The 288358-nt window shown below is 34.5% G+C and overlaps 12 protein-coding genes across 12 annotated transcripts; 7 read left to right on the top strand and 5 right to left on the bottom strand.

The window, feature by feature from the left end:
- The first annotated feature begins 57974 nt into the window (after positions 1 to 57974).
- LOC143915919 (proton channel OtopLc-like) lies at positions 57975 to 76710 on the top strand. Its single transcript, XM_077436739.1, has 8 exons — positions 57975 to 58122; positions 60447 to 60501; positions 60767 to 60884; positions 60975 to 61060; positions 65969 to 66177; positions 73785 to 73945; positions 74036 to 74201; positions 75707 to 76710. The coding sequence occupies exons 1-8, from the start codon at positions 57975 to 57977 to the stop codon at positions 76708 to 76710; spliced, it is 1947 nt and encodes a 648-aa protein (XP_077292865.1).
- Positions 76711 to 85192: 8482 nt separating this feature from the next.
- Positions 85193 to 87646, bottom strand: LOC143915918 (telomerase reverse transcriptase-like). Its single transcript, XM_077436738.1, has 2 exons — positions 87563 to 87646; positions 85193 to 87460 (listed from the first exon to the last, which is right to left on the bottom strand). The coding sequence occupies exon 2, from the start codon at positions 87410 to 87412 to the stop codon at positions 85193 to 85195; it is 2220 nt and encodes a 739-aa protein (XP_077292864.1). The 5' UTR covers positions 87413 to 87460; positions 87563 to 87646.
- Positions 87647 to 88006: 360 nt separating this feature from the next.
- Positions 88007 to 93496, top strand: LOC143915517 (uncharacterized). Its single transcript, XM_077436212.1, has 2 exons — positions 88007 to 88073; positions 89984 to 93496. The coding sequence occupies exon 2, from the start codon at positions 90006 to 90008 to the stop codon at positions 91275 to 91277; it is 1272 nt and encodes a 423-aa protein (XP_077292338.1). The 5' UTR covers positions 88007 to 88073; positions 89984 to 90005; the 3' UTR covers positions 91278 to 93496.
- Positions 93497 to 160619: 67123 nt separating this feature from the next.
- On the top strand, positions 160620 to 172765 carry OtopLa (proton channel otopetrin-like a). The gene is made up of 12 exons (XM_077435551.1): positions 160620 to 160925; positions 161701 to 161885; positions 162069 to 162250; positions 165678 to 165774; positions 165857 to 166017; positions 167112 to 167274; positions 167349 to 167525; positions 170044 to 170275; positions 170352 to 170636; positions 171125 to 171305; positions 171380 to 171547; positions 172625 to 172765. The coding sequence occupies exons 1-12, from the start codon at positions 160720 to 160722 to the stop codon at positions 172763 to 172765; spliced, it is 2178 nt and encodes a 725-aa protein (XP_077291677.1). The 5' UTR covers positions 160620 to 160719.
- An 8005-nt stretch (positions 172766 to 180770) lies between these two features.
- Positions 180771 to 184110, top strand: LOC143916206 (TIP41-like protein). The gene is made up of 5 exons (XM_077437189.1): positions 180771 to 181072; positions 181291 to 181470; positions 182058 to 182271; positions 183464 to 183622; positions 183704 to 184110. Exons 1-5 carry the CDS (start codon positions 180876 to 180878, stop codon positions 183800 to 183802), a joined length of 849 nt encoding a protein of 282 aa, XP_077293315.1. The 5' UTR covers positions 180771 to 180875; the 3' UTR covers positions 183803 to 184110.
- A 1234-nt stretch (positions 184111 to 185344) lies between these two features.
- On the top strand, positions 185345 to 198201 carry LOC143915917 (uncharacterized). The gene is made up of 14 exons (XM_077436736.1): positions 185345 to 185463; positions 185553 to 185748; positions 185960 to 186090; positions 191739 to 191996; positions 192065 to 192230; positions 192298 to 192452; positions 192998 to 193102; positions 193240 to 193310; positions 193439 to 193552; positions 195003 to 195081; positions 195191 to 195362; positions 195436 to 195744; positions 195821 to 195990; positions 197678 to 198201. The coding sequence occupies exons 1-14, from the start codon at positions 185412 to 185414 to the stop codon at positions 197956 to 197958; spliced, it is 2259 nt and encodes a 752-aa protein (XP_077292862.1). The 5' UTR covers positions 185345 to 185411; the 3' UTR covers positions 197959 to 198201.
- A 1059-nt stretch (positions 198202 to 199260) lies between these two features.
- LOC143915587 (transcriptional adapter 1-like) lies at positions 199261 to 200529 on the bottom strand. The gene is made up of 3 exons (XM_077436294.1): positions 199906 to 200529; positions 199584 to 199828; positions 199261 to 199511 (listed from the first exon to the last, which is right to left on the bottom strand). Exons 1-3 carry the CDS (start codon positions 200425 to 200427, stop codon positions 199361 to 199363), a joined length of 918 nt encoding a protein of 305 aa, XP_077292420.1. The 5' UTR covers positions 200428 to 200529; the 3' UTR covers positions 199261 to 199360.
- A 957-nt stretch (positions 200530 to 201486) lies between these two features.
- On the top strand, positions 201487 to 203830 carry LOC143915162 (TNF receptor-associated factor 6-like). Its single transcript, XM_077435632.1, has 5 exons — positions 201487 to 201624; positions 201908 to 202059; positions 202140 to 202455; positions 202554 to 202993; positions 203069 to 203830. Exons 1-5 carry the CDS (start codon positions 201583 to 201585, stop codon positions 203403 to 203405), a joined length of 1287 nt encoding a protein of 428 aa, XP_077291758.1. The 5' UTR covers positions 201487 to 201582; the 3' UTR covers positions 203406 to 203830.
- A 5736-nt stretch (positions 203831 to 209566) lies between these two features.
- egr (TNF superfamily member 12 eiger) lies at positions 209567 to 274964 on the top strand. Its single transcript, XM_077436873.1, has 7 exons — positions 209567 to 209998; positions 264774 to 265044; positions 265115 to 265343; positions 267613 to 267796; positions 267867 to 268074; positions 271796 to 271947; positions 274581 to 274964. Exons 1-7 carry the CDS (start codon positions 209690 to 209692, stop codon positions 274848 to 274850), a joined length of 1623 nt encoding a protein of 540 aa, XP_077292999.1. The 5' UTR covers positions 209567 to 209689; the 3' UTR covers positions 274851 to 274964.
- On the bottom strand, positions 248549 to 253689 carry LOC143915548 (facilitated trehalose transporter Tret1-like). Its single transcript, XM_077436244.1, has 7 exons — positions 253635 to 253689; positions 253410 to 253565; positions 253108 to 253310; positions 252854 to 253040; positions 250652 to 251043; positions 248974 to 249085; positions 248549 to 248897 (listed from the first exon to the last, which is right to left on the bottom strand). Exons 1-7 carry the CDS (start codon positions 253687 to 253689, stop codon positions 248623 to 248625), a joined length of 1380 nt encoding a protein of 459 aa, XP_077292370.1. The 3' UTR covers positions 248549 to 248622.
- LOC143915412 (facilitated trehalose transporter Tret1-2 homolog) lies at positions 253905 to 254897 on the bottom strand. The gene is made up of 2 exons (XM_077436051.1): positions 254792 to 254897; positions 253905 to 254718 (listed from the first exon to the last, which is right to left on the bottom strand). Exons 1-2 carry the CDS (start codon positions 254868 to 254870, stop codon positions 254450 to 254452), a joined length of 348 nt encoding a protein of 115 aa, XP_077292177.1. The 5' UTR covers positions 254871 to 254897; the 3' UTR covers positions 253905 to 254449.
- Positions 255774 to 260143, bottom strand: LOC143915411 (facilitated trehalose transporter Tret1-like). The gene is made up of 6 exons (XM_077436050.1): positions 260091 to 260143; positions 259356 to 259441; positions 259126 to 259281; positions 258839 to 259041; positions 258584 to 258770; positions 255774 to 256345 (listed from the first exon to the last, which is right to left on the bottom strand). Exons 2-6 carry the CDS (start codon positions 259420 to 259422, stop codon positions 255891 to 255893), a joined length of 1068 nt encoding a protein of 355 aa, XP_077292176.1. The 5' UTR covers positions 259423 to 259441; positions 260091 to 260143; the 3' UTR covers positions 255774 to 255890.
- Positions 274965 to 288358: the final 13394 nt, after the last annotated feature.

Below are 288358 nucleotides of genomic sequence, written 5' to 3'. Positions count from 1 at the left end.
TTGTTGATGTAGTTTAATATAAAATAGGTAAATTAATAAAATTTATTTGTGTAATACGTTTACATTTTATATAAATAAAAATTTATATTTTTAGACGGTAAAAGTAATTGTCAACTTCATGTTATGGACAGTAAAACTTAAAATAATATTTATTGTAATAATATTATACAGTTAAATAAGAAATAATTTTAAAAAATAAAGAAATTATTTTACGTCCTTACAATGCTTCAACACATAGTTTCAACACGTAGGTAAATTTACTTTATAGTGTGTAGTGTAGGAGAAAATAGTGTGAAGATTTAGTAGGACATGATTCTGAAATGTGAGTGTTTAGTTAAGTTTTCGGTCCAATTTGAGTCTAGAACATTGCTCCGTGCTAAGATTATACCCGTTTTCTCATTTAAGATCATCTACATATTTGGAGTCATCATAAGAGATTTTTACTTTATTTTTATTACTTATTCAATTAAAAATGTTTCAATAAAAACATAGTCGTTTCAGCTTTTATCATTTTTCTTTTTGTACGAATTAAGGTCTATTTATACTAACCAGCACAGAAAATACTACTTTTATTCATACTATACAGCAGCGTGCGTTAAGAAAAGTTTTGGTAGAATGCAAGGCAAAATCGGCTAACATATGTACATTATAGAGTGCGACGATACGGCGCAATATTGCTTGCGTCGTATTAAATGTTACAATATTGATATTCACATGCGCATGCGCACTTTTGTTAGTACGTGTGCACTCGCTACGATGACGTCACGAAGTGCGTGAATATTTCAACAGTGTTCAAAGACATTCGGGTTTGCTCACGGTACGCTACGTTACGTTAAGCCATACGTTACGGCGATATGTACTGCTGTATAATACGAATAGAATTTGTCGGCTACTGTCGTTTAGTCTACGTCACGTATATATTTCGGAATGTATCCATATAAAATGCAGCAAAGAATACTATGTATTCGGACTGTTTACGTATGTGCTGTGCCAGTATGAATAGACCTACACATATTCTGACGTGTGTTCTTACTTTTTTCTGGCGCCGTTTTATAGGACTTCAATGCGATTTGGCTGACTGGTCTTTTTAGTCAATGTACAATAAGGAACAAATTATGTATCTAAGATGGCATCGAGGAATTTCCTCTGTTAAGTCGCCGTAGGAGGTCGATCGGCCGAGTCAGTCAAAGTTCACGTGTAAGTGCAAATATAAGACTACCTACATATGTACATATACTAGTGACCGGAAAAATGCACTCGAGATAGTTACACTCTCGAGACATCCAAACTTTCAAAGATGCTCAAGGAGAACTTACGCTATAGAAATCCACAAAAAAGCGTCAAGGAGTATTTGTATGTTATCCGAGGGTGCTAACCTTTTTGTGGAATTCTATTGCACAAAAAGTTCTATTGAAAATTAGGACTCGAAACTGCATTTTCCGGGTACCACGTATACTATACGTCTTTCCAGTATTCATTGTCGTTAATAGATAGGAAGAAATACAGCGGGATGTCATCAACTATTGACGTTAGCTTTTATTATATCCACATACGTACATACATATGCTGGATAGAATGTTCTATGGATATTTCCAGACAATGCGTTGCTGTGAAATGAGAAGTAAGATCTTTTGACATGTGTATTCCTAAGAACGACACCACCTAATCAACCCAGGTCCCACTGCGCACCTCCTCTTCTATGAAGAATGGAGAACGTCTGGCTTACCAGATATGTGAGAGCAGCTGTTATTATGTAGCTGGAGTGCAACAACGTGCATAGGAACCCCACGACTCTCGACAGGTTCTCAGAGTGCACCTGTTTTGTCTTGACTGGGTACGTTTCCGTACAGTATGTCGCACGTTCCCTTTGTTCCTTTTTATTTCGCATACCTTCGACGTGCGAGGACCTCGCAAGTACTAAACTGCTATTTATACCGGGATTAGTACACGCTCGTACTATTGTTTCCACGCTCCACGACTGCACGTATTTTCTGGCCTTTTCCCCTTTTCTAGACATTGTTCCCTCTCTATCCTGTGACGCGACAGACTGCGTACCTGCCCCATTCAAATATAAGCTCGACAATTTTTCCCCTGCGATCCGGTAATTAATATACACTTCCGATGGAATATTTTATATTTACAAAGGGCGATTTATCGCATTTACATTTCAAAAGGTTCGCCATGCGTACAAATTGCCAACTTTGATCGCAATCTAGGATAGTTTCGTTTGACGAAAGTTGAGTTTTGAGTTGATGTGAGAATGAAACGAACAAGTTTGAACCTTTCATGGTCAGAACCATGACCCGTATAATTTATATGAACCGTTTAATTTTTCGTCATTTTTTCTCAACAAACTTCCACCGAGAGGTTCTCAACAAAACCATCGAGAGGTTCTCCAAAAAACCATCGAGAGGTTGCTGGGTTCGATTGACCTCGACTGAAAAGAGTTTATTCCGAGTATTTATGTACTGCTGCTGGTCAGACTTGAATATTTGTGACTCCAAGTCGATCGTTTCCTGTCAGAGTTTGTAATTTATCTGATTTTATTGTTGAAACGGTTTCTCATCAAATTGGCAACACCATCCTACCAACTATGTCACCAATATTTTTATTTACTTATTTATAGAGGTATACATCCATAAATATTAACACAACATCGATTGTCAAAATTTTACTGAGTATCATTCAAGGCCAATTACAAATATGGATCATCTAACATCATACAGATATCTACGAACATTTTTTTGCAGAATTTTAAATATCAACAAATCATGAGATATATGTATGTAAACTCAAATTTTGCTAGAAATAGGACAGGTGTGACAATTTGTTGGAATCGTTTACAATGAAATCAGATAAATGACATTATGGGAAAATATAAAATTGAGGTCCATCGGCTATGTTATCTTTATCAAGTATTAAAAAAAACTTTTTTATAATCAAAATAATGACGGAATCGTGAAAAAAAGATCGCTTCTGCCGTAGAAATGGCCGTTGTGAGCGTGGCACGCTTTGTATGGGAGTTTCTGACAAAACGGTGACTTTGAACTCTTATTAACCAGTCAAAATCAATCATAATCGATCCAGTTTAACTGAAATAAGTGACTATCAGGAGTTTGATTTTTTTTGAAGTAGTGAAAAATTTGAATAGAAGATGTATGAAAGAATCCACTTTTTCGTGAGTTTTTTCGTAATTAAATCAATTGGTTGGATGGATAAACAATTATTTTAAAATCAGTAAAACTTTTAATTTAACGTTTCTTTGATATTTATTTATTTTTTACAATTTCGCCATAGTGACATTACAGATTAGCTCCAAGTCGTCACTATTGCTTATTACAAGATATTGAAAACTCATAATTAAGGAGACATCTAAATACATAATTATTACATACATACACTTACAAACATTTTAGACATCTAAATACATATATTACAAACATCGTATAAATACGATTAATAACATTTTTCATGTAACAATACGATTTTTTACATTCGATAAATAACCATAGAGACATCTATGGTGAGAAATCTGGCGAAATCTGAGATATAACAATAACTCAAGGTTTGCAACAGAAAGTTGGGAAGGAAAAGTCAATTTTACAGGAACTGTTTCAATGATTATCAGAAAAATTGGCAAATTCTGATAAGAAACGATTGACCTCGACAAACCAAGGTCTGGCCAACAACGAGACTCTTAGTGGGAATCGAACCCGTGACATCAAGCACGAAAGAATTCAATACTCACCACTAGACCACGCTGCTGGTTATATATGACGAAAGTTTTCCATTGGTCCATTTTGGGAAATCTAAAATTCCTATTTTTTGCTCTGGGCTAATGGTAGAATTATTAAAAATTTGTCCGATATTGGTGCTTCTGCCAAAACTTAGCTGTTGTTGAGACATTCTGAAACTCGAAATATCTTGAGCTTTAAAATCTTTTAGTCGTACTCTTCCGGCTTTAGATCCACACCATCAATTTCAATTCGAGAAGCACTGCTCTGAATGGACAATGTGTGTACGTTCGCCACGTGCCATCAATAACGACAGCACCAAACGGTTTGCTGTTCAAACATACACAAACATCTACATAAGTGGTATTTTTTTTATTGTTTTTAAACCTGTTCAGTAGTTCAACTCAAACGAGTGCACCTTTAAAAAGGTACACTTTTACTTTTCAATCGCTCCATTATACACTGGGTGTAAATTGACTGTCCCTCGATGGCGCATCGAGTCCTATACTTTATTATATAACAAAGGTGGGTGCTTACTTGCACTCCACTGCACAAAAGACAACTGTGAAAGAATGCTCGAGGTTGCTAATTAGGCTTGTTCCCTTTCAAGGGGTTGTTGGTTGCGGTCGCGTGCTCATTGAATGCAACCCCTCGCTCCGTGGATACAAAGTATAAGTTGACTTGCTCCATTGTTATTGGAAAAATTGGAAAATTCATTTGCATATTTTCAATTCATTGTCGGGGCTTTTAAATCAGATTTTTAAAATTATTTTCATTGTTCTTATTACTATTGTATTGTTAGGAACGTTTTCACGAAAACTATCAATTTTAAGTGTCATATGGGGAAGTTTTTTTTTTGTTCTATTGTACTGTCATTTTTAAAACAAAATCGCTTATTGATAGTACCTTTTTATTTCTAAAGATTGATGTTTGGAATAAGATATGACACGCTATTCTTCCAGAAATTGAAGTGTTTGTGAAAAAAATACAATATAAATATACAATGACCTTTTTATCATAAATATTTCTGTATTTTCATAAATGAACATTATTTTCAGTTCATTTCAAGTTCAATGACTCATTTCATTCCGGGCTGCACGGTCGCAAAGTTCTTTATATAATACTATATATTATATATTTATGGCAACTGGATATGATATACTATGTAGTTTATTGGATTAATTATAAGATAGTGTAATGCTTTCAACTGAGGGGTCATGAGTTCATTTCCTGGCCCGGTATTGCTAGCCAGACCTTGGATATATGTGACTCCAGGTAAATCGTTCCCTATCAGAGTTTGCCCATTTATCTGATATCATTTTTGAAACGATTTTTTTGAATTAAAATTTGCTAGATATTATACTTATTTTATATCAATAAAAAATCTCAATCAATAGAAAAAATATGTGAGTGACTATTGATTCCAATACTCACTTTTGGAACACCAATACTATATAGATTTTGAATTAAATACTCATATCTCTTAAATAATAGAAAACCAACAAAATTTATTGTCATATTTGAATTCCGTGGGTCAAATTTAGTAAAGATTGGTTAGTCTCCGCTTCGGTAAGTAACAATCATGATTTTTTGTTGCTCAATGTAATTAGACTGGTCTAATAACCCATCATCTCGACGGTCCCTCTTACATACATACATATATCCATTTGAAAAACGAATAAAATTAACAGTAATTGGGTATATTATATATCATTTATACCTTTGTTTCAGATTTTATTTTAAATGTCAAAACATACATATATTTTAAAATATTTTTCTTTACCTTCAAAGTGCAATATTTTGTCATACATATGTACATATATGTACGACTGTGTCTGTTTGTATTTTACAATGTAAGAACTCGACTTCCATTATTTATATATGTATATTGTCATATATTTTTATTTTTTATTTTTTACATAGATATATACCAGGAAAGCCTGACAGGTAGACCCCAATGCGCCTTCCTAGACAATTAATTACAAACATTGCAGCATTTTTATTACATAAATCACTGTATTTCGAGAGGCTGAAGAACACGAAATTAACAATTAATTAATTAATTAATCCATTGAGACATCTATGGATTTAGACTTTACTATTTTCTGAGGATTTTCTCTTATTCTTGTATATATTTTTTCAATGTGTAAACATAAACGCAACCACCGAGCCATATTGCTGGCTCTATATGTACATACATATAGAATCTCTCTCTTGATAGAAAGAGTTTAAAAAAATTTCTTAGAAGCCTTTATATGAAGAAATATAAATATTACCCATATTTATTTCCCACTGCCTTTTTACAAGGTATGCTAGGCTTTGACTCACTATCTTCGAGAATAATTATTGCCATTTCCAAATATTTCTTTGGAGTATTAAAGGGAAGAATAGACAACCATTCGATTTTATTGGAATTTACATTTTCGGCGCCTGAATGCGGTAGAGATTTGCGTCATCATTTACTTTTTCAACCTATTCCTGCGAAAATGTCTGCTTTCAATAACTCGTCTCTTGTTAAGGCTATACGGTTCCTTAATGTGATTGATGGACATTTGGACCTGTTCAATTGTCATGTTGATGAGCTGGTTTATTTTCTTGAGACTCAACACGAGACTATTTGTATGAGATGAATGATTGAAATATTTTTGTTATTTTCTTTCTTTTGCTTTTGTAAAACCAGTGTGACGCTTTGGGGCAACCAGTCAGGTCACTTCTTCTTCTTGTTAATGCCTTGTCCGCATCCGGACGTTGGCGACCACCTCGTCGATTATTTGAATATATCCGCATCGGTCTTCAGCGGCTCGGAACAGCTCTTCGGCGCTCATATCGGTCCACATGCGCATGTTCCGAAGCCAAGATAACTTTTTCCTGCCAATCCATTTTTTTCCTTCTATTTTCCCCATGGTTATCAAACGGAGAAATTCGTATTTTGGACCCCGTATCATGTGTCCGAGGTACTCCATCTTTCTCCGCTTGATGACAGTCAGGTCACACTGGTCATTTTATTGTTATTATTATTATAAATAATAAATTAAATAAATAAATACAAGATATGTAGTTCCAAAACTTTTGAACCACTCGCTACTATTGAACACACTTTCCAACCTCTAAGAAAAAGCGGAAGCTTTACCTACAAAGAGATATCTACATCAAAATTTGTCGCTTTGCGATCTGTTGATATTGCGTTGACACAGAGATGTGCGGCGATATACCTGTGATGGCCCTCTAGTCGCCGAAGGGTTTAACCGTGAATGCCTGGGTCCAGAGCTTCCTGCAGCACGTCTGTCCGTCTGGTCGAGTCAAGTGTCACCTCGGGGTGTGCAGGAAAACGCTCGTTTCACTTGTCGTCCTGCCCCCAGTCCCATTGTACGGGAACAATGGAATCCGAAGGGAGATAGGGGGATTTAGGGGGGTGGTGGGGAATTGAAAGGACGAGGCTTTGCCCTTTGCAAAACTTCCTTTCGCGCGCGAAACACATCCTGGACCCGGAGGAGACGACGACACTGGCACCATTGTTGTCACACGCACGCTCATCCCGAGGTGTATTATTACACTCGATGAGTGTTGCAAAATTACTAGACACTATATTATGGAATCTATTCTGAAACCTGGTATTATGTGACACAATAACGCGCTTCAAAACTCGTATAGGCGTAATCTATATGAATCATCGGAGATTTTCAAAATCGCTACCCTTCGACTTGAAATCTTAATATCTTTTTTAATATTCATCACATACTTTATCCGTTTAGTGTCTACTGAGAAATCTTCTGCTTTGCCTTTTGAACATCTCCTTTATCCATCTTACATTATCCTTTTCTTCTATCTGAAATATTTTACATGCGTAATTCTCTCTTTGACTTACAATGATTAACTTTACTTTTGTGATTCTAGAAATTCGTAAAAGAAAAGATTCTTCTGACTTAATTTAAAATATAGGTCCCTCATTTATTACAGAATCTAATTTAAGCCGAATTTATTCCAGAATCTAATTTAATTAAAGCCGAAATCAATATTATCAGAGTTAACATTTTATGAAATGGTATTATTCTGATCTTTTTTGATCGCTTTTTATTTTGATGTGATCTTTTTATTTTGATCGATGTGATCGCTTTTTATTTTGAATTCTATAACAAATTTAGTAAATAAAAGTAAGTTTTAAGATTTACTGTATGACCTTCTTGTCTTTATACTTTAACTTTTCAATGTACATATTAAGTTTTGTGATCATGCGATAATACGAACTCGAGATTTTGACTGATTCGAAATCAGAATCGATCACTGATTACGTTTTCATGATCTAGAAAAAAATTGTGTCTTCTTTGATATTTAATGTGTATAATAATCATAGTGATTTTAAGTAATAAAAAAATTTCGAACAAAATCCGACCACCGAAACTTTTGTCTTGTGTTAGTTTCCCTACATTTTTTGAGCTCAATTTGTATCGAAAATACTCTGATAACCGGTATGTGTGAACGTGTATGTACATATGTATGTTTAATTATCGAATCTTGTTTTGTGACCTTATATTCCTCAAATGCATAGATTAAGTCATGGGTTGGTCACATCCGAATTTTTTTTATTAGCTTCATTCGGTTATTTCCATGAAAATCTGATCTGATTTCAAACCTTTTCCATTCTTTAGATCATTTTGATATTTTACTGACGTAAGGGGGCTAGCTAACATTTAAGTAAGCTAATGTGTCCGACATGAATCTAGAAGATTACATCGGAATCTTGTGTCAGATCGAAGCGATGACAGCTATCCAAACGCGGCTTCCTACCGTCCCTTCACAACTCGAAAAGTGGTAACCGCAAATTTTTTCACTTTCATTTTTATTCATACATAACTAATATTAAAATACTCGGAAATTAATTTTGATAAAACTTTATCTAGTGCTATAAACTCAGTCTTACAGTAAATATACGATACTATCCAGTTGAATTTGTACGTGACATTTGACAATTGCAACGATTTTTAGTTTCGATACCACATGACAATTTTTCATATTCTTTTTTCGTCTTTATACAATCTAAGATCTACATATACAAAAGGTAAACGTGATAAAATAAATCAAAAATGAAATCCAAGTACCCTTATATCTACACGTGTGCTTGAATGGAATGACGATACACGTGAATGAAAAATAAACAAACCTCCCTCTGGCTCGGGTATGTATGTATGTGTGAAATACCTCGCTAACTATCCATTTCGCGCCCCTAAATTCCTCCGTACAAAAACAACCCCTGCAACGACGTGTAAATTCGTTGATTTTCGTTTGATAAAACGTTTTTATAAACAGGCGTCGACGTGCATTTCCGTACAATGCACGCTCAACTTCCAAGGCTTATGTAATTTATTAGTTCCTGCTTAAATACGACGCTATAAAGCGGACGAGTCCCCTTTTTGTCTGTAATTAGCTTATCCGATTGAAAAAGCCAATTATTTTCAATATAAACCCGTGAAACCGACTATAACGAAACACAGTTGAGTAAACGACTCGGGCTAGACGGTATTATATTATATTTCCATTACGAATCCTCGTGTTTTCGTATTCTGTAAGTCGTTTTAGCATAGTGTAGATTTGATATTGGGATTTGCATATATTTGTTTAATAGTTATGTGTCTAGTGAGGTGTACATACTTCTACGTTGGGTCTTCTGTTTCTTGCTGTCGATTTTCACAATTATTTCAAATATACATATATATACATATATGTAAATATAACTAGGAAATTTTTATAGGATACAGCAGTTCAGCAGAACTTTGAGTAGTTGAACCAAACATAAGTACTCTTTGGTCTCATACATGTATTACATTTCGCCTAGGGCTTCCAAAGCCGGTTTAAACCAAAACCGGCATTTTTGGCTCGATCAACCGTATTTTTAAGGTTTTCTTTAATTAATGTTTTTTTCCTCAAAACTAACAATTATGAATTTCAAATTTCTATGAAAGATAAAAAAAATATGTATATCTAAACTCTCTTAGGTAATAGGCGTATATTTCTTTGAACATCAAAAAAAAGGTACAGCACTTAGCGGTTTCTTTGAGATTTAGTTATAGACAAAGACCAGGTCTGGACCAGGCCAGACCAGGATTGAAAGTGGAAAACCGTTGAAAACCGAAGTAGACGAAATAAACGAAAAGTAGAAATAGACGAAAGCCAAAGTAGACGAAATAGATGAAAACCGGCTTTTTCTTTCGGGCGGTTTTTTGGAACCCCTACATTTCGCCTGTGTTACGGACTACATAATATCATATTTCTCGTGTCCAAAACTTTAGTTTAGATAGGAATATTGTCAGAAATTCAACTTTGCAGCTATGTTTTACAATTTATGTAATCTTTCCCGAAGTTTTAATTGAAAAAGTTTGAACAATAATGCTGTTTTTTTATATAATAGACTTTAATATTTTTATTGATTCTGATTTTTTTCATTTTAAAGGCTTTTTGTCATGTAAAGGGGTGGGATTGCGTTCCAGCAGCTTTTTTTACTTTATTTTTAATGTTGATGTTGAAATCAAATAGACGATATGATGTTCGCGCGTACATAATGAAAATATAATTCGTCAAAATTATAAAATATGAAGTAATGCACCGGGTGAAATAAGGATGGATTCGAAATATTGGCGTTCTTAAGGGCATGGAATAGGAAAAGCTGGTTTATATGTTATTTGAATATACATACATATGTAGTTGTCTTTAGTAAAAAGCTCGATTAAAAGTGAGTTCAGGCATCTCTTTTTAAAATAAAAAAGCCCTGCATATACATATGTACATACATATTTCATTTATAAATTGGCACACATACAGAATAAAATATAAAAGAAAGTAGTACAGTGAGACAAAAAGAATACAAATATAAATGATAATATTAAATTACGAGTACAGTGAGCACCACATGGTAAATAATATGATATATAAAAATGCCTGTTTAGTGTCGTATATCGTCGTCATAAAAAAGGTTAAGGTGTTTATACATAAGTACGTACTAAATTGTGACATTAAAATGCTCTTCTATTGCATTTTGAGATAGATATGTATGAAATATATGTCCATATTATACACATAATATGCCCGCGGCATATTATAAAACCCGCGGCGTAGATTAATGGTTAGCATATTATGCTTTCGATCAGAGTGGTTACGGGTTTGAGTCCCACTATAGTTCAGCTGCTGGCCAGACTTGGATCTGTGACTCTAGATCGATCGTTTCTTATCAAAGTTTGCCAATTTTTCTTATTTTCATTGAAACGGTTCTTGTGAAATTGGCATCTGCTTTCCTATCTCTTTTTCTAATCTCAAGTTACACAGCGTCTTGAGGTTCGCTAATTTGATTATAAAAATTTCTCCCTAAATGTTACTGTGGATGTTTGTATGAATTCGCATTTGTATAAATGCTTATGTACATACGTATATTGATTGTATTGTATCAGTATAAGTACACTCGTCGCTTTGGAGCCATTTGCAAATGTTCGGTGAAATAAAATATGAACGTCTGCTATGTAAATCTACAGTTTTTAACCTTAAACCGTTAAATTTTGCACACCATGTCACGGTATTCTAAATTAGATTCCAAATGGTGTTTGAAAGGGGTCGAATCCCAGGGTTGGGAATGTCTTATTCAATTTTTTTTTTAAGCTCTTTTTCCTATTATGCTGTACATTAACATTAGAATAATATAATACTATGATTGCTAGCAAAATTAAATTAAAATTGTAAAATAGAAAATGGTCAGTTGAGCTATAATAGATATTACATGTATTGTGAACATAATTTCGTAATAATAAAAAGGATTTAAAAGTCAAAATCAAAAACAAATTCAATTTTTTTTGTAAATTTCAATTTCATACTTCTATTAAAGGAACTTATAGTAGACATATAATGTATGTATGTACAAACAGAGATGCATTTTGGCTATAAATATTTAAGTCGAAACTTGAAATTCATCGATTTTGCAATATGTACGAGTATATATGTACATAGGTATATTCTAGATTGAAAAATATAATGCAACAGTTTTCAAATATATATGTATGTAAATTGAATTGAGAACTCCTGATTTGCAGGGCTGCAATTTTCACGGCGAACAAGCTTTCGCTTTCCCTCAGTGCCGACACTTTCACCTTCACTACAGCGAAGTTTTCCCGAGCGTTATGGCTGAACCGTAATTGAATGCCGGAGCGAAAAGTCCAGTGACGTCCGTGGTTTATTCGTACATACATTTTTATTGCGTTTTTTTCCCACCCTGGAGCGCTGTTTCGTCGTGTTTACAATTGTATTATATCAAAGTTTTCACGAGCGACGAAGCGGACAAGGACTTCGACGCGAACAATGGACACAATTAGTACTACTGGCTTTTTATGAACCTTTTTTTCAATTCTTAAAAGAACTTATATATACATATATACATATATACTTGTATATTTAATATGAAAAATTATTAAAACAAAGTAAAATTGAATTAAAAATAATTTTTATTTATGTTACGGTTATCCATGAAATTGCGGATTACGCGTAATTGACGAATTCGTGCAAAATGCAAGCCCGTTGCCGAATTCACGTATTCGGCCAATTCTATGCCGATTACACGTATTCGGCAACGTATTATATTGTATCCTACTGTCAAAGTGACAGTTGAATAAGGATGTCAAATTTATTTTTATACCCTCACCTAACAGATTGCTCCAAAACGGCGAGTGTGCTAAACAGATTAAGACTCGAGAATTTTATGCGAACAAGTTTTGACTTGTCACCCCCCCCCCCTTCCCTCACTACCACGCTTCCCGGCGTCTCGGTTTCCATACTGCGCCCGTCGTCCGTCACAAACATACAAACATACATACATACAAACATATTTAGCGATAGTCGGTTTTTATATACATATATTATTATATTAGTTCAACCCGGGAGCATAATTTTGATTGAAGCCCCAATCATTGAAATCTTTTTGATTTAAATTTTAATCCCACACATTTGTTGTTGAAATTGCCTTTTTATTTTAATAAATTAATTTTATTTACTTTTTTTTACTATAGTTTTTTTATATACATACATATACATTCATTTTTTTACTTGAGTTTTTTTATATATCTTAATATTGTTTTAATGTACATATATTGAAGGCATTATAGGAAAATATGCTCAAAATCCTACCACTTTATTAAAAGTATAATAAAAAGAACGATTGAACGGTTCAAATCAACATGAGACATTTGCTAGAATAAAATATGTAGAAGGCTAAACCGAAGTTGAGCATTTGAACTAGGTAAAAAAAACCGAAGCATAGCTCGGTCCTTAAGCTTCTGCCTAACACCGAGAGGCGCCGGGTTTGATCCCATGAGCTGACCTCGATTGAAAAGAATTTTTCTGAGTAGATGTAGTGCTGCTGGTCAGACCTGTATATTTGTGACTCCAGGTCGATCGTTTCCTATCAGAGTTTGTCAATTTTCTCTGATTTTTATTGTTGAAATGGTTCCCAATTAAAAATTGGCCAAAAACCTTCCTACCTACTATGTCACCACTATTTGAGTATGATTAATGTACAATAAAATTTATGTACAATTCATAGATGTCTCGTAATTCAGCGACTTGTATAGTAAAAAAATGCTGTATTTTTTGTAATTGGCCAGGAAGTATAAGTGTATAAGGCCTTCAACCCTTTAAATGGTATAAAATGTAATAAAAATAAAATTTGACGAAATTTTTCAATAACGAATAATGAAATTTTTTCGTACGACGTTCGTTGATTCATAATGAAGTGCAGCGGTGGCGGTAAAATGGTGGATTTATTGGATTCGCGGATGCCAAGGGGTTAGTGGCAGGGTAGGTGGCAAGATTATTTGAGGGTCGTGTAACATCGGGGGACGTGGAAATAGATTTGTTTGATTGCTGGGCAGAGATCTGAACCGGGCATTATTGGATAGGGTCGCTAACTCGGTTGTCGATTTGACCACTGTGCATGCGCCGATGCATAAATGTCGTTATCGGCATCCGCGTCTCTCAAACTGTCCACGTTTTACATTTGACAATCGATGTACACTTCCAAAACTTCCAAAACGACGTACTTCCAAAAGTTGCTTGAGAGCGCTCTCGTGGGGGTGAGGAACATTTCAGTATATTGTATCAAAAATGTATATAATGGCCAAAGTTTTCTCTAAGACTGAATACACAGTGAAGCGACACGACGCGATAAATATACATCGCGCTATGTATATACATTAGGCCGGAGTGAAAAATTTCAATTTTGGATATTCATTGATGGACCTAATGAAAAACTTTCGTCGTATCAAAGGAAAGTTAAATAAATTATTTCATCGATTTTAAACAATGTCTTGTGCCTCCAACCAATCGATTTATCGCGACAAATTTTTTTTCATATACATACATACATATCTGTTTTTCGAGAGTAATTTCGATTTTACTTAAAATAAACGCCTAATATTCGTCTACTGAAGATTATTTATGAATTTTGATTGATTAACGACAATTCAAAATTGCTCTTTTGCCAAAAGTCCCCATACAAAGTGCGTTTGTATAGGGAAGCGTTATTTTCAGAAAAGCATAATTTTTTACGCTTCCGATCGCTTTGAAACTTTGCCATTTTGCAAGACTTGGCCCCCAATAAAGATTTAAATTGTTTCCGCTATGTCGATAGTGAGGTTTTTATTTTCCTGTGATTATTTTGAAAATAAAAATCGTTGAGAGCTTCCTTTGGTATACATTTATATGTATGTACCTTTTATTTGAACTCCAAAAATACCCAAAGAATTTACAAATTTTATAAACTACGTATAAGGAAGCCAAAATGACCTATTTTGATGCAAAAATGTGATGTTTAACAGCAAAAAATTGTGACTCGACTTTTTAACTTATCTAATACATATATAATTTCGGAAGAGACTTTGTATGTATGTATGTAGGTTTTGGTTCGTAGAATTCGTGACGTTATCGAAAAAATCAAATTTTCTATGACGACGATGTCGATATCGATTCCGTTTTTGATTTCGATTTCTTTTTCAGTTCCGGTTTCAGTTCCTGTTCCGGATTCTTGTTTCAGTTCTGGATTCTGATTCCTTTTACAGTTCTGGTTCACAATCCCTTTTTTAGTTCCGGATTGGGATTCCTGTTTCAATTCCAGACCGCGATTCCTTTTTCAGTTCCAGTTCCCGATTCCTTTTTCAATTCCGGATCCGGATTCCTGTTTCAGTTCCAATTCTGATATCAATTTCGATTGCTGGTTCCAATTTCAGTTCCGATACCCTTATACATATATAAAAAAAACGTTAATTTCTTATTGATTGTCGTTAAATATATATTTTTTTCGATTCAAATGTAATAAATTCAATAATAAAATTATTATTTTGAATAAAAACAATAATTTTATTTTACTACCGCCATCTATGTTTAAAACTAATAAACAATCGATAGATAAACGTCAACGACTATCTCGCCGGGCAGATATCAATCGCGTCTTACACGATATTTTTGCACCATCGTAATGGCGGAGGATCCATTTACTTATATTGATGACCAAAATGAGCAATATAGCAAAGTATGAAAACGATCGGCTAAGAGTCAAACTTTTTCCTGAACTGTAATCGTAAGTGAAACGTAAAGGAGGTATGTAAAAATAATGAATGTTTACTATTAGATTAGCCATGTTTAAGCGTGAATATTACAAATATCGAGCGAAGCCGTGTAACCGTCATTGAAATAATTTTTCGTTGAAAATGTGTTTGCTTTCAGAAGTATTAGTATTTAAATCGGTAATTTATGACGTCGAATTTAGTTAGGCATATTTTAAATTGTAATTTTGACTTATGTACTACATATGTATGTAGATAAATAACTAAACTAGTTCATATATCACCTACATGCTACTTACTACATATGTACAATGTAGTTGTATCATGTGTGGAAAAAGTTCACGAGCGATTTCCTTCTAGAGATATTATACAATTAGACATCGTCAGCGTCTGTAATATTACATCAAAATTAAGGGGGGAGTAATTTGGATTAATCAAATTATCCTCAATTGAAATGAAATCAAACCCCCCCCATAGAGGCCATAATTGCTAATTATTTTTGACAGTGCTCAATTGGTAGAAAACCGCGTTTGGATAAGTAGATAACATCGTTTCTATCTGACGCAAGATTCCGATGTGATTTTTTAAAATTGTTTTGACGATTTTTTAAATGATCTGCCCAGATTAATGAAGATTTGAATTTTCCACTTCGTCAAAACTACAGTGCATTACAGTTTTGAAAACTTTGTTGGAGGCTATTACAAGCTTCTCGAGTCTTTTCCTTTGCGATTGTATCAGTTCAGATCAAACGATTTTCTACTTCTGAAAACTGTCGCAATTTCGCTGAAACAACCTTACAGTTAACCAAAATTGCGAAATTCGTACTCATGTCTAGGTTTTTCTTTGTTCCGGGGGACAAAAGAAATTTAGTGCGCCGTTAACTTTTCAACTGGGTTAAAACTACAAATAAAAGCGCAAACGTAAAAAAGGGGATAGAAGAACAAACCCTAAAGGATTTATATCCTTATCAGCACTTTTACCGAAGGGACTACTTATTTTATTCCCTATCAGGTATAACGAATTAATCTCCAAGACTAACATGCACTGTGCTGGAATTTAAGGCAGTTTCGTGTTGACTTTGCATTTTCAGGACGCTCTGCCGGTCCTGTTCCCGTGTAAGTCGGGTTTATTCGGGAGCAAGCCCCCCCCACTTTCCACCCTTCCCCTGGTATCAGGGGATGGGATGAGAGGGGGGTCAGAGCAGGGATAAGGGATGAAGGGGAGGAGGAAAAGGGAGTCCGAGGGCGCGCGACTGCGCCCCACATCTCGATCCATACGCCCTGGAGTTTTCGGAGGGGAGGATGGGGAAGAATGCAACGAGAATATCTCAACATACTTTCGGGACACTCGTCACACCCCTCGTTCTCCCACCCCCCCTCTCTGGAGCGAGTAGGCACGAAAATTTGGCAAAAACCTACCCTCCTGCTAGGCGTGCACGACATAAAAACACCTAAATAAGGACTGTCAACGACCGACAGCTCTCGTTGCTGTCGCCATGCTGTTTTTGTACCATTCGATAGAATTATTACGTTGTGCTTTGTTGTCGTCGGCGTGCCATTTTAATTAATCCTTTGTAAATATGCGCACAATTGCGAAATTATTTATTTGCCGTACTCCCTTATTTGCTTGCGAATTGTTTTGTATTAATTTAATTAATTTTCTGCTCACTTCATCTGCACGAGATGTATCTGAAACGGGTAGCTCATTTTTTGACGTTGACACAAGGGAAAGGTGCCTAATTCTGTTGACTATTGACTCAATTTTATAAAATTAAAGAAAAATTGCTCGTTCGATATAAATATAATGCTGAGAGTAAATTTTGTATAATATAAAAGGTGACTTGTTTATAAATATATATGTACATTAGTTACTAGTGGTTTTACCCGGCTTCGCTCGGTATTTATAATATAAACCGTTTAAACATGGTTAATCTTATAATTAACATTCGTTTGTTTTTTTATTAAATTTATTTGAATCGAAAGACAATAATATTTAATAACTTATTTGTAAGTGAAACAGAATTGAAAAAATAATCCTGATTCGGAACTGAAAAAGAAATCGGGATCCGAAACTGAAAAATTAATTGGGATATATATATATATATATATATATATATATATATGTATATATATATATATATATATATATATATATATATATATATATATATATATATATATATATATATATAATGTGTTATACATAATATATTGAATTTTAACATGCAAAATTTTCAAATAAAAAAACAGTAACGTAACAGAAACAAATGAAACAAAAGTATTTCAATTATTTTTCACACTCTTTCATTCGTATCTGAATCATATAAAACTTGATATTTACAGAATACGTTTATTTATATCAATGTGAAGCTTCATATGCAGGTATGCATTATATAACATATTTTATTGCGTAATAATATAATACTATAAGCATTTTGAACCCGACCCCGCATAATATACATACATATAATATGTATGTATGTATGCAATATTTTTCCGACGTACATTTTTATCTCGCCTTGCGTACGATTTTCGTGGTTTTTTACAATGAATTCCACGGTTAGTTGGGATTGTGAGGGGAGATTTGGACGTTAAACCTCTACCCTCCATCCTCCAGTTCCTCCCCAACCCCCCCTTTATATTCGATTACTTTTGCTGCGTTCCCATAAAATCGCAATGCCCCGAGGAAAATATGATTTTTACTTTCCGCGGATTTTTCCCTTGTTTATGAAATTCACAAAGTCAACATGTACCCTTAATGGATTTTTCATTGATTCCTCGGATGAAAGTATACATTTTGATGGGTTTTTATTTATTTTCATGCTATCGAATGTTAAGTGTTCTCTTCATTACGCACTTAAATTGTATGGCGGTGATTTTAGAGGATTGTCAACTTTGACATAAACACGTATGTATACATAAATCTGAATTTATATTATACTCTTGGTCCTTATTTTGAACATTAGACCCTTTCTTTTATAGCCCTTATATTTATATCAACTGCTTATTATTCCAGGACTTTCTTTATTTTGACCCTTACATATGTGTTGCACATATGTTTGTATTATATTTGATAATACGGCAGTAGAAGTCGTTAAAAAATTATTTATATCTATCCAGGTCAAATCATTGAAATTTCCGGTAATAAAGAAGAGGAAATAAGAAGACGTGTGAAATTAGGATGGAGTGCATTTAGGCGAATGAATGTCATATTCAAATTACAATGCCACTGTGCTGAAGAAAAAGATCTTCGATCAATGTGTCTTTCCAGTGATTAAATGGATGCTTTTCGCTCGAAAAATGGTCCCTATTGTAAATTTATTATTTCGAACACTAATGGAGTGGTCTATTATTATTTGAAAAGCGTCCTTCCAACGCCAATTTGGTGTTGGTGACATACGGATGGGAAATTTGGGAGCGCCAAAATTCTCTATTAGGTCCAGTGCACTCAAAGAAGTATGAAACGCTGTATATTTGGCACAATGAGAAGATATAGACAACGAAATACGTGGGTTAGAAGTATGACAAAGGTGACAGTTTAGAAATTTAAATGGCAATTGGCGGGTTACGTAGTTAGAAGAAAAGATGATAAGTGCTCGAATGGTATCCGGGAGAACGTAAAAAGATGCAAGGAAGGACACTGGGAGATGGGTGGATGAAATCCGATATACATTCATATGTGTGGATTGAGATGTATGAGATTTTCTCAAGACGGAGACGACCGGAAGCGCTTTGGAGATGCCTTCATCCAGCAGTGAATCCATGTCATTCATTTGTCAACGTTTATAAAGACTGGCTTATACTGGAATTTCTGAATTTATAACCATAGCAGAATTTTTTGATGGAAAACTGCTGAGTATTTTAGATTGTGGCTTGGCATTTAGATTGTGAGCGTTAAATTTTAACAACAATGAAGAAGATGGAACTAGTTGTTGTAAAAATACATTAATTAATATACTGGTTTTGTTTATTTTATATCGTTGCAAGATATATTAGTCTAAACACACCATTACAAAACTTGAAATCATCGGCGGTAGTTGTTATCTAGGGTTTGTTTGGATTAACTACAATTTTTATACCTGCTTTCTATTGGATTCATAAATAATTCTAGTTGGCTTTCAACAGAAAAGACGTCAGCACTCAAAGGGTTAAAACGTTTTATAAAAAAACATTTAATTTAATTTCTTATTCAAAATCATGTTATATTATAATGAGGATATTCTTGAATGAGAAACCCTGTGTGTTTTAGCATCAACGGTGATGAATAGTGCTACTTAAACATCCCTGAGTGGTACCTACATACATATTATACACACATACATACATATGTATGCTTGTGAAAATACACCCGCGTCATTCACGAGGTAAACTACTCACAGTTACGTCCTTCCTTAACCGTATTTTTATTCGTAGACCGCATAATTAATCACCGTACAGATGTTATCGCCATTCAACCCCCCCATCACATCATTGAGTGGATACGGCGAGAAGTCTTCGCATTCTCACATCCGCACTCTCATATCCCAGCTGCATTTAATATGTCAGATGGTGGCTCCAGGGATATTTCCGAGAGTGCCTGGAAACGTAAACCAGGACGGCGGGGTGTCTAAATAAGGACTAGTTTTGATTGACGGCGATGAGAGATATATTACGGAAGATCCAGGTTGTTGCTCTTCACTGCCATAACCTAAATTGACCTTATGTTTTGTATATGAATTGTACTGGAATTGTAATTGTTGGTTCATTTATAAGACGGTTGATACTGAAACATTCTACTATTATTAGAAATGATGTACTCCATTTATACCTATGTAAATATTTCAACTAGCGTTTCTGAAAACTCGGATTTTCAAAACTGGACGGATCCGGGTTCAAAATCAAAATCAAAAACTTCCAAATTTTAAATTAAAATTTTATTTATTTTATTTTGTTTCAGTATACAATTCTGGAAAATTTTATAGAAGGTGATAAAAATCATATAATAAACAAATACATAGGTTGTTTGATAAATTCAAATCATTTTTCAATAACTAAATACATACATATATGCATTTTATGTAAAGTAATGTGAAATATCGACAGGAAAACAGAATGAAATATTTTATGTTATAAAAATTAATGACATTTTTTTAATCAGGCTATTTGTTTACTGAAGTTAAAATTAATAAAAAAATAAATTAAATACAGGTCAATATTAATATTATTAAAATAATTAGATACATATAACTCAGCAGAGGTATACCAATATTATCGGCAAATTTAACAAATACATTTGTGATTTTGTGTCCCTTTATTACTATCATTATTACTATAGAATTTTGTAGTTTTCCGAAAAATGTAATGAAAACTATACTGTTGTAACTGAATAAAACTGATTTTTTAAGAGAATTACAATAAATAATTAAAATAAAGTACGAAATCGGGTATGATAATGATGCTGATAATGTTGAAACGATGTTTACACTCTGAAGTCTTAGAGTAGTCAAAGGCAAAATTTTAAAAATATGTTCCTGTATATGGGTGAAATTCTAAATTTAGCCAAATTTCAGTACACCGTATCGTTTTCGGTAATTATTTTCAGTATTTGCGGTCAAACGGAAATAGTGTTTTTTGAACTGAACATTAGAATTTTGACACATTCAAATATGTATAATGGATTTACAAGAATCTTATTCAAGTATTATACAAGCTATACGCATACATATTTCTGACAATGCCAGCATTTCTTTCGGCATTCGCCACGGCCGAAAGAAGTTTCAGCAAATTAATAATAATTTAAAAATTATTTGAGATCTGTAAGAAGTGAAGAACTCACTTTTGAATTTAAGCCTTTTGTAAATAGAACATTAATAAGTGAATGGTTTAAAAATTGACTTTGAATTTTAAAGGTATTGGTACGGCTCTTTGTACATCACGTAATAAGTGTGATAAAATTTTCTTGTAATTTGCAAATTAGGCAATATGAAAATGTATTGGGATTATGTAATATGCATATGCATGTATTTACATATTCAGATGTATGTAGATAGACCACAGAATGGTTACCACTCCAATAATTATTCCAGGTGCTTATCGCAACCGATGCTGGGTAATCAGTCAACGGGGATAGACGGGAAGTGAGCGAATTAACCAGTGGGGGGGTAGGGGTGGGATGGTTCAGTTTCGATATTTGGGGAGGGTGATCACACTAAGCCTGTAATGGCACTGATCGCATTATGCCTAACGAGACGAACGCTATAAACGACTTGGTGGCGCATGGCATGCTAATGCAATAAATAATTCGACGATGGGGTATGGTGCGGTGCCAAAAATGAATAAAAATTCGATATATATGTGCGGAGATCGTGCGACTTCGTCTGTAACTTTTCGCAGCTTTAAAGCCTCTGAAAGCTTTCGGGTCTCGTTTAAAAAAGGAAAAGTTCCGGTGAGAATTCACCCCGCGTTTGTCGGCCATCGAACGCTCAATAAACTTTCGCGAACTTTCTCGAGAGCATCGTTGAACCTGGAAAATCCTTTCACCGCGTTTTCCTGGCCATATGTACGTACTATTAGTTTCGCGAAACACGCATATCCATTTAAAACTTGAACTGGTCTTTTATTAATGCTGTCGTGTGAAATGTGTCCTAAAGTTGGACCGTACATATTTATATGGGGTTGAGCTTCGAATAGGAAAATCTGAATGTACATACATACATACGTATTATATATTCGAACTTTTTGTTCTCATTAGCATTAGTATATGTATATATGTATGTAGTTTGACCCAAGAATTCTTCCCACTTACCTATTAATTTGACTTAACCATTTTATATTTGTCTGAGTATCATTCGAGTAAGTTGCTCGCACAATCTTTCAGCCGCACACGACCTGCCCATTGACATTTCAATTGCTTCATTCACTCTAGTGTGTCTGCTAACTTTGTCGTACTTCTCACTCGCATGCTTCGTTTTTTTTTTTTAATTTCTTCTTGTTAAACCAAGCTCCACACTTCCTGGGTGTATTCAATGCATTCGGGAAGTGTGGGAAGGATTTATGCATCATGTTTGCATTCGATTCAATTATGCATCTTATCACACAGGCATTTTATCTGCCTCCCTATTTTCTCTTCATCATTTACTACACATTTTCCCCAATGAATTTATTAACTTTTCCTTTCTTTGGTTATATTTGTGTATCATATATATGCTTTTGATACACAAAACTCCACACTCCCTGTGTGTATTGAATGCACTCTGGAAGCGTGGGACGGATTAATGCATCATGTTTGCATTCAATTCAATTATGCATCTCTTCATAAAGGCATTTTAACTGCCTCCTTATCTACTCTTCCTTATGTTCTGACCTTCTTATTCCGCTATTAGTTCTAATTCTTCATCATTTTCGCTTATTTTGAGCAACCACACATATTCCTCAATTAATTTATGATACTTTCCTTTCTTTTGTTATTATTTTTGAATCCTATGCTTCTGATTCACCAAACCACACTCCCAGGGTGTATTTGATGCACTGGGGAAGTGTGGTAATAATTATTGCATTATTGTTGCATTCAAATCAACTATGCATCTCATCATAGAGACATTTTATTTGCCTCCTTATCCCCTCTTCATCATTTTTCGACCGTCCCAATCCACTGCTAGATCTAGTCATTGACCATTTTCGCTTATTTTAAGCAACTACACATTTCTCCCGAATCATTTTTTCAACTTTCCATTCCTTTATTACTATCTTTGCGTCCTATGCTTTTGATACTCAAACTTTGCACTCAGGAAGTGTGGGAACAATTAATGCATTCTTTTTGCATTAAATTCAACTAGGCATCGCATCATATAGGCATTTTATTTGCCTCCATATTTTCTCTTCATCATTTTCCGACATTCCCAATCCAATATTAGATCTAATCCTCGATCATATTCGCTTATTATACTACCCATTTCCCCTAATTAATTAATTAATTGAAATTCTTTATTATTTTTTTGCATCCTGTGCTTTTGATACTCAAACTTCAATCTCGTATCCATTTTTTGCTCAGTATTGAAAAAATATGATAATTTATTTAAAGACACACTTCTTTTGGACAGTTTGGGTATCCATTCGTACAATAATTCTTCCTATATTCAAATTTAATATGTGTATGTATGTATGTACAGTTTTTAGACATAAAATCACCATATTATTTCTCCTATACTGACGAAAATTCAAATTCAAAGGAGACTAAAACTTCAATGTTCAATCGTTCTAATTTACTCTAAGCTGAAATATGGACTATATCAAAATCATCTGTGATTGATTTTTTCAGGTTATACTCCTCAATTTTTTTCAAAATATTGAATCTTAAATCGTCTTAGTCAGTGAAGTTTTTTTTCTTTAAATTGGTTTTAAGTTAAAGTTACCATATGTTGGACCCTCGTGTTGTGAATCGACGAATATTTTCTCTGACGAAAGTATTGGTTTGTTTCAGCTGCTTTTCGATACCCAGCAACAATCTGAGTGGCGGAAGCTCGCGTGGAGGCGGGGGCACCCCGGGGGCGGAGGCCCCAATGCCGAGCCCCGCTTCCCCGGGACCCGTCCTCGTCTCCCCCGAAACCCTCAGCCGCCGATCTAGTCCTGCACCCTCAGACCAAGGACCCGCGCCCTCCTGCTCCACACACCACGTCCACATCGAATCGCCTCTCAGGTAAAACCCATCATCCATCAATAAATTTCTCTTCATATTCACGTAGTGACCTGTTTTCGGAAAATTCGTTTTTCATAACTGCTTCTCAGACACTGGCATCTTGTAAACCAGCCGAGTGATTCTATTTGTGCTCGTAGCTGTCTCTCTACACAATAATTTTTATGTACATAACTATGAATCTTAATATTATCTCGATTTGGTTTCAATATATTTTTCAATGAATTTGTCTTTGCGTCTTTGTCGTCTGTACAGTAGTCTGCCAGTAAATAGTACGTTAATATCCAACTGTATCTATATGTACATGTAGATAATGAGTGCTCTATTGTGCATGGAGATTTCGTCCCTTATTCGTATTTTTTTAACCAATATAAATTGAATGCGCCGACCCTTCTCAATATTAAATATTGCTTTATATACGTAAATATGTATAGGCCAGTCAGTGCTCGAATGTTATCCACCGCAAACAACAATAATCAAAGTCATCGTGAGATGGTATTCCTGCATTAGATTGTCTGTCGGCGGTTGCTTGATTTATTACATTCCATTCTGTGCAATTTCATCCATCCCCGTGCGCCTATATGAAAACAATAAAGCTTTTTTATTATGCATGTTCTTCAGATGAAAAGTTTCATTTCATTTTTCTTTGTTTTGAAGTTATCTTTTTTTGTTAATTTGCGCCTACGTGACGATGTATTATTATTTATTTATTTATTGGAAAATCAACAGATGTATAAATTCATAAAGAATAAATATAACAAAATAACATCTGAGCTTAGTATTTTACAAAATACATAATATATCTAGTACATTTAGTCAAACAAATGAAAAAGAAAATAATAAAAACTAAAATATGACTAAATAGAACAATGCATAATTAAACATAATATATAATATTCTTCAGTTTATTTTTAACGGTATTCTTGCTTCTGGTAATTATCCTGAAAAATGGAAATTATCTAGAGTCATTCCTATTCATAAAAGTGGCTCTAAAAATGAGGTTGAAAATTATAGACCTATTGCTATTATCTCGGCTATTCCCAAAATTTTTGACATCATCCTTCACCGTTTGATTCTTGCGCAGTTTAAAAGATTATTGTGTGATGAGCAACATGGTTTTACACCATGTCGTTCCACTACCACTAATCTCGCCTGCTTCACACATTTGATCATGTCTAAAGTTGACGTTGGTCAGCAAGTTGATGTAGCCTACTTTGACTTTCGTAAAGCCTTTGATCAAGTCAATAATGACGCTCTTTTGATCAGGTTAGCTGAAGTGGGTTTTTCAACGCGTCTTCTTAAACTCTTTGCTTCTTATCTTAGTGATAGGAAGCAATTTGTAAGATATGGTCTTTATGAATCTCCTTCATTTTTTACTCGATCTGGTGTTACTCAGGGGTCCACTTTAGGCCCATTACTATTTACAATTCTTATTAATAACCTCCCTAGAGTTTTATGTAATGCATCATGTCTCTTGTTTGCTGACGACGTTAAATTATTTTTTGCTGTCAAGGATGAGAGGCAAGCCTCTCTCCTTCAAGCTGATATTAACGCTGTCTTGGAGTTCAGTTCTAGTTTAGGCCTTGAACTTAATTTAAGCAAATGTGCAATTATGAGCTATGGACGTGCACATTCGCTCTATTGTCACGGATATTCCATTAGATCCGTCTTGTTGAAGCGTGTGAAATCTATGGTCGATTTGGGTATCACTTTTGATCCTCAGCTCACCTTTCACAACCATATCAAGAAAGTCGCTGACGTTTCCTTTCGTCGACTAGAGATTATTCTCCAATCCTTTGTCTTCTCGCTTGCTTTTCAATTCGCTTGTGGGAAGTAAGCTAGAGTATAATGCGATTGTGTGGAATCCGCATGAAGCAAATTACTCTCTGATGATTGAGAAAGTGCAAAAAGCATTTCTTCGTTTCCTATATAGGAAAGAATATGGGTATTACCCATATCTCTACCCCACTCCTTTCCTTTTGGGCATGCTTGGGTATAATTCCCTTGAACTTCGGAGAAACTTCTCTTTAATTCGTTTCGTTCTCCTGCTCTTAGGTGGTAATACGTCATGCCCGTTGTTGCTGGAGCAGTTGGGACTTTATGTCCCTAATCACTATGTGCGTGGTAGACATCATCATTTGCTGGCTGTACCTCCTGCCCGCACAGTCCTTTTTCGAATGGCTCCTATTCCAAGAGCTATTCGACTTCTTAATGAAATCGTTGCTACCGAGACTGAATGTGATATTTTACACCTTAGTGAGCGTAAATTGTCGCAAATTACTCTAACCCATTTATCTGGTAGTCTGCGCTCATCATTGTTTTCATGATTGATTGTGATTTATGAGTGAAATTTTGATTAACTTTCTTCCATTTGGGCCTTTCAGGGATGTTTTGTATTTGTAGTTGTTTCTTACATATTTATTGAAACTGGCTGTAGGTGCAAGGCATTCCTTATGCTATATTTTATTTGATATTTTTACTTTATCTGTTATTATTAAATGCTATTTTTTATGTTTATGTATGGATGTATTTATGTTTATTGTTATTTTTTTTTTTTTTGTGTTATATTTTTTGACCATTGTGACGCTTTAGGAATTCCTGTTATGCCACAATGGTCTGTTTATAATAAAATAAAATAATTGGATAAAAATAAAGTGATATAACATAATTGGATAAACATAAAATGATATAATATAATTGGATATAGAATATATAACATAAGGGTCTACGTGACGAGCCAGAATGTTAAATTACAGAAAACACAAATATTAATGTGCGCGCGCAGAATACGGGAGGAAAAGCCTGTTCCTCTTGTTCCTGTTGTATCCGGCTCGCGCAAATTAAGTGAGTATGTACCGTTTACCATGCACCCTTTTTTTTGATCTTTCGACTTAAGATCTTTCAATTTTCGATCTTTGCCTTCCGATATTTGCGTTTTCTGTAATTTAACATTCTGGCTCGTCACGGAGACCGATAATATAAATATAAATGGATCAATCAATCAAGACTCTCCTGATGGCAGTCCTGAATTGACGTAAGGAAATACCGAATAGATCAACGTCATTCCGCTCCCCGTTAAGCATACGATAAACACGCTCTATATAGGAATATTTTAGGGAATTCATTTTAAAAGGATTAAGTGAAAAGAGTGCAACGTGTCTAGAATACCTAACTGGGATGCTGAAACCAACTTTACTCAGTAAATCGGAACAATCGAGGAAACCATTTAGGAGCTTAAAAAATAATGTAGCATCAGTGAGTAGTCGCCTGACAGAAAGATTTTTAAAAGATAGGATTTTTAAAATATCGGGAACAGCAGTATGGGCGTAGGTAGGAAAACGGTAGCGTAAGGATTTATTATGAGTATGTTTTAATTTTTACTGGGTAAAAAATATAATATATAGGAATTCACTGTTGTCCTGCGCGGCTATGTCGGCGCGGTATTGTCAGGGTGCCATCATTAAATGACCGTCTTAAAGATTATCCTCCATTACCCAGCCCTTTACCTACCAACTTCCGTACTGTGTGCGTGTGTGTGTATCATGTGTAATATTTGTGAACATTAATATTGTAAAATCAATACACCGGAAGTGGCGCTCTTCTAATCCATAAGTAGATGTAGAGTAGGTCCAAGCCACCACATATGTACTTTCTTTCCTCCTAATAATACGTGTTTGTTTTGACGACGTCTTGCGCCTTATTAAGCGTTCCATTTCGTCGTACCTAACCACCACCACCACCACCACCCACCCTCATCTCCCACCCAACGAAAATAAGCGTTATTATTACAGAGGCTGAGACCGAAATGTTTGCTCAGAAGCGTACACACACAATGTGGAGTCGTGTGGAACATTACACCGGTGAGACACGCACCGGGGCGTGCAGGCGTTTAAGTCCGGAACAAAACATTTCGGGATCGATATGTCAGCACATAGTATATACATATTAAATCCGGTCTTGCACAGATGCACCATTTGTTACCGAGAAGAAGATCCTTCGGGAGTGGTGGGAATCCGCTCTGGGCACGGGCGCGTTTAATCAACCATCGAAAGCGTCGCTTGTCTCGAAAACCGGTGGGGGGGGGGGGGGGGGGTGCGAATGAGGGGTGGTGCAAAATTTACATACGTCATATCTCACTCTCGGCTGTGATTGATGTTGTTATGGTGGTCTGGTATTGTCGAATTCTGGGTGTGATTAAGTTTTATCCTGAATTAATCATTCTGCTACTGTTGGATCGTAGTGTTACAGCGCATTCATTACTGGAGGAAACGTGATTTTGCATGAAATATCGGTGATATTACATAAAATACAATTTTGATTTCATTACAGTCAAATCATCATTCACAATTTATAAATAAGAAATTAATTAACCAGCGGCGTGGACTGGTGGCCACGGGTTCGAGTCCCACTAGAGTCCTGCTGCTGGCCAGAACTTGGGTTGTGACTTCGGGTGGATCGTCTTTCTTATCACAGTTTGTCAATAATTCTGTTTTTCTGTACGGTTCCTGTAAAAATTGGCATTTCCCTTCCTATCTTTATTGATAATCTCAATTTATTCAGCGTCTTGAGATTTGCCAAACTGATTATAAAACGATGCAAAAATTTCTTCATAGATGTCACTGAGCGTATTTGTATGAATTCGCATTGTATAAAATGCTTATGTATATTGATCGTATTGTATCTGCTGAAGTGCATTTGTCGCTTTGGAGCGATTTGTAAAGGCAAGTGTTCATGTTCTATGAAATAATAATAAAAAAATATATATATATATACATACATATACATATATAAATGTAGGAATGATTTTTAAACGAGCCGAGCCGTATGTATGGTTTGCCAAACTGCTAGGGATAATGTGTGTGTGGTATGCATGGGAAAGACCGGATGCGTGTTGTTATGGTCACTTGTTGGAGAGCAAGCCCGAAGCATGTACAATAAATACATAGTTCTGACTTAATCTGCGTTTCACTTGGAATCCTTCACATCCGGATCCTATATATATATATATATATATATATATATATATATATATATATATATATATATATACATACATATACATATATATATATATATATATATATATATATATATATATATATATATATATATATATATATATATATATATATATATATATATTTATCTATGTACGTAGTAACAATCGATGAAGTTTTGTGATCATGCGAAAATTCGAACTCGAGATTTTTTCTTGTCGCAGCGTCTTTTGAATTTATTACTGGTTTTATTCGGCTAGTTATGAAATTTATTCAAGTTTTCATAATTGCGATAGAAACATCTTCGTATTATTATCACTTTTTCTATTGCTAATTAAGATAATACAATATATTGCTTATACTTATTCTATATTTTAAGCCCATCCGTAAGATTGTAATTTGGTTTAAATCGAGACTATACCCAGGTCATGGTAATGTCTCGACACCCATTCCTGGCAAAAAATCTCAAATATAAAAAATAGTAACACACTTATTTCTATTTTCTGATCAAAATTTAATGAATTACATATGTTCAATGCCATTAAATAAAATAATACTTAACAATTTGCATAGTGACTTTATAAAATTACGTTCTTAGAGTATGGAAAGGTGGTTTTCCATTGACGAATTGAAACTGTCTTCTAGGTTTTTTTATATTTTTTTTTCGACCGATACAACCTTGCAGAAACTGCATTCGTCCCATTTCCATGTTAAATAAAACATCTCTAGATCAAAAAATAATAGAATAAGAAAGTTATTATTATTATTATTATTAAAAACCCAACATGTAAAGGGACTATATTTGTATTGCTCTGAAATTGTAAAATCACAGGTCATTGCGCCTGTTTATGTAGGATTGCGCTGTCCTGGATTGTGTGTGTGTGTGTGTGATTTTGGTGGGCGAAAATATGTATGCTTTAAATTGAGTTATTTTAAATAGTTTCGTGTTATTATATTTCACATCACCATTTTGTTTCGGATCTCGGAACCGCACAGATCCGGCTCGCAAGGCCATAGTTTCCCCGGTGGCTTACGCGTGTGGTATTATTAAATGGAGATCTGCACTAGTGTAGTGTGTAGTGCTATCCAAACAATTTCGCAGGGGTGTGTGGCAGGTCTCGTTATAAATTCTGCAACGCGAAAATCCCCGGGAAAACTCTCTTCATTGTTGATAATTAACCAAACAATGTCGGACTGCGATAACCCTCACGCCCCTCCCCACCCCCCCTCTCCCTCTCCATCGCTTAAAAGTTGGGAGTTCCATCAAACTGGATAAAGTTGTAACAATGCGGGCCGAAAGATATAATTCCGGCAAGAATTCCTCTAAACACAATGAACTTTGGATAACGGCCGATATTCATCTTCCCCATTATATTCAGCTCGTCATATCGGATCTATTCAATGGTCTGACGTTAATTCCATTATTTTGACCCTTTCGGAGAATAATCGGATTTTATTGGGCAATTTGTTTTGAAGTAGATCGAGCGACCTTGTTTATCTGCTTCAAAGAGGATTATAAATCTTCTGAAGGTGTATAAAGTTTAAATGTATTTGCAAGGCTTAAAAGAGCTCTCACTATGCATATAATAAGAATAAATATAACAGAATCGACTCAGGGCGAAATCACACAGGACAAAACGGCACGTCGTGTGCTTGGTTCCCCGCTGCGGTGGGGTCTCCTACATTTCTTCCAATATGGGATAAATACAAGGATACAATTTTACCGAAAACACTCCAGGGGGGTAATTTTGGGACGTTGTTTTCTGGGCGTTCCACGAATATTTGCAAGGCATTCCACATTTTTTCCGTATGTTTAAAACTATCGAAAAAAACCGTGTGCCACGTTCATCGCTGTGTGTTTTCGCATTTATTTTGCATATTATTATTCATCGTGCTAGAAATAATAGTTCCTTAGGGCGAAAACAAACTAAGTGATACGTGGTACGTGTTGTGAAAAAAACCCAGCACCCCTAGCCCATATACATGGTACTCAGTCCCAAAAATCACCCCCTGGAGTGTTTTCGGTGATATTTTATAATTGTATTCACCCTTGCTTTAAAGTGATCGATAACGGTTTATTCCCATGTTTGAAGAAGTGTAGGAGAAACATATATGTACACTCTGCACGTGGAACTTCACCCGAAAACGGTTTGGAGAATACTTACTGTCACAGAGTGGAACCAAGGACGTGACGTTCCATACTATTCAGTGTGTTTTCACTCTTACGCTTCGACATTAGTCAACAGCATTGCTCGATGGTTGCGTTATTGCTAACCATCGAGAGGTTGCTGGGTTCGATCCCGTGGGTTGACCTCGATCGAATAGAATTTATTCCGAGTGTTACCTGTAGTGATGCTGGTCAGACTTGGATATTTGTGACTCCATATTTCATTGTTGAAACGGTTCCTCATCAAATTGGCAAAAACCATCCTACCCACTATGTCGCCACTATTCTAATATTATTTCAAAATTTATATATGTACAAGTTTAACACTTGCTGCACTGTGATGGATAGCGAGTGACCAGGACTTATATTTTATTGTATTTCTCCAAATATACTGAATGTATTATCTTTATATTTTACGTATTCCTCGTCAAAGCCTCTATGATTCGAATTATGTAATTACGAAATAAAAACATTCATCAATATCAACAGAAATAATTATTTTTGCGCGAAGCCCTTTATACACGTGCCTCACAGATTCAAAGAGAGGGGGGATTCAGTACGCGCCGCGCTCAACGGTCAGTGTGAGAATGATATTCGCCTTGGAATGACGGCTCTGCTTCTGCTCTTTTATAGCTTATTTTATAGCTGATTACAATAATTAAACTCGCAGATTTTGCATTTTTTCAGTACAGTAAGGCAAGTGCTAATAGTGTAAATATTGGTCAGAGGCAGCCCGAAAAATGGCATGATGGGGGGATATAATTTGGGTCTATCGGCTATGCTGTCTTTTTCAAGTATAAATAAATAAACAAAAACTATGACGAGCAATTTTGTATTTTGGATTAAGAATTGTGTTCATTATAAGTGGGTTCTTGTCGTGATCGTGTACAGACGTTGATTACGTGTGTGGCGATTTGGGCAACGAAATTGTAACAATTAAAAAATTAAAAATAAATTTGTAATATATAATTATGTGTACGTTCTAAGTGTATAATAATGGCATCAGAACGCATAAGTGAAGTAATAACAATTGAAAAAAAAATTATGGACATTTTGACCACAAAAACTAACAGTATATCAAACGACAATAAGTCATTTTTAATTACATCAGTAAAAAAATTAGTTGAATATATTTGTGAAAATGAAAATAATGATAAGGAACAATTTTTGGATGTAATATGTGAATTAAGAAGTGAATTTAAAAATTTGAAAAACAATATACAAAAAGACATAAATATACTAAAAACTAACAGTGAATTAAACATTTTAAAAAGTGTAAATAAAAATGATAACAATTTAAGTTATGCAAATGCACTTAAAAAAAATAATAATGACGTAACAATAATTGTTCCGAAAAAAATTCAAGATACGGACAAAACAAAAAATGAGTGCAAAAATTTAATAAAACCAAAGGAACTAAAAATAGGAATACAAGGGGTTAAAAAAATCGGTAAAGGGGGCATTGCTGTAACGTGTAACAGTGCACAGGATAGTATTAAATTAATAAAAGAAGTAGAAAATAAATTAGGGGAGAATTATAATGTTAAAAGAGGGGAATTAAAAAATCCCAAAATTAAAATTGTAGATATGTCGGAGGAACTTACAAGTGAACAGTTGGCTGAGTGTTTGATGAATCAAAATCAAGAAGTTATAAATGATGGTGAACTGAAGGTGTTAAAAATATGGAAAAGTAGAAAAAATAATAAATATAATGCGATAGTGGAAGTAGATTGCAATACATTTAAAAGATTTATTGAAGATGGAAAAGTAAATATAAATTGGGATAGATGTAGGGTTTTTGAAGAAATTAATATTCTAAGATGTCTAAATTGTTACGGATTTAATCACAAAGCGGTGGATTGTAGAAACAAGGTGACATGTGCGAAATGTGGAGAAGAAGGGCACAAAAGCGAGGGATGTAACAATAAAATAATAAAATGTAATAATTGCTTTAAAAGTAATAATAAATTAAAATTAAATTTGAACACAAATCACGGACCGTTGGACACTAAGTGCAGTGTATATAAAAGAAATATAGAATTAATGAGAAATAGAATTAAGTATAATAATATATAGCAACCACCAAAAGGTATCGGTATAAATGTACAAAGTTTTTTTGCTCACAAGGATGAGGTTTGGAGTTTAACTGTAAGTCAAAAACCATTATTTATAGGTTTAAGTGAAACGCATGTAACTAGTGATTTTGAAGATTTTGAGCTGAATATAGATGGATATTGTGTTTTGAGATGTGACTCTAATTCTAGACATACGGGTGGGGTACTATTGTATTTAAGGGATGATTTAAGTTACGGTAATGTAATAGTTAATAAGGTTGATGGTGAGTTTTGGACAATTGGTGTGGATCTGCTTGTGAATGGAGTTACTGTGTTTTTGCTAGTAATTTACCGCTCTCCGAATGGTAGAAGTGGAAGATTTCTTAAATTTTTAGAAGAATTGAGTGAAAGAAGTATAGATGTGAGTAAAAATATAATTATGTTTGGGGACTGGAATTTTAATTGGTTACAGACAGAAGAATTTTATGTAAAAAAGTTGAGAAATTGGGTAAATGAATTGGGTTTTAAACAAAAAGTGACGGAAGCAACGAGAGTGAATAATTTATCAAGCTCTCTCATTGATTTGGTTATAACAAATATAATGGATCTGCGGTGTGAGGTGAAAGATGTACCGAAAATAGGAGACCATTCTATTGTCAACATGTTTTTGGGACAGCGGTTTAGTAACGGAGGACTTAAAAATATGCAGGTGACTGAAAGAGAAAACATTGATTATCAATTGATGAATGAATTGTTAAAGGAGTGTGTATGGGGAAAGGATGGTGATAGTGTGAATGAAATGTGGGAGATAATGTATCGTAATATAACATATTCTAAAAGTAAATGCGTAAAAACCACAAGAATCATGCATAAGCATAAGCTGAAACCTTGGTTTACCAAGGAAGTAAAGGAAAGCTTAGTTGATAAGAATGTTAGTTATAAAAGATATAAAATTATTAAGGCTATGGATGGAATCCAATTAGAAAAGGCTTGGTTAGAGTATAAAAGAAAGAGGAATAAATGTGTGAATGTTTTACGTAATGCGAAGAGGGATTGGCATGAAAGAAATATTGATGGTGCAAAAAAAGATCCCACAAAAATGTGGCGAATAATTAAAACTTTGATTTCCGGGGGAAAAAATGTTTCTTTGAATGAATTAGAAGTCGAGGGAGTAGTATATAATGATAAAGAGGATATGGTTGAAAGATTGAATGAGTTTTACATCAATAGTGTGAATGATATAGTTAATTCAATACAAATAAGGCATAATAGTGTGAATGATGATATTAATTTGGGTTTAAATAAGTTTGAAAGGTTTAAATTAGTGGAAATGGGGGGATTAAATGGTGTATTGAAGGGCATGAAATCAGTTTCTAGTATGGATGGATTGACTCTAGATATTTTAATCAACACTTGGGACATGGTTGGACCTCAGTTACTGAAATTAATAAATGAATCGTTAGAAGTGGGATCCGTCCCGGATGCATGGAAGGTGTCTACTATTGTACCGGTACCAAAGGTTACTGGCACACATAAAGCCAGTGAAATGAGGCCCATCAATATGTTACCAATTGTTGAGAAGATGCTGGAGGAAATCGTTATGATTCAATTGAAAGAGTTCATTAGTATAAATGATTGTTTGGTTGTGGAACAGTCTGGATTTAGAGTGAAACATTCAACAGAAACCGCTATCCAGTTGGTGGTTTCTGATTGGATGGAGACGATGGATGAATCTAGCATGGTTGTTGGAGCAGTTTTTCTAGATTTTAAGCGAGCGTTCGAGACAGTAGATAGGAATATTTTATTACAAAAATTATATAAGTTAGGAATAAATGGTATAGTATTAAAGTGGCTTCAATCATACTTAAATAATAGAAGGCAAAGAGTAAAAATTGATAAGGTGTTATCCTCTGAATTTGTAACACCTCATGGAGTGCCGCAAGGGTCCAAATTGGGACCCTTATTATTTATATTATATATAAACGATATTGTTAAGGTAATTAAGATGTGTAAAATACATTTGTTTGCAGATGATACATTGATATATATAATTGGAAAGAATGTTGATGTAATGTCTGAGATTTTAAATATAGAATTAAATTATGTGAATGACTGGTTGTGTGAAAATAAATTAAAGTTGAATGTGAATAAAACAAAAATGATGTGGTTGAATGGTAAAAATAAAAATATATTGAATGAAATTAGAATTGATGATAAGTTAATTGAAAAAGTTGAAAATATAAAATACTTAGGTGTATACATAGATTCAGGACTAAATTTTAAAATGCACGCTGACTATATAATAAAAAAAATGGCTAGAAAAGTTGGTGTATTATGTAGATTAAGAAATATTTTAAGTAAAAAAAGTAAAATTTTAGTGTTTAATTCAATTGTCTTGCCACATGTGGTTTATTGTGCCACTGTGCTTAATTTGTTTAGTGGCCAAGATTTAGAAAAAATGCAAAAAATACAGAATAAAGCTATGAGAGCTATTTTGAATGTGAGTAGATTTAAGAGTATTGGAAGTATGTTAGATGAATTAGGATGGATGAGTATTAGAATTAGTCCAAATATTAGTACATTGTCTTTTGTTTATAAGTTAGATCATAAGTTATTACCTAAGTATTTTGATGATTATATAATAAGGAATAGAGATAAACATAGTTTTTATACTAGAAATAAGGACAAACTAGTTGTAAGTAGAGTAAGAAAGAATAAGACGGCTGGGGGTGTTTTTCACAGGGGTGTGCTCATGTATAATGCCCTCCCTGAGTGCGTCAGGTCTGCTAAAAACATGGATGCATTCCTGCGAGGTGCAAAGAGACACCTCTGTGAGGGACAGTACATATAAGTTAATTATAAATTTTAGAGTTAAGTATAATAATTAAGATGTATTTTTAAATTAGCTTGATAGCTAAAATATATATAAATAAATAAAAATAAAATAAAATAAGTTCGGATATCAAGTCTAAAATTTTCTATATGTGTGATCAAATTACATAAGGTTTTCATTTTCATCTCATGGTTACAAGATAATGTTGGGTACTCTATGTAATGCGTATATGCGAGTGAATCGGAAGCGGAAGTGTATCTTCTATGATTTATTACATGTAGTGCGTAGCAATAAAAAGCGGATCTTGTTGTTGTGTAGAAAAATAAAAATAAAAAATGGAGATCAATAAATTCTAAATCGATCCCATTACTGAGCCTTGGATGCAAGGGGATGGAAATTGCATTCGCTCCGTAATATATTCATGTCAAATTGCCGAAGCAGAAGTCCTCCATCTTCGTTGCCTTTCAATTTCGCAGTACAGTATGTACATATGTATGCATGCATACTATCTAAAATAATATACATATATGTATGCACCGAATTTAAAAATTGAACATAAAAATGCTTTTATCTTTGCACTTTGATGCATATAGGATACGGTTTACTCAATAATACCCATACTTACATACTTAAAAAGCTACCTTTTATTCGAAAGCTCCTACCTTTTAAAATATTCCATATCTGAATTTTTGAGTAACTTTTTAAAGTGTTCCGCATATTCATAACTTAGGAGTTGCAATAATTGCATCTGTACTCAAAAGACGAAAATGTACAGTCTTCCATAGAAAAAATCTAATTCATCTACTGTATTGAAGTCGTGAATAACAAGTCCCTCATAGGGTCTCGTATTACGATATTTTTCGTAGCTAGAGAGTAAGAGACCCTTCGAGAGTTTTATGGCAAATCGCTCGACTTGTGAAAATCCTTAATTCTGATAATTTGGATAGGAGAATCCTTAATTCTGGGAATTTAGATTTGAGAATCCCGAGAATTTGAATTTGATAATCCTTATTTCTGAGAATTTGATTTTGGGAATTTCAAACTATTAGAGCGCAGACACACGGAACTTGTTTTTCACATGTAATAAAAACGTGAGCACGCCTGATCTATGCCAGTCGTAAATCACCTCCTGGAGTGTTTTCAGTGATATATTTCCGTGTATTGACATAAGTTTGACAGTGATCAAAAACGGGGACGCCCTTCCCAGCTGCAAGTCACGAGGACGTGCACGGTGTTCATATACATATGTAATTGCAATATGCCTTGAAATTTTGATTGTTGGTTGAAGCATTTGTTTTGTTTGATTGAAGCATTAAAATATTAAGAATTCTGAATTCTGAAAGAATTATTAAAAAGTGGTGTGCCACGCTCGGCTTTGAATATACAAAATTAAAACAATCAAAATTGTATTCTTTTGACATCGACCAAAATTTTTACTTCAGCTTTGACCTAGCCACTCAATATTCAATACTAACACTTTTTTATCGACTTAAGCCATATTATGACTTGACATCTAATATGTATATGATTTCGAAAGAGACTTTGTTTGTTTCGGGTCGTAGAATCCGTGACGTCATCAAAGAATCAAAGTTTCTATGCCGACGATATTGATATCGTTGAATATATATATATATATATTTTTTTTCAAATAAATGTACTCCTTTGAATGCTAACCAACGCCGATTGTTGTTTTTGCAACAAGTCCATGAGCCTGAAAGACGCCAATAGGCGTCGTTTTATGTATAAAATAGATAAGAATACTACCAGCTAAGCCTTTCCTGGTAGCATTGAAAAAAATGCATTGAACAAGGGTCGTATAATCCGTTTCAATGTTTATAAAGACTGATTGACACCGGAATTTATGAGTTTATAACCATAGAAGAATTTCCCGATGGAAATTCCTAACTGCCGAGTATTTTAGATTGTGGCTTGACATTTAGATTATGGGTATTACATTTTAACACCAATGAAGAAGATGGAACTAGTTTTGGAAAAATAGATTCATTAATAGACTTCTTTTGTTTATTTTCTATTGTTGCAAGATATATTAGAGAGTCTAAACACACCTTTACAAAACTCGAAATCCTCAGCGGTAGTTATCTAGCGTTTGTTTGGATTAGCTCCAATTTTATACCTGCTTTCTATTGGATTTCAAAATAATTCTAGTTGGAAATGTGGGCGAAATTTTCAGCGTAGCGGGCTTTCAACAGAAAAGACACCAGCACTCAAAGGGTTAATAACAAACAAATTAATGTTTACTATTTTGTTTAAGCGGTTTATATTACAAACACTGATTGAAGCCGGGTAAAACCACTAGTATATAATAATTCCAATATACCATTTAAAACGTTGCACATATACATTTCCAGGAATTGAGAGTTTCAACTTACCCTAATGTAATACCACGGTTATGGGCGCGACCCAAAACATCCGCGTAAATATAGTACATATAATACATATATCGTGCATTTTATTCCCATATTCACGAAAAGTGGAATACGTAGTACGTTCGAGCAACAGTAGGTATGTATGTATGTAGTGTGTAGTAGATTCAGCACGTGTGTCCCTTGAACTCATTGAATATACGCAGTGACCTATTAAACGCGGCCAACCCCACGGGAAACTCCCTTTTCTTCCTGGGGCTGCTGCTGGCACTATGCACGCTCGTTAGTGGACATTTAGCACAGTCCAGGTAAACTGCTAATATTCTAGCATCGACTCGAACCGTCCCCGGGGAACTTGTAGAGTCTTAGCGACGGCCATTTGCCTGTCGTCTCTCCCGGAACGTTATGCCAGTCACGCTCCTTAGTCGGGGGACAATTTACCCGAGCGAACTCTCCCCTGACTTCGAAAGGGTGGGTCCCGCTGCTCCAGAGTGTTTCGTTTTAAGTGTTATCTGTGCTTTAATTGTATTCGTTTTTTCGTCGTTTCGGTCTGTTAGCGCACACTACATATGTAAAGCAGCAAGCTGTTTCTGGTCTGTTTCTTTGAAAGTGTCGCGAAAATTTCATATGGCTTTTGTTGAAGATTTTTATAGTTCATAATAGTTAGTATTGTGTACATAATTGTATTGAATTTTTTTGTTTTTCGATTTGTCTTATGTAGGGTCGGTCGTAGCATCTCTCCCTACGACATATTTCGTAGATAGATATTTGTCGGCTGACTTGTCTGTCGATAAATCTGTCAATGGACAATGTTTCCAGGAATGCATTGATGGATTGAGAATGTGCAGCAAGATTTTAATGGCGATCGACTTACAATAACAATCTTATAATAAATTTTGTTGCTTTTTTTAAAGTTCTTAAAAGCTAACGGTATTCATTTTAAAAGGCACAATAACGTTGAATAGCTATTTTTGCAGCATTTTTTTGTTGTTGATAATTTCCTCATTTCTTGACTCATCTTTCGAATATAAAAAAATTTAATTTTAGTTTTGAATTATTTTTTGATATCCATGGTGATAATTCAAAACATTTCAAACGAATTGACTCATGATATCATATCGTTGATGATTTTTGATTTCCCTTATTAAACCAAATTAAGTCATTTAGAAATGCTATTTTTATAAGTCATTCTTTGTTTTCAAGATATACATACATACATATGTACATATAGGTCGCATTTTTATATATTTTTTTAAAATTTGGAAATCATTATTATTTAAAAAAAATCACAATATTGTAATTGTAACCAGCAGTGTGGTCTAGTAGTGAGTGTTGTATTCCTTCGTGCAAGGTGTCACGGGTTCGATTCCCATTAGAATGTCGTTGGCCAGACCTTGGTTTGTCGAGGTCGATCGTTTCTCATCAGAATTTGCCAATTTTTCTGATTTTCATTGAACTGGTTCCTGTAAAATTGGCTTTTCCTACCCAATTTTATATTGCAAACCTTAAGCTATTGTTTTATCCTAGGTTTCGCCAGATTGCGCTCCATAGATGTCTCTGTGGATGATTATTGAATGTAATAAAAATTCGTATTGTTTCATGAAGAATTTTATTGATCGTATTGTTTACGATATTTGTAATGTCTGACCATAGATGTGAGGTATTGTTTCGATTTACATGTGTATGTATGTAATAATTACGTATTTAATATATGTAATATATAATTTCTCCAGTCTTAATCTGTTTAGCACACTCGCCGCTTTGGAGCAATCTGTTAGGCGAGTGTGCATGATTAATTGAAATAAAAAATAAAAATAAAAATTAAGATTGACCAAATATTGCTTTGCAATCGACCGATTGGAAGCATTTGATGTAAAGGAAACATGCTTATTATTGTAGCGTAGGCTAGATTCCAAGTTTGGTTCCGAGTTTGTAGATTCAGATTCCAAATGAAAGGCCAAAGTCGCTTCACTGCATTTATTCAACGATTCAGAAGGTCCATACTGAACCACATACTGCTCACTCTAGACTATCCGGTCCTCCGTATGTTTCTTCTTTTAAAGGCAGGTAGCCGAGTGTTTGGACATGCAGTAGTCCGAACAAGCCCCGAATTCCCCATAAATTAGTTCTCACAAACTAGGAATTCCCTACAAACTCGGAATTCTCCACAAACGAAAAATTCTCCACTTTACATTGGTCTAGAATTCTTACGTTACAATATGTAGTAAATACAGTGCGAGTTCTTATTCGATTTGGTTATGTATGTTTTTTATTATGATTCGTTCGACATACAAAGTTCGTTGGGTCGTACTCGGAATCTATGGGACACCTTTGACCCAGACCCATAAATCTGTTGGACCCATCTCCACTGCCCCCTCCCCCCCTCCCACCCCTTTTTATCTTCGACGGCCATTCAGCCATTATACGGAGAGTTATTCGGCGATAATACAAATCCTTGTTTATTTACACCGAAACGTGACAACCACGTATGTACATACATATACTCGAACATATGCATGTATTTATGTATATAAAATAGGCAAAAATGGGTGGGTATGGGGAACATTTCCGCAAAGGCAAAAATTGAATTTGTCTACTTGTGTGTGTGTGTGTATACATTTGATTTTGAAACGGAAAATGGATTTGTCGTTCATATAAAGGCGAGTATGTCTAGTCAAAGAAGATTTTCATTTCGTGCTAGAAATTTCTAATTTCCGGAAAAAGCGTCGGAAAACCAGCGGAAAAATTCTCATAACTTGTCATTTCCAACTGGCGAAAGATCCGCTTTCGTACGTGAACATAATACAAGTGACATTAAACCACTCCTGTCCCGGTCTTTTATCATAGCCGGTGTTTTCTTTCCTTCTGATTCTATCTACTAGGTGTTATATAAAAAAATGCGACATCACTTTTTATATACGTATCTACATATAATAGAAGAATGAGACGAAATTCGGCGTAAGTATCTGCGTACTCGTTTATCTCTATATTATTATGGGAACGAGAGTACATAGTCCTTACAAGCAGTGTAATCTCAGTAAAATGAGGGATTAATTTTTTTCCGGTAATAAATGGCTTTGGAATTAAACGAGGGGTGTTTTAACTGCGTGTCCATTAATCACAGGTTTTAAATTTGCATTTTTTTTTTTTGATGCAGTGGAAAAGTTGAAACATCTCTTTTAATGCGTCGCATTTCTTTGTATGCAACTGCTTGGGGATTTTCTAATAAAATTATAAAATCGTTTTTGGTACGAAATTAACTGTTTCCTAAGGGCGTTTTTACACGTGACGATTGTTGGCGTCGGATTATATAGATTACAAATTGTGAAATATTTATTAATAGAATTGTTGATATATTAATAATACTCTTTGATATATTAAGGCGCTTTGATCATCATACACAGAGAAATGTTATAATAATAGAAGTGGCTTTAGGCGTTATATTGTTGTCAAGTGACGATTGTCCACAGACATTCCTAAATAATTTTAGCATCAGTCGTATTTGATACTTGGTGCTCGACGTATGTATATCCGATAAAAACTTCTACGGGAAAGAGCAATGGGCTAGTGCATCGTTGAAAGTTGCACAATGCATTCAAAAACACACAATAAACAACATGGGATACATTTTTATAAGTAAATTGATCATTTAAGTGACATATTATACAATTAACATCGTAGTTTGACAGTTTTTAAAAGTGTCATGGCGATCGCCCGCATTCTACATAACATTTCAGGGGTGGCACCAGAGAAATGTAAAAAATATTTTTAAATAAATGTAAAAACATTTCTCTTGGTGGCGCCGAATACTCAATTATATTAATGCACAATTATTTAAGTTTAATTATAATAAACATCGTTCATTTTATATTATAAATATTTTTGTTGAAACTATACATTACACGTTAATTTAAGAGTTCCCAGGGACAGACCAATTTAAAAAAGTGGATAAAAATAATCCGCCAACTGAGAAAAGAAACGGATTGGCCACTAACTCCCAATACCACCATATACTAAAATTGTAAATAAATCTATATCAAAATAAAACTTTAATTTCTGTAGTGAATATGTGATGACCCTGATTATATTCTGTGCGTTTTAGCGTAGTTGATACCGCGTAATATTGATACAATGTACATATTTATTCGTAAAGACGTTTCTATTATTTTAACATTTTTCTGATCATTCTATGATTTTGTGTTCAAACCTTTTACCTATTTTTTTTTTTTTTCTTTTGTTCAACTTTCGTCCATTCTTCTAGCTTCATTATCTCAACTTTATCAACTACCCTTATCATACTTTTCATCTGTATATTCCGTTTCCCATCTTTCTTCATTATGCCCAGCGTACAACGTATCACATTTATTTGAGTGCATTGAAATTTGTGTAACATTTTAGCGTTCAATGTCCAAGTTTCATATCCATACGTCATCACTGGAAAAACACATTGGATGGAGATATTTTTCTTAAGACAGTTTGGAAGTACATATTATGCTTTTTTAGCAGCTTAAACGACATACGCCTAGATGCACATATCTGAACTACATAAATGTCGTATCAATCAATTCTGCATGAGCGATAAACAGTGGATTTGATCCAAGCGAAGAATTAAGAAAAATTAAACGCATAAAAATATACGCTGTTGTTTTTGTGTTTGTGATTTGTTTTTTGATTTTGTTGTAGACTTACAGCGACAGTACGACTAGTACACAGTAGGTTGTATGTGTACTAATCAGACATGTTTCAAGAACTCAAAATTTTGTATTTACAGTCAGTGTGTACTATGAATGTGTTTTGGAGTTACCTTGTTTTGCTAATATTATTATTGATTGACATATTTATTTGTATTTTTTTCAGGTTGCCCACACCACCCATGATGTCTTTGCCGCCCGCCCTTTACCATGGAGTACACATTTTGCCGCCCCCGCCCTTACGTCGCCCATCACGCGCCCCTCAAGCACAGCACATAAACGCCATCGGCGCGTGAGTATACTCTATCTCTTATCTACAATTCGATCCTGAACAAGATTAGTCTTTTCTGAGGCAATTTTGATGTAAAACGTTTCAACAATGTTTGTGTGCGCATTTTTACTAAATTAGGGTAATTAGACAAAAAAGTATTATTAAATAAATGCTATTAATTAACTAATTTGACATTTAAAAACCATATTTTAAATTTTGTCAATAAGTCTAACCAATCATTAGCATTTGTAATCGGACAATCTTGTCTGTTGTCTAATTCCAATTCTATGATTTGCCTCTACAATTCTTTTGTCAGGTCCATTTTGGAGTTTAACTGCATAATTTGTTCACCTAAAAAAAAATTGTATATTAATTAATTGGATGCGGTGCATCCGCTCTAAAATCGCCAGACAAATTGAACGGTGACATGACAACTCGTTCACAGATTTTCCGTAAACCGATGATGCGCTCCAGGCATTACGTATACGGCCATCTCTTTCTCACCCCGTCTGTTCACCATGATCTCGTTTACTCTGCCATTACGTATGCAGCCATCTCTTTCACAGACCATTTTTTCACCGATAACAGACGGTCTGTGAAAGAGATGGCTGCATACGTAATGGCAGAGTAAACGAGATCATGGTGAACAGACGGGGTGAGAAAGAGATGGCCGTATACGTAATGCCTGGAGCGCATCATCGGTTTACGGAAAATCTGTGAACGAGTTGTCAGGTAACCAAATTGAACGACAGATTAACGGACGGCTGCTTTAAATGTAATTCTCGTCTTCTCGAATGATAGATTGCACATCAGATGACGGGTAACCTTTCGATGTGCACAGATGCAATTATTAAAATTCAGTTGGATCTTTCAGGCGAATTTAATAAGGCAAGATTCGATAAGTTCCGAATCTTGCCTTATTAAACTCGCCAGAAAGATCCAACTCAATTTTAATAATTATATCTTTGCACATCAAAAGGTTACTCGTCATCTGATGTGCAATCTATCATTCGAGAAAACGAGAATTACGTTTAAAGCTGCCGTTCTGTTAATCTGGCGATTTTAGAGCGGATGCACCAAACCCTAATTAATTAGACAAAATTCTGTCGGTTTCTTTATTACAAAATGTATAGATAATACCCTTGGCTATATCTTGGCAAATTTATTTTGGGAATGACGGGCTTAATCAGTGTTGTATTTTATTATTACGACACATGATCCTTGTTCTTTTTATTATAAGTCTTTTTATTACAAACCTCCTTTACGTTTCACTTACGATTACAATTCAGAGGACTTTTTATCTCTTATCCGATCGTTTTCATACTTTGCCATATTGCTCATTTTGGTCATCAATATACGTAAATGGATCCTCCGCCATTACGATGGTGCAAAAATATCGTCTGCCATTATTAACCATTTAACTGATCAGACGGACATTGACATATTTAATGTTACTTTTGGTTGGTTTATTGGATCCATTCAGAATATTGTGTTTCCTTAATTTTTACTATCTTTTCCGATTTTATTTTTCTTTTTATTGTTAATTTGCTTAAATAAGTTTTTACCTGTATAAATAAATAAATTAAAAATAAACTAGAATCTGTACGTAATATCACCGTAATAGGTCCACGATAATAATGATTGAAAATTTGAATCTATCATTATTGGACATATGTATGTAATATATTTATGCACGTACGTGGCGTGGCAATATTTCAAGGCAAATCGACCTTACATCTTATCTGGTCCGGAAGAAAGTGTTCCTGGTAATGGTTAGCAGACGGAAGTGGGGCTAAATGGGTCCACAGTGACCCATCCAGGGGATGGCGGGGTGCAACATTTTCGTGATAAATCTAACCTCTGGTAAATCATAGATACATCTCCCCTAGCAGCCGAGGTGGTTGAATATAGTGACTTCCCCCACGAGCAGAATGAAAAATATATAAGAAAAACACGGGGGCTATATCCCGAACGATTTTTCCCGACGATTTTCTCTCGCGAGTAGTAAGCTCTTTTAATGGTGAGGCTTTTTCCGCCTCTCCGGTATCGGATATAGATACAAATTTGCCACTATGACACGTTCACACGTCTCAAATTCTATTTATTTACTTTCATTCGTGTTCCGTAAGAATCATATTGTATTCTGTATTGTATATACTGTGCACATATTTTCTTTTTAAGTGGGAAATATTGTGAAAATGTGTAATGATGAAGTTTCTCCAAATATTATTGACGGTTTTCTATTCAAGAAATGAATGCATTTATCATACATATAATACATCTAATATTAACTCACTATAGGCCGTTAACACGTACGCTGTGGTTTGAATAAAATTTAATTCAAAGTTTGTCAAGCTTGTGTTTTTATTAAACCCTCCAAACTTCATACAAAAAAAGTCTTATTTAAAAGATTCCATTCATAGATATCATACCAGCATATCTGTATTTAAAATATCGATAAATATTTCTATGGTTTAAAGCAATTTTTTTTAAAGATTATTTTCCGAGGAATTGATCGATGATATTCCAAAATAATATTATTCAGAAAATATTTTAGATCCTCAAATATTGAAATTGACTTGTTGTTTCTCGCGTAGAATACATATTTCTCAAATTGATCTATAAGATAGATATTCTTTATTACGTGAAAATATACATATATAAATTTGAATACAGTAATCACCATAGTTTGAAAAATGCTGACCTATTAATTAATATGATTCAAGACGACTATAAAGAATCTGTATTCCAATTTTCAATTTAATTGATGGAAAGAATTAGAAGGTTCGTTTAATTTACAAAATATTTAGTATCACTTTTGGTCGGTTTATAAGATCCATTCAACATATTATATTATGATTTTACTATCTTTTTTTTCCTTCATTCATATGTTCTATGTTCCATGTTGATAAAACCGCATATTATTGTTTTTCTTGTTTTGTATTGTTAATTTTTATATTATAAGATTTATATTATATGTTTTATATTATATGATTTACTTAAATGCGTTTTTACCTGTACAAATAAATAAATATAAAACCGGACTAATACGCAAACTCTCATAGAAAGTTTTTGGTAAATTCTGGCGGTCCATAATGAGTTAAATTAGCAATTGATTATTTTGAAAATTGGCCTGATTTTGATAAAATTATCTTCACTCCCTGTAGACTAAATAAAAATCTTGTAAAAATATAATTTATTGTATTCTATACTTGCACATTACATAAATAAAACTTTCTTAAGCAATATCTAGCAAGTAAGGTTTATTAGGTAATGTCCAATAAGGAGAAAGGAGATATTCTTTCTCCTTCTTAGGAAGTGAGTGTGATAAAGAGAGAGCCTTCATCTTATTTAAGGTTCGTGCAGTGTCAGGGTTATAAATTATTGTTCTAATCCTCATATAAGATCATCAAATCAATAAATTATATTATCTGTAAAGAAGTTTTTTTTTATAAAAAAGGCTAACTAACAAAATGTACATATGTATCGTCAATCGGCCATAAAAAATTATGTAGTATCTAATTTACATACACATAATAAGTTAACGAAATTAAAATTCATAATTTACCTAATCGATTATAAAAATGTTTGCAATTTTAAAATGTTCTGCTAAATTTATAAATAAAATATCTGGGTCACCGGAGAACCAGAAAATTAACAATGCTAATTGTAACATCTGCAACCTTTCACTCTTCACGTTTAATTTTAAAGAAAAATAAAATTCAACCACCGTCCATAATTTATTCAATTCTTTTCCGGAGCTTGCCGAGCGTAACGTGATATTTCCCATTTCTCTTTTCGCCACCAATTTGAAGCCAAATATTTCACTCGGGGATTACAGTTTCTCGAATTTTCCCCAAAGCTCGCAGTCTTATAATTAATAATCCCGAACGTATATACATACATATGTATATATATACGTACATGGTTGATTACATATTTGTGAATGTATATTAGTCGGAATTGTTTTCGTTTATTTCCCGTTTCCGTGTCGTGTTGCAATTCAGCCAGAGTCTTATTGATTACCTGCCAATACCAGCAGAAGGGACCTTATTTCATTCGCTTGTTCACTTTCTCCCAAATGTACACAAATAACACTAGCGTGCACATCGATGTGTAACTTACGACTTTTCCAGCGAGTGTACACACATATCTTGAAATCTATTAGAGTGCCAATCGTATAAATTTGCCTGCGAGTTCCAAAACTGTTGGGTTGTGTGTGTGCCAAAATGCTTTCAATCGAATCGGTACGATGTGGTGTGTACTTTAAAAACTTGTAGAGGGTATCTTTCATATTGAAAAAGTTTCGTTTGTAGAGTTTGATCTTAGGCTAGTGGTGCTACCCGGCTTCGCTCGGTAAATGGAGATTGAATGTACATTTGTTTTTTTATTAAATTTATTTGAATCGAAAAAAAAATTATAATTTTTAACGAAAGACTTATCACAAACGTCTTCGACAAATCCAGCCAATAAGAAAAAGAGTTTCACGACAGCCAATCAGAAACGAGTTTGACGACAGCCAATCAGAATCGAGTTTGACGACAGCCAATCAAAAACGAATTACAGACGCCGTTTCGGTTTTATATATAAGAAGATTTACCTAACTGTCTGCATACGTATTTTATATACTGTAGTTTTTTGAGTCACTATTTTAAGGGAAATATATTCTCGTCTTGCAGATCGTTTATGTAATATTTTATGGATAAAGAGGATGATTGATTGATAATTACATATATTATATATTCAATCGGTTATAAGTCATTCGGTGAATATTTTATATTTTATTTATTCAAGCAAACATATACAATCGTCTTAACAGATCGCTCCAAAGCGACGAGTGTACTAATACAGATCAAGAAATACACTGAATTATGTATATAAATACTTTTGTATATTTTTACATTTATGTACAACATCTATGTATGGTCGAACATTGCAAAGTATCATAACAAGCTTTTATACAATACGATCAATACGAGGATTTATACAAATGCGAATTCATACAAACATCATCCACAGAGATATCTATGTAGAAGTTTTTGCAGTATTTTATTATAAAAATAGACTCGAAATCATAATATGCTAACCACTAGTCCACGCTGCTGGTCTTGAATATCATAATACAAGTGAATACATTTTCGAAAAATATAAATATCAACTTCAAATATTGATTATATTAAAATTACAAATAAAAATAAACATTAATAGATGAAAAATCACTCTTATTCCTACAATATACATACGCTTTTTTAATTTAAAAATGTTGCAACTATATTATTTATTTGTATCAAACATTGGAAAATCTTCCTCTGAATTATTGATATTGATTTGGTGCTTGAATTCTGGTGCTTAATTATCTCTTCTTCTTTTCCATTTTGCTCAAATCCATTTAATTCGCTCCCACTCTTGCTGTCTTCGCCTGTCAATCTTCCTTTTTTCCATTTCCTTGAGTCTGGATATTGCTGAAATGGCACAACTCAACGCATCTGACTCAGCGTACTACGAATTTCTTTCGTATCCAGAGTTGCTGAAACGAAAAAAATATATATAAAAAGATTAAAATTAATACTTAATAATATTTTTTAACATACAAAAAAATATCTTGTCTCCAATAGCCTTGTTTATTTATTGAACTAAAGAAAAATATTGTACCTATACAATATATGTATATGATACGCTGAAAAAGCGAGGATCAGAATTGAGATATCTAAATATAAATGGAATAGGTAAGGTATCATCGATAGGAACAAAAGCGCAAATGTACAAAAGATCCCGATATCATATTCATATATTCGGAAGCTAAACTGCAGTTTAAACGATGAAAAGCCAACGTCCGGAAGTCGCATAGACCAAAAGAGAAAGCTCGGAAAAGCAAAAAACCAACAAAAACCAACAAACAACTGATTTACACGGTGGCTTTTCTTCGCGCGGAAAAGCGAGCTTTCCGTGCCGCCAGCTTGCGGGCGAAAATTCCGCGAAAAATAAAAGCGGTCTCTAGATACTCTCATTCTTATGAATGATTTATGTCCTCCGGTTGAGTGAGCTTTCACAGATCTGCAGCCGCTTTTATTTCTACCTCCCTCTCTCTTCCTGCATGTATTGTTGTCGCCCTTTGTGCCTATTGTGAGCCGTTAAATCGCACTCGATCAGTTTAGGGACCTCTGGCACACCAGCCCAAGGGAATCTTACAAATTCAAACGTCAGAGAGCATTGATACGAATACTCGATAGAGACGGTATTGAATATATATATATATATATATATATATATATATATATATATATATATATATATATATATATATATATATATATATATATATATATATATATATATATATATATATATATATATATATATATCGGACTAATTATAAGATATAGCCAGCAACATAGCTCTGCGGTTAGCGTGTAATGCTTTCAAATGAGGGGTCATGGGTTAATTCCCTTTCCCCGGTGTTGCTGACCAGACCTTATATGTATGTATGTATGCATACGACTCCAGATCAATCATTTTCTATCAAAGCCAATTTATGTAGATAGAAAGGAGTGTTGAGACTGATTTTTCTTCTGATTTTGATTCAAATGGGATAATCGGTTGAAAATGCTTTTTGATGAACCGAAAATACTCTGAAGTAATAGTGTGTATAATAAGTTAATGAAAACAGAAAAAGCTATCAAATGTTGGAACTAATAATATTAGAAGAAAAAACCACACGGTGAAACATGTTTTGATATTTCAGAGGTGGTATACAAAAGAATTTAAAAGGGTTGGACCCCAGCGCCTTGTCCATACAAACGTATTCATCAAAACTCTTGGTTAGTGGAATTTTGGGAAATGGGCTTAAATTTAGTTTCACATTTTTTCAGAGTCTATTTACGTATGTACATACATATGTGTACACGATCCCAATCCATTTAACGAGCGGTCCATAACATTTCTCTCAATATTCATGAAGATACCCGCAACCGAAAGAGGCTCACACGTCGACGGTTCCGCTGATTAACCGATTCCATGAATAAATTCGGGCGAAAATGAATAAATGGGAATCGTGACGGTTTCGCGAGATAGAGAGTGTGTGCGAAACGCAAACTCGTCTAATAATGCGATTAATCGAAATTGAGTTCGGAGGGAAAGCGCCCAAGTTAAACAGATTTATCCTTTGAGCGATAATTGGCTTCCGTTCAAGTTTTCACACTGAACAATACGCCCCCGAAGAGTGATCAATGAATTCTCGAGATTAAGGTCCAGACTAAGCCCTTCCGCCTCATCCCCCTGCCGCTATATGTCCCTTCGATCGTCCCGTGGGAAATGTGTCGCTCGCCGTGTCCGAAAAAGCGTTCGCGTTTATTTTTCGGGGGAAAATAAATGGCGTTTCCACGTTTTTCCATTATTATTAGTCGAAGTGTCTCTGGCATTCTCGTCTCGTTCCTTTTGAACGCTCACCTCAAATTACTCCTGAAACAAATTGTTTTTTTTTGCTCGTTCGTCTTTCCGTTTTTCTCGTAATTAATTTTTAATTAAAAGTAAGAGCCAAGTGTTTTTCAATGTTGCCGTTGAGTCTAAATTATTTTCAGACGTGTTTCAAATTTTATTAAAAGCACTTAAAGATACTTCAGTCTAGTAATCAGCAACTTTATTTATTAAATGAATGCCTCTTTGTGAAATGTGAGTATTTTTTTGAGTCATTATGTATGCATGTAAATATGAATTATTAGGTTGGCATGCTTGGGTTGAAGAATTTGATTTTTAAATGCTTTTTATTATTACTAAATTATGTTAATTATGTTATTTAAATAGCTACTGATCTACTGATCATTTTCTATTTTACAATTTTAATTTAATTTTGTTAGTAATCATAGTATTATATTATTCTAATGTTAATGTACAGCATAATAGGAAAAATAGCTCAAAAGCCTATTTACAATTCTTATAGTTGAAGAATGGAGTTGTCATCCTGTACATGTTTTTATTTATTTTATTTCAATCAAACATATATGTACCTTATACTCGCCTTTACAGATCGCTCCAAAGCGTGAAGTGTACAGAAAAAATGCAATAATGCAATTAATACAGGCATTTTTATACAATGCGAATTCATACAAACATAATCCACAGTGACATGGATACATTTTTGCAGCATTTTATTATAGAAATTGGCAAACTCTGATAGGAAACTATCGACCTGGAGTCACAAACCAAGGTCTGGCCAGCAGCGAGACTCTAGTGGGACTCGTACCCGTGACCCCTCTGCTCGAAACATAATACGCTAACCATTAGTCCACGCCGTTGGTTATACATTTTTTTCCGTGCTATTATGAGTTTGTTTGGCTAGTTTTATATACCACCACTTTTATAAAAATTGAATTTCCTTCTGATTTTTTTTCAATTTAAGCGTAGGTTCTATCTCGAGAGGTAATAGGATTTCATTTCATGGTTAGCGCTACTCCACTTATCTGCTGATTACATGTAACGCATCAAACGATTTACACCGTTGGGGCGCTCCGTCGAGTAAACAGTGTTTTTAAACCACACAATGAGTCTCATTCTGTGCCAATCGATTTATGTCGACAAAATTTCGAAAAAGGGGTTTTTATTTCATATATGCGTTTATATATTTTTATATATATGCGTATATATATATATATATATATATATATATATATATATATATATATATATATATATCGTTTCGATATTTTCACTATTTGTAAAATAAATAAACGTCCAATAGACTCTTATTGCAGTATTGTCTGGTTTTTTTTTATTTGAGTTTATTCATATTTAAGTTTTGACTGATTAATGAGAGTTGAAAGTCGTCGCTTTACCCGAAACTCCTATACAAAGTGCGCCACGCTCACAATGGCCATTTGTATGGCGAAAGCGGTTTTTCAGAAAATTGTGATTTTCATGCCACAGTTATTATTTTGAAATAAAAATGTTATTGGAAACTTTCTTGAGAATATATTTTTATTCTAAATACAGAATCTCCCACAAAAATATGTTAATTTTATGAAATATTAACAGACTAAAATAAGCTATTTTGATGTCAAATGTGACATTTTATTAAAGATTCGTTGATTCATATAAATATATATATATATATTTTTTAATTCAATTAATCATGCACACTTGCCTAACAGATTGCTCCAAAGCGGCGAGTGTGCTAAACAGATTAAGACTCAAGAAATTATATAATTATATATTAAATACATAATTATTACATACATACATCGAAACAATACCTGACATCAATGATCAGACATTACAAACATCGTCTACAATACGATCAATAACATTTTATGTAACAATACGAATTTTTTACTAAAAATATTTACTAAACCGAGTTTGCACCAAACAAGGCCGGTTGGGCTTACCTTCCACCTTTGCGTGACAATGTCGCCTTGCTAAAAACGCAGCAAAAGCCAGATTTCGCACGTAACGTATTTAAACAACTAAAACAACGGTGCACTGTTATGGTAATGTCCGAAATTATCTTTTTTTTTTTAAATTTGCATTAATTATAAACCGCACAAAAAAAGACCCGGTGTGCATATGTATATATATATAGGTATAATACATTGAGTATATCAATAAAAAAAATGTGTGTTTTGAACCGACTTTATACGAAAAGCATTAATTTGACTTAATATCTAAAATTTTAATCTCGTAAACATATGCCTTAATGACATGTAATTTCAGCCTACATGTACATATGTATAATTTTTCAAGCAATTACATATTGAAATTTCATTCGATAAAATCGGAATATTCAAAGAGCCGCATGCGGGTTGATGACTAAAAAAACAGCTTTCATTGAAAGCGTCCCGTTCATTTATCTTCAATCCTTTAATGGGAAATTTCCTTAGATTTTTGCGTCGACTTTTTTTGCGTTCATCATTTTTCAACGTTCGTTTTGCGTGAATGCGAATTTTCAGCAAACGTTGGTCGGTATTGAGAGTGGTCCACTCATTTTTCACTATTACCGACGACGTGTAGATTTCATGGGAGATAATGGTCACACCATCCGGGTTCAAATGTCCGCTTTTCAGGTCAACACCATCGATTTTTCCGGGCGTGCATTATTAACGGCTCGCGTGTAAATTTTCATACGCCCGCACCGTAATAAAATTACCGGAACGCTTAACCCCACTTTCACTCTATTTTATATATGTACTTTATTTTATAAATTATTGTATTCTTTGAATAATACTATAAAAACAGTGTTTTGCAAGTCACTGGAAAAACTTACATTAAAAAATAACCTTTATCAATGTACTCAATATACATATTTTTTACATACATACATATTTTTACAAACATATATACAAATATACCAGGAAGGCTTAACAGGTAAACCCCAAATGCGCCTTCCTGGTCCACATAATTATTACATAGATACATGTAAATCTAAACAATACCTGACATCTATGGTCAGATATTTCAAACATCGTATTAATACGATAAATGACGATGAATAACTTTCATGTAACAATACGAATTTTATATTCGATAAACAACCACAGAGACATCTATGGTGAGCAATATGGCGAAACCTAAGATATAACAGTAACTAAAGGTTCGTAACAAAAAATTGGGAAGGAAACGCCAATTTTACAGGAATCGTTTCAATGAAAATCAAAAAAATTGTCAAATTCTGATAAGAAATAATCGAACTCGACAAACCAAGGTCTGGCCAACAGCGAGACTTAGCGGGAATCGAACTCGTAACATCAAGTACGAAATAATTCAACATTCACCACTAGACCACGCTGCTGGTTATGTATGTATACATACACTGGGAAACAAAAAAAAACTACGTACATAGATAAAGTAACTGAAGTAAAAGTATTACTTCCGGTTCAGGTAAAAATATTCAAAAAATATTTAGTTATAAAATTTATAATTTCCATTACATGTAAAAAAATTATAATCCGATTCCGTAAGTGGTTTGAGAGATAATTTAATTCAAAAACTAAAAAAAAGAGGACAACAATAAAGGAAGGTACCATTTCCGGTCAATTTGAAAATTTACGTCGTATCGGTAAGAATTTCAGTAACCGATACTAAGTTTCAGTTCGATAGTACTAACGGTGTTCAAAAAATCCCAAAAATTCACAGACACACACACATTTTTCCTAGATCATAAAAACGTGATCAGTGATCTATCTGAGTTAGAATCAGTCAAAATCTCGAGTTCGAATTTTCGCATGAGCACAAAACTTCATCTATTGTTACTACGTACATAGATAAAGTATGTAAATATATTATATTGGGGCTTACCAGCAGCATAGATCGGTGGCTAGCGTGTAATGCTTTCAATTGTGTGGTCACGCGTTCAATCCCTGGCTTTGTGCTGCTGGATGTGTGACTCCTAGGTCGATTGTTTCCTATCAGAGATTGTCAATTTATCTGATTTTATTGAAACAGGTCCAGCAAATTGGCAACCCTGTCCTGTTTCTCGCAAAATTCAAGTTTATAGCATCTCGAATTAGTTGCTTTATACATATAAAATGCTGAAAATATGTCCATTAATGTCACTATGATAGTTAAATCGATGTTTGTAATTCGCATTGAATATTACTTAAAATACTATGTAGATGTCGTGTAAAATAAAAAAAAATATATAAATGGGTGTAACATGTATAAATAAATAAATTATCAATCTTTCCTATGTTTGACTTATTGATTTTGAATATGTTAATGATTTTCGTTTGTTCGCTAATGACATATGTATGTGTTTGAAAAATAAGCAATTTTGACAGGTTTTTTTTTTGTTTTTGCGGTCTTTAACTTAAAATCTAGTATAACTGTGCTGAAAATGAGTATTAAAATCATTACTCATGTTTTTTTTTCTATTTTATTGCTTTCAAACGAATTTTAAATAAATATTTTTTCTGTGCAATATTTGTTTTTTTGGCCTGTTTTTTATTGCATCACGTTTATAAATATTGGTTCTCTATCTCAATATATGGGTATATATGTATATTATTATTTTTATCTGAACGCACTAATTCAAGCGGTAAATTATTTTAATTGAGATAAAAATGCTGTTGATGATAAACGAATCTCCGTCAAATTTTCGGTACATATTTTTGAATAAATCATGATGATTTAAATACATTTCATCTATTACGATCACAAAAATGTAATAAACGTTTATTAAATCAAAGCTTTTTCACTAGCAAGAATATTTATCTTCATTTAGTAAAAAAAGAAAAAGATTTTTTTTCACTATTTATTTTTTATTGTATAAAAATATTAATCCCAAGGGTTGGATCTTTTTTGCAAAACTTCATATCTATATCCGTCGATTTATGGGGTTTCACTTAAGACTGGCGTCAAAGAGAAATGGTTACTTTGTCGTCGATTTATTACTACACCTCAATTTTGGCCGTGTATTTTTTCGCGAAAGTTTTTCATTTGATTTTTCATCCTTTGACGCATCGATCCTTCGACGCCCGTCAAAAGTTTTCCAGGATTTTCTTTTCCGCGCCTTTCAAACTCTGACGGATGCTATGCGATTCGGGTTTTCAACATATTTTTCCGGCATCGGGAGGTACGCCGACCTACACCTCTCGAGGTTTTCCCGTTTTCCGGTCGGAAGCTGAGATTAATATCGCTCGCAAGCCGTGAAAAACGCCGATTTCACCGAACGCTTTTCCACCGCATTATACCGTGAGGGGGATGAAAGAAAACCCATTACTATCACCGCCGGTGTATACAAACCCGTTCGGTGGAAAGGTTAATCCTGCCACGTCTTTACACATCTGTGGATACGAGTTTGCTGACGGATTTTAAAGAGGCTTATGAATTTGAGCCAGTTTATGGCAAAAATTTACATTTTATGCAGATAAGTGTAATACAGTGGGTCGGCTTCACCTGTACTACTCGTAATTGAATTTTGTACGCCCAGATGCAGAAAGTAGCTTATCGTGTACTTGGAGCATGATGGCGATAGCTTCACTAACACAGTGGTTCATGGTAATGATTTAAAGTTGACAATAAGTCAGTCATTGAATATAATAATCGACCACTAAGAATTGAATATAATTACACTGTTCGACACGAAAAATGGTTCGTCTATTTTATCGAGGTAAGCCAGCTATCAATAGAATTTTTGTTATTAATCCACAAGAATAATCGAAATATGATTTTTCTAAGTGCAATTTTATTTAATTCTCAATATAAATATAAATAAAGTAAAAAAAAAACTCCATATAAAATAGTATCAACAGTGGGAAAAAATCCCAAGTGAAAATACGTACTTTTGACTTTTGATTTGTACTGGACACTACTAGAGATTTGAAAGCTGAAAAGTACTACAAATGGAAGATAAAATACCCGACTATAGATTCCAATATTCATTTTGAACAGGAAATTGACATATTTTGAGAAATCGACCGAACAACACCAAGTTATAGAAAAATCGCGCGATTTAAAAATCACATGTATCTCCGAATCTCGAGAAAATCAACATTTATTATTATTACCAGATTCGTGTTCACTGGGCATATATCTATAAGAAAAGTCATATCTTGTCTCTGAACCAAAAAAAGTCGTCATTTTTCGAACAGTGTCATCGACCACAGTACTCTAATCGAAGTGAAACTTCCTTCGAAAACAAAAATCTCCATTAAATGAGTTGAATTGCAAAATCGTGTAAATAAACTTGTGTGTTCGATTCGTTCGATGTGTTTTCTATTTTTCCTTTTTTTTGATTACTATATATTTAATTATTTAATATGAAAAAAAAGCTCGCTAAACAAATGATCATTACGTTTATCGTTTTGATTAACCCTTAGAGTGCTGACGTCTTTTCTTTTGAAACGCTGAAAATTTCGCCTACATTTCAAACTAGAATTATGTAGAAATCCAACAGAAAGCAGGTATAAAATTTGTAGCTAATACAAACATACCCTAGATAACTATAGCCGAGGATTTTAAATTTTGTAAAGGTGTGTTTAGATTCTCTAATATGTATATCTTGCAACAATATAAAATAAATAAAAGTCTATTAATGAATTTGTTTTTCCAAAACTAGTTACGTCTTCATTGTTGTTAAAATGTAATGCTCACAATCTAAATGCCAAGCCACAATCTAAAATACTCGGCAGTTAGGGATTTCCATCGGGAAATTCTACTACGGTTATAAACTCAGAAATTCCGATGTCAACCAGTCTTTATAAACATTGACACGGATTACACGACCCACGTTCAATGCTACCTGGAAAGGCTTAGCGGGTAGTATTCTTGCTTATTTTTTACATACTCAAAATACATTGGAAAACGCCATTCGGCGTTGGGTTAATATTGAAAAAAAGAAGACTTTGTGAAGAATCGACGTTAGCCTTACAAGTCTCACTTGATGAATTCAAATGTCTCTATGTCAAATGTGACGTGAGTCAAATGTGAAGTATACAAAGTTCAGGCTTTTTGTCAATTTAATGTTCGTTGAGAGTTATCATACACACACAAACACACACACACACACACACATAAGATAGTATCGCTGTAATATTAAAACAGGAACTTTGCTGTATTAATAGCTCAAATTGCGGGGTTATCACTTTTGCTATCTGTGAATGGGTTATGATCTTGGAGGAACGTTGATCATTTTTGTCGGTGCGACACATCTAGGGTGTCGAAAGTGTTCTGATGATGAATTGCTTCATTGGCGAGGCATTAAAAATGCATTAGAGACTTTCTGGAGCCTGGAGTCTGGCTTGGAATGTAATTAACGCCGAGAGCTCGGGTTAAAATTGCTGGAGTGCACTTTGAGAAATATTATATAAATTTAATGCAATATGACAGCTGTTAGGCGTGTTGCGTATACATATGTAAGTACGTATGTTTTTTGATTAATGATTCTGAAGTCGATGGGGTGTCCGGAATCTTGTTAAATCGGGGGCTGTTTGAAAAAACAATGTTTGAATTAATGGCCGAGATTATGTATTTTTTTGTTGGTATATTTGTATAACAATCTGGAGAGAAATCCGTTCATTCTTATGTATTCTACTGCATACATACATATGTACATGTTAAGATTTAAATCGGTTTTTGGGAGGGTTTGCAGCCCGGAATCAATTTAAATTTGAGAAATTTGGTATAGTCTTTCATTCAGCCAATTAAGTTATAGGAAAGGGTTGGAGCTAAAGGTCAAAAATCAATACAATTTTTTTTGCAAAATTTATTTTTTGCTTTTTTTTCTTACTTTCAACCATTTGTTAGTTGATATAAGATTTAATTAAAATTTCCGGAATGTTATTCTTACAGTATTTTGACCGCAATTTAAATTTTCTAATTAAGGCCCTTTTTCTCTTTACGCCACTGCTTAAATTAATACAAAAATTCTTAACCATTTACGCAATCTCTTAATTACACGGGTTGGCTATTACGATTTTCTTAAAAAAGCTATTTGGCATATTTAAAAATTTGCATAAAAACTTTCGTAATTCTATATGTACCTACATACATACATACATATATACCTATAATACTATGACTTGCAATTCTTAAATGAGCTAGGGAGATTTCCAGAAGAGAGCTTATGGATACAAATCTCGTTGTTCGATTCTCAAGATCTGGATAAATATCAAATCCAGATCGACCGCCTATTGTTGGAGTTTTTTATTTTATCAAATCTAATCGTTTTGACGTTTACAATAACACCGGCATCCCCTCTCTTTTGAAAATCTGGCCAGTCTGAATTACACTCTTATACGTCTTGTTTTTGCATTTGACGGTCATTTGTAATTACATGAAGAGACACCCATTTACAACAGTATATTAAGGAATACAGTGCCTTAGGATTCAGCGTGTCTGCGCCTTTACAGTGACTTGTGGTGGCCAAAATTTGGCCTTGGGGCGATGCTTTTCGCAAAAAATGGTCGACTGTTAACAACCATGCTTTTTTGCTCTCTTGCTTGGTAGATTAATGGAGTGGTCTATTTTTATTAAAAAAGCACAAGTCAATATCTAAGTCTAGTCATGGCACTATTATATGTATTGTCATATTCCAATGAAAGATTAAATAATTTTTCTTTTTTAAAAACTACTTGGTTAACTAACCAAGATTTCTTTATTATTATTAAAACATTACATTTATCTTATTGGTAGGATTGAATTATGGAAAATTTAAATGAGATACTTAGAACCGTTTCAATTTTTCAATTTTTCAGCCAGCAGCATAGCTCGGACGTTAAGCTTCTGCTTACCGTCAAGAAGGTGCCGGGTTCTATCCCTGAATGAAAATGAATTTTTCAGAGTATGCTGTTGGTCAGACCTGGATTTGTGACTCCAGGTTGATCGTTTCCTATCAGAGTTTGCCAATTTTCTCTGATTTCATTGTTGAAACGGTTCCCGGAAAAAAAAATTGCTAAAAATCCTTCCTACCTACTATGTCACCACTATTTGAAAAATTTGATTGATGTACAATAAAAATTTATGTACAATTCATAGATGTCTCGTTAATTTGCGAGTTTTTTCAGTGTCTCGCAATTCAACGACTTATAATAATTGTAAATAATTTGTAATTGGCCAGGAAGGCGCATTGGGATTTACCTGTAAGGCCTTCCTGGTATATATGTAAAATAAAAAAAAAATAAAAAAAAATTTAACTTTGCTTCACTATTTAACTTTGTTCTGCTGCTGATGTGTTGACTGCCACTCTCGGAGTCTCGATAGTGATAACTACCACTCTCGGAGTCTCGATGGTGATTACTAGTGGGCGGATCTACAGCGCGCCGTTTATTGTTTAATTGTTGTAAATGCTATTGTTCAATTGTTGTAAAAGGTTCGCCCAACCTTTTTTTTGTACTCTAGCTTTGTAAATAGAGCCAAACCGCCCCGATTCCTGGAAAAAGCAGTCTCTATCCGCAGTCTAGTGATGACTGTCACTCTCGGAGTCGATAGTGATGACTAACTTAAATTCCAACAGTAATGAGTTTATATACTCTTCTTTAAACCAATGAAGTGTTGAAGACACGTGTCGTACAATTTCGGTTAGTCAGTGCTTAAGGTGTGCTATAAATCAATGGTGTTACATATTAAATTAGGTGTGCCGCAAATCAGTGGTGCTACTTATTTAATTAGGTTTACCACAAATCAATGGTGTGTCTTATCCCTATTGGTTAGTCAACTACATTGATAAGCCAGGTACACAACACTGGGATAAGCGAGGTACATAGCACTGTCATTGATAAGTATGTTTATGAAAAAAATCTTAGAAGGAAATTATTTCAATATTCCATTGCTATTTAAAAGCTACATCGAGATATATAGTACTATTATGAAGGAATCAACCGGAAAACTGAAACTTTCAGCACAGCGTCTTTGCGCTGCAACGAAAGATAATTGATTTTGTCGCATTTTGCAGGGGAGACGCCCTCGCAGACACTCTCTCGGCTCTCTATGGGAAGCTGCTCGTCGTTATGGGAATCGCCTTTCCAATGGCTGAAGTCATATCCACATACATACCGCCTTCCTTCTACGAGGTTCGTATCGTCTGCTCAATAATACACCCTGCTACTTAAGCACATGTACCTATGTGTATTATATGTGTATCGTTTCGTGTGTTCTTTTAGGGCTTCTACTTGTACCTGTACATCGGCAGCATGGTGTTCCTTCTATACATGTATGCTGCACTATTGAGGGATCGTTCGAAAGCCCTGTCAGCTGCCAATAAAGCAAGTAAGTGATTGTTTGATGATTCGTTAAGGGGGAGGTGGCTCCATTTGACATCTCATTGTCTGTGTTTCATATAATTTTCATCTCTCGGTGTTATTTTAGGTGCTTATAACTTATTAAACTTATGATGATAGATTGATATTGATTATATTCATAGATTGATCCATCGAATGGTGATGTTATACATATGTTTAGCCAGCAGCATAGCTCGGTCGTTAAGCTTCTGCTTAGCGTCGCTTCTGCTTGAATATTGTAAATTTTAACACGAATAACGGACGACCAAAACTTCCACTTGTTAGTTTCCAGGTAATCAAGCAAAAGCCGTACAAATACGACATTTTTCTAAGGTAGGCTTTGAGGTACCTTTTCCAAAATTTCTTGATTCGAATTCGTTCAATTCAATCAAATTCCTCCAAGCTGAAAATTGCACCTCGCTCGTTCATCCTCCAATATTAGCACGGCAAACAAAATCATCTGGAGTGGAAGGGGTGGTTGTTCGCGGTCCCCGTCCCGTATGATTGACCGGGGCCCTTCCGACCCGAGTGAAACAACGGGCAAAAATCCGATTAGAATCGGGACGCAATTAATAGCAGCTTCCCTTATTCCCAGGGTGCCGAATGAGCACCCGAGTGCCATAAATAAACAACGGCGTAATTTATTCTGGAGTGCTCTTCTAGTGGCGGCACTTGAGCCCTTTCCAACCCCCGAATGGATGACCGCCCTTCGGCCGAAAGTATTGTACGGCAATGCTGCCATTAATTTCAGCGAAACCACTCCGTCGTACATAAATCAAAATGGTTAGACGAGACTGGCTCTCGAACGAGATGCAAATTCGCCTTTGTCTACTTGGCCGTTGGCGTAATTGCATATTCGGATCTGACGAGACGAAGTAAACTGCAGATGTAGCCGCTCATTCTACGGGAAAACTTGGCGGGAAATTTAATTTTCCCATATTGTCTTACCTCTTCTTAAAGTTGCATATGTACTCCGTCTCAAGAGGAGATGCTTAATCGCATCGTAAATTTTTCAGGCTTCTGTTTAATTGAATTTTGTGGAGAGTGGTATTTCTTCTGTATCTTGCTATTTTCTTCTGGACGAGGAATGGAAATTAACAATTACTAGAATGTACTCCGTCAACTAACAGTTCGTTGGTTCACTTTTTACATACCTCCTTTACGTTTCACTTACGATAACAATTCAAGAAAAAGTTTGCCTCTTATCCGATCGTTTTCATACTTCATATTTCCATTTTTCTCATTTTGGTCATCAATATAAGTAAATGGATCCTCCTCCATTACGATGGTGCAAAAATATCGTGTAAGACGCGTTTGATATCTGCCCGGCGAGATAGTCGTTGACGTTTATCCATCGTTTGTTTATTAGTTTTAAACATAGATGGCGGTAGTAAAATAAAATTATTGTTTTTATTCAAAATAATAATTTTATATAAAAATTATATAAGAGGTTTATTTTTTTATCGTATACTCATTACTATGGAATCATATCATCTTTTTAATAAAAAAAAAACAACAACACTATTTCGCAAGTTTTCCGAAATTCGGTAGAGGTTATGAAAGAATTCCTCTGATGAAGCATCTTATTTTAGTAACATTTCAAATTATGAACCACTTACTCTAAGCATTCAAGTTTTTTTAATGAGTTTAAAAATGCCGGTTGATATGATATCAATGGTATGATATAATACTTATAACCTATAAGAGTTCAAAAATATGAGCTCAATATACATATATGTATATCACTTTTTACTGTGGTTCACTTTTTATCGAGTGCTCGAATGTACTACATCATGCTACTAGTAGTCAAATAGATTCGACATATTCTATCAATTTTTTAAATCATATTCAAATAGTGGTGGCATAGTTTTTGTCAATTTCACGAGGAACCGTTTCGAGTTTGTGAGACATTTATGAACAAATTTGTAGCATTTACATAAAAAATGTACATAAAATGAATTCAAAAACTTAAAAAAATGAGGACACCTATACGGGGAGGTACCAATTCCGGTCAACTTAAAAATTTGAAAAAAATTCACGTCGTGTCCATAAGAATTTCAGTAATTGATACTAAGTTTCAGTTTGATAGGACAAACGGTGTTCAAAAAATCCCCAAAATACACAGACACACACATTTTTTCTAGATCATGAAAACGTGATCAGTAATGGTTTCTAAGTTCGAATCAGTCAAAATCTCGAGTTCGAATTTTCGCATGATCGCAAAACTTCATCTATTGTTACTACGTACATAGATAAAATAAAAATTAACAAAATGGTGTGATGTTCCACAAGTATTTGAAATATATAATAGCCGATCGCAAATTGTTTGGACTCGTTTGTGAACTTTCCCTTAATGAACGCCCGGATTCATTATCATATTTTTAAATATGCAAATACTTTTTTCGATTAAACGAAATTTAGAAATTTGCTCTTGAGAGGAATTTACGTTTTAAGGACCTTTGACAGTTTCCAGAGTTCGCAATTGGCTCCCGTGGGACGACGACGTCCCGTTATAAATCTAATTGTGAATTGAACGTAATTTCGGTCTCGCGAATCCCACGTCGTTTGTTATTCGAAGTGCCAATAACCGAGTTTGTTTTCAATTTCCACCTCTGGCTCTTTTATCGTCGGGATTCCTGGGACCTGACGAGGATTCCTGCCGGATATGAGATGGTAAATTATGTTTATTATCGGAAAAGCCAGGAGGAGACGGCTCTCCGGCGACTGCATTTCCTTATAGCGCGGAAATTTCCCCCTGAAGTGATTATCGATCCTATAGATGGAAATATTACACACGTATATGTATGTAATATCTAGATAATATAACTGAGATGTAATTCGATTTCTCTAAGTGCACATATGTGTGAAAACCTTTTATATATTATTACTTACATATATATTGGTGCTGGATATACATAGGTGCAAGAAATTCCTTACTTTGTATTTTATTATTTGATATTTTTACTAGATCTGCTTTAATTATAATGCTAATGTTTTTTTTATGATTATGTATAAATGTATTTTGTCAGTGTATGTATATATTTATATTTTTTTCATCTCTCTGTATTTTTTCGACCAATGTGACGCATTAGGGACTCCTGTAATGCCACAATAGTCTAAACTTAATCTTAAATAAATAAATCTACACTCCGTGCGAAGCGAAGCGCACCACTGGCTGTAAAATGAATTTTGATATTTTTAAAAGGCGATGAGTGGAATATTTAAAAGGCAGGCATAATCAAATTGGCGAACCTAAATACGCTGAATAACTTGAGATTAGCCAGAGAGATAGGAAAGGAGATGCCACTTTTACTGGAACTGTTACAATGAAAATCAGAAAAATTGGCCAACTCTGATAAGAAACGATCGACCTAAAGTGATAAACCGCGGTCTGGCCAGCAGCGGGACTCTAGTGGGACTCGATCCCGTGACCACTCTGCTCGAAAGCATAATATGCTAACCATTAGTCCACGCCGTTGGTTATACATTTTTTTCCGTGCTATTATGAGTTTGTTTGGCTAGTTTTATATACCACCACGTTTATAAAAATTGAATTTCCTTCTGATTTTTTTTTCAATTTAAGCGTAGGTTCTATCTCGAGAGGTAATAGGATTTCATTTTTCATGAACTAAATATTTTATTTATTTTTAGAAAATTTAAGGTAGGGGATGCAACATATGTATGTATGTACATATAAGCAGTTAAGTTTCATAAGTCCACTTTTATTTATTTATTTAATTTATTTATTGAAAACAGGCCTCAGATGTAAAAATTTATAAAAATAAATAATAAATATAACAAAATAACATCTGAGCCCAATTATATATTTTTACATAATATATTTAGTACATATAGACAAACAAATGAAAAAGAAAAGAATAAAAACTAAAATGTGACTAAAAAGGACAATGCGTAATTAATTTCCAATCCATTTCTCTTCATTTAGAGAAATATCTCGCAAAACATTAAATATAATAATTTGTGTTTAACAATATTTAAAAATACTGGTGGCCTGTAATAAATTTATTCTGCCTTTCCGAGATTCTGTACAAATCGAATTAAAAGTAGTGATGACAATTTGTGAATTAAGTCAAAAAGAAATAGTGTTTTTGGAACTGAAAATTGGATTTCTGCCACTGTCAAATGTTATGGTTCATATGTACGAGTATATTTTCATTTTTTTTTTATAATCTTTGTAAAAATCTGTTATTGGACTCGGATGTTACATATATTATATATTTACTATTTGTTTTTTATACATATCTACATCCTGTTGTCTGTTGATTTTTCAATAAATAAAATAAAAATATTCCAATTATAATATCCACTTCCATTCGATTTTGTATAGTTGTTAAATTCGAATATTTATAAGTAAATCTCATTATCGAAAACAAACAGAATTTACTCCAAAACGTTAACTTTGTCGTCGCTTATCTACTTACTTGTACTTAGGTACGCTCTAACTGAATTTTCGTCCTTTTAATTCCAAACTTGCGAAGGAAAAAAGTCCTGAATTAATTTCAACTTAACTTTGAGCAAAACTTCGATCTGTTCCGTTTGTATAATATTATCAGCAGCTGTTGCCGATTTCCTTCTAGTTATTTTTTTCGTTTTGAAAAATAAAAAAAAATTACAACGTTAGACTAGACCAACTATTGTAAGTGGGGAAAACTTTTCCCCACACCCTCGTTCGCAAACTCTCCCCATTCCTAATGTCTACTCAGCTCGAAGACGGATTAAGATCTTTCACATAACGAGAGACCCACTCGAATCTATCGACATCCGAGCCACCGAAACACCCCTTCGTCATAAATCATTTTTATTATTTTTCTGACAATATAAATCAACGAGTGACGCCGCAAATTGATTTCAGAAAGTCGCTCCATACCAACTCCGCCCCGATCTTCGACGTCGGACTCTGGAGACGAGTCTGAAACATCTCGAAAACAGACCGACACTGAAATGTCCACGGCCACCGATTCCCACTATCAAACTGGAGGAAAGAGGATGTCCTTAGGATTCGCTTATGTCGTGGGACGTAAGCAGTACCACTACGGAAGCTTTTATCTAAGAATGGGTGCTGTGGGTAAGTGCTTTCTTTTTTATATTGTATCTTTTCATTGTAGTATTAAAGGTGGATACTGACGGGGAGATTCATCAAGGAAGGTCTCTTATAGGAATATGTTGGATTTTTTTTTCTAAATACTTTCATTATTGCATTTATTTAATCTATGTATATGTATATATGTATATAAATCAATGTTTGTCTGATGTATATTTATTTAATTTATTATTTATAATAATAATAACAATAAAATGACCAGTGTGACCTGACAGGTTGCCCCAAACCGTCACACCAGTTTAACAAAGCAAAATAAAGAAAAAAACAAAATAAAAACAATAAAAATTCCAATCATCCATCTCAGTCAAATAGTCTCGTGTTGAATCTCAAGAAACTAACCAGATCATCAACATGACAATTGAACGTGTCAAAATGCTCATCAATCACATTAAGGAACCGGATAGCCTTTACAAGAGAGGAGTACATATAAAGCAGACGTTTTCGCAGGAATAGGTTGGAAAAGTAAATGATGACGCAAAGCTCTACCGCATTCAGGCGCCGAAAATTTAAATTCCAATAAAATCGAAGTGTTGTCGATTCTTCCCTTTAATACTCCAAAGAAATATTCAGAAATGGCAATAATTCTTCTCGAAGATAGTGAGTCAAAGCCTAGCATACCTTGTAAAAAGGCAGTGGGAAATATTTATTTATATTTCTTCATATAAAGGCATCTAAGAAATTTGTTTGAACTCTTTCTATCAAGAGAGAGATAATTTAATTTCAGTGGGACTCCAAATTACAGACCCAAACTCGAATATGCTCCGGACAAGCGAACAATATTAACACCATTATACTTGGATCTTGGAAGTAGTGAGTATTGCGCAAAACAAATCCAAGCATTTTGGTAGCCCTACAGGACATATCATAAATATGAGTCGAAAATTTGAAGTCACTCCTACACAGATACAATGATATTTAAGCCTTGTGTATGTACAATGATATTTAAATTATAAGTAAGATTGCATTTAACTATAAAATTTTGGGGTCCCCTGCGAAACATCAATTCTCGTTAAATGAACTTTCCGTTTCTATACTTGTTTTTTCGGCTCGATACTAGAATCATAATTGTCATCCCAGAAAAATTTTCCAATATCTCTACTATGTTACGACTTATCTTAACTTTTAATTCAATATCTATATATACTCGTATATATATATATATATATATAAATGAATGTCTGTGTGCGTGTGTGTGTCTCGAATAGGCCACTGAACTGATTACGATGGAACTTTCAGGATGTGTTAAATGCATGTCCGGGAAGATTACTGTAAAAAAACGGGAACGGAAACGGAAAAAACGGTGTCATTGCAACGCAATAATTTTAAATGTGTCTGCCTGCGTTTTTCCGACAAATGGGAACGGGATCGAGAATTTTATCACTGGACCACATATTGTTCATCGAAGAAAAAAGTCCTTCGGCAGATGCATATGTTCCTGGTAAACAAAAGCAATATTTTATGGTGCGTACAAATTAAGCCAACGAAGACAAACTTAGTTGGGACAGTAGCGTACAAAATATCGAAATAAAAATTAAATTAAATATCAAAATTAAAACTAATATTATTATATTAAAATTAAATTCAAATATCAAAATTAAAATTAAAATTAAATATTGAAAGTTAGAACAGAACATACACAATTTAAATAAATTTTCGAGATTGAGCTAAAAGTCGATCATCAATAATCATATACAGGTAGCGCTTCCATTCGTGAAAATTTCCATTTCGAGCCCTGTTATAGCTATATATGTATAAAACAGACTCATTGTTTAATAGTGTATTGAATTAAATATTGCTTATACTGATGAGCATACATTTTAACCAGGACAGATAAGTTGGTCTTTGATAATCCGCTTTGATATACAATTTGTGCGCAGAAAAATCTGTATGTGAATGCTTACATTAAGATCATATTACATATTTGAGGTTGTCTGTTGTGGCCTTTTTTCGCGCACGTTTCTTCTTTATCCGGGTTGAAGGTCTTTTTCCGTATCTTTTGAAGATTACGCTTCGTATAGATTTCAATTTATCACTTCGCTTCTGTGAATTTTCCGCTTCTATGCTCGCTGAAGTTTCCTCGCCTAAAAATTTTACTTCGGAAGAAAAACTTGCTCGGAATTCATCAGCGATTCCTTCCTTGGAAGCAACGAGACGGAAACACGGAAACTTTACCCCCTTTTAATTTTTACTTTATTTTGCATAGTAAATCGACGAGAATCCATTTACTGTGACATATTTTATGAAATTGAGGTATGAATACCGTCGAATGAAATTAACAACCATTTTCACGACTAAGGTAGAGCTCATTTTCTTACATTCAAATGATTACGACAATTCCTGTTTATTATCTATTATATTAAATATTTAAAATATAACATAAAAATTGACTTATCATTTAAATAAATTTTATATAATAATAGCAAAACTAACTCTAAAGGCGCAAACACACTGAATCGTATGGTATGGGCGCGCTATTGGCCGAAATGCTGCACATCAAAGTGGTGCACGTGTTACTACATATGTATGTATATATATATATATATATAATATATGTACCATCATCATTATCATTTTGAGTCATTCACCATCCAATGCTGAATGAAGGCCTTTCCAACACCCTTCCATTTGTCTCTTTTGGTCAACTCTCATCCATCTCTTGGTGTCTAACATAGGGACTAGCGGATTGTTTTAGCACAGCAAAGCAAGTATTAATGAATACTTATTATGATAAATTCATATATGCTAGTTAAATATATCATCATCGTCTACAGCCATTCGCCATCCACTGCTGGATGAAAGCCTCTCCAACACGCTTCCATTTGTCTCTTTTGGTCAACTCCATCTCACCCCATACATTTTCCTAACTTCGTCTATCCATCTTCCTTTCGGTCTTCCTTTTACATTCTCTCAGGTATCATTATAGAACTTATTTTGTCCACCATTCGTCTATTCTTCTAACAACCACGTGACCCACCCATTGCAATTTCAATCTCTTCACTATATCCACTACCCTTGTCTTACTTCTCACAATAGTAAGGTATGTATTTTGAGATGACTGTCTTCTTGAGAAAGAAAATCTATTTCATCCACCTATATTCCCTGCCGCTTTACATTCTATAGGGTACCATTTCTGCACTTCTTTTGTCCACCTTTCGTCCATTCTTCATTGAAATTTCAATCGCTTCACTATATCCACTACCCTTGTCATACTTCTCACCCGCTTATTCCGTTTCCTCTCTCTCCTCGTTATGCCGAGCATACAGCGTTCCATACTCTTTTGAGATAAAATTATATTTGTTTATTTCATTCGCTATGCAAATCTACAGTTATCAATAAAGAGCGGACCAACTTTGCGCCGTTCTTTGTTAATTGTTCGCCGTGCATTGTTCATTTTTATGATGAACCTTTTTTATGCTCTTTAGCTTTGTACTGTGCCCTGTTTCCTGGAAAATAGACCCAAAATGTCCTATTTCCTGGAAAAAGCACGCTTCCGGTCCTATCTCTAGTTATCAATTTGGAATTTGTCATAATCAAAGATCGGCGTTCGGAAGATGCTTTTCAAACAAAAAATGGTTGTCTATTGTCTAAAAACTATTGTCAATTTCTTAGATAAACCATACTTTTTTGCTCTCTCGCTTTGAACACTAATGGTCTATTTGAAAAGCACCCAGCCAACGCCTACCTCTATTTATAATGTCTCTTGGTTCCCGGAAGAATGCACTAAATTGCACTGAATAGTGGCGCAGTTTTGAGAAATCCTAATTTTCAAAGGCGCTCAAGAAGAACTTACGCAATAGAATTAAAAAAAGGGGGTTTGCACCCTGGGATAATATACAAATACCCCTTGACGCTTTTTTGTGGAATTCTATTGTGCTAGTTCTTCTTGAGTATCTTTGAAAGTTTGGATGTATCGAGAGTGCGGCTCTCTTGAGTGCATTTATCCGATCACCATGTCTCCATAGTAGTGTAATTTAGACCGTTTTAGGAATGGTTCAGAAAAAGTTACATTTTCCAACTCACATGCACCCGAGCAACGCTGGGAAATTCGACTATTATATACCTACAATATATGTATGTATTTGGAAACGTGGCATAACCAATAGTGCCCAAGAGGATTAGAAACGGCAGAAAAGATTTTTATATTTTGTGAAACCGATTTTGTACGGAATCGTCTCAACATATGAAAGAAATCTTACAATAAACTATCTTGTCTGTTCAATGCTAGTGAAGCAATTTAGTACATATAAACGAACAGACATTGAAAAATAAATTTTAATGTACGAAACGAATTACACCTTATAATATATCACTTCGGCGTTGAAACGAGTCTCCTGAGGATACCCGTGGGCTTACATCCTGGTTTAGTCCTGGTCTTACACACGTGCACGATCCCTAGAAGGCTTTAACTGTCGTTTCTCGTCCGATTCCGATTTTGTGCACGACCGTCATTAAGGCAAGGACTGGCAGTAATGGCGGATTTTGTCCGTTCATTAGTTCTACTATGCTGCATCCCCAAACGAGTCCAATTATTTAACTGGGGGGCATTCAACCTTTTTACTCCGGATTCCGTTTTGGTCTCATTTTTCCCCGATACCGATGTGCGATTCACTTAAGGGAAAACTGGGTGGTGGGGTGTGGGGGGGGGGGGGGGAGGGGTTGATCTTTTGGACCACTTGTGTGGGTAATGCTCCAAACTGTTTTATTATATTTCGGTTTGTTGAAGCTCTAATTAATATTACGGTTCGGGCGAGTGTGGCTATGCAAGTACCAGGTTTCCCCCAGACGATAATAAATACTCGTACTACGAAATAAAAATAAACAGTGCAATACCCCAAAAGTAGGAGCGTGATGTGATAATTTATCGTGGGCATTTGTCTTTGTTTAAGATACAACTTTTACTGTTTGCTTTTCTGTATAGGTCTTGAATTGTATCTACTCGGGTTTAGAATGCTTCTTTTTGTTTTTGCTCCTTTTCAAAAGTGTTATATTGATTATTTAGAAGTGAAGCTTGACTTGGAATGTTGCATTATAATATACTAGTGGTTTTACCCGGTTTCGCTCGGTATTTGTAATATAAACCACTTCAACTTGGCTAATCTAATAGTAAACATTTGTTGTTTTATTAAATTTATTTGAATCTGGAACTGAAACAGGAATCCGGATGCGGAATTGAAACAGGAATTGGGATCCGGAACTGAAAAGGGAATCCTGATTCGGAACTAAAATAGGAATCGGAATAGAACATTGGAACTGAAATTGAAATCAAAATTAGAATCGAAATCGATATCGTCGTCTTAGAAAATCAAATTTTTTCGATAACGTCACGAATTCTACGAGCTAAAACTTACACACAAAGTCTCTTTCAAAATAATATATTTACTAGTTGTTTTATCCGGCTTCGCTCAGTATTTGTAATATAAACAGCTTAAACATGGCGAATCTAATAGCAAATATTCATTTGTTTTTTTATTAAATTTATTTGAATCGAAAAAAATATAATATTCAACCAAATTAAATTGTCATGGAAACTTGGTTTTGTTTACGAAGTTCCCAACCAAATATATTTACATACATATGTACATATATAAATACTACATACTTACATACAAACTCTCTTTCGAAATTATATATTAGATTAGATTAGATATAAAAATGGCAGGGATGTATGTGAGTATGTAAGTATGTAAGTATGTTTTTTTTTTTTTTTTAAGTTATTTGCAATCGAGCCGTCGGTCATAAGCAGATTTTATAACAATTTAATTTATCAGAAGATTTGGCAATTCATTGATTGCCAACTTTTTATCCATTACTCGAGCACTCTGCGGCGCTTTAGTCTAGTGTCTTTTGCACTAGACTTTATAAGAGCTTTTGCCAGCTCGTTTGAGTGGGTTTCGAGTCTACGCTTGTAGTTTTTTGTATAACTTTCTATTTCCGTTTTAATTGTTGGTATAGATACATGTTGATGAATTTCAGTGTTTCTCGCAAACCATGGGGCATTTGTTATTATTCTAAGGGCTTTATTTTGGAATCGTTGTAAGATTTCCACGTTAGAGTTACTACTCGTTGCCCATAGTTGGATACCATATGTCCAGACTGGCTTTAGGATATATGTAAGTATGTAATTATGTAATGTGGTAAGTGCATCGACAAGAATGGAAATTAAAAAAAAAAACAAATTTTAGAATTATTAAGAGTTATTATATCAGTTTCGATTCTTTATCTTAATTCTGATATCGATTCCTTCCCAAAACCACCGGTCAAAATTTCAATTAGCAAAACACTATTAGACATGTATAGCCAGCAGTATAGATCGGTGGTTGTATTAATGCTAACCACCGAGAGGTCCTAGAGTTCAAACCCTGGGGTGATCTCAATTGAAGAGTGTATTTCTGCAGTGTCTCGTAATTCAGAGTTTTCAGTGTCTTGTAATTCAGCGACTTGTGTAATAAAAATGCTACATTGTTTTTAATTAGCCAGGAAGGCGCATTGGAGTTTACCTGTTAGGCTTTCATGGTATATACATATGTATATATTAAAATAAAATAATTCAATTGTCCAAAAATCTCATCAAATGCTTTTTATACAGGAATATAGTATATTTTATTTTATTTTATTGTAAAAAAAATCAATACCACAGAGACTTGACAGGTTGCCCCAAAGCTTCAATGTGATTATAATACAAATAATAAAAATCATAAAAATTATAAAAAAAAACATCATAAAAAAATAATAAAAATCATAAATAAAAAAAACATAAAAAAATAATAAAAATCAAGTAAGAAATATGTACACAAAATAAAAACAAAGAAATAAGATTGAAAAATTTATATCGTGCTATTTAGTATGTGTTCCACCAACTCAACATAACTGGCATCGAAGAGGTCCAAGTAATGTGCCAGTAAGTTAAGGAGTCGAACAGCTCTCGAGAGGGGGGAGTTCATGAGCACGTTTGATTTAGCCCTAATTGGCAAAAATATATCATGTTTTCTTAAAACTCTATGATTTTCCGGGGCCCAGAATTTTAGTTTCTCCAGGATAGTGGGATTGTGAATCTCTCCTCTAAGTAATTTTACGAAATGTTTCCCAAGAAATAAATCTCTTCTCTTTGCCAGGGAGTTGAAACCCAAAGATCCCAAGACAAAGGCACTAGGGAACAGATATGGATAAAATCCAAATGTCTTCAGATATAAAAATCTAAGGAATTTCCTTTGGACTCGTTCCAACATTAGAGAGTAACGAAGTTGATAGGGAGACCATATAATGGAACCAAACTCTAGCACACTGCGAACTAATGTACAATATAAGAGACGAATGGCAGTGAGCCCTAGTTCGGACGAATTACGGATTACGAATCCAAGGATTTTTTTTGCCCTATCACAGCTATTCTCAATGTGGATGTTGAAACTCCAACTATTTTCGAAGACTATTCCCAGATCAGATATAAATAATTCTCTCTGAAGAAGAGAATCATGAAATTTATACGGATATTTAATATATGTTCCTTCTCTCTATAATATAGAGTCTGTATGCTTACCAAAATTATGTCTTAATTATTATTGTTTTGTTTTCAGCATTCGGCATTGGTTCGATGATATATTCAGGATTGGAGTTCGGTCAATATTTTGAATTGGAACCTGATACCAATTGTCACAACGTTCTGTTGGCGCTCACTCCGGCTACACGTATGGCATTCATCTTCATCCAAATGTACTTCATCTTCCTCAACAATGAGGTAAATATCACGGTATTTTTGCACAGAATTCATAAATACGTTTGACATTATTTGAACAACTTTTTATTCGTATTCAATTTCACTTTACAGCAAATGAAAGTGTACAAACATAAAGTGGTAGCCCGCTTCGGACTCATGCACATGGTCGGCACTAATCTATCCGTGTGGTTAAATGTATTGATACAAGAAACTAAACATGAAATCCTCACGTTTTACAATCCGGAGAATAATACTTTAGGAATATCGCACAGAATTGGTAAATACATACAATTATTAAACACATACGCAAAACAAGTATGAATTATTTTAATAGACTTATTACAATAATTCATACTTAATTAATAGAATTATTACAATGGACTATGTAGTTGATTATTGTTTGGCCTTAACAACCAGAAAATATATACAGCATATTCCAAGATAGCCAAAATAGCCAATGTGATATTATATGTATACGTACATGTTAGTAATGCTCCCGAGAAGGTTTTAAACCTACATATGTACATATATGCAAGAACATTATCATATGATAGCCACTATTATTGGCATTAACATCATGTTATTATATGCTCAGGCGACGCCAAGTATGTTCGCTAGTTACAAATAATGTTAATATGACTAATTTTATTGGGATGTTTAGCCTTACCATTGTTGCAAAGCACTAAACTTTCTAAATTTAATATAAATTTTAGCCACAGCGTATTGCACTGGTATAGCTATTGTATGTATATCAGTAGAGAGGTTGTGGGTTCAAGTACCGGCCAAATATGCTGCTGGCGAGATCTTGCATTTATTAAAACACAGATCGACCGTCTCCTGTTAGAATTTTCCGATTTTTCAAGCTTAATCGTTGTGATGGGTCTAATAAATTGGTATATTACCACTCAGCTTTTCACAAATTCGAGTTATTAGCATCTTGAATTTATTGAATCTTGTATATACTACAGGTCTGTTACTGAGAGTTGGCGCGTTCTCATACTCACACAGAAGCACGTGAAAGGGACAGAGCGTCTTTTTTATTATTGAATACAGTGTGACAGTATGCTATACACGTATTCACCGACACAACACAAGCGCATTTGGTCGCGCCAACTCTCAGTAACAGACCTGTACCTGCGAGATGTATTTCTCACAAATTTTCTGTATATCAAAATTTTGGTCGTCCATAGATGTCTATTGTATTCTATGTACTGTTATGTTTGAAAAATTGTTAGTACTTATATATGTATGTACAAAAATAATCTAAAAATATGTGTCGCCTTGGGGGTAATGCCTGTCTTGGCACATATGATATATGTACATACATATGTATGTATTATATATAATGAAATAAAATCAGAAGATGATATAAGCTTCTAAAAAGCTTCCTAACTGCTATAACCACTAAAAAAATGGTTTGGTGATTAGATCCGAAATGTGAATCGCTACCAGGATAACCGCCGCTACGAAAATCGCTCGCGTGGATCTGCTGTCGCACGAAAATTCATCGCACATGAAAATTTCCGTACAGAAAACTGCCTAAATCTCGTATAAAAAAGCATTTGTTGAGCAATATTTGGGCAGTTTTCTGTACGGCAATTTTCCTGTGGCAGGAAACCCGCGTGAGCGATTTTCGTAGCGGCGGTTATGTAAAGTAATTCCACTTAAGCCAACATCTTATGACAAACATGAAATTATATAAGTACTTTACAGCACTTGTTGAGTTACATATTTATGTGGATTTTAAAATGTGATATTTATTTTTCCGTTGAATATTTCCAGCACTGAAGAACACATTCAGCATATTGGCGACTCCGGTACCGTCAGATCATCCGGCGGCTGCTCATCTGAGAGTCGCCCGAGGTCTCAAAGGTCCTCATCACATCTTCGAGTGCCGGAGAACGAACATAATGGGCACGCTCGTCCAAGACGCATCGCCGTTCCTTTTCCCGTGCACAATAGAATACTCACTGATCTGCGCCGCTATCCTCTACGTCATGTGGAAGAACATATCCAAATTCCCGAAGAAGAACATGGCCGCCGCGCTGAGCAAGCTGAAGCTGGATGGCCACGACTACAAGCGATCGCCCCACTTGTATTCGGTGGACTGTGCCCGAGCGCACAAGGGTCTATTCGTTGGCATACTCATACTAGTATTGACGATCATATCCCTCATATTGTTTTTCGTTCTGATATCGAGACAGGAGTTTGTGAATTTAGCTGTGATAGAAGTTAATATTTGTGAGTTGACGCTGTACGCCATGACGACGCTGGCCACGCTCATCGGAATGGTCCAGGTGCGGCATCTGAGATACGACGGCAACAGAAACCTGGAATTGGACAACATCCTCTTGATCGGCGCTCAAACCGGCATGTTCATCTACAGCACCTTCACCATAATAGGGGGCCATTTCACCATAGAAAAGAACACCATTCTAGTGTTGATAACGGCGCTGTCGTCGCTGATCCAAACTACATGCCAGACTATGTTCATCTTGGACGCTAGCAAACGGTCTGTTTCGACTCCAGATCAGATCAGAAGGAAGCCCGGGAGGGAGATTGTCACCTTTCTGCTGGTTACCAATCTTGCCATGTGGGCTATCAACACTTTGGAGAAGAGCAGGGCAGAGTCTCATCCGATCCAGTTGCACTTCTACGGCCTGTGGGCTTGGACTATAATCACACACGTGTCAATGCCGCTGGCCATCTTCTACAGGTTCCACTCCACGGTGTGCCTGTGCGAAATTTGGAAGAGAGCGTATAAAATGAAACCGACGTACATGTAGCAATCAAAACGGAGGTATTGAGCGATTATGTATATTGTAATGATATGCGGGTAAATGAGAAGCCTATTTGCTTTCGAGAGCAATTCGATGTTGTTAAGTTGTACGCTCGTTGTTTTATTGAAATTATTATTTTGTACGATTGCCGAGACGAGGCCGTCCTTATTTTTAAATGGAAAAGTTGCTCTGAAGTTTCAAGAAGTGCTACATAAATATGAAGTTGATATAATGGTTGTACTCAATACTCAATAGTTGTTTCCAGTTGGCTTTAATTGAATGTTCTTTTAGTGCTTAAACCAACAGAAGTCAGTACACTCAATTCGATTTCGTCAATTATTTAGTTGAATATTCATATAGCTGTTGACTTTAGTGGCTGTTATTAAAGTTTAAACTACTATTCTCCACCCAAATGGGACTCTAGACTAGTGATTGCCAACTAGAATTTACAAGTTTTCTTGTCACACTTTATATTCAAAGGTGAATAAATAACCAGCAATAAAGAGTTGTTTGCGATTTTAAGAAATATTTCAAGGATTCTTCTAAATAACAAGAGGATGAGCTCACTGCCCGAATTCCCATCACTTCTTCTACTTCTTAATGTCCTATTCGCATCCGGACGGTGGCGACCACCTCGTCGATTATTTGCAGATATCCGCATCGGTCTTCAGCGGCTCGGAACAGCTCTTCGGCGCTCATATCGGTCCGCATGCGCATGTTTCGAAGCCAAGACAACTTCTTCCAACAAGTTCCCTGCCTCTCCCTACCATGCAGAGGACAGCTTCATTTGATGTCCACTTTTGTGGTCCAGGGGATCTTCAGCATACGCCATACAGCATATCCACATCTCAAAAGCTTCGATGCGGCTGATCATCCTGGTCTTCAGAGTCCACGTTTCACATCCATGTAGCAACACTGTCCAGACGTAGATCTTCGCGAATCTCAAACGCGTTCGAAGATTGAGATGCTTGTTTGTAAACGCTGTTCTAGCCATCTCGATGCGGATTCTTAGATCATAGATCTAAGATCTAAATCCCATCACAAGTTGGATCTGAGTTCGATGATTTTATCTGGCTGTTCAATTCGTACAAAATCAATTCATTGTCTATTTACAGTTTTCATTATTCTTGCCGAATAGCTACTGGAAAATCACTGAAAGATACTTCATTAACACTTGCCTTACTGTGCTGAAAAAATCCGCTAGCCACTGCGTCCAGTTATTAATGTGTATTTTAAGCTAAAATAATGCAAATTCTGCATGATTCATTATTGTAATTAGCTATAAAAATCGTTTTATCGTGTATTAAACGTCGAATAATGTAAAATAAGTGCAGGCAATGAATGGAAAATCGGCTGAAATAGAGTCGTCATTCCATATCATTCCATGGCGGATAATCGTCATTCCATGGCGGATATCATTCACTCATTGACTGTTGAGCGCAGCATACTGAATGCCCTCTCTCTCTTTCACCGCTGTAAGAAATAATTATTTCTGTTGATATTGATCAATGTTTTCATTTCGTAATGACATAATTCGATCGTAGAGGTTTTTATTAGGTATACATAAAATATGTAGTCCCTGCATTCAGTAGATTAGTAGAAATTAAATAAAATATAAGTCCTGGTCACTCGATATCCATCACAGTGCGGTAAGTGTTAAATGGTATAAATAAAGTTAAATGAATAAATAGTAAAACTTTTGAAGGTTTCAGCTCAATTCGATTGTGATAGTTGAGCCGATAGAGCATTAGATAGACTGAAATGATTAGAGATCAAATCTTAAATAGTCAAAAGCATATCGTTCAATCCTCATTGGATGTGAATGCCAATTATAATGAAAATAAGGATGGCCTCGTACGTGCATAAAATAATTTTTTAATATTACAATATAATTAAAAATGTCTTATTTGTGGTTGTATACTTTCAGACCACACATTGTATGGATAATTTCACCGAATATTGTATTTGTGTACAGAATATACGAGTATTTAATCACTCTGCATATGGAAGAGTGTTATTCGTATATTTTTTTATTTATTTATATGAATTATTATTATTAATATTAAATGTTCTATTATTATAATATTATAAATGCCAACATTAAGTTATACTCTCGTTGAAAATATTATTAATGTACATACGTATTTGATATACATATGTATGTATTTATTTAAATTTCACACGTCGTATTGTTGTAATGTGTACGAAACCCTATGAAAACTTTTCTATTGCAATATTTGGTAGGTTTTTTTAGCATGATTATCCCTTTTTTGCTTTGTTTATAAATGATTTCGATTTCTCATCAAAAAAAAAAAAATAATCGCCCATTGAAGTACCTCCCTAAAGATAAAATGATTATGATAGTTAGAAAGTAGGTGTCTCAATAGTTCCCTTTTCATAGTTAGTGCCATATTTTTCTATGTATGATTTTATTAATCCTATTTAGCTTTACCAAAAAAATAAAAATAAATAAGCGAAAAGACTAAGTAATGCATAGTTTTTGTAATTAATTAAAATTAAAACTTCTCAAACTGTGTTTTAAGAAAACAGGTACATACATTCAGTCTTAGATATACATTATTTTTCTACATATAAATAATAGAATGTTTAATTACAACAAAAATGTTTCATCCGTGATGCAATGTAAATGTACATACACACACACACACACACACTTTTTTTTTTCAATATTCAATTTCGTGTATAAAATTGGTATAACGCTTAGTCTTCCCATTTTCTGCACATATTGTACAAATAATATTAAGCTATTTTGACTGTCATTGTAATCGTCTATACATATGTACGTATGTATGTAATAAAATAATAATATAATTGATAATGAACTACTCCATTGAATAACGGTACAAATAAATGTTTAATTATATAGAGAAATGTGATATCAAATAAGCCTTGAAAATGATTCGTGTTTTTTTTTTCTCAATTCTCAAACAGTATCTGAACATATCACTAATTTTTGTTTATTACATTGGATATTTTTCAACGACTCCGCCCCGGAATATATAAAAATAATAAATAACACTTTCTACATTAAGACTGTACGTATTAGATAGATTTGATATCAATTCAAGGTACCATCGGTGTTTATTGTAATCACTATGAGTTCTCACTTATGAGCTTTTTTTGTTATATTTATACTGTTTTTTTCAATCTGTATACAATATTCTTGCTAAATTTTGTATATATGTAATATGTGTGAACAGCTGACTATTTTATATTTTGTGATATACAATTTCGAACGTATTTGATAGACTGAACACCATGTTTTATTAAAATTGTATATAATATTAATATTGATAGACATCTTTTTATGAATATATATATATATATATATATATATATATATATATATATATATATATATATATATATATATATATATAATATACATATATATTGATACCAACTGTATTCATACTGTAATTAAAACAACAAAAAAATCTTCTCATTTTGCCAAACAGGTGTATTTGTGTAATCGTAGTACATTTAGGAAGATATGTACTAATTTATAAGTATTTATACCAAGAATTGTTGAAAGAAAAAAGTTCACAAGATACATACGTATATATTTTATTAAACTGTATAAACTTTGGGAAGATATTTTATACTTTTTATAAATTTTAAGTTTCGGGATCAATTTTATCCGCAAAACGTTGAGTTGTAGAAGAGTGAAAAAAATAAAATAGAAGATTTTGATATGATTTTTATATATTGAATAATAAAAAAGAAATATTTTTTCATTGTGCCATATAATAGTTAGAGTAGAAGATTGAATATTTTATTCTTACAATTTTAATACTTTTCTATTGAAACGCATGAAAAAAATAATAATAAAGAAATAAACCAATAATAACTCACGATTTACATATTTTTAAATTTACTATTGAATTGAATCAAAATAATAATCATTCTAATTTTTATTAATAATAATTAATATGCATAATTATCTTAAAATCGTTTTTGCAATTTGAAATTTACCAAAGATTCGTGTAAATAACGTTAATTGTGAATGTTGTGAGCGTGTTTATTAATTCCATTTTAAATGAAGCTAATTTTCCATTTTATTTTTATGGTTACTATCGGTAATGATAAATTATATATGTATGTATATTTACTAGTTATATATTATATAACAATATGTTAGGATACACACTAGAGAGATTTGTCAGTGGACAATTGCATATTTACATCGTAAGGTCATTTTTAACCACTTCATCGCCGTAAGCGCACCGGTGCGCGCTCCTTCCTATTCAAGGCTATGACTCGAAATTAATTTCGTTTTCTTCACAGTGACATCTACAAATATCCTGTGATACTAATGAAATTGAAAAAAGTCAATATTTTCCGTTAGTTTGTGATATATTCAAGAGCGATGCGGTGCAAACGATCGACAAGCGCCAGACAGACTGAACCACAGATTAACTGTACATGTACCTTATGCGTGCACACTGCTCGCACTTACACTAAGCGTAATCTACCCGAAGTCCCGTCATACCTACCCTGTATACGTTCTGTGCTTCTGATACTTTAGTTCCGAATTTTGCCTTATTAAACTCGCCAGAAAGATCCAACTCAATTTTAATAATTGCATCTGTGCACATCCAAAGGTTACTCGTCATCTGATGTGCAATTTATCATTCGTGAAGTCGAGAATTGCGTTTAAAGCAGCCATCCAGTTATTCTGTGGTTCATTCTGTCTGGCTCTTGTCGATCGTTTGCACCAAAACCATTCAAGAGGTAGTGTCGAGGGTTGGCACTAAACACATATAATAAGACAATCGAATCGGTTTCTATAGATACAAATGCGTTAAGTGGTTAGAAAAATATTATGCTTATTATGTCTGGTCCATGATTTAATAATGTTTTGAGTCCTTGAAAGACAGCGACCATTACAAATAGGATCTTCTTCTTCTAATGCCGAATCCATATTCAGACATAGGCGACTACCATGGGCATACATCGTTTATAGCCCGTGCGAATTCTTCCCTATCATGGGCAAGCCGAAATAACTTTTCGAGACCGAGTCCCATCCATGACCTGATCAGTTCCGGAGCCAAGAGAGCTTCTTTCTCCCGAGCCACCGTTTGCCTTCTATTTTCCCTTCTATGATTGTTTGTAGAAGGCGATATTTGGGGCCGCTTCACCGTGTCAAGAAGCTCTCTCTTTTTATGAAGAATCTGAAGGACTGTTTCGTTTCCTATGTACATGCTCCTTCCACGAGATCTTTAGCATCCTCCGATAACACCACATTTCAAAGGACTCTATCCTGTTCATGGATGCCACTAACAGCGTCCACGTTTCGCATCTGTACAGCAACACCGACCAAACATAGGAGTGCAGGACTCTTAAGCGCAATTTCATAGACAACCTTCGACAACACAAAACATTTTTCATGCTGCCGAAGGCATTTCTTGCTATTTCGATCCTTCTTCTTATCACCATTTCGGAACTGACGTCCGTATTGATCATTGCCCCGAGGTATTTGTATTGTTCGATCTGTTCAATCATTTGTTATTGTTATTGATAGTAAATAGGATCACCCGATTGATTTCATTGTGTTGTGAATAGAAGCTGTATCTATGTATTGGCAGACAAGTTGTTCCTCGCTAAGACATGTCTGCAGACGAATCTCTGTCAGTGTTCAATTTTATACATATAAATAAAAGACAAACCGATAGTTACTATTAAATGTATAACTAAGCATAATAATGTATAATAAGACTATTATTCTATTGGATGTTCCATTCGTATTTCGCTTATGATTGTCGGTGTGACGCGCGTACACAATTTAATAATAAATATATAATATATGTAAATAATTATATTATATACTAAAAAAATGGTTAACTCAAAAGCAATTTGAATAAATGTACAAATTGTGTTGTCCTTTTACAAATTTTCTTCTACGTATATATATGTATATGTATGTATATTTTATTTTGTTTTTTTTTTTGTAAATAAATTACGTTGTAAAAGTGCTAAAATTGAATTAAGTTTTGTTGTAGATTTTATATTATGTAGCATAAATCAAATCCTGTGAATGTATAGTATTATTAATCGCTCTCAGCTTATTATTGAATTGTTAAATTTGTTCGCATTCTACAGCAAAATAAAATGTGTTGTTGTTTTTTATATTTATTATCGGTTATTGTAAGAAAATTATTTATGCAGTTTATTGTAAAAATAAAATAAAAAATAAAACATTAGTGGTCGTGATAATTTTACCAATCGATGCGATCGACGGTGGTTAGATTTTTTTCCCTCTGAATGTTAAGGATAATATATATATAGCTATTATAAAATGAATAAAAACAATTCGAAATATGTAATACAATATATATATATATATATATATATATATATATATATATATATATATATATATATATATATGAATTTTTTTTGTTTTGTTTTCTGCAATCGTAAGCTTTAAGTGATCGTACAGTTTAAAATATTGTAGGATCATTAAATTCATATGTTATCGTATTATTTTTTTTCATATAAACCTATACATAAAATCATATAAACATATAAATAAAATAATGACTTGTTAAAAAGAAATTGCAAGTTTCATTTTTTCAATCTGCAAATTACAATATTTATGTACGAGAAAATTCTGAATAATTTCAAAAATGCTTCAAGATTTTATCATGTATTAAAAATTATTCACTATCATTGTCTTTTATTATTACCAATATATAAAAAAAAACTCACATCCTTAGTTATAATCCTACGCAATTGAATTGTCTGAATGTAATAAAAAATTATTATTGTGAATAAAAATACCAATATTTTTTTTTTACTATCGCCATCTATGTATAAAATTAATGACTACCAACTGTCACCGAGATTAAAAATCTTCGGACCTGAAATGCTTCTTATACGATATTTTATCTCTATTGTAATGGCGGAAGCTCCATTTACTTATATTGATGACCAAAATTAGCAATATGGCAAAGTATGAAAACGATCGGATAAGAGGTAAACTTTTTCCTGAATTGTAATCGTAAGTGAAACGTAAAGGAGGTATGTAAAAATGGTAATTTTTCAAAATTTGATTAACTCTCTTTCTACTATTAGTTAGCTTTTATTTTGTAATATTTTGCCCGTTGAAATTTCAATGAGTGATTTTGGAAATGAAGTGTATTTAAGCTAAAACCTGCTTTACTGCCAAAAAAATGGATTATTATTTTGAAAAGTTACTAATGTGTTCTGATTAATCCTTTGAATGCTGACCAACGCCGATCGGCGTTTTTCCAACAAGTCTATGGGCCTGAAAAACGCCGATAGGCGTTGTATTTTGAGCATGTACAAAGTAAACAAGATTACTACCCGCTAGCCTTTCCAGGTAGCATTGAAAAAAAATGCGTTGAACATGGGTCGAGTAATCCGTGTCAATGTTTATAAAGACTGGTTTACACCGGAATTTCTGAATTTATAACCATAGCAGAATTTCCCGATAGAAATCTCTAGCTGCTGAGTATTTTAGATTGTGGCTTGGCATTTAGATTGTGAGCATTACATTTTAAGAACAATGAAGATGGAACTAGTTTTTGAAAAATACATACATTCATTAATAGACTTCTTTTGTTTATTTTATATTGTTGCAAGATATATTAGACAGTCTAAACACACCTTTACAAACTCGAAATCCTGTGTGACCAGTGACCGGTTCACATTTGACTAGTAATCACCGAACCTAAGGGAGATAGGAGAATGAAATCAGAAAAATGTATGGAATGAGATGGGTGGAAGTTGCTCAAAACAGAGACGAATGGAACCATGTTGGAGAGGTCTTCATCCAGTAGTGGATGGCGAATGGCTGTGAATGATGATTCTTAAATAAGAATAAAATTAAAATAATAAAAATTTTTATTCTTTTATATAAATATTTTAAGAAATATTATCAAAGATTCATTATATATACAGTATTAGTTTTACATATAAAATTCAAATGGTAAATAGCTACAACGGCCAACAACCGAAGCGTTTCTTTTTTACAAACCTCCTTAACGTTTCACTTACGATTACAATTCAGGAAAAGATTTGCCTCTTATCCGATCGTTTTCATACTTTGCCATATTGCTCATTTTGGTTATCAATATAAGTAAATGGATCTTCCGCCATTACGATAGAGATGAAATATTGTTTAAGACGCGTTTGAAGTTTGGAAATTTTTAATCTGGGTGACCTCTATGTAGTCTTAAGTTTTATACATAGATGGCGGTAGTAAAATAAAATTATTGGTATTTTTATTCAAAATAATAATTTATATATCTTAATATTATATACAAAACTAAAAAACGTAAAGGAGGTTTGTAAAAAGAAGTTTGTTTTTAAAAAACTTTTTTTTACACACATTTCATAAATTTTAATAATTGACATCCACAACCTTATTATTATATTTCATGATTTTCCTATACACATATATTGAACAAAAAATTCATAAAATTATTCAAAAGTTATTAAATCATCTTATATACGGCTCAAACTCATCGGGAGTACTAGTATGTAGCAAAACATTTTTTTTTATATCGTATTTACGACAAATTTCTCTAACAGCCATACGATTTGGAACACCATGCCTGTCGACGCTTCCGTAATGAGGCTTCCACGTCCCTTCCATACAATTACACTTCTTAAGAGCCGACCTAACAAAAGGCATCAACTTCATGCAAACATTTGACTTGGAAGCGAACAAACTCAAAGCCTTATAAGCGACATATCTGAAATGATTGATGCAATATGGAAATTCACCGTGCGGAACACTCTCAATGACGATTTTCACGATGAAATCGCACATCCGCACGGCCACCTTTCTTTTATATACCTTAAACAAAGTCTCCGCATCCAAGTTGTCATTGTCGCAGCAGATCATCGGTATAATCGTGCAGAATTTATTCGCCGATATGCACAAGGATATGAAAACATTCTTCAAAACATTCTCAATGGAATTGATTCGAAGACTTAGAAGCAACGGCGACAACGGAACTGTGGTTTGAGTTATACGTTTCTCTAGAAACGACAACGGTTGCGAGATAGCTTGATTGAACGCAATCCTATACTTCAACTGGCCGCTATAAACGGTTTCGTCTCTCGACACTTCTAAATTGCACGTATTGATTACGTATCCGAAAAATGTTATCCGGTCGACGCATACTCCCAAGTCATGTTCAAAGTTTATTTTGGTCTTACTCGGATTGATTTTGACCCTTTCGGACATATGTTTTATGAAGTCACGGGCTTTATCGACGCTGTCCGTTACAAAGAGATAATCATCTACCAGCCGTACGAGTAATTTTATTTCATCGTCAGACTCGGAGAAGAATTTTGATAAGTGTCGCTGGTCCATTTCTTTGTAGAATATCTCGCATAGTATCGGTGAATACTTCATGCCTTGTACGAGGCCTCGTTTCCACTCGTACACGCATGACCCTCGTCTAACTAACACAGGTCGGTTCAGCTCGTCTAATAGTCGTTGGTATTCTTTAGCGATCGTTTTCTTCCTTGTGGGATTCTTTTCGATGCTTTGAAAGTTTGTATGAAGCTTTGAAAGGATAGTTTGCAGTACGTCGATATCGACCGAGCCGAAGGCGTCTAAAATATCAGCTTTTACAAAATACAACTTCGGCTTACCCAACATCGCCCATTTGGTAAAAAAGGATGTATATTTATCAATCATATTCAATGGATTTCTTGGATTGATGGTTTGAAACAGGTATCGGCGAATTTTTTCATTGCTTTTCTCCAATTGGGTCTTCTTTTTGTACCGGATTATAACCCTCACAGTCGAATTGGATTTCAACATTAGACGCATTACGGGCAATGATTTCATGGTGGATTTTATTTTAGTTCTCTCCGACAGAGGTATTCTTCTCTTCGATCGACTGCCAATGCTGAAAATATCAGACTTTACAAGATCACCTCTGGCGGAGAGCTGCAATAGAAAAGTATCACTCAGCTTTTGCCAATCTGATCTGTAATAGTAGTACAATTTTCTAGTTTCGTGGGATAATTGTGAAGTCGTAACATAAAAAGTAACAGCAATGACGGAACAAACAATATTCCTAATTAAAAACACTACAAATTTCAACAATATTAATATTTTATAACCGATACTCAAGTTCGGTACTGAATTCAACCATAAGACAGTATCAATGTTCCATTTATTCAAAATTTGCTCAACGGTAATGTGTTGTCCGGACATTCCATTTAAGATAAATCTCACAGTATTATAAAATACTTTTTGATTTTTTCTACATCCATAAACTTCACTGGGAACTATGGATTCAAGTATACGGATAACGCAATCTATTACTTTGCTCAATTCAGCATACGAGCAATTTGAAGGTTTTACATTCAGGAAGAATTTCTTGAAATCATCTTTAGAGTGCTTTAAAAAATTTAGCTTGATTTTTGTGAGTATCTTCCAAGCGTGTGGTCGAATGATATCGGCAAGTGTTAAATAGTCAATTTCGTATGAGCTTGCTGTTCCGAGTAAAACCTTTATCATATCAAAGGAAGTTGAGCTTTTCCTGCATAATACGTTTGATTTGTCGTTAGATATGGTACGATAGTATAACTTATTGCAGTAATGATCTGTGAAACAGAATGTTGCAATATTTTTAAATAGATCTTGATTTTGAAGATTGTTCATGTTCAAAATGTGTGTGAACTTTCCTTCGGTCATAGTTGAATTCTATGAAATTATTTCATACACTTGATAATGTATTAATTTCTAAAACCAAAACATTTCTATTATTATACAATTCAATTAATATAACATACAAAATGAACTTTTAAAATTGTATAAAATAAATAATTAATATTATTTACATACCCAAGTGAAGAGCAAATAAAAATTCCAAACGACTCTCAAGAAAGCACTAAAACTTTGCAAGTTTAAACTTGCACTTGGGGGATGGGGTAGATTGTGTTGAGCCACATAAGCAAGGCATAATGACACTTGCCTCTTCTGTAATAAGTGTGACATTCGCGTGCGCTTTGAAAGATTGGCGACAGCTCATGTTTGAACATTCGAATCGCGTAACCCAAACAACTCTATTAATGGCCATGCGATGATATTATGTATTTATTTCAAAAATCATTTTTATGAAATAAATTGATTATATATGATTTCAAATATATATAAAATGAAATATATGTATATAGATTATAAAGAATATTGATGCTAATCAATGGGAGATTTTGCAGTCAAAATAGAAATAATAAAATAAAAGGTTATCTGTCAACTTGACCTTCGTTGAATAAAAGAGATAGCAAAGTGCAAAATTGTTAGTCGATTACAGCATAGCACGGAGGCTATATGCTAACATATTATATACATATAGGTGAGAGTAAATTTATGTATTTTTTGTTGTTGTGAATGCATATTGTACAATTTACACTTTTAAAATAAAAACAAATAATTATGTACATATTGTAAATAATTTTCAAACGTTATTTATAAAATATAAAGCCATTTTATTGGATTAAAATGACGAATAAACGCCAATTGATTTGAAATTAATATACCTATTGTTCTATCAGTTAATTGTGAATATGGGCAGAATTAAAAGCATAGATAAAAGGTATTCAGTTATAGTCAGGGTTCTAATTTTTAACCTTAAAATCTAAGTGACCAATTAACTTAACGATTATAATGTACTAGTGTTGTGCTCGTTGATTTCAACGGGTGACTTCGGAAAGGAATTGATACATGAATGAAAATAAAGTTATATATAATATATAAATATAGTGTAAGGTAATTTATAGGCGCGCACGCGTATTAATGCGCCGTTCACCCGTTCGAAATGATGAATGAATGTGTGTGTGTGTGTGTTACCCGTCGCTCGGCCTGACGTCGCACATGCCTGTCGGCGCTTGGGCTAACGTCACATGACGCTCCACCCCCCCCCCCACTACCCCACTACCACGCTTCCCCACGTCTCCTCGACCACTTGACTCTGATTGGCTGTGTGTTGACGGTCTGGCACAAACACACATACCCAAACACATCACGTCCGTCTTTATATACATTGTTGTGGCGGCTCGCTATATGACATGGTCGAGTTCGGTCACTTTCCTGCGAATGGAGACAACTCGACCGCGTTCAGTCATTACTATCACTTCGTCTTTGGCCGTCATAATAAACACACGTGCATTAACAAGGCAGTCGTCTCATTCGTTCCATTCCCTAAAATATGTATTATTATTATATTATTATTCCTTACATATAAAACTTGAAAAATTTGACACATTGTAAAATGCCTTTATTTGGCATATAATAAACATATGTACATACTTATATACGTATGTTTATGTATTTATATTGTACAATAATAATATGCAATCATGCCGATAATGTGAGGTTATCTATATATGTATATATAGTTTTTTATGATTTATATTTACATATATTTGTATGTGTGTGTGTATGTTTAGAAAGTACGAGAATTTGAAGAAAATAATGATATATGGATTTTTGATAAAAACCAAAAATAAATATGTAGTTTTAATGTAATCAGAAATGAATAGTTTATGTAATAATTAAATCCATATTGTGCGCTTATAAAATATAATCAATTCCAAGAGCATAATAATAGAAATAGTTGTAGTATTTATTTTTATCTATGTAGATACAATTTATTTATGTACATAGATAGAAATAATCAGGGCTTCTTTTGAATAAAGAAGGTGCCGGAACGCACGTCTTGTTCTTGCACTTTCGAATCCATCCATATTTTATTCTCTTCATGACACCATATTTTATTATTTTGAAGAATTATATAAATTGTGATTATATAAACAATATTCTTGCGAAAATAAGTACGCACGAATATTGTTTCGTCTAATTGCTTTGGAAACATTAAAAATACTGTGAAAAATGGTGCCGGAACGCCGTTCCACCGCGTTCTTAGGGAAAAAAGCCCTGGAAATAATGATCTAATTTTGATTACATTATATTGTATGCATGTCGTACATGTGTCAAATGTAATCATCCTTGATAATAAATGTATGTATGTAGTATTTGATTTTTAAATGCTTTTTATTATTACGAAATTATGTTCACAATACATCTTATATCTATTTTAATAGCTACTGATCTACTGATCATTTTCTATTTTATGATTCAATTGAATTTGGTTAGTAATCATAGTATTAAATTATATAATAAAAACCTATTTACAATATGTATGTAGTATAATTACTTACATATGTACTGAAAATATACTTATTTGCTTTATTTTATTGATTGCAGATATACATAATTAACTCAAGAAATGCAGAAGCCTCAACTTTTTTTTAATATTCCACTATTGCTATTCCTGATGAACTGTTTATTTTCTCGAACATTTATGGTTGAAGCACACAAAAACTGCTTTGACAATGAACGGCACTCATGTAAAAAAAATCGTTTCCCTATTGAAGACAATTATTTTGCGTGCAACATTGTACATACATTATCAATAAAGCCGACGAAGATGGCATACATTGATGGAAATCTTTTGGTTAAAGAAGATGACAAGGTTTACAAAATTAACGCAAATTCGACACACGAACCATATGACAATGTGCGATTTCCACCAGAAGCCATTCAACATAAAAGTACCACGTATGGAAGTGCCAAAGGAAAAGCATACATGAATGTGCACATACCAGATGAATTACCACAAGTCTTTTATATTACGACGGATGGTAGCGACGGTTATGACGAGGTATCTTTGAATAGAAAGACTGAAAAACTATACATAGTTAAAACTATCAGGAATTCCGATGGTCGAGTGCAAAAGGGCAGTTTATACGTAGTGGACATCAACAAATTAAGGATCGTCAACAGCAGTGTTTTTGCTGATAAAGTTGAAGTTCCTGCAATCATCACGACAGCAACTATTCCCCTCGATTCGAATGACCTCATTTTTTCCGTTGTGAATGGTGAAGGGGCTAAGATAGTTTCGTTCAAGGAGCACAAAAGTGATCCTTGTGACACTGTGTCGAAAGACTACGCTGGAAAATTGGGCAAATTCTCAACCGATGAGCAAACGAGATCGTTGGTGACAATCATCAGAGAGAACGAAATGAAACTAATCGATTTTTTCGAACAAGTGAGAAATTCGACAGCTGGTAATTTGAGAAGATCTGAAGGTGGAAAAAATTTACCAGGGGTGGAGATCGAGAATCAGAGACTCAAGAGAGAATTAGATGTTGCCGTTAAAAAATTTGATAATTTGAGGTCAAAATTGATACCGCTAAGTATATCTAATAATAATAAACAAAGCAAACGCAGAATGAGACCAGAAAATAGTCATAAGATTTTAAATAGTCAGTTGCCGGAATATAGTTCGACTCCTTCCAGTATATATATCAATACACATCCAAGGTCAACTCCAAGGACAATTTCGATGACAACTCCAGTTCCAAATGGCATCACGGAAAATGTTCAAAATTCGCTGACGGAAAAGGATGAAGAGTTAAAATCATGTAATAGTATGTTAGAAGAAAAAACGTCTATGCTACGTACAATATTAGAATCTTTCGAAGATAAGAGTGAGTGATTTCTTTCTTCAAAAATATGTACTGTCAGTTCAATATATGGAACATGTTATTTTAAAACTAAACTTTGAAATAAATTACTATACTACTACCAAATACTTAAGTTCTCACCAAGTGACAATTTGATAACACTACAACATAAATAGTTTTAAATTGAGCCCCTCTATAACGAAATATGATAACATCTCATATTTTATTTTATTGTTACAATCAATATACACTCGTCATTACAGATCGCTCCAATGCGACGATTGTACGATAACGGTCAGAAATACAATAATACATATACAATCAGAATACATAGCATATAGCAATTAATCAGTACAGAAATAATAATCATAGAGACATCTATGGATTATTTTTAGATTTTTGTGTACAATTATTATTACAATTTTTATACATATAATAAACACGAAATTATAGAGATGTCTATAGAGATATCTATAGATTTCAGATTACTGTGCATAATTTTTAAAAATTATACACACAGATTTTGTGACAACAGGAAATGATCTAATACCAATTTTCAGGAACCATTTCAACAATGATTAGATAAAATTGGCAAACTCTGATAGAGAAACGATCAATTTGGAGTCACAAAACCCCCAAACCTAACCAGCAGTTTGACGAGGACAGATTGTGACACAGAATATGTGTATATACATAATTTTAAATTCATCTCATATAGATATGAGTAATTGTAAATATATATGTAAGTTCAATTCTGTATCCTTTTATTAGTGAAATAGAAAATAGACGCAGGATGAAACTTAAAAATTCTCTCATAATCTAATGTTTGTTAATTCCTGTGTACAAATTCTTTGGTTCCCGGAAAAATGCACTAAATTGCACTGAATAGTGGCGCAGTTTCGAGAAGTCCTAATTTTCAAAGGCACTCAATAAGAATTTACGCAATAGAATTCCACAAAAAAAGCTAAGCACCCTCGGATAACATACAAATAACCCTTGACGCTTTTTTGAGGAATTCTATTGCGTTTGTTCTCCTTGAGTATCTTTGACAGTTTGGATGTCTCGAGAGTGCAACTATCTCGAGTGCATTTTTCCGATCACCAAATTCTTTATAGTGATATTAAGTAATTAAAAAAAATCTTACAGCTGAAGTAGAACTTTTGCCTTACTGAAAATCCAAAATGTGTTAGTCTCCCGGCTCCCCACAGTAGCATGCATATTTTTTTTTATTTTTTTATTTTTTTACATATATACCAGGAAGGCCTTACAGGTAAATCCCAATGCGCCTTCCTGGCCAATTACAAATACAAATGCAGCATTTTTATTATAAGTCGTTGAATTGCGAGACACTGAAAAAACTCGCAAATTAACGAGACATCTATGAATTGTACATAAATTTTTATTGTACATCAATCAAATTTCAAATAGTGGTGACATAGTAGGTAGGAAGGATTTTTAGCCAATTTTTTTTCCGGGAACCGTTTCAACAATGAAATCAGAGAAAATTGGCAAACTCTGATAGGAAACGATCAACCTGGAGTCACAAATCCAGGTCTGACCAACAGCATACTCTGAAAAATTCATTTTCATTCAGGGATTGAACCCGGCACCTTCTTGACGGTAAGCAGAAGCTTAACGTCCGAGCTATGCTGCTGGCATAATTAGATGTGTGCGTAATTATTGAATTTTGTTTTAGACACTTCTTATATTCCCCAAACACAGATAGGTTGGTTACATTCAATATTTATTATATTTTACAACGAAATTATTTCAGTTTTTCAATACAGTTTTGTTGTTAAATACATACATGTCATAAAGAGATGTTCTAAACAATTAATGAATAATCTTAAATGAATAAAACCAACCTTGAAAATGTAACTGGTTATGATTTCACTGAAACGTCACTGAAAATATATTTTCACTGTGTCATATATAATATATACTCGACGACGAAATACACCGAAAAAATTGGGAAAAGATTCACTAAATTACTACTAAGCACTACTATGTATACTACTACTAAATATGTACATGCATAGTAAGTTCTCACTTGGGTTCTAATTTGATAGCATCACAATATGAATAATTTTGAATTGAACCCCTATGGGGAAGTACAAATATGTATGTTCAATTGTGTATCATTTTAAAAGTGAAATAGAAAATATATGTGTGGAGAAACTTATAAATACTAGCATAGCTCAATGTATGTCATTTTTCTAATTCCTGTGTATAAATAAAGCAGTAATTTTTCAAATAAATTTTTATTATTTATAATTTTAAACTTCCATAGAAACGGATTATTGAAACAATGGAATAAATCGAATGAAAACTAATTTACAAAAATTATTATTATCCCTAAACATTCAGAAATAGTATTTTAATTGCTTGTGCCCTTATATTTTAAACCCACGACGAATGAACATCTACATACATCCCTCAAGTCCCTTTGCCTACAGAGCTTGATGATTTGAGTGCATGATGCAGCGTTTCTCAAAAGGTACGTAGAAAAAGGTACACATATAAATTATATGTGTACCTTATTCCATGACATTATTTGTGAGTATTTTATTTTATAAGCAATGTAGTAATACTGTAATACTATGATAAATTATACGTTGATTATATAATATAATCTACGCATAATTTATCATAGTATTACAGTATTACTACATTGCTTATAAAATAAAATACTCAAAAATAATGACATGGAATAAGATAAAATCAAAAAATATGTTTATGATGAATGTAGTAAACATTTTAATCAACCGCTCGAGTTAGTACGTTTAGATAAAAAAAAATATTGAGATAGAAAACCAATCCTTATGAACGTGGTGAAATAAAAAACTGACTAAAAAATGCAAAATAGCATAGAAAAAAAATCCGTAAAAATATATATATTTTTGACTTTTAAAATTCGCTAAACAATTAATTATAAGTATTTTAAAACAATAAAAAATAACAATCAATGTAAAAAACATCTGACTATTGATTCTAATACTCACTTTGAGCACATAAATACTAGATTTTGAATTAAATACTGCAAAAGCCAAAAAACTGTAAAAATTGCGCATTTTTTTAAGCACTCATATCTCGTAAAGGAAACCCAAACAACAAAAATCATTATCATATTCGAATTCAGTGGGTCAAACTTAGTAAAGATTGGTTAGTATCCGCTCTGGTATTTTTTTTGTTGTTGTGTTATTTATATAATATTTTAATAGAATGCGATTGATTAAAAAGTTTATTACATTCATCATAAACATATTTTTTGATTTGATCTTATTCCATGACATTATTTTTGAGTATTTTATTTTATAAGCAATGTAGTAATACTGTAATACTATGATAAATTATGCGTTGATTATATCATATAAAGTAAAGGAGACCCAAACAACAAAAATCATTATCATATTCGAATTCAGTGGGTCAAACTTAGTAAAGATTGGTTAGTCTCCGATCTGATAACTCAAAAACGTGATTTTTTGTTGCTCAGTGTAATTTGAAAAAAGATCCAATAATTTAAAATATCATATAAATGATACAATAATTAAAATATCAATATGTAAAGAGAAAAAACTTTTTTTGAAATATACATATTTTTACTTCTTATTTAAGTAATCGTCGTCAGTTTGTTTGTTTTGATGGCCATTTCTCTGAAGTATACCTCACATCTTCTGGCGTGCCCCAAGGCTCTAATCTGGGACCTTTACTATTTCTAATCTATGTGAATGATATTGGCTCGGTACTTTCAGATTCAATTTTTTTACTATATGCTGATGACCTCAAATTATTCATGAAAATTGATAGTGTTTAATTTGAACTCTTTATGGTGCTGGGCGACTAATAATCATTTACCTCTTGGCGTTAGTAAATGCAATATTATGTCGTTTTCTCGGTCTTCTAACCCCACCTTATATCAGTATAATCTTGGTGGAACTCCACTGTGTAGAACATTATCCAAAAAAGACCTTGGCGTTACGTTTGAGAGCAGATGGAAGTTTGGTATCCATATTTCCAATATGTGCAATAAAGCTTCAAAGATGCTGGGTTTCGTTTTACGCAATGCTCACAATTTCAATAATTTAAGAGTTTTGCGTCTTCTTTATAACGCATTGGTCCGAAGTATTTTGGAATCTGATGCCATTATATGGAGTCTCAGTGAATTAACTCACTCTCTAAAAATTGAAAGAGTTCAAAGGAAGTTCCTCCGCTATCTATATATGAGGGAGTTTGGATACTACCCTCAACTGTTTCCTAGTGCTTTTGTACAAGGTTCTGTTGGCTATAGTTCCCTATCTCATCGGAGAGATATGCTTCTTGTGTGTCATTTCTTCAAATTATTAAGAGGTGATATTTACAACCCAACTATATTGGAAGAAATGAAATTTTGGGTTCCATCTCGCCTCATTGATTATCGATTGCGTCCATTGTTCCAAACAATTAAAGCAAGAACTAATGTTCTTGCTTTTTCACCAATCGCTCGAGTCTTACGCTGCTTGAATTTGGTCAGCAATCACATTGATATTTTCAATATTTCACCGGATAATCTATCCATATTTTTACTGTTTTTTACTTTTAATTCAATTTAAACTATTTATATATTTATGTGTTTTTTTTTTGTTTATTATTTTCAATTTGTAATTTGTAATTTTTTTTTTTAATTTTAATTTTTCAATTTTTTAATTCTCAATTTTTCAATTTTTCATTTTTATGTACAATTTTTTAAATGTTTTATTTTATTTGTTTTTCTATTATTGTTGTTTTATTTTTTCTTATGTATTTGATCTTTTATGTATTGTCTAGCCACAGTGTCATATTGGGGTGACCTGTAAAGACACTGTGGTATACTTGTATATTAAAATAAATAAATGTAAATTGAAAAAAATTTGGAAACCCGTTGTTCCAAAATTGGGGTGACACTGGTTCCACCCCAAAACAAATCATAGCATAACAAAACCAACAAGTCAAGTAAAAAAAAAAACGACACTAATCCATCAACACATCAATTTAAACAGTTTGAGAGCCTTCGCACTAATGCCTAGGCGTATAATTTACGTTTTTTTTCCCATACGTAGCTGGATATGAACGTACCCAACAGTGTAGACTCGTGCAGTCCAGTGGTTTGTGTTCAAAGCGAGTGGTTGTGCAGCTGCCTCGCGTCAGTCTCATTCACTCTAGTCAACTTTGCGGTGGTGTACAACCAAGACCAAGACCACAAATCGTGACCTGACATTCGATACGACACTCTACACATTCATTCCACTCGTGGACTCATTCCAAATCCCGTCTAGTGTCTTCTCCGAAGAAGCGACAGCGGTGCCGTTGCCGTGGATACCGAATAAACCGAGGGGCCATCTGCTGGAGTGTGGCGTTTTGGGTCCCGTAATAAAAACAAAACACGGCAAGATGAATTCGTAAGTACACATGCGATTTAAATTCGATCGATTTTTTTACGTACGTATGTACATGGTTTCAAATGTCTGAAGTTGAAATTTGAAATTCTTTGCGATTGTCATGTAAAAACGAGCGCATTATTCAACGCGTTCGTAAGTACGACAGTAGAAATACGAATTCGTTAGTTCCTTTTGTACACATCTGTTCGTTTCTTGGAATGGAATGGCTACTATTTTTTTTTTATTATTAAATGTTTAGTCAATCTGTTCCGTAATCTGGAAAGAATTTGGTTTTGTTTCCGTTTTATGTTGTAATTTAATCCGTAGTGTTTCTTTTATGACAGTTTGATATTGACTTGCCTAGTTTAAAATAAAAACAAATATGTATAATATGTACAGTAAAGTGTAATACAGTATATTGTAAGCCACTAGGGATACATTTATACATTTATTTATTTAAAAGTTTTGGACCATTGTGGCATTACAGGAAGAACCTAATGCGCCACAAGAGAGGGGGAAAAAAAACAAAAAATAAATATATGAAACAAAAAGCAAAATCAAAAGAGATATACTACAGTTGTTTGAAAGCTAATACATTCATTTAAATTTTTATTTTATCCAATCAATCATGCACACTTGTCTTAGGGCGAAATCACACAGGAAAAAACGTGACACATGTTTTTTTTAGATACTTTTAAACATGCGAAAAAAATGTGACATGTCTTGATATATTCGTGGCACGCCCAGCACACACCGTCCCAAAATCATCCCCTGGAGTGTTTTCGGTAACATTTTATCCTTGCTTGATAACGGTGTATCCCATATTTGAAGAAATGTAGGAGAACCCCCGCAGCGGGGAGCCAAGTACACGACGTGCCGTCCTTCCCTGTGTGATTTCGCCCTTATAGATCGCTCCAATGCGACGAGTGTACTATATAGAACATGAAATATCAATTATAAATACATAATTATTATATATTTTACATTAAACACGACGTCCATGGTCAAACATTGTACAGAAGCATTGTAAGCAGTGAACATGTACAGATTCACATATGGAAAAATTTGTAGCATTTATTCGAATCGAGATGCTGAATAACTCAAATTTTTCGGGAGAGATAGGATGGGATGCTAATTTGTAGGAACCCTTTCGATGAAAATCAGATAAATTGAAAAATTCTGATAGGAAACGATCGACTTGGAGTAATATATCCAAGGTCTGGTTTGATTTCATGTTCTGTATAGCAGCAACCAATGTAATTGAACCCGTGACCACTTTGTTTGATAGCATTATATGCTAACCACTAGTATGTATATGCTGAAATGAAATCATTGAATCCAAAAGGTACAATGATCAAATCCTGATGGAATTATATAGTGATTGGTTTGTTTGTTTTCTTAAAAATTTGATCGTTTAATTTATTTCTATCCTCTCCAAAAGTTATCATCTGAACTATTAGAAAGCTAAGCTTATCTGTTTAAAATTCCCGTTCCCTTAAGAGAGTTATTAGTCCTACATATTTGCATATGAATAGTGTTGGGGTTTAGGGTTTGATTTAACAGCGCAGATAAACGAAAAGTCATAAAAGTATTTGAAGAGTTTGGATCACTCTCGTGTGGGTTAAAAGCTTTTCGATCCCCTTTGCACCACTTGAAAATGATAAATATGTACTTATGTATGTACATACTTTATATCTGAAATGTGTTTTAAATTGTTTAAATACGTATAATATTTTCTTAATCCTCCTCTTTTACAATAATATCATACTTGGATGTGAATGAGATTTAATTCTGATTTTTGTTTGTGAAATTTTCAACGGACTGTTAAATTTGCTTGGTGTATTTTTTTTGTAAACGTAAGTTAAAAATTCATCTGTTGTGCCGTTTTCTCTGAAAATAACCCTTGTTTGTAAAAACGGGGGGATTGTTGTGCGCATTTCTTTACGATGCCGAGGGGTGTCGAAATGGGAATGAGGGCAACACTTTGGGCAGTATAAAAGTACGGTGAAGTCGTACTTAAAATTTTGGGGATTTTAGGGGTGAAGAATTGTCTGACTTCTACATATGTATGTATGTATGTTGAAACTATTCAGTCGTAGTTTGGCTTAAAGGAACCAATCCACATAATTAATGTTTGACAGTATATTTTTTCTATATATGTATAAGTATATTCATATATGTGAAACTTGTTAATAGCATTGTCCAAAAATATTTATTATTTATATAGAGATAGTTCGATTTTGCAGAACTATGGCCAATTAGTTTAAAAAAAAAAACAAGTATTTCATAAAAAAAGTCAGAATTAGTAGGCTTATGATTTTTTTTACTTTCCATATTTTATTTTGTCACTAAAGACCTTCTTAAGGCGAAAAAACACTGAATCGAACGGCACGGGCACGTTCTTGGCATCCCGTGGGGAAAAATTCGTAGGGTTCTTTTATTTTGACAAGTTTCTCCTACATTTCTACCAATATTGGATTCACCGCTATCGATCGCTGTGACATCTTTGGAGAAATTTTTGCAGCATTTTATTATAGAAATTGGCAAACCTCAAGAAGATGAATAACTTGAGATTTGCAAGAGAGATTGGAAAGGAGAAGCCAAATTACATGAACCGTTTCAATGAAAATCAGAAAAATTGGCAAACTCTGAAAGGAAACGATCGACCTAGAGTCACAGACCAAGGTCTGGCCAACAGCTACCAGTGCGAATCGATCCGTGACCACTCTGCTCAAAAGCATAATATGCTAACAACTAACCCACGCTGCTGATTAAAGGTAATATAATAAAGTCATATGAATTAGCAATGAACTGGGAACGCCCCTCCTTGGCTGGAAGTCACGAAGACGTGCCGTGCCGTTCACTTCAGTGTGTTTTCGCCTTAAGTTCTCAACATGAGACCACCATCCCTCCAACGAATTTATGTATGTTAGCTAATCGATTCATCCGTTTGAAAATCAGATAGTAATTCGGCGACAAGTTCAACGAAAACTATCGAAGAACTTCAATTTGAAAGTTGTTCTTTTGTAAATTGCACAGCTTGCAGATTTCGTCTCGCTTTCGTTGCGGACCTTTCTTCTCGTAGACGCAGCTTACCTTTTTAATAATCTATTGCAATCTCTCAAATGCGTATGCAACAATGTATAATACACACAAAACGGTGAACAAAAGTGAGTGCACATCGGCCGCTGGCTCACGACTCTTTGTCTGGATCCAGACGTGCTTACAAACAAAGGAAACGGGGGGGGGGAGGGGGAGGGTGAGATATGGAAGTAGGAGAGGGTGTGTGCAGGAGAGTCTGATGCGGAGATATTATAAGGGACGATGCAACTTGGTTGGGGGGAGATTTGCTGCATTTTTGATAAAACCGAAGGGTGACCGATACAAAGGGACGCGACGGCGTCAGCTTCCACTTCCGTTCCACTCGAAATCCTCGCAACGACAGTACATATTCCAATATTCGAATTTCTTGTAGGCGCAATAGTAATGCAGCACTGTAGATTTGCACTCGGCCAACCCCTTTTGTAGTTTTTAATTGGCGTATCAATTAAAATCCGATGGGAGAGCGCGAGTCTTGGGATAGGGGTGGGTCGTCGAGAGCTCATTTGCTTTCTTTCTTTCGTGTTATATATCCACTTAACCCCCGCCCCCCAACACCCCTTTGAACATTTTCCTTTGTTGAAGCGGTGACCCTTGTGCTGTGTGGAGTTTAAAATTTGAACTGCCCTTTTTGAATTTTCCGCAGCGTAGTGAGGAGTGTGAAATTCGCGTGAGGTCATAAAACTAATTGGTCACGCAATTCAATCCACGAAATGTACTTTTTTTGTTCGTTTAATCAAGCTTCCTGCCGGAATTGCTTGCACACTTTCGGCTTTTTTTTTTTTTTTTTTGTAAAACACATATCGGTTTTTGTGTGTTCGGTTTGAAATTCGAAATGTTTGTTGGTGCCACGTATTTATGTGGAATGGATTCTGTAAACCGTTTTCAAGAACAGGCTGATCTTATCTATCGCGTTTGCTGTTTACATTTTTTTCGATCAAAGTTTGTATCAACAGTTTTCATCTATTATAATATATAATAATAACTATATAAACATTTTTGTGTGGTAACCGTGTTTTCGTTGAAATTGCTCAAAACAACGCTTTTCCGCATGCCAAGCTCATCATTTTTCCACGTTTTAAAAGGCAGATAAATCTGAAGATAAGAGTGCTCTACTTAATATTTGAGGATACAATATCTGAATCATCCAAGTATGTAACATGTGAAGTTGTGTGTGATGTTTCATCACGTCGATCTGACAGCTAACCCCCCCGTATGTTGGTCGGTTCGGGGTGAGTATTCCGCAGAAAGCAATCTCGCACATGTCACTAAAATCTCGATCACGGAACATCTAGCACCCGAAAATTCTATCTGTCGATACTTAAACACGCGAACTATCATAATAACGAGAACTGTGATTTTGATTCGTGATTTTCGTGGCAACGATAGCGTGTGCGCAATCGCATTGTGCGAAATAATCCGTTGACCACTTTGGTCAAGTCTGGAAGTGATTCAAAATTAGCTCACAAATTTAGATCCACGATTCCACTAGTGAAACTATTAAAAATATTGTAAAAAATGTGAGCAACTTTCTTGTTTGACCATTTTCTCGGGTGAGTGATTTTCGGTGAGAGCAACTTTCGTGTGACAGGTGTTCCGTTTGGGCAATTTTTGTGGGAGCGATCGCCATTTGAGGCATAATCATTGAACTTAAGAAAACGACACTCGGATTTGAAAGTTAAAAATCGAAAACATGCGAAATTACCGAAAAGCTTTGTGTCGCCGACGTTGCTTGTGTTCACTACAAATTGATAGTATTATTTTGCAATTAAATACACCCTCAACCTCCGGGTGATCGTTTCAATTGTGGTTTTAATGTTGAAATGATGACAATCCAATAATCTTCTCAATTCAAATAATCTCAATAATCTTAAATATATATATAAAACCAAAACGGCGTCTGTAATTCGTTTCTGATTGTCTGTCGTCAAAGATTGGCTGGATTGGTCAAAGACATTTGTGATTGGTCGGTCGTTAAATAATATTGTTTTTTTAGATTCAAATACATTTAATAAAAAAAACAAATGAAGGTCTTTTCATGGTTCGACGGTATTCTCATTACTAGTCTGCATTTCCGTTTCAAGTTACGTTTATTATATCCGTTCTAAAACGGAAGAGATCGTCAAAAGTGGAGCCGAGCCAAGCCGGGTAGCACCACTAGTTATGTGATGTTTCATGTAAATAGTGGTGCTATGATTGTTTTGGTTTATTGCAGATTTTTAAACAGTGCTATTTTTATTATTTAAAATGGCGACGCGTCCATTCGGTGTGTATTTAAAAAAAATGATCTAAGTAGAGCAAATGTCGTACATATATTCGCTTTCTTTTGTTTTTATTTTGCGGATCGGTGGTACATACTAGGTACGTGTTTACGTGGATTGAATAATGCATCGCGCTGCAAAATCGCGTAGGGAAATGGGGGGCGCGTGTCTGCACCATTTTGCGTGCCCCGTGAACGAACGGCGGAAGAGGGAGGGGGTGTGTGGGTGGAGAGGGAGAGGGGAGGGTGTGTAGGCGCATGCGCTCTCTTTCTTCACCGGTTCGATACGTCAACAAAGGTTACAGGTGGTTTGGCGGCGTGCGGTCTGCCGCCCCATCGACCCACTGCCACCAACCTACACGAACGCACACATAAATACACTCCATATCCCCCCCCTTCATGGGGATAAATGCCCTAACTACACACCCCCTATTATGCTGCAAATGAGAGTGTAGTGCGCCAAAATGCACGTGGCGTGCGCCAAAAGTCAATTCAAAATTAGCGATGCAGTTGCGTAGGAGTTGAATTTCACACGATGACGGTTTGAAGGTTGGGTTGGTGTATAACGAAATTAATGAGTTTTTCGTTGACGTTATGCTTTTAATTAGAGGGGCGCTCGATTCCCTTTTCCAATTTCCGGTAGAATGATATTACAAGCCAGGATGACAGATTGAGTTATTTGAATTTGCATTTCGCGAATTGGTATCATTTTGATAATGAGTTTATGAGTGATACAAATTTGTATGGAATGTATTGATAAACGGATTATTTCGCACACTGCGAGCGCGCACATGACAATCGCGAATACGGAATATCTGGCACTCGAGTTCTCGTTAGTATGATAGTTCGCATGGATGGAATTTTCGGGTGTTAGTTGTTCCATTGTCGAGATTTTAGTGACGTGTGTGAGATCTCTTTGTGATTATTCTAATCACCGAACCATAATTATTAGATGTCGTATTTTAGACAATAATTGGTATGTATCTAAAAAAAAAAACACGTGCCGCGTGCCTGTCTGTGTGTTTTCGCCCTAAAAGTGTAAAAGCGCAAACGTACTGAATCGTAGGGCATGGGCGTGTTCGTGGTTTCCAGCTGGGAGGGACGTTTCTTCAGGTAATAGTTAATTTGTACGATCTTATTTTTTTCCTATATTTTTTCAAATATGGGAATCATCGTTATTGATCACTGTCAAACCAAAACAAGGAATTAAGCCTGTGTGCCATAACAATATGCATGCTAGCATTGTTTTACAGGTGCAAAACTATCTAAAAAAATACATGCTGCGTGCTTCTCTGTGTGACTGCGGCATAAGAGTTGACTTTGTATTGGATATGAACTGTCTCTTTATCGCGTCGTCCATTGGCAGCTATTGAATCTGAAGTGTTTCAGCTATTGAATCTGAATGAATAAACATGATAGCAACCATGTAAATAGTATTGCGATTCTCTTTTGATTTTGTGTGTATTTATAATTTTTTCTTGTGTTGTTATATGTAGACATGGACGTCATTTGCATTGTTAGGCAAACGCTAACTGTCAAAACTTTCAAAGTTAGAAAAATTTCATCCAAATCTTAAAATATAATAGATAACGACAGTGTTAAGGCAGTTAGTTCGAGTTTCGTTTTGTTTTTTGCAATAACAAAAAGTCGCTCATTAGCCAGAAAAATGAATGGAGATTTATGTACGACTTGCTTTACGACAGAGAGCAATTAGTCTAAATTAGTTCGGTTGACTCTCACTTTCGTACAATACCTCAAACTTAAAAAAAAATAAATCAACGCGTTTAGATTCTCCTTTTGTTTTCATTGAACATTCCTTCAAGTATGTTTTATTTTACTTACATAGTTCCGAATTCCAAATTCCGGATTCCAAAACATCCCCAACGGACCGACCCCTCGTTGTTTATTGCGAGGCGAGTCAGATTGGCGAACATTACCGGAGATTGTCGAAAATAAACGAGCACGTGCATCGGCGCGCTTGGATCGCAAACCTTTTATATCTATCGCATATATAATTACCCGCTTACAAACAAAAACGATTAGGAATTCAATATAGAAGACTTTGCTCTCGTACAACCTCATATAAATACGTATTTTGGCTCGAGTCCAAATGGTACGACGAACTCTGACACGCTCATATGCATATTGTGTTATATGTCTGGTACTCGTGGCCAAGTATTCTCGTACGATTTCAAATCAACCCAAAAGTCATCGAAATAGTCTCGAATCGTTCGAATTTCAAAATTATTTTGTTACAACAACTTCAAATATCAGATTTGCTGCCAAATTGGATGACAGAAAGTAAAATTCATATATCGAATATAAATGATAGCGCTATTATGTGTGTCTGTGTGCGATAACACTCGCCGTATTATAATAGTCGTTTCTATTCGACATATATACGTCACAGCTAAAACACTGCCAACAAAACTTACGAATTTAGTAACAGATTAAGAAAAAACTTCTTTATATACTGTTTGCTACCAATGTTTCCTCTAGGGCAATAGTCTCAGAGCATTTAGCACCATCTATTGAAAATGTATTTAATTAATTAGTTTTTCTATTGGTGATTTATATTATTTATATGTAGGGAGGAAGGTGGTTTTTAATTATAGAACACCCGATTGAATTTTCATCGGATCTATCGCTATATTACATAGATAATATTAATTTGTTTTTAATTAAATTTAAAAAAAATCGACTCGTCATAGAAATTTTGACTTGTTAACAAAATTATAAATTAGATTTAGTATTTATATTTAATTTTATAGTATGAAAAAAATGGTTATTTGTGTATAGTAAAAAAAACATTATTTTTTAGTAATATGTAATGTCGTTAACAAGTCAAAATTTCTATAAGACGAGTCGATTTTTTTTAAATTTAATAAAAAACAAATGAATATTAACTATTAGATTCGCCATGTTTACGCTGTTTATATTACAGATACTGAGCGAAGCCGGGTAAAACAACTAGTTAATTATATTTTAAAGGTATTTGAAAAAAATACGACCGCGATGCGGATCGAACACAGAACCGACACATTTCTTTTATTTTTTATTTATTTAATAACTTAATATGGCATAACCTATGCGATGATATTTCATCGGGCACAACACTTATGTAAAAATAATAGTTTTTTATTTTTCAAAACAGTGTGATTTAATCGATGAATGCGCGAGCATCCTATCTTCTGTAGCAATTGATGTCGTTGAAAATTTTTTCTGCGGCGCTTTTTTTTACGAAACGTAATAGGGCATTGGTGGTACTTTTATTTAGTAATATTCATACATGTGTAAGACATGATCTAATCATGGCAATTTGAGTTGAATGCATGTGTTAAAAAATGACGTCGACCTTCAACATGATTTCATTTCGTTTTCTATTCACGCAATATGCATTTTATGCGGTTGCAGCGAATACGTTTCACTCCCTATTTGTATTTTTCAAGTTTTATTCACTATTGGGTCACGCTGCTTCATCTTCGTCTTCTTCTCCTCAGTCACTAGTGAATGTTGATGCCGATTGCAAGTTGCACACGCTGCCAACGAACGATCCGGTTTGAAATTATTGTACACGTTTTCTATGGTAAAAACTAGATATTCGTCTGAATGCTTTCTGTTTTTGTGACACACACACACATACATATGTACATGTGATACAAACGTGTGTATATTTTTTTACGTTGTCGAACATTTTTACGCTACAAAGTGCATTGTCATTAATGCGAGACAATCGACAATAGGTTTTTTATTGAGCCCTTGATTGTATACACACACACCCGTATTTGAATGTTCTGTATTCGACGCTTCCCAATTTAATGCAACGTAGATGATTTGATATGGTTTCAAGTGGAAGCAACAAGTGTTGGCACTTTTTTTTTGGAAATTGAATATATATACATATTTATATTGGTTGTGGCTATTTGCAGGTACTATATCGGCAAATTATTGGCTATTTGCAGGTACTATATCTGCGAAATATTGGCTATTTGCAGGTACTATATCTGTGACAGGCGCAAAGCCTTCTGCGCATGCGCGTGAACTGTCACTGTCAGCGTGTTTACTGTTAAAATTTTGTTTTAAACCCTTAAAATTTAGTTCGAACTCGTAAAGTCACGTAGAGTAAAAGATATAATCCAAATTAGTTAATATTATTAATTGTTAGAAAATTATTATCATATACAACGTATAATACCTACATACAAGTACAAGCCGCGAACTAGCTAAATGATATAAATCTATTATAAAAACGTGCGAAATTTATTTGCCTCATGTATAATGAACGATTGATTAAACAAGTCTAGCATACATACATTAAATGTAAGAAAGTTCACGCGCATGCGCAGAAGGCTTTGCGCCTGTCGCAGATATTGTACCTGCAAATAGCCAATAATTCACAGATATAGTACCTGTAAATAGCCACAGCCATTTATATTTAAATTACTATTAAGTGTAACGTGTGCTAAGAAGATCTACCATTATATATCGTAAATCGTTTGTTAGTGTCACATGTCAGACGCTTCCTGTCATGTTTGCTGTTCGGCTTATGGCGGCTGTCATTTGAATACTCACTTTATCGTTATCTTATAAATTTTGAAATTAGGCCATAATAACAATTTAAGTACAACATGAAAAATAGTATGCTTAGAGTTAGTATAATTCACTATAATCCAGTAGTTAGTGAATGGTTCAAGCCATGGTTAGACCTCGATTGAAAAGAATCATGCATTGTACATATGTATGTATGATTTGAATTATTTTTGCGGTGTTCAGATTTGGATATTTGTGAATCCTGATAGGGGTTATCAATTTATTTTATTTTATTGTTGAAGCGGTTCCACACAAATTGGCTACCTACCCTATATTTTTCGTACATGCGTTTGTACAAGCTTAGCCATGAGTATTGATTTAGGGCAAACTGTAATGGCACTATTCTAATTTGAAAAAATAGTAAATACATTATGTATTATTAACATACATATATATATATATATATATATATATATATATATATATATATATATATATATATATATATATACTGTCACGTTCCAGAGGTTATTTGTGTTTCTAAAAATATTTGATTAGGTTGATTCAATGAACATCCCAATCAATATTTCTTTATTTAATTTATATTTATACATGTTTTCACTAATTTATTTGAAGAACACTTAAATATTGGAACGATGAACTTAAGAGACGCGTATAATTGTTTATAATTCACTGCACCGATTGTTAAGAACTTATGCTCATTATGGTTGAATCGATGAATCGGATGTTAAGACTATACTGTCGAAGTCTGATGTTCTGACTGATTCTTGTACCTCGGGCACGGTTTATATACTGAATCTGATTATGTTAGTGTTTATCTTATAGCGACTAAATTATCTTATCGCTTTTATGATTTTATATTCCCCATGAACGATTCATGTATTTATTTAAAATGAGATCATGACGCGCTTTAATGGCTCGGGATTCATAACAATGCATATGTAATTTAAGTTTAAAAATTAAGATTCGGGAAAAATAAGATTGTTGTGTGATGGACAAATTTTTATTTATTAATCTTCATGATTAGTAGATTAGTAGATTATTAGTAGATTTCCGATAGTAGCGTTGAAATAGTATAATATAATCAGTCACAATCATTCACAACCAGATGAAATCTGGTGTTAATAAAAATATTTTATCAATGAATTAAAATATATTTCTACGGTATGTCAATGTTTTCGTCAGGCACAATTTTTTTAATGAAATTATTTGCAAGAAAAAAAAATTAATATTAAACAGTGATTATCACTTATGTATTTTAAAATTTGGCATAATTTTTTTTACGCATCAACATTTGCGAAGCCTCAATTACCATAATTGCTAAAATCGATCGTTAAATTAGAGCGACGCTCTCGAAACCACCACTAAATCACAATAATCACCGTCTGCCAACCTGTAATTTAGCACTGAACATTTATGTAGTAACCCGTTTAACGTTTTTTTTGCCTTCCATTTCTGAATTGACTTCGGTTCGCGAACCACAAGGCACGCGAAACCTGCACGTATCGTTGGACAGTTCATCCCCGAATACACGCACACATATGCATGCATGTATAGTGAGCAAAAGGGGAGCACTGCGTCCCACAGTTTGACGACAGCTGGCCGGCAACCGAAAGGCGGTCGCTTTGCGTGGCAGGCCATAAGCGTTCTCGGCCCGCTCGCAGCCAATCGTTTTCCGCGGAGCTTTCGCGCGCGCTTTTCCCGATTTTCCGACCGATTTTCCCAAACGATTTTCGAATTTCCGCAGCGGATGTTCGCGCCGAGATCCCCCCCTAACGAATCACCGTTCGATTCCCCCCCGACGAAATAGTTCGACCAGTTTGCCATCGGTTGACGTTTGACCGGAAACCTTCGCTCGCGATCAAATGCAGTAAGATATCTGGTGTTTTTTTTTGTTTTTGTTTTCATTTTGAACATGCGAATCTCTTCGTGATGTTGATGCTATGTGAGGTGGTCGTTGTGGGAGGGACGCGAATTTCCGGGGGTGCGAAACTGGGGTGATTTTCCTCCGTCGTTTACTGTCAAAAGGTGAGTGAACCGACCCCCTATCTGTTTTTGTGTACGGGTGAATTTTCCCTCCTTTTTTCGGGGTTGACTTGTGGTGAACCTAGTACATACATATTTGTACGGCTTATTTGAAGATGTGCTTTTGAAAATAAATTGAATTGAATTTTTGGATCCTTTTGTTTGTGAAGTGACGAAATGCATGTGATACGTTTTATCGAATTTGTTTGTAAACGTTTTGGGTTTGTTTCAAAATTTAAACGATTTGTGTTTCTCTTCAGTCTTATATCTATACATATATACAGTAATTTATAATTTCAATAAAACTGATCTTATGACAGGTTACATATGTATTTTCGATCATATAATTCTCATATTTAGTTTAAAGAAACTGTATTTTATGTAAATATATGTAGGTATGTAGATTTTCTTTCTATTTTATTTTAATAAACATATATCCATTAGTTTATGGTATCTTATTTTTTATTAAATTAAAATTTATTCATTAAATAGATCTAGAAATTTACTGTTTCGACAGTTCGATTTGTACTTATACACTGATTGTACATCATAAGCTTTATCTGATATATAATTTCGAAAGAGACTTTGTATGCATATATGTATATTTGTATATATAATTTCTTTATTTAACTTGTATTTTTTCCTTTTGTACTTCTTAATCTTTTTAGCACACTCGTCGCTTTGGAGCAATCTGTTAGACGAGTGAGCTTGATTAATTGATTTTGTAAAATAAAATAAAAAAAACTATGTATGATAGGTTTGGGTGGTAGAATCCGTGACGTTGAGTTTAATAAAAAAATAAAATAAAACTAATATATAATTTCAAGAGACTTGTATGTATGTTTGTTTGTTTGGGTCGTATATTCCGTGACGTTCAATTTAATAAAATTATATATAATTAGTAACCATAACATAATCTTAATATATAATTTTGAAAGAGACTTTGTATGTAAGTATATTTGGTTCATAAATCCGTGACGTCATCGAACAAATGAATATTCAAATAAATTTAAATAAAATAAAAATATTCAAATAAATGTTTACTATTAGATTGGCCATGTTTAAGCGGTTAATATTACAAATACCGAGCGAAGCCGGGTAAAAACACTAGTATATTATAAAATTTAATTAGGGTTCAGGCGTGAAAGAATAACAGGTTATAATAGGCAAAAAAGCAGGTGTATGAAATATGTGGTTTCATATTACCTTTAAAAATCTCTCATAATCTTATGAAAATTAGATACCGCTGTAAGCAGAAGTATGCGTTTTTCCAATGAATTAAAAATGTGGTTGTTGCCATTTAGGTAAAAATATATATTTCCACAGCTATGTAGTAAATTCTAATGTAATCATGTCGTATATGTAATACGTTTGTGAGTATAAAAAATTCCAATTTTTTACTAATATTATGGTACGAAGTTTTCTTATCAAAAGCTATTAGAATATTCTAGCAGGTTTTGCTCGAAAACTATCTACATTTATGCATGAGTTTTCCACGAGTATTTTATCAATATTTAATAAAAATTCCATTCGTGACAATTTTCTGTGATAAATTTTTTCCAAAAAAAAAAAATTACATTATTCAGAATAATTTACATATAAAGAACACATTTTTTCATTAAGTGTGTCTACTTTAAGTCAAATGCACGCCTCTATATGTTTCCATCAGCCCACGTGTAATTTCAAAACTGCATGTGGGTAAACAAGGTTGCGTTGCAAAATGGAAACATGAATACATCAAAAAAATACACTCACACACATATTCTGTCTAAATCTGAAATATTTTTATATCGCCAAACGACAACCTACGCGTATAGTTCAAAAACTTGTCCAATTCCTTTTTTAATATAATATAAATACATATATCTAAATGCCATCAGCTATCTGTATGCATACATAGCTACACAACACGTGTCTTTTAGTCGGGAAAACTCGAAAGACACGCTATGTGAGTATAATTCAACAATGATTTCTCGTGTCGTCGACTTGTAAAAGCTTTCCCTTGTTAGGGAGCTTTTCTTAACAACACAACGAATACTCAAATAGGCTTTCTTTGTGCGATTTCCGAACCAGACGCGTTCTCGATCATTTATGTATGTATGGGACGAATGTAAAAATGAATTATGATGTCATATCAACTTTATTGCCCCTATTCACAATACATACATGTATTGTAAATATGTACGTGCGGGAAATACTCTCCGGAAAAGTTGACACGCGATGATGGAATGTGTCGTTTGGGAAAAGCGGCCGAAAAATTTCCACGGCAATTTTCCCGAACGTCCGCTCAAATTTTCGGACATTAATAAAATTGAACCGAATCGTACGAAAAAAATGGAAAGAAATAATTGAATGCAAATGGAAAAGTCGTTTTACTGCTTTTATACAGTCGTAATATTATACATGTGCGCTTAATATTTACATTTGTAAATTTGTTTCTGATGTCTCTGTATCGTTTATGTCGGTAATTTATTATTATATTTAATAGTATACATATGCGTATGTAGTTATAGTGTTTTTTTTATAGCTTTAATCGGTTATGTAAGTCAGTAGGTGTGTGTCTTTTGAAAATGGAAGTGTTGTTGTGTAATAATTATGCATCCAATTAGGACATTCATTGTATTGCGTTAATTGCCCGTGTTGAAGTAACCTTTGAGTGCGACTTGTGATAATTGATCTGATGAAATTTGAACGGATTGTTCTAAGTGAAATGTTTCATCAAAAAGATTATCACTCGTCGTTACCTCAAGGTGTTAATTTGAGTGTTAATATTTTTTGTGTAAAATTTCAAAGTGTTCTTAATCAAGCATAGATTGACCTATGCATGTAATCGCAGCGTACAACTGAATAATGAGATTTAACTCCTAATTTAATACGAGTGGTTCGTATATGAAGCTAAAGGAGTTTAATCATTAACGATCTCATTAAAAATTACATCGGAATCTTGCGTCAGATCGAAGTGATGACGGCTATCTATCCAAACGCGGCTCTCTACCGCCCCTTCACAACTCAATTAAACTGTGATAAAATTCAATTTTTTTACTCTCATCTCAAGCTTTTGTACTTTCTCATGTACGTTTTTATAGATTATATATACACAATTGATTTTATTTGTATGTAGTAAAACCTCTAGTACGATACAAATATCGCAAGCAACCATCTCTACGATAGCCAAAACCGCTTCGTTCCAACAGAATCTCACATAGTATGTCTATTCGCAATTGGTTTTTGCAAGTTAGCTCTTGTCGTTTAGGATGAATGGCAATTGTGTATGAAATCGTGGTTGGTGTTAAATTAGATAAAATCATTAAACTCTGCCAAGAGACTGATTTTTTTATTCTAAAAATTGCAATATTTAGGTAAATAATGCAGGATCTGGTTGTCAGGATAAAATGAGACCAAGGGGCTGTTTATAACATTGTAACTTGAAAAGCCACAGCGAATTGTCCGTCGCATTACATGTTCAAAAAAATATATGCAAAACTAAATTCAACAGAAATATGTCTCTTTTGTAGACATTATTTATTTATTGTTATTTTTATTTTAATCAATCATGTACACTCGCCTTTACAGATCACTCCAAAGTGAATAATACATATACAATACTATCAATACAATTAATACAAGCATTTATACAATGCGAATTCATACTAACATCATCCACAGTGACATATGTATGTATATGGATAATATTTTGCAGCATTTTATTAAACAAATCGACGAACCTGAATAGACGCTGAATAGCTTGAGATTTGCAAGAGAGATGGGAAAGGGGATGCCAATTTCACGGCAACCGTTTCAATGAAAATCAGAAAAAATGGCAAACTCTGATAGGAAACGATCGACCTGCAGTCACAGCAGGTACTAGTGGGAATCGAACCTTGTCCACTCTGTTTGAAAGCGCAATATGCTAACCACTAATCCACGCTGCTGGTATATTATATTAAATAGTAAAATTCCGGCCGGAATTTGATTTATACTGTTGGCAAGTTCTGGATAGTTATCAAATCCAGATCAACCATCTTCTGGTAGAGTTTGTCATTTTATCTAACGTATGTAATTGTTTTGAAGAATCCAATAAAATCGGCATCCCCCTCCCCCTTCCCCTACGTTTCGTCAGAAATCTGAATTCGTTGAATATTAAATATACTTATGTATGTACATTTTAGAATGTGTTTAGTGATTATGTACAAGTTTGACCATAGATGTCGCTTTGGGGCAGCCTGTTATGGCATCTAATGGTTAAAAAATATATATCTTATGTATAAAACAGAGACCGCTCGTTTTGTGTGTGTGATGTGTGGGTATTCGTTTCTGATTGGCTGTCGCTAAATATATTCAAATAAAATCGATTCAATTAATTTATTAAAACAACAAATGAATGTTTTTATTAAAGTTTGGCCATGTTTAAGCGGTTTTTACTACAAATACCAGGCAAATCCTGGTGGAAACACTAGTGTAAAATAAAATAAAGAAGTGTTGAAGTTGAAATAGTCCAATTTTGCTTCGCTAGATGTATTACAATATTATGTACATTAAATGTATATATTACGATTATAATACTGACAACCGTCTCGTCAATGTGTTTTTGTTGCGTCCCATGAAATATTCAAGACAGATCTCTAGCCTCCTCCTTTTTGCACCGAAACGTCTATCAGGTCAAAGGTCAAAAGACCCACAAAGAAAGGGAACATGCATGTGGTACCCCACTTTTGCCTGATAACCATTTCACATATGTACATATTTTCCTGAATACATGAATGTATGATTTTCAATCGACTATTCACGCTCGTGTCTTCTCAATCGCCTTCTACATAGGTTTAAAAACTCGTTCGATCTCGCGACCGAATCTGTCCGGCTTTGAACTTTGAGCAAATCGTTATACATAGGTACATGTAAGTAGTTGTGGCATCTCGAGCATGTTTAGATTTATTTGACGTGGCAAACTTTGATTAGACGGTTAACCGTAGCGATCCGTTTTTAACGATCTCGTCCAAACATATTGATCTCGGATGTTACATTAACGATTCGTTAACGATTTTAATTAACGCTCGTCCGCCGGGGACGCTTTTATCCTATTAGGACTATTAAACCGTCGGTTTTAGTCTGGTACCTCCCGTCAGGCACAATTATTATCTCACAATTAGTGGAGCATCGATTTTAACTTTAATTAGAGTGCGGATTCGCTTTCAATTTTTACTTTTGTCGTAGTTTGCCGTTTCCGGTGTTTAACGAGTTCCATTCTTTGAATAAACTTTGTCTTGGAAGATTTGGAGGACTTCGTTTTATACTATTACTTTACTATGACTAACGCTTTTGCTGTCTGGCGTCTAGTGAAATCTCGAGGGAATAGTTTTCCTCCTGTCTTGTGAATGGTGTAGGGCGGGAAAAAAGTAGGGACAATGATAGGGTGAATATTTCGTCTTCTTAATGTATAGTCGATCTCGGTTCAAGACTCGAGGGACTGACACATTTCCTCGTAATAGCCGTTACTCTTTAATATATTTATTTCATGCGTAAATTCGCGATAGTAGACGAGATGGTTCTAACGGGTACCATTCTAGCATTTTTTTAGTCCACATTTCGACCATTCTTCATTCTCCAGCACTTCTCTCATCCATTCTCCTACCTAATTGACCCGCCCATTGCCATTTCAATGGCTTCACTGCAGTGGCGGACGGTGGGTGTTAATACCGGGTGTGCTGTGTATGCCGTAGGGCATAGGGTATAAAATTAGCAATTAAAAAAAAATACTCGTTTTGCATTACAAAAATGTTTAATTTATTAGTTATTTATACATAAGTTCAATGCGACGTTTCTGAGACATAAACTTTTCAATCACGTCTGCATAGAATGTGTCTTTCTGTTTTAATTCCACCAATAACTTTTTTTCTATTGAAATTAAGCTAAGGCCACATAATCTATCTTGACCTTGCGTACCTCTATAGCAAGTTTTTATTCTTTTCAGCGCCGAAAAAGAACGTTCTGCTGAAGCTGTACTGCTTGGTATCGTTAATATTAATTCTCCCAGCTTAAACACCTCTTTAAAACCAGATTCGAGGTTATTTTTTGTCATGAATTGTATTAATTCATGAACAGGTTTCTCTGAAAATTCAGAGCTGGAATATAGCACAATGAGTTCGTTTTTCAATCGAATATAATCAAACAGTGATCCATAAAAATCTTTTAATTTATTAATTAAAACATTTGGAAAATTTTCTTTATATTCGTCATATTTATCATTACAAAGAAGGTGAAAATATTCTAATTTGGAAAGTGAAGAATATCTACATTCGACTTGTGCGATTATGCTATCAACTATTTTGAAATATAATTGACGAAATGAAGTTTTATCTTCTACTTCTGAATAATTTTTTAATCTTTGTGGCCTACGATCATGATCATCATTTTTTTCATTTAAATAATTATTCCATAACATTTCAAAATTATTATCCCTTTCGTATTTCAGTTGCTGCAAAACATCATTAATTTTTTTACAACAATATAAAACGTCCGAAGATTTAGATTGAAGAATGTTATACAAAACATCAGTTATTCCAAACAGTTTTGAAAAAAATTGAAGAAGTTTAATTGTTTGAAAATCCTCTAAAAAGCCTAAAAACCCTCGTGCTTTTATAACAGTATCTGTGTCCCATAATTCACAATTTTCTATAACATGTCGAAAAAAATCTGTAAATTGACTTCTGTATTGTTGTACTGTGCTACTTAAACGAGATGTAAAATTCCACCTTGTGGGTGAATACTCTTTTGGAAGATTTTGAAAAGTATGTAGACAATCCATTTAAAGTTTGAAAAAATGATTTACTTTCTTTAATATCAGAAAGACCTTGCTGCAATACTAAATTCAATACATGAGCATAACAGTGTGTAAAAAGAGCAAAAGGATAAGCATTGAGGACTTTGGATTGCAAACCATTTACGTGTCCACTCATTACACTTGCTCCATCATAAGTCTGTCCAACCAATTTGTCTTGAATTTTAAATTCTTCAACTATGTTCACCACGTGACGGAATAGACCATTAGATGTTTTATCAGCACTAACGTCTGTAAAACTAATAAACCGTTCATGTACATTGCCTTTACATACAAAACGTAAAACTGTTGAGAGCTGTGATTTTGTCATTATATCTGAAGTTTCATCGAGAATAATAGCAACAAAACTTGCTGACTCTACTTCATTTTTTATATGAACTTTAATAACATGAGCGATTGCTTCGATTATGTCATTTTGTATACTTGGAGAAGTACCACGAAAGGTAGTAGCAGTATTTAAATGAGTATCTAAAACAGAATCATATTCTCGAAGAGCATTTAGATATTCAATGTAATTGCCTTTGTTTACGGAATTACATGACTCGTCGTGACCTCGCAGGGACAGTTCTTGTTTTCCTAGATAGATTATTGCGTTAATAATTCGTTTTAAAACATCTCTATTTTTATTTACTTGTTCATTATGTCGACTTATTTCGGCTTTACGTTGACTGTCAATTAATACGTCGATTCGTTGTTTGCCAAACATTTGTATGGAAAGAAATGATTGAACGTGTGCCTGCGATCCTTCGTGTTTCTTCAGTGCTGCTGTCAAATGGTTGAGATCAGCAAATCCTTCTTTGTTCCACACATTAATATCTTTGGAGAACAATAAACATGGCCAGCAGAAAAGTTTGGATCGAATTTCACAGCCTGTAATCCATTCGAATTTTTTATAATTTGAAACGCAAAAATGTCTAGTGTAAACTTTTGTTTTTTCTTTATGCAAACTGGATAAATTTGGAAGAGACGGACACGGTTTCCCATCTTTAATTATTTTTAATTTTATCTCAAAACTTCTATTTGAAAACGGAATAGTTAAAATGTCTTGAACACTGTTAGCCATTATTAGTTATTAGAGGTATGACTGAGATATGACCATAAAAATACGAATGTGCGAAAAAGTACGAGAGCACGTGTCGCATCGCATTCGGTCAATTGCCGAGTGGTGCGGTGCGGTGCGCGGTGCTCTGAAGTCGTAGCACACCGTACGTCTTAATATCGCGAACAAACCTATACAAGCGAATATCCGCCTGCACACTCCAACCAAACCCACCAATTTGCTGCACGGCATAGGTATTCTCTCGTCGCGGCGCACAAACTACATCTAACATCACACAACACGCTGCAGACTGCACACCACACCATACACCATACATTTAGCGCACGCGGTAAATACACCATACACATCAATGCCTGTTTATACAACAACACATTATTTTGTATTAAAATACTACTTTATGTGGTCTTTGGTTTTCACGGGTGTGCGCCGCACACCTAGCACACACCCAATATACGCCACTGCTTCACTGTCTCCACTATGTCAACTACCCTTCTCACCCACGTATTCCGTTTCCTATCATATTAAGGCGCAGATATACAGAATCGTACGGTACGGCATGCCTAGTTAGACTCCAGCTGTGAATGGGCGTGTCTCTTTTTCATTGTTATTGAAGAGTATTCAAAGGTAAGTGGAGTCAGGTCGAGGTACAAGAAAACACGCAGGCAGGTTCCAGTTCTTTATTGCTGCTCGTCCGGTGGAGGTCAGGATCCGAATGCCACCGATCGAGAGCGTACCGTTCTTATATCATAGAGCGCTCAGCGCATACACGTTTATGACACGTCAACAAGTACAGTCATTGGTCAAGGAGTCGGGTGTAGCCATTGGCCACAACGCCCGACTCCACCATTGGTCGGCGTCACCATGACGTCACCGGTCCACGGGGCGTCTCCCTATGCAACGCTACACAACCCCCCTCTTAAGAGAGATCGTCCCGATCGACCCACCAATTTACACCTTAATTTACACATTAATTTACACATTAATTTACAATTACAAAACAGTTACACATAATTACAGTTGCATGAACTTATTCATCTATACGTCGACTTATTATCTGGTGTTTCTTCCGTTTAAATGCCAACGTGGTCGGTCCATCTCGCACGTGTCACCAACGTCCAACTTCGTCTCGACAGCTTCGTCTTCTTCCATCATGTTGGTTCCAGCATCACAACTGCAAAACCAAACGTTCAACCCAGAACGCGCACCCGTGCTCATGACCCTGAAGAGAGGCTTCGTCCCTGGAAATCTACGCAGTGAACCCCGTCGAGGTACCGCCAACATTTAGCGTCTCTGCTAAATGTGCCTCTGCCGTTGCATTGTTTACGAAACGAAACCCATTTCATTTCGTGGAAGTAGCGACACTAACGCGATGATTCATGCCTTCGTACTGCGAATGCTGTGTAGCTGGTGACGACTCCTTCTGAACGGTCTCTCGCCCTTGAAATATCTCCCCATGTTGAAAACAGTGGACGCAGATCAACAACCATCGATCGCTGCGCTGAATTTCGATGACATCGAGTATTGAATGTAGACATTACGGGAGCGGTGGTGAACTCGTAATCGACGTATCCCATTCTACGTCGCAACAGCTCCTTTTCTGACGACGACATCACCAAAAGTCGTCGTCGACCCGGCTGGCTGCTAGTCTTCGATAAGTTCGACGATCGTAGCCCGGTGCACTGCTTCTGGTTGACCCTGGCTCTCGTTCTCCGGATGACTCCGCTTCTGCTGGTTGCCTTTCCCTGCAACCTTCCGGGGTGGTCCTCTCTCGCCTTCGGCAGCATGACGCAATCCAGTTTTGATAGCGCGTGTGTGGAACGCCATCCTGGCTTCTAGGCGCCAAATGACAACACGCATCAACCCAATTGAATGAGCTGAGAGCTCGTCGCAGTGAGAACTGCGTTTTTCTCGTAGAAGGCGTGAATTGGCATCTCCAGCTCCCGCAAGCAGCATCTCGATCGCCGCTATGCTCGTTTCCGATTCGGCTCCATGTCTTCCGGCGGCGATGAAGACCTCGAATCCGCACCTTTGTGGCTCCTTGTCCCAACCATATAGATCCCACTTCTGACACCAGTGAAGAGTATTCAAAGGTAAGTGGAGTCAGGTCGAGGTACAAGAAAACACGCAGGCAGGTTCCAGTTCTTTATTGCTGCTCGTCCGGTGGAGGTCAGGATCCGAATGCCACCGATCGAGAGCGTACCGTTCTTATATCATAGAGCGCTCAGCGCATACACGTTTATGACACGTCAACAAGTACAGTCATTGGTCAAGGAGTCGGGTGTAGCCATTGGCCACAACGCCCGACTCCACCATTGGTCGGCGTCACCATGACGTCACCGGTCCACGGGGCGTCTCCCTATGCAACGCTACATTATTTTGTACAATCTTATTATGTCGACACGTTTCTACTACATTTTTTCAAATATGGTAATCACCATTATCGATGAATGTTAAACTTATATCAATACAAGGAAAATATATCGCAAAAAAACACCCCAGGGGGTGAGTTTTGGTATAGATCAGTCGTGCTAGCGTTTTTTTTTACATGTGCAAAACTATTTAAAAATAAAACACGTGCCGCGTACCACTCTTTATATCTTTCAAAATCGGCAACAATTATGTATTCTTTCTAAACTTTCATATTAATTTCTTAATATATACATTTTTCTGTTATTTTATCGTAAGTAGTATTTTATCCTGCTGGCTGTGTTGTAATACATATCACGTATGAATGAAGATTGAGCAATCATTCGTGACGCATTAATTGATCGAATCACTATATTTACTTCAAAACGTATTTTTTTATTTAAAAAGTTTGATTATTACAAAGCTGTAGATGCGGACTTGCATGTCTAATACTAAGAAGAGCCGTGAAAAGATTAAACATACCATAAAAACTTGAAACTCGTATTGGATTCCATTTAAGCGATTTTAATAATGACCAAACGGACCGGTTCGTATGAATTAATAAAATTGTATTTTTTATTCGAATATTTTTTTAATACTTATCTTATTGAAATTTGCTACGGTACCAAGCAAACGATTAGTACCGTTACTCAGTATAATAAATAAATAACGTTCGTTTTTGAATTAAATCGTACTTAATAAGGTACGCGACTTTCGAAACCGATTTATAATAACGAAATTAAGTCTCGTTTTGACGGTTAATTAATATTTATTTTGTACGCGGCCCGCTTTTTAATTAGAAATGTATTCGAGAACTAAAACTGCCGTCGTCATCCCCTCTTTGTTGGTGAATTTCGTCAGTCGCAGGGGAAAGAAAAGGGACACGGAATATTAACGATTCTTTGGTAGGTATTATGTATGTGGGTATTTTATACCGCATACAGACAAGTATATGTGTATGTATGTATATATATATGTACGTATGTATATGTATATATATATCGTAGAAATTCGATTTTTCACATTTACGAATTTCAAATTAATCATTTGCAGGGAACGAACGCCGTATCTTATTACCTAGGAAATTTCTAGCTCGATTCGATTGGAACAATTTTGTTCGGTTTAAATTCGATGTTGAATACGACGAGTAATCGATATTGTGAGATAGAATGTATCATTATTTTGTTATAATATATGTTACATAACATAATTTATAAAACGTAATACCGCGCCTAAAGTTGTGAATGTACTATTTTTTTATTTTTATTAGTTGATTATCCTCGATACAATACTTGTCGAACGGAAGAGAATAGGATTTAAAGGAACTTTATCTACTTACGAGTACCTTTGGTAAAAACTGCTACAAACTTTAAGTTCACAAACGATAGCTTATTTATTGTGTATAATTTCAATTTATTATTGTGTTTTGGACAACTTTGAAAAGGATTATTGTGTTTTTTATTCTCTTTCAGGATTAAAAACCTAAAAAACTATACATAGAATACCTATTAGGGCAATCATAAATGATAATACATACTATATACTGGAAATTTCGGTGAACGGCAATGTCGTATCGACATTGCCGCGCATAACAATGCCGCGCAAAACAATCCCGTCAATACCGCGCCTACAATGCCGTGCAAAATAGAACTACAAAATTAAATAAAAAGAAGATCGACCGAGGTTGTTGGTGAATATTTAAAATTGTTGAAATATCGTATATATTTACCAGTTTGTTTTTATGGTGTTTAGTCATGAATTTTTCTTCAAATTGCTATTTAATTTATATAATTATTTTATAATTTTTTAAAAAGTATGAAACCCTTTTAGGGTAGTAATTACGTTTTTGCAAAAACCTTTTTTTTTGTTAGTGTTGCAACACGTGATTCCAATGTCTAATTCCACTGAGCAACAAAAAATATTACCAAAGCGGAGATCAATTTGTACTACGTTTGATTCACTGAATTTAAATATGATATTAATTTTGGTTGGTTTGTTCTCATTTATGATGTATGAGATGAAAATGTTAAATTTTTTACAGATTTTTGGCTTTTACTGTCTTTAACTCAAAATCTAGTATTGCTGTGTCAAAAGTGTATTCGAATCAATAGTAAGATGTCATTACTATTGATTGTGATTTTTTTATTGCTTTAAAATAGCGAGTCTTTTTTTGCATAATTATTTCCCGTGATATTATGACCTTATTTCAATAATTTTTCCCGCGTTTAAATAGATTGATTATATATCGCAATATTTTTTTTTATATCTAAACAAAATATTTCGAGCGGTAAATTATTGTTTGTATGATACAAGAGTGAGATTAAGAATGGAGATTCCTTCTTTTACATTATTCTATTTTTTTAAATGCTCATCTCATTAATGAGAAAAACAATAAAAATCATTGTCACATTCGAATTCAGTGGATCAAATTCAGTGGCTCCGGTAAGTAAAAAACGTGATTTATTTTTGCTTAGTGTTTTTGCAATTGTTTTGGATATTAAATAAAATAAATAGGAAGTTAATTTTGTCCCGCACGACTATCTAGGCGCGGCATTGTCGTATGCAGTTTGTCGAGCGCGGCTCTGTCGGAGTGCCGTTTTTGACACATTTGAAACGAATTATTGTGTTTTTATTAGCTTCACTTCGTTTGTTAGTATGGACAAACTTTCTACACTCTTCCGATCGCTTTGAAACTTTGCCATTTTGCGAGGTTTGACCGCCGATAGAGATTTCAATTAAGTCGATGGTGAAATATAATCGTAATATACACGTTTAGTAATCAAACATGTTTGTTTTTGAGGATTAAAAAAATGATAACTGTACATAGGAAACCCATTAGGGCAATCCCATATTAAAAATACATGCCATATACTGGAAATTTCCATCAATAACAAGAAAGCTTTTGGCAATAATAAGCAGTTTGTAGTCTAACTAGATTGTACAATATGCTAAGTATTGTGAGATCATGCGATAATTTGACCTTGAGATTTTCATTTCTAGTCATCCTTGTAATAAATTTATAATTTATGTCATGCATTTAATACTATGTATGTATGTACATTTATTTGGTAAACAGTTAATTAGTAAAATATGTTGTTTATATGGAAGATGACAGATTTTACTTGATCGTATGTAAATCGTGAAAAACTTCCTTTACAATGAATTTTCGCTGTATGCCTACAAAATAAATTTGAATAGAAGTTTGGGATGTTGAAAATTTTACACATCCAATGTCTTGGGTTAATATGTAGGAATTGAGTAGCATTTTCTTGAAATTACGTACCCAAGATAGCGTGAGGTGTTTGTTATGACAGATAAAGCGTCGCCGGTATAAAAACTGTCATTATACTGTTGATTGAAATTAAATTTAGCTCTACTTCTTACACGAGATGGAAAATTAACCACTTTGCTGGCGTTTCCAAGTGTGACATTCCACAGCTAAAGACAGACAGTGGCGACACGTGACACAATCAATGAGCATGATAAATAAGATGCACATCTAATTCAACATGACACGATCTGTCGATAAATGCGGTTAGGCTTGCGAAACCCATATGCGGTTTATGGCACTTCTTACGCAACTCAATTTCCCTTGGAATCGAACTGCATCAACACATTACCGTCCGGAAATCTTAAAAGACACCCGAAAACAAGATCTTTCACTCAATATCGATATCGTCATACAACTGTGTCTATAATTACATTGCGAAGGTTATGAATGCACCCACGACATTGAACATAACATTACGAATGTACAATACGTTCTAAGATAGTAAGTGCTATTACGACCTTCACTTGGCTACACCTTACAGTGAACGAACTATGGTCTGTTATTATGCAATGTTATTATTTGCCAGTGTGCATAATGGGTGATCGGATCTCACCTCCTGTGCTTTAATGGTTTGTCCGATTGGCAGATAAGTGCTGTGCAAAAACTGGTCCAGCATGCAAATTGTGCGTACTTTGCAGCTGCCGATAGGTGTATAATCTCCTATTATTCAAAAGTCGGCCAATGTGCCATCGATAACTTTTTCATTGCCACGTTCAGTGCAATAATAGTCGTGCTCCCAAAAGGTTACCGTTAAGCAGGTGGTATTCCGCTGTTCTGAAGTGTAAATTGTTATATGTATGTAGTTTGAATTTGAGCTGATGAAGTCCAGGTTTAATGTCGATGGTTTCCGTTGCGTTTCTGCCTATCTTAACGTGATATCTGCCTATCTGAACTCTGATTTCCAGTTGGGAAGGGCGTTTCTACAGGCCATTGTTCGTACGATCTTATTATTTCAATAAATTCTTCCTACATTTCTTCAAATATTGGAGTCACTCTCGTCGATCACTGTCAAACCTGTGTCAATACAAGAATAAAATATCACTGAAAACACTTCAGGGGCTGATTTCTGGGACTGGGTGCCACAGGAAAGATTATGCGTGCTCGCTTTTTTATATGTGCAAAAGTCTCTAAAAATCCTTGTAGCGTGCCTCTCTGTCACTGTGCCACTGAAGGGTACGGCACGACACGTCTCCGTGGCTTTCAACCTAGGAAGGGCGTTTCCAGTTCTTTGTTAATTTGTATGACCTTATTACTTTGATAAGTTGCTCCTGCATTTCTTCAAATATTGGAATCACTGTCAAACCTATGTCAATACAAGGATAAAATATCACCGAAAACACTCCAGGGGGAAGATCTTTTGGACTGGGTGCGGCACGAAAGATTATGCGTGCTAGCGTTTTTTTACATGTGCAAAAGTGCACTCTGACTGACTCGGCCCCGTTTGACCCCTATGGTAACTTTACAGTTGGAATTCGTCGATGCATTATGAAAGTTTATTTTAGTAGATTTGTTATTCTTTGATCGATAAATAAAACTGCCATCTCAAAAATCTTCATAAAAGTATTTTTCATGGCGTGAAGGAGTACTATATTTCTCCAGAAGCTTTTATTCCATTTTAGAGAGGACTGAATTTTAAAGTGGTAAAGGATAAAGACAAATTCTGATAGGAGATGGTATATTTACCAAATTGAAATTGCATTCAAAATGTGGTGCTGGAGAAAGAAGAAGATTTACCAAATGTTGCCAATAGTTAAACATATATTTTCTCTCAGGCTGTATTCGTTGGGAGGGGAGGGGGAGTGACCTCATGCTGAGGGCTTCAAAGGTCAAATTATTTGACCTTTAAAGCGGGCTTTAAAGACATTATACTCGTATAGAGTGTTTCTGCTCTATACGGCTTGAACCCAGAACTTCTTCGTTATGTGCAGGGAGCTTTTCCGACCGAGCTATTAGGAGTGGATAGAGGAGCAAGTGTTCCTCAAACACATTTCTCCTCTAATGCGTTGTAATAAAGTGAATTAACCAATTAGTTCTCTTCCTCGTTCTGTACTTTCTCTAATTCGTTCCGCAGCCATTTCCTGTCCTAATCCTAATGTAAATGTGCAAACTTATGTATGTAGTGTAATTTTCCCGAGTCGAAATGCTCAACACGTGTTTCTAGTATCGTACATCCCAAATTACTACATACTTGATCAAAATACCCTTATTAAAAGTGATGAATCATCACTGTCAATGACCCACCCATTCGTTTTTGTTATAGTAATATTGTTACAGTCGATTCCCTACTATCGAGTATATTTTTCTCTGATCACTCGTATTTAGTAGTTTGGCCTTCGCCAGTCTTTGTCGGATTTGGTATACCTATACCCAATTTTGCTTTTCGTATGTATTGAATACCACATGCTATACAAATCGTTCTCTCCTATGCCCTTATACGAGTTGTATTCATTCATCGTTGTACAGTGCGTGCATGGACTGCTCATTGTGTTCATGTTTAAAATCATGGGATTCGAATTATTGTCGTCGGGTAATGAGCCCAGACAACGTTTTTGTACAAGTTAGGTAACAACATCCGGACATACATGTGTATGCACGTTTTTGTACAGATTGCTGCTGCTTATTTTCGTCGCCAAGTCCATTGTTTTGGGTTTCATCCCTTCGTTCGGTCGTAAACATCGTGACAGCTGCTTTAGAAACATCTCACGCTCCAAATATAGATCAGAGAGTTTCTTGCGCCTGCCCACTGGTATTACTAGCATTTGGTCTGGCGATTGATTATAATCTGAAAGTTCTGGAATAAGTATTGCTCACGACATGGTTTGGATGATGATGTTATGCTTTCGGACTAGGAATAAATATTAACCAAGGTGACATGTTCAAACATCTGTATAGGTCTTTTCGAGAGTACTTTGTGTTATTCCTGGAGGCTGACAATATGCAGTTTGTGGTAGATAGATATTCTGGGCAAGTGTATAATGAGCTAGAACCAGTTTCATTCTACCGATTGCAAACCAATCAAGATTAGTTGATTTCATCTGTCATTGAGATGGTTCCATACGAAATTGATTTCCTGAAGAAGGCACTCATCTCAAAATACCTTACTATTGTGAGCAGTATGGCAAGGGTAGTGGATATAGTGGATAGAGTGAAGACATTGCAATAGGTAGGTCACGTAGTTAGAAAAATGGACAAAAGAAGTTCTAGAATTATACCTGAGAGAATGCAAAAGGAAGACCGCAAGGAAGATGGGTAGACGATGTTAGGAAAATGTGTGGTGTTTGATAGATGAGAGTTGGGCAAAGCAGAGATGAGGGAAAGCGTCTTGGAGCTGTTGATGGTGAATGTTTGTAAATAATGATGATGATCTTATATAGAAGGCAAAGTGAAGTTAGTAATTTTTACAATAAGCTTTAAATGCTATACAGATCTAAATTTGAGATACTCTCTATGTTTTCATTCTTGTTCTATGATCTCTGGCAGTTACATAGAAGTATCATCACTGAAAGAGTTCATAATAGACTGTGAAAACTTTTGTCATAGCATCTATCGAAATTGAATATGAGTACTCACTTACTCCAAATACTTCCTGGTTCAACTCTGTCCAAAGATCCAGTGACCATCTACCAGTTGGATGGTTACCAACTTAGACCATGGCCGGACACAATTAGCGGCTCTTTCTTGCTGAACAAGATTGCGTTGCACACGCAGCTGACATCAGAGAACATCTGTTCAGGAGTGACCCAGTTTGTGCCAATGTAAACAGGACTGTCAGTTTGCTATGAATCGATAGAATTCCGAGCATTTTGTTCTCTTAAAATATCCCAGAAATATTACGATAGAAATTCTGCATCGGCATTCGCGGAAATGGAATCGTGAATCATTCGGAACTCTCCTAATTGGCGACGATTGGAAAAGTTCCATCTGGATTCAAACTTCAAGCTTCCGCAGTCTGGAGTGCTGGCGACGTTATTATCTCTATCAATACCTCGTCGAAAAGAGGAAGTCGACAAGTTTGGAAAGTCTCCGGAAGATTCGTTTTATACGAATATAAAATGAGTTTTATTTTTAGCTTGAACTTTTTATGTATTTCAAAGTGCTTAGTTCTGATTTATTCGACTTATTCAATCTTTTGCTTTTTTATTACGACGATCCTATGCGTGGGTTTTAGTTTCAATGAAGTACATAAATATATACATTTTCATATATAGACGGTTTCCATGTATGTTTGTATGTAAGTCACAAAAGTTTTGTATACACTCGATAGACAACAAGTGTCAGTCTTCGAGTGTCTCATATTCATGGAACTTGTTTACAATTTATGAAGCATTTATCAACATTACATGTTTTTCTTGTGTCGATACCATATCGATGGCTGCTTTTGACGTATTGCTTGTGTCTATATGTTAAGAAGTACATAAGTCTACGTATACAATGGAGCGATGCTATCTTCATTAATTTAGTAATAATGCGTCCATATTGATGTAACAGATACCAGGGGAAGCGACAGTTTGATTTAATTACAATTTTTGACATTATAAATTCTCTGAATGAATATGTGCATATGTATAAACATAGGTAGTATGTAAAATTCACATCTATTTTTTTCAATTTTAGCATTTTGATATTCCATTTTTACTTTTTTAATGACTTTATTGTTTAGAATTCATTTTTACACATGCATATATTCCGGGAAGGCATAACAGGTAAACTCAAATGCCCCTTGCTAGCCAAACATATTTATAAACAATAAATAGATTAATTTTTACGAAACATTATAGAGATATCTATGGATAAATTAGCATTTTTGTAAATCGGCGAATTCGAGATGCTGAAAAGCTTGAAATTTGCTGGAAATAAGTCATGGTTGCCAATTTTTTGGAACCGTCTCAGTGAAAAACAGACATTCACATATTCAAGGTCTGGTCAGCAGTACCGGGCATCGATTAAACCCGTGACCACTCGGTTTTAAAGCACTATATGCTAACCACAAATCTATGCTGCTAGTTAAATAAATATTACATTTAGACATCATTTTCAAAGTAAAAAGCACTATACGAATAAATTTTGTGAAGAATTTTGTATGTTTTGTGAACATAATATATTTATAAATGATAAAAAGCTTTTAAAAATGCTAAAAATTGAGTGAAACATTGTAACTGATCAACTTTTTAACCTGTGAGTTACGCAGGGGCGATAGAAAGGTGCGTTTGGATAGCTAGTTGTCATCATGTCGATCTAACAGATCTTCTGATGTAATTTTTCATGATTTCGTCGATGATTAAATTACTTTAACTTCATGTCGGAGACTTTTGCTTGCTTTAATGAGAGCCAGCGTCCGTTTTTTTTTTTTTTGGAAGAGTGAAAGTGGCTTAAAATCAGCTTACAAACTTCGGATGGGTATGAATTTCACCTAACTAACCAAGTGAAACTAATAAACAGCTTGTAAAATTATGGATCTCTAGATACTAGATACCATTGATTAAGATGCGAATTGCCAATTGCTATCGGTTTCTGATATGCATTACCTCGATGACAGTTCATCTTGTCGCGTCGCGTCGTGTCGCGCTAGTGTTTACGCAACTTTTACTACAGGTTTATATGTATACATATGTAAGCAGGGGTTTTTCACGTTTCATCGTGTGCTAGGCAAGAATTCTAAACGCCCCGGTGTGATAAAACTATTTATAATCTGAAACTTGTTGCTTCCAGCGTTTAACTGATTTCGTTTCAGAACCACTCACCGACCATATCGAAAAAGGTCAACTGTGTAAAAGAGTCTGTGACTCGGAAAAAATGTTAAGCATTATTAGAATTAGCACGACATAAAGGTTATTTGTAATTGCACAAGTTCGGTAACACAATATTGCGTGTCGTCGCCGTGTAAAACAATATTCGCGTCTCTTTAGTTGAAACACATATGTACATTGTACATTATAATATTAGAATTGATGAATATTATAATTAATACGTATGCTTGTGTCGACGTTTCTATTATTGTGCGAGTTTGTTTGAATCTAACGAGTGTGTATATGTGGGCCACGCGTTCAAAAGCTTATTATTTATTATGTATTTTCAGCTTTTTTTAAGTCTCGAGGCGTCCGCCATTACAGTTGCGTTTCGTTTGTAAATTATTCATTCGTTTTTGATTTCGTAAGATTCATGTGGAAGTCTTTCAATGTTTCGATTATGATTCTCAGATGTTTTCTGAATTGTTTGATGTTTAATTTGATTTTTTTCGAGGTACATTCCCAAGTAAAATTCTCACATTAATGAGACATTACTTTCAACCGTATAAGGTCACGCTTATGAGCATTTATCTCGGCCATTTTGTTTTACATCACTAATGATTATACCATAAGGATATTTATAGCATTTACGATAGGCTGAAATTTGTCTGTTTAATTAAGGGTGTTGATATTTTTGTTATTTATGAACCTGTTTACTAATTTCTACCCTTTTATTTGATCCTATTGACTGTCTAACAATTATCCTTATTTATTAATAGTAGTATTAAAGTGTTCTCTCCATTATCCGGGCTAATGCTGGGGAGTACGAGAGTGGATAATTGAAAAACACGGATAATCTGAACTATTAATTATTAATATCGTTTTTTTAAGTGTTTGAATGACAATAGAAAATATATCTGCATTGAAATCCAGAATTTGAATCGCGATCAAACCACTCCAATATAGATGTTTTCCCGGTCCAACATTTTCAAATCATTTAAAATTTTCCATATTTCTCCACATTTCCGATTTATCACTTGCCTCCAGCTCTTTACAATCCGATAAATCTATTTCTACGTTAGGGAGAATCTTTCTCTGTGATCAAACCTGTGTTATTGGTTTTACTTTCGTCCAAAATTTTGCTATTCCGTGTAAAGCATCCGGAATACTTATATTTTTCCAGTAATTGATCAACTCATCATCTTCCTCAGCAAAAGTTTTGAGTAGATCAGCACGGTAAAGCCATTTCATTGATGATGTGACACTTTGGTCCATAGACTGCTAACCAATTAGACTGGTAACATTAGGCGGTAAAAATTTAGCAAAAGAAGAGCAAAATCCGAATTTTTTTACGAGTTTGTAAGAGTGTATGTAATTGAATGCAAAAAGTAATTAGATAAATAACTGAACATATGTACGTATCTAAAGAAAAAATCCCACTGATCAAACAATGCTCCAAATCTACTGATTATTACGCATTCTCATTAAAAAATAATCAAACAAAAGAAAAAAATGAAATAATTCGCACCCGGATAATTGAAAGTACACTGTATATTATACTACAGTATGGCAAAGGTTGCTCAAATTAATTAAATTCCAGAGGCAAATCATGTTTCTAGCACTTCATATAACATTCGGATTTTCATCATGTACTTCTATTTAATGAATTACATTCCACTGCTGCCATTCTTGAGATACTCTTATCCAATCTTCGGTTAATTTTCCGAATGTCCGTAATAATGCTTAATCGTATAATATAAACGCGTAAATTTAATAAATGTCAAGATGGTCATTTTGTAAATCTCTGGTGACCCCAGTGTGGTCAGCACAATGAAACCCTAATAATACGAAATTGAACTTTCGCCAAAGTCCCAATTTATAATCTGTCATATTACGTACGGATATAAACACAAGCAAAGCTGGGAATTTCCTCTAATATAATATAATTATAGGTCATAAACGACTTACATTTATATGGCGTATTTCCACAAAAAAAAAGCCTCAATACCAATTATAATAATATTTTGATAGTGTGTAATGAAAATGGCGCCAATTATCCACGTGGAGTTCAAATTAAATTTATCACCGTACTAATAACGCAATTTTCCAAATAGTATCAATTATGTACGGTCCATTGCAAAAATATAAGGTTTTCTTCATATTAATACATATGTAGTTCAAAATGGAGTAATTGTAAATAGGTTTTTGAGATATTTTTCCTATTATGCTGTACATTAACATTAGAATAATATAATACTATGATTACTAAACAAATTAAATTAAATTGTAAAATAGAAAATGATTAGTAGATCAGTAGCTATTAAAATAGATATAATATGCATTGTGAACATAATTTCGTAATAATAAAAAGCATTTAAAAATCAAAAAATCAAAATGGAGCCGTACAAGAGTGCACTAACGAGGAAAAATATAAAGATAAATTCATACATGCATATGTATGAGCCGGAAAATTTTGCCAAGTCGCTTAATTGAGCTAACGAATCCGGTTTATCTCATCGCGAAACACAAAATAGTGTTTCTGTTGAATTTCGATGACAACACACGCTCATAATAAAAACAACAGTAAGAATCTCTAAATAGATACGGGGCCTACATCATAGTTAAAATTCTACTTTTAGAATAATACTATCAATAGTGCAAATTGGCTCGGAAGCTCGTATACAATACTCGTTACATACATACATACAGTGGCGGACTGGGACTGAAATCAGTGCATGCCAGGAGTCAAAGGGGGCCCCACCCAGGGTTAAAATAATTTGTCCCCCCCCCCATATAACAAAATTTTCTTCTTTCCATCACGCTAAAAATCAAGGGAAATTTTTTTTTTTTTCAAAATTGGGAATAAACAAATTTAGGTACAAGAAAAATGGCAAAAGCAAAATAGATCCATAAATTATATTGTATATTTCGTTTTAACCCTTGTCCTAGGTAAATATAATGCATCATAAAAGAATGCGGCATAAAAGCGGCTTTTACTTTCGGTAGAAAACAATCAGGGACGTCATTTCAGCTTTTTCTTTGGTGGGCAGGGCAGGCAAAGATTAGTCAAATTGAATTTTTTTTCAAAAAATCTTTTTTATATCGGAATAAAAATGGAAAATATTTTTTACCTTATTGAGTTATAAAATATGAAAAAAATAAGCTTATTTTGAAAAAGTAATTATAAAAAAATATTATGTAAGAAGAGAAAAAAGCGCCGCAGGCGAAAATTTTTTTCCACAAATCTTTACATAGTCAACATTAATCGACCATCAAACTGATTCTCCAAAAAACTATCAACTAACTTAATTTCTACCGACTGTCTTGTCACTTTATCTATGTACATATGTACGTAATAACATTAGATAAAGTTTTGTTTTGTTTTTTTTTCAAAGCACATAGCAGCGATTATTTTATTAGTTACCCAAAAGTAACATACATAAGAAATACACGTAGCATTCATAGATCCATAGTATCTCATTAATCATTAAATTCATAATATTTTTTAAATTCACACTATTCCTTAATTTAGGCGAGTGCCCCCCTATGGCCCCCCCCCAAATTACGTCCCTGAAAAAAATGCATAATATTATCAATTAATGTTAATCGAAAATCGGGATTTTGGGGAGGGGGCCCCTATCCTATATTTCTATTTACATGGATGTGTCTAGATTAGGAATAGATTTTATATTCGGAAACTGTTTAAAATTGTGTATTTAAATCTTACTATATCATCGAAGTATAATCAAATGTTATTTTGAAAGTATGAAGTAAATTTAAATCGCTGGTTTATGATGAATCATCCTATCAAAATTGTTTTGAGCAATTCAGTTTATATTATTCACGAAAATTTGTTTATTCCCATTTTTATTTCAGTAGTTAGTTGTTACATAGGTATTGGTATATACATAATCTTGAGGTTGGAATAGGCCCGGCAAAAGGGCCCACGCAAATGTTGAAACTTACATTTCAAGCCTAATAAAAAAAGTTAACCGATCCTTGGGCTGTTAAAGCAGGTATTAGTTATTTGTGTATATCGTAAGAAATTTGTTTTGTTGAAATACCCAAACTTTTGGTCCTAAAGTTGCAATATCTTATACATTTTTACACACGTGAAATAGTTAAAAAGTTATTTAATTTTACTGAGGGCCCATATTTTCTAACAGATAGTGGGGCCCACATGCCATCGGGCATGTTCGCTTGTATGGCCAGTCCGCCACTGCATACATATGTACTCGCAGTTAAGGCTTTAGCGGAATTGTCGTGACGGTTACAATTTATTATTTTTACCACGCCACACTTAATGATTGTAACAACGAAATGCGGTCGTTTTGAAGTTGTTACAAGCGATCCAATTATACGTTGATGGAATGTAACATTTTGTCAATGGCTGGATGGAAAGTTCATCGTTCGAATTCTAGCGTGGATTAATTTAATTCTTAGTCGGTTTTAATTGCTTTTAATTTTCAAATGTACGGGTTTTTCGATCATAGAATACAATGTAATAGTATGTAATGTCATTTTGTTTGGATAAATGCATTCTTGACCGTGTGTGTTAAGCGCTGTTCACGAGCAAAGTGGCAGAAACGTTGCAATTTAATACGGGAAGCCTGACAAGTTCCCCATAAATATCTAATACCTAATACGGTTCTCCCAAGATTAAAGTTAGACCGTGTAATCTTGTCGCGATTAAATTTCGCCATTTGACATTTGGTTTTAACGCTTTTTTTTTAACGATTTCCTAATGTGAAATTTTTTGAATCAACGAGTATCTTTCGTCTAGTACGTGCCGAAATGTTGAATTAATTATTACAAGCTTTATATTAGCTTCACTTGGTTAGTTCCCTGAAATTCCTGGCCGTCAGAAATTTGTGATCTGATTTTGAACCACTTGCCATTGTTCAGATCGCCATGATATTTTACCGACATACGAGGGTTAGTTAACATTGAAGTAATCCAATGTCTCCGACATGAAGCTAGAGGAGTTCAATCATTAACGAACTAATCAAAAATGACATTGAAATCTTTTGTAAAATCGATGACAACTACCTATCCAAACGCGGCTTTCTACCGACCCTTCACAACTCCAATGTATGTACAGTAGTTACAGTTTCTTTTTTCACTCTCATTTTATAATATAGCATCCACTGTCTAAGTGCGTTCGTGGGTCAACAATAGACTTCGGGTTATGGTGCGTACGCACCAAGCCAACGAACGGCCCACAGGCCAACTTTTAAAACCAGTAATAAATAATAACAAGATTTTTTTTCGCTCGTAAACAGAGAAATTATAATATTTCTCTGGTTGTCGTCGTGGTTATCGTCGTAATTTAAAACATTGTTGTAATTCAAAACATCAACGATGATCTAATTTTAGCTCAATCTTGCTCTTTAGCTTAATTTTGATATTTATTTTCAATTTTTTAATTTAATTTTTATATCGATATTTTATACGCTACTGGTTTTAAAATTTAGCCTGTGGGCCGTTCGTTGGCTTGGTGCGTACGCACCATTAGGCTAACGATGCCCAAACAAAGGAGATGCTGGAGTTCTCACAGACCTGGGCGAGTGCGTGCGTAAACAATAGACTCGCCAGAGTAGACCTTTAAGTGCCTAGACTATTGACACAAATGTATCGGGGAAGATGTCCTGTGCAACTTCTACTTTATTAGGAGGTACACACGGTGGATCATATTATTCTGGAGTGAGCGGTGGTTACGTGTGGACCTCTGGGATAGTTGAATAAATGCTGTGAAACGATTTTGGACTTTCATTTGGATCCTGAACCCACCCCTACGTAACACTTATTAATAGTCATGGGTTCAACTCCCGATAAGTTAATTCGATTTCCTCGACGATTTCGAGTGCGTCTATCGCTATTGGTTATTAAATTCAAATTGACCGTATCCTGTTTTTAAGAAGTTTACCAATTTATCTAGCTTAATTGTTGTGATGGTTCCAATAAAATCAGCATTCTCTCAAATTCAGCTAGTCGGAATGTGTTGATTGTTGCAAGCATACATTTGTTTGCGGTTCGTTATTAATATCTGTATACATTCATTGTATAATGTATTTAACACGCTTAGCACACTAAGCCATATTTTAGATTTTGGATGACCCGTCATGTAACTATGGCATGTGTATGTATATTATATTAAAAAAATATATTTATGTAAATTGAATGATATAAATTTTGATAATTTAACATTGTATTGTGTACGGATTCCAAGTATCAGGAAATATATTCAAGTTCCTCGGTTGTATAATTGAATTAATGTATCACAAAAGCAATGTATTGATTGCATCTTTTCTTTTGAAAGTCTTCTATTCATTCGGGGTTTCCTGTATTATATTGAAAAATGATAATATTATTTGGAAATGCTCTGAATATTTTCATTTATTACCCAATTCAATGACCCCGATTTTTATTGAATTATTTTCAATACGTAATGCTAAGAACATTATTTTCATTTTAACACATGAACTTCTGGAAATTTTTTGTTCGTATAATTAGCAAATAACACTGTTCGAAAAATGACGACTTTTTTGGTTCAGAGACGAGATATGACTTTTGTTATAGATATATGCCCAGTGAACACGAATCTGGTAATAAAAAATGTTGATTGGCTCGAGATTCGGAGATATATGCGTTTTTTAAATCGCGCGATTTTTCTATATCTTGGTGTTGTTAGGTCGATGTCTCAAAATATGTCAATTTCCTGATCAAAATGAATATTGAAATCTATAGTCGGGTATTTTGTCTCATTTGTAGTAATTTTCAGCTTTCAAATCTCTCTTAACTAGTCGTCCAGTTCAAATCAAAAGTCAAAAGTACGTATTTTCACTTGGGATTTTTTCTTACTGTTAATACAATTTTATATTGAGTTTTTTCCATCGAAACATGTTTATTGAGATAGTGTTCTGACCACACTATTTTTTGTTTTCGTTTAAAAGGATTAATTGGATGTGTGCTGAACTTCAAATCGGTAAAATTGCGAGCAAAAAGCTCGTACTAGTATTTACTCGTATTTACACGAATCTGAATTGAATTAATAGGGATAATGTATTAAATTATCTTTATATGAGAATTAAATAAAATTGCACTTTCCAAGTGGCCAATTAGATTTTATGATTGAAATAAATTGAACTACATAATTTCACATGGTTTGAGAAACACGTACTATTGTCGATAGATACACAAGCGTTTGGTGCACTTTTATGTTCCAGATTGTCTCTAAACTTGGCACTGGACGTGCTATTGACACTGATCCAAATCCTTCCGTGTCAGTAGAGCGGCTCGCGTTAACCCCTTCAACGCACGCCTAACAAACACACGCTTGTATTTTTCAATGAATTTTAGAAATAATTCGATTGTAGCAGTGGCTAAAATTACTCCCGACCACAGTCGATTTCTGGGCTAATTCAATCCGAAGGGCCGGAACGGCGAAAATTTACGATACGCGGAATAGCAGGGCACTCGTGCGTTCCGGTACGGATCAGATAACGTTATTAGCGAACAAAAGGTACAAACAATCGGCTCATTGTATTTCAGTCTGAACGGCCCGTGGGTCTATAATTAACCGGGAGGGTTCACCGAACCCCCCTGTCTACCTCACCTCCCCTCGTTGTGCAATATTACGTCGTGTGCAGTCGACTTGACCGCTGCAATTTCAAGTGCGAATTCAATTCGCCGTGTTCAATGATGCGCAACGTCGATTTTGTGTGTTTATTTCGCTTTTTTGCGTCTGCGGATGTCAGACGGGGAGTGCCTCTTGCGCCTCTTCCGCGCGCTGAAGTTGAACGGTTAAATAACAATGCGATTTTATTTACATACATAGTGGTATTGCGGAATTGTCTATATATAGGTCAGATTTTGTTTTTATGCAATACTACTCGTGTTATAGATAAAAAAAAATTCGTTTTTTTTTAATCCAATATCTGCTTTCAGCCAACTTTTATATTGAACTTGTGATGTAGTAATCAAACGAAAAATAAATGCTACATGAAAATGATCAACTTGAAATGGCTGATATCAACATATCTAATATATAATTTCGAAAGACTTTGTATGTATGTATGTATGTAAGGTTTGTTGGTAATTGAAAAATAAATCAAAGTTTCTATGACGACGATTCAATATGGTTGAATTTTTTTTTCGATTCAAATAGATTTATTAAAAAAATAAATGAATATTAACTATTAGATTCGCCATGTTTAAGCTGTTTATATTACAAATACTGAGCGAAGCCTGGTAAAACAACTAGTTACATATAAAAATATATATAATATCGCTATTCCGTCTGTGTGTCTGTCTGAGATTACGCTTGCCGAACTATAATTCGACATATATATGTACGTCACAGCTAAACCACTGCCAAAACGTATACGAAGATATAATAACAAAAGAAAAAATCTTTCATGTATACTGTTCGATACCAATGTTTCCTCTTGGCAGAGAATTAGCCGCCGTCTATTAAAAATGTATTTAATTAATTAATTTTTCTATTGATGTTTTATATTGTTTATATGTATGTAAGTAGCTAGGTAGTTTTTACTTTTTTTCATATTAAACAATTAATATAATAATAAAATAATAATAACAATAAAATGACCAGTGTGAACTGTCAGGTTGCCCCAAAGCGTCACACCAGTTTTACAAAACAAAAGAAAGAAAATAACAAAATTAAATAATAGACGGCGCTAAATATATAAATAAAAAATGGAATCTTCGATTTGCATAAGGGCTTGAACTCTGTGTCTGTTAACGTATTAGTTATGAAAATTAAAGCGCAAGTCGATGAAGACTATTTCAAGAATATCACTAATGAAAAAACGCGATGTGATGAGCTGTCATCGATTTCCGACACTGATTCAACTTTTGTCGCTTGTAATTATTGAAATATCCTTGTCAGGACGAGTCGTGTCGCGTCGCTTCACTTCGCATGCAGTCTTAGTCCATTCGCAGTAGGAAGACACTTACGTAAAACGCACAGCTGTCCCTTACACCCCATCTTGACCAATAGCATTTCGCCAGTACAATATTCTATTGTCTGTACGAAATGCTATTGGTCGAGAGGCAGTGTAAGGGACAGCACGTACGATTTTCCTAAGTGTCTTCCTGCAGCGGACCAACTATAGGCTAGTTCACACTGATAATTTCAAGACTATTTCTCGGTCATTTGCAAGTGTCACACAAAACATTATATCGCAGAAAGTCTGCATATGCTATTAACTTTGTACGGAAACAATAACAAAACATTTTAGTATAAACATAGGCATGACAAAGTAGACTATTGTATTGAGCGACCCGAACAATATGGCACGAAACAAAAACGTAAGCAAGCAAAGTTCGTTGGCTCGTTATTGTAGATCACGCGATTCCCATTTGTTCTATTCGCCGTTGACGCAACAAGAAAAATCATTGTATTCGAGGAAAATCACTCTCGAGAGTTTTCATTATCACTTTCGGGGTAACTTACGCTAAGTGGTTCCTTTTCGTATGCGTCGATTGCGCACGCTCTCTCAAATAGAGCGATGATTTTTCGAACGTGTCGCGTCTTTTAATAGTGATGATGTTGATGATATATATCGAACGGTTGGCGGGCTATTTTGACTGTCACAGTCAACAGCTCGATCGCGATGATGATATACCAATCTTTATTTTGAGTCTTTGATTTTATGTTTTCCGATGAAATCAAACTATGCCAATTTCGTATACCAGTATTTCTTATTAATTGGAACCAAATCTCTGAGATTAAGGTCTTATGGTACATAATATTTGTATGCTATCTGTAGAGTTTTGGCCTTCTTATTGATTTAAGTCAAAAAAATAATTGAATTTCGAGAATTTGGATGATATTGGCATTATTTTATATTTTTACTTTTTCTCCTATTATTATAATGCTATTTTTTTATGATTATGTATAAATGTATTTTTTGTCTGTGTATACATATATACATGTATATGTATATATTTATTTTTCTCATCTCTGTATTTTTCGACCATTGTGACGCATTAGAGACTCCTGTAATGCCACAATGGTCCAAACTTAAAATTAAATAAATAAATCTACACTTCGCGCAAAGCGAAGCGCACCACTGGCATCGCAATGAATTATGATATTGTTAAAAGTCAATGAATGGAATATTTTAAAGGCAGTTTTTGTAATACTTTCTACAACTCTGCTTCAGTAAGATGCAACACAAAATATGCGTTTTTGTTGATAGATACATTTATGAAAGGAATCCTTATAAAATTTGAGAGCAAACGGACTTTTTGTTCTATCCCTTTTTGTAGAAGTCATAAACAAAGATCGGCGTTGGAAGGATGCTTTTCAAATAACAATAGACCGCTCCATTAGTGTTTAATGCAAAAGAGCAAAAAAGTATGTTTTCTTTTAAGAAATTGTGGACCATTTTTTGTGCGAAAAGCATCCATCGGCCGTCTAAAATTGGTCATAGATCAAGAAATCGATAAAAATATGTCCATTAAGTAGGTGTGAAAAACGTGAATTTAAGATTTTCGTCGATGCACCTAGTGAAAAACTTGTATTATATCAATTGATCGTTAAATAAAACATTCCATCGTTCATTTCTATTCCAATTTTCCGAAATCAATCGATTTATCTCGTCAAAAATTTTGAAAACGTAGGTTTTTTTCATATGTATGTATATCCTTTTTTTAGAATAAGTAGCTTCGATTTGTGTTCCATTAAAAATGATGCTCAATAGAAATCTATTGCAGTTTAATTGATTCAATTTTGATAAGCTTTGACTGAACGAAAATTTTGTCAAAAACTCCCATACAAAGCGCTTCACGCACATAACAGTCGTTTATATTGCGGAAGCGTTCTTTTCAGAAAATTTCTTCATGTTCTCGTCATTATTTTGAAAATACAACATGAGAGCTTTCTTAGGTATTCATTCATCTTAAGTTCAAAGACTATAAATCAATATCAAACTTTATGAAAATTTTGCCAATATTATGTTTTTTTTCATTCCCGACTGATAAGAAGCGGTATAGTCACTGTGGAAGAAATTTTCCCAACTAACAATTAATGAAATGATATTCTTCCACAGGTCCATAGAATTACGTGAACCATGCAGCGCTGTCCTTACATCCACGAGATGAAGGAGCGACTCCTGGGACAGCCCGGACAACCAGTACTCATCATGGAGCCGTTAGACTCCAACAAGGAGGTGCTGGAGGTCACCCAGGACCCCCAGGTCGGCACCATCGTCAAGGTAATTGACCACGAGCCTGTTCTTTGCATTTGCTCTGAGGTAGCACTAAACATAATAGTGTACATTATTACCCAACCACCTACTTCATATTCCGTCGGAGTACTTGGGTGCCTTTTATACTTATTTTTTAGACAGGAAATGACCGTAATCGACTTTGATAAATCAACGTCTCGCATAGCGGCTTCAAATATGCCCTTTGTATGCAAGTACATACATATGTGTAAGTGTATTTTGTTATTGTGCTCCTCCACGATAGGACGCATCGGATATAATAAAGTACATATTATACATGCGTGAGTATGAATTGATGGAGTCGCCTATGGAACAAGTGCTATTATTATAATTTGGTTGTTTGTTGTCTTATTGTGTTCGATTGAAGGCTACGGTGAACCGTTTGGTTAACTTTTCTAAATATAGTATAAGTATATTTGTATGATAGGCAAAATAAATAAAAATCCTATCCAATTTTAAAACTATTTGACTATAAAAAGTAACTGTTCTGTCATTCTGTTCTGTTTGTTCTTATATATAAGCTAATTGATTCTTCTGGGTATTTTGGTACAGATTAAAAAACTTTCGTTCACTCATTCGCAAAATACGCCCTAGTCCATCTTTTCAATTTTGCTTCATGCTACTTACTCCACTTCCTTGAAATAAATCATTAATGCTGCTTGCACTCTTTATTTAATTTTCCCGAGATTTCTTACATGTGTGATTAAAACAGCATTTACATATTTATGTAATAGAAATCTTTAAAATGTTTGCATTTCCGGTTGTTGATCATAAACATTACCATCTGGGAATCACCAGAAAGTTGGAATTATCCCAATGGACTGTCGCCAAGAAGTCTTAAAATCTCATTAGTAATTTATTTTTATTTTTATTACCATTTGTAATGATGATTTGACTTGTTTTGATGAAAATTTCCCGTCTTTCCGTTGACCCAGTCCCCCCTTATAGTATGTATATTGTAACGTTTTTTTTTTCGATGTAATTAATCTTGTTTCATTTAAGCAATTATTATATCTTTACATACATATTTATATAAATATAAAATATTCTATTATAATTATTTCAAAAGTTTTTAAAGAAAACGAAAGATGTCTCTAGTAAAGTTCATTTGTTTTTATTAGTTATTTTATTTTAATTCAATTAAATTTACATATATTTTGTAAGCTTAATTATATTTAGTATTATTATTTATTATAAATTACAAATGCTATGTAATAATATGTATAGTTAATCATTTTTATTATTAAAATAAAAAAATGATTCAGTATTGATTGAATGGAACTTCTGAGTGGGAAAAATCGAGCTTTTCAAAGTGAAATAACCTTCGAGCGAAATTAATCGATCTGGAAAATTGACCCATAAACGCACTTCGCCGTTAATAAATCATCCTCCGAGACGAGGAAACTTCAACTTTGACACAAAGTGAAAAACTCAATCCCACAACAATTGTTCTGGGGGCACCAAAAGAGAAAAAAACTAAAAACTTATTGAAAAGTATTAAGGGGCCACATATGTATATAGCATCATTAGTACGAAAATATTTCATGTTTATATGAAAAAATATTAATATTTACAATAATGGATGAATCACGGGAATAGTAATGTAAACCGTCTGATCATCGTGTAAATATTATTAAACATAACCGCTGATATTATTATTGTATATGTATATTATAGATGTTTGTTTATTTTTTTAACTCACTGGACCGATGGACCGAATATGCGTTGCGACCCAAATCTGTCCCTGTTAAAATCAATGCGTTAAATTAATTGGTCAAAATGTGTAAATATAGAAAACCCATCGTTCCGACCAGACGAGCAATATGGTGAAAGCACGTGCACATCTTCCGAACGGCTGATCGCCAAAGATAAATTCGACCTAATGCACCTATTTATGTGTGTGTGTGTGTGTGTGTGTGGGTATGGGTAATGTCTAAAATCCACCATTGGTGGTTTACAAAATGTCAAAAATCTAAATGGGTTTTGTTATCTCTCACTTTGAGAGCGCTCGTTGAAAGAGATGCTTCAAAGAGTTTTGGGGTATTGAGTGGTATCTGGGTGTACATGTGTTGAGACGCTTCTCAAAGTGCGATTTTGGTCTTAAAGTGTGGTCGTTGGTATTAAATTTTATTAGGTTAAAGACACTTTTCGGAGAAGCTGTTGATTAGTTCGAATTCTGTTATCTGTCTATTGAGAGTTCCTCAACATGTCAGCCTGTATGAATGTACCTATATATTATACATATGTAGGTATTTGATTTTGATTTTTAAATGCTTTTTATTATTACTAAATTATGTTCACAAAGCATCTTATATCTATTTTAATAGCTACTGATCTACTGATCATTTTCTATTTTACAATTTTATTTTATTTTTGTTAGTAATCATAGTATTATATATATTATTCAAATGTTAATGTACAGCATTATAGGAAAAAGAGCTGAAAAACCTATCTATATATGTAGGTATGTATATAATGTTAGAACACACTGAAAAGTGCGGCGTTGGACGTGCTCGTGGTTTCCAGCTGTGATAGGTGTATCTTCGTGCTATTGATATTTCGTACGATCTTATTATTTCAACAAATTTCTCCTATATTTCTTCAAATATAGGAATCACCGATATCGATCACTGTCAAACTTATGTCAATACAAAGATAAATTATCACCGAAAATACTACAGGTGGTGACCGTTGTCAAGGATCGCGATTGAATTAATTGATTAGAAATTCCGGTCAATTTTCGTTCCTCAGTTTACATTTAAAATATATTGATTTATAATACTTCTATATCAATGTTTTCTCTTCAATATTTGGTAAATTTATTTCAACGATATCTACATACTAAGTCATTAAAGCGGAAACACACTGAATCTAACGGCACAGGCACGTTCTTAGTCTCATGTGGTGAAAAATCAGTCTCACCTCGCGTGGGCATTTATTTAATTATGGCAATCACCGTTATCAATCACTGTCTAACCCATATCAATACAAGGGTTTTATGCCTGAATGCCATGGCATAAAATATGCGTGCTAGCGTTTTTTTTACACGTGCAAAACTATCAACAACAAAAAAAACCGTGCCGCGTGCCTCTCTGTGTGTCTGCACCCTTATCCTTCATTCTACATACATATGCAGACGTAAGCTAAGGGCAGTTGCTTTTGGCACAAAAAATGGTTCACTATTGTTAATTTATTAGTTTTGCTCTGTTGCTTTGAACACTAATGGAGCGGTTTATTGTTATTTGCAAAAAACATCCATGACTAGCCGCCCAGTATGCAATATGTATATTTTAAACTACAAATTTATATGGTTGAAATATAATTATTATACTTTTTATACTTGCTCTATATCTTTAATAGAAAATAATATGAAGTTTATATGTGAAAGAATAACTGTTATAACTTTCCAACTATGCATCCTGTAAAGCTAAGTAGAGGCAGTAGAAATGCGCATTTTGATAGCCAACTGTCAATATGTCGATGTGACAGACTATTCCGTTGTAATTTTTAATGAGTTCGTTAATGATTAAACTCCTCTAGCTTCATGTCGAAGACATTATCTTAATTCAATGTTAACTAACCCTCGTACATATGTTGGTAAAATATCAAAGCAATCTGAAGAGTGGAAGTGGTTTAAAATCAGATCAAAAATTTCTGACCGGCAGGTATTTCATGGAAGTAACCGAGTGAAGCTAATAAAAAGCTTGTAAAAGTCGACGAAAATCAATATTGATACTTATGAATACCAAGAGACATGGAAAAATAGTAATAAATTTAAAATGTTGATAAATTGAGGTTCCAATATAAATACATACACAGTATAAAAATGTTTTTTTTTTTATATAAATCCATTTTTTTCTTCAAGGAAAGAACGTCTCTCAGAAATTAATCAGTTCTTTGGAAATTTCCATCGTAAATCACTTTACCTTTAGATATTGGAAAAGTTTCGAGTACTGAATATCGTACAAACTTCATCTAAAATACCCTCCTACATATAATCTATATTAAAAATAAAGTTCCTTATATAATATAAGTCTATCACATATTACATAGTTCACTTTATTATAAGCGTGAAACTTTGAGAAGCATCCGAGTAAGTTCATAGATATGTGAAGCTTATCGATAACAGACGAGAGCTTCGAAACATTCGTAGCTTACAAATATGTATGTACGTCATAAAAAATGATGTTTGAAACGAAATCGTGTTGCCTTTCGTCATGTTCTCATCTATCACGCATATCAGATCTATCGACATGTATTTTTTCAATCGGCGATACGTCTTAGGAATATTTATCAAACATCGTTATCTTTTCACAGCTAAATTCTGATGGATATGGCTCGCATACGAGTCCGACCCACGTGCATCCCCACGTGCATGCTTGCACACCGTTGGTGGCACGAGATCCCTCATCGGATGGATGCAGACATCGATGTCCTTCTGAATCATGCACGGGAGTCAGAAATGGACCAAAGAATGCCAAGTGAGTATAAAATTAGTCTAAAGTCGTACTCGGTAGATTACATGAACTGTTAGAATTCATATGAAGGCTTATAGTTTTGGAATTGAAAGTTTTGCAAAATCATCATCACATGTTGAATACGTAAGACCTACGATTATTCTTGAGGATACATATTATAGGTATATAAGTAGTATGTCATATTTATGATCGCTGTAAATCAGTGATAACAATAATAACACTGAGCAACAACAAAAACATTACCGGGGCGGGGACTAATCAATCCATACTAGACTTGACACACTAAATTCGAATATGACAATGCTTTTTGTTGGCTTCTTTTTGTTTGTGAGATAAATGCGTTTAAAAAAATGCGCAATTTTTACAGATTTTTGCGATTTGGGGTCTTTAGTTCAAAATGTAGTATTGCTGTGCCAAATTCTAGTATTGGAATCAATATTTTATAATTTTAATAATAAACTTATAAAGCATTATTTTAACTTATAAGACGATTCTTTATACTATTATTTGAAAGTGGCGATAGTCCAGTTTTCAGTTACAAAAACAATATTTCTGCTTGTTTTAATTCACAAATCACTTATTTTGATTCGGTATGTCCAAATTCTCGGAAATCAGAATAAACATATTACAGGTAACCAATAAGGATCTATCTCAATATTTGTTCTACTTGAACGTTTTATTTCTAGCGGTAAATGATTTTAAAATGAGTTGTTTTTCATGACCGTGTGCAAGAGGATGAAGAATGGAGATACCTACTTTTCACATTATTCTATTTTTTCAAACGGTCATATCTCATAAACGGGAAAAAACCAACAAAAATCATTATCATATTAGAATTCAGTGGATCAAACTTAGTTAGAATTTGTAAGTATCCGCTTCGGTATCAATTTATTATCTAGCGAATTTTAAAAGTCAAAAATATATATTTTTTAATCTCCGCTCCGGTAAGAAAAAACCGTGATTTTTTTGTTGCTCAGTGTAATTAGTTGACCCAATGACTTACAGTCATTGTTAAGTCATCCTTATTTCAGGACAAACTGTACTGTATAATGTATAGCTCGTCAATATATAATACACACAAAAATTGAAAGCTTATTGTCTCGTACATATGTATGTATGTAGGTACATAGGAAGTTGCTTGATCGAAACTAATGGGTACTTAATTTGGTATTAGGCGTCCAAAGCTCAATCAGTGTCTTACATTAGACTCAATTCCAGAGTAATTTATCTTGAAATACATCTGTGTTAGACTTTCAACTGCGTTTTTATGTCGTGATGGAATTTTACACGCATGGTTGTTACACTTATTGAAGACGCTGCATCGAGATAAAGTCGTTCGCAGAAGTCGACTACCGCTATCTTGATTGTCCCAGGAAAAATCTGCACAATCTGGATTTGTGTGTGACAGCAGTCTTTTATGGCCATTACTAGACGAGTGCAATCTATTCCTTTGAAAGATGTCTGCTCCAGATTGATACAGTGTGACTTCCGGTCCGCAGAACTCGAAAACATCGTCTACCATTTTGATCTTCGAAGTTTAGACGTCTGTCTTTGGGACATTATTCAGTATGAGTGCAGGGTGTTGATTAAATTTACTATTATTTTAGAACGACCGATGGTCCAGTGTTTTATTAGTTACATATGTAAATACATATATGCTATTAACTCCATATTAGATATAATAATACTTTCGGTAAATTTAAATTTATACTAACTTGTGGGTGAGAAGTTAACTTCTATATGTATGTATATAAAAATAAATAATATTTTGATTGTCTGCTATATAAATCTACAGTTTTCAATTAAGGTATTTCAATTGTATACTAAATCAACATTTAGTATACAATTTCATGATACTACAGACGGGTTTTTTAAGTACTCGGAGCCCAGAAATGAGGGGCCGCCATACAAAAATGTCCGGGCAAATGTGTTTCTACGCTAATTCCACAATTACAATTAGTATATTTGATATACATATGTATATACATTTTTTTTTATTCCATGTCTGGAATTACCCCAAGGCGATTAATGATTTATATAGCGATAACTAAGTACTAACGATTTTTCAAACATAACAGTACATAGAATACAATAGCGACATCTATGAACAATCAACAAAAATTTTGATACACAGTAAATTTGCGAGAAATGCATTATGTAGGTAGCATATTTTTATAAGATTCAACATATCCGGGATGGTAATAACTCTAATTTGCGAGAAACTGAGGGTTAGGATGTTTAGGAATTTATTGGATCCGTCACAACAATTAAGCTAGAAAAATCGAAGAATTCTAACAGGAGACGGTTGATCTGTGTTTTAATAACCACAATATCTCACCAGCAATGTATCTAGCCGGGACTTGAACCCATGACCTCTCTACTAGTATATAATAGCTCTACCAGTGCACTACGGCTATCTCAAGTAACTTGATTTAAACCGTAGACCAATTTTTCGAAGGCGTTTGTAGCTTTTTAAAAGGCTTTTTCCTACTGTCATCCATCCGAGCAACGCCGGCTAGTTCTTAATAAAATTTAGAAAATAAATCATATATGTAGAACTTATAAATATAATCTCCATTTATTTTTGATAATTTCGTTGACGTTCAATTGGCATGGCTTATTTGATTTGCCGCCCCTAGAAACACGCCGCCCCGGCCAATATCTCGTTCGCCCTCTTCTGACCGACGTCCCTGGATATGGAGATCATATCGTGAGATGTCAGCGGTCAACATCAACAGTTGACAATGATTTATCGTAACATCGAGTCTGTCCAGCATCCGGAGCCGGGTCTCGGAACGCCACAATGCATTTTTTCTTAAATGTAATTTGGATCATTGAATCGCATTTCCGGCTGCCGTTAACAGGCTATGTATATGTACCTATATATATGTATGTATCTCCAAGCCTCAGTCATTCAATGGAGATAGTATCGTTAAACGGATTATATGCTTCTCATTGAAAGACACGGCTCGCCGGTCTCACGGTCGAGTATGTCATTGTGTCAATATGGAGACATGTTGCTATAGTATATACATACAAGGTGTGATAAAAAATAAGGTGATTACACTCGAAGCGAGGTGGTTATATCATGAACAGCTTTCAAATTAGGTTGTTTGAGTAAATCGTGCTGTTAAAGGGTCTGGAGTGATGGGAGGGGGTGTGGGTGGTGTATAGACTGCCCCCTCGGATAAGTAACCCTTATTTTTTTTGTACGAAAGGAGGGGAAGACTTCAAAGGAGATTCCAAATGAGATGATTCACGTCTGAATATTAGAGTGAAAGTCTTCCCAAGCTCTATCTTTTTATGCGGTTTTTGTCCAATTAGATTTACTTGGTTTCTTTTTATACAATTGTATTTTTGGGTTGAATTTAAGTTGTATTGTGCTTTTTTTGGGTTGGAATAATTATGTTTATTTACCTATAATACCTTAATGTAAATTTTGGTTTCTTTCTACTTTGCGTTTCTTTGCGTTGTCAGATAAAACATTAGACACTCGTGGGTGCCTTCAAATCTGGTGCAGTATATACCCATATGTAGAAGAAGGAATAAAGAGGATTGATTGCATTTGGACGAATAAACTCTTTAATAAAACGTTTTTACAAGGCTCTTATTAGTTTAATTTAAAATGCCACTTTTCCTGAAGAAAAAGATCTTCAATCAATGTGTTTTGCTAGTGATGATGTATGGATGTGAAACTTGGACATCGAACGCCAAGATGCTACACAAAGTCCAATGCACTCAGAGAAGTATAAATCGCTGGATGTTTGGCATATCGAGGAAAGATAGGAAGCGGAATACGCGGGTGAGAAGTATGACTAGGGTAGTGGATATAGTGGGTAGAGTGAAGAGATTGAAACAGCAATGGTCGGGTCACGTGGCTGAAGAATGGTCGAAAGGTGGACAAAAGAAGTGCTAAAATGGTACCCGAAATAATATAAAAGGATGAAAGGAAGACCGCAAGGATGATTGGTAAGAGAAATTTGGAAAATGTGTAGGGTGTGATGGATGAGATAACTGTCCCTGTATCGTTTAGGGCGAAATCACACAGTGGTGAATGTGGGACGTGGGTTTTTTTTAGATAGTTTTAACCCTTTGACTGCTACAACAACGATAAATCGTTGTTTTGAAATCGGCGAAGATTGCTACGACGATCGTTGTTGACGTCATTAATTGTCGTATTTCAATACTTTCTTTGAGCCACCAGCGCATCAGTGGCACGAAACATTTTTTTTATAAACGTATTTATATTTATTTTTCAATCAAGCTTTATAAATATTTATCAATTTTTTAAATAAAAGCTCTTCAATTTCGGGTTCATCATCAAAGTAAATTTCGGGTTCGTTCATATAAGGAGTTATTACTTGGGAATTGATTATTATCGATAAATTCATTTTCAGAATCAGTAGAGCTGCTGATTTGTCGAGTTCCTCGGCGAGGAGCTATTATTTCGCTTTCATCACTTTCAGTGTCCGATATCATTTTGCAGAGTTAAAATAAATGGCAAAAAACAATAGAAATCCGCTTTCAATTATATAGGTCACGAATTCATGCAATCAATCAAATGCAACTGAAATGCATACAAAATGTTTATGATACATGTTGAAAAATTATTTGATTATTAGAAACTTCGCATCCTTGTGTGTCTCGCTCATACGTACACAATTAAAACCAAGAAAGAAAGAGAGAGAGACCGCTACCTGTTTCGAATATATCGCATGTTGTAAGGATACATCGATATCTAAAAATAGATTATTGAAAAGAATAAAGCCTCGGAAAACAATCGTCAAAACTTATTTAGTGTATATATGTAGGTATCTCTTTCGCACGCACGCATGTAAAAGCAAGACAGAAAGAGAGAGCACGAGTCCACGACTGCTTCTTAAAAATGTATATAAAGTATTATAAAAATTACGAGTGTTCGGCGAAGTAAGTATGTAAAAAAAAATATTATATTTATTTTTTTTCAAAATAATTACAAATGTTAGCATTTTTCGCTTGGACATTGAAAAACCTCGTAGCAGCCAAAGGGTTAAACATATAGAAAAAATGTCGCGTTCATGGAATGCGTACAAGGTATAGCCCTTTCAAAACGTCAAAAAAAAGACCCCCTGGGTGTGTTCAGTAAAATTGTATTCTTGTATTTATCCTTGCTTGACAGTGATCGATAACGGTTTTAAGAAATGTAGGAGAACTTGTCGACGTTCCACATACCACATCCCGCGCTGTGTGATTTCGCCCTTAGTTTCACACTTGCTCCTTACCTATCCAACATCTTCCTTTTACATAATCTTGGGTACCATTCGAGTGTCTTTGGTTTATCTCCCATACAATCTTCTTGCCTAGCAATTCATCCATTAATATTTATATCTACTATACATTTTAAATTTATTCTCTCTAATACGAAAAATACTTCACTTTTTTTTACTATGAATATACTAGACTTGCAGAATTTCAACATTTAGCCTTCAAGCTTCGTAAACAATATATAAAAAGAAACATACAATCTTCTTGCCTAGCAATTCATCCATTAATATTTATATCTACTATACATTTTAAATTTATTCTCTCTAATACGAAAAATACTTCACTTTTTTTTACTCTGAATATACTAGACATGCAGAATTTCAACATTTAGCCTTCAAGCTTCGTAAACAATATATAAAAAGAAACATTAACATACAGTTGTGACCGCAGATTTATATTCTATTGACCCATCTACATTGTATATACCTTTTTTATTTTAGCACGTAGCCTTTGTTGACTTTTAACTTCCCCTCCTGAAACGTTCCATTAGTTGCTGAAACTCAATTTGAAAAGGGAAAAGCTTCTTCCAATTACATAACATTTAACATTTTCGCCTCGCGAACGGCAGCTACGTAATTGAATTTTACACTAGGAGATGACGTTTCCAGCCCATTTCGAGCGTGCAAGTTTAGGAAGCGACATGTACCAACACATCTATCTAAATGCATATTATACAATCCTCATGGGTGTAGACTCAATTATGATAGTTAAATTGGGTCTAAAAACGGTGCACGTAAGATCTAATTGAGCAGTTTCCCGCCAAATGTGCAATAGCTCCTTTGTTCTCTTTGTCCTATATCACGTTAGACGACGGGGGATATTAGGGATAGTACGTGAGAAACATCGTGTATTTGTTCCGTAGTTGTAGACTGTACCTGTTGTATCTATTGTGGTATACTGGTATATTACTGTGATGTGGTTCACCGTTGTTTTTTCCTCGATTGTTGTACGGATTGGTATCTCGTGGAAGCTCAATGTGTGACTGTTATTATTACACGTCACATGTCTATTTTATCCATTATCAGATCGGTGATGTTTACAGCTAATGATTCTGAATATAAGTGGTGTAAAAATAATGTTTTTTTTTTCTTATTTCGTTTGATAGTAAAATTTGAAAGTTTACCGATTCAATAATATGTGCAGTGTTTACATTCAGAAACGGTTTTCAAAATATTATACTTAACTACATAATTGTTTGCAACACACATGTTGACTTTTATTCAGTATTCTGTATGGAGACTAATTCCATAAAGTACTTTTTGTGGTTGCTGACAGATAGATTGAATCTTTGATTAATCGTTCCACTCCTTTTGTTCTTCCTTTATCACACCTTTTCTTTTCTTCTATTCGTTCTTTAAACAAACACATACATACACATCAGTGGTCCTCAGTTTACGAGGAAGATAAATAGTCGCACTCGAATAGGGGTTGGAATATATACACTTGTTTTAAACTCTTAAAATAAAATAGTAGACTATAGTAGTACTCACCAAGAAACTTTTACAAGGACCACTTTAATATAAAGGGTGTTTTTTTTAGAGGTTTGTTTTTCGAATAGCAATACTTTTTCAAGCAACAGATAATTTGACAGCCAACAGCTGATTTGTGCTCAGTTTGGTTTGCCATTTCACCATAAATAGACTTATGCCAAAATAGCGCCAGCAAATTGTGCAAATTTATTTCGAAAATCGTGTTTCAGTTCGCGAAATTTATCGTATGCTATGTACGTTTATTTTATGGTCGTAAATTGGTCTCTAAGAGTGTGTGATTAACCTTTGGAGTATTTTCTGTGGGGATATGTGAAGTTGCTAAACCAGAGACGATGGATGACTTGGAAGCCTTCGCCACGTTATTGCCGATATACGGCCCCAGCTGCTCGAAAATTAACATCATCTTCCAATAAAGCCAATACCATTATTATGTGTTTTATTTATTCATTTTTAAGTTCTATACCTCTAAAAAACACCCTTTACATATATATTTTTTATTCAGGTAGTAATAACAAAGTCAAATGTCCAAATTCTGATTTTGGCATATCGAATTTCGCCATCAGACATCAAAGGGGTTAATTAATAGTTATGCGTGCTAATGCAACCAGCATATGAAATTTAATGAGGTATTGTAACCTAAACCCTGGCGCCATAAAGTCTACCCTCAACGACGCTTTGTTCACCGACAGATTATCATCAAATTGTCGACCTAAATACTGCTAGTGGCAATTTTTAACCCATACATTCAACAGCAACGATGTTAATGTTGAATAGCAAAAATAGAAGGTGATTTGATTAGACTGACCACTGACTTTTATTATAAAGATAAAGCAGGCTTTTTTTACAAGCCTCTTCTATACTTCACTTCCCTAATTAAAACTGGGATCTTCATGTAATTTTTGGTAAACAATTTTGGATACAGTGCAGTTTAGTTTAATGGTTAAGCAATTGTTAATCAGTCATAATACTATGGCATATGTGAAAAATATATAATCCAGAGCTCTCTTAGAGCCCGGGCAACTCGATGGGTCACTTTGTTGACCAGACCAAATGTATACAATTGTATGGAGCATGCCACACCAGGCACCTCACTGGTTGCCCGAGTAGTAAATTCACTCGACTAACGAGATCGGTTGTATGGTCACGGCATACATTTGATCTGGTCGCGCAACAAAGTCACCCACCGAGATTCCCGGTGTGACCGGGCTATTAGAATATTTTTTTCACGTGGGTGACATCATAAGTAGACTCAGGCGTTGACTTGATGCTTTTAAACATCGTGCCAACGCCGATCTTTGATCCTCAGATATGTTTCAAGATTTTTTTTAATTTTAGTGTATTCTGTGTACTTCAAAAGGTGTCCTCAAAGGGCAAAATCACACAGGAAGGGACGCGGTACGTGGTTTTTTTTAGATACTTTTAAACATGCGAAAAAAACAAGCATACAACGTCCTAAAATCACCCCCTGGAATGTTTTCGGTGATATTTTATCCTTGTATTTATCCTTGCTTGACACTGATCGATAACGGTGTATCTCATATTTGAAGAAATGTAGGAGAACCCCCACAGTGGGGAGCCAAGCACACGACGTGCCGTTCTTCCCTGTGTGATTTCGCCCAAAATGTTGTATTTCACAATAAACCATTTGTAGTAAAGTCTGAATACTTACATATATTATATTTTTATTTTAATATACCGAAAGCTGATGTTGTGTATAAGGGGGAGGTGGGTGAAAATGAAATTTCGCAAAATCGCAATTTCCCACCGTACTATATAGTCACCCTAGTTTAATCGGACATTTCTCGCGTGCACCGATTTTGATTACGTCGCACAATGCACATACGTACCCACACGGCAATAACGAGTGCAAGTGCACCCCAGATGGCACCCCACCCACCCACCCCCTATAGGGGGTGTTAGTGCTGCCGATCGATACTCCCAGTAGGAAGCTTCCCAGCCCAGCTTCCCAAATATCCCCTCCCACCCACCCATCGTCTCTCTCACCGCCTTCATGTCCCCTCTATCCGAAAGCTCTTTACTTTTACGCGGTTCGAAAGTAATATGTATGTGAGAGGTGTTGGGGCCTTGGTGAACCGGAAAGCTTATTTCCCCATCGCATTAGAGCTTATTGCCGCCAGTCCACACGTTTCCATGGTGTGTTTGCGTAGAGCGTCTTTCTTACCCACATGTACTCTGCGATATTTACTTTCGATGACTTTTATCGCGTTCTGGCGTGTCGAGTGAATGTCTTTTATGGCGTAGCATCCGCAGTGCTGACATACTTATAATAAGGGACTTCCCCTTTCGTGAATTGTGACTCTTTGATCATATTTTATCGAAATCCTTTGAGGGTCATTCTCCAATTTTCTGCTTTTTACTCCTCGTTTGGTGGTTTGGAACAATAATAAGGATATTTTATATGCAGGTTCAATAAAAAATGCTTCAAAATCATATTTTAATCTCTATTTATACTCCTTGACAATAGTTTCATTTGTATTTACATACATATATGTATCTGGAGAACCGCTAGTTGGGGCTAGTGAGATTCATGATTGATTTACCTGTCATGATTATTGAGATATTCGTTTTCATTCATCAGGTTTTTCCTCACTTACTTCTCTTCATATAATTGTAATGTTTTGTAGACCACTTCTGGTTTGACATTTTGCTCAAATTTAGTTGATAAATTGAGAAAGATCTTTTAGAGATGTGTCAATAGGAGTTTATCTATGATCATTGGCTGTTCTAAAAGGTTATTATTCTGTTTTATTGACGTGTATTCTTGATGTGATTGTAAAATAACAAAAAGGCGACTATATGTGCGATTTTCTATAAGGAAAAGGTCAATTTATAAGTTTTTTAGAGAATATTTATCAGTAGAACGATTCAGTATAAATTTACGTACATAAATATTTATATAGAAAATGCCATGTACTCTATTGGGAAGAATACATACATATGTAATATGTAAATCAGTTGACGGAAATGGTTCAGACGTTTATTGAAATTTGACCTTCATTTTTGGTTTTTGGAATGCTTTTTATTAAAAATGTTAGCATAAAAATATAATAGAATATTATTACTAACAATATTCAGGCGATGAATCACTTAAAAATATAAAATTTCTTCGTATTTAGGATGTTTATAATGGTTTTCCATTTAATAAGAAGCTATCAATCTTTTCGTACGCGTGCTCGTAGCGTATAATGTTTCAGCTGCTATAATATAAACATTCCAAAAATATTTTCGTAATCGTATGCTACTACTAATTCATTCCAAAATCCGGTTTAACATGCATATTGGCTTTGACAGTTGTGTGTATTGTTTATGTTTGGAAAAGTTTCCGGGATGCGTTTAAGTGCATCAAAAACGCGCATCAAAGAAATTCACTAAATTAGTACCACATACATATGTATACATGATAATATTATATATTATAGGCTTATATGTATGTAGTATCATCTTGTATGTTTTCGACATATACATATATTTCTGATACTTATTTATCGAGAGTACATTCTAATGAATGAATGATTGTAATTCAATGTTAATTACAAAAAAATTACGTTGACAGAACAAAAACTAGATCATGAAAACGCGATCAGTGATCGATTCTGAGTTCGAATCAGTCAAAATATCGAGTTCGAATTTTCGCATGATCACAAAACTTCATCTATTGTTACTACGTATGTATGTATGTACGTAGATAAAAAAGAAGATACTGATACCAAACTGCGTTAGACCATATGTAACTTGTATTCCGTTACAATATTTAAGAATACACATTACTATATGCAAGTTAAAAAAGAAGACATTTTTATATATTTTATCTAAGGTCTTTTTTAGATCTTCGCAGCTGTGCGAAAAAAAGTTGTTATTCTCACATATGTTAATTTTTCATTGCACGAACTCACTGAAGTAATTTTTTTTTATACATGGCAATCTTTGAATTATTTTCAATGGTCTAAGATATGTCTAAGATGAATTATCTTAAATTTTTATCACATCGATATTTAAGCGACTTTTCGTAAAATATGGCGCGGAGGAAACGAAAAGAAGAGTAAGCTTTTCAATCGGTCAAACTAAACAAATCATTTCGAAAGAGACTTTGTATATTTGTTTGTTTGGGTCGTAGATTCCGTGATGTTCAATTTAATATTCAAATAAATTTAAATAAAATAAAGCTATTCAAATAAATTTAATAAAATGTTTACTATTAGATGTTTAAGCGGTTTATATTACAAATACCGAGCGAAGCCGGGTAAAAACACTAGTTATGTATCCATAAGTATGTAATCAGTTTTGATTTTGTAAGACTGTTTATATACCTACTAGTTGTTTTACCCGGCTTCGCTCAGTATTTGTAATATTAAACCAATCGCCATGTTTAATGCTTAAACATGGCGAATCTAATAGTAAATATTCATTTGTTTTTTTATTAAATTTATTTGAATCGAAAAAAAAATATCGAATCCTCATAGAAACTGTTTTGTTTACGAAATTCCCCTTCGGCGAATGTCCCCGGCACCCCCTGCTCCCCCAGGGGCCTACGCCCTCGGCGCCCCCCGGGCCTTCCCCCTCGGCGCCCCCCGGGCCTTCGCCCTCGGCGCCCCCCGGGTCTTCGCCCTCGGCGCCCCCCGGGCCTTCGCCCTCAGCGCCCCCCGGGCCTTCGCCATCGGCGCCCCCCGGGCCTTCGCCCTCGGCGCCCCCCGTCCACCGTCCCCATGTTTTCATGGAAATTTTGACTTGTTTTTGAAGTTCCCAACCAAATCCCACCCAACAATATTTACTTACATACAAAGTCCCTTCCGAAATTATATATTAGATATAAAAAAAACTTCATTTTAACGAAAAAAACCTTTTTTTTGCTTCATACCTTTATATTGTATGATTCAAATATGAAACATTGAAGAAATAAATCAAAGTGTTATTTTATTGTATCGCTCATGTAAAGAGTTGGTTAAACTATCGCTTTTAAATTAAATTGATTAATTTTGTTAATATGGAAAATCTTGAGTGCATTTGATTTTGATTTTTAAATGCTTTTTATTTTTAGTAAATTATGTTCACAATACATCTTATATCTATTTTAATAGCTACTGATCTACTGATCATTTTCTATTTTACAATTTTAAATTAATTTTGTTAGTAATCATAGTATTATATTATTATAATGTTAATATGTACAGCGTAATAGGAAAAAGAGCTCAAAAACCTATTTACAATCCTTATAAATGCTCATAATACATAATATTAATTAAAGACTCTCTAAAGTGGATGACCTCAAGCAGATTGTGTTTAGGTAATCTGTGTTTATACCTGAAGGGTATAGACATTTTGTTAATTGAGTGCATGGATTGTGCGTTGTACGTATGTGTGTAGTATTGTGTATTGAGGTATTGAGGTCTTGGCAACCTTGAGGAGTGGAAGGTCGGTGGAAGAGTGCAAGGGCTGATGCTGCAACGGCGGCCGATGAACCTGGCAGTGCAGCCGCACCGGTGGCACTCGTGCCGATCGAGGGGTCACACGGGGTCACTGGGTCGTTGTAGCCGGATGGCCAGCGCGCGCCGCCCCTGCCGGATAGCTCTATCGACCAATCGGGGATGCTGTGAGCTCCTTTGCGCGAGAAGCCAAAGGCGGCGCGTGAACGCAGACCTGAACAAACAACATTATATTAAAAATATAATCGACCTTATTCCTTTACACGAGCTGGAAGAGTGCTTATGTGTGGTGTAATGGTTTGACGATAAGGAAGTCTTGAATTTTGTAAAGCGAATGGGGCGAGGGTGATAAATTTGCGTGCTTTTATGTTATAGTATGTAGGTGGGGATTTAGATTTTGATATGCTGGTGTAGTTTATATTGGTTTTTGAGAAGTTTTTTGTAGGCGAATTGGGATGAGAATTTTTTTACGTATTTTAAAGGGCGTCATGTGCTGTTGAGGGGTGAATATGTTGATATTCAATAGATATGAAAGAAATCCATGTGTATAGAAGGCATACTTCGCCACACACACACTGACAGGCAATGTATCTTTTTTATAATTTTTTGTAATTCTCTTGAATGCTGCCATATTGGTCAGTTCGTTCATCACATTTATGTCTCTTCAGAGATTAAATAAGAAGATAATTAGCTCGAGCTGATTGATCTTTTCACTTCATTGATTTCAAAAATTAACTTTTTATCAAGTGCACAAATGTGTGCACCAGGCCACTTGTATGAATATGAGGAACGGCGTTCCGGTACTTTTTTTTGACATTTTTTATGATTCAAACGAATATTATATATATAATATAATTTTAATTTAATTTTTGACAAAAAAATTGTTCCGGCACCCTTTTTATTAAAAAAAAAGCCTTGAATATAATCCAAAAAGCGGTATAAACATGTGTTTTAGTAGAAAATGAATGTTCCGGGTATATACTGAAAGTTTTTTATTTGTTTCCATATGTGTTTGGAATAAATTGTTTGAAGCATAAAGCTTAAGAGGGCTGGACAGCAGCGCCTTGTCCATACAAACGTACTATACTTCTCCCTACCTCAATTATGGCACTAGAGAAATTATTTTTTAATATGCTATGGATATCCACCATTGGAGTGCATCTATCGTTTTATTTTTTTGATTAATTATTTTTTATAGGAGCTAGGAGCCGCCAAACATCTATAAAATCGCCTCTTTTTTACACCCACGAAAAGAGTCTAGCGTGGTAATTTAAAGGTCGATTTTTAAAAAAATACGCCGATAGATGCACAGAAAATATCTTTCTCATACCGATGATGAAATTTTTTTCAAAATTGATCCAGTTTTGGAGGAGAAAATAGTAGAATACGAAACCTCGATTTTGTCAATTTAAAATACGTTTTATCTGGTCGAAGCGCAACTGTCGCATTCACTCAATATATATATTGATATATATTGTCGCATTCACTTAATATATACATACACTCAATATATATATCGAAGAAAGGAACGGTAACAAAATTAAGGTTTCGGGTGTACAGCCCTCTTAAGATTTCAAAATATGACGATTTGTTGAAAAATTCATTCTTTGTACAAATGCACATCTTATGTACAAAAAACATATGTACAAATTTTGAATAGCTCAATTCTAAATATAGAATAGTCCCAAGTACAATTGTGCGAACCTTCAAGAGTTATTCTCCATAAATAAACAGCTATCCCGTTCAATCGATGACACAACTATCCTGAAATAGCGTATCTTTCACCAAAACTATACACAGTGAACTATTACGTTCTGGAATTACACGATTAAAATATTATTTGAATTTCAAAAGTAGACCAGTTTCATTAATATCTGATATTTAAAAAATTAAAATGAGATTATATTAAATGTTGAAATTTGTTTTGTTTATTTAGCCGTACCAACAAGTTATTTAACAATTGGATTGGTACCGGATGTATCTAATAATATTATTTTAAATATATATTTATCACCTATATATCGCAAACACGAGAACGGATTAACTAATTTTTGTGTAATTTTCATATTAGCCAGCAGCATAGCTCGGTCGTTAAGCTTCTGCTTAGCGTCAAGAAGGCGCCGGGTTCGATCCCTGGGCCCGGGCCTCGAATGAAAATGAATTTTTCACAGTATGCTATTGGTCAGACCTGGATTTGTGACACCAGGTTGATCGTTTCCGTATCAAAGTTTGCCAATTTTCTCTGATTTCATTGTTGAAACGGTTCCCGGAAAAAAAATTGGCTTAAAATCCTTCCTACCTACTATGTCACCATTATTTGAAGTTTGATTGATGTACAATAAAATTTATGTACAATTCATAGATGTCTCGTTAATTTGCGAGTTTTTCAGTGTCTCGTAATTCAACGACTTGTAATAAAAATGCTGCATTTGTATTTGTAATTGGCCAGGAAGGCGCATTGGGATTTACCTGTAAGGCCTTCCTGGTATATATGTAAAAAAAATAAAAAAAAATGGATTACCTCTAGGATCTAATTTAGGTCATTTCTTCGTATGCGCTAAATTGTTGCCTTCATAATCCTATCTATTAGAGTGAAACGATGACAGATTTCCACCGTTCTTTGGATTTTTAATTCGGAATAAAAGTGCGTAAATGCATCTGCCTTCCCTGCGAGGAGGGAAGGAAGAAGGGGAGAGGGGGGGGGGGGTGAGTAGGGCGCCGCCCCCATCCCGGTGCGCCGCCGCCCGGGACGCCGACTGACGCCCACAACGACGCGCGCTCCTTTGTATCACAAACGGATACCCTCGTGCTACGCGGCTACGCGCTATCTTCACCTCCACCTTCACCTCGTCTCCATCCAAGGATCACAGCCTCCTCATCCCGGGTATTGCAGAGATCGCGCCCAAACACCGGCGGGAAATCCGGCGTCGCGACCGGCGTCCATTTTCCGCGCGCCGGAAAAACCGGCGTCCCCAAAACCGGCCACCGAAAACGCCCATCCCCATCACATTCTCACATCTCAACTCACGACCGATTCCACTCACAGTTCACTGCAAATAATAATTCTTTTGTGCATTTGAATTTTTACTACTTCCGGTACAATTCAGGATGCATCGCTTTTGATTTATGTGATTTTTTTTGGGCGAAAAATACTATGTAACTCTTTTTTTTATACTTTTTATCAATACTTTCATACAACAACAAACAATATTTATACAAATTTAATTAAATTTTGATCTTAATAGAAATATATATTGTAATTAAATACATTTGTAATTAAAAATATAAATACAAGAGTCACATAACATCAAGATTGATCAGCATTTTCTATGCACACTGCTTGTATTGAAGCCATTATACAAGTGTCTGCTCTTTTCATGCATATAGAAGACTTCATAATAGTGCGCCTTATGTACTTGCGGTGACCGTATTTTTTGTGGGACACGTCTGGAGTGAGTTTGTGTGAATAAGAAAGTACATTGCACTCATCTTTGCCACCAAATCCTTTCCCGACCCATTTTCTCATACAATAATTCTGTTTTTACGAATTTTAATCAATTTACAGTTTACAATAATGTACTTTTCATGATGACGATAATACGATCAGCATCTATTTTAAACTATTGAATGTTTCTAATTTAAGAACTGGCAAGTGTTCCAGTTAGTTTATGCGTTCTATAATTAAACGACAAAAGTGCAACTTGAAATAAAGGGCGTGTTTGAAATGATTCCATTCTAAAAACGAATCTTTCTGTACATCCATCCATTTTTATTATATGTACATGCATATATATGTATGTAACTTGCTTATATATTATACTAGTGGTTTTACCCGGCTTCGCTCGGTATTTGTAATATAAACCGCTTAAACACGACTAATGTAATAGTAAACTTTCATTTGTATTTTATTAAAAAAATTCAACGATATCGATATCGTCGTCATAGAAACTTTGATTTGATTTCGATGCTCCCACCCAAACCTTACATAGTTACAAAGTCTCTTTAGAAATTATATACATATTAGATGTACATATACATATGTAGTATTATACGGACTAGGCAATTTTTTTCAATAACTTTTGAATCTTTCAATCAAAACTAAATTGAAAAATATTTTCAACCCTTAAAATTTGTTAGACTTCTTTTTTTCAGTATTTTTGTCATACATTTTGACCAAATTCTGTAATAAATGCATATTATTATTTCAATTTTGTTGTAATTTACTACACAGTCAATTCCTCTATGACGTAGTAGATTGGTTTTACACGAAAATAGAAAAAAGTAAGGAAGATTGCTGTACAAGTTTTAACAATGTCTCTTTTTACAAGCCTCTTCTTACTTACACTTACGTTTTGTTGTCAGAAGTTATCTGGATTTAATTAGTTCTGGTATTTGTACAATTATAAATGAGAATACATATGTATATGTATGTAAAAAGCACACAGCAGAAATGGATCTAAATATATGTGTACCTATAATATCCTATTACCTTTGTTCTGGGGAAAAATATGGATGTAAATATGTTCCTACTTTTCCAAAGATATACTTTTCCAAAAGCAACAGCTAATCTTTTCCAAAGATTAGCTGTTGATTGAACGATTCAAATATTCAACATTGAAACAAATCGCTCCGTTGCTAATGGCTTTGTTGTTTATGAGGTATATTTCCTAGAAAGGTTCAATTGAATCTGTTTTAAGTTTATTTTTGATGGTTCTTTTAGATAAGTGTTCTGCAAAAAACTTTTCTTGAACAAACTTGTGTGTATAATAATGTGCAAAGTCGGGTAAACTGCGACGCGTTGTTCAAACCCGTACCGAGCGATGGGTAAAGACAAGCATCAGGAAGTTGTCCCGCCGGAAGTCAAGGTATCGACGGTCGACGTTGAATCTATTGACAACATGGCGACGCTTCCGGTCTCGCAGCAGCATCGTCAGCAACAGGGTAGCGATATTGCCATTGCCGAAAAGAACAACTCGGCCAACAAGGAGATGGAGCTCAAAAGTGTTCAGCCGAAGCCGGCTAAGAGGTACTAATTGAAATGAAACTTTCAATTTAAATACTTGCGGCTGGTGGGATAGCTTTACTATTTCTAATATTGAATATACACCATAGTCTCACTGTTGGAATTTTTTCTCCATTTGAGAAAGTTCAGGGTTTTATTTCATTCCTACCAGATACACAAATCCTTTGAACATATTCATATATGTTTCTTTTACTGTACATATACCTATATAACACGGTTGTGCTTATTAAGTATATTGCTGCCACTTGATTAATGTATTGTATATATATTATGTAGAAACTGCAATGATTGTAATAAAAAAAATGAAATACGGATCGTGTTGGAGTTTGTAGAAATTGAGTAGGAAGTAATTAGTAAATATTTAAGATTAAATTTGATGATTCATTGAATTATTTTTTAACTATTGCGAAGCTAAGCACTGATTGTACTTGAGGATCTGAAAGGTCTGATTTGTATAATCAAAGCTAATACAAGATGTGATGATGATATTGAAAAGCTTACATATAAATATTACCTACCTCTTATTTGAATCAAACTTTCTTTTGCGTTTCTCAATGTATATGTATCGATACTTATATCCCCTCACTCTCATTTCTTCTTTGTTTTTGTTATGAATTTGTAAAGTTTAGATGTTTGCGTTCAGATCAATTGTGAACGAGAGCATGACAGACAGCGGCAATTCCTTGTGTAGTTTGACGGAACACTCACACTGTTCTTTGCATTTCATACGTTTTTTACACACGTCGCAATGTTTTTTTTTCTTCAATTCAATTTTCAGAACTTCCCTGTTCATCATCATGAGTTTCATCTACGCCAAGCTTTTAGTTGTCATCTGCATTGCTTATGTCATCAGCGATGTCATAACGCACAACCTGCCATTGTATTATTATGAAGGATTTTTCTCCTACCTGTACGGCATGAGCATATTGTTTTTGCTGTACGTCTTCTGTTTCCTGCTCCAAGGTCAGTACGATTTGTGAAAATATTCTTAAAACGCAAATTCTACTAATTGTACTTTTGTAAACTGCATAATTTCCTGAAATGTTGTCAAAATATCATTTAAAATGTTTTTATAACGAAAAATTATTCATATTTCATGTAGGTATGTTATTTAAATACAAATTACATATATTTTTCTTATGACAGAAAGCACATGCTGCAGCGGCGGTGGAAGTCCACCAAAACCGAAGCCGCCACCCCCAGAAAAAAAACCAAAGAAAGAGAAAGAAAAGGAGAAGGAGAAGGAAAAAGAAAAGAAGGGAAAAGATAAAGAAAAAGAAACGAAAGAATCGAAAAAGGAAGCAAAGAATAAAGATAAGGATAAGGATGCCAGTAAGGAAAAGCCAACAAAGGAATCTAAGAAACAGAGCCAATTCCAGGTACAATAATCATTCTATGTATGTAATATTAACTGTTGCTAGTTAAGTAGGTAGATCTTTTTCACTGATGGAAAGAATTTCACTTAAAGGTATCAATTCAAACATCAAATGCAAGTCGATGATTTTTTCCCTCGTTGTGAATGAATGAATGAATGTTTAAATTTTGACTAGCATATCGCATCGCAATGTTTTTACAAAGCACTATTTTGTATTTTTCTTAATGGCACACATATTTTTTTGCTATTTTATATGAAATATGTCAGTGTTGTTGTTTTTTTTTGTATTACGTTTTACTAAAATACTACATATCTATCTGTCAATCGTTCATTTTGTTGTTTTAAATAAGGTTTTGGCTATTTGCAGATACTATATCTGCAAATTATTGGCTATTTGCAGGTACTATATCTGCGAATTATTGGCTATTTGCAGGTACTACATCTGCGACAAGCGCAAAGCCTTATGCGCATGCGCGTGAACTGTCACTGTCAGCGTGTTTACTGTTAAAATTTTGTTTTAAACCTCTTCAAATTTTGTTCGAACTCGTAAAGTGACGTAGACATAGAAGTAGAATGCATAGAATGGTCATTTTTAACAAAAGTACCGTCTAAAAGCGAGCCATCGAAGAGAGAGACGGAAAGTCAGAAGAGAGACAAAAGAGAGATGAAGTTTAGCAAACAATGAACAAACTCTGCCGCGCAGAGTTTTTGTAGCAACATTTTTGGAGGCTGAGAGCGATTCTATGCATTCTACTTCTATGGACGTAGAGTAAAAAATATAATCCAAATTAGTTAATATTATTAATTGTTAGAAAATTATTATCATGTACCACGTATAATACCTACATACAAGTACAATCCGCGAACTAGCTAAATTATATAAATCTATTATAATAACGTGCGAAATTCATTTACCTCATGTGTAATGAACGATTGGTTAAACAAGTCTAGCATACATTAAATGTAAGAAATTATAATCGGATTATAAGTTCACGCGCATGCGCAGAAGGCTTTGCGCCTGTCGCAGATATAGTACCTGCAAATAGCCACAACCTTTTAATAATAATAAACTTAACGATTGATTCGAACCACCCATGTCACATAATCAGGCATAGCATTATTATTGTCATTAAAATTTAACTTATCTTTTCGTCTGTCGCTTTACATTATTGATTTAGTTTGCAATTCGTGTTAGATACACACGGCAGCTTTCACAATAGGCAATTATTATGTTTAGTGTTTTATTTATTTAATTTTTGTTGTTTTTCAAATTGATTTATTATATATATATATATATATATATATTAGTTTTATGTTGCAATGCATGCCATTTTGGTTATTTTCCCCGATGTTTTATAATTTTGGGCAGGAGGTGTATCCCCGTAAGATGCGTGACATTGTCCGTGAACAGCAACTGCGAAGTGCGCCAATAAGCGCACCCGAACAGGTGAGGACGCTTATCAACATCTGGAATGTGACGATTGCTTTTATGCCTTTGTTATTTTATTGTTTCGTTTTCGTTCGTAAACCGTTCTGTGCAAATACAATTTCATTTACTTGTCCCATCTCATAAACGGACATCGTATACATACTTGATTTGCACAAGTAAGTGAAATGGTGTGTGCCAATCGAAGCTTTTGCATCTGTGTGCTTCTTCGTTTAAGTATTTGTATATACATTGTATTACTGGTGTGTGCTTGAAAGCATATTTTGAATATTTGTGTACATACAGTTCGGGTACATTCTTATATGTTTTCAAGCTATCTACTATTGTAAATCTGCTACTTTTGTATATTACTTTGTGTATGTTGTATGATTATTTTGCACATGTATAGTGTGACCGTTGTATTCAAAGCACTGTGTTTATAAAGCAAGTATTTTATAGTCCAGCACTGTTCAATATTAGTGAACGATGGAAATAAATATTTCAGTTTGCAAAATTTGTCTAACTTGTTTATGCTGTGATGTTTTATAATATAATAACTATTAACAATTATATAATTGAATAAATAAAAGTATAGTGAAATTATCAATGATACCTACATGTAATTTACTGTTAGTTTAATCATTGATTTGAAGCATGATTGTTCTTAAAAAGATATTTCTATAAATGTCATTATCAATTTCTTTTTTTTAATTATCTAAATGAATTTTATATAAACTGATTTTTGTTCAATATCTTAATATTTAGTTCGACTCTATTACTCTTCTTCTTCTGGTACAGTTTTAAGCTTTTCGCTTTTATATTAGTACATATGTACAAATGTTGGTGGGCTCTCATTCTATTGAAAAAAAATGGGTTTTTGTGGTATTCAAAAGTTTCATAGTCCATTTTTTATAGAGTTGTATAATATGCATAAATAATAAAGTACATAAATGGACTATGAGTCTTACACCGAGAGATACTTATAGGAAAAGTTTTTGACAAAGTGAGAACCACTATAATATGCATTTGTAATTGGCTGTCAATTAGTTGTTTTATATTTTTAAGTTGTGGCAATTTGCAGGTACTATATCTGTGAATTATTGGCTATTTGCAGGTACTATACTGCGAATTATTGGCTATTTGCAGGTACTATACTGCGAATTATTGGCTATTTGCAGGTACTATATCTGCGAATGGCGCAAAGCCTTCTGCGCATGCGCGTGAACTTATAATCCGATTATGATTTCTTACATTTAATGTATGTTAGACTTAATCAATCGTTCATTATATACGAGGCAAATAAATTTCGCACGTTATTATAATAGATTTATATCATTTAGCTAGTTCGCGGCTTGTACTTGTATGTAGGTATTATACGTTGTATATGATAATAATTTTCTAACAATTAATAATATTAACTAATTTGGATTATATTTTTTACTCTACGTCACTTAACGATTTCGAACTAAATTTTTAGAGGTTTAAAACAAAATTTTAACAGTAAACGCGCTGACAGTGACAGTTCACGCGCATGCGCAGAAGGCTTTGCGCCTGTCGCAGATATAGTACCTGCAAATAGCCAATTATTTGCTGATATAGTACCTGCAAATAGCCACAACCTTTATTTTATTATTAAATTATTTGAAAAATTCAAAAAGTGAACACCAAATATCTTCTACCAAAAGTCTTGCAAAATGAGAAATAGATAGGTTTGTTATTTATAGATCGGTTTGTTTATTAACATATCTAGTAAAAAACACATTGGTCGCCAATTTAGTAGATCATGTATATTTTAGTCATATATAATATATATTATGGAATGATTGCACCTATTATACATAAAATGAATTAAAAAATATATACATAAAAAAAATGATTTTTTTAAATTTAACAAGAAAAAATCAGCATAATATTAATTTGAATTTGTATTGTTTATTTGTAGGATATTGTCGAGGTGGAATCTGGTGTACCGCAGCGTGGAATTCGCAAACGAAAGACTACACAGAACGATCATAGCCATGGAAGTTTCTTCCTTCGTATTGGAGCTATCGGTTCGACACATATATATGTACTTATGTCTTTTTAAAATCATATATAATTGTTCGAAATTTAACTACTTCGTGTCTTTTATAGCTTTCGGTCTTGGCACTATGATTTATAATGGACTCGAGTTTGGCGCTTTCTTTGAAATTCCGTTCACATCACCGTGTTACCAAATTCTTCGCGGCGTGAATCCAGTGCTTCAGATGATATTTACATTCATGCAAATGTACTTCATCTTCATGAACTCTCGGGTAAATTACTATTTCTTATATTTATCACATGTTTTACGCCGATTTAATTGTAATTGTTACTTCCATCTGTGTAATCAGTTTTAAGAAACATGAATGAATATATAAAATTGTTGTATATAGAAATATTTCTCTTCTTACAAGTTTATGTGTGATTTTGTTCTGATGAAGATACATTTAAAATTTTGTAAAATATACTAGTAAGAAACATTAACAGATTTGACTATGTTTTTATAGAAAGTTGTTGCATTTTGCTGATTTAAAAGTTAGATTTAGATTGCTATGTCATTAGTAGAGATCTAAATCTATTTTAATAAGTTTAAATTAAAACTGACAATTAATAAGATTATTTACATTTATTTTAAAAATTATGACTTCATGTTATTGGGGTTTTAGTATTATTTTTGTATTTAAAACTTAACGGATTACAAAATATCATTTGGGGTACAAAATTTGCTAAATTTACAAAAATCATGAATTATTCGGTATTATTTTAAACTGCAGAGATATATCTATATATCAGTAATGCTTTTCCTGATTACTTCATGTATTTTGACCTTGATAATTGAATTTTTGATTATATATGTATAAATTTGCGAATATATTTCTAAACATATAACAACAATAAAGTTGTAATTTTTTAAATTCAATTTTCGAGCAGACTTCAAGAATAGCGTTACTGAAGACAGAGGTAGGCCATGATAAATATTTGGACTCCTATTCGTCCTAATTTTCGTCATGAATCGTGCCATCGTTCTGATTATTTTCCTTCACTTTCAATCACGCAAACTTCTACCATTCTTTATAATTCAATCATTAGGGCCCGAAAACACAAACAAAAGCACATTCATTTTATTCGACTTATGGAATGCTTTTTCACTAGTAAAATTAATCGACATTCATTTGCATGATGAACGTTCATGCAATGCATCTCAAATTAAACATTCATCATTAAAAAGTTGATGTTGTGATCGTAATACGTGTACAGTGATATTTTCAGTACTAATTTTGTCTTAAATACGACACTAAAGATATCACTGTAACTGCAAAGCTAAACGTTTGTAAACGTGATATAATGTTTTTTATGTCATAAACAGCTCAACATCCACCGTTTCAAAGTGATCGCTCGCTTTGGTCTGATGCACGTGGTAGCCACTAATATTTGTGTATGGATTCGCACTTTGGTTCTGGAATCGTTGAAGGAAATCACAGCGTACCATACTAAGCGTGGAGACCACCCGGAAGACGGCATCATACTAGGTACAAATTTCAAATTATACTTTTATCTAATTGTTATTTTAATTTCTTCAACTTAATTGCATTATAAATCGTAGAGAGTATCCGTCTGCATACTTTGCGCAACTCCGGAACTGTAATGGGTCAAGAAATTGGCGGCACGAGGTCTGTACCGACGACCTCTCCGAGCTCGCTCATCACAACAACCATGAGGAATTTCCATCTGAAGGATGTGTTCCGTTTCACCACACCTAGCACAACTACTGAATTCCCAAGTAATTTGTTCACTATTTGTTTTCCATCTTTTTGTACAACACTAAAAACTAATTTGTAATATTTTTCGCTATACTTATATTTTCTATTAATGTTTCAAAAGCTTAAGCTATTTTTCACATTAACAATATTAATGTTAGTTTAACCGTTTGCCTGCGGCCGTCTTCTATGGAAGCTTTGGGCGAAAAGTCTGTAGCGCGGTTGTCTTCCATAGCATTTCTGAACTTTGCACGGGATTTTGAGGCTTATATGCGCCTATTTCAACTGTTTTAAGGTTCAAAATTGGTTGAATATATTACTGAGTTGAATGCCATCTATTCAATTTGCTTAAAATGAATATATATACCAGTCAAAAATTAGTTTTTTGTGGAACCATACTGAAACCTAGTTTATGTGACGTCACGTCTTCATAAAATTATGAAGAATGATTATTTGACAATTAATCCAAAACTACGAGATATATTATGTATTTTATTGTTTAAAATAATACTTTATGTGTTAATTAACATATCTGGTTACTTGAGTAAATATTAAAATCTGTATTTAAGGTCGAAAACTCGATTGCCAAATTCGGGAAAAAGGTGCCGCGTACAGGGCTTGTTCGCTATATTTATTGCCGCGGGCAAAGGGTTAAGGCAATTGGCTTCATAACCGATATCTGGCGGTTATCTATGTATATATTGGGCTGATAAATAAAGCCCTATTGACATTTCAAATACCAGTCCCTAAGGGTACCTTTATTACAGGCTCATACACATTTCTATCATCCATACACTCACCGCAAAATCGCCAGATACCGATTAGATGCTAGCTAAATGCTGTAAACTCGCTCTAATACTGTCCATTACTATAATATATTCTTGACTCAAAAGTTTTAAATGGGTTTACTGTCGAATTGACTGATATTTAAAAACGCTTTGTTGTTTGAAGGATTGGTTGTGAAATATAAATCTATAAATCAAGGTACAGTAATTGGTCGGTCTGTAATGGTTGAACAGGTGGATTTCAACGATGAAATTTATTATTAATGGGAGCCTTCTTCATGCACAAATTGATACTTATTTCAACATTAAAATCTAAATGTTCAACTACTACAAACTAGCTCATTACTGTGGTCTACCATATTTTGATTGTATTTATTTACTTTTGGTCGTTTAGAAAGTTTAATAGATAATTCTCAGAACATTACCTTTACCCAATGCCTCGCTTGCTTTCCTCCGTATAATTTATGGTTCTAAATATGGTATATATGTACTTGTAGCTCACCTCAGAAGTACTATATATGTATATATCGCAACTTATCTGAAGTTTGTGAAGTTATACATATCTCTACAAAACTATCAGTCCATTCTCTATAATGAGGTGTTTCAAGTGAAATTACGAATGTTCTATAATCACCTTGAATAAAAAATTGGCTTAAACTACCTTTCTCTACAATGATCTAAAGATGACTTAAAACTTGGTACATGGTAACCAGTAGATATTGTTATTTAGAATCTTGTTAACAGATATAGAGGATTTAAAAGGCTCAGACAACCTTCTTATAATCCCTCAGACAGGAAAGTGGTCTCAAATTCGTCAGTCTGCTATTTGCTACTGTTCTGTTTAAAATCTCACTAATCTCATCTGCGCCTAAATTTATTTCTTGCATTAATTCTTACAGCCACGACCAGCACCCTTTATCCACCACACAACTTCGTAAAAACTTCGACATCTACACTGATTAAAAAAATCAAAAGTACAATTACCACCACTCCCCATTCATGGTTTAATCCGCAGACCGATGCTATCGATGAATGGGCGAATGATGATCCCATCACCACCCCACCATCCACACCCACCACGACCACTACCACATCCCTATTGACTACCATAGCCACTCAGGCTTCCACAGCCATAACGTCAACGTCCCAATGGATCTATAAATCTTTCGTTTCCAACTCTCCACTGACTACTAACTCGGGAATCAATACTAACAACGACGATAACAATATTTGGAATAGCCCTAATAAAAATTTGGGTATTGATCGCGTACCTGGACCGTTCTCAGGTTAGTTATATTATGTATTTCCTTTGTACAAGTAGGAAACGATTAGACGATTGGTCAACTTGGAGTTTTACATTTCAATTGTAAAGTAAATAATCATTAGCTAAATAAAATCCAACATGTCTATATGTACATAAGTTGTTTTTGAAGATTATATCTCTCAGATACGATTAACCAGACATCAAACAAATCTCAATACAATACGTCATCATAGTTTTAATGGAAATTTGGAATAGTTTGGCTCTAACAGGATGACATTTTTTTCAAAAAATGATTGTATGACATAATAACTACAATGTACAACTAGTGAATTTTTTTTCAATTAAAGTGTTGATTTTTAAGATACTACTAATCTTCTAATTGTTTCTGCCTCACTTTGTTTTATACATTTTAAAACTAACTTGCTCAACTAACAAAACCTACATATAATATTAAACAAACATTCTTATTACAAAGAACTTTTTTTTCTTTAGGTGATTTTACACCGAACCTGACAGATGTCGAATCCTTGGATAATCTCTTCCCGTCTGCTTTAATATCTGGAAATAATACCCACGGCGTTCCTCAAAGTTGTGGCCGAGTCAATATAATGGGAACCATCGTTCAAGATTCTGCTCCATACTTGTATCCATTCATCATTGAATATTCTCTCATCGGCGCTGCTGTTATTTACATTATGTGGAAACACATTGGACGCCATTCACGGTATAATTCTATTATAAGTAAAATAAATAGTGAAAAATACAGAATTAATTTAGTTTTTTTTTTTTGTTTGTTTTAGATACATGACTGAAGAAGATCTGGAGCATCGTTTGGAAGTTATGTTGTCCCGACGGGCTGTAGCTATGGCTCACGCCCAACAAACGGGAAGAGTTGACTGTGTTGGTGCATCTAAAGGGCTGTTCTTCGGTCTCTTGCTGCTGGTTGGATCTTTGATATGCTTGATACTGTTCTTCGTGCTGGTGCGTCATCCGGAGCTCGGACTGTTGGCAATCTATTTGGCAGACGTATCTCACTGCGTTCTGATGGTTCTGTCCATATTGGCAATCATAATCGGATTTATTCGGTAGGTTTTCTTATACATAGTTTAGTATTTGCTCAAATCCTTTTACATCCATATATAATTCCAATCCGATAGAGGCTGTAGATTTTTTAAATGCCATAATATAATTTATAGTTTTTTTTTTTGTAATACATATATTATGATTTTTACATTCTTATTATCATCTGAAGTTATTTAAATTTTTTTTATAATATGCAATAACAAAACATCACTCCATATTCGTTTTTTGATTTGTTTTTGTGAATTTATTATTTAACGTGTTTGTTTTATTTTTTTTCTTTTCATTTCGTAACCCTTATTTCCATTGCTCCTTTCACATACATCCCTTGATTTTTGTGTATTTTTATAAACGTTTCCTGCGATGTTTTAACACAATAATAACTGTTTTGTATGTTACGAATACTTCAATGATGCTTTTAATTATAAATAAACATCAGAGCTTCGGCTATGTCTTGGACCTATAGATATCCTGTCCTTTCCCAACCTTCCAGGGTACAACAGTTGAAATTCCGTTCAGAGGACCAGTCTGACTTGAACGACATTCTCTTGAGGGTATCTGCTTTCGGTCTGTTCGTCTACGCCGTCTTCAGCGTCATTGCTGGAAGCCTGGGAGCCTTTACCTATGAACCGAATCTACTTGTAATGATCACCGGAGTATTGAGCGTTGTCCAGGTAAATATTAACAAAACAAAAAGCCAAATAAATATGATTAATAATGAACACTAATCAATTTTGCCATATTTCAGGTCGTCTTGCAATTGCTATTCATCGCCGATGTATCCCGACGCCGAGTCCATTTGCCAGAACAAGACCGCAGCAAACCAGCTCGTCAAATCGTTACGTTCCTGCTAATTTGCAATGTCACAATGTGGTTGATCTATACTTTTGAGACACAAAAAGTCGTCGCTAATCCGGTTAGTATTGAACTTAATTTTACAATATTTCAAAAAACTTGAGTGCCTTTCTGCAATACATTGAGGTCTACTTTTTGGACTAATCTGTATATATTCTATACATGAATACATCCCGGACGATTTTTAGTCAATATCATAGATATAGAATACATAGATACGCCCTGACGCTCTAAGCCGATCACCCTTTTGGTGCATGCACACCCAAAGGAAAGGACAGTGCATGCACACTCTCTCTCAGTAGCTAGTTAGCTTCTAAGTTGGAAGGTCAATTGACGTTTTTCGAAAATGCCAACTTATTCAGTGAAATTGTGTTACAATTACTCAAGAAAACATAAAAAGGCGGTTGGCATCACATATCAGAAGTAATAATTAATATATAATGTCTTCAATTATAGTAGTATTTTAACATATAATGAAATATCGGCGCGATGTATGTAGTGTTGTATGCAGTGATTGAGCAGCGGTCGACAACCTCTGCCACAGATGTCTCTAAATGCGCACGTATATCTTGTTGGCACTGAAGGAAATTCAGAAATCGACATTAAGTTTAAAACTATAAACAATGAACTAAAAATTTAAGTGTCAGCTTTAAAATTGATCCTTGTGGAAGTTACTAATGTTTAAATATTGTAATAGTTAATGATGGTTTTATTATAGTAACATACATTTGTAGTTTAATATAGTGTGTATAGCTAAATATTTTTTTCTTAATATGGCTTTATTAGTTTGGTTTACTGTCACGCGGAGTGTCCAATAAAATAAAGTTATAAATAAAATAAAACTTCAGTGCATGTACATATGTACATAAACTGGTTGCTGACCACTGCGTTTTTTGCGTTCCTTCCTTTTTTTCACCACTTCCTCTCTAGTTAAACCCCCCGCACCCCTCAGTTGGTGGCGACAACATCTCCGACCAAAAGTGTCTGTAATGGCTTATCTAGGTTATTCTATATCTATGGTCAATATATTATATTTGAATCCAGTAAGTTCTTTTACTTTCCTGGTGCAGTGAATTTCCAGGATTAGATTTTCAGAAAAACTCTGGAAGTATTGTAAGTTTTTAATGTTTTTAAACAGGTACAATTGGACTTCTACGGTTTCTTGGCTTGGGCTATCGTTCAACGTGTCACACTTCCGATGTGCATCTTCCACCGGTTCCACTCGGCCGTCACACTGGCTGAAATATGGAAGACCAGCTACAAAGCCCGTCTAGAGTGAACGGATCCTCGTTGAAGCCGTTCGATATTTTCAAACTGATTCAGCTCATTATTGACACAAAACGACGGTCAAACAAGAAATTTTGTTATTTCTCATTTTTGACAGTATACACCCGATTCGTGATTGTGATTTGGTATCGTCAATTGTTCAAAGTCTTGCGTTTCAGTAGTTTTATTTCAGTACACATTATACGGCGATTACCGAATGATATTCATTTTTCAATATATATATATACATACATATATATAATATATAAAAATCGTACGTAAAAAGCCAAATTTTTCGTAGAGTATTATTATATAGTTGAATAGTAATACTTTTCCTTACTTTTGTTGATAATACATCAAAATTCAACAAAAAATATTTACCATTATAGTAATATATAAATGGAAACGTTATCTATATCGTGTTCATTGTGTATTTAAAAAGAGTCATGCACAAATCTAATGGTATACTACATATAATACATACATATATACAAACATACACATTATACACGAAATATTAATGAATATATACTTACATATTATGCTAATATGAAGCAACTATACACACGCATACACATACATACACACATACATAAAAAATACACATGATAGTTATTGAATAATAGTAATTTAACGAGTGTTTCTTTTTATTAAAGAAATTAATGTGTGATGTGTAGTAATTGAATGTAATCACAAAATTTAAATAAAATGTCCAAGTTAGATGACAAAAACATTATATAATACATATACATTTATATACTATATACGGTTATTCAAAAACTTAAATGTGCGTAGAGTTTAAGACGGTAATTATTATCAAGTCAAAAAATCGCTTTTCGAGATAAAAGTATGCGTATGTTTAATTTGTATTTGTATAATTACTTTTTCTTTTTATTTTTGTAAATTAAAATCATCAGAAATATGCGTATGCATATATATAAATATATATATATACATTTGAAATTTTTTTTAAAGTTTTAATGTATGTATCATATAAATAACGTTGTTGTAAATTTTTCTATATTATATTAATATTTATAACAAGTACCAGGCATGTGTAAAATTTTTCTTACTTATATACTTTTATATATATTATATTACATATATAATACATATACGTAGAACCATCAATTTTTTAAAATTTTGTAAATTTTAAGACTCGTATTCGACGAAATGAATAGAAATTAGATATTGCGTTATCTCTTTTATAAGTAATGCTCACTGTTGAAAAATACTGATTTATTAAAAATTAACCTAATCTATCCGTGTAGATTAGACTTAATACTATTCGTTCATTGCAGCTCATATGTACAATATCAACAAAAGGTTTTGGCTATTTGCAGGTACTATATCTGCAAATTATTGGCTATTTGCAGGTACTATATCTGTGAATTATTGGCTATTTGCAGGTACTCTGTGCTATTGCTCGGAGCTCTACGTCACTTCATGAGTTCGAACTAAATTTTAAGAGGTTTAAAACAAAATTTTAACAGTAAACACGCTGACAGTGACAGTTCACGCGCATGCACAGAAGCCAATAATTCGCAGATATAGTACCTGCAAATAGCCACAACCATATCAAAATGTATCGGTTGTAATATGTAATTTTTCGAAGTTTTGCCAATTTATCATTATTATTATATGAATTAGCAGAAGAAAAAATCACTGGACCAGTATTGTCTATTTTTTATCGTTTCGATTTGTATGTATTTTTACAAAAAAATAAAATAAAATAAAATATAAACTAAGGAGGTGCCATGTATAACTTATTCAGCATACATATATTTTGTAAGTTGTGATTCAATTACTGAATTCTTTTACGACCAAAAGTACTTAATAGTATATTTACAGAAGAAGACTCGATTCGAAGACTAAAATTTATAGGTTTTATTATTACATCTAACGGAAATAAACTTTTTATAAAGATAAGTTTTTCAAAAAGCTATAAAGAAACATTTACACTCTTCCAGAATTAAGGTAATTAATTAAACATTTTACAAATTATATTTATGAATTTAAATTTTTTCACTTTTATAGTGTGTTTACAAATTAAAGAAAAAGTCTTTTTTGTACTAACTTATTCTACATATAATTAATTTTATTACAAATAATACAACTGCAGCAAAAACTTATACATATTATAATATAATCTTCAAATATATATATTATTCTGTGTAAAATTTTTAGAATTTGCTGTTAGGATTGTAAACAATTTAATCGATTCTATGAATACTATTATTATTCATTATGGTATAAATAAAATGCAGTGGTAATTTTTATTCGTAGCATCAAAATAAAAAATTAAAAGCAATACATTTGAATTAACTTTCTGATTTATTTTTATTACATTCGAAGAATAGCTTATTATTTTGAAGGAGACGGATACAATAGTTTTGATACAACGAAACTAGAAATGTAATTATCACAAATCCGTCCTCCATTTTCCTTCAAAAATTAAAGGTCCAAAAATATACAAAACTACTGATGTTATTTTATTTTTTAAATACTGCATAAATTTCACTGCCTTTTTTTTAATTTCCAATCATACATAATTGAAAAAAAATAATATAAAAATAGATTTTAATATTCATGTCATTAAAATTTTTACCTAATAATAAAATTATTCATTTGTAGTCGATTTTTAATAATTATGCTTTTATTTAAAATCCACGCATAACATATGTATGTACATAATTTTCAATGCTTTATTTATTTATTGTAATGGTCATGTTATAAGTATTTTACTTACTTCATCGTAAAATATTATAGTGTATATATTAAAATATATTGACTGTTAGATATCTTTGATAGATATTTATTGATTTTCAAAAAAAAAAATAATAATGCATAATACATATATTTTATTTTGGTTTAACAAAATAATGAAACATTAAATATCGATAAATTTAATAAATTCAAGCATAAAAATCTCCAAATTCATTAAAATAAAATCGTATTATACCTGTGTGGTCACTGTACGTACAATCGGAGATGTTTTACGATCATTCTTTGTATGTTGTTACTCTAATTGCTTATTAAAAATGTGTGCGCATAGAGTTAACAAACTTTGAAAAAAAATAGATTTAATTAAATACTTTAGGTACAAATTTGTATATCTGATAAAGATGAATGCTCATTATGTGAAAGAGCAAGAGAGAAAGAGTTACTCTGAATTTAAAACACTGCCATTTATTTAAAGGCTAATGTAATCTTTAAAATACAATAAATGTGTGTTATGTGTAAGCATGATTATTTATTATTAAATAACGATGATTATTTTCGTATTTTTTAATTTACCTTTTCATTTTATCAGTAATTTTGAATGTATGTATATTCTATGAATTCATAATAAATATTTATTGTATCGTGGATATGGTTTTATTATTATCGACAACAACTGACAATAATTATATAATAAATGTACATATACATATATATGTAACTATACTCAAAAGATTGTCCTCAACATGTCGTATGGTTGAGCCCTTATTGGAATAAGTTACCAACTCTGGATTTTTATGCGTAGTATTACAAATAAGCAGGGCTTTTTTCCCATGTAACGCAGCGAAACGGCGTTCCGGTACCTTTTTTCTCAGCATTTTATTTATGTTTCAAACGAATATTCTATGGGGCGTATGTAGTGAAACGACGGAATTGTTAAGGCACGACTTTTTGATGTGATGGGCGGGAAGAAAGTAAAGTAGCAACAGACTAACATGGCCGAGTTGGTGCCAACTCGTAGGATGGTGACTGAAACTCGACCATGTCGTATATCCGCCATAATTCTATATAATATAATTTGAATATAATCTTTTCTAATAAAAAAAACTTGACAATAAGTGAGGCTCGGTCCACCCGCTCCTTCCTCTCATTTGGTTGCTCTTTGCGAGTACTTTTGTATTGCCGTGCCCTGAATTAACTCGACTTTTACCTGATGAAATACTCCGACATATACTGTCTGGTTCGCATATAATTTTGGACGGTTGGGCAGCGTACGGAAATATTCCGAATTCGGTAAAAGTGATTATAATTTCGTGGTTCCAAATGATAGTGAAATACATACGCAAAATGTGGAAAATATGTGGATGCGTGTGAGAAGAACGACAAGGCGTCAATTTAGCACAACGCGTGCCCGTTTTGATTCATATTTAGATGAATTTGTATTGAACCACAAACGAATGCGTGTATATTCCATTCGCAATATGTGGAATATTTCCGTACGCTGCCCAACCGTCCGAAATTATATGCGAACCAGGCAGTATATGTCGGAGTATTTCATCAGGTAAAAGTCGAGTTAATTCAGGGCACGGAAATACTAGAGTACTCGCAAAGAACAACCAATGACAGGAAGGAGCGGGTCGACCGAGCCTCGCTTCCGAGCCCAGATGGTCCGCCCTGTCGAGAATTCCGACTTTTACCGATGAATGGCTGGAAATGATTATAGTAATTTATTTATTCATAGTTTTAGACCAGTGGTTCTTAACCTGGGTTCGATCGAACCCCAGGGGCTCGGTGAGTCAATCCCAGGGGTTCGGCGGAAATTCAGCAGAGCCAGGTTCAACAGAAACTCTTCAGAACAACAACGCTTTCAACGTTTTGGTGTCAACAAATGGTAACGTACCCTGTTATTGCTAAGAAAGCTCTAGATATTTTCATACCGTTTGTTACAACATACATATCTTTGCGAGCAATCCTTTTCGAGGATGCTGGACATAAAAACGAAGAAAAGGAACAGACTTTGTTGCGAAAATAACATGAGAGTGGCACTTGCCAAGGTGAAGCCGCGCATTTCTGAACTGATCTCTGAAAGGCAACAGGAGAAGTCACACTGATTTGCAGTAAATATTCATTATTATGTTTTTGTTTTTGTGTGAAAATCATGTTTTAATGGTTTTGTTCTTTGAACACAGTGATATTGTTGCACGGTTCATTTTGTGCACCAGTAAAATATATACCTATGTTTTGAATTTGAAAAAAATCATATTTTATTTTTCCAATTAAAGGGGGCTACAGACGCTCCAGATTATCGGACCGGAATTCGTTGCGAGAAATTATGCAATTTTTCTTTCGATAGAACTGAAATGGTAGGGGCCTACAGACGCTCCGGCCGCGTCTCCGGAATGCGTGCGATGGTACGACTTTAACGTCAATTCTCAGTAGTGATCGGCATCTTTATTAGCAAAAGGCTCTATTTATTTCAATTTATTCAATAGTTTGTTATATGCCGCATCTTTTTTATCACGATCATGGTATTCCTTGGCCTTAATTTGTCAAAGGCAGTGGCGTAGCTACCGCGCCCGCAGACCCCGCATTGCGGGGGGGGCGCCGAGACCTGGGGGGCGCCATGAAGCGCGCCTTTTTCACTGATTTTTTAATTTGTTGCGTAATTTTTTTGAAAACTTCTATTATTTTTCAACCTATTTGTACTATATGTGTATGTTCTATATGTATATACATACATTATTATACATATTTTGAATTCATCCTCATTGTGTAATTGATCTATGCCAATAGAGCTAGAAGATTTTTACCATCTTTTGAACGTCAGTGCCACTTTTCAACCTATTTGCTGAGAATTCTCTCTTATTCTTGTATATATTTTTTAATGTGTAAACAATAAAACAAAATTATATGATAAAAACCAATAAAATTTATAAATTTTTCGCTGTCACCATTAACAGGTGGGAAGTTTTTAAGGAAAATTCACCATCAGTTACTTTTGTGGCGGCTCGCTTATACGACATGGTCGAGTTTGGTTGCCTTCCTGCGAGTGGGAACCAACTCGGCTGGGTTCGGAGAGCTACTACTCACTCGGTCTTCAGCTGTCATATAATAAACACGTGCATTAACATGCCAGTCGTCTCATTCGTTCATCCTCCATACTGGTGACCCCCGACATCGAGCCACGCAGCCTCGATCAATTTCAACATGCCGCTCATCCCTGCCTCGCCGAGCCAGGCTACCAGCTACCCGCCGCGCCCCCATCGCCATCAACACGCGTCGCGGCCCGCGGGTGACAATAAACGAGCAGACACGGCTACCTACCTATCTACCTATCGACTGGAGTCCAGCCACAACGTCGATGACAGGTGCTTTAAAAAATGGGGGAGCGAATGAGACGACGATCTTGACAGCTGGATGTGGAGTCATGCGCGATCCACTACACATAGAACGGTCATCCAGCACCACAAGACATACACCACCTCAGCACCATCATCATCATCATCATCAAGGCCCCGTCCGTCCCCACGAGCGTCGTCACGCCGAGACGGGCGGTAGCGCTACAACACCTCCACGAGCCACAACGACTCACGGTCCAGCTCGGAGTATCATCAACCACATCGATGCCCCTGCCGCCCCCGCCACCCCACCAACCGACATCAGCCTCGGAAGAGCGGCGCCGCCGCAGCATCGCATCGCATCGGCGCGACCATCGGACCACCCACCGTCCTGCTCGCGACGTCACCGCCCTCGAATCTACCGACCATTCAGGGCGGTACACCTATGTACACAGCGGATGACCCACGTCGACAATTTTTTTTCTCCCCACGTAATAATTTTTTCTCTTTGTGTAACAATAATTTTTTTCTTTTGTAAAATTTGTTTCTTTGTAATTTTGGTATCGCTGATGCTGGGGGGGGAGTGATGTGGCGGCTCGCTTATACGACATGGTCGAGTTTGGTTGCCTTCCTGCGAGTGGGAACCAACTCGGCTGGGTTCGGAGAGCTACTACTCACTCGGTCTTCAGCTGTCATATAATAAACACGTGCATTAACATGCCAGTCGTCTCATTCGTTCATCCTCCATACTTTAAACAGATTGTGCATTGCTTGTTGGTCATCCAGATTAAACTATTAATGCACTTCGAAATATAGGTACATATACCGATACGTAAAAGAGGTATAAATTATTAATTTGGAAAGTTATTTTGCTGTAAGTAAATAATATGAATATATGAGGGGGGGGGGTGCCTTAAAATATTTTGCGGAGGGGCACCAGGAATTTACGCTACGCCACTGGTAAAAGGCAAGGAGAATCTCGATATATAGAGATAAATTCTTCTAAAATTTCCTTCGACATGATAATTGTCGAAGAAATTCGCGCAAGAACGACACACAGAACAGCGGAAGTCGGATGACTAATAAACCTTCTCGAGGTTAGCAACAACAATAGTAAAAAAAGAGGTATGTAATAAAAAACAAAACACGCACGCTGGGTTGGGCTGGGCTGGGAGAGGGGGTATCCACCGTCCGGCAACAGTACAGAATTTGGTTCGACGTCCGGCCAGCCGAAAAAGTTTCAATCTGACGATGAATTCACCTACACACGTTCCAGCCTGCGTCGACATCGATCGCCGGACCGACGGCCGGTCCAATAATCCGGAGCGTCTGTAGCCTCCTTAAGAAGGGTTAGGTGAATGCGCAGAGGGAGCTGGTCGGCTTGGGAGGCCTTTGCTGCCTCCGTGATCGGGGAGAAGTTGCAGTCCGAAAGGGAAAGGAGACGCCAGGAGCCTGCTTCTGAGTCGTAGGACTCGATAAGAGCACCGCGACCTGAGGTGGGTCTCTGCCGTCTCCTGTGTGAGCGCATTGCGCAAGGCCAGCTGCTGCCTGGTAATGCTTAAGTCCGGCAGCAGCTGAAAGAGAGAGGGGTTTTTAGTGAGTAAGAATCTCAACCCCCCTGGAATTCGGGCCGGGGGGGTCTATGCAAAGTTTACCCCTCTCACGAAAAAAAAAAAAAAAAAAAGGTGAATGCGCATATGAAACTGGTGGGGTTCAGTCCAACAAGGTTAAGAACCACTGTTTTAGACCATTGTGGCATAACGGAAAGAACCTAATGCACCACAATGGTCTACATAAAAAAATACAATTAAAATTCAAAATTCAAGTCAAATTCGCTTGATTTTTAACGAGCTTCCAGTTCCGCTATTTTATCTATTTTATCAAGCCCATGTGGCAGCTAAAAACCAGAAAAATACCGATCGCCAAAATAGGTTTTTAGATTGGTAAGTTTGAAAAGTAGTTAAGTTGGCAGTACCTCCTATCGGCGTGTTTGAAAGAAGCAAACGTCAAGCAAGAGTGATAGGCCGTGTCTGGACCAAATATCTGGTGAATAATTGTTTCAGTATGGAATCGGCGAGGATGTGCGCCGTGGGATCTGGAGCCGTAGACATTCCTCGTCTTCCAGCGGGAGATTCGGCCGCGAGTGTCGGTCCGTGGCGTTTCTCAGCCAGCCGCTCCCGCATCCTCGCCTCGGCCTGTTCTCATCCCGACCAACACTGTCAACCCACCGACGACTATGACTCTCTCTGCCAACTCTGTCGGTACGTTTGCCTTCAATCCACCGTCACTTCCATCGACCAACTTCGAATATAGACTTTGAACTAATGCCTATACTCCGAATGCCATGATATACCTTATGTTGATCTTGTATATATAATGCTATGTATTTTATATGGGATTTTTAACTGCTTGAAAATCACTGTCGCTTCAAATAAATGACAACAGTTTTTTAATATATTTTATTAAATTTTGATTTCAGATATTATAAAATATTGCAATTCCCACACATGCCAGATATGGTGTTCCCCGACAACATCCTCTCGCTTGAATATTCGAAAGGTGGCCGTATTCAGTTCACAGCATTGGACGCGATGAAATGCATCGATATAACACGACTGCCTATACAAGTCGCATGCGCCGAAGAATGGCAAGAGTCGAGGTTAACATATACTAATATACATTATGACATATCATTAGATGGATCCAGTGTTTAACCCTTTGCCCGCGGCAATAAATATAGCGAACAAGTCCTGTACGCGGCATCTTTTTCGCGAATTTGGCAATCGAGTTTTCGACCTTAAATACAGATTTTAATATTTACTCAAGTAACCAGATATGTTAATTAACAATTTAAGTATTATTTTAAACAATAAAATACATAATATATCTCGTAGCTTTGGCTTAATTGTCAAATAATCATTCTTCATACAATTGAGACGTATCGTCTCTATCGTATGAAGATGTGACGTCATATAAACGAGGTTTCAGTATGGTTCCACAAAAAACTAATTTTGACTGGTATATATTAATTTTAAGCTAATTGAATAGATGGCATTCAACTCTCAGTAATATATTCAACCAATTTTGAACCTTAAAACGGTTGAAATAGGCGCATATAAGCCTCAAAATCCCGTGCAAAGTTCATAAATTCTATGGAAGAGAGCCCCGCTACAGACTTGTCGCCCAAAGCTTCCATAGAAGACGGTCGCGGGCAAATGGTTAAAAGAAAGCTAATGTACGTTTCAGATCAGGCACAGATCAGAAAATAAAACCCTTCGATTGGACGTTTATTACTGATTACAAAGGCACACTGATCGATGGGTTGGAGTTGACGTCGACGTTGGAAAAAATCAATATGGAACTTTTGAAGAAGAGAGAAAAGATTTTATTCTATGAAGACATATCATTATATGAAGATGAGTTGCATGATCACGGTGTAGCATCATGTTCTGTAAAAATTGTAAGAAATTGGGGTTTTACCGTGATATAGACAAATGTTCGATATGACGAGAAGTGACAGAAATATGTATGTAAATGAATGAGAAGTATGAAAGATGGATAAGAAAAGTGCTCAAATGGTAGTCAAAAAAGTGTGTAAAAGAGATCATAAATATGATTTACGTTCTTGTTTCCTGTGACTGTTGATATCCTTGAACAACGGGTCATCCAAAATGTTTCGTCAAGTTATATTTTGGAATCTTTAAATAATTTCCATGTTAGTGTTGCTGGCCGATTTTCACAGTTGTACCCCATACAACATTATATGTATGTTTCAAGATGGTCTTATATATTTAAAGTTTGTTCCCCGTGGTCAGTGTTGAATTCATTCCGATTTATTTTTCAGTTTTATTCTTCATTGTGAAGATCACATTGACAGGCTTTTGTTCGTTTGCTTGTATTCTCCCAAGGTTTAGTCACTTTTTGATTTTATTCAGGTTATCTTGCAAATAAAATGAGGCTATTTCAGGATCATTAACGGAACTCAGTAAGTGCCAGAACAAAGGGTACGCTGGAGTTCTCAAACCGGGGCGAATGCGTGCGTAAACAATAGACTCGCCGAGGTAAGCCTTTAAGTGCCTAGATAATAAGCACATTAATGGATTGGGGAAGCTATGCTGGGCAATTTGTCCTTTATAAGGAGGTACACACGGTAGATCTGATTATTCTGGTGTGAGCGGTGGATCCGTGTGGACCTCTTGAATCGTTGAGTAGCTGCTATGAAGTGACTTTGGCCTTTCATTTGGATCCTGAACCCACCTCTACGCAACAGTATCAAGTAGACATTATATGGCGTTTCTTTTTTGACTTAGTATCCAGTGTGCCAAACCCTTTTGAAAGCTTGACTAATATCAAAGAAGACAGCCGAACAGTACTTCATTTCGTGTAGATTCATGTTTATCGTGTTCGTCCCGTGTTCATATAGGAAACTTAATTAATGGTTATGAATTACTTCTCTTTTTTGAAGAATTAACTAGTAAGATGAGTGGATTAGATAAATAAAATTTGTGAAGCTACATAGATGAATGTTACTCGGAGCATGGATGAATAGAAGCGTGTTGCAAATGAATATATCCGATATTGGATGATGAACGGTTTAAAATAGTGATATTATTAATGATACATTTTACTATTGTTATTCATTTTGATTTTAGAGAGTCATGCCATCCTGTTGGTTCGTTCTACTTCGATACTTTCTCAGAGTTGACGATGTATTGTCTCAAATCAATGATACTAGAATGTTTTACGAGTTGGATTCGCCACATATTCTCGTCGAACACACTTCTAGGAACGGTGATTTGGCCAGTTTAAAAGTAACATTATTTATATGAATGAATCTCATACGTTTAAATGCTATATAATGTTTATTCATATTTTAAAAAATTATTTTTCAGTTGCCGCCACACGTTGTGACCGATCCTAACGAGCTGGCTCAACGTTTGCCTATAACGTCACAATCTCTAAATAAAATAGTTTTACCGACTTCTAGGTGAAGTTTATCGACGGCTCAAACTTTTCATAGATGCTTCGTTGTTAAATTTACATTCGAACTTTTTGTCGGAGGTGCTATTTTAAGCAAGTGCATCTATTCACTCGAAATCCTCTGTAAATTCAGCAGAAACTTGTTGTTGTCGTTATAATTTAACAATCCATTTTAGTGTATTATTTTACATTGCATTATTTATTATTTGATTGATTATCGATCTACTGTATAATATCATACATTGTAAATTACAGATGACATAGATAATACCGTTTTGTATTCTGAGTTTTACAAGATAAAATGATACTTTGGTTATTATTCGTATTTTTTCTACAATTCCTATTCCTCGTGTGATACATAGTCGAATGAGTAACAATTAAATACGTAATTTGGAAATCGATTTGACTTTCGCTGAGGTTATCTAATCGTCCAATGTTAAAAAATATACACGGTAGATGAAACCTAAAGGAGATAATCTATTTGATTTTATCTGCAGACGTTAATAAAACATTCATATATCTAAGATTTTTGAAAAAAAATTTATTTGTATACTCATTTGTTTCAAAGAAAATTCTAAAAGAATTGTTCTAATAGTAAATATGTATAATTACACTATTCGACAAATGACGACTTTTTATTGGTTCAGAGACGAGATATGACTTTTTTTATAGATCTATGCCCAGTGAACATGAATCTGGTAATAAAAAATGTTGATTGGTTCGAGATTCGGAGATATATGTGTTTTTTAAATCGCGTGATTTTTCTATATCTTGGTGTTGTTCGGTCGATGTCTCAAAATCTGTCAATTTTCTGTTCAAAATGAATATTGGAATCTATAGTTGGGTATGTTATCTGTCATCTGTAGTACTTTTCAGCTTTCAAATCTCTCCAATCTGACATCGACCTAACAACACCAAGATATAGAAAAATCGCGCGATTTAAAAAACACATGTATATCTTCGAATCTCGAGCCAATCAACATTTTTAATTACCAGATTCGTGTTTACTGGGCATAGATCTATAAGAAAAGTCATATCTCGTTTTTGAACCATTTTTCGTGTCGAATAGTGTTATTCGTGGGTGAATGTGTTATACCACATCTGAATATACAGATGTGGAACTAATGCAAGGATTATACAGGTTTTTCATTTAAAATTGACCCTTTTTCATTTAAAATTAAACCTTTTTCATTTAAAATTGACCCTTTTTCATTTCATTTGGAACTAATGTAAGGATTATACAGGTTTTTCATTTAAAATTGACCCTTTTTCATTTCAAATTAAACCTTTTTCATATCAAATTGACCTCTTTTCAATGTCAATTTGGAATGAAAAACCTACATTTGTATACTATGATTTTATGAAACAAAGTTTATTTCCAAGTAAAATCAGACAAAAATTCTAATATTAAAATTCTATATTCTAAATTCTAATATATTCACTGGATGCTTCGGGCCATTTCTCGATGTTAAGGTGTTAAAAAATAAGCAACACGATATCATAATGAATTTTTTTGATAACTGAAATAAAACAATCTTTGTTAGATTTAAGCCAGACATATTAAAGTATTTTGTCTAGCTTGTTCTTTTATACCTTGTGCAAGTGCAAAAGTGCTCTGAAATGATCAATTCCTTTGTGACATATTTTTTAATACTACCATCTTTTGTCTTTTGTGTGTGAATCTACTATTTATTTAAATTAATGAATTTGAATGTGCATTTACATATGTACATATACATTAATTTCGTATCTTTAATTCAGGTCAAACCAGTAATTTTTATTTGAGTTTTAACAATTCTGCCTTGTTGAGGACCGGTCTATCGTTTCCACCGCATATTCAGGTAGTCGAAGGACACGATGTCATGTTTAAGCTGTATAAGACGGCATCTGATCAAGAGAAATGCATGTTGAAATTTCCCAACTTTACTATGATAAATGTCAAAGATAAAGCAGATAGGTATGATTTAGTGGTGGCTCGTCTATATGTAGTTCAAATGCATGCTATTTTTATTGTCTGCATTTGATCACCGGTATGGTCAACGAGCTACTAAAGCCCGATTAATCTCTGCAGCCCTTCCTACGAATTCTCACGAGCCGCCACTGGTATGATTTATGTTTGACGTGATTTTTGTGAAGAGCAGTTTCAGACTTTAGATTTTTTAATGTAGAATTGAACAGTGGAGTGAAAAGTGTGGAGTGAAGATCAATAATGTTCAACGGAATGATGAAGGCGTGTGGCGGTTGATCTCGGAAGGCAAAAAAGGGAAAACTGAGGCTCTGTTTGCATTGCTTATTAAAGGTTTTATTTTCATTGCAATATTTAAACGCCTACCAGATTTGTATATATTTATTAAAATATTGAAAAAGGGTAACTAAGGCCAAACGATAAATTACTTCATACATATATCATACTAGCTGTATTACCCGGCTTCGCTCAGTGTTTATAATATAAACCGCTTAAACATGACTAAGCTAATTAAATTAAAAAAAAAAAAAAATTAAAAAAAAATTAAAAATTAAAAAAAAAATAAAAAAAAAATCAAAAAAAAAAATTAAAAAAAAAATAAAAAAAAAATTAAAAAAATTTTTTTTAAAAAATCAAAAAAAAAAATCAAAATTTTTTTTTGCCTTCTAGGGCTTCGCCCTCGGCGCCCCCCTGAGCCTTTGCCTTCTAGGGCTTCGCCCCTCCACGCCCCATGAGCAATTGCCGTTTAGGGCTTCGCCCCCATGATCAGTTGCCTTTTAGGGCTTCGCCCCTCCGCGCCCCCATGATTAAAAGCCGTCTAGGGCTTCGCCCCCCTAAGTTAATGCCTTTTAGGGCTTCGCCCCCCGCGCCCCAAAGATTAATTGCCGTTTAGGGCTTCGCCCCCCTTAGTTAATGCCTTTTAGGGCTTCGCCCCTCCGCACCCCCATGATTAAATGCCGTCTAGGGCTTCGCCCCCCTTAGTTAATGCCTTTTAGGGCTTCGCCCCCCGCGCCCCCAAGATTAATTGCCGTTTAGGGCTTCGCCCCCCTTAGTTAATGCCTTTTAGGGCTTCGCCCCTCCGCGCCCCCATGATTAAATGCCGTCTAAGGCTTCGCTCCCATGATCAGTTGCCTTTTAGGGCTTCGCCCCCCACGCCCCCAAGATTAATTGCCGTCTAGGGCTTCGCCCCCCTTAGTTAATGCCTATTAGGGCTTGCGCCCCATGAGGCTGGGCCCCCCGGGCCCCCTTCGGGGCCCCACGGGGCTGCGCCCCTTGTGGCGCCCCCTTTTGAGCCCCATGGGGCTGCGCCCCATGAGGCTGGGCCCCCTGGGCCCCCATTCGGGGCCCCACGGGGCTGCGCCCCTTGTGGCGCCCCCTTTTGAGCCCCATGTGGCGCCCCCTTTTGAGCCCCATGGGGCTGCGCCCCATGAGGCTGGGCCCCCCCGGGGCCCCACGGGGCTGCGCCCCTTGTGGCGCCCCCTTTTGAGCCCCATGGGGCTGCGCCCCATGAGGCTGGGCCCCACGGGGCTGCGTCCCTTGTGGCGCCCCCTTTTGAGCCCCATGGGGCTGCGCCCCATGAGGCTGGGCCCCCCGGGCCCCCTTCGGGGCCCCACGGGGCCCCACGGGGCTGCGCCCCTTGTGGCGCCCCCTTTTGAGCCCCATGGGGCTGCGCCCCATGAGGCTGGGCCCCCCCGGGGCCACACGGGGCTGCGCCCCTCGTGGCGCCCCCTTTTGAGCCCCATGGGGCTGCGCCCCATGAGGCTGGGCCCCCCGGGCCCCCTTCGGGGCCCCACGGGGCCCCACGGGGCTGCGCCCCTTGTGGCGCCCCTGGCGGGGCCCCATGAAGCTACTCGCCTTGCGCCCCCGCGGGGGTGAATCCATTGAAACGAAAAAAACAAATCGGCGCCCATGGATCGAAAAAAAAAAAAAAATCGAATCGCGTGTTCGATGACGTCACCGATCTACGGACGACGAAGACGACGACGAAGACGACGACGACCAAGGATACATACAAAGTCTCTTTCCAAATTATAGATTAAGACTAGCTGTATTACCCGGCTTCGCTCAGTGTTTATAATATAAACCGCTTAAACATGACTAAGCTAATTTAATTAAAAAAAAAAAAAAAATTTAAAAATTTAAAAAAAAAATAAAAAAAAAAATAAAAAAAAAATCAAAAAAAAAAAATTAAAAAAAAAATAAAAAAAAAATAAAAAAAAAATTAAAAAAAAATTTTTTAAAAAATCAAAAAAAAAAATCAAATTTTTTTTTTGCCTTCTAGGGCTTCGCCCTCGGCGCCCCCCTGAGCCTTTGCCTTCTAGGGCTTCGCCCCTCCACGCCCCATGAGCAATTGCCGTTTAGGGCTTCGCCCCCCTTAGTTAATGCCTTTTAGGGCTTCGCCCCTCCGCGCCCCCATGATTTAATGCCGTCCAAGGCTTCGCCCCCATGATCAGTTGCCTTTTAGGGCTTCGCCCCCCGCGCCCCCAAGATTTATTGCCGTTTAGGGCTTCGCCCCCCTTAGTTAATGCCTTTTAGGGCTTCGCCCCTCCGCGCCCCCATGATTAAATGCCGTCTAAGGCTTCGCCCCCATGATCAGTTGCCTTTTAGGGCTTCGCCCCCCGCGCCCCCAAGATTAATTGCCGTTTAGGGCTTCGCCCCCCTTAGTTAATGCCTTTTAGGGCTTCGCCCCTCCGCGCCCCCATGATTAAATGCCGTCTAAGGCTTCGCCCCCATGATCAGTTGCCTTTTAGGGCTTCGCCCCCCGCGCCCCCAAGATTAATTGCCGTTTAGGGCTTCGCCCCCCTTAGTTAATGCCTTTTAGGGCTTCGCCCCTCCGCGCCCCCATGATTAAATGCCGTCTAAGGCTTCGCCCCCATGATCAGTTGCCTTTTAGGGCTTCGCCCCTCCGCGCCCCCATGATTAATTGCCGTCTAGGGCTTCGCCCCCCTTAGTTAATGCCTATTAGGGCTTGCGCCCCATGAGGCTGGGCCCCCCGGGCCCCCTTCGGGGCCCCACGGGGCTGCGCCCCTTGTGGCGCCCCCTTTTGAGCCCCATGGGGCTGCGCCCCATGAGGCTGGGCCCCCCGGGCCCCCTTCGGGGCCCCACGGGGCTGCGCCCCTTGTGGCGCCCCCTTTTGAGCCCCATGGGGCTGCGCCCCATGAGGCTGGGCCCCCCGGGCCCCCTTCGGGGCCCCACGGGGCTGCGCCCCTTGTGGCGCCCCCTTTTGAGCCCCATGGGGCTGCGCCCCATGAGGCTGGGCCCCCCGGGCCCCCTTCGGGGCCCCACGGGGCTGCGCCCTTTGTGGCGCCCCCTTTTGAGCCCCACGGGGCTGCGCCCCTTGTGGCGCCCCTGGCGGGGCCCCATGAAACTACTCGCTTTGCGCCCCCGCGGGGGTGAATCCATTGAATCGAAAAAAACAAATCGGCGCCCATGGATCGAAAAAAAAAAAAATCGAATCACGTGTTCGATGACGTCACCGATCTACGGACGACGACGACGACGACGAAGACGACGAAGACGACGACGACGACGACCAAGGATATTTACATACATACAAAGTCTCTTTCCAAATTATAGATTAGATTTATTTATTTTATTTATTTATATATATTTTAGCTATCAAGCTAATTTAAAAATACATCTTAATTATTATACTTAACTCTAAAATTTAAAATTAACTTATATGTACTGTCCCTCACAGAGGTGTCTCTTCGCACCTCGCAGGAATGTATCCATGTTTTTAGTAGACCTGACGCACTCAGGGTGGGCATTATACATGAGCACACCCCTGTGAAAAACACCCCCAGCCGTCTTATTCTTTCTTACTCTACTTACAACTAGTTTGTCCTTATTTCTAGTATAAAAACTATGTTTTTCTCTATTCCTTATTATATAATCATCAAAATACTTAGGTAATAACTTATGATCTAACTTATAAACAAAAGACAATGTACTAATATTTAGACTAATTCTAATACTCATCCATCCTAATTCATCTAACATACTTCCAATACTCTTAAATCTACTCACATTCAAAATAGCTCTCATAGCTTTATTCTGTATTTTTTGCATGTTTTCTAAATCTTGGCCACTAAACAAATTAAGCACAGTGGCACAATAAACCACATGTGGCAAGACAATTGAATTAAACACTAAAATTTTACTTTTTTTACTTAAAATATTTCTTAATCTACATAATACACCAACTTTTCTAGCCATTTTTTTTATTATATAGTCAGCGTGCATTTTAAAATTTAGTCCTGAATCTATGTATACACCTAAGTATTTTATATTTTCAACTTTTTCAATTAACTTATCATCAATTCTAATTTCATTCAATATATTTTTATTTTTACCATTCAACCACATCATTTTTGTTTTATTCACATTCAACTTTAATTTATTTTCACACAACCAGTCATTCACATAATTTAATTCTATATTTAAAATCTCAGACATTACATCAACATTCTTTCCAATTATATATATCAATGTATCATCTGCAAACAAATGTATTTTACACATATTGTCATAATCATAATAATTTATATTACCAAATCAAATAGTTATCTATGTTTTTATAACTTTAATAGTTTCCTAAAATCATGATCAATTCATTGATATAGTGGTGGGCTTAAAATCAGGTAGGATAGATTAAATCCCAGACAAACATATAAACGCGCTTTCAATTACTATATACATAAATACTCGTATCACGTCAGTCTGGCAAGATATGATATATTAAAAATATATTCCCGAATCTTTGAATCAATAAATATTGGGCAATCAATTTTGAAATTTCATTTTTTTCTTTAAAAATTCCAATTTTATAACCAGGCTTCTATGTTTTATTTTTTCATTGACTTTATTTATTTATTATTTACTTTATGGGGGGGCGAAAGGAATGAAATGACGCTATTGTTGTAAACACGCTGTTTAATATTTCGGGCGGGAAGAAAGTAAAGTAGTAGCCTACTGAAATGGTCTAATAGGTCGCAACTCACAGGACGACGATCCAACCTCGAACATGTCTCCTGAAACTTAAAATCCAAAGCCCCATACTGAAGTACGACTGGTTTTGAAAAGGCGCATATTCACCCACCCACTTTATATTGTATTTTATCATTCTTCTCTATTATTGAATTTCTACCCGGCAGATTGGGCGGTCTTATGCCTCTATTTTTGCTTAAATTCAGTGGCGGCTCGTCTATATGGGCTGCGGGGCTACAGGCCTCCCAGTATAGTACAAATGCATGCTACTTTTGCCGTCCATATGGGCTGCAGGGCTGCAGACCTCCCAGTATAGTACATATGCATGCTACTTTTGGCTGCATATGTACTACATGTTAAAGTATATCTATGATACTGTTGCGTAGGAGTGGGTTCAGGATCCAAATGAAAGGACAAAGTCGCTTCACAGCATTTATTCAACAGTTCAGGATCACCGCTCGCTCCAGAATAATCTGATAATTATCTTATAAAGGACAAGTTGCCCACTATAGCTTCCCCAATCCATCAATGTGTCTATTGTCTAGGCACTTAAAGGTTTATTGTTTACGCACTTAGAGGTCTATTGCACGTACATATGTCTACCCGCACTCGCCCCGTTCTGTGAAAACTCACTTACTGAGTCCCGTTAGCCTAAAGGTCTGACCGCACTATGCGTCTGCGACACAAACGGTAGCGTGCGGCCAAATATTGTTTGTATGAAATTGTATGAGATATAACGCACTACGCGTCACGCGACGGAGTTGCCTTTTGTATCAACTTTGCCGTGTTGTGTCGTGCTGCAGCAGACGACGGCCGTATAGTGCGGTCAGACCTTAATCTGGGGTGTATATTGTTCACCCACGAATGCAATTAGACAGAGGATAATCTCTCCCATGTTACAATACATTGAGACTTGCAGAAGTCGTTGCGACTTATTTACATACATACATAATCGAAGCTTTTAATTGAGTCTACCGTTTTGTGCATTGCAGAAAATAGGGTGGATATAAATGAACATGTTGAAATTTCATACATGGAAGACGAGTCTGCCTTGCTACACTTCGGTAGTAATAACGTATCCTACTGCTTCATGTCGCAATCCAAAGCATCGGACAACACCTTCTTACATGCGAATTGCTCCACCTATACTGGAAAAGTCACCAGAGGATTGCAAGGCAGTTGGATAGTCAAAATGGGAGTACCCGGAAGAATGGACGAGGAACGATCAGAGTCAAAGCTAAGCATTGCAGGTTTGCAACATTGCATGTTATCGAATAATAACAAATCAGACCATGAATTAAATTATAATTTACAACAGTCGAGGACGTCGACGTGGGATATGTGGATAATATAAGCGAAAATAGCGTCCACATGTACTGTAATCTTAAAAATTCCAATAAGATTTTAAAGTTTTGCCGCTTCGAAAGGTACCGTGATGGTGTCGGTTTTAATTTGGCCGATGGAATCGGAAAAGGTCGATACAGGTAAGGTTTTATTCGTGTATATTTTCGTTTTGTGTGTTTGATCAATCGTTGATTTATATAATTGTAGCTATTTCGGAGACGGTTTGTCTGCTCATCATTGTGGTATAATGATTAGAAGTGTGAGCAGCGGTGATTATGGTAATTGGAAATGCAGCATTGGTCTTCCGGGCGCTAATTCTACTACATATGTTATCGACAGAATACTCATGCTTCACAAGCCAGGTAAATTTAACGATTGTATCATTGACTTTTTAATCGTTGTCGTCGACAACCTCTCATTTCCTTTTTAAAAATCGAGTTTCAAGTTGAATACGTCATTGTTTTGTAGAGGCCCTGCGATGTGGTCGGGTTTGGGTCGCCATTCTGTGAGTTAGGACCGATTCGACTATATTGGTGGCTTCTACTTTACTTCCTTCCCGACTGTCATATTAAATAGTTAGGCATTAAAACACACCGTCATTTCATCCCTTTCGCCCCCGTAGGTTCTTCTTAAGTGTAGTATTCTATGTACATATGAAATATCAGCAATTGTCAGCAATCTTGATAACGTATTATTGAACATTGTTCTAGAAGTCTGAACCAATCTTTTCCAGTTATGATATACATCTTATATCTAGTCATCTACATATTTTAATTTTTCTTATTGTTATCAACAGCACCTACATGTGTATTGGTTTCCATATCATCAGTGAAAAAACATATTTGATGAAAAAATTTCTTCAAACAAATGTTTATCATTTTAAAAACCGTATTTATCCTTCAAAAAGCAGTTCATCTTCTTTCTCGTTTGCTCAATGCTGTGCTTCGTAGTTATTTCTATCATCTGGAATCTGATGGACGATCCGTCTGCACTCCTGCTGGTCTTATGCTAAGTTGAAAGCAGAGCTTAGGGACGATTCCGTCAGTTCTTAAATTTTATCTGGCTATCTTATGGGAGACCGTCCTCTGAGGATTATTGCTTTTTTATTTCCCTTGCCTTTTTATGGTATTTATTCATTGATAATTTAAGTATATAATTGGAAAACTAAACAAATCCTTAATAGTCATCAGATGATGATGAAAATGTATGCCATAAAAACAGTATAGAAATATCAGGTTGTTATTTAAAAAAAAATATATTATGATGTTTTTGCACATGTGTGGCAATTGCTAATTGAAATTTATTTTGGTTTTATTTTATTGCTGATAACCTTATTCATTATGGACAGAGTTGTCCATTGCACGACCCGCAACCCAGTAATAAGCCACAGAATAAAAATTTAGTTAAAAACTACTCGAAAAATAGCTGTAATCAACAACGGTGCGCTCTGTTGTACCGATTTGTAATATCTTGAGACTCGTTTTCTCTACTTTTCGTCTGCTTAAACAGTAGTTTATATATTGTATAAAAAAATGTTTTTTTGTATGTACATAATATATTTAATATACGAGACATATTGTGATAATTCATAGATTTTTAAGCGCAACACATATTTGAAATATAAAAAAAAACGTTTAAAATCAATTCTTACTATATTGTTTTAATAGTTAATGTTTATCTTGTACAATAAGCATTTCACTATGTAAAACATTTTCGTATATGTGTTTTGTATATATAAAAACTCGACGACGAAATACACCGAAAATGTTGGGAAAAATAAATACAATGCTTGGCTCAATATACCTATATAATACTAGTGTTTTTACCCGGCTTCGCTCGGTATTTGTAATATTAACCGCTTAAACATGGCCGATCTGATAGTAAAAATTTGATTAAATTTGTTTGAATAGTTTTATTTTATTTAAATTTATTTGAATATTCATTTGTTCGATGACGTCACGGATTTATGAACCAACAATACTTACATACAAAGTCTCTTTCGAAATTATATATTAAGATTATGTTATGTTTACTAATTATAGTTTCGTTACTATGTTACATTACGGTTATAATTTTAGTTGTTACTTTTGTTATATATTCCTTAGCAATTTGCTATAAATAAATATAAGAGTCTTGAAATATTGCAAGTTGGTGGAACAAGATAGATCCAATCAATAAATAATATTTAAAAATACATTATTAAGCGGATGTAGTTTTACATAGTAAATTTGGCTTTTGCGAATATTTATTCGATATTTATTTATTTATTTAGTTAGTTTTGGACCATTGTGGCATTACAGGAAGAACCTAATGCGCTACAATGGCCTACATTTGATAAAGAAAAACAAAAATAAAGTACATAAAATAAAAAGCAAAAATGCAAAGGCAGAAAAAACATGATAAAATGAAAAAATAAAAACAGAAAACAAAAGAAAAATGTAAAGCACAAAGGTGTAAAAATCAAAAAAATAAATCCTCAAATCCTATTCTTAGTTTCACAATGAACAAAAAAAAAAAATAGTACCTAAAAATATACATAAGGAGAAAGAAAAAGAAAAAGTAAAATAAAACCACAGTGAGGCCCAAATGGAAGATATAAATAATAGAACGTGTTGTTTGGAAAGAAGATTAATATTTTATGTAGGTTTAGCAAGTATAATATGTACCTAGATATAGACATTCATTGAAGAGCGACTGTTGTTTTTCCTTCAATGAATATATTTATTATAAAAGTTGATAATATAATGAAAGCAATGCATAGATAAAATCAATCGGAATACATAATGATGTTCCAGTTCAACCTTATCAAATATTGTTGTCACAATTGAGTTGACCTCGGTTCACTTACAAGAGAAAAAATATCGGACACACTTCACATTTTTGACAAATTGCTTTAGCAATAAATATTATTGTATCAAAATATGAGAAAGTTTGTAGTCGTCCCCTTTGAGATACTGTTCATATCGGTGCTAATAATTGAAATTGGCTACGGCAAGTACATACATATATAGTGGAATGGGAAAATATTGATAGAATTAATTAACACGTGTTTATGTTTAAAATAAATAAATAATTATTGGATTTTGGTTTTTTTTTGTAGCATCTCGTTTTGTTCAAACAAAAGACGACACGAAAATTTTACTATCTAGGTACGGTAAGGAGTTGAAAATAACTTGCAATGCAAACGCCACTATATTATACTGTTCGGTTATACATCCAAACGGAACAGAATTCACACCGATAAACGACCACGAAGACAGTCTACCTTACAGGTAATACTTGAATAAAATCATACATGACATGTTATAACTATCAATCTACTAAAACTATGTATATAATAAATAGTTACGACGATACGAGACTGAGCGTCGGACAATGTGTGGTAACACTCAAAGAGAGCTCGTACCAAGATAGCGGCATGTGGAAGTGTCAAATGGGGCAGATGAAACCAGCCAATGTTGAATTGTTGGAAGTCATAGAGGTCAGAGTCACCAATGCTATTGCATCCATCGATTCGACCATTCAAGCCAAGCCAGACCAGACGGTATCTCTAACGTGCATCACTGCAGAAGGCCAGCTGCTACTGAAATACTGCAGATTCTCAACACCGGCCGGCACTAGGTTCAATATCGATGAGACGATAACTTATGATAAGTGAGTAGTGTCTATTATGTAATGTAATAGTGTTCGTCTTGACTCGATCCTTTCTGTATTTAGTGTTCATTTTCAGGGCTATCTTAAATCAATACTACTTCCAAAATGATTCTTCTTTGTATAGAGGCGATTGTGCAATTAGCATAAAGAAGGTTTCGTCTGAACATTACGGCAGGTGGACTTGTTCGGCTATGATTGAAGACGAGGCGACTGAATACAGCAGTTACATCATATTGGAGAGTGGTGGTGAGCTAAATAATACAGATCTTGCATACATTCGGAATTAATTCTGCAAAAGAATATCAAGCCATATTACCAGTAATGTTTTATGAAGTTGCTGTAGTCGAAAAATTAATTTATTTTAAAACAACAAGGCTTAGTTTAGCCAAGAAATTGAAATGTGCATCGATGAGGTAGTATAGACATAATTTTAGATCCTAGCAGGGTATTAGATCCAGATTCCGAACAAATAAAATTGAAATATTAGGAGAGTAAATATGGCAGAGATCAAATATGTAGCAGAAATACAATGTATAATATAAATAAATTTATATATAAGCTCTTAATATTTAAATATCATAATCAAATGATGGAAAAGATTCGGGAAAAGTCCTTTAGGCAGGGAGGTGTGTTAACCAGTGTTCCAGCCTGTGGACACACGTCTGTCTTTGGCAGAACTTTCTTTATTGTATGTGAGGTGAATGAGGTAGTTGCTCGACTTCAGAGGAGTGGGCTGGCTGAACTCCGGAGGCTCACTGAGGTCTGGGGATGGTGCGATAGTTTATATCCTGGTAGGTTGTCGGTTGTGTCGAGATTGTTTATGTAGAGCGAATCGAATTGTGTTATTGCCCTTGTGTGAACGAAGATGTTTCAAGCAAGGTCGGCTATGCATGCCCACACAGGAACGCGATCATGTAATCGTGCGATTTGTGTTTTATTTTTATTTATGTACATACATACATACATACTAGCCACAGTAACATTACAAAATATGAAAAACTGTGACCAGACATTTAAGCATAATACAAATACTATATATAAGAAAATTAGTGAGATATTTATATTATACACAATAATTTTTTTGAAATCGTATTCAAATAGTAATGGTATAGTGGGATCATTGATGTATAATACACTAGATCCGCCCTCACGTCTTATACTGGTCTCCCTTTTGGCGCATGCAAAATACATGGCGCATGCACAGTTTCTCTTAGTAGGTAGGTAGGTACCGCTGCGTCGTAGGGAAAAAAACATTTTTTTCCCAACTTCCCCGCTAGTTAAACCCCCCGCACCCCTCAGTTAGTGAAGACAAGATCTCCGACCAAAATTACACGTCAGGGCCCATCTATGTGTAATATACATCAATGGGTGGGATGGATGGTTTTTGCCAATTTGATAAAGGAACCACCTCAATAATTAAATCAGATAAATTGACAAACTATGATAACAAAGGATTGACTTCGAGTCATAAATATCCAAGTCTGACCATCAGCATAAAGATTATACTCGGAATAAATTCTTTTAAATCGAGGTCATCTCACGGGTTCGAACCCGCCGCCACTCGGTGCTTAGTATCAACGTAACCATCGAGCTATGCTGCTGGCTTATGGAGAAATAGATGAGATCATCAATTCAGGATAGTTCAAGCAGGGCTATATTCCTACAGAACTTTCAGATAGAGCTTGGTCTTATATGGAATTGATCATTTTTGCAGAATTACATATACATATTTGCATTTATCTTTTACCCATTTGTATTACTTCAGTCGCTTAACTTCTATATGTTAAGACTTCCTCACTTTGGTTACCTCCCGTTACTGAACCATTTTGATCATACATTTGATTCTTATTTTTCTCTTTTGATCATTTATATGATTCTCTTAGCATCACACTTTGGAATAAAGATTGATTTAAAAACATACATATGTTTTCAGGTAATAAAATGTCTACAGCGTCAGTAGCCGGTTTATCAGTTGGCTTGGTTTTATTAGTAGTAGTAGTTGCAGTCTTGGGCTTAGCGATTTGGAAAAAAAGCAAGTATAGTAATATGAATCCGAACGCATCATTGGATATGACGGCAAGATCAACGATAGAATCGCCGACAGTTCGTTTCACCAATAGACCGTCGAACGATAGTGCGGAGAGCGATTCACAATTAACCCTCGGACTGGACGTACATGGACAAGCTTCGTACAGTGGATCACGCATATATTAAACAACCAATATGGATTCCTATTTATTTATATTGTTGTTAACTTTTTTTTCTTGTAATAAATGCTAAGATATACAATTTTGAAAATCATAGAATGTATTGTATTAATAATAGCAATAAAAACTTAAGATGTGAGAAATATTTAAAATTCATTTTTATATTTTAGAAAATACATTTATGTGGATGGAGTAAAAATTTCATGAAAATAAAGAATCAATTTGATGTAGTTTTGCATACGAATCTAACTTTACCTAAATTTCGTGTATCTTTTTTGGATAAAAGCAAGTTTAAAATTTAGTAATGCGACGAACACCTTTACGCGCGGAAATGGCTCCTATGTTGGGACACGCAAGTGGCGTACAGATGTCCTCCAAGAGCATGTTCTAAAGGGAAACCGTGGATTGACCTGGAATGTGTCGTTATCTGTCGTGGGAGTTCTCCTGGTTCTATGCTCCTCGTCGAATCGCAGCCAGCTGTACGAGCTGGCGTTTACGTAGACGTTTTCTGGCTGTTCGCTAACAGCTGCGTATGAAGAGGGCGGGAGCTCCAGGAACTGTACAGCTACTACTGGGCTCGACCGCACGTGGTTGAAGGCTGGGGATGCAGATGTGATCTCGCGACTGTCCCAGTTGAAGGTCTGGACCGAAGAAAGCTCGTCTGTCCGTGCTCGCGCGCAGATATATGTCTGGGGAGTGGGGGTAGCAGAATGCCAACCTAACCATTGGCATTGCTGCCAATTAAAGGGACGATGGGGAAGATGTAATGTTACAGTAATATTATAGTAGGCAACAATTTGGTTCGGTGATTACTAGTCAAATGTGAACCGGTAACAGGATAGCCGGTCGCTCTAGATCGGTCACACGTCGTCACCCGTCAAACTAAAACTGGTCGCAAGAAAACTGGTCACACCCGAAAATTGTTCACGAAAAAACTGATCACACCCGAAAATTAAAAATTGGTCGCATTTTTGGGTATGACCAGTTTTCTTGCGACCAGTTTTAGAGGGACGGGTGACTACGTGTGACCGATCTAGAGCGACCGGTTATCCTATTACCGGTTCACATATGACTAATAGTCCGTTTACCAACAGTTAGTATGTTGTTTACTGTTTAAGAATTTAGGCGATATCAAAAAATTACTCATAATTGTAGTTCTGTTATGCCAAACTACATATGTACATACATTCGATGGTGATAATGAAACTATTTCATATTAAATATTCAATATTTTATTTAAAATTCTAATTCGGTATAATATAATATAATATACTATAAAGTTAACTATCTATATTAAATAAAGTAAAAATATATACGATAAAAACAACAATAGGATATTCTTTATGTACACCGCACCCAATTGATCCCGATATTGTTGTAATAAATACTGACGAAATACATGTCTAACTTTAATAACTAGGATGACACAATAAAGTAGTTATTCGTTCCATGTTTACAGCGTAGACGGAATGACTGGCGATCAGATTTTTGTGCACTTTCAACGTATCGTATATCTCTTGCATCGACACACGATCTTTTCTAGCTTTGAAGTCGGGAGCGCTGAAATAATAATCCAATTAAACATATGCATCATTTACATTTACATCAAATAAGACGAACACCCTGACAAACCTGCATGCTATATTTTGAGCCGTCTGATGCTCGGCTTCGTCCATTGTCAGAGGACAGATTGGAATAAGATCACCATTCTCGTCCAACTCTGTCGGACCCTCGGCAGGAGCTCCAAAGAGATTGTCTGTATTCTTCAACCACATATTAGGAACGTCGCATCCCATATTGTAAATAAAAGATCCATCTCTTACTTTGTATCCCTTTCTTTTACTGATCACAACTGATAGTATGTTCTTTAAAAATACCTATGAATGAATAATACCACTATAAAGCTTTCTGATTTCAAATTCGAGTTGATTCCTTTACTAGATTATATATTTACCTGAACAGCTGCTACGATTAGATCGACGGTTTCGTCGTTGGTACCTTCCAAGCCCTGTTCCCATGCGGTGAGCATGAATCTGCCTGTGACTAGTGCGTGGTCTGGGAGAAAGAATTCTTGTGCAGCGTATCTCGGAGCTGTTTCGCCGGCCGATGCCGGAGGTGACCCGGCTGGTACATAGTCTAAAACATCAACTACTTCAAAATTTGACTTTTCCGAAGAGCTTTTGGAACTGTGCTTGTGGCGTTTGCTGCTGCTAGAAGTTCTCATGTTCGACGATGACTTCTCCTGAGCTGATGTTATCTCAGCCAAGCCGTCGACTCTGTTTAATATCGCCAAGAAAAACTCGTTATGTAAGTGAACCTGCTCTGTACTTAGTAGTACTCTGGCTTCGGCATCGAAATCCTCTTTGGTGATTTTCATCTTGAACCAAAGCTTCATATGGTCAAAATATGCTTTGGTTTTGTCGCCCAAAGCTTCCGTGAGAGTCTTTCGCGCTGCATTTAAAGCGTCGGTGCTCATTTTGATTTATAAGTTAGAATGTTTAAAAAAAGTTTAGTTTAGTAATTGTGTGTAATATCAGAGTTATCAGTAATTTACTCGAGAGCAAAGCCGTATGTACAACTGTCAGCTGTAATGACAGCCATACTTCTGAACGCAAGGTCTTTTATTATGGCCATTACCAAAGTTTTATATTATTTTCGAATTATTTCATTTCACATCACTCAGCTGGTTTTTTAAGTTTGATTAACATCAAAAATGCTTAAAAACTTTAAAAAGATCTAATTTAATTGCAATGTTAAATTATTCACCACGCAAAAATTAATCAAACATGTGTGAACACATGTATATAATCAGATAGTAACAATACTTGCAAATGATTTATTTTCAAAATATTTAAAGTTACTAGGCAAGAGACTTGTAAGGCAGGAAAGGTATGTTGACCGTATCCCGGCCTAACGAAACACATGTTGTGTAGTTTGTATAAGGATCGTTTATTTTTGTTCAATTGTTACATTGGTTATTGTATGTACGAAGAGGTTGAGCTTCGGAGAAGTGATCTGGTTGAACTTCAGAGGTTCACACTGGCTTGAAGCGTGTCGTGTGCAGATGCTTTGTCTTCGTTTCCATGACACGTGTGATAGAGACACGTGTTGACCTGTTTTCGAGGCACGTGCCTTCGGTACACGTGTGGTTAGAGCTATGGGGTCAGCACCAGGACGTCGTTCATATGAGAATGGGGTCGTGTGCCACGCGTAAACGACTTTTCAGGACATGTGTCGCGGTTGCCTGATGACATCACTGTTGGGTTTCGTTCGTTTTACGATCGAGCGATGAACTCTTTCTTCTGGAATGGTCAAAGGGGACGTTGCCCTTGAGTTATGCATGTTTGTACAGGATCGATGATGAGATCACTGGTTTTGATTCGTAATAGCACAAGTCGTGCTATATTCCTACAGACTTAAAGCTGGTTTGAATTTTGTTCAATTATCTGATATATAATTTATTAGTTTCATATATAATGAGTCATTTTCATTATTAAATATTATTATGAATATATTTTATAAATGTCAATAAAGAGGTGTGTCTGGTTTGGCAACACTGAGCATACCAGCTGTCATATCCTGATGATGCGCTGATAGACGTCTTTTAGAGTTGAAACCGGAAATCAAGGAAATGGACGCCTCCAGGGCAAGCACAGCTGAAGAAAACCTAGCAGTATGTTCAAATTCGTTATTATTTAATTGATAAGTATTTATAATTTATTCCACATGTGTTCCTCATTAAATTCAATACATGAATAATTCAAAGTATGCAGTACTAATACATAATATATATATATATATATATATATATATATATATATATATATATATATATATATATATATATATATATATATATATATATATATATATATATATATATATTTTCCATCATGTGTATACCTTTGAGATTTTATTCGAAAATATTAATATATTTTTTTAATATTTTATATTAGCCATCGTTTTCTTCTATGGGAACTAATGACGGGGTTACCGGACAGCCACCGTCTCAATACGAATGTCCCATATGCTTGAATTGGCTCCAAGAACCGGTGGTAACCAGTTGCGGTCATCGCTTTTGTAGCAGTTGTATCACAGCATGGTTACAGTAAGTTTCACATAAAAGTTCATATATAAAATTGCTCAATATAATATACCTATAAATAATTAAATTTTGTATGATTTCAGACAAAGAAGTCACTGTCCAGTCGACAATGTAAATCTGTCTGTGTCGGATTTGTTTCCTGACAATTTCACCCGAAGAGAGATTCTTCAGCATCGTTTGACATGTCCATTCGCCGCTAATGGCTGCAATATGCAATTAGGCCCATTAGAATTAGACAATCATGTCGCCAATTGCAAATTTAACAAAGCTCTATTGACGCCTAGTCCTAAATCGAGTAAAATTTCATGCTCGTTCAAAGACGTAGGATGCAAAGTTTATTTAAAGAATGAAGAAATGCTCTCGGATCATTTGGAATCTCATGTACAGACGCATATGAATGTAAGACATGTATCATAATGACTTATGTATATTTGGAGCAGAAAAATGTTTCACACCTATATGGGATAGTTTTTATATTTAAATTTAATTTGTTTTAGCTCTTAATGGCTGCTTATTCGAAACTAAATATGGACAAAGAGGTCGATAATGCTTGCGCCAATTCCAAAAACCACGAAGCGATGGCTCTGTGGGAACCTCCAGACAAACAAGGTCAAAGCAGCAGCAACAGAGAACCGCAGAGTCCGATCGAAGAGCAAACTCTATCCCTGCAGGCTCTCATAAGAGCTCTGTATGAGAGAGTCGTAATACTCGAACAGAGAAACCACGAACAGGACATCACGATAGGAAATTTGTCTCGTTTGATATCATCGACGACCAACGGTCATCGGCAGCTCATCAAAGAATTACCGTTGAGATTCTGCTTCGGAACGCACATCTGGAAAATCGAGAACTTCACTAGCAAGTTGGATATTTTATTGAAAGACCCGGCAAAGATGATCTACAGTGAAGGCTTTTACGCGTCTCCCAACGGCTACAAGTAATAAAAACACTCAATATTTTTCAAATATACTTAATATTATGAAATGCAATTATGGCAGGTGTTATTTTATAGATTTTGCGCCAGATTGAACGCATCGCCGGTGCAATCGAAGCATCTCGCTTTTCATATCCACGTTATGAAGTCGAATAACGACTATTGTTTAGATTGGCCGTTCAAGGGAAGAATTACCATAATGCTAGTCAATCCGACGTTTCCTCAGCTGTCACAAAAAGATACCATGATCACCAGACCGGACCTGGTTGCATTTCAACGGCCGACTACTGACATGTCGACGAGGGGGTTCGGCTTTACTACGTACATATCCGCCGAAGATGTTAAGTTTAAAGGATTCGTCCTGTCAGATTGTTTAATTATACAAATTAAAATTCAACAAATGTTAATTGAATGATTTGTGCATTTTTAATGATCGACTACTTATTTTTACACTTGAAATGTACTTAAACATTCCATTTTATGTGAAAATTTTATAAAAAAATCGCCATACATATATAGACTAGATAGGTAAGTCCTATCTTTTGTACTCTGAATAGGATATTTACATATATGACTAAAAGAAAAAAAATTAAAAGACATAAAGTCCCTTATAAGTACTTAATGACGTAAATGTCTGGGCAGTAAATCATTTACATGTTATTATTATTGCATTATATGTATGTACATATAAATTTTTTATATACAATTTTTAATGGTTTTTAAAACCAAGTTGTTGTAAGTGTGTATTAAATTTACAGTATTTCTATACAAAATGTTGATTCCGTCTGTTATATTTAGTGAACTCTTTTGAATGCTCAAATATATTTTATTTACACATTGTGCACAATTTTTTAATATATACATATATATATGATATACATATATATAATTAAAATGAAAGTGTTTTTGTATATAGTTTTATATATTGAATAATTAGAATATTTTTATTGATATTATTTTTTAATCGCATGTTTTTGAATACCATTTGAAGTATTGGAAAAAAATGAATAAACAAATGAAATCTCTTATTTTTATTTTGTTTTATTTTAAAATTTACTTTACAAGTGAATAACATGAAAAGTGGAAATCTGTCAGCAGCACGTTTTGTAAAAACGCTATTTTCAGCTTTCGGTGTTTTTCTATATACATATGTATTTAAGTCAACAGTTTTTTCAATAAATTTTTATTTATTTATTATTTTTTTTAATCAGCATTGATATATTTTCGTGTGGGAAAATAAATTATTTCCTTCTGTTTTTTTTATTTTAATATAAAACATTTTATCTCTATCATATATGTACATACATATATATAATAACGATATTCTGTGTGACTGTGTAAGATAATCCTCGTCGTACTATAATAGTCGTTTCGATTAACTTAATAACAGATCAACGAAAAAACTTCTATATATACTGTTTGCTACCAATGTTGCCTCTAAGAAAATTAGTCTCTGAGCATTTAGTGCCATCTATTGAAAATTTATTTAATTAATTTTTCTATTGGTGTTTTTATATTGTTTATATGTAGGTAGTTTTTACCATTTTATTTTTCATACTAAGCACTTAAGCATAAATATTACATTAAATATATATTTAAAAGGTATTTGAAAAAAATGGGGTTGGTGCAAACGATCGACAAGCACCAGACAGATTGAACCACAGATTAACTGGATGGCTGCTTTAAACGCAATTCTCGACTTCACGAATGATAAATTGCACATCAGATGACGAGTAACCTTTCGATGTGCACAGATGCAATTATTAAAATTGAGTTGGATCTTTCTGGCGAATTTAATAAGGCAACATTCGGAACTAAAGTATCAGAAGCACAAAACGTATACAGGGTAGGTATGCCGGGACTTCGGGTAGATTTCGCTTAGTGTAAGTGCGAGCAGTGCGCACGCATAAGGTACACGAGTCGTTAATCTGTGGTTCAGTCTGTCTGGCGCTTTTCGATCGTTTGCACCGCATCGGAAAAAAATATGACAGCGTGCGGATCTAATACATAACCGACACATTTTTTTTTGTTTATAATTTAATATGCCATAACCCATGTGATGATATTCCATCGGGCACAACACTAACTAGTACGTACATAAAGTTCATACATAAAAATTTTGAATAAAAAAAAATATGCCTACAATGATCTTCTCGTTTATAAATAATTGATTGCAGTATACATTGTACTGTTCCATTTATAATCTTAGAAACTAATTACTATCTTAGATTGGTCAATTGCTGAGACTTCTTTTCTAATGGGACCGAAACTCGTCAGGACAAAAAGTCCCAATTTCTACTGAAATTGTATTGTAAAACATATCTACATAGTTTATGTACAAAATAAACACATGTATATTATTTGTTTGGACATATTATGACGTCGATAGTATCAATGACTTGAATGAGCAGGAAACTTGCGGTTTGGGATGAGCGTTTACTCGCACACAATAATAAACACGTGATAGTCCAGTGGTGTGGAGAAATTTTAAAATTAGACTGAATTTTTCGCCAAACTTAGTCCACAGTTCAATCCATCGAACAAAACTGATCGACGTACGTTAAATATGTGTACATAAAATTCTAAAGATATGATGACGCGATTGAATGTTTTCGGTGCATAGTCATAACCGCAAATTTAGATTGTTTTATTATGTACCGTCAAAAATCAACAGGAAACCTCATGATGATAGCCGAACAAGAAAATTTATTAACCGCATGCATACTTTGATGCGACCCGCCGTTTATCCATCAGATGCTCTAATACATTACAATCATTTTAATTTGAAGATAAACACTGAAACTATTCCGTCTTTATTCTCATGAAGTGCATCAGTATGAATCAACAAATATCATCGTCGGAATTGGGTCAAACGAATAAATTTACATACAAGAGGTAGAAATTGAAATGTGAATAATGAATGTATGTATGCACATAAGCAATAGTCTAATTTTATAAAAATAATAAATCTGTTTTGAATTATATTGTAAACATATGATTCGTTTCCTGATTGTTATTTGATGTTTTGTTTGTGATTTGATTTTGAAATTATGTGTATAAACAAATGCAATGTAGCCATACTTTAAACATTACATTATATGTAGTATCAATCTTTCAGTAGAGAAGACCAGGGACAAATATAATATTTTGACTTTGGGATTATTTTTCTAATTTACCAATAACATTTGCAATATAATAAATGTTGCCATAGTATAAACCATATATTCAGGGATATATAAGTTTATTTATTTATTTACTATGGTTAGTACAAAGAGAAATAATAGAGCTTATATCAAAATTGATAAATTGTTACAACTCCCTTACCCGGGGACAATTGTAACAAAGGCAGGGGACAATTGTAGCAAACTGTTATTATATAAATATTTGGAGCCTACTTTGGTAATATAACATAAAAAATTTCAAGGACATCAATTATAATGTAAACGACAGTTAAAATGCAATTTACCGCAATTTGATGAGTTTTCATTTATTTTTTCTGTTTCTTGTTATTTCGTTTTAGTGTTAATTTTCAATTGCTTTTATTTTCATTTTGTTTTTTTTCTCCGACTTTTTCTGTTCATTCTAAAAGGTACTTTCGGAAATGGTCTGGTAATTACAGGTAAAAATGTTTAGCTGGATGTGCTGGGCTGTAGTATCGTATCTTCTTCAATAATTTCATGGCGTGGAGATACTGTTTCTGTGGTAAACGTACTACTAGTCATATGTGAACCAGTCACAGGATAACCGGTCGCTCTAGATCGGTCACACGTGATCACCCTTCACACTAAAACTGGTCATGAGAAAACTGGTCACACCCCAAAATCGGTCAATCAGTTTTCTCGTGACCGATTTTAGGGTATGACCAGTTTTCTCGTGACCAGTTTTAGTGTGACGGATGATCACGTGTGACCGATCTAGAGCGACCGGTTGTCCTGTGACTGGTTCACATATGACTAGTAATCACCGAACCGTTTCTGTTTCTGAAATTTCCGTTACACCATAGTAACAGTCTGTTACAATTGTCCCCAACCCACTATGCACATTTAAATTCTAAATAAAATGGATTTACATAGGTCTAAATTGAAGCTCAATAATAATGTCACTTTATGAAAAAGTATAGTATTTAGATGCCCTCGTTCAGAAAGTATTACTTTTCACAAATATAAGTCCGACGTAAAAGTTTAGTTTGGGTGTCCAAAAAGCGATGAACTTGCGTAGACATGAAAATGTTCCAGCAATGCCTTCAAGTGACTGATTGACAGGTTGAAGCTTATTTAGCGGTCATTTGATTCTAATTCTCATCTTCGTAGATATTATATATCAGAAACCGACATATCACGACTGTTACTATTGTCCCTCGTTACGTTTGTCTCCGGTCTACCCTTAGAATTTTTAATTTTATTTTTGAATTTTGGTTATTTAGCCAAGGGATGGTGGAATTAATAATAATTTCAAGTATATACTAACTTTCCAACCGCAGAAGTATTTCGACATTTTTCTGTAAAATAAACGGTAAGTAAGTTATGTTGTTACAAGACTTCGAACATATTGCCTCTATTTTGTATTTTACACGACACCTGTGACCACATTGAAAGGTTGCCTACCTCTAAACTGGTCAATATTATGATTATTATTGCATTTTTGTATGAAATTATGTAAACATACGAAGAATACTACAGCAAGCACTTTGATTTATTGTAACACACTTGAAATGCATACATGCATATTTATTAGGCCACAATGTTTACCCCTCTACTTCCAAAGAAGATAATTACCTTTTGACTTAGAACTACGCATATTCGTGAATGTGCATACAACGAGAAATCCTAGGTGTAATTGTACGTGTCAACTTCAATTTAAGTATATATGTATGTTTTTATAAACAACTAGCTGAACCCAGCATGAGTTACAATGCCACAATAACGCAAGCAATTCCCATTCCCGTTTCTCGATGTGTTTGATAAGTGAATGCTTCAGTTTCAAATTAACACTCAATGCTCAAATTAAATAATTTGTCGGAAAAACGCAGGCAGCGTACACATTTTAAATTACTCAATTGTTTGTTTATTTTACCCTAACAACCCAGGTGGCGACGCGAACACATTTGAAATTATTGCGTTGCAATGCCACTCATTCTCGTTTTCCCCGTTTCCGTTCCCATTTTTGGGCGACTTTTTTTTACAGAAACCATCGCGGGCATACATACAATAACTTCTGTAAGTTTCGTTGCAATCGGTTGAATGGCATAGGAATGCATACGTGACAGACAAACATTGATTTATATATTAAACAATTATATATAAATATTAAATAAAATATATTTAAAAGGTATTTGAAAAAAATTGGACCGCGTGGGGATTGAACACATGAACGACGACACATTATTTTAATTTAATAACTTAATATGGCAACACCCATGCAATGATATTTCATAGGGATATATATATATATATATATATATATATATATATATATATATATATATATATATATATATATATATATATATATATATATGGATATGTTTGTGACGGATCGTCGACCAGTATTAATTATGATAATATTATATATTGATTTCGAATGCGATTTCAATTTTGATTTCGATTCTTTTTTCAGTTCCAGTTTCGGATTCCTTTTTCAGTTCCGATTCCCGATTCCTAATAACTTAATTGGGCAACACCCATGCGATGATTTTCATCGGGTACAATACTAATGTAATATATCTAACATATTTATTTATTTATAGCTAGTTTTGGACCATTGTGGCATTACAGGAAGAACCTAATGCGCCACAATGGCCTACATTTGATAAAGAAAAACACATAAAATAAAATACATAAAATAAAAAGCGAAAATGCAAAGGCAGAAAAACATGATAAATTAAAAATAAAAATAAAAAAAGAAAAATAATGATTAGTAAAAAAAATAAACAAAGGTGTAAAAATCAAATAAATGAAATCCTCACATCCTAAAAAATAGTACCTAAAAATATATGTACATAAGGAGAAAGAAAAAGAAAAAGTAAAATAAAATAAAAAAGAAAATCACAGCGAGGCCCAAATGGAAGAGAGTAGATTGAGATTCCATACATACACACATATTGACTTTCTTTGTATGTATGTAGGTTTGGGTGGTAAAATCAAGAAAAAAACCTGTTTATATGTATATTGTTTGTCATTGATATTTCCACTTGGAAAATACAGGAGCATTTAGCGCCATTTATTGAAAATGAATTTAATTTTAATTAATTAATTTAAAAAAAAAAAAATCTATTGCTGTTTATATGTATGCAGGTAGGTACATACATAGGTAGTTTTTATTTATAATAAACCCGATGAAGTTTTCACCGAGTCTATCACTAGTATATACATATGTATGCACGATTTACGTCTACGGTTAAAAATGAAGTCTCAGTATTTTTTTAATAATACAAATTTATATTGCCTAGAAAAATCGTATGTTACGCCAAGTGCAATAAGTATACAACACTGGTTAAAATACGATACTGAATGACCACAAGTGTCGTACATACATATTCCTCACGCTCTATATAAACGAGCGTTTGCCATAGCGGTTGCCAGTTGCGTTCCAACCGTTCAAAGCAGCGCGTCTTCAAAACTCTTCAGAATCGAATCGACAATTTTCAGACCGCATTCGGTCCATTTCATCCCGTCGTAACAGTGCGGACTATGAATTAAAATGGTCATGGCGACCGAGGAGGAGAAGTGCGTGTTCATAGACGGGGCGAAAGTTCAAGCGTGCTCGGGCAGGGACCCAGAAGACTCGCTGAAGATGATGCTGAATAAGAGACGAAGCGTTTATCCCCTGTGTGGGGTGCTCATGGGGTCTGTGCTCGCCGTGTGGCTCTTGGGGTTGACCATGGTCAGGGAGTACCAGCTGAGCGCGTTGAGGCAGGAGGTGGCCTTGCTGCAGCTGGACGTGCAGGACATCAAGCAGAAGGTGCTCGTCGACGGGCTCATGGACGAGCTGAAGGGATTCGAGAATCAAGTAAGTGTTTAATTGTCGGTTTCCCACATCAATCGTCAGCCAGCATCCTGTTTAATTGTGTCCTCGTTTTTCGGGGGGTTTAGTTTGTGGCCTAAAATAGGAGTTGGGTTTGGTTCGTTCTGCTATTTTGTAGTTGTATTGGGATTTTTGATCGGATTGAGCTGGTAAATTGTGAACTATAGCTTTGTTCGAATTGGTTAAAAGTGTATTTTGGCTTAAACCATGTAAAGTTTTAGATCCAAGATTAACACAAAGCTAAATTTTCCTGTAGTTCTTATGATCTATTTAGTATTTTATTTTTTGCCCTTTATAAGGAATTGAATTTTTTGTAGTTCATACAATCTATGAAAGTTTTATGATCTGATAAAGTGGTTGGTGGCTTAAGGTTTTTTTCATTTCATTTTTTGTTGAAGGTGTTTTTACTTTATCAATAGATAAGGTTTTTTGTTATAAATTTATTTAAAAAATATTATAAAATGTACATACATACTTATATTACATGTTAGATAAAAATTAAATAAAAAAAACCTCTGCCTTCAAAATGTATTACTTAAATTTAAGTTTGTGTTTAAATTAGTAAATTTTAATTTGTGGTTTTAATCAGTAGTTGGATTTGGATCATTCTATCATAAAGAAATTGTGCTGAAATTTGACGTTTTATTCATTTTGATTGAAAACGTATTGTTATAAAAGTTTAAAAAGTAATAATCCTGCATATTTAGTACATTTTTATGTGTATGTAGTTGTCGTTATTTTTGTAGCACTTCAATAAGTAGAAGCTGTATTTTATTTGTGCTTTCCTAGAAAATTCTTTAAAAGGTTTTTCTTTAACTGTAATTGAGCTGCCAAATTTTACTTGAGGCTCATTTTGAAATAAACGTGCATTTTAAAATCGATCTAGAACTATTGCGATTACTTACTACCCTTTTGTGAATATATCATTAATTAAATAAACCAAACTTAGAAGAAAGTACATGTTATCATATATTTATATACTACACAGTAGATTACAGTATGTTCATGTTTTCCTTTAACAGTTTTCAATTTTCGAATATAAAAGAGGTGAACACAACAATTGAAAGAATTAAGAACGAATGAGTGACATTGCTGTTGTGAAACTGGTCATAGGTCAATTTATAGTCAATAATAATAGTGCTGCTTGCATGACATATTGTGACCATAAAATGCATTTATTTAATGTTTCTAATATGAGCTACATATAGACATACAAAAATACACAGATCATCATATATATAATATCGCTATTCTGTGTATCTATGTGTGTATCTGCGATAACGCTCGCCGTACTATAATAGTCGTTTCGATTCGACATACATATGTATGTACGTCACAGCTAAACCAGTGCCAAAAAAAGGTACTTTTGTTATTATATGAATATAATAATAAAAGAAAAAAACTTCTATATATACTGTTTGCTACCAATGTTTCCTCTAGGCTAATATACGGCGCTAAGTCTCTGAGCATTTAGCACCATCTATTGAAAATTTATTTATATAATTAATTTTTCTATTGGTGTTTTATATTATTTATATGTACATACATATGTACATAGGTAGGTAGGTAGATTTTACCATTTTTTTCATATTAAACAATTAAATATAAATATTAAATCTAATATATAATTTCGAAAGGGACTTCGCAAATATTTATGTAAGGTTTGTTGGGAATATTGAAAACAAATCAAAGTTTCTATGATGACGATATCGATGTCGTTGAATATATTTTTTTTCGATTAAAATAAATTTAATAAAATAACAAATAAATGTTTGCTATTAGATGGTTTTGCCATGTTTAAGCTGTTTATACTACAAACACCGAGCGAAGCCGGGTTAGATCACTATGTAGTTAAATATATTAAAAAAAAATTCGAACGCGTGTGGATCGAACACAGGACTGACACATTTCTCTTAATTTTTTTATTATTTAATAACTTAATATGCCAACACTCATGCGATGATATTTCATCGGGTACAACACTAGTAATGAAATGAAATCGATCAGATTTTTTAATATGACAGTTCAAAACTTTCAAGAATTTCCACATACATACATACATATGTATGTCCATACATACATATGTTCGTTAAATTTTAGAAGAATCTGCTTTTAATTTATTAATTACACAAATGAGTGCACAGTTTTGTTTATGTTGACGCAGGCAGCGGTGAGCAAAGTCACAATTATTCCAATTATTGAATAAAGCGATCCGTTTATCTTTGGCTCTTTATTGATACAAATGTGCTCGAGCAATCCGAACGTTCCGCAAAATGTCAATTTGTTGTTTTGTTTCTTGGGAGGAGTGTTTTTTTTTATATATATATCGTCTCGTCAAATCACTTATGTCACTTGAAAGTGGGTCAAACGTTCAAGATACGGCGAATCCTTTTGTATTAATTTGCATTCGATCTGAATTAACCCTTCAACGGGCAACAGTGTAATATTTAGATGTCGCGAACATACACATCTAAATTATATAGGACTTGTATTAAGTGATTCATTACATAGAATATATGTAGGATTTAGTTTTCAAACTTACACAGAAGAGTGCAAGCGTAAATGATTAAGTTGGCATGCTTGAGTCGGGTGTATGCTTAGTTAAAAAAGAGAGCTAGGGCGAAACTACCCTGAGTGGTACGTGGTACGTTTTTTTATTAGATACTTTTAAGCATGGGAAAAAAGGAAGTACCCCTAGCCCATATACATGGTACACAGTTCCAAAAATCACCCCCTAGAGTGTTTTCAGTGATATTGTATCCTTGCTTGAAAGTGATCGATAACGGTGAATCCCATATTTGAAGAAATGTAGGAGAAACTTGTCTGATCTTGGTTGTATATTATTATTTTTACATATATACCAGGAAGGCCTTGCAGGTACAAACATTGTAGAATTTTTGCTGAATTACGATACACTGACTTAAACTCGCAAATTAAAGATAAACCTATGTAATTGTACATAAATTTTATTGTACATTAATCAATCTCAAATAGTGGTGACATAGTAGGTACGAAGGATATTTATCAAATTTAATCAGAGAAACCGTTTCAACAATTAAATCAGAGAAAATTGGCAAACTCTGATAGGAAACGATCGACCTGGAGTCACAAATATCCAGGTCTGGCCAGCAGCACTACAGATATACTCAGAAAAATTCTTTTCAATCGAGGTCAGCTCATGGGATCGAACCCGGCGCCTCTCGGCGCTAAGCAGAAGCTTAACGACCGAGCTATGCTGCTGGCTATATGGATATGCAAATGCACTCTGCACGTGCAACTTCACCCGAATTCGGTTTGGGGAACCTCCACTCCAGAACCAAAAAACGTGATGTCCCGTACCACTCAGTGTGTTTTCTGCTTTAGTAGGTGTTCCCCAAACCGAACTCGGGTGTAGTTGCACGTGCAGAATGAATATATTTGGGAGATCACACGTAGATACATATGTATGTGTAATCCGTATGTAACCGACAAGTTTCTCCTACATTTCTTCAAATATGGGATTCACCGTTATCGATCACTGTCAAGCAAGGATAAAATATCATCGAAAACACTTCAGGGGGTGATTTTTGGGACTGTGTACCATGTATATGGGTTAGAGGTGCTGCGTTTTTTCGTATGTTAAAAAGTATCTAAAAAAACACGTACCACGTACCACTCAGTGTGTTTTCGCCCTAAAGACGGGTTTTAAATGTACAAAAATGCCCAGGAAAGCGTGTTTACAATTAGCATATTTGATATATATGTATATTTTTTTTATGACATGAAAAAGTATGTAAAAAAACACGTACCGCGTACCCATCAGTGTGTTTTCGCCCTATCACTCTTTAAAACGGCGCTCGTGAATAAAACACACCCATCAGTGTAATGAATGGATGTGTTTTATTTCTAGAATTTTCAGTATTAGACAATTAATTCTAATGTCTAAAATTTTATTTTGGCATAATTCCACACTGATTCACACTCGTAATAAGCGTATTGCAAAATTTTGCGATGAAAACAGAAAAACATCAAGAGCCTCTACTCAGCACTTCATATATTACATCTAACAATAAGAACTTGTCACATTATGCTAAATTTACGCATGCAATTACGGAAGAAACATGAATGTTGGACAGTGATTCGTTTATACGAGGGAGTTTACTGGTAATTAATAACTTTAAAGCAGGGGATTGTAAACTCTTTAGTAATGTGTAAATTTCAATTTTAAAATAAATGGATCTAACCCCTACCAGCAACATTTTAATAATCATTTGACTTAATACTGTATATAAATATGCAAAAAGTTGCTTCGAATCATCTGCTTAGGATTTATTCCAGAACCTAAATACGTGGTTTTGAAATTTATGTGCTTATTTTTTTCTCTGTTTTAGATCTGAAAGCCATGATTTCATAATTGTTTATATGTAGGTAACGAAAAGTTAAGCTATTTTTATTAAACAATCCGAAATTGCATTTGGCTGAATATTTTTTCTTCTACGGAAGATTCTCAGAAACATACCCAAAAGATTTATCTCTTCTTACTCAAAAAACTTCTTACTGCGGTGGATACTCACCTCCGTTTGCATTATCCAACCTTCATCGAACAGCTGTTAATTGAAACTTAAGAAATAAAAAAAATATAGTCAACTAGTTCAATTACCCAGCAGTGCTCAGGAAGAAGAAGTAAAAAATAACTAAACCAGGGTTTTTTTATTTTTTGACTAAAACCCGTCTACGGTGAGATAAAAAGTACCGGCTCTAAGTTGAAGCCGTAGATTTACATAGCAGACAAATGATCTTTTCACCGTTTTTGTATTTGTTACAGTTGAAGTGTTTCTGAAGTGTATATGTAGTTGGAATATATTTCGTCTAACCCACGTACGTTGATTCACATGGCGAATCGTAGTCCAACTGGTCAAAATATATTACAATTCAAAATACAGTTCAACTATAAGTGGGTACCAGGTAAGATGGAGAAGTTAGGTTTTCGTGAAAACGTCACTCGACTAGTAAATTAAGTTGGAAAGTCACATTTTTGTTTTGATCACATTCTTAGAGTTATCACAAAACAGTACTGCTAGAAAATATTAACGCATTATTGAATTCTTAAGCATTCGTAAAAACATCAGAGCTGTCAAAAATCAACTGTTTGCTGTCAAAACTAATATTTCAACTGGCGCACATTGTAGAAAGTGTATTTGCACTTGTAGATATATCATTTACTAGTTGAATTTTATTTTATTTTCAATTTATACCAGGAAGGTCTAACAGGTAACCCAATGCGCCTTCCTGGCCAGAAACATTGGACATTTGATACAAGTATTATTAGTATTATACAAAGTAAATACATATCAATTAACACCCACAGGGACATCTATGGTCAAATTTGTAAATTTACAGCACTTTATACAAAATGGTGAAAATTCGAGATTTGCGAGAAAATGGATAAGATTGCCAATTTTTTGGAACCGTTTCAATGAAAATCAGATAAATTGGTATACTCTGATAGAAAACCATCGACCTGGAGTCACAAATCCAAGGTCTGGCCAGTAGAAAGCAGTGGGATTTGAACCCGTGACCACTTTGTTCACAGAATTATATGCTAACCACTACTCTAATCTGCTGGTTGTATTCGAATATGAAATATACTACAACTGAAAATACACTTCGACTGGAAAAATTCGTCTACGATATGAAAATACAATATATGACGGATTCAAATTTAAATAAAAACCTGTATATTTGCATAGCAGACAAACAAACGAACGTAATTTTATTTCATATAAAGTTTTGTTAGTTAGTATAAACATACATATTTATTTATTTATTTTATTAATTGAAAAATCAACAGACAGGATGTACATAGATATGTATAAAAAAACAAATAGTAAATAAATAATATATGTAACATCCGAGTCCAATAATAGATTTTTACAAAAATGAAAAAGATAAATATAAGGAAAACAAATTAAAAAGTAAATAATAAAGGCATGAAAAAATATGTAGAACATTGCATAATTAAACTATAGTATTAAAATATTTGGAAAAGGTTATAAAATAGAATATAAGAAGAAATTGAAATTTACAAATATAAAACAAATGAAAAAGGTAAATACAAAATAAACAAATGAAAAGGAAAAGAATGAAAGTTATAATATGATTAAATAGCACATTACATAACTAAACTAAAGTATAAAAATATTGGAAAAATAGAATAGGAGAAGAAATGAATCAATCGGTCAAGATTCTCTTGATGTTAGACCTGAATTGATGTAGGGAAATTTACATATGTATAGTGAAAGAGATATAATTATGTATTACATTTCGGAATTTTGATTATGAGGAATTTCACAGTATGACCCTTATATGTATGTATGTTTGCTCGCTGATTAGAACTTGATCAAATATTGCGCTCCTTTTCGCACCCAAGAACTCGGTAAACAGTTTGCGCGCATTCCTCGCATACTCCAAACAATAATACTAGACACGTGTGTATAATTGTATGCGATACGTGTGTATTGTACATGGGTATGAGTATGGCAAGCTATTTTTGATGATATTTCATGCACCGATGCCTGCCACACGGGGGTCAGCTCGTAAATCATGATCTATCGATTATATAGGTGGCCAACTCATGCCCAATCGTGCACCATGCCATACCATACCCACTTACACAATTGTCCAACTATTTCGTTCCAACGGTCCACCGAATCACCCGTACCCAATTTATATATATGATTCAATTAGATGTGCTTCGGTATGTATGTATGTAGTTCAATTTTTTCGGATTGGAATTTCGGCTAGGGCCAGAAAGGGTCTGGTTCCTATCAACATTATGAATCGTTTATGATTGGTAAAATGAGGAGAAGATAAAATTAAGCTATCGAAGGACTACGGACATGTAAGTAGAAGAATGGACGAAAGATGGGGGAGGGAGATTTTGTAATGATATTCAAAATAGTGTTGAAATTAAGTCACATCTGAGTTAAACTGATGATATTTAAGAAGGCAGATGGCAGATGAATGAATGAAGTCCAGAATAAATAAAGTAAAAAAGAGTAGTACATGGTTGAATATAGCCAGCAGTATGACTCAGTGGTTGCGTTTATGTTTAGCTTCGATAGGTTACTGGGTTCGATCCCGTGCTATGCTTTAATACTGCTGGTCAGACTCGGATAAATGTGACTCCAAGTCGATCGTTTCTCATTAGTAGAGAGCGGCACTGAAGTGTGCCAGTACAGAAAAAATGGGATCGGTTTTGTCAATTTCTATAGCTCTCTAGAGAGCAAAAAAAAGGTTAACAATAGAAATTAACAAAAGGATCCCGTTTCGGCGCATTCGTCCGCCGAAGACTGCTTATTAGTAGAGGTCGGAATCTGAAGGGGCCGGAAACGTGCCGCTTATTGTTCAATTGTTGTAAATGCTTTGTTAAAAAGGTTCGGAAAACCTTTAACAATGCATTTACAATCTTTGAACAATAAACAGCCCCTTCAGATTCCGGGCTATACTTATTAGAGTTTGCCAATTTATCTGATTTCATTGTCGAAACTGTTCCTCTATCAAATTGGCAAAAATCATCCTACCCGCTGTCACAAATATTTGAATTTGATGTATTGAATGTACAATATGTAAAAAATTATGTACAAGTCTAAATCCATAGATGTTTCAATGGATTAATTAATTGTTAATTTCGTGTGCTTCAATCTCTCGAAATACAACGATTTATGTAATAAAAATGCTGCAATGTTTGTAATCAATTGCTTAGGAAGGCACATTGGGGTCTACCTGTTAGGCCTTCCGGGTATATATCTATGTAAAATTTAAAAAAATGATTAGGGACTCCAATACCGATACTACCAGTTTTTGATTTAAAAAATTGTCCTTCGGTACTTATGGTAGTACAAAATAGATTACCGGTAGTACTGTAATGTAATTACTTCAAATTAATGTCATGTGAGTTGTTTTGAATTTAGAAGAAAACGTTGTATTAACTACATAGTTTAGTCGATTAGTCGAAGAATGAGTCAATACTCAGTCAATCCTTTCTGACCTGCTATTCAAAGGAGTCGTTTAGTGTATCATAAATTAAAAATCAAAGATACAGAAAATATCGTACCTGAGAAAAATTCCGTAATTTTGTAATAAATTAAAGTTATTGATTAAAATATATAACTAATTGATTGATATTTTATTGTTAACTGCTTAAATAAATCAATACCGTTAGATACCGGTACTACTGGCATTGGACAATTTTATTTTATTAGGACCGGTAGTGACAAGTTTCGGTATTTTTGAAATCTTTAAGTATGATCAATCATCAAATGGTTATAATTTAAAGGCAAAAACATCCCTAGATAATTTCGGGTGTTTAAGTTTCTTTGTTATTTTTACTCTTGCTGTATTTTACGTAACTAGTTGTTTAACACAAAATTGTTCTTTCGAGTCATACATAAGATCAAATTTTCTGCATAAAGCGAACTTAACAGTCACCAGTTTTTAGAATTACTCAAATATATAATACATCTTCTGAAATTTGACACCCGATTGATTTGTCTGCACGCGGTATTTAAGTTATCTTGGGATATCAACTATATAATAAGACATGAGAATGCAGAAAAAATACAACCTATAAGCCAAGCTAACCTTAAATGATGTGAAAAAGCTAAATGGCAAGTTTCAAATAATACGGCGAGCTCAGCTAGCCTTGCGATCTATTATGCGACCTTGCGATAGTTCATTCAGGGAAGCGTGCGATGTCACAGTGTTAACATTGCTGTTAATTAAGAAATTCCATGCTAAAAAAATAAATAATATAATCAAGTTGTGATTTATTTCGATTAATCTTATAACAATGCTAACAATCTGTCGAAGATTAAATCATCAAAGTATGTGAAAATTTTAAAAGTTATTAACACTTTGTCCTCAACCGGCACCAAAGTTCAATTATTCCAAAGTAATACTTTAATAATCACCGACACAATTGGTTTACGCCTATTGTGGATTCTGAATTGCATATGACTCACCATAGTGCAATTTAAAGATACGTACATATGCAAGATTCAATGGGGTTAAATTTGCATGAAATTGCACCACTGCGATGATGACGGATCAATTTTGAACAAATTTGGACAAAATCGTTAATATCAATTAAAGTGTCATGTCTTTGACGGTCGAGATTATGACAATTTATCGGTTTAATAACAAGAACGATGTGATTCATCGTTGGGTTTGATCAGACTTGAACCAAAAGCACAAAATGTCATCGAATAAACAAACTGTAATTGCTGATCATCGTACAAAAATAGTCGTGATTAACATTGTATAATATTTGTGAATAAATATATAAATACATATAAATGTTATAATATGTTCGGTATGTGAATAAAGTGAAAACTTATCAGTGTAGAAAGTAGCTTATCTTATCTCACGATTGTTTATTTTGTTCCAAGTGTTTTTAATAATACTGTGTATGCTTTAGTTTTTTTTTGTGTCTTAAATTTTACGCGTGTTTACTTAAGATTGTAATAATTTTGTACGGGAATTTTAAATGTAAACATTGGCAACAAAATCAATTGCGCAAAAAATATTTGTGAATTCGCGGTGGTTTAAGGTTCAATCCCCTCCCATGAATTGGATCCAATTCGTCGAATTATAATATTTACTTCCAAATATACAGTGGTTTTCTAGACTATTATTAGTTTCAAGTATGCTATATATAATAATACATATATCACTGTATTTTTATCAGATAAATAACATGTTAGCAAACACAAATTTTTGTTGGGTATGCATGTAATAAATCAAAATTAATGTCAACTTTATTTTATTTTATTTTTTACATAGATATATACGTACAGGAAGGCTTGACAGGAAGACCCCAATGTGCCTTCCTGGACAATTAATTACAAACAATGCAGATTATAGAATTAATTAATTAATTAATTAATTATAGAATTATTCCATTGAGACATCTATGGATTTAGATTTTGTACATATTGCTTACAAATTATACACACAATAAATACAGAAGATTTGTAACAGGACATATGATTTTTTGCCAATTTTGAGGAACCGTTTCAACAATGATCAGATAAAATTGGCAAACTCTGATAAGAAACGATCGATTTGGAATCACAAATACCCCCAAATCTAACCAGCAGTATGGCGTATCGAACCCACTGATCACTTGGTGTTTAAAATACACGCTACCATTAAGCCATACTGCTGGCTATAAATATCCAAGTCTAACAAGCAGTATTAAAGATTATAATACATCTAACCAGCAGCACGGGATCGAACCCAGTTACTCGACAAAACGATCCAAGTCAATTAAGTATTTCGAGTATTATATTATATACAATATATATATGTATATATAATTATTTTTTTCAAGTTAAGTTTGATATAATATTAGTGTTGTAGTTTTAGATGCATTAACCACACCCGAGGCTATTGCCGCTAGCAGTGTCAGCATGCTAGCGGCAATTTGCTGTTAATTTGCTTCGCTCCTCATTATATCTCACACATTTACTCGGCCGTCCGCGTACAAATGAGCCAGTGGCCACCGCTTTAATCTCCGGCATTATTATGATAATTGTAATATTTATTTTTTGAAATTTCCATACTTGTCCATGCAAAAAAACTTTTTTTTATATTTACTAAATTTTTATTTATATTACTAGTATTGTGCCCGTTGATATTTCAACGCGTTGTTCGGAAAGTAATTGATACCTGAATTTAAATAAAACATTATCAATGAAATACTTGTATGAGTCGCCATATATGTATGTATTCTCCTTTTTGAAAGTGACAGGTGTAATGTACAGTGCAATATTTTTGCACGTAAAAACTGCATAAATTGAATCTATTGAAATAAACGTACTTGTCGATGCACTCACCACATACCCACATACTTACCCAAATACACACATAAATTCCATTTAAATATGTATACATATATTATATAAAATATATTCATAAATTTACTTAAATATTACTCACTTGATTTGGATCCTTTTAACAGAAGTACACACATTTATCAAACTAAAAAATATAATTATTATTGCATACATATTATATATGGAAGAAATTATTAAAATGCTACCACAAAATATGTTATTAGAGTTTCGGTATATGTTTGTTGAAGTGGATTAGTTCTCTTTTGTAGAACTGAGACGGTATAATTTACGTTATATCTTAAATGAGCTATACATGTATTTTAGAAAAAATTATATTTCTAATATTTCAATATTTCGACATATTTACTGAAAGTTCTCAGGAATATTTTGAAATCATTTCATCTAGTATATATGTATGTATATAAAAAAATGAATGTCTGTCTCGTATAGGCTCCTAAACCACTCGACCGATTACGATGGAACTTTCAGGATTTGTTGTAGGCATGTCCGGAAAGCTTACTGTAAAAAAAATCGCACAAAAACGGGGACGGAAACGGGAAAAACGGGAATGAGTGGCATTGCAACGCAATAATTTCAAATGTTTTCGCGTCGCCACCTGCGTTGTTAGGGTAAAATAAACAAACAATTGAATAATTTCAAATGTGTTCGCTGCGTGCATTTTTCCGGCAAATGGGAACGGGAACGAGAACGGGAACGCAACGGGAACGTGAATGGGAATTGCACGCGTTATTGTGGCATTGCAACGCATGCCGGGTTCAGCTAATATAAAATAAAATAGTTAAAAAGATTACAAAAACGATTCAATTTGACGCTATTTAAAACATGTCATTGACATTTGGAAAACAGGGACATTTATTATAAACTGCTTCATCCGGCCGAGCGTTTCTTGACAAATTGCCTAATAAAATATAAATCTAATAATTTAAACATCATCCTTATTCAACAACACAATTTATCCCGGATATGCACTTCCTCACATACGGGAAAAACACAATAATAGTAAATGCAATCCGGACTAAACGAAGTATCCTATTTAAGCGAGCGTCTCATCATTCATCATGAGACCCGCTTCAAACGCCCCAGTTCAGCTGAAAGACAAGAAACATCAAACGGCACATTAAAATAGGCGATAATTCGTTAACGTTTCCCGGATTGTAAATTCTTTTTTTTATATATATTTTAAATTATACATTAAAAAATGCGTATATATTAAGTTTTAGCGCTTTCCCGTCAGTCGTAAATCAAAGTCGATAAAAATATTGCGCCGTTAATGTGTTAAATAAAATACCGGTGTGAAGCTATTTGCGGAACAGCTCATTCACCAACGATGACTATTTTTGAAACGATCGTTATTCATTTCAGCAGATTCGGAATGAAAAATTTAATTTTGCTATTAAACGATGCTAAAAAAAGCATTGCGCAATTTGTTTACGACGTGTTTTGTGCGAGCGAGCTTTGATCTGGTCTGATATATGCACATCAGCACTTCCCAAATATTATAATAATGTTTTCGGTCACGGAATATTTTTTATATCGAAACGTATTCCCGAAATACTGTGATTATTTTTCTTTCCAAGAAAAGTTGAGATGTCAATAGGAAGCTTTATCTTAAACTAACGAATACGCCTATTTTTGCGCTAGGATTTGTGTATTAAAAAAAAAATCGCAATATTATATCATCGGGATTCTTCTAAAATACATACATATGTAAGATGTTTTTTTTATATATACAAAAAAATCGAATGTATATGTGTATTTTCAAATTATTCGAAATTATGTATATGTGTATTCGATTCAAAGGATTCGAAGTCCCCGGGGGCGAAGGCACCGTGGGCGCAGGCGCCGGATTCTGGTATACATATAATTTCGAAACAGACAGTATATATGTTTGTTTGTTCGTGAATCAATTTAATAAAAAAAATAAAACTATTCAAATAAATTTAATAAAATGGTTACTATTAGATTCGTCATGTTTAAGCGTTTTATATTACAAATACTGAGCGAAGCCGGGTAAAACCACTAGTAGCTATTAAATAAACACTCAATGAGGTGTCAGCGTAATTTTAAATAAGACTCAAACTTAACAAAGTAAAATGTCGAATATAAAATTTACACCGTGTCACAATTACCCACAATTCGACCCGCAATGGCCAATCTCATTTCGTTTCAGTTTTGCATTTGGTCAAGATATACAGCATTGTACGTGCATATAGCGGTCGGTAGAATTTGACTTTTATTTTTTGAAAGTTTTGTGTTTTGAAATCTTTACATAAATAAAATACATAAGTTGTTGATATTATTAATTTATTTATGGAATACGTATATATTTTATATTAATGGAATTTTATATTTTTTATGCAGCATGCATAAAAAAGCAGGCAGCATGCTTGGTTCTCGTCTCACGCTAATCGGATCGACTATAGTGTGAATTTTCAAAAATATGTAAATATATGCTGAGCAGATTTTAGCCTATGGCTAATATGTAAATAGATGTTAGATGGTAGTTAATGTGTGTAACTCTCAGTGGGTGGAATTTTCGAGTACCAGATATTCCAGTTTCGAGATTTTCATGACGTGTTTGAGATATATGTACATATGTAGCCATGTGTGAAATTGTCACCGAATCATTCACAACAAATACATAGATATTCGAATATTGAGGCCAATTTATTGCGGTTTCAGTGTAATGTGAAATCAGACTCAAACTTCAATCAGTCACACAATGTTTCTATTTAGATTTGGCCTCATATTGAAAGGGAATTATCAGACAGACAGACTCATTTATTTTTTTAATAAATGATCACTTTTGTATGTAAGTATTTACATATATAAAAACAATTAAAAAGTGCTGGAGAAGCAAATTATATATAATTATTTATGCAATTTAAGGAAACAATGCAGTTATCCCAAACAAGAGACCACTAAAAAGACCTTTCCGGTTTAAAGTCTTTCTATATTTATCTGCTATGCAAATCTACGGTCATCAACTTATGTAACACTATATATTATGATACTCTTATGAACTGTAAAGAGCCTTCTTATAAAATTTACTGAAAAAGTTCAATTTTTTACGATTATTTGCAATATACAAACATGTGGGATTTAATTTTATAGCCAGAAGAATACACGCATGAATGATTAGGCTGGGAAGCATGCGTTGAAGAATGGTTGAGTTGTCATCTTGTCATATGACGCTTAGGGCAAAAACACACTGAGCGGTACGTGGTACGTGCTTTTTTTCAGGTACTTATAAACGTGCGAAAAAAACGTAGCACCCCTAGCCCATATATGTATGTACATGATGCCAAAAATCACCCCCTGGGTTGCTTTCGGTGATATTTTATCCTTGTTTGACAGTGATCGATAAAGGTGAATCCCATATTTGAAGAAATGTTAGGGAAACTTGTCGATTGCATATGGATATGTGCGTGCGACCTCCCAAACACATGCATTCTGCACGTGCAACTACACCCAAACTCGGTTTGGAGAACACCCACTTTTTACGGTCACAGCGGGAAGCCAAGGACACGTAACGTCCCATACCATTCAGTGTGTATTCACTGTGGCTTTCCACCATGTAATAATCTTTTTGAGGGCGAAAACCATTGATGTGTAAAACACATAGATGGGCCCTGACGTGTGATTTTGGTCGGAGATCTTGTCTTCACTAACTGAGGGGTGCGGGGGGTTCAACTAGCGGGGAAGTTGGGAAAAAAACCTTTTTTCCCTACGACGCAGCGGTACCTATCTACCTACTAAGATAAACTGTGCATGCGCCATGTATTTTGCATGCGCCAAAAGGAGACCAGTATAAGACGTGAGGGCGGATCTAGTGTATTATACATCAATGGCGAAAACACACAGCAAGGTTTTTTAAAATACGTTTAAACATGAAAATGCGGCATGCCCAGTACATATTCATGGTATATCCAGCACGCGCCGTCCCAAAATCACCCCCTGGAGTGTTTTCGGTAAAATTTTATCCTTGTATTTATCCTTGCATGACAGTGATCGATAACGGTGTATCCCATATTTGAAGAAATGTAGGAGAACCCCCACAGCGGGTAGCTATGCACACGACGTGCCGTTCTTCCCTTTGTGATTTCGCCCTAAGTCGCCCAGCGAGTCTTCACACAACCTGATACTACAATATATGAGTAAGATTCACTTAAGTCAGTATTTATTATACACGAATTTTAACCAGAACTTTCACTATGATAATTAATAATATGGAAAACTTTTGAATGGAATTTGAATGCATGTTTACTCTTATATGTAAAGACAGAGCATATGTTAGAGCAAAAGTGCTTAGACACAGCACTCGCCATAATACACAGTGCAAAAACTTCTATTGACGGACTTGAAACGGTTAATATGAATGCGTCTAGCGTTGGATTGAATTAAGCACTCTTGTTACATACATATATTTATTTTTTCGCCGTTTTAACAAAGTGCTTTGACACTGAACTTTGATTCGCATGTCAAATAGGGGTTGCTCTTTTTAGTAGACGCTCGTTTAGCAGTCGTCTTCAGACAAATCACTTAAATTGTTAAGTCGCATTAGCCAGCTACATAGATTGCTCGCATGTACATTTATACCACATTCAAAACAACATAATTTGGAATAAAAAAGCCTATCGTATCCAAGGAGTTGTTTACGCAACGATCTGTTGATGTATAAACGTGTGCATTCGTTTCAATTTGTGGTAATAGCGTTTTCTCTTTCTTTATTTACGATAAATATGGCAACAATCGATTATTGCGTCCATCTTTGGTCTACAATGTCAATATTTTACGCTTCCTACGCCCACCATGTCTTTTCCCACAAACCACGAACGGAAAACTGAATAAACATGGTATTTTTTTGTTTGAGAACACAATTAGCGATAGCTTGAGACGAAGTAATAAGCATCGTTTTGTAGAAAAGTAATCGTTTGTTATTTATATGGTTGGAAAAACGTTGACCTTAACTTTAAAGCTATAAAAGCTTTTTATTAGTTTCATGACATTGAAAATTTGTGAGCTGATTTTGAACTATTTCCATTTTTCCGATAGCTTTGATATTTTACCGACATACGAAGATTAGCTTTCATTTAAGTAAGCAAATGTCTGCGATATAATGCTAGAGGGATTTAATCATTCACGAAATTATCAAAGTTTCATCAGAATTGACTGTCAGATCGACGCGATGACAGCTGGCTATAATTGTGTCTCTACTTAACTTTACAGGTTACACAGTTATAATAGTTACTTCTTTTAAATTATCCCATACAAACTTTATATTACAAGCTTTTACATTTTCTCATATATGTATATTTTAAATTCAGTAATAGATTTAGAAAACAAGTCAAGCAACGGTTGATGATTCGCTCACGGAAATGATATTTGATTTATGCCATACATATGGTTCCAGTTTAATTTTTTTGATGTACATGGAATCTTTTAATTCTTCATTAAATTGAATTATAAGCCCGACGTAATTGACCAAATTACCGACAAAGTAGGTAGTCATAACGACAGAGTCGGTGGATCCACGACCATAACAAATTTTTTCGGCAAAAATAGCTATTTCACGGAAGGGTATGATTTTTACTTTATCTATGTTTTCTTTGCTGTTCACCGTTTTCGGGCAAATAGGCGATTCTGATGTGCAAAATATATTATACCTTATGGATACTGTAGTTCTTCTTATTATTGGATAATAAATATATTAAAATAATAAATTCGTAATTTTTTTATATTTTGAATTATTATTATACGTACATATGTATATTGCTATTATTATATTTATTTAATTTTTGTATTATCAATATATCTACATACATGTATGTATTATATTTGTTTAAATGTACGATAAGGATTACACTATTTTTCCTGTCATCTGGAATTAAAACTATTATTATTTATATAAACTGATTAAATTCAAAAAAACAATTTGTCTTCTGCATTTCTAAACATTAAAATTAAAATAAATAATAAGTTACTAGTGGTAACTTATTATTCGCTCGGTAAATGGAATTTAAATGAAAACTATGAAAAAATATTCATTTGTTAGTTTTTAATAAATTTATTTGAATCGAAAAAAAATTATATTATTTATCGACCGACCAATCACAAACGTTTTAGAACAAACCAGCCAATCAGAAACGACTTTGACGACAGGTTTTATATATAAGATTATTTTATATTTTTCGGTTTTATATAAAAGATTATTATTATTTCTAATGCCTCATATTATGAGTTGGATTGAATAAAAAAATAAAAAAAACTATAATGAAAGGAAGTGATGTCAAAAGTTGTGTTAAAAATCAAAAAAATAATTCTAATTTAAGCATACATATCTATGTATGTACATAGTTTAAAAAACCGATAAAAACTTGTTGAAAAAAACGATTTTTCAAAACAAATATTTTGTTAACGAATTATATTCCTATGTATAGTATTTGGTTAAATATTTAGTTGCAATTGCGATTTTTTAGAGTGTTTATCCAATGTTGTTTTCCTGTCAGGTTTTCAAATAAGATGCTTCAATTATACTCGTTTATTTATTTCCATTCAAAATTCGCTGAACTACTTGGTTTTCCATAAACCACCTGAAAACACCATATTGTTAGCGTCACGCACCTTTTATTCTATTTTCCGTCATTCAATTAAACAAAAACGAAGACAACTCGTAAAAATATTTAAATTAAAAGCGTAGTATTTTTTCAAAAGAGTTCACGAGACGAGAGATTTTCCGCACACTGTTTACTGTATAAATCAACCGGTGAGATTGTTTTCGCACCAAATTAAAATCCATAAACGTCGAGAAAACGAGAAACAAAAAGAAAAGCACGTGCCGAAAACTGATCGCACAAACAATATGAAGTATTCTAAGAAGAAAATCGGAAGCTGGTGTCGCATCATCGTCAAAACGAACCGTATCGGATCAGCAAATTAATGATGCAGAAGATCGCCTTAACCTTCGCCTTGCACCCACTTGAACTTGGCCTTTCAAAAATCCCACTTGAAAAAAATAATTTCGACCAATCATTCTTATACAAAATACAAAACAAGAATTTATGCATACTAACGACCGGGAAATTGAAAGGGGATCATGACCAAACTTATACTTCACTTAACCAATTCAGTGCTACGGAATTGCTGGCGCAAATGTCGTACTTGTCATTTCCGTTCAAATTCATCATTATCATATAAGATCTTTCCAATTCGACTCTACCTACATATATACTCTGGGTTGCATTAATATTTTGGACTTTGACAGCATTTCCTATATATAATTTTAATCTTTCAAACTTGACATTTGAAAAATATCGTTCCATTTAGGAAGGCCCACCCCCACTCATCGAAAATAGTATACGATCCAAGTATGCACGTTTTTTACGTGGAGTGGGGGTGAGCCTTCGTAAATGGAACAACATCTGCTTTCGTGATGCTTGCCATTAAAAAAAAATACTATGGTGCCATTACGGGTTTTGTCCCAGGGCACACCTTTGGTCAAATTTGTACATTATGTATATAAATTTATAACATTATTATTAATGTGACGTTATATTCAAATAATGGTAACAAATAATCATAGGTTGCTAATTTATTTGGACCCGTTTCAACAATGATATCAGATAAATTGGCAAAGTCCGATAGAAATCGATCGACCTGGAGTCACATATTATATCCAAGGCATTGATGTATAATACACTAGATCCGCCCTCACGTGTTATACTGGTCTACCTTTTGGCGCATGCAAAATACATGGCGCATGCACAGTTTCTCTTAGTAGGTAGGTAGGTACCGCTGCGTCGTAGGGAAAAAACCAAACTTCCCCGCTAGTTAAGCCCCCCGCACCCCTCAGTTAGTGAAGACAAGATCTCCGACCAAAATCACACGTCAGGGCCCACCTATGTGTATTATACATCAATGATCCAAGGTCTTGCCATCAACATCGGGCTCGGATTTCAACCCATGACCCCCTCAATTGATATACGCCAACTACCGAGTTAAGTTGCTGGTTATATGTTTTGCTCTTTTAATGAATTTGTCAGAAGTCAGAGGTAACATTTCGTAGACTTGGTAGCGGAAACGGGAGTTAGAACAACGTTTGTAATGCGGTTTCCATAGGTTTTCACATTTCAAATCTTTGGCGTTTTGGCATCTGAAAGGCTTTGACTGCTTTACCATTAATTATTCATAGAACTCAGCCATGTTAAGATTACACAGACTGGGTAATGAGCTGTATGTATATGTTTGATTTATTTAATGTCAGTTGATGTAAGTTAAAATGCGATTAATCCAAATATTTTTTTAACATGTTGTAGTTTCTTTATATTTTTATTAGTAAATTGTATTTTTTTGTGTAAAATGGTAATTTTTTTTGGCCGTTTAAATAAATAAATGAAAATTTTGTCAGCTCAAAAGTTTTGACAAATAAAAGTTTTGACAGCTTAAAAGTTTTGAAAGCTCAAAAGTTTTGACAGGTCAAAAGTTTTGTCAGCTCAAAAGTTTTGAAAGCTCAAAAGTTTTGACACCTCAAAAGTTTTTAACAGCTGAGAAGTTTTGGCAGCTCAAAAGTTTTGACAGCTAAAATGTCATACGACATCTGGTGAGTCTATTTGAAAATAGGTTTTGACTGTTAGCACTTAGACTAAAACCAATAGTTCGTGTATGAACAAAATAGTATGCTCATGAAAGGAGTGAACACTTGGACAGTAAAAAAACAGCATAATATTAAAAATTTAAAAATAATATTTACAGCTGCTTCTACATATTTTGAAAGATACACTTTCTATATTTTCTTCTTAAACAAATCACACTATGCTCTACATATTTATACTCGTTGCACAGAATCTAATGCCTACAGCATTGTAAGATCCGGAGCTGAAATTTTACTCAAATAAGTCATCGACTTAATTTTTCAATGCTTCGAGAGTCTTGGGTTGTGTCTCAAATTACTTTTTGCTACTTGAACAGTGAAATTTATCCACTTTCGTATTGGGCCAAGTCGAATTCTAACAGCAGATCTGATTTTATCTGTATTAAGATGTTCCCATTTAAAAATGCATTGATCACTTTGACTTTGAGTGAGTGCTTTCCGTTCACTGAATGCCACTGCATCTGAAGTGCGCTGTATTTTGTTGCCACACTGGGATATTTTCCGAGAAAAAACTGGGTTATTTGCAGCTGTCGAGTGTGCTTTCAGATGTGATTGTTTACCCTGAAAACATACTATAAATTTCGTGACGAACACTTGTTATTTTGGATACTTACGGTGAGCATCAATTGGCACGGATACGAATTGCGCCAAAGTACCTAAATCCACCATCTGAAATGATGCAGTCTCCGTTCCATTCTGAAATGTAGTGTCTGGATTGGATTTGGAGCAAATTGCATCATAGATGGCTCATTTCGCAGTTTCCCTTTTATATTTGTGACGACTTCTTGGTTTGAAAGGTCTCTCTTTGACCGATGCGTATCGCTGAAATAACGCACATCCTCATTTGCCACATTTCCCGATTAGACAAATTCACTTTTTCCTTTAAATTGAACCTAATGGTTACAAACGCGCTACGTGCTATGTGAATAGTGCACATTTGCTGATTCTTATCGCAACTAGTGGAATTCATATGAACAATAACGAATTTGTGCGAATTTTGACGTCATTTTCTACTTTTTCCTGATTTTATTAATATTTTATAATATAGATATATATAAAGAGACCACAATTTTGAATAACTTGCACACAGCTAATCTCCATCTTCTTCTAGCTCTTATTGCGTTTTGACCTTTATTTTAACCTGTTGATTTGCACTATCCATTAACTTCCTTTCAAACAAATCAATCTATTATAGTTCTGAATGATACACATAACAGAACAACTCTTTTGATCTACCTCTGAATTAAAATTGGGTCATATAAAGTTGAGCTCTCATTTTAATGTCGGAATGCAATCAATTTAATGAACCTTATCATTTTTTTAGTACTTTGCAGTATGCGCGAGCAAACTATCCATCAAAATTAGACTGCACTTAACAGAAGCGCGCAGAAAATTTTGAATTTTTTTAACGCATCATCTTTCTAAGATCCTCACCAGAGGACGTAGACAGCTGAACGTCTAAAAAAAGCGAATTTAAGAAGCATCGGGGAACTTTTGCGCGGCGCGCCGCTCCGGTGAACAACGCAGCGCCGCGCATGGTCGTAAATCAATTACGCAAGAACAACCAATTACCCGGTGTTAAATTGATACCTCTTGCATAGTACCCGACCGCTAGATACGCTTTTTTCGTTGTTTTAGCGCCACCGCTTTTTAATTAGTAGCAAGTGGTAAAGTGTACGAACAGTACAGTTCGGTTCAGTCGATCGAACACATGCACGGTTTGCATGTGCTTCCGGTGATCCGTGACCGTTTGTGCATCGGTTTAATTGATGTCGGAGGTTAAATCGCAAGCGATCGACCTTCAACTATGTACCATCATCGTTTATTTATTTTTTTGCAGAAACGGTTTCCTAGTCGTCAATTGGACTCCTATACATTTAGTGGGGTGTGTGATTGTTTGCGGTGAATGCGATTTGACCCGACGATAAGACACATTGTTCCGTCGGTCGTCGATATAATGGTTATTATCAAATGCATAAGAGCGTGCTCGATTGTGTTCGAGTTTTCAGTGTCGAAGTATGCATTGAACATGTCCAATGAAGAATGACGTGATGAAAAATGCGATAAAAGCTTTCATAACATGAAATCGCACACCGACTCAGTAAATGAGTAGGGAATATGCAACAAACATTCATGAAGTGTCCAGACTTTGTTTTAAAATCAAAGTTGAGGCCAATTGGCAATGTATATCATTGTCAGCTTACTGTAAGTATCCATAGAGATCAAAAATTAATGTGTTAATATAATCCTTGCATTCTTTAATACATTGAAGAATATACATATACCACACTATTCACTCGGATACGGTCAACTGGGCGACGGACATCTGGGCTACATATATCGATGGCTTGGTGCACAGATATTGTATGTCCATTTTTGAATTTGTATCGAATTTTAAGTTTGTAGATGCCGGATTAATTCAGGGTTTTCCTTTCATGGTAATATATGTGGTATATATAAAGCCAGCAGCATAGCTCGGACGTTAAGCTTCTGCTTACCGTCAAGAAGGTGCCGGGTTCTATCCCTGAATGAAAATGAATTTTTCAGAGTATGCTGTTGGTCAGACCTGGATTTGTGACTCCAGGTTGATCGTTTCCTATCAGAGTTTGCCAATTTTCTCTGATTTCATTGTTGAAACGGTTCCCGGAAAAAAAAATTGGCTAAAAATCCTTCCTACCTACTATGTCACCACTATTTGAAAAATTTGATTGATGTACAATAAAAATTTATGTACAATTCATAGATGTCTCGTTAATTTGCGAGTTTTTTCAGTGTCTCGCAATTCAACGACTTATAATAAAAATGCTGTATTTGTATTTGTAATTGGCCAGGAAGGCGCATTGGGATTTACCTGTAAGGCCTTCCTGGTATATATGTAAAATAAAAATAAAATAAAATAAAATAGCTTTGAAAGGAATAACCTGGATTATTCCAGCATCTACAAACTTAAAATTCGATACAAATTCATAAATGGACATACAATATCTGTAGACAAGGTCATTGATATGTTTATCGTAAACATCAATAGAAAAGCATTTTTAATTTAAGCATCTCCAGTTTTATGAGCATCTGATACGATACGATAAAACTCTGCTGAGACTTTTAGAACACACGCAGTAGTTTTTTACTTGTTTTCCAGCGGTAAACATGCAAGTAGTGACCTTTGTGTCTAAGTTCTCATACTGCTTTATAAAAATCAAATAAAAAACGTTACGTCGAAATTTAGCAGCTCATCTCTGGTAATCACATATATGTATGTATGTATTACATCCAAACGGAATGGATCAAAGTGTCACATCTATGTTTAACTGTGAACCATTTAATGTCCTTAGACAATGATTAAGTCGTTAGCTCGCTTAATTTCCAAGAATTGATTACGTACGTACATACGTAGTGTAAATTGTAATCCAATTGAATTCACACAGCGGTACATTTTCACGTATGACCATAAATCAATGTTGAAAACAGACAGTGCATTGTGACAATCCGGTCCTTGGGTTAGTGTGACGGGCGATCACGACATCGTCCATTCTTCGTGCCACTCCGTCAACCTTGTCCCATAATCCTGATCTGGAGCCGACAGATAGATAGCGATCTCTCTTCACGACCGTATCTCATCTCGTCAGCCTCACACTCTTCGATTAATTAACACCTGTTCGAGGATCGCAAACTGCTATTTTCGGACGGTGGTTCGTTGACATTTGGGAATTTCTGGTGTCGACGGATGGTGGTTTGGATGTATACATACATACATACGTATATATTAATATGATTAAAATTCAGCGTCCAGTGATTGTTAAAACATGTGACACTTTGTACACGTAATTAACACCCATGACAGAGCGAACGGCGCGGACGATTGACTTTATCTCGCATTCTTGGCCGTGCAAATCATAATAATGCGTAATCGTTTCCTTCGAATCTAACATCTGCGGTTTAAATTCAACAAATGCCTATTTGTCGAGCGGTTCTCAATCGGGGTGTCCTGGATGTGTCCGTGTTTCTTGAAAGGAACTTTCTGAGACAATTCTTATGGTGCGAGTCTAAGCAATGAATTGGGTTTGGTGCAAACGATCGACAAGCGCCAGACAGACTGAACCACAGATTAACTGGATGGCTGCTTTAAGAGGGCTGTACACCCGAAACCTTAATTATGTTGCTGTTCCTTTCTTCGATATATATATTTAGTGAATGTATATATTGAATGAATGCGACAATATATACATTCAAAGTCAAAATTTGATAATTCGAATTATCCGTGCTCTTCTTCCCCAGCATTATCCCGGATTAGATCGAGAGTGTACTGTAGTATGATTTTTTATTTTGTCAAGAGTTTTGTCTCGTTTTTGAGAAGCACTGATCTCAGGGGAGAAATTTCCAACCAGCGAGTGGGTGGATCAAATAAAACGATATTTGCATGACTATTGTGCTGGAGACTACTTCGTTCTATAAAAAGTGGTACAATAGGCGCCTTTCCTGTTATCTGATAAAATACGTTTTCCGCTTTTTCCTGTCTCTCTGTCATTTAAACTAACGCTAGGGGCACAATGTTTACCTTGATTTTATTCGAATGAAACTCTTACACAGACTGTGTAGCTGTTATACGAAAACGCGTTTAAGTTCAAAGCTGTGTATTATTATATCAGCGATTAGCGAGCATGCAACAGTTCGTACGGTTCGAATTGACAGCTGATCGACAACGTAAATATTACCGTGAATGTAGACAGTATTTATTTATATTACAATCAGAATTTATTTATTTTATGTGAAATATTAATGATTAACCGCTTAGCTGCCCAAAGCGCCTTAAGGCGCAAACAGCTGTATCTATTATACGCTCAGCGCGTCGGCTGGGCGTCTGAACGGTTAAGAGGGCTGTACACCCGAAACCTTAATTTTGTTGCCGTTCCTTTCTTCAATATTGAGTGAATGTACATATATATTGAGTGAATGCGACAATATATATCAATATATATATTGAGTGAATGCGACAGTTGCGGTTCGACCAGATAATACGTATTTTAAATCAACAAAATCGAGGTTTCGTATTCTCCTATTTTCTCCTCCAAAACTGGACCAATTTTAAAAAAAAATTCATCATCGGCATGAGAAAGATATTTTCTGTGCAACTATGTGCGTATTTTTTTTTAAATCGACCGTTAAATAAGCACGGTGGACTCTTTTCGTGGGTGTAAAAAAGAGACGATTTTATAGATGTTTGGCGGCTCCTAGCTCTTATAAAAAATAACTAATCAAAAAAATAAAACGATAGATGCATCCCAATGGTGGATATCCATAGCATATTTAAAAAAAATTCTCTAGTGCCATAATTGAGGAAGGGAGAAGTGTAATACGTTTGTATGGACAAGGCGCTGGTGTCCAGCCCTCTTAAACGAAATTCTCGACTTCTCGAATGATAGATTGCACATCAGGTGATGAGTAACCTTTCGATGTGCATGTACAGATGCAATTATCAAAATGATTAAAATTGAGTTGGATCTTTCTGGCGAGATTAATAAGGCAACATTCGGAACTTAAGTATCAGAGGCACAGAACGTATACAGGGTAGGTATGTCGGGACTTTGGGTAGATTTCCCTCAGTGTAAGTGCAAGCAGTGCGCACGCATAAGGTACACACACGTGTCGTTAATCTGTGGTTCAGTCTGTCTGGCGCTTGTCTATCGTTTGCACCGCATCGCAATGAATTACACTGTTCGACACGAAAAATGGTTCAGAGACGAGATATGACTTTTCTTATAGATCTCTATGCCCAGTGAACACAAATCTGGTAATAAAAAATGTTGACTGGTTCGAGATTCGGAGATATGGATGTGTTTTTTTTAAATCGATTTTTCTATATCTTGGTGTTGTTCGGTCGATGTCTCAAAATTTGTCAATTTCTAACAAAAATTCTATTGATTTTTGTTATTAATCCACAAGAATAGTCGAAATATGATTTTTCTTAGTGGAATTTTATTTAACTCCCATATAAAGACAATTTAATATATTATCCCTATTAATTCAATTCAGATTCGTGTAAATACGAGTAAATAATAGTAGCAAGTTTTTAGCTCGCAATTTAACGATTTAAAATTTAGCACACTTCCAATTAACCCTTTTAAACGAAAAAAAAAATAGTGTAGCTAAAATACTATCCCAATAAATGTGTTAAAATAGAAAAAACTTAATATAAAATAGTATTAACAGTGGGAAAAAATCCCAAGTGAAAATACGTACTTTTGACTTTTGATTTAAACTGGACGACTACTTAGTGAGATTTAAAATCTGAAAAGTACTACAAATGAAAGATAAAATACTCGACTATAGATTCCAATATTCATTTTGAACGGGAAATTGACAGATTTTGAGACATCGACCGAACAACACCAAGATATAGAAAAATCGCGTGATTTAAAAAACACACATGTATGTACATATATCTCCGAATCTCGAGCCAATCAATATTTTTTACTACTAGATTCGTGTTCACTGTGCATAGATCTATAAGAAAAGTCATACATCGTCTCTGAACCAAAAAAAAGTCGTCATTTGTCGAACAGTGTTATCAACGAATATGTGAAATGTATTTTTAAATGACAATTCATTAGTGAGCGAATACTGGTGTTGAACTCGTTGATATTTCAACGGGTGGTCTTGGAAAGGAATTGATATATAAACCCAAGTCTATTGTCGCTAGCGGTTTCAGAAAGCACAGTCCTTGCGGTCAATTCGCATATATGTATGTATGTATGCAGAGCCGGCTCGTGGCGTGTGCGAAGTGTTGGGCACACACAGGCGCCGTAAAAAAAAAGACGCCTAAAATATTTCGAAAAATGTTATAAATTTTTGGATGACCGAAAAATGAAACGTTAATGCACAAAAATTACCATAAACCTTCATGCTTTCGCCTTTCGTCTGAGAATCAGGATCTCATATTTTATCAAAAGTTAAAAATCAAAAAGCGCCTTGCACACACACAGGCGCAAAAATCCACAAGCTGGCTCTGTATATTTGTTAATAATATATTAAGTGAATTATTTATTGTTGCTCCTCACTCCATCCCCGCACATTTACCTGGCCGTACACGTATAAATGAGCATGTTTACGAACTTCTGATATTTGTAATTTTTATTATTTCGAATCTCAATATTTGTCCACGCAAAAAATTGCCCTTTCGTTTTTATATATTACTAGTGTTGTGCCCGTTGATTTCAACTGGTGGCTTCGGAAAGGAATTGATACACGAATAAAAATAAAGTTATATGTTATTAAAGCCTGCTTTAAAGATCAAAGAATTTGACCCTCAAAGCTCTCAACATGAGGCCACCACCCTCCCAACGAATACAGTCTGAGAGACCCTTTCATCAGAGAACGTGATGATTTTCCAGCAATATTGCACAAGAACAAACGTTATATAGTGTAAGGTAATTTATAGGCGCGCGCGCTTATTAATAGTAAAAAATATATCGCGTCCGTTTTTATATATATTATTATACATATATATGTATTTATATTAACATAATAAAAGTATTGGGGTAATCAAATGAAGTAATTCAATATGTGTAGTATTTTTTATTATTATTTCAAATTTAAAAAGCTAAACTCTGCAATGTACTCGAGTTGAAGTCGTATATTTTTGTATCGTAAGAAAAGAGATAATCTGGAGATTTTCAATTTTTGAAATGATCATTGAAATAAAAAATGCTCGTTAAAGTTAACAAATATTAAATAATATGTATTATATAATATGTAAAAGAAAAGGAAGATAAAAAGCATATTTTTACGACTGTTGTTCCATGTTGTTCAAATACGGAATATATTTTTTTAAAGATTTAAGCCAAGAGTAGTGTAAGTCAATGTATGTATGTGCATAGGTCATATGTATTGTTTGTCAAAGAAAGTTTAAGAACTTCGGTCTTAAATTTACGTCATATTACATTTCATAAAAAAAAACATTAATATGATTTAAAAATTAATTTTATTGAACATTTAGATTAACTTTCAATATGTACAGCAATGTTGACTTGCGATAATGAATAAACATAAACAGTAAACAATAATTGAGAGCGTGCACTGTGTAATGAAATTATAATCAATATGCATATGTATTTTAATAGCCTCATTAGTTTGTTTTCGCTTTGATACAATTATGTAATTCGTTGTGAATTTCGTTGGAAAATTGTAATTGCCTTTCACAATTCATATTTACTTATATGGGGGTGAATTCAATTACTATTAACAAATTCTAAAAGTTTCATTTTCATATTGTTCTTAAAAAAGATATCATTATTAAAATATTACTCATGTAAGTTGTTTTTAAAGAACATGTGTAGTTCATATAAAATGGAATACAAAATTTATTATTACATTTGAAATTAAATGAAAACAATTGAATTCAGAGTAACGTTGTATAGTGACATCTATTAACAAAAGTTTTAATAATATATTTTTTCAATATTCATAGATGTCACTATAAAAAGTACGTACACATTTATTACGTGTTGAGAAAATTTAAGATTTTCACTCAATTGATTGAAAATTTATTTGTAAATATATAATTGCAGGACTTTTTTTCCCATTTAACGCAGTGGAACGGCGTTCCGGCAACTTTTTGTCTCGGCACTTTTTATGTTCCAAACGAATATTCTATTATAATATAATTTTAATATAATCTAATAAAAAGCTCCGTTCCGGCACTTAATTTTACAAAAAAAACCCCTGTATAATTATATAATTAAATACAGATATACAGAGTGTTTGGTAGCTAAGTGCAAAGCCTTAAAGGGTTCATTTAGAATATTTTGAGCCACACATATGTACCTTAGTCCAAAGTCTTGAGTCAAATTCCATTTTTAAAGATTTTTAGTAAAACCACCAAAATCTCACAGTTAATTTGTAATACTGCCCAAGTTAAAAGTGGTATGTTAGTCAATTATTATTTTTTTGTTTTTCTAATGTTTGTTCAATCGAATAAAAACAAACACAGCCATATGTATCAACAGAAAAAAATATAAGAGGCACCATAAGTTTTCAAAAATTTGTCAAGCAGGAACCATCTGATATTTTTTTGTATTTAAAAAAATAACTGAATATTCTTTAAGAGGTAAAATCTTTTTAAAAACATGCCTGATTATTGCCCTTTTAAATGCTTTTTATTATTATGAAATTATGTTCACAATACATATTATATCTATATTATAATTTTCTATTTTACAATTTTATTTTATTTGGTTAGTAATCAAACTATTATATTATTCTAATGTTAATGTACAGCATAATATGAAAAAGAGTTCAAAACCCTATTTACTTTTAAGATATCACTCTGTCTACCAAACACCTGTATATCTATCTAATTATTAGAATATCTCTTTCGAAATTATATATTAGATTCTAATATATAATTTCGAAAGAGATTTTGTAAGTATGTAAGTAATGTTGGTTCGTAAATTGGTGACGTCATCGAACAAATGAATATTCAAATAAATTTAAATAAAATAAAACCATTCAAATAAATTTAATAAAATGTTTACTACATATTAGATTAACCACGTTTAAGCGATTTATATAACAAATACTGAGCGAAGCCGGGTAAAACCACTAGTCTACTTTATAAGAGATTGGCTATTGTGATATGCATATGTATTCGTACATCATTTTCATTGAAAAAACGTGTATATTTCAAATAAAAAAATTACACATCTTAATCATTAATATTTCACATAAAATAAATAAATTCTGATTGTAATATAAATACATACTGTCTACATTCACGGTAATATTTACGTTGTCGATCAGCTGTCAATTCGAACCTTACGAACTGTTGCATGCTCGCTAATCGCTGATGTAACAATACACAGCTTTGAACTTAAACGCGTTTTCGTATAAAAGCTACATAGCCTGTGTAAGAGTTTCATTCGAATAAAATCAAGGTAAACATTGTGCCCCTAGCGTTAGTTTAAATGACAGAGAGACAGGGAAAAGCGGAAAACGTATTTTATCAGATAACAGGAAAGGCGCCTATTGTACCACTTTTTATAGAACGAAGTAGTCTCCAGCACAATAGTCATGCAAATATCGTTTCGGCACGGTCTCACACGTTTTTATTTGATCCACCCACTCGCTGGTTGGAAATTTCTCCCCTGAGATCAGTGCTTCTCAAAAACGACACAAAACTCTTGACAAAATAAAAAATCATACTACAGTACACTCTCGATCTAATCCGGGATAATGCTGGGCAGGAAGGGCACGGATAATTCGAATTATCAAATTTTGACTTGGTTTCAAATACAATATCGTATTTACAGCACACATTTTTGATTCATAATTTTAATACTCATTATTTATTAAGAAAAACGCTCATAGTTAAGCAGATAAGTGGCCGTTAGTAGTTAGTACTCGTGTTGTACCATTTCATGACTAATGTAACCACTGGTACCTTCTTCACTTGTAGCGTCACTCTCATTTTCTTCCTCTTGAGAAACAGAAGAAACGATATCTGCATCATCCATGCATCACTTAAATCATGATTGAGCCACTCCTGGATGTTTTCTTTATCCACGTTTTCAAAACATTTTAAATTTTACAATCATCCAAATATTTCAGATATATTTTTAAATGCTTTTTATTATTACCAAATTATGTTCACAGTACATCTTATATATATTTTAATAGCTACTGATCTACTGATCATTTTCTATTTTACAATTTAATTTAATTTGGTTAGTAATCATAGTATTACATATATTATTCTAATGTTTATCTACAGCATAATAGGAAAAATTTATTAATTAAATACATTTTCAATTCTTCTTCTTCTTCTCAATTCCCTGTCCGAATCCGGACGTTGGGGACCACCTCGTATATTATTTGAAAATATTCCAATCGGTGGTCAACAGTTCTTCGGCGCTCATATCGGTCCACATGCGCATGTTTTGAAGCCAAGACAACTTTTTCCTTCCAATCCATTTTTTGCCTTCTATTTTCCCCATGGTTATCAAACGGAGAAATTTGTATTTTGGACCCCGTATCATGTGTCCGAGGTACTCCATCTTTCTCCGCTTGATGACAGAAACAAGTTCCCTGCCTCTCCCTATCATGCCGAGGACAGATTCATTTGATACTTTTTTGGTCCACGGGATCTTCAGCATACGCCATACAGCATATCCACATCTCAAAAGCTTCGATGCGGCTGATAATCCTGGTCTTCAGAGTCCACGTTTCACATCCATGTAGTAACACTGTCCAGACGTAGCTCTTCGCGAATCTCAAACGAGTACGAAGATTGAAATGCTTCATTTTGTTAAATGCTGTTCTAGCCATCTCGTTTGCTTACTTTAATTCGACCTAGCCTCTGTATGTCGGTAAAATATTAAAGCATTCAAAATCGGGTCACAAATATTGAACCATGTACACACAGCAATCGTAACTAATAAACAGGCTTGTAATGAAATCTACTAAATGAAAAATGTTCGTTTGTTTGTGTTCTATATAGTTTGGTATAGGTTTCTCATTCCAAATAAACCCTTTTTCATTTCAAATTGACCCTTATTCATTTCAAATGAACCTTTTTCATTTCAAATTAAACCTTTTTATTCATTGAATTGACATTGAAAACGGGTCAATTTGAAATTAAAATGGGTCAATTTGGAATGAAAAACCCGTATAATCTCTATTTGAGCTCTTACTTAGAATGTAGGCAGTTTTTGAAAAGGATCAAAGTCAAACTGACCATAGTTCTTTTCTAACTTTCATTCACCCGAGCAAAGCCTAGCAATTTAGCTAATGTATTGAAGATAAAATTAATTTCAATTGCATTATTTTTCCCTCGTATGTAGTATGTAAGAAACAGACACTACATACATCATCAGCCTACAAACTCATTATTTTGCTTTCATCTCATTCTTCTGGGTACCATTTCCGTATTTCGTTTCAAACATATCCGATCCACTGTCGGTTTATTTTTGACCTTTTCACTAATTCCGTTATCTTTCTCACACACTTCAATCCTTTCTACCCCTTCTATGCATACATACCTATATACAATGAAATTTACACCCCTTTACACTGTAGTAAACAGAATTATGTTACAAATATATGTACATCAACGCCAATTACTTCCGAATGAACTTTGGCTTTTCTGGCTCACCGGCAACAATTTGTGGACGGAAATTTGAGAAGCTCAGGTCTAAAAGTGTAAATGATATGGCGTTAGAGAAGCGCCATAGTGCGTAATACAATTCATAGCAAATTCAGGCTCTACATACATAATTCAGCAGGCGATGGGGGTGGGAGGTGGGTGGTCGGGGGTGGGGTTGCTACGGCAACGCCGGGTATTTTTCCCTCCCTTTTGGTAATTGCTAGAATGTAACGTGATTTCGAACAACAACAAAAAAGAGGGAGAAACAACACGAATGCTGGAGAGGTTGCGGTTATACAACAATGCGCACCTACAGACATTACATACATATACTGATGTATATACCTAATATATATAATATACGTTTTAAGAGACACTCCAAGTGGAAGAACTTTTCTAATTAACCCAACCGAGTGTTGTATTATATGTATGTATATATGTATGTTCGTATATATGTATATAATATATACGGACGACTTTGTATTTGTGGTGTTGGAGATAATTCAGTTCGATATATCGATTGAATGGACAATATATGTACATACATACTACATACATATTATATACTAGACCCTAGTAACTATGGTGAATTCTGATTCAATATATGTACATATAATATTACACATATGTATATGGTTATATCACAAAGAGAATAGCGAAAGAACATATACATATGTAGCTTTAAAGACCGTTAGAAAGTTAAACGTGTAAATTTCGAGATGAAAAAAATAAAAATAAAGGTTTCCATGTAAGATTAAAAACTTATCATTATATATAACATACGTAAAAAAATATTTCTTTGTTTTTAAATTGATAAAATTTCATATTTCAACGTGCTGAGACAAGGGTAGATATTGTTGCGTAAGGGTGGGTGGATTATCAAAGTAAAAGGCCAAAGTCGTTTCACAGAATTTATTGGTGATTAAGGAGATACACACAATGGCAGTGTTCCGTCCAGAATGTCTTGATATGATCTTAATACCTCCTTATAAAGGGACAGGTCGCTCAGGGCATCGTCGACGTGTCCGGTTACTTCCCATTGTTTAGGCATGTACCCGGATATGTATTCCCACGACACTTAGTCCCACGCTATCAGTCACTTCTGAGAAGGGATCGGGTGCCGCTTACTACACCAATCTGGTGGCCATTGTTTAGTCTACTTGCACTTAGTCTGGAGATAATCCTTGAAACCAATTATAACGGTCACACAGTCTCTGGGATGCTACTCGGCCTAATCCGATTGCACTTACTCGGCGGTGTACCTAACAATATTATAATTAATGGTTGCATAAGTGCATGCCCTTTTATTGTTCAAAAATATATGTTGCTCTCAATGAAAATCGGGCACGAACTTAATGTTATTCACCAATGTTTTTGTGTAATTGTATTTTCGATTGATTTATATATCGTTAAACAGTCGATCTTAAACGAGTGATTTAAGCTGCTATATTTGACTATTGATCGTTTGTTATTTTTTTTGAACAATAAAATCAAAACTTGCAAAAATGGTGCACAGATATTGTATGTCCATTTTTGAATTTGTATCGAATTTTTAATTTGTAGATGTTGGAGTAATTCAAGTTTTTCCTCTCATGATAATTTATGTGGTCTGCAATTTTACAGTCGACTGCTACTTTGTGCTCAGTTTAGTTTACCATTTGACCATGAATAGACTTACGCCAAAGCAACGCTTGCAAATTATGCAACTTTATTTTGAAAATCGTGGTTCAGTTTGCGAAACTTTCTGTGCGCTACGTCCATTATATGGTCGTAAATTCACATCCCAGTTTGTGTGATTGAATACCTTTGGATTATTTTCTGTAAGGATGATTTCTAGTCTACGCCAATAAACCAGAGACGATGGACGACTTGGAAGCCTTCACCGCGTTATTGCCGATATACGACCCAAGCTGCTCATAAAAGTGGTCGAAAATTTTATTAATGAGGGGGAATATATTATTGAACTTTATTTTTGATAGTATTCACTAAGTATATGAGACTTTTATTCGGTATATACGGTAAATACTATTCACTTGGTACACCATGACTTTACTTCCTGATACGTTAAATATCTGTTAAATTGCCTGATACGTTAAATAATCATGTAAATTAATTTAGAAATATTTGAAAGTATCGTTAACTTTTAATTGAATAGTTTTCAGTTGGCAATTGAATGCTTGATAAATTTTTCAAGAAAGATGATATGATTTTTTTTAAAACCGTGCAGTTTAACTGACAAAAAAGGAGATTATGAACAAAAGTGTAGTTTATTGGAAATAAAACGTTGCCAGTAAAAAAAAATACCGTGTGATTCAGTAATTTTAAAGTGCAAATAAATATATTCTATGTTAATATTTTTTTTCGTGATCATTAAATTTTATTTAAAGTTGAATACGTTTAATTAAAGTGGGATTTTTTTTCGTGAATTTGATCAAAATTAGTTAGTTACCATTTATAAATTATTTTACCATTCATTATGTATGTATGTATGTATATAAACTCAAAACATAAATTTCACTGCTGAAGGTTAAAGGTAACATTACAGGAAGCAATATAATATAGAAACGCGTAAATCTTAATCTCAGTAGGAAGTTTATTAGCAAATTTAAGATACATATTAAATATACACACGTGTGTACATATATGTACATATCTACACGCATCGTAAAGTCAACATTTAACGATCAGACCCGGAATTAATTTCGCGTGTGACAATTTATGACGAAAACCACCGCATCAAATCGATCAGTGCTCAATAAAAATAAAAGCAACCCCGAAAAATGGATAACGCGACCCCTATGCGCCAAGGTAGGCGTCACTAAATTAGATTTACACGGATTCAAAGTGTGCAGACATTGAATAAATAATGTGTGTCTCTCGAATGCTTTTTTTCTCAGTCGAATCGCAGTCGTAAATCAACATAATGGCCGTCAAATGTATAAATATGTCAACGCCAGTGTATAGCGACGATGTGTAATGTGCGAATTTCGTTTTTACACGTTTCGCAAAATTTCTCGGAAAATGGAGAAAATGGAAAATTTATCGCCCGAGAGAATTCGCACGTCCACGCTTTCGCGTCGTCTCAAACTTTGGCGATTGTTTTAATATTTAATAAAAGCTTCGATTGAGTGATTCAAACTATCTAATGTTTCTATTATAATAACAGCACACTTTATATTCTCTGGAGCCATTTTCGAAAATAAAGACCCTGTATCATTCGTATATGTAAGTTACCGTTTTTATAGAAAAAAGTAATGTATCTATACAATTAAATCTTCCCCCGAATGATGCTGCAGCTATTTTACTATGAATTTGCCAATATATATGGGTATTCAAGTAATCAATCCTTAAATTCAAATTCTACATGGAAAAGTGTGGAATTGAATAGCGGGTTAACAATTTTTCGGCATCACCGGTCGTTTTTGTATGGGAGCCCTTCAATTCCGGACTCCGACCACTTCCAAAACCTGTCTAGAGTTTAAATTAGGGTTCTTTATCCAAATTTAATGATAATTTATCGAAAAATGTTGAATTTCACAGCGCAAAGACACTGTTGACCGGGTATTTTTGTATGGGAGCCCTTCGTTCCCGGGCTCCGAGCACTTCAAAATCTGTCTAGATTCTAAGGTTTAAAGTGGGGATATCATGAAACATGTAGTATATCAAATTTGATGGAAAGATGTTGAAAATTACACTCCCTCGAAATCGAATGGATGTTTTTGTATGGGAGCCCTTCAATGCCAGACTCCAAGTCTTTTTAAGACCTGTCAGGCTTAATTTATAGTACGTGAGATAGTATTGTAACGTGGGAACATGAGAGAGAGTATCCACGGTCTAAGTAGATTTGTAGGGGAACAATAGAGACCCCGGATTAGGCTAACGGGACTGAGTAAATGCCCGAACAAATGTATCCTTTGGAGGGCTGAACAAATGTATCCTGGAGTTCTCACAGACTTGGGCAAGTGCGTGCGTAAACATTAGACTCGCCATTATTCAGGAGTGAGCGGTGATTCTGTGTGGACCTCTGGGATCGTTGAATAAATGCTGTGAAGCGACTTTGGCCTTTCATTTGGATCCTGAATGTACAATTGTACAATCAAACTGTATGTACAATTGTACAAACAAATATGATTTTTTTAATTTAAATTAATTAAAATTAATTAATTTAAATTTATTCATAAGTAAACGAATAAGATAGAATAGATAACTGAATATGTACACATGTACTAGTGTTGTATCGGAAGAAATATCATTGCATGGGTTTTGGCATATTAAGTTATTGAATACAAAAAATTAAAAGAAATGTGTTGGTCCTGTGTTCGATCTGCACGCGGTCGAATTTTTTTCAAATACCTTTTGAATATATTTAATTTAATATTTATATTTAATTGTTTAATATGAAAAAAAAATGTTAAAAACTATCTACCTGCCTACATATAAACAATATAAAACGCCAATAGAAAAATTAATTAATTATTTAAATAAATTTTCAATAAATGGCGGAAAATGCTCAGAGACTTAGCGCCGTCTATTAGCCCAGAGGAAACATTGGTAGCAAACAGTATATATAGAAGTTTTTTTTATTTTCTTATTATATTCGTACATTTTGTTGGATTTGTCATTTGGATTTGACGTACTATGTACGTCAAATCCAAATGACTATTATAGTACGGCAAGCATTATCTCAGATACACAGACAGACACACAGAATAGCGATATTATATACATGATAATATTTGAAAATTTTTTGTCCACTACAAACCTACAGTTTTCAATTCAGAACCAACACATTTAGTATTTTTACTTTCTTACAATATGTAGTTTGGATTGTAGACGGGTTTTGGAATGGATCGAAGTCCAAAATACAACTATCACCCATTCGTACAACACCTAGCAATTCTAATATGAAATAACATCACCGACACATTACATATCGACTGTTATTGAGCCGAAATCATCGTTACTGTGATTTTGTAACAGACATTCGACATTGGCCCTTTTAGAGCGATGTCGCATTCCGTTTGCACGGTCGATTTGCCACTACGTGACCTTTCGAGAATTTTTTCGCGTGCGTAATTTAATCGCGCAATTAAATCATCCAAGACCCTCATAAGAGGAGTTTAACGATCCGAAAAGAATCCCTGATGCGATTTCCATACGGCTCGTGACCTCTACAGCGAGTTTTCGTACGAATTAATTATCGTCGTGTTACACAATAAAAACAAACAGATTATTAATGTCCTGTCGTGCGCTTAATTTCGACCCGAGCGTAATAAGCTCACATTACGACATCAATCATCGTCGTGTAAAATATATTAAAAAAAAATGTCCAAAGCGCACGCCACTGAAAAACCTCCGATAAGATAACATCTGAGACCTTTGAGGACAGATTGTTTCCGATCTTGATAAAATTTTCGTTGTTTGGCGATTTCGAAGAGTACAATCCAATAACAATGACCCAGATCGAGTGTTACGCTCATTACCATATTTGGACCCTTTCACCGTGTATATAAAATATAATATACATACATAGATGCAAACTGAAGAATGGTCTGTTTTGAATGTATTTTTAACATATATTTATGATTAATTTGATGAACATATACGTGTACATATGGATGCATGTTTTCAGCCATAACGGCACTCGAGAGACCGACAATATTTTTAGGTAGCCATTACTCTTAAACCTACCTGCAAATTTTATTTTTAATTAATATATACTCACATTTAATTGTTGTCATTAAACGAAGAATTATTTGTATGTATTAAAAATACTGCTAAAGATTTCGATAAAATGGGATGTAACTCCCTTTCCTGGCCCAAAAGAAGCTATTTAAATTAGAAAAATTAATATTTGAGGATTTGAAGAAATGATGATTTTAATATATTTTACAATCTCATAAACGTAAACTGGTCATCCTTAGACGTCTAAAAATTTTATGTACATTTAATTTCGAAATTTTACCACGGTCGAGCCGGTCCTTTCATCAGTTCTAAACCATAGGGTTGACGACATGCTAAACAACGACTGCTGAGCCCTTCTAAAACCAATAGTATCATCATCATCATCATCATTATCATTTACAGCCATTCACTATCCACTGCTGGATGAAAGCCTCTCCAACGCGCTTCCACTCTTGTTTCTGTTTTGCGCAACTCTCATCCATTTCACCCCACACATTTTCCTAATTTCGTCTGCCCATCTTCCCCGCGGTCTTCCTTTTACCCTTTTGCATTCTCTCGGGTATCATTCAAGCACTTCTTTTGTCCATATTTTCTCCATTCTTCTAGCTACGTGGCCCGCTTATTGCCATTTCAATTTCTTTACTCTATCCACTGTGTCCACTACCCTTGTCATACTTCTCACCCACGTGTTCCGCTTCCTGTCTTTCCTCGTTATGCCGAGCATACAGCTTTCCATACTTCTTTGAGTGCATTGGTCTTTGTGTAGCATCTTGGCGTTCAATGTCCAAGTTTCACATCCATACGTCATCACTTAACTTTGATATGTTGAAATAAAATATAAAAAAAATACATGAAATAGTCACAGAATGAATGAAACGATTGAAAGTAGGATAAGGCCTATCAGTCAAACGGATTTTGTTACAAGATCAGAAGAATTTTTGTTAGTTGCTATTTAAATAAATATTTTTCTATAATAGGTATTTATTTTACCTCTTGATGTATTGTAAAAAATTATACAATTTCTGAGAATAGTTTAGTGTTCCTTACATTTTGTCATACTTCCATTCGTACATAATTGTACGAATGGTTTTCAATAAGGTATTCGAAAAATGAAAATACCATCTTATATAAAAACATTTAATTCTAATTACTTAAAAATAAATTATAATTACTTATTGAGACTTCTATATTTTGAACTTAAAATCAAAATAAAAGAATAATTCAATAAAAAAAATCACACCTAAGACTCGAATACGAGCATAATTTGAATTTCTTGAAGGCTTTTGCCTTTCGTTTCCGGTAAAAGGAATAGCCCGAAGAAAAATGAGATTAAGCAGAACACACCAAAGATCCAAAAAGCGTAATATATTCCCAGAGCGTCTGCCACCGATCCAAAGAATTTCGTAATGAGAAATCCAATCAACCAGTTAAAGCTAGCAGCGAATGTTGAACCGTATGACTTTATAGACTGATCAAACAATTCGCCTACTACTATCCAAGCCAGTGATCCAATGCCTAAAACATATTTAATTTCAGTGCCAATGTCAACCAATTTACATCGTGAATTGCGATAATTTTGTACTACACATACCCATATTATATGCCGTAATAAAAACCATCAACGATACGACAGGTAACCACGTTATATATTCAACTGACGGACTATCGTTGTCGTCCAATATGAAAAATATTCCCAAAGCTACCTGAAACAATAAAAATGGTCAATAAATTCAGAAGAACAAAACTTATAAGTTTTTAAGTAAAATGATAGATTCAATGATATAGACCAATAAACTTAAGATTTTTACAATATTTTAACCTGTTCAGAATGTCAGGTTACATTTTTAAGATTTGAGATTTAAGGCTTAAGATTTTTACAATACATTAACATTAGTATAATATAATACTGGGTGACCGTAAAAAAGTCGAAAATGTTCGTTTACCATGCATACAATTATGAAAAACGGTTAGTATATATGTATATATATGTATATATCAGTGGCGTGCGGTAAAACTCTCTCCCCCCCCCCCCGTCGTACATCCTCACTTAATTTGCGCGAGCAAGATACAAGAGGAACAAGTGGAACAGGCTTTTCCTCCCGTATCCTGCGCGCGCACATTAAACAAGGCTGTATGACAAAAAGAGAAATAATTTCACCGCATGCCATTCATATATATTATATATACATAGTACCGTTTACAATGCACCCTTTTTTTGATCTTTCGAATTAAGATCTTTTGATTTTCGATCTTTGCCTTTCGATATTTGTTTTTTCAACCTTTTCATTTTCGGTACCGTGAAGTAGACCCAAGATGTATTTTGAACATAATTTAGTAATAATAAAAAGCATTTAAAAATCAAATCAAAATATGACACATAATAATTGAAATCATATTTAAATAGTGATGAAAAATACATAGTGGGTATGAAGTTGTCAATTTGGGTTTTGCCAATTTTGATGAGGAACCGTTTCAACAATGAAGTAAGATAAATTGACAAACTCTGGTAGGAAACGATCGACTTGGAGACACAAATATCCAAGTCCAAGTATTGCAGAAAAACTTGAGGTCGAACGCAAACAACATTTTATAATCAAATTGGCAAACCTCAAAACGCTAAATAACTTGAGATTAGCAAGAGAGTTAGGAAAGTAGATGCCAATTTTACAGGGATCGTTTCAATGAAAATCAGAAAAATTGGTAAACTCTGACAAGAAACGATCTACCTGGAATCACAAACCAAGGTCTGGCCAGCAGCTGGACTCGAGTGGGACTCGAACCTGTGACCACTCTGCTCGAAAGCATAATATGTAATTATGTGTGATGAATAGAAAAATCTGATGATGATGAATTCGAGAAATAATAATAGTAAATTTAGCGCCATAAGAATTTGATTTTCTTGAAAGAATTTGAGGGATGGAATATTTATAGAAATTTAAATAGCTAAGCTCATTAGTTAATCTAGTAGAGAGGTCGTGTATTAATATCCCGGCCAGAATTTATTCAATTCCTTCGATGATTGAAAGCACATCAGTTATTAAATCCAGATCAACCGTTTCTTGCTAATTTTTTCCAATTTATCTTACTTAATCGTAGTGAACAATAAAATGCGAATCTCCTCCCTCTCTCGCAAATTCATCTAGTCTGAATTTTATTGATTGTTGGAAGCATACATACATATGCTTGCGGTTTGTCATTAATATCTATATTCATTGTATTGATTTAAGGTCTGTCATTGTACTATGGCATATATGTATGGAAAAAATTACCTGAGAGAGGGTTAATATGATAGCCGTGACCATTAACATTATGCGTCTTCCAAGTCTGTCGACAACCAGCGGGGTTATACAACTCGCGATGACCTGGACCACTCCGATGATGATTGTGGAAATTTCCGGCGATAGGCCAGAGTCGGTCACGCCGAAAATTGGCTCCAAATAAAATAGCACGAAGTCGATTCCAGATAATTGATCGAAAGCGGTCATGCTGCAACCTATAAACATGGCTCTGATATTGGCTTTTGACTTCCACAAGTCTTTGATTGATGATGTTGTTGAGTTTTGCTCGTTTCCTTTTTGAATTTCATCCAACTCTTCTTGGACACCTTCGGACGATTTATTTCTTAGCCGTTTTAGCGTCTCTTCAGCAGCTCCTCTTTGATCTGTAACATCGATTGAAGGAAGTGTGTAGAATAGAGTTCAAAAATTCTTCTCATTGCATTATCTCATTATATGTATGCAGTATTAGCTTTAATGTATCGCACCCAGATAAATGTTTTAATAATAGTGCTTTTACGAATAAATAAATTGTGTCGACAATACGCGGTACGTCTCCATAACTACGCTATTCTTCTTCTTTTTTATTCCTCTCCTCGTAGGAGGTTGGATATCATGACATATACATATCTTCTCTCTATCCATGGTTGCCCTGAAAAGTGTTGTAGAGTCACATTGGTACCATCCACGGAGATTGCCCATCCATGAGATGCATCTTCTACCAACGCTTCTTTTCCCTTGTACTTTCCCCTGCAATATGAGCTGTATGATTTCATATTTCGGATTTCTCATCACATGACCCAGGTATTCGAGTTTCCTGCGCTTCACGACGCGTAATAACTAGAGGTAGGATAGTCACAGTGCTATCCATTGTTCGGCAAACCTTTAACAATGCATTTACAACCTTTGAACAATACACGGCCCCCTCAGGCTCCGGTGACTAGTAATAACTCTCGTTTTCTTTTCATTCTACGCTATAACGCTATAACGCACGGAATATAATCAGGGTCATGAAATATGCACTTTAGAAATTAAAGTTTTATTTTGATTTAGATTTAGGTATATGGTGGTGTTGGTGGCTAATCCGTTTCTTTTCTCAGTTGGTGGATTATTTTTATCCACTTTTTTGTATTTGTCTGTCCTTGGGAACTCTTAAATTAACGTGTAATAACAACAATATGTATAATATAAAATGTACGATGTTTATATTAATTAAACTTTAATAATTGGTTATTAATATAATTGAGTATTCGGCGCCACCGCTTCATTCACTTCAATCCAGGTTTACCTATGGCTTGAGCCCAGAATCCTCTTGGTGGTTAGCATTAACGCAACCACCGAGTTTTACTGCTGGCTATTTATAAGTACATACATATGTACGTATATAAGAAAAGCGTAGGGTTTTAGTTGCAATCTTCTATATAAATATATAAAATTGAATGCCTGTGTGTGTGTCTCGTATAGGCTCCTAAACCACTGAACCGACTACGATGGAACTTTCAGGATTTGTTGTATGCATGTCCGGGAAGATTACTGTGAAAAAACACGGGAAAATACCTCTTAATAATCATATTGGTTGGTTGGTCAGACCTGGATTTGTGACTCCAGGTTGATCGTTTCCTATCAGAGTTTGCCAATTTTCTCTGATTTCATTGTTGAAACGGTTCCCGGAAAAAAAATTGGCTGAAAATCCTTCCTACCTACTATGTCACCACTATTTGAAAAATTTGATTGATGTACAATAAAAATTTATGTACAATTCATAGATGTCTCGTTAATTTGCGAGTTTTTTCAGTGTCTCGCAATTCAACGACTTATAATAAAAATGCTGTATTTGTATTTGTAATTGGCCAGGAAGGCGCATTGGGATTTACCTGTAAGGCCTTCCTGATATATATGTAAAATAAAATAAAAATAAAAATAAAAATATACATAATAACGATTTTACTGACGCGAAAGTAAAGCTATCCCGCCTTTAACGCATCACGCCGCGAGTGTGACAATAATCGCGCCACGCCTACCTCGCACTCGAATGTACTGACCATTCAGAGCTGTACCATAAACACACAGTGGATGGCCCACGTCAACAAATATATCTATGTCTGTGGAACGGGAACGGGAACGGGAATTGCACGCGTTATTGTAGCATTGCAACGCATGCCGGGTTCAGCTAGTAATAGTATAAAAATCACTCACTTTTTCCGATGAGATAGCTCGGACTCTCAGGCATGAAGAAAAATGTAACCACAAACGCAATAACAGGAACAATAGAGATTATAGCAAGCGTCGCATAATCAACGTAAGGACCGATCACATACGAAAGCAATACACCAGTGACTATAAACATTTGAAAAAAAGATCCGAGTGTACCTCTGATTTCATCCTGAAAAAAAGTCAAAGGAATTTAAAAATATCACAATACAGCAATCTATTAGATTAGCACACCATACCTGTGAAATTTCACCAACGTACATTGGCACACAGGTAAAAAGCTGCCCCACGGCCAGACCAAAGATAAACCTGGCTGCATATATTTGATCGACATTTGTAGCAGTCGCTATTAGAATCCAACCCACAAGTAGAGGAACTCCACTTGAAAAGATACACCACTTTCTGCCGAATCTTCCAGCTGCCCAACCGCTGTATAACGGACCTTTATGTTTATCGATCAATTATATGTAAAGTTAAAAATTACAATTCATACACAAATCTATTTGCATCACTTAAATATATATATAAAAAAGCTTAATACTTATAAAAGCTCCTAATGCAATTAAAGATCCTATCCATGACTCCTGATCATCGCTGATGACATTGTCCAAAGGCGTCTCATCGATATTTCTCAATTTTGGAATGATCGGAGATGTCCATCCTAGTGCCATGCCGATTGACAAAAGACCCAAGTTTGCTACAATGGAAACACATTTCAAAATGATCTCAAAATGGACTAATATATAAATTCAATCGTAAAATTTACCACTAGAAGCAGCGAGATACTGCATAGTTGTTGTGCCCAGTTCATATTCTGTCATTTTGAGATGATCAACAATGTGTATTGACAACAGATTGATCTAACTGAAATGAACTTACTATTTATCTCTAATATACATTGACAAATGTCATTTTGATAAGCTATCATTACATTAAATCAAATCTATAGAAAACAATTGATAACGCTTTATATTCAAAATTCTGGAAGTCATAATATGATAAATACGGTTTTCATAAAATAAAAATGCTCTATAATAAAAAAAATGTTTAATTGTACAATAATTATAAAAAATAGTAATTCATATCATCTATTTGAGATTTTACCACAATTAGCCTATATATTTTGTCGGTCTCCCTCACGGGACCGAAAGTGAAACGCTCGAAAACGCAAATATCGGAAGTCAAAGATCGAAAATCGAAAGATATTAAGTCGAAAGATCAAAAAAAAAAAGGGTGCATGGTAAACGGTACTATGTATATATAATATATATGAGTGGCATGCGGTGAAATCATCTCTCTTTTTGTCATACAGCCTTGTTTAATGTGCGCGCGCAGAATACGGGAGGAAAAGCCTGTTCCTCTTGTTCCTGTTGTATCCTGCTCGCGCAAATTAAGTGAGTATATACGACGGGGGGAGAAAACCTTTTTTTTATCTTTCGACTTAAGATCTTTCGATTTTCGATCTTTGCCTTCCGATATTTGCGTTTTCGGGCGTTTCACTTTCGGTCCCGTGAGGTAGGCTCATATTTTGTACATCAATATAAAATTAAAACAATAAATTACAATAAAATAAAACGAGCATCACTTGTTGAGTATCGCTTGAATTTCTTTAAGGCTCTTTCCTTTCGTTTCTGGCAAGAGTATAAGCACAAAGAAAAATGAGATTAGACAGAAAATACCAAAGATCCAAAAAGCATAATGCATTCCCAAAGCGACTGCCACTGATCCAAAAAACTTTGTAAGTAGAAATCCAATCATCCAATTGAAGCTAGTGGCGATTGTTGAACCGTAAGATTTTATAGACTGGTCGAACAGTTCGCCTACTACTACCCAAGCCAGAGACCCAACACCTAAATACAATTTTAATGGTATTAAAAATATCTAAAATCATTCCAATAATATTATGTATTGTATAATGCATACCAATACAATACGCCGTGATGAAAATCACCAAAGATACGACGGGCAACCAAGTGATATATTCCGCTGACGGACTATTCATGTCGTCCAATATAAAAAATAGACCCAAAACTGCCTGAAAAACAATTTTAAAAAATCAATGTCAATTCAGATGTGCCGATTTGATAAGAATTTAGGTGATGGACATATATTGGCCATACATCAAACTGATAGACGTGTGAATACAATCATATAAACCAATAATTGGCACGAGGAGATATTAAATACATACATATATATTCGGTAATATGATAACATCATGGTAATATCCCCCGCAATCAAGAGCTTTTATGAAATGACCTTGAATGGTGCATTTTATATTATATCGTGATCATCTCGTGTTATTTGACACGTTGTATTTTTGTCTGGTCTATATTTAGTTTCTCTATCTAATCGATCAAAGAAAATATACATATCTACATGCATTATCTGAATTGTTCTACATAACCAGTAGCGTGGTCTAGTGGTGAATGTTGAATTATCTCGTATTTGATGTTACGAGTTCGATTCCCGCTAAGTCTCGCTATTGGCCAGACCTTGATTTGTCAAGATCGATCGTTTCTTATCAGAATTTGTCAATTTTTCTGATTTTCATTGAAACGATTCCTGTAAAATTGGCCTTTCCTTCCCAATTTTCTGTTGCGAACCTTTAGTTATTTTTATATCTTAGGTTTCGCCATATTGCTCACCATAGATATCTCTGTGGTTGTTTATCGAATATAAAATTCGTATTGTTACATGAAAGTTATTCATCGTTATTTATCGTATTAATACGATATTTGTAATATCTGACGATAGATGTCAGATATTGTTTTCGATTTACATGTATCTATGTAATAATTATGTGGACCAGGAAGGCGCATTTGGGGTTTACCTGTTAAGCCTTCCTGGTATATTTGTATATATGTATGTAAAAATAAATAAATAAATAAATATGTACATATGTATATGCAAAATCATTGATGATCTTATTTTGTATGTTACACCTTTTAAACGAATTTACTACAATTTAAAATCAAATCAGAACAACTTACATACATATGTATATGCTCTTGAGTTGTAACTATGTTATATAATAATGATAAAGACAAGGCAAGGGATCATCGACGTGTATGTTTATATTTACCAAAGAGAGGGTCATTATGAGTGCGGGAATCATCAACAGTATGCGTCTTCCGAGTCGATCAACAACTAGCGGTGTAATACAACTGGCAACGACTTGAACCACTCCGATGATGATCGTGGAAATTTCCGGCAATAGTCCAGTGTCAGTGATGCTGAAAATCGGCTCCATGTAAAATAACACGAAGTTAATTCCCGAGAGCTGCTCGAAAGCCACCAATCCGCAACCCAAGTACATTGCTCTGATGTTGGCTTTCGACTTCCACAAATCGCTTATCGATGAAGATGATGAGTGCTGATCTAGTCCACTTTGAATTTCGTCCAGTTCTTCCTGGACGCCTTTGGTTGATTTTCCTCGCAGCCATTTCAGCGACTCTTCGGCATCTGCTCTTTGGTCTGAAATATTAATCGAAATAATTACATGTCAATATACGAGTATATATATATACATATATAAAATGCTTGTTTCGTCAAACTGATTGTTCGTCAATCAGTTCTTTGAAACGTCACAACAGTTCTTTGAAAGGTGCTCATTTTTATTAAGAGCACAAATGCGTGCGCCAGGTCATTAGTCTAGTTATAGTGGACTAAATGTATTTACATATATTGACACGACACAATTCCTGTCTTTGTATCATATCATCTTGTACGTATACTGTTATTACGAAAACGCATTTTATGTTACAATTAGAATCGTAAAAGGTGTATATTTTCGTATCTTCAAAGGATTCTTTATATATTTACTCAATCTAATATATAATTTCGAAAGAGACTTTGCATATATGAAACCTTGGTTGTTTGGTTCGTAGACAACACATTCGATTTTTTTTTTTCGATTCATAGGCACCGATTCGATTTTTTTCGATTCAAAGTCTCCGGGGGCGCAGGCGCCGGATTCCGGTATACATATAATTTCAAAAGAGACTTAGTATATATGTTTGTTTGTTCGTGAAAGTCAATTTAATAAAAAAAAACAAATGAGTATTCAAATAAACTTATATAAAATAAAACTATTCAAATAAATTTAATAAAATGTTTACTATTAGATTAGTCACGTTTAAGCGGTTTATATTACATTACCGAGCGAAGCCGGGTAAAACCATTAGTATACAATATACGTGTAACTATTATTATTGGCCATTCATACAATTTTAATTTATTCGTTTAATTGGAGTTTTTAAAATACGCCATCATAAAGTGACAAAAAATTGAATGAGACCAACCATTGACTTTATTTATTTATTTGAGGAATATAAGAAGTATAAAATATAAAATTCGATAATGAAACATATGTACATGTGTACACGTTCACACATTTTCCATACAAATTGAGCGCAAATGTAGGGAAAATTCCACAATACAAAAGTTCTATTTCCGGTTGTCGGATTTTATTCAAAACTTTTTTATTATTTAATATCAGCATAAATATTATAATCGTAAAATATCGAAAATATGAAAATTATTTAAAAGGTCAATAAAATAATGAAATAGTGTTTGAAAAAAAATTACTACTTTCGGTTTACGAATTATGTATATCCAAAACAGTATCAACTCTGAGTTAGCACATAAAGAATACAAATATAAATTTTCAGCTTGATATTAATAGTAGTGTGGAAAAAATCGTGTGGTCACAGCTTTTCAGACTTTTCTGAGAGGAAAAAATCCCACTTCCGTTTTATCAAACTTGTTGATTTTTTGTATTAACCCGACATTGATACAAGGATTATAACTGGAAAATTATCTAGAAGAGCACACGTATTTTAAGGGTTGAAAAAATAGTAAAAGAAAAATCAAAAAATAGTAAACTGCCACTTTGATGGATCTTCACCAAATTTTGTGTTTGTTACTTTGTGCTACGCTAAAATTTCTAGATATGAAATTTCAGTTCCATAAACCAAAAGGTTTCTCAGAAAATCAAAAATCTCGGTTCTCTAGAGTAATAGTACTACTTCCGGTATAAATATTAAAAAATATAAAAACATTTCAGATCAATACACTGAAAAGTTTGTGAGAAAAACTCAAAAAATCTCGAAACTATAGGGTAAAAGTACAATCAGTGATCGATTCTGAGTTCAAATCACTCAAAATCTCAAGTTCAAAATTTTACATGGTCACAAAATTTCATCTATTATTACCAAGTGCATAAATAAAGTAAAAAATGTACATATTTATGCACTTTTGAAATGTAAATATTAATGAGAAAACGTGGATTTTGAAGCGACACGACGCGAGTAGGTTATTTGAATATATGTACATATGTACAAACAAACATACTTATAACTCCGACATAAGTATCGTCAATAATTAATGACAGTTCCTGTCATCGGGCTAATATAAACGTACTCTATTCGATTTATCGTCATACACACATACATACATATATTGAGCGTAAACAAAAATTGAAATATTATATGAAAAAATCATGTAAAGAAAAACAACTCGGAGTTTTTATTAATTTTAATGATGTCTTTTAAAATATTCTGTGTATATTTTTGTGTTTCGTTACCACGACATTTAACTTATTTTCCTAAAATGCAACCCTCACTTTCTTACACTGAGTTGACATGACTTGCAAATTGACTATTCGACCAAATGATTATATGGTAAATTGAAAAAAAAATAAAATCCACTCACTTTTTCCGAGGAGATAGCTTGGACTCTCAGGCATGAAGAAAAAAGAAATCACAAAAATGATGACAGGAACCAAAGAAATGAGAGCAAGCGTCAAATAGTCAACGTACGGACCAACAGCGTACGGAATCAAGAAACCAATGACTATGAACATTTGCAGGAAAGATCCAAGCGCACCTCTGATTTCGTTCTGAAAGTAGTCCCGAAAGAATTAAAAAATATCACGATACTACAATCTACAAAAACAGCATACTTTACCTGTGCAATTTCCCCAACGTACATTGGCACACAGGTGAAAAGCTGTCCCACAGCCAGGCCAAAGATAAACCTGGCAGCATATATTTGAGGAACATTTCCAGCAGTCGCTATTAAAATCCAACCCACAAGTAGAGGAACTCCACTTGAAAAGATACACCACTTTCTGCCGAATCTTCCAGCTGCCCATCCGCTGTATAATGGACCTTTACATTAAATAAACAATCGATTTATTATTTAAACATCTCACACACAGCAACATTTCATCAATGAACGATATCAAAACTCACCTACAGCAGCTCCCAAAGCAATCAAAGATCCTATCCACGACTCCTGATTTTCACTGAGTACAACATCCAAAGGAGAGCTATCGATATTTCTCAATTTCGGGATAATGGGAGAGGTCCATCCCAAGGCCATGCCGACTGATACAAGCCCCAAATTCGCTACAACGAAAATAAATATAAAAAATGTTCGTCTCGAAGTTGATCAAATGATTAAATTGCGTCTAATGATTTACCGCTTGAAGCAGCAAGATACTGCTTGATAGTCGTTCCCAGTTCATATTCTGTCTTTTCCATCGTCATCTTCTGACGATCAACACTACTGACAACAAATTGATCTATCAGCGAACTGACCATTTATATTTGTCTCCAGACTGCCACGCGTCACATTTGATAGGCTATCGTTGCAATTAATTTGATCTTGAATCAAATCTACAACATTCCAATAAAAAAATAGATTCATCCACATAATGACAATGGAACATATGTGTATGTATGTACGTGCATATATGAGGGTATTTCCAATCAGCAATCAACTGAATTAATGAGCATTAATTAGACTTTGAAGTCACGAATTTGTAGATGAGATTTTTTTTTACATGATTTAGAATTCATCTAAGTATGTATGTATACATTACGCGATAATCTTAGCGATTTTGTCTCGCAACACGATAATTACATATGTAATAATGGTTTGTTGTGTTTAGAATAAATTAATAATAATAATTGCTTGTAATAATTGTAGCATATCCTTTTGAATTTTTAACGTTTCAAATTCTATACAAAAAAACGTAATTGAAGTCATGAAAGTTTAAATTATAGATATGTGTATATGTACGTATCTTCAAATGGGAAAATTTCAACGTCAATGTATTTTTATACGTATGTAATATTTTACCTCAAAAGCTAAGTAATTCTGTCTGATAAATATTTGCAAAGGATGATTTTTATTTTAAGTATTTATTTAATACCTTCTCGATTGATCTTAAGTAGGTCAGGTTGGCACAACGTTTCAAAGAGTAATGAGGAAGGTAAATAAATTATTTTGAGAAAAGAGCAAAAATTACAACACGTGCTTCGGCTTTACAAATGTTATCTTTAAAAATTTGCTGTTACTACAGGGCTGTTGACATTAGGATTTATTGGAATTTGCAGTGAAATGAGAGCTGATAAAATTATCAATTGATTTGTATCAAATATAATACTTGTTATTGCTGTTTGTGGTTACATATGAATAAAACTATTAAGTCTATAGTACTTTAAAAGGCATCGCGACATGTTTGGAAATAATCACATCGTATATATTAATTTTCTAATGCGTGTCCACGTGCGTGTGGAGTGCGTGTGAACGTTCGTTTACATGCTCCGTCTCTCTTTCTCCTCATGGAATCGTATATCATGAAAAGAGATGCGGCATATCACTTCGTTGACATGATCGGCCTACCAAAACAAAATTTCAAAAAAAAGAATTAAATTTTCAATTTTAAATCTAATATATAATTGAGAAAGAAACTTTTTAATTTTTAATATATGTAAGGTTTGGGTGGTGGTATCAAGAAAAAACCTGTATATTTTATATATTGTTTGTATCGACATTTCCTCTTGGAAATTACACAAGCATTTCGCGCCATCTAATGAAAATGAATTGAATTATATATAACTATCGCTAGTCTATATACGTATATATGTACATATGTATATAAAATTAAAGTTTGTCTGTCTGTCTCGTATAGGGCCGGGCCGCACCGTGCGACTTGCGAGCGACTTGGTTGAGGGCGACCAGATCAATACATGCAGATAGATGGGACATGCCACATCAACTTGTTTGTCGCACACATTCCCATACATTTTTTCGTGTCGTGCAACCAGTCGGCCGACAAAGTTGCACGGTGCGGCCCGGCCCGTAGGCTCCTAAACCGATTACAATGGAACTTTCAGGATTTGTTGTATGTCTTATGTATGTCCGGGAAGCTTACTGTGAAAAAAAACGTGAACCAGTATTTTAATAATAATATTCATAATTACAATTTTACCGACGCGAAAGTTTGAAGCGCCATTGTGTAGTCAAGGAAATGTGTTCGTTGGTAACCAAGTTACAAGTTGGTTTATGACGACACGGCGTTGAAGAGACATTTTTGAGCTCCAACCATCACTTGAAACGGGAATGGAAACGGGAACGGGTATAGGAATTCCATGCCTTATTCTGGAATTGCAACGCATGCCGGGTTCGGCTAGTTATTAATAAAATATTAATTCCGTTGATTCGAATTGCGATATTTTACCGAGTACACAATTATGTGCACACGGGCCACTAGTAGTTATATAACATTGTCTTTATTTGAGGATATTTAAATTTATATGTCACTAAATCGTATACATACGTATATGTAGTTGTATACGTATTATAACGGAAGTCGGCCTAAGTGAATCCCTGGTATCGTTTTTATGACACAAGTCAATATTTGTCGATAAGATAAGTGACGAGACGGTTCTTGAAATAGAATATGTAAAACATTCCGAGATGAAGAATATACATATGTATGTGCGTATGCGTACGTGTAATTTGTTCAGAAACTCCTAGGCAAAGTTAACTTGTTAAACATTATATACATCGCTAATAACTAACAGTAAATTCGAAACATGGGAGCAATATTTCGTTCCGCGGTTATTGTTCGTTATAAACTTCCGAAAGTCTAAGTCGTCGTCATAGCCGCAACATTTACAAATACAAAATTTATGTAAAATTCACAACGTTGCTAAAGTATTAATAAAGAGCCGCAAGTAGGCACTCCAAGTCAAAGTTGGCGGTCTGCAATTAAATTTATGATACAAATTCATATATTCATATGTACTTACATACATGTAAATTTTAGTTTTCAAACCTAGAATGATTAAGGGCGAAAACACACTGAGTGGTATGGGTAGGACTGACGAGAGGGGGGGGGGGTAATGCTGGGGTAGAGTTCCAGGGCCTGGACTACTATAGGGGCCCCGTTTCGGGACGTCCGACTGACCGATATTGATCTACATAAAAATACATGTATGTATTTATTTACGCTCCGCTACAAATGGTTGCAAACCATTTTGCTGCATGCTCATTTCATACTTTTGTCTCGGCTTTTGCCATTTTAAACTTGCCAGAAAGATCCAACTCAATTTTTAGAATTGCCAATCATCAATGTACATCAAAATGTCATCTGCGCAACCCCATGGTTATCCCCTCTTTCGTACAAGCTGAAATTCAAACAGTCAAAATTCAATCGAAATGAGCATGCAACCACGTGGTTTGCAACCATTTGTAGCAAACCCATCTTGTTCAACTATTTTAGCAAAAATAGCATTCAACATATACATAAATAATTCAACATATACATATACAATATCGTTATTCTGTTTGTGTGTTTGTGTGTGTGTGTGTGTGTGTGTGTGTGTTTGCGCGTGTTTATGTGTGTCTGTCTGTCTAAGATAACGCTCACCGTACTATAATAGTCGTTTCGATTCGACATATTTACATATGTAAGTCACAGCCAAAACGTATACGATTGTAAATAGGATTGTAAATAGGTTTTTGAGCTCTTTTTCCTATTATGCTGTAGATTAACATTAGAATAATATAATACTATGATTACTAATCAAATTAAATTAAATTGCGAAATAGAAAATTATCAGTAGATCAGTAGCTATTTAAATAGATATAACATGTATTGTGAACATAATTTCGTAATAATAAAAAGCATTTAAAAATCAAAAATACGAAGATATAATAACAAAAGAAAAAAGTTCTATATATGTATGTATATTGATCACTACTAATGTACATAGGTAGGTAGGTAGTTTTTACCTTTTTTTCGTATTAAACAATTAAATATATTTAAAATGTATTTGAAAAAAATTCCACCGCGTGAAATAAAAAATTTCTTTTAATTTTTTATATATTAAATAACTTAATATGCCAACACCCATGCGATGATATGTCATCGGGTACAACACTAGTTTTTCTAATAGTTTTGATAGATTTTTCGCATATTAAAAATATACATATCTAGAAGATCGTTTTATTTGTTTGTAATAAGGCCGGAATTATTTTTGCTCAGTTCCCGGGATTCCTCTCGACGGCCCTGGATATGGGACGTCATCTCACATCTGTCCTTGGCTTCCCGTTGTGCACGTGCAGAATGAATATGCTTGAAAGGTCGCACGTGTTTGCATATCCATATGCAACCGACAAGTTTCTCCTACATTTCTTCAAATACGGGATTCACCGTTATCGATCACTTTCGAGCAAGGATACATACATACAAGGATAAAATATCACCGAAAACACTCCATGGGTGATTTTTGGGCTGTGTACCACGAATATGAGCTAGGGGTGCTGCGTTTTTTTCGCATTGTGTTTTCGCCCAAAGTTGGCATGCTTCATTCGAATGCATGTTTAAGTTGGTATGCTATCTAACGCCCCCAAAAAATCGACAGTTCGTTTCGGCGCATCCAGAAATAAATAGTCCTACATATGTACATACATGCATGCTTCGAAAACTGCTTTCAGAATAAAATTACAGTCTACAAAGCATTTTTTTGAGATATGATTTTAACTAATAGATATATAACCAGTAACATAGTAACACAGTAGCAACTGAGTAGTCACGGGTTCAATCCCTGGACCGGTGCTGTTAGCGAGATTTTAGATATGTCACTCCATGTCGATCATTTCCTATCAGAATTTGTCAATTTTTCTGATTTCATTCATACGGTTCCAACAAATTGCCAACCTTGTCCTATTTCTCGCAAAATTGGAGTTTTCAGCATCTCGGATTTTCTGACTTATAAAAATGCAAAAATGTTTGTCAAATTTATTCATAGATGTCTCTATGATTCTCTGTCAAATTGCTCTATTAATTGTTTATTGATGTTTATAATTAGCCAGGAAGACGCATTGGGGCTTACCTGTTATGCCTTTTTGATATACATATATACATATATTCTTATACGTATATATGTATGTATAAAAATAAAAATAAAATATCATATTACAATATGCATATAAAGCAGAAAGTATATTTTGTTTTTTTTTTGTTATTTAAGCAATTTTAAACTTTTTCCATAAAAAAATTCAAAAATAAAGATTACCCAACCTACCCAAACGTATCTGGTTCCGTTTGCCAGTTTGAAATAAATTAAGAATCACATTTTATTTCAAAAAAATGATTCGCCCATTGATATTTCAACGGATGGCTTTGGAAAGGAATTGATATATGAACCACACCCGAGGCTATTGTCGTTAGTGGTTTCAATATGCACAGCCCCTGCGGTCAATAAGCATATATTATATGTATCTGTATGTACACTAAATACTCTGCTCATTACTATTATTTAGTGTATTAAGCATCGCCCTCCTGCACACCCCCTCACGCTGTCCTTTCATTCCATCCCCAAACGCTCGCCCGGCTGTTCAAGTATAAATAAAATCTCCATACTTTTCTAATGCTAAAAAACATACATTCATCAAGTTTTTTTATATATTATTTTATATTAAATTGTAAATATTATAACAATTTATATTTTGAATGAAACAAAGGCTAGTTATTATGGATGAAGCACCGCATGCGGCTTTCGTGCCATAGTTTGACCACATCTGATAGTATGATTTGTTTCAGGTGAAAGCCGAAGAGAACACCGTATACCCGAGTCCTTCCGGATTCTATAGCGACAACGAGGACAACTTCTACGAAGAGGAAGATGATCCTTACGATGGCCTCAGAGAGTACGACGACTCCTTGAGTGAGGATGATAGTGACTTCCTCGGAGAAGTCATGGAAGCTCATTTAGAAAGCAAAAGTCGACCCGACTACGACGAAGAAGTCCCTCCAATGAAAAAGGTCATGAGGATCTTCATGGAGGATTTGGAAGACGAATCGGAAGTAAAAAGTGAGTATATTTGTACGATTGAACTACTGCACATTGATCAGTCATCTATTCAATGTATGGTTTGTTTCAGATCGTTCCAGACGAGATATTGTAGCTGAAACGGCCGATGGTGTTCCAATCCTGGAGGAGTCTTATATGGCGTCTCGTGCGAAAAATTTAACCCGGGACTCACCCTCGGCCTCGTCCTCGTCGGAAATGGACCACGTTTTGCAAATCCTGAGAAGCGAGCAAAACAATAAGGAATTGTTCACGGGATGGGAGCACGATCAAAGGACCCAACGAGACGAGCACCCTAAAAGGTATATAATCAATTCAAATGCCGCGCGCCATACCCAAATTTGCATTGTCCTGTGGGACTATTGTGGAAAATTAATTACAAGCAATGACTCGTAAATTTTTAAGCTGAAATATTGTCACATGCATAAAATATTCAATACTGTTATGCGTAGACGGGAAAAGAAGTATCCAGCTCGGAGGGATAAACATAGTGAACGGTATACATAAATAGTAGAAGTTTATTCTTCACATCTCGAATAGCCAGATTGGAATCAATAAATGGAACAATCCGCCATCCTTTTATACTCAACATAGAGAGCGCTATTGGTCGATTAGTCGCGCTCGTCTGTTAGCCGAAACATCATTGTATGTTGGGCGCTGCTCGCACATAGGCTATTGTCCCGACCGCTGATTGGAAGATGGGTGCTGGTCACCCATTGGTCGACAAGCACTGATCGTGAAAACGTCATGCTAAATTACTTAAATGATTTCTTTAACTTTTTGAATTTGAATTTTTAACTTAATTTCTTACCCCGGAGATAAACTAACGGGAATTCACGGAATTTTTTGATGCCCCGTGTCCCAGGAATTCTTATCTCGAATTCCCGGAATAAAATTTCAACCACAGCGTTAATTTATTGTTATCATAAAGGCGTATATACTTATATTTTACGATGAAATTATGTAGACTATGAAGCGAGTGTATCCTTTATTGTATTGACGTTTCCACAATGGAAGAAACTCTCCTAGGTTCTGATTAAGATGAGACAATTGTGTCTGTCGATGAATATACGAAATATTTGTTTAATTAGTATATACAAAATAACGTAATAAAAATAGTCTCTAATTAAAAAAAATAATAAAAATATATGTACATGCAGACAGGATAAAATTAAAAAAATAGGAGATAATTTATATATAAATTTTTTTTAGACCTTTTTAACTATAAAACCAGCTTCGACTGAAACTGAAAGAGCTTTTTGTATTCCTGGAAATATTTTTTAAAACATAGGCTTTCGGGTTTTTATTTAATATTTTAATATTATTAAGCATTACAAATGAATTTACTTTAATCGTTATATTTTTACAGTTAGTTAATAATTCATAAATAAATGTTATATAAATAAAAATTAATTTAATTGAAAATAAAATAAATCATATGTACATACATATGTCTAGGGAATGATCCTACGCTCCGTCCCGTGTACAGGGAATTTAAAAATCCCGGGAAATCAGAAACCCTAATAGTAATAGTATCTATAAATTTAACCCTAAAAACCCAATCTCAAATGAATCTCAAATGGGCCAACTCTTACTTAACCTTCCAGCGGGTGCACAGAGCTATTTCCTTTGAGCGGGCGCTTGTCGTAAATTTTACGTCATCAAGTTTTCTCCATATAAATGGTGTTTTATTTGTCTAAATGGTGATTTATTTATGTAAGTATTAAGGAAATGTTGTAAGGTTATGAAAAATGATAAATGACAATACTTTAAAAAATATATATTTTACTTTCTAAACAAAAAACCAAAAAACACTCTGCTGACATTTCAAAACAAAATATTTTATCGACTTATTCGATCATTAGTCAGAATTATTAATCGGAATCAATATTACCTATTAGTCATATTTTCATATTTTCATCCTTACAATTATTACAAACCACCTCAACTACAGAATGCTTCTTGCATGTAAAGGACTCAACGGAACGCTCAACGGAAATTCCCAAATATCGATGACTAACAAAAACATCTAAGCACAACCGATTCGCCTGCAGTTTCGGGAAACACTGACCTTCGAATAGCTCGAAGCTCGATGCTTATCACTAAGTGGTAAAAGTAAGAGATGCGATAAAGCGCATTTGTCGTAAATTTTACGACAGCGCGCCCGCTGGAAGGTTAACCTAACCTATACTAACCCTTAAATAATACCAACCCTAACAATCTAATTTTAAATGAATAAAACCAACCCTAAAAATGTAACTGGTTATTATTTCACTGAAACGTCAGTAAAAATATAGTTTCACTGTGTCATATATACATATGTATGAAGTAGTATGTATATATGTCACAATATGTATATGTATGTAATAATTTTAATTTTAAATTATAAATATGTACGATGGATACGTATTGTTATTAAAAGTTATAAAAATTGCATAATATAGGCGTAAATATAATATGTATAATATAAACATTCAGTACAGTTTTTTTTTCATAATCTAATATATCTCATTTTCTTTTATTGTACTTGAAAATGACACAATATATATTCAAGACAACATTCGCTTTCAGGAAAAACTTCAAAAAGTACGAGGAGATGGTATCGTCGACGGCATCCCCAGGACCCGTATTCACACGTCCCTCGAGAGTCATGGTCACTAACGAAGACAAGTCCAAAGCTTTCAGAAAAGTGATTAGGGTCAGGAGACCAATGTTGAGGAGCGGTCCCAGGACGGATCACGAAGGCGCTTTTCCGGTACACATTTTTCTCTTGAACATTTATTAAAGCAAAAGTTTCATGAATTGACTCGATTTTTCCTCGTTAGGCTCGCGAGCAGGGGGAAATGGGAGCGACGAGGCTGAGGAAGAGGAGAAAACACCGACCGGCAGGCGTCAGACGAAACATGGGTATATCCGAGGATGTGGAGACCTTCGGAGAATCCACGGACGTGGTACACCCCAAAGGGATGCTTGTTGCCCACTTCAACGGAGACACCAGCAATTACAGAGTGGGAGAGCACGAACATTACGACGGTGAGAGCACTTTTAAACTTTCTCAAATTAAACTCATAAATCTACCACTGCTCTAAAAGTCTACCAAGTTTAAATTATATAGAAATTAAAGACAAGCTTACACTTACATAGATAGATCTTGAAAGCAATGATACACGACACTAAATATTAAACAGGAAATGCAACAACTTAATTTCACACATTTAGGGCGAACACACACAGAGAGGCACGCGGCACGTGCTTTTTTAGTCCTCGTGGCTTCAAGTGTGTTCCTTCAGTTCAATGTTCATTTTTTTAGACAAGTTTCTTCTACATTTCTTCAAATATTGCAATCACTTTTATCGATTACTGTTAAACCTATGTCAATACAACGATAAAATATAACCAGAACACTACATGGGGTGATTTTTGGACTGGTTGCCTCAGGATAGATTATGCGTGTTAGCGTTTTTTTGCAAAAGCTATCTTAAAAAAAGCACGTGCCACGTGCCTCTCTGTGTGTTTTCACCCTGCAAGGCATAAAATGTACATGCGTGTTCCCACATAGCGGCGAATACGGTTCTACGTCCTTTTTTACTATCTCTAACCATTTGATGCAAAGCTTCACCATGTTTCTGTTCTTACTTAGCTCTTAGTCTCTCAACCCTTTCCCCGCAGTAACTTTCGTAATTCGTAAATCGATTTTCCGACCGTAAATATATGTTGTAAGATTTCAATTGATCATTTTCAATTGACATGAGTGATCAAATATGGCAATTGATACATGAAGTATTTTTTTAAAAATTGAATCACACCGGAAGGATTTTCTTTACACAGTAAGTCACGCCATTCTCGCTACTAGGATTTTACGCATGGCGTCTATAGCGGTCATCCGTGGGCAAAGGGTTTAGGATTTTTAATTCGAGGACTTGCATTACAAGTCATCTTCAATATGACGCCTTTTAAAGAAAACTATGACTCCTTTTAGAGGCGCAATCGAACTTTGATTCTGAGGTCATCGCGATGGCCTCACTTCTAAATGCCTTAACATAGGGAAATTTCAATGGTCCAGAAATAAAGAGTCCCAATTTAATTGAAAGCTATTTTGGTCTTATCTGATCCTCAAATTATTTTTTAAATCCTGGCAAAATCCATTCAAAGTCAACCACTATGTATGTACATGTATAGTAATCGATTCAATTGAAGAATACATCGTTTATGAATTAACAATGAACCGATGACTGCTGTGGTATTTTTAGAAACCATTCGAAGAGTGGCTTTTCCTCGACACGTCACGATGATACACAGTGCTTATCAACAAATTAAATATGGACATCGCTTTGACAAGCACTGAATATTAGAATAGACTTCAAACAATCCTCAAGACGCCCACGTTCTTTCAGTTGAATAGCTTCTGAAGAAATTCGTTTTACTTCTCTCTCTTTCTCTCATTACCTATTCGCCATTCGGTTTTTCATCCACTTAGAAAGGCATAAAACTGTACGAAGTTTTGTTGATTTCGATTCGAAAAGACGGCTCTAAATATATAATACATATATATTTGTGTATTATATTATGCATATATTGGATTTAAAACGCCCATTCCCTCACAGTATTGTCGATCTGTGGGGGCGCTAATTACGTCATCAGCGTGTTTGTAATACAAAATGTAATGCAATTCCATTAAGAGGAGTTGAAAGCTTTTCACGTCAAATTCAATTACAATTACACTGTTTGCTACATTAATAGATTTTAAAACGTTATTGAGACGAGCATAATACTCTGTTCTGTTCTGTTTTATAATTCATTATATGTATATTTATGTAGGTACTCGTACATATGCACAATTGTATCTTGTTTGTATTATATATATTTTTAATTTCACATATTATATTAATTATTAAAAACAGAAACATACAGTATTTCAATATGTTTTCAAAACATCAAAAAATATATTTATTTCTTTATTTATTTATCCATTAAATTATATGTACATATATTAACCCCAACCATGTTTGCTACTACAGGTTGCCCAAGGCAACAACGATAATCAAACTTTTGTACATAAATACATCATTAAACATAATATTATTTATTTTATTTATTTTATTCAATCAATTATGTCAACTATGCAGATCAAGAAAAACCAAATTATATTGTAAATAAATAAGTATTATATATTTTACCCGGCTTCGCTCGGTATTTGTAATATAAACAGCTAAAACATGGCTCATCTAATAATAAACATTCATTTGTTTTTTTATTAAATTCATTTGAATCGAAAAAAAATAATATTCAACGATATCGATGCTCCCACCCAAACATTACATATTTACAAAGTGTCTTTCGAAATTATTTATTAGATGATACATGACTTCTATGGTCAAATATTGCAAAGTACCATTGCAAGCATTTTATACAATACGACCAATACAAGCATTATACAATATTAATTTATACGATCATCATCCACAGAGACATATATGGAGAAATTTTTGCAGCATTTTTTATACAAACCGGCGATAATTTTTATATGGAAATTTATAGCTGAACCCGGCATGTGTTGCAATGCTACAATAACGCAAGCAATTCCCGTTCCCGTTTCTCGATGTGTTTCGATAAGTGAATGCTTCAGTTTCAAATTAATACTAAATAATCAAATTAAATTACAGTAATGATAATTTGTCGGAAAAACGCAGGCAGCGAAGACATTTTAAATTATTCAATTCTTTATTTATTTACCCTAACAACCCAGGTGGCGATGCGAACACATTTGAAATTATTACGTTGTAATGCCACTCATTCCCGTTTTTGAGTGATTTTTTTTTTATTGAAACCATCGCTGGCATACACGCAATAACTCCTGTAAGTTTCATCGCAATCGGTTGAATAGTATGGGAACGAATACGTGGCAGACAAACAAACAAACATTAATTTTTAGGTGCTACTTTACTATGCGGTCTACCTTCACATATCTACTTTAGTATGTGATCTACCTTCACGTTTTTACTTTAATATGCGGTCTCACTGTCTCAGTTCTCGCGTGTGACACTGAGACTGAATAATACCGACCCTAACAACCTAATCTTAAATTAATAGGGCCAACCTTAACTTAACCTAACCTATCCTGGCTCTTTAATAAATAGGTCTTGGCTGCTAAGATATCTTTTTTTTATTTTTTATTTCATCAATATTTTCACAAAAAAAACATATCTTAGCAGCTAACACCTATTTATTAAAGGGGCAGGATAGGTTAGGTTAAGTTAAGGTTGGCCCTATTCATTTAAGATTTGGTTAAGAGATATATATCTTGCTGAGGATATTTTGATAGAAATGTTTCGACAACATTATGGGGCGGCAGGAAAAAACAAAAATTGTAATAAACATTTAGTTGCTACGATACAAATAAATAAAAAAAATAGTCGACTGCAATTCAAAGGTAGACCACATACTAAGTAGCACCGATTTTGATATATATTTTTATTTAGATAACATTAATCACATTTCAATGACGTTTATAAGATTTTGGAATGCCATAGGACTATTCCTATCAAATTTATTTCCCTTCCCAAAGCTATACATATAATCTCTATAAGTAGTATGCAAGTTTTACATCTTTAAACGGGGCTTTTCAAGATCGCACCATCAACTGAGATATATATACATATTGCTTTTTTACTGTATTATTTACAGCTTCTACCTGTACCTTCTAGTAACATGTTTTTTTAACGCATTTTGAACTGTTGATTAATTTATGTTTAAGGAAATGGACGTTTGAGGCATCCTCACGACGTACCATACACGGCCTGGTCTCCATCGACTTGGCTCTCTCCTATGGGTTTGGACGTTCAATTTCCACTTCGAGATGGAGCAGTTGCCGTGCCCGAGTCTGGCATTTACTTCATATACGTTCAGGTATTCGTCTCCTTGCACATATTGAATTCTCATCGGGATTCCTCAGCTGTAATCACATTCTGAAATAATAAATAAAAATGTAAACTGAAAGTGTGAGTGCGAGAGCACACTTCGGAATTTCATTCCGGCCCACTTGAAATTATAATAAAATATGTAAATATCATTTCTTCTTTGTACGCTCGAACTTTTTTCCAAATCATTCGGGAACGGCATTTGCTTTTTAATAATAAAATAATATGTTCGCGAAGGAAAAGCATGTACATACTTCATGTACGTTGGTTGCCCAAGGGCATTTTATTTTCAGCTATGATACGAAATAACGTCGATTGGTATTTTCTTTTCATATATAATATATCATTTTCGAAAATATTTATTATCATAAATATATTCAATCATGCAGAAGGAAACATATTAATATTAATTGTGTTGTCGTCAAAGTTTTATGGCACAATCAAATTTTTTTTTCAACAGCTTGTGTTAATACATTATTGTTTTTCGAATGCTAATAAAGTACACTACATCATCATCATCATCTACAGTCATTCGCCATCCACTGTTGGATGAAAGCCTCTTTCAACAAGCTTCCACTCGTCTTTGTTTTACGCAACTCTCATCTATCCCACTCCATACATTTTTCCTAATTTCATCTACCCATCTTCCCTGCGGTCTTCCTTTTACCCTTTTGTATTCTCTCGAGTACCATTTTAGCACTTATTTTTTCCACCTTTTGTCCATTCTACTAAAGACGTGGCCCGCCCATTGCTATTTCAATCTATTTACTCTATGCGCTATGTCCTCTACCCTTGTCATAATTATTACCCACTTATTCCGCGTCCTGTCTTTCCTCGTTATGTCGATCATACAGCGTTCCATACTTCTTTGAGTGCGTTAGACTTTGTGTAGTATATTGGCGTTCAATGTCCAAGTTTCACATTCATGCGTCATTACTGGCAAAACACATTGATCGAAGATCTTTTTCTTCAGGCAAAATGGAATTTTTGATTCAAAAACATTCATTCATCAAAATCCACTCCATCCTAATTTCATACGTCTCTTTATTTCTTCTTTACTACCTGACATGTCAATTATTTAATTATAAAGTACACTTATTCCATGAATATATTCTAATCATATATACATATATGAATACAGTTTTACAATAAAAACGATAAACAATATTTTTAATTATATTAGAATAATTTACATTTAATTATATAAAAAATTTACATTCAATTCTCGGAAATGTTTTAGCATACTTGTATACGAACCAAACTTTTTTGTTCGTCAATCTTTTGATTTGGGATAATATAAATATACATAGCAAATGCCTCAGTTCCTTAAAAGAATAAACCATTCTAACGAAACTACGCAATAAAATTGCGATATATTTAATCAGAATTCATTTTCCGTACACAAGTTCAACAAAAAAATGTGTTTTATAGCCCAATATTATATTTACTTGTATTATTTTATTATCATATTTAATTGAATGTCAATTATTTAACTAAAAAGTACACTTATCATTCATAAATTCATCAATGTGTTCTAATCATATATAAATATATAATTGCAGTTGTACAATAAAAACGATAAACAATATTTAATTTTATAAGAATAATTTAATATCGCAAAAAAAGTTAATATTCCGTTCTCGAAAATGTTTTAGCATACTTGTATACGAACCGAACTTTTTTGTGCGTCAATCTTTTGATTTGGAATAATATAAATATATAATAGCAAATGCCACAGTTCCTTAAAAATAAACCATTCGAACGAATCTACGCAATTAAATCGAGATAGACGGAATCAGATTTCGTTTTACGTACACAAGTTCAACATAAAATCTATTTTATTGCCCTAAATTTTATTAACTAATATTATATTATTATCCTATCGGCTCATAGCGACCTTACAGGTATACCAAATTCATCGCAAACATAAATAAAAACTTTCTTTATTTACAATTTAAACCGATTCCAAGCGATTTTTAATAACCACCTCACCGTGCGACCACCGGCGGGCGCTTAAGCGTGGGCTCGAAATCACCACGTGGTGGATCGGTATGAATGATATATGTATGTATTTTGAATTTGGTATGGCTGTGTAGGGAGTACAGGCCCTGTCGAGCTAGACGGATGAAGACACATATTAAACGAGCTACTGTAAGATTTGGTCTTTCAATACCTACCTGCAAACATTCAAAATCCTACATATATATGTATATGTATATTTTTCGTAGGTTTTTGAATACTTTGAATACTTAGAGTTGTCTCCAAAAGCGTGTGGTGATGAAGTGGCTTACCTTTAGAGTGATGTCTTTTCGGTTAAAAGCTCGCCACGCTGAAAATTTCGCCAACATTTCCAACTAGGATTATGCTACCTGGAAAGGTTAAGCGAGTAATATTCTTGTTTATTTTTTACATACTCAAAAAAAAAAACGCATCAGTGTATCGCCGATCGGCGTTGGTCAGCATTCACAAGGTTAAACGAGAAAAGAGCATTCATAGTAATTTCTATCAAATCATTAGACTAGTTTTTAATATTAATTATACAAAAATACAGCTCGTTTAAAAGTATAGACCTATTTAATTGTTGTAATCTCTAGAAAATGACCAAAAATGTATCTTTTCCAGATTTACTTCCACGACGAGCACGACACAAACGGCTACAGGGTGTACAAAAACAACGGCTTCATAGATGAGGTCCTACTGCAGTGCACAACCATGACACATTCGTTGAACAGAATCGAAAAATCCAATACTTGTTATACAGCAGGTGCTTTCATGTTGGACGCTGGAGATAATATATCCATCAAGAATTTAGGCAGCATGAGGTACAGCATCATGGAATCTGGCAAAAGTTTCTTCGGACTGATAAAATTGGCCGACGCCAGAAACAAATGATAAATTCAATAAATATAGGGCTTTTATGTAAAAAAATCCAATGTCCTGTAAATATAATATAATCAGTTGTTGACAGTTTTATTTATTTTAATTCAAGTATTCACATTATTTTTATGTCATTATTAATGTGTATGTCTGTAGTGGTTTGGTGATATGTGAATACGAATATGTGCCATTTTATATATATATTATACATACATTACGAATCTGATGGGAGACTTGTGTGAAGAAAATATTAGGTAGTATTTATTATTGCGTAAGCCATGATATTTTTAATATATTTTTGTATTTAATGTTTTTTCTATATATATATTATATACTATTTAATTGTATGTATATAAAGAATTTAATAAATAATGAAATACATTTCACTTTTTTTTTATCTACATACATTGTATATACTGTTATGTACCTCGCTTATTAATGTAGTCGACTAACCAGTAGGGATAAGACACGCCATTGATTTGTGGAACACCTAATTTAATAAGTAGCACCATTGATTTGTGGCACACCTAAGTTAATAAGTAGCACCGTTGATTTATAGCACACCTTAAACACTTAATAACCAAAATTCTACGACACGTGTCTTCAACACTTCATTGTTTTAATTAAAGAAGAGTATATGAACTCATTGCTGTTAGAATTTAAGTTAGTTATCGCCATTAAGACTCTGAGAGTGGTAGTCATCACCATCGACTCCGAGAGTGGTAGTCATTAACATCGAGACTCCGAAAGTAGCAGTCAGCACAGCAGCAGAACAAAGACAAACAGTGAAGCAAAGTTAAAGTGAAACAGTTCTACGTATCTCATTTAATTCTTCGTTCCATAATTAAATTCTAACAATAAGATAAATGTAACGCTTTAATAATAATAAAGAAATCTTTGTTAGTTAACCAAATAGTTTTAAAAAAGAAACATTATTTAATCTTAACGTGACAATAGATATAATACATATATATTTTGATTTAGCTGTAGTGGAAGAAACTTTTCAAAATGTTGTTATTCTAATATGTATACATATTTTACGTTTTAAAATAAATAACATAAAAACATTGCGCCACCGAAATTTAATACACAAAGCTTTTGTATAATACACAAAGCGTTTCGTTTATTCAAAAAATAATATGATATTTGATATTTTCAAATTTATACGAAATAAATTCAGCAGTGTTTTTTTTTGCACAAATAGCGGTAGGAAATCGTTCGGCAAAAACCAGTTAATTAAATTTAATTGGGAGTCAAATAAATTTCAATTCTGTTTTACGTGACAGGAACAAACGATGGATTAAATCAAGTTTAAAAAGCTCAAAACAATTTAATTTCACTCAAAAACATATAATTTCAAATCTATTATTTCATACCACATATATGTACATTGTATATACATACATATGTATGTAATTGAAAAATCAATTTGAGGTTCATAGTTATTTCAAAAAAGGAAATAACTATGGAAATAAATTTTGCATCTGCAAAACATATTTTTATACAACCTTTCATCATCCTATTTCATGATATGTACATAGATGCAGGCCCCTCCAACATAGTTATATTATTGTATTCGAGCAATACTTACCTACATATATATGGAGGTATATTTTCACATGTTTCAACTACTCGTCCCTTTTCGTTATTTTACACTCCCTTGGGTGTCGTTCGAGCTCTTCTCTTGTCAATTGCCATTTCAATCTCTCCACTACGCCAGCTACTTTAATAATACCTACATATGTACATACATAGCAATGCATTTCACTTTTTGTATTTTCTCGTTATACCTATGTACATAAGCATACAACGTTCCCCACTTTCATGAGTAAATTGAATTTTATATATCTATAGTATTAGTGGTGCTATCCGGCTTCGCTCGATTCCACTTTTAATGATCTCTTCCCTTTTAGCACAGATATAATAAGTGTAACTTGATTTATAAATGCAGTCTAGTAGTGAGAAGATCGTCAAGCTATGAAAAAAATCTTCATTTGTTATTTTATTAAATTTATTTTAATCGAAAAAAATTAATATTATTTAACGACCGACCAATCACAAACGTCTTTGACCAATCCAGCCAACCAGAAATGACTTTGACCACAGCCAATCAGAAATGACTTTGACGACAGCCAATCAGAAACGAATTACAGAGGCCGTTTCGGTTTTATATATTGTATATGTAAGATACTAGTGTTGTACCCGATGAAATATTATCGCATGGGTGTTGGCATATAAGGTTTTTAAATAAAAAAATTTTTAAAGAAATGTGTCGGTCCTGTGTTTGATCCGCACGCGATAATTGTTTTTCCAAATATCTTTTAAATATATTTTAATATTTATATTTAATTGTTTAATATTAAAAAAATATATATGGTAAAAACTACCTAGCTACCTATGTACATATAAACAGTATAAAACATTAATAGAAAAATTAATTAATTAACTAAATTTTCAATATATAGCGCCAAATGCTCAGAGATAGAGATGCCTAGAGGAAACATTGGTAGCAAACAGTATATATATAGAAGTTTTTTCTTTCTTTCGTTATTACATATATTCGTACATTTTATTGGAAGTGTTTTAGCTGTGACGTATATAAATGTGTATGTATGTATTTCGAATCGAAACGACTATTATAGTACGGCGAGTGTTATCGCACATACACACACAAAATAGCGTTTAAACTAAGCTTTTTAAAATATTGTAAGCTTTCGGTTTACATTTGCATAATAATATAGATTCATACATATATTTTGATATGATTCATATCCGTACATACCTTATTTGCATTTACATTTCGGACGATGCCTCTTAATAAGGTTTAAAATATATTTTTGACTAAATCAACATATTGTTTAAATTTCAAGACCAAGTTTCAAAAGGTCTTTTGAAAGTATCGAAAAAACTTGTTAACACTGAGAAGATTGAACGCGTCTGAAAATTACTCCTTTCACATTCAACCGGCGACCTAAAACTTTCGGGCGTGTTTAACAACCGATTTTACTTTAAAACTTTGAAAAAGCGACCGAGCACAGAATGCGAACAATAAGTTGAGAAGGATTTGGACCGGATTTTAATACCTGTCCTACCTTAGGGGATTTATCCCCAGCGAAGGCTGGCGAAGACTTTGTTGAGTTGAATATTTTTGTTTTATTTCGTTTGCCTAGAGGCGAGTTGACTTTTTGATAAAATAAAAATGGTAAGATCTACCCCCCAGAGATTGTAATGTGATACAAAAGCTGGAGGAAATCGAAGATATTCTTCATTATTTGATGTTGAAAACACACCCGAGAGTGCTCCACCGATCGATACACCAGAGGCAAAGGGAATATTATATGAGGATTATATATATATATATAATACATATGTATGTACATATGAATAGGTACAATTCAAAAGCCGTGACATATTCGTTCGTTGAATTAATTATGGCAATTAAACATCCGATTTAACGTCTGAAATTTAATATTTTCATAACATAAACCTAACTGATGATATTCTCTTCTTCGCTGGTTATATTATATACATATGTAATATATAATACGGGCGGATATTGTATTCTACCAAAATGTAATTATGTCTGAATTATATATACGCATACGTTTAAAATGGAAATAACAATTGGTAGAAATTTAAATATAATCTACAAGGTCTGGAAAATTACACACATTTAAAATTAATAACGTACATATGTATTGTCGAATTTAAATGTCAAGTTCATCCATATACACCATATATACTGCTCATAGCAATTTTAGAATAAAATTTAATATTATTTATTTATAGTTTTGGACCAATGTGGAATTACAGGGAAAACCTAATGCACTACAATGGCTTACATAAGAAAACAAGAGAAATAAATTCGATTGTGGCCAACCCATGACTTTATCTATGTATTTCAGGAATATAAAAAATAAAATTCGACAATGACGCACACATATGTATAACCAGCAGCGTGGTCTAGTGGTGAGTATTGAATTATTTTGTGCTTGATGTCACGGGTTCGATTTCCACTAAGAGTCTCGTTGTTGGCCAGACGTTGGTTTGTCTTCAGATCAGAATTTGCCAATTTTTCTGATTTTCATTGAAACAGCTCCTGTAAAATTGGCTTTTCCTTCCCAATTTTCTGTTGCAAACCTTGAGTTGTATTTATATCCCAGGTTTTGCCAGATTTCTCACCATGGATGTGTCTGTGGTTGTTTATCGAATGTAAAAAATTGTATTGTTACATGAAAAAAATGATATTAATCGTATTTATACGATGTTTGTAATATCTGACCGTAGATGTCAGGCATTGTTTCGATTTACATGTTTATGTATGTAATAATTATGTATTTAGATGTCTCGTTAATTATGAGTTTTCAGTGTCTTGTAATAAATTAGCCATAGTGACGACCTGGAGCTAATCTGTAATGTCACTATGGCGAACTTGTAAAAAAAAAAATATATATCGGTATGATAGCATTTTCGACACAAGTTTGAGCGCTAATGTAGGGAAACTCACACAAGACAAACGTTCTACTTCTGGCTATCGGATTTTGCTCAATTTTTTTTTATTACTTAATATCACTATGAAAATCATAGGCACAAACTATCAATAAGTAGTTTTATAGATCAAAATAAAATAATTTTTGTTTTGATTTATTTTGGCACTTACTGAGTCTCGTTAGCTTAATCCGGAGTCTTTTGTTCACTCACGAATGCACTTAAACAGTGGATACTCTCTTTCATGTTCTCACGTTACCATATGTATACATACGAAAACATACATTTTCCAGATCTTGTCAAGTTAAAAGTTCAGCGTCTAGTAAGATCAATTAATACGCGCATAAAAAATATGTCGGATCAATTTAACTCAACAGTAAAGCGGTTTACGACCGGTTTTTTTTTTTTGAAATTTTCGTAATCGCATTAAGATGTTTTATGACCATTGCCGTAAAATTTTCACGCTTTCATCGTAAAGTCTACCGTATCTGTATTTTCAGCACGAGTTTTTATCGTTGGCGTTGTTTTTTCTCGTGAAAAATTACTCAACCGCACATTTGGGCTTTTGTACGTGCGTATTACGTATTACGATGATTGCTCGAAAGACACGATACATTATAATAATAACAGTGTTTTGATGAAGGTGACACGCACTTTGACGACACTATACAATATGTGGCAGTTTCACAGAATAGCAAATAAGTGACCAAAATAGCGTAAAATAAACCTTGCAAAGAGCCGTAATTGGAGCGGTTTCAGCAATCGTCGGAAATGGCTTCGTGGAAAATTCCCGCTGATTAATTATTTGAAGATGTTATAAATTTAATTAAGAAAATTACACTTCGAACCTTCTTCGGCAATACAAGTGCCGTTAAATATCTGGGTGATTTAATATAAATTTACGGCAGGTAGATTTTGCAATGAAATTTCCGTTACCTGCCTGAATTCAAGACCATTAGATTCAAAAACCTTAGAATCTTAGTCTTGGATGATGAATTAAAAATATGTATATTAACTACAAAAACATAATATTATATAGTCCCGTTGATTATTTTACATATAAAAGAATTACCAATTAAAAAAATAATTGTAACTGAACGAAAATTCTTATTAATACGAAGAATTAAAAAAATCTTATAATAAACTCTGTACTTTGTGAATAAATTGAGATTAAATTGGTTTCTATATGTTTTATTTATTTATATGTGATTGGATAGTGTGTTGATTTCTACACAATACGTTTAATTGAGTTTTGGAATAAATCTTGTTTAAAAAAATAACGTTTTTGTACGCTATTTTAATAATTCCGTGAGCGTAATGTTGCGTGAGTGATTTGTCCCGTGAGCGATTCGTCGCGCGAGTGATTAATATGTGAGTGTAATGTCCGTGAGCGAGTTATCGCGCGAGTGAAATGTCGTGCGCGTAACGTCGTTGGGTGAAAGGTCAGTGAGAGATTTGTCGTGACACCTAAAAATAGATATTAGCACATAAGATGTATTATGAACAGGGCCGACGAGAGGGGGGAGAGCCGGGGTTAAACTCCATTTGATATTTTATATATACCGATTTTTATATTTTATATATTCTACATAAAAATAAATGTCTTTATTTAATGCCAAATTTTTATTGTTTTTCGATCCATGCATACTTTGTGTCCATGTGAAATCGTACCTGTTATATCATACTTTCTTATTCAATTATTTAAAACAATAACAACCAACATACATATATGTATGTATGTATTTTTCTAGTAGTTCTGATAGATTTTTCACATATTAAACATATATATACATACATATGTATCTATAAGATCTTTTTTTTAGTTTGTTATAGGTCCCAGAATTATTTTCCTAGGGCCCGGGATTCTTCTCGGCGGCCCTGATTGTAAGCATTTGTCAACGTTTGAAGTTGCAAAAATGATGATGCGTCGAAATTTCTAAAAAAATATTCCAAAAATGGACGAGATATGTGTTTCAGTATTTTGGGATTGTTTAAAATCAATGTGTATATTTCAACAGTCAAGCAGATGACGAAGACCAGTACAATCATGGGCTTTTGGTGGCAGAGATATGAATATTATTACAAAAAATCTAAATAAAATACTTAAAATTCAGTTAAAATAGAATCATATAGAATCATAACTAGCAGCGTGGATTAGTGGTTAGCATATTATGATTTCGAGCAGAGTGATCATGGGTTCGAATCCCACTAGAATCCCGCTGCTGGCCAGACTGGGGTTTGTGACTTCAGGTCGATCGTTTATTATCAGAGTTTGCCAATTTATCTGCTTTTCATTAAAACGGTTCCTGTAAAATTGGCATTTCCTTCCTATATCTTTTGCTAATCTCAAGCTATTCAGCGTTTTGAGGTTTGCCAATTTTGCTGCACCATACATGTCACTGTGGATGTTTGTATGAATTCGCACTGTATAAAATGCTTATTTATATTGATTTTACTGTATTTGTAAAAGTGAACTTGTCGCTTTGGAGCGATCTATGAAATAAAAAATATATATTTGTAAAATAAAAATGAGTTCTATGAAATGAAAAGAATATATATTTGTGATCTTAAAAATAGCACAGATCGACTCCTTTTAGAATTTTCCGATTTTTCTTGCTTAATTGTGACGGATCTAATAAATTGGTATCGCAAATTCAAGTTATTAGGATCTCGAATTTGGATAATCTTATAAAAATGATACCCACATAATGTATTTCTTGGAAATTTGCTGTGTATCAAAAAAATTGTTGATTGTCCATTAATGTCTCTATTGTATTCAATGCCCTGCTAACTTTCAGAAATTCTTATTACTTATGTGCAAAAATAATCTACCCATATGTGTCACCTTGGGGTACTCCCTGACATGGCACATATGGTGTATGTATGTATGAATGTAATAAAAAAAATACACAGACACACACACATTTTTTCTAGATAATGAAAACGTGATCAGTAATCGATTGTGAGTTCGAATCAGTCAAAATCTCGAGTTCAAATTTTTGCATGATCACAAAACTTCATCTCTTGTTACTACGTACATACATACATACATAGATACAGTAAAAATTGTGTGATATTGACAGATATTTCCATTAAAAATATTCTAGAAAATATATCGATTCAAGAATAGTTGATGTTCTCAGATAAATTTTCCTTATCTCGTCGAAGACTGTCAAGGCAAATTTACCAAAAACTACATACATATATAATACAATTCTAATGGAAAAACCCAATTCCAGATATAGTTGTAAAGCTGAAAATTGATGAAGGGATTTATCTGCAGACATGTCTCTTGAGATTTGTCTGCAATAACTGTAACAGATAAGGCTTTTGTTTGCAGCACAATTCAATGTTCCAAGACTCTTGAATAACTACATTTAATTTATATAAAAAAAAGTAATAAAACCGAAATTTCAAACATGTACATATGTATGAATTCGAACAGTCAACGGTATAAAATAATAATTAATAATAATATTGGAAACCCAAAATAGCTAGCATTATTTAGCATGCATGGAAACAGGTATGAATGAATAATCATATGCGAATTAAAAAGTAATTGATGGCTATTTGCAAAACAAGTATGAAATTATCAAGCAATTTGCATTGGAGAAATATAATCGTAATTTTACAGTTATAAATATCCCCATTCCACTTTAATGGAATTAACGCACCACTTGTAATATTAACGCTACATCAGTTAGACGTGCGTGTACGTTCGAATATACATATACAATATAAACAGTCTGATCATTTTATAAGATGCGTTTGCTAACGTGGATTATTATTATTTATAAAATATACATTAAAGTTAACGGTGATCGTACTGATTTTGATTCTGTAGAGAGCATTGGAGAGCTTTATACGGAATTCGCAGACTACCAAGAAGATGAAGCCAGAATGTCTTCTGAAGAAGCAAGATTATTTTCCTATAATAATCATCCTATATTTTCATTATTAAAACAGAATCCTGCTTTCAACTATAAACCGATAAACAGCGCAGATCTATTTGACTTTCTCAGGGATAGCTATCCTTTGCCGAAAGGTTTGTACCATTTTATTTACCTATAAATACATTTGCAATATTTACATATATTTTATTGATTTGGACTAATCGTAAATTTGAGCTTAGTAATGATACTCTCATTATTGTACATATGTATATGATCATTCATGAAGATCGTTCAATCTTTACTAAATTTGACCCATTTAATTTTGATATTGGCGTTGAAAAAATGTAAAGATTTTTGGCTTTTGCTGTCTTTAACTCAAAATTTTGTATTTCTATGCCAAAAGTGAGTATTGGAATCAATAGTGAGATGTATTTCATATTGATTTTGATTCATTTCGGCTTTAAATAATTATCTAGCGTTTTTTATTATACATTTATTGAATCAGTTCTATATTTCGCTCTATTTACAGATTGGTTTTCAATCTCAAAAACACCTGACTATTGATTTCATTACTTATTTCTGGTACAGCAATACCAGATTTTTAGTTAAAGATTGCAATAACCAAAAATCTGTTAAAACTGCCCATGTTTAAATGCTCATACCGTATAAACGACAAAAAGCCAAGAAAAATAATTCATATTCGAATTCAGTGGGTCACACTCAATAAAATTTGATTAGTCTCCGATCAGGATTTTTTGTTGCTCAGAGTAATTACCGCTTTGTCCGCAACAACATTCACAGTATTTTTTAAGCGAATTTTAAATCAAGTTTTTGACCATAAATATACATATATACATTGCAATATTCATTGAATTGACCTTATATGTCAATTAATACCTGTAGTATTATTTTAAAGAGTGAATCACGCCTAAAGTGAGTCACGCCATTCGCACCGCAAGAATTTTACACATGAAGCCTATAGCGGTCATAGAAAGGGTTAGAGAATTCCTCTGTTTATTTAGAAGTATTTTGTGGAAATTAATTTGTAGAATTTTTTTCATACAAACATCAATATTAATCAGTATTTTATCGGAAATGAACTCGAATGGGATAGGAACTTATGTCAAAATAGCAAAATGACCGCTTGTCAATTTTGCAAAAAAATAACGGTATTTCAAACACATGATTTTCTTTTTGATTTATTTCCAGGACTAAATGGGCCTTTGAAAGAGTACGATTTTGTGATAATCGGAGCCGGAGCTGCAGGTTGTGTGTTGGCGAACAGACTTAGCGAAGAAAATAATTGGACTGTGCTGCTTCTGGAAGCAGGTGGTACAGAATCCTCATTGACTAGTATACCTGTGTTGGCAGCCAGTTTGCAGAGCACCGATTACAATTGGGGCTACAGAATGGAGAAAATCGATGGCTTATGTATGGGTGAGTATGAAAAGATTGAACAGCGTAATAAATTCCGAATAATTGATTATTTAAACATTAACGGCTTATGCGCCATTTTGAATTTTTAAAGTAACACATACAAATAAATAATATATGTACGTCTAATTTTTTTAATTATATAAGGAATGGACGAACAACGATGCAGTTGGCCAAGAGGAAAAGCTGTGGGAGGATCCAGTGTAATAAACTACATGATTTATACGAGAGGTAGAAAATTGGACTGGGATAGAATAGCACAAGCTGGAAATCCTGGATGGTAATAATTTTTTTATAGGAATGTGTTCGATGATTGCTCTAATAATACAACAACAGATAGTTAATGCAAACTGATATAGATAAATTATGAAAGGTACTACGCTATAGATCGTTAGTAATTCTGTAATATATTTCAGGTCATATGACGAGGTGCTGCCTTACTTTTTAAAGTCTGAAAGAGCTAATTTGCAAGGTTTAGAGAAATCAAAGTATCATAACAAAGATGGATTGTTAAGCGTCAGTGATATTCCCTTCAAGTGAGCATTTCTCTGTATTCAATATGGATCTCGTGTATTATTGCATTTATCAAAATCTGAACAAACTTTTCAGGTCTCCTCTTTTGGGTTTGTTTTTCCAAGCTGCTTCAGAATTGGGTCACAAAAGGATAGATCATAATAAGCGAAGCAGTGGCACAGGATTTGCAACCAATCAAGCGAACATCTTCTATGGAAGAAGACATAGTGCGGCCAAAGCTTTCCTACATCCTTTCAAGCACAGGACCAACTTACATATCCTTCCTCACAGCAGAGTGACTAAAATCAACATCAGCAGCAAAAAAAAGACTGTCAAATCTGTAGAATACATCAGAAACAAATTGAAATATAAAGTTAAGGCTAGAAAGGAAGTGATAGTATCAGCAGGAGCTTTGGCATCTCCACAACTATTGATGCTGTCTGGAATAGGACCAAAGCGACATTTAGAAGAATTGGACATACCTGTCATTCAAGATTTAAAGGTCGGAGAGACTATGTACGATCATATATCCTTCCCAGGACTAGTTTTCCTTTCGAATACGACGGGAACGGGCTTCGTTGAGAGTGAAGTGATCAATTTTAAAAACTATATGAACTTTCTCAATAATGGTGACGGTCCTTTAACACTCACTGGAGGAGTGGAAGGACTTGGTTTTATAAAAACGAACGTTTCTGAAGAGACTGCAGACACATTCATTCTCGCCCACGCACTTGCAGTGTACGGTCGTGCTCCGCAAAAACCAGCCGTGTCGCCGCAACAGCTACCTGCGCCGGTCATACTGTCGCAACCGCCAGAACCCAAAACATCAACCGAGTCGTCACAGCTACACATTCTAGCTGACGTCACTACTCGCTACCGGCATCAACCATGTCGGTAGCGACGTCGACGGACAGCGAAGGGAGCTCCCGGAGGAGCTCCGACAGCGAATACACCAGTGACGCCAGCAATGACAGCTCCAACAGAACTAAGGCTGTCATAAAAAAACTTAGAGCTCAAAACAATGAGCTGAAGGAGCGACTCTCCGCTCTCGAGAGTGCTTTCGAGGAAGCACGTGATGCCTATACGGCAGACCGCTTGGCTTTCGTAGCCGACAGGGCTGCATTACTCCAGCAGCTGAAGGACAAGGAGACTCCAGCAAAACAGCAGTCCGAGAAGTCTGCCACAGCCACGCCCCCCCCCCACACCTCCAGCAATGGTGAAGAAGCGCCGTCTGGAATCATCTATCCCGCAGCCGCTACCACGTAGCACCACGCCCCCACCCCGCCCCGCTTCACCCATGCAAGTGGATAGCCCGGGGAAAAAAGAAAAAGTCAAAGGTAAGTCCACACCTACCCCACATATTCAAACTCCTCACAAAGTCGAGGAGAAGTCTCGCCCAGTTGGCATCAGGCGAATTGATGCCAACACACAACGCCGACTTTCACAACTCAACACGCCAACGCCAACAACAACACACACCCGCTCTAAACCACTCACTCAATTGACAGCCCCTAGCGCTTCATCCTCAACACCCCCCACCCCCTCAGTCCCCGCTCCACCTACAACTCGTGCCGCAACCCCCGCACCACCGGCGACTCGCCCCGCCCCATCAAGTTCGAGCGCAGCCCCCAGAGCAGCTCCAATTGCCACAAACGCCAAACCCAAGGTAGCCCCGGTTTTCCTCAAAAAGCCCTCTGACTACCCAACCGTTTACCGCAAACTCAAGGGGCGAAATCTGAAATTTGAATCTGTCTACAACAGTAGCACCGCCAAAATCACCCCCCTTACCATTGCCGATTACCGAGACATCACGAAATTTCTTGAAACAGAGAAATTCCAATTCTACGCCCATCCCCTAACTGAGGACAAACCTCTAAAAATTGTCATTCGAGGCATTAATCCCAGCTTCACTGAAACTGAAGTCCTCGAAGAAATAATTCACCTTGGCTACAAAGCCACTAAAGCCACCGTCATGAAATCACGACGTGACAAGCGCAACATGCCCATGTTCACAGTCGAGACCACACGTGACGAAGAGGGGAAGAAATTGTTCAACCTCTCCAGCATCTTCGGACAACAGGTTCGTACTGAATCGCTCCGTCGCGGAGACACTGTACCCCAGTGTCACCGCTGCCAGGGCTTCGGACACGGCTCCTATAACTGTCACATTGACCCCCTATGCATTAAATGCGCAGGCTCACACTTGACCACCCAGTGCGACTCCAATATTACTACCCCAGTCTGTACTAGTTGCAATGGTGCACACGTTTCCAGCTATAGAGGCTGCATCCTCAACCCTAACAACAAGAGCAAGAAAAGCACCCGCCAACCCCGAAACCCCACACCCCCCCAACCTCCAAAACCACACCACCCACATTACTCATATTCTCAATCAAACTTCCCGCCTCTAATTTCCACCACCCCAGACCCCCTGCCTAAAATAGTAGCCCTCCCTAAACAAACCAAAACAATCCAGAACCAAAACTCAACACCCTGGACGACTGAAAGCTTCAACCATATGCAGACGATGATGTCGACCATCCTAGCCCTACTTACACAACAACAAAAATGACTCGATACCTCAAGATCGTTTACTGGAACGCTTGCAGCATACTCAGCAAGCGGGTCGAATTCGAGCAATTCTTGCTCCAACACTCTATTGATATCGCACTAGTAAACGAAACTTGGCTCAAACCTGGCAATCGACTACACTTCCCAAACTACACTACATACAGAAACGACAGAATAGGCAAAGCCGCCGGCGGCACTGCCATATTCATCAAACACACAATTCAACACAACTTGGCCCCGCGGCCGATCACCACAGGGATAGAACTGACATCGGTAGAAGTCTGGACTAACACTGGCACCCCACTCATCCTCCACGCAGTTTACAACCCACCGAAACAACACTTACTCACCACAGACTTGGACAAAATATTCAACACTAACAAAGCCACCATTGCCGCAGGCGACCTTAACGCCAAACATTCCAGATGGAACAGTCAAGCCACTAACAAAAATGGGAAAACTCTCCTAAGTTATTCCCAACTCTCAAACCCAAAAGTCTCCGTTACGGCCCCAGACGAACCCACAAGAATCCCCACTAACTTCAAAGGCAGACCTGATATCTTAGACATCGTTCTAACTCAAAATTTTCCAGGTGCGCAGTCCTTGACTGTAGTAAATGATCTC

The sequence above is a fragment of the Arctopsyche grandis genome, chromosome 8, assembly GCF_051622035.1.
Source record: "Arctopsyche grandis isolate Sample6627 chromosome 8, ASM5162203v2, whole genome shotgun sequence".
In the NCBI taxonomy this organism is placed as follows: Eukaryota; Metazoa; Arthropoda; class Insecta; order Trichoptera; family Hydropsychidae; genus Arctopsyche; species Arctopsyche grandis.
The sequence above is the reverse complement of the archived record's forward strand: the minus strand, read 5'-3'. Positions and strand labels throughout refer to the sequence as shown.

Bases quoted from the DNA above. Each gene is read 5' to 3' on its own strand.
- LOC143915587 (XM_077436294.1), bottom strand. From the start codon at position 200,427: ATGAGCACCGACGCTTTAAATGCAGCGCGAAAGACTCTCACGGAAGCT. The intron at 199,829-199,905 runs GTAAATATATAA...ATTCATTCATAG, and splicing joins TAATCGTAGCAGCTGTTCAG to GTATTTTTAAAGAACATACT. The intron at 199,512-199,583 runs GTTTGTCAGGGT...TTATTATTTCAG, and splicing joins GCTCAAAATATAGCATGCAG to CGCTCCCGACTTCAAAGCTA.
- LOC143915548 (XM_077436244.1), bottom strand. From the start codon at position 253,689: ATGACAGAATATGAACTGGGCACAACAACTATGCAGTATCTCGCTGCT. The intron at 253,041-253,107 runs GTATGGTGTGCT...ACTTTTTTTCAG, and splicing joins ACGTTGGTGAAATTTCACAG to GATGAAATCAGAGGTACACT. The intron at 249,086-250,651 runs GTAATTTTTTCC...TTATTGTTTCAG, and splicing joins TCATATTAACCCTCTCTCAG to GTAGCTTTGGGAATATTTTT.
- egr (XM_077436873.1), top strand. From the start codon at position 209,690: ATGGTCATGGCGACCGAGGAGGAGAAGTGCGTGTTCATAGACGGGGCG. The intron at 265,344-267,612 runs GTATATAATCAA...ATTCGCTTTCAG, and splicing joins CGAGACGAGCACCCTAAAAG to GAAAAACTTCAAAAAGTACG. The intron at 267,797-267,866 runs GTACACATTTTT...TTTCCTCGTTAG, and splicing joins ATCACGAAGGCGCTTTTCCG to GCTCGCGAGCAGGGGGAAAT.
- LOC143915517 (XM_077436212.1), top strand. From the start codon at position 90,006: ATGCAGAAGCCTCAACTTTTTTTTAATATTCCACTATTGCTATTCCTG.
- LOC143916206 (XM_077437189.1), top strand. From the start codon at position 180,876: ATGGAATCGGCGAGGATGTGCGCCGTGGGATCTGGAGCCGTAGACATT. The intron at 181,073-181,290 runs GTACGTTTGCCT...TTTTGATTTCAG, and splicing joins TCTCTCTGCCAACTCTGTCG to ATATTATAAAATATTGCAAT. The intron at 183,623-183,703 runs GTAACATTATTT...ATTATTTTTCAG, and splicing joins GTGATTTGGCCAGTTTAAAA to TTGCCGCCACACGTTGTGAC.
- LOC143915412 (XM_077436051.1), bottom strand. From the start codon at position 254,870: ATGAATAGTCCGTCAGCGGAATATATCACTTGGTTGCCCGTCGTATCT. The intron at 254,719-254,791 runs GTATGCATTATA...AATTGTATTTAG, and splicing joins CATCACGGCGTATTGTATTG to GTGTTGGGTCTCTGGCTTGG.
- LOC143915162 (XM_077435632.1), top strand. From the start codon at position 201,583: ATGGACGCCTCCAGGGCAAGCACAGCTGAAGAAAACCTAGCA. The intron at 201,625-201,907 runs GTATGTTCAAAT...ATTTTATATTAG, and splicing joins CAGCTGAAGAAAACCTAGCA to CCATCGTTTTCTTCTATGGG. The intron at 202,456-202,553 runs GTAAGACATGTA...AATTTGTTTTAG, and splicing joins ATGTACAGACGCATATGAAT to CTCTTAATGGCTGCTTATTC.
- OtopLa (XM_077435551.1), top strand. From the start codon at position 160,720: ATGGGTAAAGACAAGCATCAGGAAGTTGTCCCGCCGGAAGTCAAGGTA. The intron at 167,275-167,348 runs GTACAAATTTCA...TATAAATCGTAG, and splicing joins GGAAGACGGCATCATACTAG to AGAGTATCCGTCTGCATACT. The intron at 170,637-171,124 runs GTAGGTTTTCTT...CCAACCTTCCAG, and splicing joins ATCATAATCGGATTTATTCG to GGTACAACAGTTGAAATTCC.
- LOC143915917 (XM_077436736.1), top strand. From the start codon at position 185,412: ATGATCAATTCCTTTGTGACATATTTTTTAATACTACCATCTTTTGTC. The intron at 185,749-185,959 runs GTATGATTTAGT...TTTTTAATGTAG, and splicing joins GTCAAAGATAAAGCAGATAG to AATTGAACAGTGGAGTGAAA. The intron at 195,991-197,677 runs GTGAGCTAAATA...ATATGTTTTCAG, and splicing joins CATCATATTGGAGAGTGGTG to GTAATAAAATGTCTACAGCG.
- LOC143915918 (XM_077436738.1), bottom strand. From the start codon at position 87,412: ATGACCGAAGGAAAGTTCACACACATTTTGAACATGAACAATCTTCAA.
- LOC143915411 (XM_077436050.1), bottom strand. From the start codon at position 259,422: ATGACGATGGAAAAGACAGAATATGAACTGGGAACGACTATCAAGCAG. The intron at 259,042-259,125 runs GTGAGTTTTGAT...TTTAATGTAAAG, and splicing joins TGCTTTGGGAGCTGCTGTAG to GTCCATTATACAGCGGATGG. The intron at 256,346-258,583 runs GTGAGTGGATTT...TTAATATTTCAG, and splicing joins AAGCTATCTCCTCGGAAAAA to ACCAAAGAGCAGATGCCGAA.
- LOC143915919 (XM_077436739.1), top strand. From the start codon at position 57,975: ATGGGTTATGATCTTGGAGGAACGTTGATCATTTTTGTCGGTGCGACA. The intron at 61,061-65,968 runs GTCAGCTGCCAA...GATTTCAGAAAG, and splicing joins AGGGATCGTTCGAAAGCCCT to TCGCTCCATACCAACTCCGC. The intron at 73,946-74,035 runs GTAAATATCACG...TTCACTTTACAG, and splicing joins TCATCTTCCTCAACAATGAG to CAAATGAAAGTGTACAAACA.